General features: G+C 40.6%; 2 protein-coding genes and 3 pseudogenes across 2 annotated transcripts; 2 read left to right on the top strand and 3 right to left on the bottom strand.

Moving 5' to 3' along the window:
• Nucleotides 1-21,223: 21,223 nt before the first annotated feature.
• Nucleotides 21,224-167,439, bottom strand: GLG1 (golgi glycoprotein 1). Its single transcript, XM_041772553.1, has 26 exons — nucleotides 166,958-167,439; nucleotides 79,672-79,704; nucleotides 69,817-69,903; nucleotides 66,087-66,302; nucleotides 60,358-60,561; nucleotides 59,431-59,502; nucleotides 58,323-58,506; nucleotides 55,099-55,313; nucleotides 50,510-50,631; nucleotides 48,987-49,088; nucleotides 47,058-47,211; nucleotides 46,144-46,281; nucleotides 43,623-43,709; nucleotides 42,270-42,332; nucleotides 41,431-41,544; nucleotides 40,336-40,424; nucleotides 39,445-39,562; nucleotides 37,399-37,491; nucleotides 35,048-35,185; nucleotides 32,874-32,997; nucleotides 31,831-31,973; nucleotides 31,539-31,640; nucleotides 30,702-30,809; nucleotides 29,010-29,130; nucleotides 28,308-28,414; nucleotides 21,224-26,253 (listed from the first exon to the last, which is right to left on the bottom strand). Exons 1-26 carry the CDS (start codon nucleotides 167,420-167,422, stop codon nucleotides 26,086-26,088), a joined length of 3,567 nt encoding a protein of 1,188 aa, XP_041628487.1. The 5' UTR covers nucleotides 167,423-167,439; the 3' UTR covers nucleotides 21,224-26,085.
• On the top strand, nucleotides 76,306-76,455 carry LOC121501114 (annotated as a pseudogene).
• LOC121500661 lies at nucleotides 87,556-88,549 on the bottom strand (annotated as a pseudogene).
• Nucleotides 140,031-141,386, top strand: LOC121500659 (annotated as a pseudogene).
• Nucleotides 167,440-183,543: 16,104 nt separating the features above from the next.
• On the bottom strand, nucleotides 183,544-222,232 carry RFWD3 (ring finger and WD repeat domain 3). Its single transcript, XM_041772554.1, has 13 exons — nucleotides 222,127-222,232; nucleotides 218,181-218,754; nucleotides 211,847-212,049; nucleotides 207,865-207,935; nucleotides 205,798-205,989; nucleotides 205,607-205,698; nucleotides 196,696-196,810; nucleotides 195,957-196,185; nucleotides 192,995-193,145; nucleotides 190,996-191,172; nucleotides 188,958-189,172; nucleotides 187,710-187,921; nucleotides 183,544-185,951 (listed from the first exon to the last, which is right to left on the bottom strand). Exons 2-13 carry the CDS (start codon nucleotides 218,750-218,752, stop codon nucleotides 185,808-185,810), a joined length of 2,373 nt encoding a protein of 790 aa, XP_041628488.1. The 5' UTR covers nucleotides 218,753-218,754; nucleotides 222,127-222,232; the 3' UTR covers nucleotides 183,544-185,807.
• Between the last annotated feature and the right edge of the window lie 22,119 nt (nucleotides 222,233-244,351).

Here is a 244,351-nt window from a genome sequence, read left to right as displayed (position 1 = left end):
CAGGCTCTCCTGCTCCTGCAGCTTCTCAAATGGAAATTCGGCAGCATCATGGGAGGGACATCCCAGTGGCAACAAGCATGGAGCATGGGAAAGCACGACCCCGGGGCACCTGGGTGGCTCAGTGGTTGAGCATCTGTCTTAGTCCTGGGATGGAGCCCTCCATTGTCATCCCTGCTCAGCAGGGAATCTGCTTCACCCTCTCCCTGTGCCCCGCTCCCCTGCTCATGCTTGCTCTCCCTCCCTCCCTCCTCTCTCTCTCCAATAACCTAAAAAGAAAACCAAAAACAAACAAACAAAAGCAAGTGCCCATTCTCCTTTCCAAACCTCCTTAGTGCAGAGGTCTGGGCCTGACGACACACCTGCCTGTTCTAGGCTCCACCTTTTTCTCTCAAAATGCTTTGTAAACGTGAGGTCCCTATACTCTCCTCAGCAGGCGTGAGGCACAGACTCTCCTTATGACCTGGTGCCACACCTCGTCCCAAATGTAAAATTCCCTTTGCCTGGCTGGGACCTGCTTGCCTCCCCCAGGCGGGGTGCCAGGTGTCAGACTGCGGCTACTCAGCCAGCCAGGAACCAAGAGGAACAAGAGAGGGGGATGCAGCCTCAGGCTCCTGCCCACTGCAAGCCCCACCGCACCAGCCGAGGCAGAGGCAGGATCTGGGGGTCTCTGGAGGGTGAGGGACCCCTCTGGCACCCAGGAGCCCTCCCCAGAGAAGCAGCCCTGGCCTATGGGAGCCGGCCTTGGGCAACGCTGGTCTCCTGCCGCCCCAACCACGCAAAGGCCTTGGGTCTTACTCTTTTTCTAAGAGCTTAAGTATACGCTTTTGGTGACTGAATTTTTTAATTTTATGCTTATTTTTTATCAAAATAATGCGGATACTAGTTTTTAAGTCAAGCAAAACTACAAGGCTGATGATGGTAAACAGCAGTTCCCCGACCAAGCCCACCCTTGGGATTCTCGGCCAACTCTCGCAGCTCTTTCTTCTGGTGCTAAGTCCATCTCCTCACCCACCCTTATACTGCTGTTTCTCAGACTCTAAGTTCAGAAATCCTCCCCTGACTTAGACCATGATGTAGCTCTCACACCACACACATACTCCTTCCCTCCACTTGCCACCTATATTTTCATTTTATCTTTTTAAAGATTTTATTTATTTATTCATGATAGACATAGAGAGAGAGAGAGGCAGAGACAGGCAGAGGGAGAAGCAGGCTTCACGCAGGGAGCCCGTCGCGGGACTCGATCCTGGGTCTCCAGGATCACGCCCTGGGCGGAAGGCAGCGCTAAACCACTGAGCCACCCAGGCTGCCCCACCTATATTTTTAAAATGATGTTTAAATTTATTTTGAAAAAATAAAAAAATAAATTTATTTTGAGTGAGGTGGGGGGTGGGTGGGAGGAGTGGAGGGACAGGGGGAGAGAGAATCTCCAGCCAACTCCATGCTGAGCATGGAGCCCAACGCAGGACTTGATCTCATGACCCCAGACCATGACCTGAGCCAAAATCAAGCGGGTGCCCCACAGACTGAGCCACCCAGGCGCCCTGCCATCTGTTTAAACTTTTTCTTTTCCCTTTTGGACTAAGTCAATATTATTTACATTGTTTGACTTCATAAAAAATATTTGCAGCTGAGCCATGCCATGTGCCATGATTTCATTCCCCTTCTCCATTTTATTATTCAAGATTTCAAAGATTTTCAAAGTTGAAAGAAAATTACAGTGAACTCCCAATTCACTGATTCTCCTAAAGCTAGACTCTACCATTTTACTAAGCATCCTTCATCACATCTTTGCTCATCTGGTCATCCCTACGCCCGTTCATTTATCTATCTTGCTTTTGGTACATTTCAAAGTAAATGGTAGACATAGGTACTCTTCACCTAAATATTTTTCTTGTGATATCTCTGGTTTTGGTATTGGTATAATGCTGGACTCATAAAATAAGTTGGTGTTTCTCACTGTTTGTTTTTTAAACAGCTCAATGGGGCTATATTTTATATGCCAGGAATTCCATCCGTCATGTATGCACAGCGGAATGAATTTTAGTGAATTTATATATTCATCCAACTCTCACCACAATCCTATTTCATAACAGGTTTATCACCCTAAGAAGTTCTCTCATGAATTTTTAAATTTTTAAATTTATTTATTAGAGAGAGATAGGAAGAGCGAGCACAGCAGGGGTGGCAGGGCAGGTGGGACAGGCGGAGGGAGAGGGAGAAGCAGGGTCCCCACTGACAAGGATCCTGATGCAGGACTCAATCCCAGGACCCAGGGATCACGCCTGAGCTGAAGGCAGATGCTCAGCCACTGGAGCCACCCAAGCAGCCCTCTCATGAATTTTTTTTTTTCCTCTCATGAATTTTTATGGTTAGTCTGGCTCCACTCTCTCCCCAGACAACCCCTGATCTGCTTTCTGCCTCTAGAAATTTACCTTTGCAGACATTTCCTAAGAATGAAATCACACAATATACCACCTTTTGTGTGACTTCACTCGTTTTGCTGAAGGCATTTGCAGTTCATCTGTGTTGCAGCACGAATTAAAAACTTGTTCCATTACTGTCAATTATAGCTCAATAAAGCTTCGGCGGGGGGGAAGCTAGGTCCCTTTTAATGCTGACTGGTTCTATATTATGGCCACACACAGTTTATCAGTTCAACATTCAAGGGACCTGTGGGTTGTTTCCAGCTTTGGGCTGTTAGGAATGCTGCGGCGCTCACTTGGGGCCAAGTATGGACGTGTGTGTCTGTCTCTCCTGGGCAGTTAACTAGAAGCAAAATTTCTGGGATTCATGACAGTATATATACATTTTTAAAGATTTTATTTATTCATGAGAGACACACAGAGAGAGGCAGAGACACAGGCAGAGGGAGAAGCAGGCTCCACGCAGGGAACCCGATGCAGGACTTGACCCTGGGACCTCGGATCAGGCCCTGAGTTCAAGGCAGATGCTCAACTGCTGAACCACCGAGGCATCCCTATATTTAACTTAAGATACTGCTAAACATTTTTACAAAGTGTACTTTTTTGTTTTGTTTTGTTTTTTTACATTGCCACCAACAATATATGCAGGTTCTGATCTCATTGCATCTCACTAAAACTTGGGAGTGTCTGTGTCTTGGCTCCTGGGACTTCAGGAGCTGGCAAGTCTGAAATCACTTGCACTCCCTCTCTGCCTGTTTCTAGGGTCAGCCAGAGATTTGGGTGAGTTTTCACTGAAAGTAGGTACTTCCTTCTCTGATGAGTCCTTTCTCAGGCTCTTTCTTACTCTCTAGCAGCCCGGGTTATTCTGAAGTACCACACCTCGGTGGGTTTTACTAACTGGAGGTTAGCACAGGATGCTTCAGGCTGCTGCTCCAAGTTTTTGCTCCCCTCTAAAAACTGCATACTTTTGTTCAATCTCCAGAGCTCTCAGGTCATTGTGTTCTATATTTTGTCCAAAGTTGGGGTGCTTGGGTGGCTCAGTTGGTTAAGCACCTGCCTTTAGCTCAGGTCATGATTCCAGGGACCTGGGCTCGAGTCCACATCAGAATCCTTGCTCAGTGGGGAGTCTGCTTCTCCCGCTCCCCCTGCTTGTGCTCTCTCTCTTTCTCTGTGTCATATAAATGAATAAAATCTTTAAAAAACAAACATCAAAGTGTATAATTGTTATTCATTGGAAGATCTGTTTATGAGGAGCTTTCTCTTCCATTATAGAAGCCGATAGGCCACCCTCCAAAACACTTCAGCTTTCATATCATCAACTAGAGTTCAGTGTTTATTTAAAGTTTTTTTTTTTTTTGTGGGGGGATAGATAGAGGGTAAAATTTATGTGCAATGAGAAACCTATGTGTACCATTTCCTTTTATATACAATTTTTGGGGTCATAGTGCATGTGTGCTTTATTTGTTAACGCAATATTTAAAAATTTGTCTACTTAGAAAATGAAAAATCTTGCTTCTCTCCCTCGTCTTCCTTGCGGAGTCTGGGTTGAAGCTCTAAGGACCGCCTGCAATCAGGGTGTTTACGTGAAGCCACCAGTTTTATCTGCAGATGGATCAGTTAGAACAGATCTGCTGGGCTGAGGGCTTCCTGATTCACACTTAAGACCAGTCCTGTGTCAGAATCTTCTTTTCCCTTTAAAGGTAATTGTATCTGTTTCACTGCTGCTCCTGTGAGCCCTGTGAGGTATTCTGACAGTTATGTCCATGGTGTATAATGAGCAAAAGCTGTTTTGTCTTCCCTTTGAGGACACCTGCTCTCACCAGACAACCGGATGCCCCACATCAAGAAGCTCCTACGTCAGGGTTAGGGCAACTCTTTCTTTATTTTTTTATATGTATTTTTTTTATTGGAGTTCGATTTGTGAACATATAGCATAACACCCAGTGCTCATCCCATCCAGTGCCCCCCTCAGTGCCCGTCACCCAGTCACCCCCACCTCCCGCCCACCTCCCTTTCCATCACCCCTTGTTCGTTTCCCAGAGTTAGGAGTCTCTCATGTTCTGTCTCCCTCTCTGATATTTCCCACTCATTTTCTCTCCTTTCCCTTTCACTGTTTTTTATATTCCCCGTATGGATGAAACCCTATAATGTTTGTCCTTCTCTGATTGACTTACTTCACTCAGCACAACACCCTCCAGTTCCATCCACGTTGAAGCAAATGGTGGGTATTTGTCGTTTCTAATGGCTGAGGAATATTCCAGTGTATACATAGACCACAGCTTCTTTATCCATTCAACTTTCGATGGACACTGAGGCTCCTTCCACAGTGTGGCTTTTGTGGACATTGCTGCTAGAAACATTGGGCCGCAAGAAACAAACAATCCAATCATGAAATGGGCAAAAGACATGAACAGAAATTTCACCAGGGAGACATAGACATGGCCAACATGCACATGAGAAAATGCTCCGCATCACTTGCCATCAGGGAAATACAAATCAAAAGCACAATGAGATCCCACCTCACACCTGTGAGAATGGGAAAATTAACAGGACAGGAAACGACAAATGCTGGAGAGGATGCGGAGAAAAGGGAAGCCTCCTGCACTGCTGGTGGGAATGTGAACTGGTGCAGCCACTGGAAAACTGTGTGGAGGTTCCTCAAAGAGTTAAAAATAGACCTGCCCTATGACCCAGCAACTGCACTGCTGGGGATTTACCCCAAAGGCAACTCTTTGTTTCCTGAGTCTCTTACCAGGCACAGATAAGTGACTAGACCTAACCTTTCCAGAAAGACTAAAAAATATGCCCATAATATCCTCCCTGGCCTCATTCTACCCGCTGACATATGCACAGCAGAGTCTGGAGCTGGCTCTTTGACCTCCCCGGAGTCCCATGGGGCTCTGCTTGTTGGCTTCCTCTGTGAGCTTGAGGACTTTCTTGTGGAATAACCATTGGTTTTCCTCATTTTTGACATGAATCTAGTGCTCTCCCCCTCGCTCCATCTTTTCCCCTCAGGCAGGGACATTCATAAGCCCTGGAGACAATGTGTTATATTGTTGTTTGTTCTCTGGTGTCTGGCAAGGGTGGGGTCTTCAGGGAGAAGAGCATTAGTGGGTGACTAGGAGTCAGGAGAGCCTGTGCCACTGCTGACCTGAGGCGTGTCTTTGCCCGTCCCCATCCAGGTTCCCAGAGAGCAAAATGTTGGGGCCCAGCCCCGGGACAGAGGCTGACCCCTGCCCCACAGCTGTGTAATTTTTTTTTAGAGTGTAGTTGTTTCTGGAATACTTGGGCTGAATTCCTATAAGGCCAACAGGAGGAAGGCTGTGGCGTCGCCATGGTCAGGAAACTGAGCTCTGACCAGAGGCCACTGGTCACATGTGGGATGTCTGCCAGAAAAGAATGAAGAGTGTCAGGAAGTAGGGATTCGAGGACTTTCCCTGATGCTGCTTCATTATTTCAAGGGGAGGGAGTTGATGGAGATTATGGGGGTTCTAAAGCCCTCCCTAACTCCCTCAACTCCATGGGTGCCTCCACTTGGGTTCTGGGGATAGGACTGCCGCTTGTGGGAGACCATGAGTCATGGGACCTGGGAGAGGGGTGGCAAGCAGTTGTGGGCACCTCTGAAACATCCCTCCATCCTAGACATGGCCGCTGTCCAAGGGACGGGGACTCCAAGGAGCAACCGTGGGAAGGCAAGGAGGCCGGGATTCCCAGCTGGAAGATTTCTAGAGGAGATGCCTCATCTTCAGAGGTCTAAGGAGATCAGGCATGGGCCAGCTTCTCCCTAGGAAGCTACTCCCATCCATTACGCTGCCTGAGCACCAAAGTGCTACTTACCCAGAATCGAGACAGTAAGTGCGAGGAAAGGCCAAGGGTTCTAGAATCAGGCAGATGTGGGTTCTAATCCTGTTCTGGCTTTGGTATATGTGCTGCCGAAGCAAGCACATGGCTTTGGCTGGCTGCTTGAACCTGGGTAAGTTATTTGTTACTCAGTTTCTTCACCTATAAATTGGGATAAAAATATTTATGTGGTACACAGGATAGCACACTTACATTTTTATTAATAATGTGAACTTATTAGTTTTTTAAATTTATTAAAATTGATATTTAATTTTAAAACAATATAGATAATGCAGAAATTTAAAAAATGCCCCCCAAAATAGACATTTAAAAGTCATCCCTTAACTTGTTTTCCTTCCATAGTAATTAATTTGTTACCTGCTGTGTCACAGGATGTTACTAGTATTAATAGCTATAATGTATTAGGGACTCACTTCCGGTCAGGATGGTGCCTTATAATATCCCTACTTTCACCCTGTTTGAGAGACAGTGTTACCCCAGCTTGGAGGGTAGGAAGCAGGCTCGGAGGGGCAGAGCATTTTGCCTGGCAATACATGACCTATAAGGAAAGAATTCAGATTTTAAAAATCCAAATGATTTCATGTTTGTAAATCGCCTAGAACAATCGATATTAACTCCTCCTACCCACATACCTGATGCCTTTTCCCTGGGAGCTGGGCAGACAAGCTCCCTAGGAGGCAATGAGGAAGGGCAGGGTTTTTTTTGTTTGTTTGTTTTTTTTGTTTGTTTGTTTGTTTTTATTCATGAGAGACACAGAGAAAGGCAGAGACATAAGCAGGCTCCATGCAGGGAGCCCAATGTGGGACTCCATCCCAGAACCCCAGGATCACACCCTGAGCCGGAAGGTGGATGCTCAACTGCTGAGCCACCCAGGCGTCCCAAGGGAGGATGCTTCTATATCCAGAGAGTCATCAGAAAACAGCAGTAAGGGATCCTTGGGTGGCTCAGCGGTTTGGCGCCTGCCTTCAGCCCAGGACATGATCCTGGAGTCCCTGGATCAAGTCCCACGTTGGGCTCCCTGCATGGAGTTTGCTTCTTCCTCTGCCTGTGTCTCTGTCTCTGTCTCTCTCTGTGTCTCTCGTGAATAAATAAAATCTTAAAAAAAAGAAAAGAAAAGAAAACAGCAGTAAAACAACAGTAGCAGGCACCAGGCTGACTTGGCTAAGTTCTTTACATGGATCATTTTAGATTCAACTACCCTCTGAGGTAGGTGCTGCTGTTCCCATTTTGTAGAAGATAAATTCGGGCTCAGAGAGGTTAAAGAATTTGGTTAAGTTCTTACAGCTTAGAAAAGAAATAGGATCCAAATGCAGGCAGCCCAACAGAAGAGCCTAAGCTCTGCTACAGCTCTGCCCAGGTCCCCTGGGAGGTGGCTAAGAGAAGGTGAGGGGTGGAAGGAGAAGACCTCAAGGGATAAGAAATGAAAGTCAGGAGCAAGGTTCTGGGGCTGGGATCCCAGAAACGAAGGGTTGCTGTCTGTCTTGCAGGGGCTGCGGGTTTATCGAGAAGACGAATATAAACCACAGGTGGATGAGGAGGACTAGGTCACTAGTACTCACAGCATCACAGCCACCAGGCTCACTGTTCCGGTCACCTATCCCGGCCCCCCCCTCCCCAACAGTGATTTAAAACCCGGACCGTCTGTTTTGGGCAGATACAAATGAATGAAAAATGAATCTGTCATTTGGGCAGGGCTTGATGGGGTCAGGGCTCTACGTGGCACGGGTGGGGCTGGCCTGAAGACGGGGGGCTGGCATCCCCTGGGGCTCCTTTACCTGTCCAGCAGTGGAGGCTGGTCGTCTGCTGAACCCCTACCCGTGAGCTCTGCCCGCTGCTGCCTGGCTTCCTCCCAGCACGGCGGTGCAGCCCTTCATCGGCCATGAGACGTGCAAATTAAAACCACAGTGAGATAGCGCTACGCCCTCCTAGGATGTCTAAACAAAAAAGGCTGACCGTACCCAGTGTTGTCAAGGATGCTCTCCTCTAACTGTTTTGGAAACGGGCTGGGCAGTTTCTCCAGAAGTGAAACATCCGCTTGCCATATGACCCAGCCATGCAACTCCGAGGTAAGCATCCCAGAGAAAGGGATGTTCATAGCTCTATCTGCCCTAGCCAGAAATGTCCATCAACAGGTGAACAGATAAGTAATTTATGGTACACAGTGAAACACAATTCAGCAATAAAAATTAACTGTTGATACATGCAACAATGTGGGCAGCTCTCCAAGCTCTCAGGCTGAGTGAAAGAAGCCAGACAAAAAAGGTGACCTACAGGGCACCCGGGTGGCTCAGTCGGTTAAGCATCCGCCTTCGGCTCAGATTGTGATCCCAGAGTCCTGGGATTGAGCCCCATGTCAGGCTCTCTGCTCAGTGGGGAGTCTGCTTCTCCCTCTCCCTCTGCTCCTCCCCCTACTTGTGCTTTCTCTCTCTCTCTCTCTCAAATAAATAGGTAAAATCTTGTGTTTTTTTTTTCAAGTGCATGTACAGTATAAAAGCCTAGAAAATGTACACTTAACCTGTGATGACAGAAAGCACATCAAAGGTTGCCTGGAGATGCTAGGCATGGGGTGGAGGGAGGGATGACAGAGAAACACGAGCAAACTTGTAGCTTGATGGATACAATATCTTGATAGTGGTTCTGGTTTCACAGGCGTATACAAGTCAAAATTTGCCAAGTTGTACACTTTAGATGGGTGGTGTTTACTGGGTGTCAATCATATCTCAACTTACAAAATGAATACTAAGGTGGAAAAAGGAAGGGTGCTTGGGGTGAGAGGAATCATGGCGGTCATCTTGGGAAACACAACCCACCTCATTCACCAGGTGTTTCCAATGTGTCAGGCACTGTGTGTGCTAAGTGCTTAACAACACTGGTACTAAGTCCACCCAACAACCCAACCCAAAGGGAAGATGAGGAGGTGGCCAACTATTTATTGTTATTATTATCTTGATGTTACCAGAGAGCCATGGGGTCTTGGTCTCTGGGAGAGAAGGGTGTCTCAGGGCTCTGATGAACAGGACATCAGGGTTTTTCTCCCTGAGCTGCAGGAGAAGGTGCTTTCCACTTCTTGGGACAGGTCAGGAAGCAGAGGCGCCCTTTAGACAGCAGTGAGGTGGAAGCTTGGTGGGCAGGTGTCGGGACGTGGCTGCCCAACTGAGAAGCAGGAAGGGACCTGCGGAGGGGCCTCTCTCAGGCAAGAGTGGTCCTTTCCTTCTTGTGTTACTTGGGTCCCTTTGGACAGGGAGATGCCTGCCCAGGAGCCCCTGGTAATTGTATCCAGCTCTCCCCTGGGAACCACCATGTTATGACTTGAAGTCCTCAAAGATCAGCTGAAATTGCCACCATCCCCTTCGCCCCGCTTGCAGAGGGTCTGGCCAGCCCACTGATCACCAGGGATTAGCCTGGGCAAACTCAGGAGCCAGGCTAGGTCAACCAACAAGAGCCTTGGACCTGTGCTCTAAGCAGCAGGAAGGAGACTTTTCCTTTTGCTGGGGTGGCTATGCTGGCTGACGGGAGCCTTGGGGGACATCTCTCCACCACATGGGGAAAGCCTGCCTGAGAACCAACCCAAAAGATGGTTGCAGAACAGGGGGAAGGAAAGGGATGTGTTTCTGACATCCAGTTCAGGCCTGCAGAGCCAGCCGTACCTAAAGCTGGGCCCTCTCCAGGACTTGTTTTAGGGGCTGATAATCCACCTCCCTTCCTTAAACTAGTTGCACTTGGGTTTCTGTTTCTTTCTTTCTTTTTTTTTAATTTATGATAGTCACAGAGAGAGAGAGAGAGAGAGAGGCAGAGACACAGGCAGAGGGAGAAGCAGGCTCCATGCACCAGGAGCCCGACGTGGGATTCGATCCCGGGTCTCCAGGATCGCGCCCTGGGCCAAAGGCAGGCGCCAAACTGCTGCGCCACCCAGGGATCCCCCCGGGTTTCTGTTTCTTGCAAACCAAGTAGTCCTCTGTGCTTCGTCCCAGCACTCAGACGCCCCACCCTCTCCCCTCCAGGGGCTTTCCGAGAGACCCGAGACCCGGATATTGGGGTTGGCTGGCAATTGCCCTGCGCCTGTGTCTGCCCCCACCCTCCACACCTGGGGAGGAAGCAGACACCAAGCCCCCAGTTCTGGGGCCCCAAGGAGGGCTCGGCTTGAGAAGTGCTGCATGCTCTGTTCAGTCCCAGGGCTGTAACGGAGATGGCAACCCAACCCAACCCAACCCGGGGAGCCAGGGGATCCTGGCGTGGCTGGGCCCTGTGTGTCTGGCCACTGCTGTCTGTCTCAGGTGACAGGGTGAGGTCATCCCTTCTCCCTGTTCCAGATCCTTTTTTTTTATTTTTTTATTTTTTTTTATTTATTTATGATAGTCATACAGAGAGAAAGAGAGGCAGAGACACAGGCAGAGGGAGAAGCAGGCTCCATGCACCGAGAGCCTGATGTGGGATTCGATCCCGGGTCTCCAGGATCGCGCCCTGGGCCAAAGGCAGGCGCCAAACCACTGCGCCGCCCAGGGATCCCCCTGTTCCAGATCCTAATTAGGCCTCTCTCTCCTTTTTAATGGGGGCAGAGGGCTCCCCAACAGACAGATTCTGGTTTAGGAGCCTAGAAGGGGTAGGCTGTGGGCTGGAGAGCGGCTGGTGCACAGTCCCATGGACCCTTCACCCCCACACCCGTGGTGAATCTAGGCCTGGGTGACAACAGGGTGCCCAGAGCAGGGATGAAGGGTCTGGGCCTGGAGGACGGAGGGCCTTGGGAAGAGCAGATGGGGGATAGAACGGGTGTACCTGTGCCTGGGGAAGAGGGGGAGCAGATCACTTGTGCCATGCTGTCCCATGGAGCTGAGCAGCAGTAATAGCAGTTGTGACATTGATTGAGCAGTTGCTCTATGCTGAACTTTCTATCATTGAACCCTTATGACCATTTGTGAGGTGGGTTCTACAGCCCTCACTTTACAGTCACGCTGAGGCTTTCATAAGGTGTCCACAGTCACGCAGCTAGCAGAAGGGGAGCCGGCCAGGGGGCCTCCATGGGTCTGGAGGAAGCGGTGGAGGGGCGGGGGAGGACAGATGTGGGAGGCAGGCAGAAGGAGGCATCAGCCGAGCAGAGGGAGGCTGGGGGCCGTCCAGGAGGAAGAGGTGACTGGACTTGAGAGGCTTTGTTGGAAGGGAGGACGGCTGGGTGACAGGATCAGCAGGGCCTGGAGAGGGAGACTTGTGTACAGGCTGGTGAAGCTCCTGGGATGGGGAACGGAGAGGGCGGGGAATCTCCCTCACTCTGTGTGGAAATGAGAACAGGGAGAAACTGAGGAGTCCTCAGGGAAGAGCTTCTCCAGGAGGGCTTGCACAGGATACGGGGAGAGGGCGAGGGGGAGACAGCAGGGACTAAGGTGGAGGCACTGGAAGGGCTGATGGGGCAGGAGGCAGGGGAGGAGGCGGGGGAGCAGGGGTAGTGGGGGCAGACCAGGCTTTGACACAGGAGTGGCCAAGGCTGGGGCTGCAGAAAGGTCAGGAGAGATGAAGACCAGGAGATACTACTATGTGCTGGGTCGTGGTGTTTGACTGTGGTGGGAGAGAGAGGCTTGTTCTTTTCTGAATGTGAAGCCTTATTTCTGATTGTAATAGTGAAGCATGAAAAATACAATTAAACAGGGGTAGGAATAGTAAAAGGTGTAAGACTTCCCATGATCCCAAACCCACACACTACTACTATTACTAGTCTTAAAGTTTCCTTCAGATTTTTGGAATACGAACCAAAACACACATACCTATGTAAGAGGATTCCCATTGCTCCCCATCTTTGCCAAAACTAAATATTGTCTTTTGCATTTTAGCCATTCAGAGTGCACCTGCTCTCATTGTAGTCTTAATTTCTGTTTCCTTGATGAAAAATGGGATTGAGCGTGTTTTCACGTGTATTGACCTTTAAGATATCCTGTTCTGTGAAGGGCCAGTTCAGATTTTTGTTTGTTTTTCTATTGGTTTGTTTGACTTCTTGTTAATGATTTGTAGGTGGTCTTTATATGATCCGAATAGAACCCCTCTCTTGGTTATAAGTATTGTGAGTATCTTCCACTCCATGGATCTTTTCACTGTTGTTAATGGTATCTTCTGATAAACAGAGGCTGCCAATTTGAATGTTATTCAAATAAAGTTTTTCCATTATAACTGACTTTTTTTTTTTTTTGGTGTTGTATTTAAGAAATCTTTGCCCACTAAGATTTCTTTTTAAGATTTTTGCTGATAAAAAAAAAAGATATTTGCTGATAGTCTTCTATGTTTTCTTCTAAGATTAATTGTTTTACGTCCCAGATTCTACTAAGATTTTACTAAGTAAAATCTACTAAGAATAGAGGTTAGAGGGACGCCTGGGTGGCTCAGCAGTTAAGCGTCTGCCTTCTGCCCTGGCATGATCCTGTAGTCCCGGGATCCAGTCCCATGTCGGGCTTCCTGCATGGAGCCTGCTTCTCCCTCTGCCTATGTCTCTGCCTCTCTCTCTCTCTGTGTGTTTCTCGTGAATAAATACATAAAATCTTTAAAAAAAAGAATAGAGGTTAGAATTCACTTCTTGTGCCTCTCCAGTTGACCTAGCACCATTGATGGAAAGGACTGTCCTTTCTTTGTAGCCTTGTAGTATCCTTTTGTCATAAAACTGTATACATGTTTTGGATTCTGTCCCGTGTTCCACTGACCCCTTGTCTATTCTTGCACCAATACCACGTTGTTCACATTGCATCAGTCTTTTAATGTTTTGGTTCCTGGTAGTATAAGTCCTCCAGCTTTGCTGTTCTTTAAGACTGCCCCAGATATTCTAGGAACTTTATATTTCCATAAAAATTTTAGAATCAGCTTATCCATCTTCCACAAAAAGACATGCTGAGGCTTGATTGGAACTGTTGACACTCTGTACCAGCTTGGGAAGAACTAACACCTCTATAACATTGAATGATCCAATGCATGCACATATCCCCCCACTTAACATTTTCACAATTTCTTTCATTAACGTTGTATAGATTTCAGAGGACTTGCTTTTCATTAGATTTATTTCTAGGTATCTTATATTTTTGATGTTATCATAGATACTATTTTGTTAATTTCATTGTCTATTTGTAGCTAATGTAGAAATATGATTTTTCTATATTTACCTTATATCAGGTGACCTTGCTGACTCATTTATTAATTCTAGTAGTTTCTATACTTAAAAATTTATTATGTGTACCATTAGGTTTCTGCAAATATAAAAATAAAAATTTATTTCTTCCTTTCCAGTCCTTATGTGTTTTTTGGAAACAACTTCTGTGAAGTATACATGTCATACAGTTCATGCATTTTAAGCGTACCATCGAGTTTTAGAGCATTTTTATCACCTGAATAAGATCACCATGTCTGTTTCCAGTTATTGTATCAGCAGTACTCCACACATTTTTTATATGTTACATTGTTATTTTCATTCACTTCAAAATACTTGATTTACTTCCAGATTTATTCTTTGACTCATGGCTTATTTAGAAGTATGCTACTTTCCAAACATCTGGGAACTTTTCAAGTATCTTTCTGTTACTGATTTCTAATTTAATTCCATTGTGGTCAAATAATATTATTTGTGTGGCTTGAATCCTTTTAAATGTATTAAGACATCTTATGGCTCAGAATGTAATCTATGTTGATAAAAGTTCCATCGGCATTTGAAACATAAATGTATTTGGTAGTTGTTGGGTGGATTGTTCTATAAATAGCGTTTAGTAAATTGGTTGATGGTAAAAAAAAATTCATGGTATTTTTTTTTAATTTTTATTTATTTATGATAGTCACAGAGAGAGAGAGAGAGAGGCAGAGACATAGGCAGAGGGAGAAGCAGGCTCCATGCACCGGGAGCCCGATGTGGGATTCGATCCGGGGTCTCCAGGATCACGCCCTGGGCCAGAAGCAGGCGCTAAACCGCTGCGCCACCCAGGGATCCCAAAATTCATGGTATTATTCAAGTCATCTTTATCCTGTGATTTTCTGTGTACCTGTTCTATCAAATATTAAAAGATGGGTGATGAAATCTCTGGCTGTAATTGTGGATTTGTCTGTCTTTCTGTGCAGTTCTATTACTTTTGCTTCTTTCATTTTGAAACTCCATTATGTGCATAAATGTTTAAGACCATTAAATTCTCTTAATGAATTAAGCTCTTTAACATTATGAAAGAAAACTTTTTACCATCCGTAATATTCTTTGCCCCGAAATCAACTTTATGATTTTGATAATGCCCCTTCAGCTTTATTTTTATTCATTTATTTTAAAGGTTTCATTTATTTATTCATGAGAGACATAAAGAGGGAGAGAGGCAGAGACACAGGCAGAGGGAGAAGCAGGCTCCATGCAGGGAGCAGGATGTGGGACTCGATCCCGGGTCCCAATCCCCTGGACATGCCCTGGGCTAAACCGCTGAGCCACCTGGGCTGCCCCAGCTTTTGTTTTTAAATCATAGTAGCAGGGATCCCTGGGTGGCGTAGCGGTTTGGCGCCTTTGGCCCAGGGCGCGATCCTGGAGATCTGGGATCGAATCCCACGTCGGGCTCCCGATGCATGGAGCCTGCTTCTCCCTCTGCCTGTGTCTCTGCCTCTCTCTCTCTGTGTAACTATCATAAATTAAAAAAAATAAATAAATCATAGTAGCATAGTATCACATTTCCATCCTTTTTCTTTTAAACTATTTTTGTCTTTAAGTGGGTTTCTTGTGGATAGAATATAGTTGGGCTTATTTTCTTATTTAATCACTTATATTTGATTATTGATATGCCTGGGTTTATGTCTTTCTGGTAGAATGACCCTTTTACATCATTAAGTGTACATCTTTATCTCTTGTACTGTTTCTTGCTTTAAAGTCTACTTGCTCTGGGCAGCCCCGGTGGCGCAGTGGTTTAGCGCCACCTGCAGCCCGGGGTGTGATCCTGGAGACCCAGGATCGAGTCCCACACCGGGCTTCCTGCAGGGAGCTTGCTTCTCCCTCTGCCTGTGTCTCTGCCTCTCTCTTTGCTCTCTCTGAATGAATAAATAAATAAATCTTTAAAAAAAATAAAGTCTACTTGCTCTGATGTTAGTGTAGTTATAAATAAAAGTTGTATTAATATTTTTACTTTCAAAGTTTTGATGTCCTAATATTTAGTGCGTGTCTTTTGTTAGCAGGTTATAGTTGTTAGATTCTGATCCATTCTTAGTCTTTTAATCATAAAAATTAGTCCACTTATATTTAGTGTAATTGCTAATCTATTTGGGTTTATATCTATCCTACTACTTGTTTCTACTTCCTTTTTCTATTTGTTCTCTTCTTTTGGATTCTTTTAAAAAATATCATTCCCTCATCTAAAAACATTTAAATATTCTTTTAGTGGCTGCTCCTAAAGAATAAAATTTGCATTTCTGACTTGATCGTCTAATATATTACTTTGATCACTTCTCTAATAGGGCTAGGATGTTAGAGTACTTTAACTTCACTTGCCTCTTCCCAACTTTTGTGTTGTTCTTATAAGACATTTTAAGTCCATATATATTTTAATTGCTTTCAATTGCTTCATGCAGACAAAATTTATTTATATTTAGTTTCATATTTACCCTTTATAGTGCTCTTCATTACTTCATGCATTTCCCTATTTCCATCTAAGATCACTTTTCTTTTGCTGGAAGATTTCCCTTTAGAATACCTTTTGTGAAAGTTCCATGGTGACAAATTCTCTCAGCTTTTACCTGAGAACATCCTTTTTTTAAAGACTGTTTTTATTAGGTAAAAAAATAAAAACAAAAACGCCTATGTTGGCTTTTTTTTTTTTCAACTCACAACTTTATGCTTTTTCATTGTCTTCTGGCTTCCATCCTATCTGATGAGAAGTCAGCCATCAGTCTTAGTATAACAAAGTACCATGATCAAAATCAAGAAGCCAACATTAATATGATTTAACCTACAAATCTTACTCAAATTTCACCAGTTCTCTCCCTAATATCTTTAGAGAAAAAAAAAATATGGTCCAGGATCCAATCTAGGATCACACTGTATTTAGTCATCACATCTCTTTAGTCTCCTTTAATCTGGAACAGTTCCTTTCATGATAGATGAGCAGAGGCCAGTTATTCTGTAGAATGTACTTCAACTTGGGTTTGTCTGATGTTTCCTCATGATTAGACTCAGGCTATGCATTTTTGACAGGAATATCACAGAAAGGAGATTGTGTTCTCAATGCATTAAATCAGGAGGCACATAATGTCTACTTGCCCCTTTCCTGCTGATATTAATTCTGCTGGGTTTCTCCACTATAAATTATGATTTTTTTTTTCTCTCTGTAGTTAACAAGGAATTTGGGGGAGGAACTTTGAGAATCCTCTATGAGGAACTTTGAGCTACTACAAACAACAACAACAACAAAACAAAACACATAAAGTCCAAAACTTTTCATCTGTTGATGCTTCTTGCCTGAGCAATTATTACTATGGTGGTTGTCAAATTGTGGCTTTCTAATTCCAGAATTCCTTCTACAATTGGTTGGAAGTCTGTGGAATGCAGTTTTAACAGTTCTATCTACTTCTTACTTGCCTTGTTCCTAGGGCCTACCCCTTTAGGATTTTCAACTGAAATCCCGGGTCTTTCCTTTTGAGAGAAGTTGAACTCTGATCTTTTATCTTTGTACTGTGACTCTGCAAAATTCTGCTCTGGTTTACAGAGGTCTGGGCTTAGCTTTTAAGGTTCCCATCTTATAAAATTTCCAACTTCACTAAATGATATGAAACCTGAGCTTTGAGGCTTCTCAAGCCTTCAGTTTTGTTACTCCAGCTCATGAGACTACAAAAACCTCTGCTAATTTCTTGTCTCACCTGCAGCCTTCTGCCCAGGGAAAACCTGGGTCCTTAGCCTCTTGCCAGAGTCAGCAAATCCAAGTGGCTGAAAATTGTCACTTTGCACCTCCATGGTTCTCCCCTCTCCACAAATTAACTCTTCTGGCTGCTGTTGCTTCTGTAACTCTCTAAACTTGAAATATTGCCTGTTTCTCTGGCTTTTCTAGTTATTTTCATTGGGAGTATTATTTGGCTGCCAACTACTCCATCCTACCCAGAAGCGAGATTTCTATGTTTTCCTTTTGGGGGATTGCCTATAGTATTGCATCATATGGGTGTCTTATTTAAAAATTTAACCTTTCCTCTAATAATATTTTTCTCATTATTATAATAGGCACTGTAATAATCACCTTTGTAAATATGCCAATATACATGAGTTCAGTTATTTTCATAAATTTATGGATATAAAATCACCAGATCACAGAGTATGATGGTTTGCAGTTTTGACAGACATTGTCAGATAGCCCTCTAGTAAGACCATATGCTAAGCTGAGCTGACAGTGTCTAATAAGTGACTATCAAGTTGTTTTGAGAGGGTCACTATCTTCTCTGCCTGTTTAGATGCCTCAGAGGTCTCTCAACCCTCTCTGTTCCAGCCTCAGTCTTCTGTGGTGAGTGGACAAAGTAATCCACAGATCTGGTGTGTGGTGCAGGGCAGCCCTGTCAGGGCTCATGTCTTGTCTTGGTACCAGCAGGTGATGGGGAGTGGTCCCACCTCCCTTTTGAGTCAGCGAGAAGGGACTCTCCCAACCTATGGTTTGGGTGTGAATCCTCGCTTTCTGGCAGAGATGGACCCCGTCAAGAATGCTGCACTCCTTACTGTGGGCAACGCCAGCCCTGATGATGAGGGCACCTACTACTGTGCCATGTGGTTTTCAGGCCAGTATGTCTTTGCAGAAGGTACCCGTCTGCTCTATCAGGGTGAGTCCAAGAGAGTAGGGGTCTGATGCCCCTAGTGTGTAGGGCTGCAATGGAATAGGTGGCAGTGGGTAGAAAGGTGGAGATGGTGGGGCCCCCTTGGAGGAAGCCTTGGTCAGCAGGGATGAGGGGAAGAGGGGAAGCTAATCAAGAACATTAAATCCAGTCCCTTCATTTGCTCTGTAGTAAGGTTACTGGAGGCCCAGAGAGTGAAAAGTACATGTGGCAGAGACAAGCTCAGAGCTCATATTCTGGGCAGAAGGCCAGCTGTGGGGGAAAGTAGATTCTGAGACAGACCAGGGAAGGCCACAGAGGAAGGGAAGAAGGGTCTCCAGAGGCCCCAGAAGGAAGGAGATGCAATAGGACTAGGGGTTTGGAAGAGGCTGGTGGTATTGGGTAATATCCTTCTTCCCTTCATTCCCTGCAGCTAAGATGCAATCCCCTTTCTGGCCACCTGAGCTGAGCCTGTTCATCCCTGCCTCGGGTCCTCTCTTCCATGTACTTTGTGTGGTGCTAGGACACAACCCTGACCCTCTGAGGGTCTCCTGGGTCCTGCAAGGCCAATCCCAGAAGGGAGAGGACTCCACTGGAGGAGCTGGGGATTCCGTGGTCAGCTGGCTGCAGCTGCGCTGGGAGGCAGCTGGCATGTCTGTGACTTGCCAAGGCTTGCACCAGAGCGGAGTCTCAGAAGTTGTGCTACCCTTGCCCTGTGGCCAGTGTGAGTACACAGAACCCTGGAGGCTGTGCTCTTGTATTCCTGATGCAACAACCTGGAACCCTGTGGTCAGTCGTTCCCCCCACCCCCACCCCAGCAAACTGGAAGGTCAAGACAGGCACTGCTGGGTGTGATGAAGAACCCTTGGATCTGGCCCAGCTTCTGGGTGAAGCCTGGACTTGGCTTTGGAGCCTAGTGACATTGGGGGACCAAGTGTCCCTAAAGCCCTACAACCTGCTCTGTCACTCCTGACTTCCACGTCCTCTCATGGCGAGTGTCTATTTATTTCCTTTGGGGGATACAGAAGGGGAAGCCACTTGAAGGGAATCTGCTCTGTTCCAGGGTGCAAGAGAAGCCCAGAACTGGAGAACTGGAATGAAACTCCTGAGGAAGAGTGGATACATTCCTCTAGGTATGGATCCCTAGATGCTGACCTGGGACCTGGGACCCCGCCCCCCAGGGGGCAAAGCGATGACTTGTCACTGTCAACGACCTATTCACCTAATTCAGTACTATTTGCCAGGACAGAGAAATGACTGGAACAGTCTGAACATTAGTGAGTCTAGAAGGCTAGATCAGACACTGAACCTGGGTTTAAAATGCAAGGAAATCTGTCCTAACGGTCTGAGGACAGGAACACAGGGTATTCAGGTCAGAGAGCAGAGGGGCCCTCCCACAGGAGGTTCTGGGAAGCTCCCGTGGACACTGTAGAGTCAGAGCTGAGCCCTCAGATTCTGGCTGGAAAGGGTGTAGACCTAGTCAAGAGCACCTGAGTCTGGTCCCAGTTCTGCCCTCACCTCTCTGTGGCCCCTTGGCTGAGGCTTTTACCTTCTCTTGGGCTTAGATCCACCCACCTACCTACCACCCCCAGTCTAAACAGTCTCTAGCCTCTGCCCAGCAGATTCCAAGTCCTCCAAGGGGCTGCCTGTGCTCCGGACCCTCCCTCTTTGCTCCAGCCAGCTTCCTCCTAGTCTGCTACCTTTTGTGACCCCTTTTCCTCCCCCTTTCTCTCCAAGACTGTCCAAATTTCTCCATAAATACAGAGAATTTGTGAAGATGTTGTGCTGTTGGTTGTTATGGGCAAGGGAGGTGGGATCCTAGGACCAAGACTCCCAGTGGACGCCTCTACAGGGTCAGCAGATTCTGGGACAGGTCAGTCACGCCAGCCTGGAGCCTGATGGTCATAAGCCCAAAGCCAACCTGGCTAGTCAGAGGGACACACATATGCCAGAGACAATCATGTTTTGCTGCTTACTGAGAAAGCCGGGTCACATCTGCCCTCTCACTTCTTCATCTAGTTGAGAGGTGGGTGTCTAAGGTCCTCCCCTTTTTTGGTTAAAATCTTTTCATTCTTACCTCCTTTTGAGAACAGATGCCAAATGCTTCTGAGGATTAAAGTTGGCCAAGGACCTTTTACTAGAAAGATCGCACAGAATTTTACAGTAGGGTGATTCATTCGGAGACTGCTAAGGCAACACTGTCCCTATGACTGCTGTAGTGTTCCCTTGAGGGGCCACGTGCAGCAGAGCTAAGTAACCCACTTCTCCTTTGTGGAAATACCAATGACAAGGAGCCTGAACCCAGTGCCTCATTTCCCATGCTTACACCACAGTCGGGTAGCCTCTCCAGGACTCTAAAGAGCACCTAGCCCGACTCCTCCCATTCAGAGTGATGGCTGCCCACGGCTTCCTACATAGAGTATTTGCAATTGAGACCCCAAGACTCCCAAGCCCTCTTCCTCCTTTCTTCTTCTATACTTCACCTTCTCCTGGCCTCTACACTACACCATCTGTGTGGCAGTTGCTGAAAATGAATCTGAGGAGTTCTCAGGACACCCCAGTCTGCTCTCACTGGGCATACCAGCACTCTAATCCTAGTACGCACATGTCTACTTTGAGAAATCCTTGTTACGGTGCCAACTCCTTAGCTGAAGACTTTGTAATGTCCTGACACATTTGCTTTGCTGACAGAGGAGGAGTCAGAAGGCTCCAGAAGGGTGTCACAGAGGTCACTGGCCCTGGAATTGGGCTGTTGGGATGGGGAAGCGAGGGCTAGCCAACAGCGGGGCCGGCTGGGGCACGGAAAAAAAATGTGGCCTAGTTCTGGGCCCAGCGTGAAGGTGGCTACTAGAGACTGGTGCCATCCGTGTGTCCTATCTGTAAGGACAGGTCCCGTCTACGAGCTCTCCCCAGGAAGGAGCCTTAGTATACAGCTTAAACACCTTAGTAAAGTGAATTAATTCCCAACACCTCAGCCTGAGAGGAAACCTTGGATCTGGCCTCCTGCTCTCCTCTGAAGGTCCTACGTCTTACTCTGCTTGACCTACTGAGTTGAGGAGATAGAAAGGACGCCAGCAAGTGCAGGGAGCATCAGTATCAAGTTCCGAAGTGCACACAGCTGGACAGCTGGAGGGGTCCTCCCAGTCACCAGAGAAGATTTCACAAGTAAAAACCTGCAAACTCTTTATTAAATTCTCCCATTTCATCTGTACAGAAAAAAATGCACATTATGTTCAGGATCTCAGTAACATCTCAAAATTACACAGCATGAACATGTAAAAACAAGGAACTGCCGGGATTTTATACATAGAAAGAAAAATCATTTACAAAAGAGGCTTGTTAATTTTACTTTTTTTTCTTTCTTAAAAAAAAAAAAAAAGTTCAAGGCCTAAGATCTCACACAGCATCTGCTGTCCAGTCTGTTTTCCCGTTTGGACTGACCAGGGAACACGGAGCCAGGAGCAGCCGCTCATGAAGCCTCCTGCTGTCAGCACTCTTGCCGGCCACTCCTCCCCGGGCACCACAGCCTGCCTCGGGGGGCCTGGTCTCACCTCCCTGGCTCTGGCGTAGGCCTGCTGGGCTCTGGGGTCCAGGTGTCGACTCCATGATGGGGGAAGGCAAAAACAGAATATAGAGGCACTATCTGAATTTTCTCCTTGCCCAGGGAGGTTTCTCTACTGCCCGTATCCTAACATCCCTACCGGTGTGTTGTGACAGATCTTGGGAAAGGGGGAGGGATCCTGCCATCAGGATCCTGTCACCGCTAGCCCAAGCAGAGAGTCCCACTCCAGGCTCCAGATGACAAACAATCCCTGGGGCTCCACTGTGACCTCACTAAATGGCTTGGGGAAGCTTGTCACTCTGAAGAGTCTGTCTGGGTTTGCTATGAGTTGTCTGTTGTCTGAGGTCGGGGCAGGAAGGGGATTTGCGTTCAAACTCACTGCCCTAACATGTGACTCTGGTCCTAAGGAGAAGAGGACCAAAAGGAGTGTACTAGAGAGATGGCTGACCAGAGACAAATGAGACAGTAAGAAAGACAGAGGCAGGCCAGAACATCTGCTCTGACCCCACGGCCCTTGGTAATCAGGGGCCAGGGGAGAAGAGGTGAAGAAAAAGAACCGTCCCTAAAGGCCCAGGAGAAACTCAGGGTACTGGAGTGCTGCATTTGATAAAGCAACACAGGTGCCGTCCAAATGGTGAGGAAAAAAAGGGATCTTTCAGGTTTCCCAAATTCCTAAGACTCTGAAATACAAATAATATATACCAAAATGCACACAATTCAAAAAGCCTTCTTCTTTTTGTTCTGTGGCAAAATCTAGGTGAAACATAGGTTGGCTGGCGTCCGTGGCTCTCTGTATCCACTGACGTAACAAAGCTGTCTAGGGAATGCGGCTAGTTTTTGTTGGGGAAGGGGAAGAAACAGGAAGTGAAGCCTTTTCTCAGAACTTGAGACCAGCTGAGAAAGGAGGCCCCATGAAGCAATCTACTTCTCCCCAGATGACTCACCGTAGTGGGGTCTTTGGGCTGAAAGCTGTGCCACAGCCTGGAGGTGGGGAGGAGGGGAGGAGGGGAGGCATTTCCAGAGATCAAACTCACACTCGAGAGTGAATCTTTTCTTGGGAAAGTAGAGGGAAGTCAGCAGAAAAGCTCCTTTCTGCTTTGTCTGATGGTATGTTTAACATATACAGACCTCGGGTAATACAGACCTCTTTACAACTGGATTCTTTCATTACATGACTTCAGGAAATGGGAAGAAGTGAGATCTGATCATTCTGTCACCTCTCGGGGAAGCAGAATCTCCCTCTCCTCTTTCCCCAGTGGAGCTGTTCACTGTCCCCCAGAAAAGGAAGTGCAAGACAGGAGACAGAGGAAGGCCTGCTGAGTACCAGAATCTCCTGGCTTCTTAGGATGCGCAGGCTCAGAACAAGCTGACGGACCCACAGAGCTGGGAGCAGCACCACAGGGTCTCCAGGAAATGCAGAGGAGGAAGGCATTCCTACTCAGAGCAAACCCAAGCCTTTGCTCTGCTCCCACCTCGGCACATCTTGCTAGCAGACTCTTCCTGGGACAGTAGCAAGAGGAGAGGAAGGCCAGGGACGCACCAGGGTAAGGGTCTCACTTCCAGAACTACCGTCCATGAGAGGAACTCAGAGAGAACAGTCCTGTTCTTGCCAGTCTGCCTGCACTTCTGATCTCCCAGCCCAGGAGAGAAGGCTCCTGTGCCTCTTGAGTGTTGTGGAGCTAAGTGTGAGTGCACGGACAAGACTAGATGAGTAACCTGGCTACTGTAATTTTCAGCAAGTGCCTGAAGTCTTGACCTTGGAATCCCCCAATACCCAATCCCACCCCCACCCTCCCTACCACCCCACCCCCCACCCCCCAGGGCCCAACACTGGCTGTTTGTTATTGTTCATGGGCTAGATACCAGAAGAGATTGGCTCTTCCACTAGGGCCATGGTTTCCTTTTTGATTAACCCTTGACTAGCTGATTTACGCACGACAGACCCAAGAGGCCCAGAACCAGTGCTGTTACATGGAATGAGGGCCAGAATGGATACAGCTGGGCTGCAGGTTCAGAAGGTGCTGGGCCCCCTGGAGGTAGAACACTGCTCAGGACACCATCTGGGACTCTCAGGAACCAGCCACATGAAACTATTCCAAGCAGGATGGTGAAATGCTTTTCTAGCAACAAGCAACTGAAAATACTGGCAGAAGTATCCCTTTTATTTTGACCATTTCTAAAGATGACAAATATTTCAAGAATCAAACTCCTTTTCAAGCATCCAGATTTGCTGCAGACAACTAATGAGACTGTCTCTCACTTCTGACAAAACCAAAATGTCGAGGCACATTCAACTATGGAGATATTTTACATACACTGGGAGGGAGAATGTACAGATGGAGAATGGTACCGCACACTCATCAAATGGTGAATGTTTGTTCTATCCTGTAAACCACGCCAGACACATCAGTTGGGGGCTTGCATTTAGATGACATCTCCAGTTCTCCTTCCCAAGCTTCCACATCCCAGCTGGGATCTCCTGGAGGTGGACCATCTGGACCAGCCCAAATCAGTTCCACAACGGTGGTAGTAGGGGGCTGTGGCCTAGACTCCAAGAGTTTCAAGTTTTATGACTGAGTAATCCCAGGAAGAGCCTAAGAGCAGGACAGAGGGGACCAAGCAGCTTAGCAGCTCTCCTTGGTGACTGGACGTACCCCAGGCAGGGGGATATAGCTGGCTTCTGGACCCCCCTGACTCCAGGAAGGGTAGCAACAACAAAAAGAAGAAAACCACAGTATTCAAAAATATGTCAGTCAGATTAGACAAGGAATAATTTGAATCAACTGATCCACAAACTGACCCACTTTGTATCGAACACATTTCAGGGGAGACAAATGTTGTGTAGGTCCTGCAGCCCACGTGGACGGTGGCAAAGGAGGGCCAGGGCAAGGAAGGGTGCCATGGTCTATGTGGACAGTTTTAGGCACGTGATTTATAATACTCTGTGGAACGTCTAACAGGTTAATAAAATATATATTATATAAATATATCTCCTACTGTACATGCCGCCTTCTGGTGCAGCCACCATAACTCCACGCCCCAAACTCAAACTAAGGTGTGCCAGGTTGCACTGTGATGCCTGCACCCCTCCCCGTTATACTCCAAACCTGTCATCCCACACTGGAAAGACGAGGGAGGATGGCCAGGAAGACTGCTTCCATAAAGCTCAGATTCTGGAAAGACTGATGAATCATTAAAGTACAATGTTTAGCCAATGCCTACTACAGTGGGTGTACGCAGTAAATGGAAAGGAAAAAAAAAAAAAAGGAAAAAAAGCTCCATCTTTTAACATAGTAACTTTCCAAGTCCTCTCCACAAAGAGGCATAAGAGAGCTTGTCTGGGAAGGTGGCCTTGAGCCCGCAGAAGGGTCAGGTTGGACTGCCAGTCATATCCTAAGACCACGCTAAATCTGTATAAGCCACTGTCTCTGACCTGCACTGTTGCCTGAAACACAAAGCAAAGTGAATCAATCCCTGCCCCCTCCTTCCTGCCCTGAGCTCCCTCCCTTCCTGTAGTCATTGCCTCCTGGCAGGCCTTCTAGAATAACTGCTATCCCTCAGCAGGGTCAATCCAAGTGTGGCTGAGTCCTGTGCTAGCCTGGAGGAGGAAGATGCCTGGGATCCTGCTCCTGGGTATGCAGGGTCCAGCCTCCCTGTGCAGATCAAGTGACTGACCAGATTCACACACTTCTGATCTCCTCCCAACTCATGTGCCGTTGGCCTAGGGAAGCTCATGCTTGCTCTACTTCACTGAAGTGAGAAGATCATAGAAATACTCATGGTCTTGGGGTCGTGACCAGCAGTGGCTCTATTAATGTGGGAACTGGAAGGCATCACTATTTCAGCAGAAGAAAACAAGACCCAAAGCAGGCTGGTTAGTGGTTTCCCACTCCTCGGTGAAGTCCATGGCCCCCACATGGTCCAAAGGTGCTTTTGAGAAATGAGCAAGACATCCCAGTGATAGCATATTGGGTGTGTGTTTTCCCCTAAAGTCCTGCCTTCATTTTATAGTCACACAGAAGAAATAACCCCATTGCCCAAATCAAGCCTGGAGGAGATGTGTTACCTATATACATTTTTTTCTTTCTTTAAAAATTTCTTTTTTTTTTGGTGTTTGTTTTTTTTTTTTAAAAATCATTTGAGTTGCAGGTCAGGTAAGTTGGTTCTGGAAGTACTGGTAGTTCCATTGGTATGAGAGAGACTTGTCTACGGGCAGGTAAACCCAAATTTGCCAACCCAGGCAATAACCAAAGCGGCCAGCTGCTGATGCTGCACAAAATGGTCGAGGAGGAGGAGGACACCATGGACACGGGCGAAGTTGGAGACAGGACAGTGCAGAGGAAACCTGCTGCTGCTCTAACGCGGGTGTTGGTGCCACCTCTGAGAAGAACGAGGTGAGTGGGTACACTATACAGGAGGGCTGTATACACTGGGCACCAACAGGCCGTTCCTCTGCTGGTCAAGGTGGCTCTACCTGTCCTTGAGCTCTCGTGTTACTCGCTTGGTGATACGTCCACACATCAGACCAATCAGGAACAATATACAGATGCTCCCACTGATGACAGAGAGAATGTAGTTCTTTGATGGTGAGGTCATCACTTGCATGGCAAGGTCAGAGAAGCCATCTGCGGGGGCCACCTGGAAGGACAAACAGCAGCATTGGCCTCAGAAAGAACCGGGCTGGGGGCAGCACTAGCTCTAACTCGCCTCTCTCAATTCCTAGTTTAACTGATACCATTTCTTTGGGGAGAGAGGATAAGGGACAAGTAAATCAAACACAGTGCTGCAATTCCTTTTCCTGATCATAACATGGTATATATCTACTGTACAAAATTAAGAAAATACAAATACAAAGAGGTGGGGTCTCATATCATTCATAATGGCAATCACCACCACCAACCTGACAGTAGCCCTTACACTGAAGACCTCACCGTGTCTGGGGCGCTGAGAGAGAGCCCCACAGGGTTTTGTTTTCCAACTAGGCTCTATGCCCGGCATGGAGCCAATGGCAGGGCTTGAACTCATGACCCTGAAATCAAGATCCAAGCTGAGATCAAGAGTCAGACGTTCAACCGACTGAGCCACCCAGGTGCCACACTGACATGTTTTCAATCATTTAGTCCTCATACAAATCCTTGAAAGTGGATTCCTCCCATATTATAGATGAAGACCTAGAGGCCCAAGGGATGGGAGGTGGCTACTAGTACAATGTCACAGGTTCTTATGTATTCTGGCTTATTTTTAAAAACACAGAGAATGGTTGAGACCATGTTGGATGCTGGTTCTGTATCTTGACTGTTTGTCACTCACCATTAAATCATGAGGATTGCCCCCAGTAGAAACAATGTGTGAAAGTGACTCAGGCTGGCAGAACACACAGCATCATTTCCACAGTCACGGACTTGCAGTCTAGCCAGTTTTCATCCTGTTGTCCTCGCTGCTTTCTCAAGTAGACCTCTCTTTATGCAGCCCACGAGAGCAGATTCAGGACCGAAAGTCTCCCCAGGGTGCACAGGGACCTGCTCTTTTGGGTCTCACCTTAGCCTTGGTGCCAGAGAGGGTCTGCCCAGAGATGTATATGTGCTCATCCCATACACACAAAGCAGAGTAGGAAGGTTTCGGATGAATACAATCTGAGCACTGACATTTGCGGAGATAAGACAAGCAGTGGAGACATTCTGCAGCGATGCTTAGCAACTGACTGGGGCAAGTGGGAAGCAAGGAAGAGACTGGGCACCTCTCTGTTGCCTCACCTAACTGAGGGCTTCCAAGCCAACTATGTTCACTTGGAAAAAGGGGTGAGGGATGTGCTTGCTACTTTGACAGCTATGATCCCTTCCCTTCATTTCCCTTACATCTAGGTATGAAGACTTTTTGTGGTCCTTCCTGTTTGCCTGTAACCCCTGACCTTTCATGTGGGTGACAGGAGGAACTGGTCAAGGAAGAGGGGGCTATTCTCATGGTCACTATCTTAATCCAAGACATTCCCAAATGTCCATCCTGGTGTTAAAGTGATACCAAGAGTGTTGATCTAGAAACCTGACTTTCTCACTGAGGGACCTTAAGGCAAGTCACAGTTTCCACCACCATAAAGTGAGGAAATCATCACTCCCTTAACCTGCTGGGTTTCAAGGTTCAAGTGAGGTAATACGGCCATCAGTATGTTTTATACACCACAAAGCAATAAATACATGAGAAGAACTGTTCTTCTCACTGATTTTATAGGAAAAATCTCCCCCAGTCCAAGTTTGCCAGGTGTCCTGATGTCTCTTTCCCTGATTATTCCCGTTTCAGCCTCACCAAGACCCAGGGCTAGTCTCACATACATATGCTCCTCCCAAACACTGTGTGGAATCAGAAAAACAAGCTTTAAGACAGCAGTGGCCAGCCTGCTTGCTTTCCCGTGGGCATGATGTCTGGGTTCTCCTGGCACGGTTGGCTTCAGCCCCATCCTTTGGGTGACTTGCTTTCCCATGGTAGACTATGGGCAATGAGGAGAAAGCCCGCAGACACAGACCAGTGCAAAAGGAGATGGTGGCTGCGGGTGCAGGGAAGCTGAGCAGGCTTCAAGGACACCGAGACTTCTCAAATACTCTTACTGCTGGTCTTGCCACAAGGACAAGAAGACTGGTGGAGTATCTGGGGAACTGACTGAGAAGATGGCCATTTCAAGTAATTCACTTGGTCATTACCTTTGCTGCATAACTCCACATTTCAATCCGGTCATTGAGGCGTTTTTTGCACTCAGGTTGTAATCTCACCCGCTTATCCTCCAGGGCCTCCATGAGGCAGGACATTTCTATGGAAGAAAAGGCAGAAGAGTTGAAATCATCTAGAACAGAAGTTTCTGTAAGCTTGGGGGAGAAGGGGACCTCGCCACCAGACAATTCAGATTTACAGGCTATACAAACTTAAATCCATTCTAGGAAACTTGACCCAAGATTTAACTTGAAGAAGAATGATATTAAACTTCCAAGGCCAGCTGCCCAGAGACTCTTAAAACCTCTCTCATTTTTACTTGGCATGCCTGGCCTGGAAACAACTTTCTATCTGCCCAGGATCCATGCAGTACAGCTACTGGGAAAGTCAATGAGGCTGTTCTAGTTTGGATAAAGGGGAAGAGGGCAATGATGATGACTACGTTTTGCTTCCCTGATAAATAACTCAACCTTCCCTTTTCATCAAATCCTTACCTCTGGACATGGCTAGATCAGTTCAAACCTGCAGGATTAGTCCTAAATTCATTCTGCCACAAAAGCCTAGTCCTGGCATCAACCAAGCCCCCAGAGGATGTTGTCTGTGGCTGAGCTGTAGCTACAGAACAGAGCAGCTCTAAGTGTTCTTAGAGAGAGTCTGAGGGAGTTCAGAGAGGGTCAGAGTGAATAGTGACTTACGACGCCCTCGGCCAGGGGTAATGGCTGCACAGTGGTGTTTAATGTCCAGGGCACAGGCTGTATGAAGGACTGGGTCCACAAAGATGTCTGCTTTGCTTTCCTTCAGCATGTTTAACACTTCCTAGGAAGGGAAAATCATGGAAGAGAGCTTTTATAGAGGAAATGCATCAGATCCATTACTGGCAAATATATATATACAAAAAAGTTCAAGGAGAAAAGGTTGAGGGTTAACAAGAGAACTTACTCTGAGATAGGTGGCAATGTGGGGATGATGCAAAGAATATAGATTTTTTTAGCAACTGATTTAATTCCATAAATACACTTGGAGACCTAGTGTAAGCAAAGCTCTGTGCTAAGTAAAGTGGAAGATTATAAAATCAGATTTGGGTTTTGGCAGTCTGGCATGCCATATTATTAAATACTAAATATTAGTATTTATACTGCTATAATATAGCTATTTTCTTACTTTTATAAGAAGACTGCCATCTTAAAATTTTATGCTATCTTAAAATTCTCAAAGGTCAATGTTTACAAAATATTTCATATTACCTCCATTATCCTCAAAAGAAAAAAACAAACTGAGGGAGCATAACTTTTACTGGAGGTACAATTCTTACTGGGTTTAAATATGTTTTGAACATGAGGAATATAATCATGATGGAAATGAAATCAGCTCTGCAGTCTCTCCATTTATACACAATGAAAAAGTAGGTAAAGACAGGCCAGAAATGTTTTTTTTTAATTAATTAATTTGAGAAAAAGAGAGAGAACACACACCGTGTCACCCACGTGGCCCCAGAAATGCTTTCTTAAATAAAAATTAGTTTGCTCTCAAAAGAAAGACTATAGTCCCTGTAGAACAACAACAACAAAAACAAGAAAACAAAAACCAAAACTCAAATATTGTTCAAAAAGTCCTCTTCAAAGTTAAATGGGATCATCTGATGACAATGCAGTCCAAGGAAAATATGTGGATTTAGCTTTCCACCAAGTCCCCCCATTCCTCAGACCATGTACAATCGGAAGCCTTTCAGCAGATGAAAAGATGTGTCCAACAGTCACACTGGCTCAACAATGACATTATGAAACATTTTTTTTAAAAAAAAATAGCTTTTTAAAAAAGATCACATATATTACCTTGTTGCAATTTTGTAAGATAACGTATATTTAGCAGTCATATTTTGAAAACTTTGTTTTTATATGCTAATTCTCAAATGATTTTAATGGATGCAGTAAGTGTACTGATTGATATCCTGGACTTGACATTTTGCTCTCGGCACTGTATTCACAGTGCCCTTAAACAATGGTCTGGTCATGCAGATGAGACATATTCACAAATAGTACATGTGAAAGAATACTTAAGTTATAGAGGTGATTGTCAAGAACCCAATTAAGGTTTTGTAATTCTGAGACGGAAGATTTAGATGTTGTCACTGAGATGTCAGAAAAAGGGATGCCTGGGTGGCTCAGTGGTTGGGTGTCTGCCTTTGGCTCAGGTCGTGATCCTGGAGTCCCGGGATCAAGTCCCACATCGGGTTCCCTGCATGGAGCCTGCTTCTCCCTCTGCCTATGTCTCTGCCTCTCTCTGTGTCTCTCATGAATAAATAAAATCTTAAAAAAAAAAAAGAGAGAGAGAGATGTCAGAAAAAGGAGTGAAAGCAGGCAGGGGAAAAGCTAATCTATGGTGGTTACCTTTTTACAGGTGTCTGTTTTGATTTTGAGCAGGTTAACTTTGAGGCACTCCTCTACTTGACCCGTCTGTTCTTGGGCTGCTGCTTCTTCAGCACACAGATTGGAGATCTGTTCAGGAGACACACAAAACACAAGGCCACCTCTAATCTGACTAGAAACTTCGTCTCTGCAACCTGTAGATTTGGTGATCCTCCCACAAGGACAAACAGACCCTCTCAAACAATATTCCTGATGGACTTCACTCCCTTCCCTCCTGTACAAAATGCTTGGCCCCATTCTCCTTCATAGGAACTGGTACACAGAGTCAAAAACCAGTTAGTGTACCAATCTTTATGCTGCCAACCCTGAGATTTGAGTCAGACTGTCCCAGGACTGATCACAAAGAAGGCTACCACTTGACGACAGAGGACGAAAGTAATATAGCCAAGTGAAATACTAAAAGCAAATGCTTTATAAAGGTTCAAGGTCAACCCAGACTCACAATTTGGCCACACACACACACACACACACACACACACACACGGGTTTTAAAACACAGACCATACCAAAGATTAAAAACTTAGCCTTCTGTGGACAGCTTTATGAGTAAGCTTCATTTAAAAAAATCTTTAGCTATGATCCCCTAAAATTGACATATGTTGAACAAAGTTCTCCAAATGGCTTTTTCTAGCTAGAAAGTCAAATAATTTTCAAGGACAGGTGTTTCTTTAGTGCTATTATAGGAGCATTTTCTCTTTCTGTCTTCAAGGCTGAAGAGAAAGAGAATACAGAACTTTTCTCTAATAAACATTTCTCTGACCAGCTCTGTTCACAACCAGCTTCATACCCAAATCCTACCTCATCTGAGCAGTGTAGCTGGAGCTGAGGATCTAGTCTGTAATCCAGAGCAGACTCCTGGATAATAATCCGGATCTGGTCTTCACAGTCTGAAGAGAGCCGCTACATGTGACAAAGGGAGATTTCATCAGCATATCAGACAATTTCAGCTTTTAATTTGGCCCCTGATTTGAGAAGGTATGAAAAAGGTCTTGGGAAAGTAGGAGCAAGCTAGGGATTTTCAAAGAAAAACCTACCAGGAGTAGAGGGGCCTCTCCAAACACATCTCTGTGAAGAGTTCAATCCAGTTTACCTGATCAGCATATCTCAGCTTGAGGCAAGAGATGACTTGACCTTCTAGCTCTGAATCATCCTTGGCCTTTGTCAGGATACCATGGCAGAATTTAGGAATGTCAGCTTTACAGGCTTTCCTTAACACAGGGTTTAAGCGGTAATCTAGAGTGGAAAGTCAGAAGTGCATGATAAAATTTTCCACCTTGATTCACAAATATTAGAGATTTACCTTTCAAAAGGGGGCACTTTATGTTAACGACAACAAACCACTGATTTATTTGCTCAACACTGGCTGAGCTCTCACTACGTTTTTTTTTTTTTTAAGATTTTATTTATTTATGAGAGAGACAGAGAGAGAGAGAGAGAGAGAGAGAGAGAGAGGCAGAGACACAGGCAGAGGGAGAAACAGGTTCCATGTAGGGAGCCCGACGTGGGACTTGATCCCGGGTTTCCAGGATCACGCCCTGGGCTGAAGGCGGCACTAAACCACTGAGCCACCCTGGCTGCCCTAACTATGCTGTTTTTTTTTTTTTTTTTTTTTTTTAACTATGCTGTTTTTAACCAGCAATAGAACTTAATGAAAGAGCAGATGTGGAGATGAAGACCCCAGAAATTCTCCTTTCCAGCAGCTCTGCAGGGTCTGCTGGTACCAGTAGTAGTTCTCATAAAAATCAAGCAGCCATCCCCAACCTTCCCCATAACAGATGTTTTGGAAAACACCGAGTGAGAATACCCACTATGTTACAAAGTCTTGGAACTCAGAGCAGAAACTTCTCTGTTCTAAAAGACATGACCCATACATTCTCCCACCCCATGCACGAAGTTTTGTTAAATCTCTAGACTTTTCAAAGAATTCCAGCCATTACTCCTGTCTCCTCCTTCCTACGATTTTCATTCTCTTCTCCCAGATACTCTTTGAAGAAAAAAGTCAATTTGCTTATTCTACCCTTAAAAATCCACATACAACAAAACTCCTGTAGTTTAATAAGGGAGGTATATATCAACTCAGTTCCACTGGAGCCATACTCAGTTGGAACCAGGAAAGCCAGGCCACGACGTTACCTGTGTTCTGGGTGATCTGGCGCTTGGTTATCATCTGTTTGCATTTGGGATCCATCAATTCACTGTTTTTATTTTGCTTCAAGCACTGCAACATGGTTTTGGAATCTGCTTCTGGACAGAACCTCTGCAAGAAATAAAGTTTTACATAAGTATTTGTTTATTTATTTGAAGTAGTTATTTAAATACAGCAATTAACATCATCCATATCACTCTTTCATCTACTGGTGTTCTAATGACAGAACTGGCTTGAAGATATCACTTGGTACAAGAGAAACAGCTAAGTCTGTATACGCACCCAGCCTCAACTTCCCTTTTCTTCATCTATTCTCTACTATATCTTTCATGGTTCTGCTACCCTCACTGTTTCCTATTTTGCACAGGACTGAATCTGTACATACATGGCTGTTATATTACATGTCATCTCCTGAGCTTATATACTGTTTAATATGAACATAACACTGTACCAGGTGGGCCAGGTCGCCCACAAGTCCTATCTACCTAATCCCAATGGGAAACTTAAAAATCACCCACGAGTCAACGTCAACAGTAATGTGGGGAAAGGACTGGTCTAGTTCATCTTTTAACTATAGGGGCTATAATCCTACCAAACTGTGTGGCTAGCCCCCGAACACTTGTTAATATCCTTCAAGTAAGAGAGATCCATTCTGGACTAATAATAAATTCCATCTCTATGTGCTAATCAACAGTCTATCTGCTAATTAAAGTCTACTGATATCTTAATACAGGTTGCTGACGTGGCTTGCTGACTGATTTTTATAAAAGTCATCAAAATCTTACACAATGCCCTGAAATCAGAGTCTGATATTTCTGCTTTTATATGGGACTCAAATCTTTTTTTTTTTTTAAAGATTTTATTTATTTATTCATGATAGTCACACACACAGAGAGAGAGAGAGAGAGAGAGAGAGAGAGAGAGAGAGGCAGAGACATAGGCAGAGGGAGAAGCAGACTCCATATAGGGAGCCTGACGTGGGACTCGATCCTGGGTCTCCAGGATCGCGCCCTGGGCCAAAGGCAGGTGCTAAACCGCTGCGCCACCCAGGGATCCCTGGGACTCAAATCTACCAGGCCCAGCTAAAGATACTTCTAATTTTCATAATTCTCTTTGGTATCTGATAGAGTAAGAAGTACCACTTTTTACTTTATTTTTTTTTAAAGATTTTATTTATTTATTCATGATAGACATAGAGAGAGAGAGAGGCAGAGACACAGGCAGAGGGAGAAGCAGGCCCCATGCAGGGAGCCCGACACAGGCCTCAATCCCGGGACTTCAGGATTGTGCCCTGGGCCAAAGGCAGGCACTAAACCGCTGAGCCACCCAGGGATCCCCTGAAGTACCACTTTTTAAAAAGATTTTATTTATTTATTCATGAGAGATGGGGAGGGGGGCAGAGACACAGGCAGAGGGAGAAACAGGCTCCATGTAGGAAGCCCGACGTGGGACTCAATCCCGGGTCTCCAGGATCAGGCCCTGGACTGAAGGTGGCGCTAAATCGCTGAGCCACCCGGGGTGCCCAAGAAGTACCATTTTCTTTTAAAGTATTATTTTATTTTTAGGTTGATTTTAATAAAGCATTTTCTTTTAAAAAAGGCATCAGAATCTTAGATTAACTCTCTTTATTTATGTGGACAGATCCAGGAACTGGCATCTAGGTTCTCAAGTCAGCCCTGCTGCAGAGAATGTTTACTGGAAAGTGTATGAAACAAAAGAACTCGTAGAACAGAAAAGCCTTTTGATTGTGGTAGGCGATGATCAGGACATTTGGCGGTGGCTTTCTCAGTATACCTACCACTAACCACCCTAAAAGACTAATCATATATTCACTGATTATCTATTCACTTGGGACTTACGTAAAAGGGAGGTCAGTTAGCTTAGCTCAGTGGTTTTCAAATTTGAGCCTGCATCAAAATCACCTGAAAGGCTTGCTAAACCTCACAGAGTTTCTGAATCAGTAGATACAAGGTGGGCCCAAACATTTGAGTACCTAGGTGATGCTGATGTGGCTGGTCTAGGGACCACACTAGGAGAACCACTGTGTCATCTGTATAAAAAAGGTTGAATGGAAAGATTACACAAATTTGCTCTGAAGTTTAAAGAAGCTGATGTTATTTTTAATTACCCTGTGTTTACCCCCTGGTTTTGGATCCCTTACCTTTATCATCTGCTTGCAGACTCTCATGAGCGTATAGTCTAGTTCTGGGTCCATCATCTCTGTCTCCTGCAGCTTAAAAACTTTCTGGTGGCAACGGGTACTTAGCTGCTTCTTGTTTTCTTTCAGACATTCAATAATCTAGGGCACAAGAATCATGGTCATGTTAGGGGGTGTATCAGAGCTTGATAATCCATGTGCTCTGACTGTAGCCTTCAGTCCTGAATGCATTCCCCCTCTTTCATTCCATTCCTAATTCCTAAGCAACAGGAATCAGAATGTGCTCAGCAAGGAGAATTATATTTATAGATTCACAGCTTGATGGCTAAGAGTGAAACAGACTGTATAAAAATAATGGATGAGTTGAGCAGGCTGCAGTGGAGTCTAAAAGGAAGGAAACCTACTCAGGATTCCTGGTTTCTTCTGCCTTCTAGCTCTTCCTTGTCAAGAATTCCTTTTGGAGCACACATTTGCCTCTCTACCTTTCTCTGGAGCAACAGCCCTTGACTGGACAGTAGGCACAAGCCAAGAGGTTCAACTCACCATTTACCACATGAGAATAGAGCATTAGATGCTAGGTATGAATGAGACCCAGTCCTTATCCCTGAAGAATATATAATCCCACAGGGCAAGTTTTTATAAACAAATAACTATAATAAAAAAGACAAGTGGGTTAACATAAAAGCATAAAAATGCCACATGATGGATTTTAAGATAGTGAATAAAGTGTATCCTAAAATCTGCCCTTCCCTACACCAACTTTTTAGATATTATAAACAAATGATAAAGAAGAGAAGTGGATGGGGAGCTGCAATAACTAGGGTTGTAAACAAAGTCATAAGAATTCTAGGAAATCTTGAAGGCACAACTAGGAATCACCAAGTAACTGAAAGGAGTAAAAATAATAGAGCAATCAAAAAATATATTTATTTTTAAGATTTATTTATTTCTGAGAGAGAGAGAGAGAGAGAGAGAGAGAGAGAGGCAGAGACACAGGAGGAGGGAGAAGCAGGCTCCATGACGGGAACCCAACGTGGAAACTCAATCCCGGGACTCTAGGATTGCGCCCTGGGCCAAAGGCAGGCGCTAAACCGCTGAGCCACCCAGGGATCCCCCCAAAATATATTTAATATCCTCAGGACAATACAGAAAGAAATGGTAAATGAGAATCAAGAACAGATGGTTGTGTGAAGAACCAATCATGGATCTTGGAAACAGGTGGTCTCTGAATGGACAGAGCTGAAGAATGCACATATAAGATGGGAAGTGGAACTGATGAATTACACCTCAATGCAGTACATACAGCAAAGAAATGGAAAGTATGAAAGAAAAAGTTAAGAAACATGGAGGGCAGATTCAGATGTTCCAACTGTCTGAGTTCTAGAAGGAAGGAAAAGTCAGTGTTTGAAAAACCAGTAATTAAGAACTTCCTCAAACTGAAGAAAAACATGAATTTTAAGACTGAAAGAGCCAAGTAGGATAAAGAGACTTTATTTTTATTTTTTTTTAAAGATTTTATTTACTTATTCATGAGACAGAGAGAGAGAGAGAGAGACATAGGCAGAGACAGAAGCAGGCTCCACGTAGGGAGCCTGATGTGGGACTCAGTCCCAAGACCCCAGGATCATGCCCAGGGCTGAAGGCAGGTGCTAAACTGCTGAGCTACCCAGGTGTCCCAAGCTAAAGAGACTTAAAAAAAAAAAAAAAAAATTCCATGCATGATTACATCACAGCAGAATTATGGGTATTAAAGAGAAAACTCAGAGGAGATGCTCTGCACAGAAATGAGGATGAGATTGACATCAGGCTTTGCAACAGCAATAACAGATATAAGAAGACAACAAAGCTACTATCTCAAAGGCTAAAGCACCATGGAATGCCCTGAACTAGAAAAGGTAGTTGAGTCACTGGAAGAACATTAAAAGAAAAAAATCATTTGGTTGTACTTCATTCCTGACAATTTTGGGTAGGGCCCTGTTCTGTGCATTAAAGAAACAAAGTTTCCCAGGTGATTATTACATAAGAATAAGAACTAGTTAAGAACTTCTGTGCAATGGGCACAGAGTAAGGGAGGTGCATGGTGTTAGGAAAGCTATGGAGAGGAGGAGGCATTTGAAGGATCATGAAGAGCTTCTCAGGCGGACATGGTGGGGAAGGACAAGGTAACCTGATAAAGGGAAGACAATGAACAGGAGATCAAGAGGAATGCAGGTAAGGAACTTCCTTTGGGAGAAGTCTGGTATGGCTTAAGGAGGGGATGATTAGGCTGGATAGAATGTGAGGAAGTCCCACCAGCAAAGAATTATTAAAATGTCACCTTCCCATTTTCATAATTAGAAAATAAAAACAGTTACCTGAGCGTTGCCATACTGCACAGTGGAACAATAATTCTTGATGTCGGTCTTGCAAGCTTCATACAGATCTGGTTCCAGGCGGATATCCTCTGTCTGCATGAAAAGGGAGCCAGCAGAGAAAAGTGAGCTTATTCTAAACTGGAGATGTCAAATGTTCTATACACTCATGTATTGACTGGATCTTGTCTAGTGATCACAACTTTTACATAGCAAAGTAGCAGCAGTGTGGCTACCATAGTACAAGGACATCTGGGATTTAGTTTCAATTCTGCCATTAACTAGCTAGATGGACTTTCTTTGCAAAACAAAATGCTGTCACTTGTCCAGGCCCCTTCACGGGACTGCTGTGAAATGATGTTATTGTTTTTTTTTAAAAGATTTATTTATTTATTTATGATAGACAGAGAGAGAGAGAGAGAGAGAGAGAGAGAGAGAGAGAGGCAGAGAGAGAAGCAGGCTCCATGCCGGGAGCCTGACGTGGGACTCGATCCCGGGACTCCAGGATCGCGCCCTGGGCCAAAGGCAGGCGCTAAACCGCTGAGCCACCCAGGGATCCCCTGTGAAATGATGTTAAATCATATGATGTGGAAACCAGTTTAGAAAGTTAAAACCATTATGTAAAATATAGGGTTCTACTTTTATTATTACTATTTTACCAAAAGAGTAAAGTTCAAAGCTAGGGACCCAAAGTCTTAATTATAATAGGACATCAAGGCAGCTCCACTTAAATATAATTATTGAATCACTCCCGCCCCATAGGAAAATCTGGTAATGGAACTTTTGTGATATTATTGGTATTCAGTATTCATTACTAGTTTTTCCTTAAACCAAGGTGAACTGTGATTCACAATACAGAATATATTAAACATACTTTTAGCTGTTTTCTTAACATGGTTTAACCTCAAAAGTAAAGTAAGAAGTTTCCTCTTACAGTACACATTGCAGCTGACTTGCAACAACTGTGTCACTTCAGGATCTGTAAGCTCATCAGTGCACTCCCCTGGAGACTGCTATTGGTCAGGGAGTGGGCAAAGTTCTCAAACTGGTAGACGAAAATTGAGGGAGAGGCACCTGGGTGGCTCAGTTAAGCATCTGACTTTGGCTCAGGTCATGATACCAGGGTCCTAGGACCAAGCCCCACATCGGGCTCCCTGCTCAGTGGGGAGTCTGCTTCTCCCTCTGCACCCCCCCCCCCATCCCGCCCAGGCTTGTGCTCTCTCAAATAAATAAATAGAATTAAAAATATATATTATTGAGGGAAGGATCTTGCTATGGGCTGTTGGGAAGGGAGGTTTCCCTTTATACTTTTCTGCTGGAGACAAATGTTTCAGCAAGTAGCCCAGCTGTTTGCAGGTGGCCATTATGAGGGAAACCAGCCTTATAATTAAGCTGGTGCTGTGAACAGCAGAGACAATAGGGAGAGACCCTTGATCTTTGAGGGTTTTTTTTTAAGATTTTATTTATTTATTCATGAGACACATGGAGAGAGAGGCAGAGACATAGGCTGAGGGAGAATCAGGCTCCACGCAGGGAGCCCGTTGCGAGACTCCATCCCAGGATCACACCCTGAGGTGAAGGCAGACACTCAACTGCTGAGCCACCCAGGTGTCCCTCTTGAGGGCATTATTTTTTTTTTTTTTAAGATTTTATTCATTTATTCATAGAGAGAGAGAATGAGAAGCAGAGATATAGGCAGAGGGAGAAGCAGGCTCCATGCAGAGAGCCCGAATCACGCCCTGGGCTGCAGGCGGTGCCAAACCGCTGCGCCACCGGGGCTGCCCTCTTGAGGGCATTACTGATGCAATGATCGTATCACATGCTTAGAGCCTGCCTTATAGTTGAACTTCCAGTTACACGTGGTAAAAACGTATTGGTTAGGAAAAGTAAGGCAACGAGCTGTCACATGGTAAAATTTCAGTGGAAGGCTCCAAGTCTTAACAATCACAATAGTGGCTTAAATCTTCCAATTTGCCCTCACCCTTCACCCAACTTTCTAGATCCTGCCCCTGTGTTTCTGGGCCCAGAGGCCATGCTACGAGGCATTACCATCTCTAGCTCTTCCACCCGTAGCTGCTTGCGGCACTTCAGGGATACCCTGTGTTCCTTGGCTTCCTGGAGAGTGTCATTGCGCACGGTGGTGCTCAGGCAGATCACCACATCCACCCTGGCAAGGAAAGGAGAAGGCTGAGACTGGCTGGAGCCACGTGAGAGCAGAGAGCTAGGCTGGGGCAGGGACCAGATCACCACCCCAGAATGCAGGACCCCTTTACTTGCTTCTGAATACCTTCTCTGTAAGTCTCACTGTGTTCACGGAGTGCTAAAACATCTGAAGGCAGGCTACATTCCTGCCTGGCAGGGAGGCCAGAGAGGGGACATGTATCCAAGGACAGTTCAATGCTTGTTTTGTTAAAAACATGTGACCAGAGAGGAATGCTGCTCTTAACTCTGGGCTATGTCTTTGATGAAGATTAAGATGGAAGAACTGGGACAGCCATGCTATAAGAGCTCATCACTCTCTTATTGAGACCTAATTCTTAAATGAATACAGTTTTTGTTTCTTCACTAGACCTCTAAACTCAGTAAAAGCCCCTGATGCTCTCCCGAAGAGCTAACATAATGGAATGACGTCGAGGGGAAGTGGGTTAAGTTCTCATTCACACTGTACCTTACTTCTCTAAGTGCACATGCACAGTCTGGATCTGCTTCCTCAGTCAGACAGCCCAAAGCTGGGAACATTAAAACGGCTTCCTTAGCCTCTGGGTTCTCCATGTCAGAACCACCTGCGCCCCCTGTGGCTCCAGGCAGCTATCAAGATGACCTGGCCACAGAGTCACATTACTGCGGGAGAGTGCAGGCTTCTGAGGCTAATCCTACCAGAACACCGGATATCTGTCCAGACTCTAGGGAAGCAGAATGAATCAATTAAAAGCTACATACTTCTTTTTTATGTTGGGGCAAAGCTTCAACACATCCTCCTTGCAGGCCATTTTAAACTTGTAAGAGAAGCGAAAATCCTTCATCTGTACCTGAAAAAGATGATGAGAAAGAAACTCAGTAACACTGTGGCAAGCTCCAATCAGTAGTGCTAGGGAACACTGCAGAGTGCTGAAGCCCGCCTTCCAGGCACTCTGCAATTCTCCCATTCCCATCACGCTGCTCTCTCTGCCACAAGCGCTCCCCTTCCCCTGCCATCAATCAACCATGGTCTGCTCCGTCTGCTCCTCACCCCCTGGCACTTCCATTTAAACACCTCCTTCTGAAGTCTTCTTTCTCCTTCACCCTTCAGCCCTTACAGGGCTTTATTTTTCTTCATAGGCCCACCTGAGACTGTGTTTATTTGTAACTGTGTTTTTGTGTCTCTCTCACTAGAATAAGAGACATAGAATTGACTAGGGCAGGCTTTGTTTGTTACCCACTGTCTCCAGGGTCCACACTCCAGAGGTCCTTGATATCATTTAGTAAAGGCAGCCAGATAGGCTGTAGGCCCTGAGAAGAGGTCAATTTTACACAGATGACAGATTTCATCCTCCCGGGAAGGAAGTACTTGCTTTACCAGAAACACTTCCTTTAAATCTGTGCCAACTATGAAGAGTACAGTTTAACCTTATTTGGATGCCAGACCTGGGTAGTATGATTTAAGAAAAAAAAGGCTTAGGGCCTAGTGTACTGATAGATATTTGGGCTGCTGCACTGAACAGTAACACAAAACAGCAGGCACTGCTGATACTAGCTGTGTAAGCAAATGCTAACATATCTTACAAAAGCAAGCAATGTGACTCACTCATCTCTATCCCCACTGGACTGCCTGTTCTCTAAGGGTAGAGACTCCATATTATTTAGCACTGCATTCCCAGAGCCTACCATTGTGCCTGGCCATAGTGGATAAAGACCACATTTTTTGAGAACCAGAGAAGGACATATATTTGGAAAAAATGATTTTCACAGAAGAGGTGCTCTGATGCTCTGGAAGAGAAAGGAATTTAGAACTATCTAAGCAGCCAAGACAGGAAGGGTTTGCCTGGTGTTACTAACCAGCTGGAAGTGGGTGACTCCAATGGCGCACTTCTCATTCATATCCTTCTGGTGTTTGTTTTGAATCAGACACTCCATCAGGTCCCCAGAGTCAATCTGGTTATCTGCCACGTCCTGGGGAATGCAGTACACACTTATACTTAATTTCTAACAATTAATGAACAAATCGTGCACCTCAGTTCATAAAAAATGAAAACAACACTGATTCTAGAGTCTTCCTCAACATGGTAAATCATAAATTATTTCAAAATCAGCCTCAGAAATTATGAGGATAAACATTCAGTGGACTAGAGGTTGCACAGCAAGTTGCCCTGCACAAAGCTCCAACAAGAACATGTACTGTGCGGGGCCTTTCGCTCTTTTCTCCTCATGATGCCAGCAACCAGCCTTCAGGATCACGCCTAACACTGTCTCCTGGTGGTCAGATCCTTATGGTTCTATCCCCACAATTTAGCTAGTTCAGTAAGTGAATAAAGTAATAAGGTAACAGAATTCATTCAATTTACAAGGAGAAGCTATTATTGCTGCCTACAAACCCTGAGCTCATGTATTGGAAGCATCTCAGCCATGCTCAGGAGGGCCTCCCTCTGTCCCCTGTGAAGAGCGTCTCAACAAATGCTGCTAACCACATACCAGGGCACCTACCAAGCATAATCCGATAAGGCTTCCCAGGATGGTGGGACCCCCTCTTAATTTGTTTACATTTCCAACTCTAACTTGTCAATCTATCACTCGGGAGTCATACATGCTGCAGACAGAAGTAAGTGCAATATACTTGAGGGCCAAAGTCCCAGAGAATTTGGTTCTGCTGCTAATCTGTTTCTCTAGACATTACTTACATGGCAAAAGTTCTGAATTATGGGTTCACAAGCTCTCATCAGCAAGGCTTCTATTTGAATATCCTGTAGAAGATTAAGCATATTAATAATTCTGCTTTAGAAAAAGTTAGTGGTGGCAGTTTGTGTTTCCAAATCAGTAGCAACTGATGGGCAAGTAATCTAAGATGTACACTTAGGAGCTATTCTAGCTTTGGGTTAGACAGTCCCAACACAGACAGAATTGCTCCTCCATCATATTCTGAAAGGCAAGTTTCTCTAGAGGGAGATAGCCCTTGGGCCTGAGCAAAAAAGAGAAAGCAGAATTAAGAAAAGTGCAGAGAAAAAACATTAAACAGTAATACTAGAGTTTAGCGTTTGGCATTTTTCCAAATGGTGAAGCAGTCCAAATGAAAATATGGGTAACTGATATTTCTTTAGTTTATAAGCTCCTAACAGGTGACAAACCACTGCCTCTGCAGAACATACACAAATGTCTTTAAGCAGACAGTAACCTCTGTGCAGCACTAGCTGCTGAAATAACACCTTCCTTTAAGGAGTACCACACCCTAGAATATCCTCAAAAGCCCAGAGGACAATGAGAACAGGAGAAGGCAGATGACAAAAAATGAAAGAAAGCAACAGACTTTTGAAAAATAGAAAGCAAAAAAAAAGACTAGTTGGGAATATAATTTTACATATTGCCAATTTTGATAATTCAAATGGTTCAAAAAAACCAAATGGTTCTAAAGGCTTAAGATAAAAAAAGAGCAATCCCCCGTTTCCCTGATTTCTGCCCCCACAAGACAATTTTAACATTAGCTGCTCCCTTCCCAGCAATGCTCTCTGTATTTCTAAATAACATGTCTATGCTTATGAGACTTTCTAATTTCTTTTTTAATATTTCTATGGGCTTCAGGATGAAACGGGGATAAACACATGTATTTAAATGTGGTCTCCCACATTCAAATGGAAGTCCCAGCCTTTAATTTTATTATTGATGACACATATATGACCAGATGACCTAATTGAAAGAACTAAAATAAGAGAACAGGAATAGGGATACTTGGACTAGTCTTTAGTCTTGCATATGATTAAGAGATCCAAAGCACAGCTGCTATCTTTTCTTAAAGGAGAGGAAACAGATTGGTCTAATCACTGTGATAATTCTAATTGATGATGAAAACCAAAGGGCTGAGTGTGTAGGGTGTTTCTTGGGAGATATGAGGAAAGGGTTTCAGGAAGCAACACAATATACTTCTTTGCAAAGCCAACAGAAGGAATCGGTTCTTTTGGGGGCCAAGAAAGGGCAGGACTGAGAAAAGAGGACAGGCTGTAGACAGGACACCTGCTATCTTTTGGCCACAAGCTGCTTACCTCGGACTCTAACTCGGTGAGGTTGCCAACTATATCTCTGCACTCTACAGCCAGGTCGTCGAGGTGGTCCTGGAGGCACTCAAGCTCCTGCAAATAAGAAAGCAATCCTTTGGCATTTTTCAATTACATAATTGAACAAGGGAAGCTATTCAAGAGAACAGTGTCTACTTCCTTTTCAGTGTCCTCCTTATCTTTTCTTTTTAAAACTACTTCACTGAACGAAACACTAAAGCTTTATTTGAGTCCCCAAACTGAGATTGTTGAAAAGATATGTACTTGATGTAACAGGGTGGTTAAGAGGGTCAAGGGGGTACAATAGCCATGCAAATCCTCCAGAAGGCCAAATAGATAAGTCCAATAAGAATCAATGTTCAGACATCCCCAGAGTCTAAAAATGTTATCAGGCCTTTATTCCATTCCATCAACAACCTGCCATTCCATTTTTTATCTGCATTTTGGTATCTTTGCACCCATTTAAAATCTGCATGTAGATAATCATCCAACAACAGATTCACAATGAAAGACACGGAATATTTTAAGACTCTTCATGAGCAAAGTAGGTTGGGACCCAGGGTCCAAAACACATCATAGAGCTGATGGCTTCTGCAAGTCAAATCTGGGATTCTAACCCCACCCCACACAGAAGGATCCTAAGGAAAACTGCAAAGTAGGTGAGCACACTAGGGTTTGGGCATCTAAAAGCTATCTTTTCTGGGCTTTGGAACCTGACCTAGAGTGACTTTATAGCATCAATCCATTACTATTCCTTTTAGAAATTTAGAGGTTTTAAGTAGAAAAGCTCACTTTCCCAAATATATCCACAGCTATTTCTCAGCAAATGGCTCTATTAAAGGATCAAGTTTAACTTAGTATTCTGCAAGAATCTCTGTTTTAGAACCAAAATAGGAATGGACGAGCAGGGTTGTAGGAGTTATACAACAGCCACAAAGGGTGGGGATGAACACCTGAAGAGAAATGCATAAAACCTTTGGAGTAAGAAAAACAGCTAAGGGAAAAATCCCATTCACAGAATCCTTTTTCCTAAGAGGAGCTTCACAGTGATGGGCTGCAATACAGTGTAGTTTTCTCAATGTCACTTTTTTTTTTAAGATTTTATTTATTTATTCATGAGAGATGCAGAGAGAGGCAGAGGGAGAAGCAGGCTCCCTGAGGGGAGCCCGATGTGGGACTCGATCCCAGGACTTAGGGACTCAGGGATCATGCCCTGAGCCAAAGGCAGACACCCAACCACTGAGCCACCCAGGTGACCCCTCAATGTTACTTTGAAGGGGGTGTGAAAGAAAACTGTTTTCTGGGATTCCATATAACCATATCCTTTGTTTCGTTAGACAAAGGCAGCAGAAAGCTCCACTGCAGGCATTTTCCCACAATAAATTTGACAGAACTGCCGCAGGCCCAGGAAGCAGACTGCTTAAAATGATACTGCCAGGGCCAACAAATCTGAGTAGTGAGTCATGCTGCTTCTTAAAAATGCCCAAATCCCTGTCGTGGTGAGTTGTTGGTGGTTTAATCCCAGAGGGTGTTTTGTAGCAGTAAAAGTGGAACCTGGAAATCTGAATTCACACCTTGTTCTAGTATTTGGAGCTTTAAACAAGTAGTTATTCCTTGCTGCTTCATTTCCCTGCCTTAAGACAGAAGCCACCTCCTAACTTAATTTGTTAGAATGTATTAATATAGCTTTTCTGTTTTTTAAATCAGGCACAAAATCTTTAGGAACCATTCACAGCATCCTTGTAATTCTTGGAGGCTGCTTCTTCTCTATACTTTCCTATATGGAAAGGTTATAAGACAATGGATCAGGTGTCTGGCTGGGATTAGACCTGAGTATTAGGTAAAGAAGTCAGTACACCTCACTCCTATAAATACACTTCACCTAAATTTTGTCAATCACTAAATGGGAAAAACAAGTCCCATTCCTTCATATTTTGCAGGACTACTGTAAGGCATGCACACTATTCACACATGGCAGTATTTATATATATTTATGTTTATACCTTGCCTTCCCTCAAAAGGACTTTAATGTACCTTATAAAAGTGAGAAAAGAAAAAAAAAAGGTAATAAAAATAATTTAAAACAAGTTAAAAAATAGTTAAAGGAATCACAGTAAAGAAAGTGGGATGGAACTAGCAGTAACCTAGATGCCTACCATAAAATCTCATATACTTGCTAGAGGCAGGCCATACCTCTGGATCCAAGTTTTTTAAGAGGCAACACAAAGAGGGAAAATAATAATCATTTACAAAATATAGTAACCATAATATATAAACCAGTCAACTGCTCTGGAAAAGTATAATTATTCCTAATATAGAGACCAAAGAGAAAATTTTTCTTACAATTTCTTATGAAGAAGAAATAATGCTAACAAAATAGAGATGCATTATATAGTGCTGTACTCTATATAAAATATTAATCATGAATGTTGTTGTTATTATTATTATTATTATTATTACTACCACTATAAGATAAACAGTTTTATGTCAGATATACTATGTCAGCTACCTGTCCGGTCTCTGTTTTTTCACTACACCATTTTCCTAGATCAATTAGGCACTTATCCTGGAGGGCAGGATCCAGCTTAACATCCATGGCACGTTGGTGTAGGATCCTTTGGACTTCAGCTCGGCATTCCCGTGACAGCTATATGAAAAAGAATAAGCAAAATACTTTAAAAGTACTAGAACCAAAACAAAAAGACACTATATAAATGAAATCTGTTGCCAGGAAACTAATAATGTTATAGTTTTTTGTACAAACTCTACACCCCAAATCTCTTCCCAGAATGAGGACTAAATCTTCTTAGTAGGCTTCTAAAAATCCATACCTCTAGGAATGAGATTATACATTCAACATTTTCTAATATACCATATGAAACATCTTTTTCTCAGAGTACTTGGATAAAAAGTGAACTGGCTTTCTTCAGATTAGGTTAGAGTTTTTGGTTTAGCAAAACTAATCTGCTACTGCTCCATGAATGTACAGTAGAATGCCAGTCCAGTTCAGGAGAGAACACACACTTAGGTCATGAACACTGGATTCCAATTTACCTAAACTCGGAACAAGCCTAATAACCATTTTATCCTGGTTAAGAGTTTCAGTGAATCTTTAAAGCTAAATGAAGTCAGGGCAGCAATACTTGTCTATTTGTCATTTAGATTTTAGTAATTTAAAGAAAAAAATGGAAATGTCTGCTGACATTTTGTTGAAATACTTTGTTGAAAATGTAAAATCAGATGGAAAGAAGATGAAGCAACTCTATGTACACTCAGTGGATGAAGTTTCTAGTAGTGCAGTAACCCTTCCTTGCCAGATTTACTAATATAGTTTCCTATGATGACAGAAATCAGAATGATAGACAGCAAACTAATTAAAAAACAAATGGTTGATAAGAAATAAAGTCAACATAGAGTACATACCCTCCTGCCCTGTTCCTCAGTGCGGTAGGCGTGTCTATATAAGCAAGAGAACACAGCTCCGGGAGGCATAAGTTCACTGGTTTCATTCCAACCGTGGGTGTGGCAAAGACGAGATGCATCGCCCTGGCACTTGCGATATAAGACAGGGTCCAGCCTGTAATGTTAAGAGTGAAAAGATATTCTTGAATTTCGTTCTTCAGGAACATAGAGTGGTCAACTGGTAGAAGTCTGTTGACCTTGGTGCAGAGGCTTTAATCCCACCTCAAGGAGGCCATACTGGCTATGTAAGATGCACTTCATTACAGTGGACTCAGCACTAATTTGCCTGGCTGAAATGAGACCATAAGGGCTATAGCTGTCACCAAGCAATTCACAATTCTTCACTCAATACTGATTTGGTAAGCGTGAATGAAATTCAATCCTACCTGATATAAGAGATTCAGTAAGATCAGGAAATACCAAGATGAACAAAATCTCTCACTTGACTTCCCTTCTAGTTAAACTGTTCCTCTTCTTTTTCCCATGCCAGGTAAGGCAGTTATATTTTTACTTTGCCTGAATATGCTTATTAACTAAAATAAAAACAAAAACAAAAACAAAACACAAAAAACCCTGATACTTTGATATTTAACTTTGACTCTGGAGACAGTGGATTAAAGCAACGAGCCTGCTGCTTCTCCAGATTAGACCAATGGATGCTTAATTTTATCCATATCATAATGTCAACTTTGGGGTAGAGTTACTGAATGTGAGGAGAAAGGCTAATACCTAATGAGTAGCTTTTAAGTATGTGAAGTGTTTTTTGATAATGGGTGAAGGAATTTTTGATTAAGGCAATAAACTCAGTAAACTCTATTATTTTGGTTTAGATGGCTTGAGAAAGTACAGTGAAATTCCCACACAGTTTTCTGTAGTCCTTTCCGAGGCTAATTTGAGGGAAGAGAAATAAAAATACATTGAATCTGGGGCACTCTAGAGGCTTAGTTGGTTGAGTGTCTGACTCTTGGTTTTGGTTCAGGTCATGATCTCAGGGTTGGGAGATCGAGCCCCACGCTGGATTCTGTGCTCAGTGTGGAGTCTGCCTGAGATTCTCTCTCTCCCGCTGCCCCTCCTCCTGCTTGTGCACGCATGCTCTCGTTCTCTCTCAAAATAAAAATAAATAAAATCTTATAAAAAATACACGGAATCTTCTGAATCATCTCCTTCCAGTAAAGTATGTGGGTAACATATTCAATTGCCAGAAACCTATAGTGGTTAAAACAACTGAGTGAGGAAGCAGCTGAGCTCCCATGGGAGCAGGAGGAGCAGCCAGCTTCCCAGGTGGCTGAGTACTGGTTGCCTTGGGGGAGAAAGGCAAACTAAACATGGGAAGAAGGGAGCAGTAAGTTATAGTGATTCTGACTGTAACACAGATCCTTCTTTTATTTCATCCCCTTTCTCCCCCTTTTTTGGCTAACAGTATAAGAAGAGAATTAGAGAATCAAGTTGTCAGTTATTGATAAGAGCCTCTTAAGATAGAAAATTCAATAACTCTGAATAAAGAAATAAAAGCAAATTCCCACATCCAGTACAAATCAATAAAAATAAAAATGCACTATTATCTGCTTAGAGACATATCTGAAGATGTCTTTGCTGCCCACAGGTGCCCAAGTTCTTTGAGGATGGATGTCTGTGGTATCAGAAACATTTGACTCTGACTTCCAAAGTAGTAGTGAATGAGGACACCTGGGGATGGATCTGCAGGGGCTGCCTCAGCTTTTAGAAACTATTCTGAAAGCAAGAAAGGTTTTTCAGGGGATCAGAACATGTCAGTCATCCCAGAACTTAAGAAAAACATGTTCTTACTGATTATTTCAAGCCATACAGGATATACTGACTACACAGGAGAGGCTGAGGTTTAACACTTGACTCTGGCTTCAAAATACTCACTTCCAATCTCGGGAGATGAAATATTGTAGTTCTAATAGACGGTGCTCACAATCTTCCACCATTTTCTCTGTGTATAAGTGTTCCATCAGGCATGAGAGGATCCTGGGCATAAAACAGGAGTGAAATTGTAACAGGTTTGGAACTCTCACATCACTATTTCCTAGAAAAAGCCCTTGAGCTTTTTGAGGGCAGTCAGGGATTTACTTTTCTGAGAATAATTCAAACTAACTTAGTCTAATAGTGATTATGCTTTCTGTCAACTTCAGGGCTACTTAGCACTTAGAACTCAGTTTGCATAAGATTCTGTGTGCAGCTGCTTTATTTTTAACTGTTTATTATGAAAATTTTCCAGCACACACAAAGGTAAAGAATCATAACAGCCACCTTCCCCTCCCATAGCTTTATCAACCTATGGCCTAGTCTGTTTTAATTCTACATCCACTTGCTGATATTTTGAAGCAAATCTGTATCATTTTGTTCATAAATTCTTGGGCATGTTTCTCTAAAGAACATAATACCACAGTCCACCAAAATAAATTAATTTTAGAAATCCTTAATGTCATGTAATATCCTGTTACTTTCCAATTTTTTTCCCAATTATCTTACATATTTTTATATGTTCATTCAAACCAGAACTCGCAGAAAAGGTCCACATATTGCATTTAATTGACAATATCTTCAAATGATTTTTAGCTGTAGCAGTTCTCCCCTGACCCCTTATGCTTGATGCAGTTATTTTTTATGGTGGTAAATATTTTTCATTAGTCTTCACTGTGTTTGCCTATCTCTTTTAACTTCACAGAAAGCTTTAAAGAAGAATACCTTTTTAAAAATCCCCTGCCACAGCATGAACAGCGGGAGTATATGCATAGCAGCATGATGACAAACATGGACTGCATTCATTTTATCGTTGGGTACTGCTGGATGCAGGCTATAAAGATTTCTGCAGAATGGGAAACCTGTTCTTTACTTGTAATCTGGTTTTAAGAGTTGTTTGTGCATCATATGGAATAAAACTACTGCATGAGATTCAAGTATTTTATAGCTTTCCTAAATCTTGGATGCAACTTGAGAGTTCATTTTGTCCATGATTATATCTTCCAACCACAACATTTCTTACTTCAACTATAATTAATTTTTAATAATTATCACATAGCTAATGTATACATTTAAGGATGAAAATAAAGAGACAAAGTATGTGTCACTTTCTCCTGAATGCTTCTCTCTCCTTTTTATTTGACCATCAAACAGAATTATTCCGTGATCTAATGTACAGGCTCATACACGCTCAGTCAGTCAATAAACTGTCAGTCACAATGCTAGGTCTAGGTATCTACATCATCAATGAGGCAGAGCTGAGGTCTCAATCTCAATACTAGTTTTAATAGAAGTATCTATGTGTTTCTATTTAACAGAATTCCAGTTAAGATGTTAAAACCATCCAAAAGTCATTTAAAGGAATGTTCCTGATGCTACACTGCCAAAGAAAACACAATATGAATACCACATTTAAGATAACCTACATTGGGTCTCCCGATCTTATGTGTTTGCAGGCTGTCTGTATTACAGATTCACAAGCTTCATTCAGAGCTCTATCGATACGGTAATCTGCACCAGGGTCGGTCTCCTGAATCAGTGTCTGCAGCTGGATTAAAAAAAAAAAAAAGAAGAAGAAGAAGAAAGAAGAAAGTCACTTACACATCAGGGAGGAGCAATGTCATCTCTTCAAATAGTTACTCAGTCTGGTATATCACAGTGGTCTCTTAACAAGGTACTACAATTGTCAGTGGCCAAGCTTGATAACTCATGCCTGCCAAATACTTTCCAACTGGTTTCTCTGTCTTGAGTGCAAGTTTTTCTGGTTTAGCCACTGTGGGGATTGCTTGCCTACCTGTCTGAACCATCCACGGATATTTGTAAAGTAACAGGTCTTTACAACATAAAGGCTGCCTTTTCCTTCACACTTGCCTGCTTGTTAATCAGACTGCTAAATCTGACATTCACAACCAAGCCAGACTTGAGTGAAGAAGGATAAATAAAAGACATTTCCAGTCATAGACCTAATTTGGTCATAAGAATCTAGAATATAGGGATGCCTGGTTGGCTCAGTGGCTGAGCATCTGCCTTTAGCTCAGGGCATGGTCCCAGAGTCCCAGGATCGAGTCCCGCATTGGGCTCCCTGCACAGAGCTTCCTTCTCCCTCTGCTATGTCTCTGCCTCTCTCTCTCTCTCTCTCTGTGTGTGTGTGTGTGTGTGTGTGTGTCTCATGAATAAATAAAACCTTAAAAAAAAATCTAGGATACAAATTTTGCTGCCAATAAATTGGCATTAAAAAACATGTGCTCCACATTATTAAAAACAGGTGAGATTTCATTTAACTTGCAACATCAATTACAAAAACCAAGAATACAATACTTTTAATTTCCCTTTTTCCTTAACTATCTTATACAACCAAGAGGTAAACCAGAGCTTGTTCATTATAAGTATCCAGAAAAATACTTGTCATTATGCAGCTGAAAATGAGAGTATTAAAAAAAAAAAAAAAAAAGAAAAGAAAAGAAAAGAAAATGAGTTTTTTTTTTTTTTTTTTTAACATTTGCTTGGTCCATCCTTTGTCATGGAATAAAATGAGAGCATGAGAAGATGTTCCTCTATTTCTTTTTTTCTGTCTTTGAAGAGAAAGCAGTTAGGCACAGAGGAAAAAGCTCTAAATTAAGGATCAGAAGACCTGAGTTCTATTAATAGTTCTGGCTCTGCCAGATATTAGCTCTGAGAACATGGGCATGATTAACCTCCAGTTACAGTTTCATGAACTGAGGAGGATTACAAGAAAAGAGTAATTATAGGAGAAGGTTATATAAACAGCAAAGCACTCTATGTACATAAAAGATCATTATTAGAACAGATAGATAGCAGATGGTGTTTTGGGGTAGGAATTTTAAATAACAGAAAGCAAATTTGAATACTATAGTCCTTCTGGTTTGGGTCCCTTTTTTTTCCAAGTTAAAGAAAAAGAGCCCATTTTGTGTCACAGATTTAGACTTTGGAGTAGAGCCTTCTCTGATCCTCATACACATGACCTACTATCCTAGAAGGACTCATATGAAAGCAATGACCTCACAACACATTGATCAGAGAACATGCATCAAAAGGAAATAAAGAGAGAAAATCCCAATTCTGTGTATTCTAAAGTCAAAAATTAAGATGAACGAAAAAGATTTCCAATATTCTGCAATGGAAATTATTTATACCAATTCTTGGTGGCAATTTAGAGAAGCTACAAAATGCTGTGGTTGGTTGATAGAAAGATTACTACAAGTTTCAGTAATGACGTTTGCTGACAAAAACCAAAATATTTTTTTTTAATTTTTTTTTTTTTTTTTTAATGATAGTCATACAGAGAGAGAGGCAGAGACACAGGCAGAGGGAGAAGCAGGCTCCATGCACCAGGAGCCTGATGTGGGATTCGATCCCGGGTCTCCAGGATCACGCCCTGGGCCAAAGGCAGGCGCCAAACCGCTGCGCCACCCAGGGATCCCAAAAAACCAAAATATTTACATCTTTTTCAGAGGGAAGTTGTAAGTATCATGGGAATCTGGAACTCTCTGCCAAAACTGTTATCAGTTAAATACCCACAAGTGAGAGGCAAACCTTTAGAATTCACCATGAGCAACTCCTGAAAGGAGACAATGAATGCTCTACAGACTTTAGTGGGCTAACAGCTGTAGGGATCACTGCTGCTCTGGAATCCAGGGGCAGCTGTGTGGGAAATAAATACTAAGAACATGAACTGCTACATTATTATATATCTATTCCAGCCCCTGACTGTCTAGGAAAAGCCTGGAAAATGCTTCTGAGAAACCATCAGTCTAGAGAATACTCTGCATAGTCATCTCTGGCCAGGGAGAGACTGGACCCAGACTCGCTCAGCCCTAACTGAATTTAGTAAGTTCAAACTTATGGTGCATTTGAAGAAGTGTGTACTCATTAAGATAAAAAGTATCTACATGTTTCACAGTTTACTATTTTTGAGAGATCACTGAGTCAAAGCATCACCAAGCAGAGAACCGGGAAAATTAGTGGCCAATCACTGACAGGCATGGAAATGTACTCTATCAAGGAAGAGAACTTTGAAAAAGAAAGAAATGTACTTAAATTATCTCAAAATATTTTCCACTCGACTGACAATGGATAATATAGTAGGAGATGACTAAGGACCATATTCTCCCTTTGGATCATTTACTTCTTTAATATTTGTGAGCAAAGACTAAAAATCATGGTCCATGGTAACCACCTGGCTAAAATGAATGTGGGCAAAACCACGTATTTCATTATTTGAGACTAATCTCTAGGTTTAGAACTTACTTTTCTTCTAGGCACAAAGGATGAGACGAGTGGTCTTTATCTTTCAAGTGGACTCATTAGCTCTTTTTAATAAACTAAATTTTAAAAAGCCCTGGGTGGTAGATGCCATGAAATAAAGTTAAACCATTTTCTTTTTTTCTGTACGTCTTGGGACAAGAGTAGCCTCAGTGAAAAGATAGGTTTATTCCTGACCACTTCCTTCCCCATCACATGCCGCATTAAGGACAAGATGAAAATAGAGGTTGTCTTGATTCATTCTTGGGTCGGAGGCCCAGGCACACACATTGTCACAGAGGTTTCCTAGGACAATCACTAGCAAGGACTGCTCCTAAAGAACTACACTGTGCCAACTAAAGCCACAGTAGATTATAGAAGCCTTCTTTTTGGCCGGGTTTGGAATTTTGGAGAAGAAGCTATATTTGTCCGTTTTTTCCACTATAGGATGTACAATTTACTGTCTATTCTGGGTCAGGGTGAGTAACAGAAGTTAAGATGAAATTTTATTACACATCAAGATTCTATGGAAATTTAGTTTCAGACTGTAAAATTCTGATTTTCTGAAATACTCAATTTTTAATAAAAATGCCAATAAAATAAAAGACTGAATTGTGGTTTTATAAAGTTTCACTGAGAAAAGAGTCTCAATTCCCTAATTTAGGATACAAAGCTAAATGATATCTTTTGTGCATCCTAAAGGATGTATGGGATACATTGTACAAGGTACCACTGTTGCATTTGGTACTGAGAATTGTTTAAAGACTCTTAGTCAGTAAAAAAAATAATAAATATGGACAATGGTAATGAAACAGATGCACTGCATCTACGTATTTTGTTAACTTTATATTATGTCCCTGATCTGTAGTTACTCAACTGTTCATGAACTCTGGAGCAAAAAGAACTTTATCTTAGAGGCACCTGGGTGGCTCTGTTGGTTAAGGGTTTGCCTTCAGCTCAGGTCATGATCCCAGGGTCCTGGGATCAAGTTCTGCCATTGGGAACTTGGTACACAGGGTGTCTGCTTCTCCTCTCTCTGCCCTTCCCCCTTTCATGCTCGTGTGTTCTCTTTCCCTCAAATCAGTAAAATCTTAGAACAGAAAAAAAAGAGTAACTTTATCTTTCCAAGAAGTGCACTAATTTTTCCCCAATATCTTTATAGAATTTACAGTAGAGTTTGGGGACAGAAAAAGACCCTTCCATGCATAGTTGTCCTACTGTAATATGAAAGATGGTGTGATTTTGGAATTGAAATGCTCTCTTGATCCTTCAGGCCAGGTATTTATGGTATGCTGCACATCAGTAATAAAAAGAAACTCTTAGAAAATTTCAATTCATTACAGCTCTCTTTCAGCCTCAACTCAAACAAAACTATAAGAGATAGGAAAATCCTCTTTTGGTGGAAGATGTTTTCTGATTTACCAGAATCTGGTTTGCCTTGGTTCTGAATTTAGAAATTCCCTCTAGGCAAGTTACCTTTCCTTTAAAAACTCCAGTAAACAATACATTTTATCTATTTCTTTAACAACATATAGCTCCATTTACTGTTTATGAATTCAGACTTCTGCTCTGCAGTAAATTCCATGTTCTTATGAATATATGCCTGAAATATATTCTGCCTGGTTCTTAGTACTCAATGTTCACCATGATGTCACTGATGATTCAGATAAAGGAAGCTGGGACAGTATCAGGAAGAGGTTCCTCAGCTGATGAAATGTAACACCCAAAATGGTGGTAGAAAATTTTTCCTTACCGCCTGCTGGCAGTTCATTCCCAGGCTCCCTTTTTCCCCACGAACTACTTTCATTAGACAATGCAGAGTTCGCCCTTTCCGATGTAATCCAGAACAGTGGTGTTCGATCTCCCCCCGGCAGCTCAGGATGATCTCAGGGCTCAAAGAAAAGTCTTCCATCAGCATGCGCCGGTAATCTAACATCTCCCCCTGGCACTCGCTGCTCACCTGGCGCCCTAAGTTAGGATTCAAGTCACAACATTATGGATGGTAAGCATTACTATCAGATATCACCACATATAAAAGTACACATTTTCCTCCAGAATACAACATACACTATTATCTAGACTGAAAAGCTTAGAATACAGAAAGAGTATTTATCAGCATAAAATGAGTTTAAGACTTCAGAGAGTAGGGTTTTATCTTGACAGTGCTCTGCATTATATAGTTTTTTTACTACTAATCATGCAAATGCTGTACCAATGAAAGTCTTATCAATAAGATAATTATGGGGATAACAAAGAGAGCCAAGAACAATCCCTACTGGGCTACAGAGTTAAAGCTTGTGGAAAAGACTACATTTCAAATATTCACTATAGCCTCCCCAGGCTCCTTCTTTGAGCTAAAAATGTCACCTGGGAAAACTTAAGAAATTTCTTTTAAAAAACAGCTTTACTGGGATGTAATTAACATAAAACAGACTGTATTTTTAAAGCATACGATCGAGGAAGTTTGACATATGTAAATGTTATTGAAACCATCACCACAATCAAGATATTAAACATATTCATTAACTCCAAAAGTTTCTCGTGGTCCTTGAGAATCTCTCTCTCCCTCTCCACCATCAACCAATGATCTGCTTTCTATGTCTACAGATTACTTCACCAGTTTCCACTTTTTTGGAAGGTGATATAAATACAGTCATACAGCATGCACTTCTTTGTCTAATTTCTTTCTCCTAGCATAACTGTTTTTAGATTCATCTATGTATCAACAGTTCATTCTTTTTTATCATCAAGTAATATTTTTCTATTATGTGGATATACTACAATGTGCTTACCCCTTGAACTGTTGATGGACATTTGGGTCATTTCCAGTTTCAGGCTATTATAAATAAAGTTGCTATGAGGCTTCATGTATAAGAGTTTATATGGACATATGCTTTTGTATCTCTTGGGTAAATATCTCGGAGTTACATGGCTGGGTCATATGGCAAATGTATGTTTAACTTTCAAGAAACTGGCAAACTATTTTCCAAAATGGTTGTACTATTTTAACTTCCCACCAGCTGTGTTCATTACTCCAGTTCTTCCAAATCCTTACCAACACTTAATATGGTCAGTCTTTTTAATAATCACAATCTGTGTGACTTTTCTGAACTATCTGTATACAGCCTTTGGATGTATATTTACTTAGTCTTTCTTGTTAATTTGCAGTTTAAGAACATTAACTCTTTCGGACACCTGAGTGGCTCAGTGTTAAGTGTCTGCCTTCGGCTCAGGGCATGATCCTAGGGTCCTGGGATCGAGTCCTGCATTGGGCTCCCTGCAGAGAGTCCGCTTCTTCCTCTGCCTAGGTCTCTGGAACATTAACTCTTTGGGACACCTGAGTGGCTCAGTGTTAAGTGTCTGCCTTCGGCTCAGGGCATGATCCTAGGGTCCTGGGATCGAGTCCTGCATCGGGCTTCCTGCAGAGAGTCCGCTTCTTCCTCTGCCTAGGTCTCTGGCTCTCTCTGTGTGTCTCTCATGAATAAATAAATAAAATCTCAAAAAAAAAAATTAACTCTTTAAAAAAAAAACACCTGGGATCCCTGGGTGGTGCAGTGGGTTGGCGCCTGCCTTTGGCCCCGGGCGCGATCCTGGAGACTCAGGATCGAATCCCGTATCGGGCTCCCTGCTTCTCCCTCTGCCTGTGTCTCTGCATCTCTCTCTCTGTGACTATCATAAATAAATAAATTTAAAAAAAAAATAAAAAATAAATAAAAAAAAAACATCTCAAATTAGATAGTATTATGCATACTGTTTTACAGTATTTTACAAGTCAACGATCTCTACTTTTCCATTTTAGGACAATATCATCTAATAGCCAGACCATAATCAACATTCTCCAATTATCTCCAAAATACCTTTGTTTGGTATTCAGTCCAAGACCATGCACTGTCTGTGGTTGCTATTCTATTGCTTTCGAACTTAGGAGTTTTTACACTATCCAGATATTGGGGGAAAAAAAAATTCATGAAAAGTTCAGTGTTTATTTAGAGATTGTTTTTCACTTAACTTTTTACTCACTAACCAATTGTCCCAGTACTATTTATTTAATAAGAGCAAGGAATTTCTTTTTTACAGCTTGTAGCCAATTTTAAGAAAGACAACTTTGATCTTCTATAAGGCCTCTTGGTTCCTTTGTCAGGGGTTGACTTTTGGACTCAAAAGTATCTATTTAGTTTCTTAAAATCATCAGTGTTATAACAATAACAGTACCTATCACTGATTGAATGCTAAATGCTATTCCAAATAACCTCATTCAATCCTCGTAAGAACTCTTCACTATAAATACTATTTTTGTTTTATATTTAAGAAAAATGAATTTGGGGAGGGATTAAGAAATGTAAACAATGGCCATCCAACCAGTCAATTTGATGACAGAATCATTAATTTAAAGCTATATCTCTCTGACCCAAAGCTCATATGTTAAAAATCATTATGCTACCCTGACTCTCCTAAATATGTTGATTTTATTTTTTAATTTTTAATTTTTAATTTATTTTTATTTTTATTTATTTATGATAGTCATACACACACAGAGAGAGAGGCAGAGACACAGGCAGAGGGAGAAGCAGGCTCCATGCACCGGGAGCCCGACGTGGGATTCGATCCCGGGTCTCCAGGATCGCGCCCTGGGCCAAAGGCAGGCGCCGAACCGCTACGCCACCCAGGGATCCCTCCTAAATATGTTGAATATGTGTTTTAAAAAATTAAAATCATTGGATTTGAGAAATATACCTTACATTAAAAAAAAAAAAATTGGAGATTGCTAAGCTAAGAGAAAGAGCCTTCAACAAGGCTTCAGGACACCAAGCCTTCAGTTCCTGGAATTATGTTTTATAAAGAAAGGTTCCTGAGTCGTAAGGTACAGGTGCGCTCAAAAGAGCAAATGCAGGAGGAAAGTAAGGTTTACAGATGTAAGAGGCTTTAAAATGTGAATCCCAAAAGGACTGAAAAGTATAAAGAGAAATAAACTCTTACCTCTATGCACGGCTGACTCCAGACACATGAGAAGATAGGAGAGCCTGGCTTCCCGGGACCGTGGAAGGTTTTCCACATTACACCGATATTTCTTCAGATCACTCTTACAGGATTTGGCCAACGAATAACTGACTTTATAATCCTGGGCAATCAGCTTTTGGCGGGTCGTCAGTGCTTCTCGACACTGAATAAAGAGTGCAGCAACAGGGTTGTAAGAGCACTCAGGGAGTTCTGCTGTTCACAGGGACCTCTAAGACCAGCAGGGGGTCATGGCCAACTATATGTCAAAAACTGCAGCTGTCACCAAAATGCCTACTTTAAATTTGGTTAAACTCGAACACAAGTGTATGAAACTAGTGTTGTTAGAGGTAGGGATAAATGGATGGGGAAGCCCTGGAATTCTACCCTGGGTTGATGGTTGTTGCAATAGCAAAGAAGCTGTCCTATGCACATGAGTGCTTGGTGGGCTCTAATACAGTGACTTGACAAAGTAGTTTTTTTTATCCACAATGTCCCTCAAGTTGAGTTCTCAAGAATCAAAGTGGCAGCTGACATAACACTCTGCAAGTTATATCTATGCTTTTAAAATATAATTATTCAATAGTAAGCAACTGAATGAAACATTTTTTCAGCTGCATAGGAAAGTAAATGGCAGGATAGCAAAACCAAGAATAATAATTTTTTTAAAAGACATAAAAGATTCTTACATTTATCCAGGCACAGAGGACTAACAGTAATGAGAATGCTTATTGAGACAGCTGCTGAAAAATTAAGTAGGTAATTACCTGTAAAGCATATTGGTTTGGTTAGCCTAAGCTTCCTGAGTATGCAGGGCTGGCTTCAGTGTGACTGTGATACATAATTCTCCAATTCTACTCCCCAAATCGATTTCTAATTGGCTTCCCAATGTCTAGCTATCACAAAGCTTCATTTTCTTGGCTTAAGCAAAATATGCTTTGGTTCTCTACTAAAAGCCAAGTGTCTTGCCTCTGAAAAGGGTAAGCTTTATCAGTCATTTACATTCTGATAAAAGTTTAAAAGAATATTGAGAGAATTTAAGAAAACTTTTAAAAAATTAATAACATATCGGTTTCAAAGTAATACTTACCTTTTCACTCATGGATTCTTCAAACTTATGGTTAAAGAGGCACTTATACACTCTGCCTTCACCAGCTTGTGTCTGTAAGATAGAACATACACATGATGATGAGGACAATAACAATTAGCTAAGGAGTTATCCTGGGCACTATCCACAATCTTACGTAGAACTTTCTGTTAAATTATTATAAATGTGTTTACCTTTAAACAAATAGCTCAATCATTTATGACATTTAGTAGCCTTTGGAAGAAAACAGTGACCACAGGAAAGATGAAAAATTTTCCCATGATGCTTAGCTACCGTCATTTGTTCCCAGATACACTGTTACTTAAGGAACCAAAAGAAGTGTCTGTGAGACTATGATTTTATGTTAGAGTCAATAAAACTCATAATCAATGGCTCTAATGGTTAAAGCTACTAATTCAAAACAAGAGAGTGGGAGTATACACAAGCTACTCTCAGCAATTTGTTGAAAGGATAGATTATTCTATTTAAAAGTGTTAGCAAGTTTTCTGTACGGTCTGCAGATAGTAATCAAGGATTTAGTTTTAAAAGTTAGCCACCTGCTGTTTTGTTCATTGTAGCCAAAATCATATAACATGTAATATGGCAGTTTTAGCCATGGGATAGGTGTGAATAGGATTCCCTGGTAAAACAGGACTCCTGTATATAAATAACATAGACTTCTAAGAACTGAAATTGAGAAGTGAGATAAAGTAAAAAAAATAATGTGTGGAAACTGTCAGAAACCAACTGTTAACTAGATGTTAAATCATCAAGACTAAACATCCAACATCATTCTCTGTTATCCTAGGAACAACTCCACCTTCCATTTCATGCCTTATCTACATAAGAGAGTGTGCTGGTTTATTTTATTTTGGACTAGAGTATTAAAAAATATTTTGAAAGAGAAGAACAGTTTCTGAGCTGACTCACATTTTCACAAAAACGCTCCCGATCATCTCGGCAAGCGAAATATAAATGCCGGTCTAGATGAAAGTCATCTGAGGACAGCTCAGCCACCCGCAGAATGGCTTTCTTGCAGAGTTCAGAGACTTGAATCTTGGGATCTCTCTCTTCTGCTTCCTTCACCAGGCCCTTTTCCAAGCATGATACCACCTCACCTTGTGAATGTGCATCCTAAAAAAGCAAGGGTATTAACAAACATCATTTGCTTAAAAAAACAACAACCCTCAATTCAATATATAGTTGGCGTATGGATATTCTTTTTTTTTTTTTTTTTTTTTTTTTTTTTTTTTTTTTTTTTTTTTTTGGCGTATGGATATTCTGCTGAGAAATCAGGTGGGAACCAATCACCCTCTGGAAGTCACAGAAAATGTGAACAGTCTTCTGTTAGAAAAGAATATTTGCATACTACAAATGGAAAGAGAGATCCTGGGAGATTTAAGTATAATTAAGTTAGCACTAGAAATAGAAACCTAAATTCTTTGGGTTTAAAATGTCAGAAAAATCTTATGAATTTACATCAGCCCAATGCTCTGTTCATGGTTCATGTCAATAATGAAATAACACTAAAGAAATCTGTTCATCAACCTCTAAGGGTGAAAGGTATTTCTCCAATAAAATCGGTTTTATAGTCAAGTTAAAAAACAACAAACCACAAAATCCATTGAGAAAAGGCATTACAGAGACCCTCTTTCTCATTTTTCTACTCTGTACTGTCCACAAAGACCCCGATATGTACAATTTGTAGTATAATATTCACTTTGATGTTTGGGATTTATCTTAATATGATTTAATGAGATTACCACCCTTTATACAAACTACGTTTGAGCTTTCTTAAAACCATCCAATTATTTTTTTTTCCATCCAATTATCTTTAATTGTACATTGCATCATTCCCATAACAACCACAAGCACTCATTCACTCAAAATATGAGATATTTCTCCTAAATATTTTCTATTCAAGAGCCCCAATCTGTTAGAAGACATGCTTCAAAAAACTTGAGAGGTATAACCATAAATACAGCAAACAAACGCAGCAGGAAGTATATGCTCTTATTTACACATACACACATTATCTTGTTATTTTTTTTAATTTTTATTTATTTATGATAGTCACAGAGAGAGAGAGAGAGAGAGAGAGAGAGAGGCAGAGACAGGCAGAGGGAGAAGCAGACTCCATGCACCAGGAGCCCGACATGGGATTCGATCCTGGGTCTCCAGGATCGCGCCCTGGGCCAAAGGCCAGCGCTAAACCGCTGGGCCACCTGGGGATCCCACATTATCTTGTTATAGTAAAATACTATGTCTATGAAATCATCTGTACATAATAAAAAGATTCCTAAAACCAGGCAGGGAAACATCTACTCTAAGGAAAACTTCAATTCAACAAAAAAAATTGTATAGTTTTTCTTCTACTTTGTTGTACCTGAGGAGGGTTCAGAGCTTTCATTAAATTTTCAAAAGGTTTGCTGACCCAAAAAAGATTAGGAAGCACACTCTACTAGCAGATTCTCATGTCTCCTACACTTTATCTGTACCTGAACCTTGCTCACTAGCTCTATGATTCTATCTAATGCATAAAAGCCTGAGAGGACCAAAAAGGTTTTTTGGAGGGCAATTCTGAATAAGATAAACAAAACTCTGAGAGACAAGTGACAAAAAGATAAGGACAGAGAGAAGAAATGACACAAACCGCAGAAATCCAGAACGAGGCTTATTTTTCCTTCCCTTTTTTTTTAAAATTTATGATAGTCACACCGAGAGAGAGAGAGAGAGAGAGAGAGAGAGAGAGAGAGGCAGAGACACAGGCAGAGGGAGAAGCAGGCTCCATGCACCGGGAGCCCGACGTGAGATTCGATCCCAGGTCTCCAGGATTGCGCCCTGGGCCAAAGGCAGGCGCTAAACCGCTGCCACCCAGGGATTCCTTATTTTTCCTTCCTAATTTATGAGTGACACTCAAGTTTGTCTAACTATGGCCCACTTAGGAAAGGCCTGTTTCCATTTTCCAAAGGAAAAATAAACCTATGATAATAAACTTTTTTTTTTAAGATTTATTTATTTATTTATTCATGAGAGACACACACACACACAGAGGCAGACACACAGGCAGAGGGAGAAGCAGGCTCCATGCAAGGAGCCTGACGTGGGACTCGATCCTGAGACTCTGGGACTATGCCCTGGGCCAAAGGCAGGCGCCAAACCGCTGAGCCACCAAGGGATCCCCTGATAATAAACATTTCAACAGAAACATACCACTTCCTATTTACAGTATATAAGAAGTTATTATAAACATGAACTTAGTTCATAAAACAACAAAATAATATCCTACACCAAAGTTCAGTAGCCCGTGATAACACACTTAGATGACTTCTAGCAATAAGTCTTAATCATATAAAAGTGGTTGAAAATAATAATCTGATTGTCAACTCTTGATTTAGATTTAGCCTTTAGTCCTGGCATCACAGGGTAAAGAAATGATTTCCATGTAGTGAGTGTTTCCCTGTATCTTAGGGTTTGTAACTGTTTTAAATGTGCCACCAGTAAGATTATCTATTTAGGGTTATTATATTTCTTAATGGTTCCATTTGCCTCTAAATAAAAGCAGCATCATCGTGGTTTGAGATCCCCTAAGGAATCTAATATTTAATTATAATTACAGCAATTGTAGCACCTATCAGTGCTGGGCCATACCATCAACTCCATTAGATGTTTTCATTCATTGTAATTTTAGATGATTTTTTTCAAATAAACATATTTCAAGAACTTTTCTCAGTTCCGTCGAGTTTCTGAGCTTTTTCAGTTCAGCCCATTTTAGTTATATAATTGAAATGTATTCAAATATTTGACAAAGAAGACTGCATGGCTAATTACTGAATAAGACCAAAAGCAAAAGAAGTAAACTACACATTGGCACATTATCTACAGGAAAATAAAATTACTCAGGTTAAAAAAGTTTAAGTTATTAACATATAGACTTGACATAGGAATAAATAATCCTGTAAATGGACTTAAATGGACTTCTGTGGTGAGATAAAGGTCTGTCTTAAAACTACTAAGTGTCTTGATCAGGTTTTAGCAATTTGATAAAGGTAGTATCTTTTCTTCCCCATAACCTTATCTTTTTTTTCTTAAAGAACAGAGAAAAATAACACTAAGTCTCAAAAAGGTAGGGAAGAGCTCACAGTTTTTATCTCTGCTATAAACCACTCTACATTTCAATGTTTCTGGTGTCTTCTGTGGTCTTCCTCACTACATAAAGAGAAAAAAAGACTATCCAAATTATTCAAAGTAGCTGGTTAAAAGCAGCGAATGATAAAATTATGTAACTACTGAGGGAAAAGTCTAAAAGTAGTAATAATGTAGCACATGTCCACAATTAAGTGTCTGTATTGGATCTCACATTCTTTTTCTTCAGATGAAATAATTCATACTTTTAACTTTTGAAGATCTGTCCTTTCATTTTAACTATATTTATTTAGAAAAATTTTTATTAACATATAGTCTTTGTTCTCAAATTTACATTAACATATTCTTTAAAAATCAAAGTTTTGACATCATTTTCTATTTCATACAGAGGCAGAGTACAAACAGATTAGCCATTAGCCCTCTCTGACCTTTGGAGGAAGTCAGTTCAAAGCCAGTCACAGAAGAGTTTGTAAGCTTCAGTGGCAAATTTCAAATTGACAAGCCAGAAGCTGATTCATTAATTTTCAGGATAATTTGCATATCTAAATAATTGACCTCAGAGAAATAAACTATAGTTTAAAAAGCCAAGAGGGTCTGAGGACATGCCTTCCCCATTTTCAAACTTGGCTGTAGCACCAGAGTGAAGTATATAGGAAGGAACATGCTTTTTCAGGAGTGTAAGCATGAATCTATCTTAATATCCTCCTAGCCTTTCAAGCTAGGATAGGGGATTGGTATAAACAGAAATTCACCCTGATAGGTAGGTATAGCAAAAGATAAACATGACAAAAATGTACATTTTGATGATCCACAGGAACATTTTTGTTTTTGTTATTTTAACAAAGCTGGGCAAATAATTCTCACCATCCAGTTCTCCAGCTCTGCTGGTACTACTGTTTTCTGTGATTATTTCAAGCTCTGAGACTTAATAACTCATATGTGCAGTTGAAAGCAGGTTTTTATAGTGACAATTCAGATTGCTAGTGGGAACCTACCAGCGATTATCTTGGTGTCAACAGGGAAAAACTACTACAAACAGAGGTAAACTGTAATCACAAATACGGAAGAGTGTCATCACTGATTCCTAAAAAATGTGTCTGGAACACTTATGTGAAGCTTTTAAAAAGAGATATGGAATTGGATATGATCTCTAACACCCTAAATAAAGTCAGAAGAGCTTCCTGAATTATTAGAGTAGCTTAAGTGCTTTTGTGCCATTTCTAGAGTCTGCTGGCAAGGAAGAAATCTCCCTTCTTTATTAAAACTGGTCTTTCTTCAGCTGCCAAAAGCTCTATGCCAAGTTCACAGTGCTCTCAAGACCGACTCAGAGGTGCCCTATGAAAGGGCCAGAGCCCTATGCTGGTATGAAGGAAAGGATACTTGGTGAAAGCCAGACAATAACCAGCACTAAAACCGTCATCTGGACTGGTGTGTTCAGTTCTAGCATTCAACACCATGCCCCCTTTGTCAGCGATGGAAGCCAGCAAACCATGGGGCAATGAACAAATAATGGGCAAAAAGACAAAAAGGTTTTAATTTCCCTTATATTTCCTAAGGAGCCGATTAATGAGCAGCAGCAACTAATAGCTGACGCCAGAAATATGCCTCAGACCACCTCTACTCCAGCATCTGTTACTTCTCAGGAGTTTCCCTCATTTTGCTGAGCCAACAAATTCAGAATAAACCTGGCCAAACCTCCATTGTGACCTTATGGACAACAGACTCATAAGAACAAAAGTAAGACCACACATAATTAAGAAAGAAGTCAGCTACATAGTTATTTTCATTCTTGTCTTTACTAAAATTAATTCTTCTGAGATAAAGATAGCAGTAGATCATATTTATAGAGTACCTTTTTGCTCACAAGTCAGAAGTACCTTCATAATCTTAAACTTTTCTAATATTTAAATAACGTCTTTTATATCAGTATGCTTACTAAGTAATTTCTTTTTATAGCAGCAATGAGGTATATGCAGAGAAAGTTTAGAAAATTCAAGTCTCTTTTACTCCAACTACTTTGCTCACAAGACAACAAAATGCTTTGCCAGGGAACACTATAGGTAACCAGCAACTGGTTTAGTATTTTGAAGATGACACTACTTTTGGGTGACATTATTTCCTCTGCTTTCCTATGCAGTACTGAAATACCACAAAAAGATGAAATACATTCACGGGTCCACTAGCCTTAGATCTTGAGGCTGTCTGGACCTCCACTTTAAGGACATCTCCAGCCCTAAATTTTTCCCATGTCAGTTATACAAAACTTTTTTTAAAAGATTTTGAGAGAGAGACAGAGGCAAAGACAGAGCATGAGGATGAACGGTGGGGAGAAGGCAGAGGGAGAGGGAGAAGAGGCTCTGGGCTGAGCAGGGAGCCTGAATTGGGGCCCAATCCCAGAACCCGGAGATCATGACCTGAGCTGAAGGCAGACGCCTAACCATCTGAGCCACCCAGGTGCCCCTATACAAAACTTTTCATTCATTTGGTAAAGTTAGTATAAATATAGTAGATACCTTTTCTCCAAGCCGAATGCTGCCACATTTCAGAATGTTGATGTCATTTTTGCAGTCATCCATGAAGCCACAGATTAGACGGTAATCACTAAAAATGATGGCTGTCATCTTGGTGATGTACTGGTGACACTGGTACTCAGTGATGTTGCCTCGGTGATCCACCAAGCAGGAAACCAAGTAACCTTTCCCAACTGGTTCATCAGCACATTCTTTAATCTGCTCCAAAGAAAGTGGCTGTTTTATACAAGCATTTTATATATAATGTCTAACATTTTCTTATTGATTTCCCATCTATATTTGGGAAAAAAAGAGGAAAGCACTTAGAAACACATTTGTTTTAAAGTAAATACTGTCATGCCTACTCAGATTGCTGTGGAATCTAGGAAATACCTGATTAATGAGTTTGGCAACAATTTTTTAAAATTTCAGCTTTATTGAGATATAATTAAAAAGAGCTTTTAACATCTATAGCTTTAAAATGGTTCTATTGAGAAGTCCCTTTTTCCATGCAAACAATGCAATGGACAGCGAGGAGAATAATCTGGGACATAGTTCTGGAAAACAGGTGTAGAACTGAAGTCTAGTGGCATGTCTCAAGCCAACCTACATAGCAAACTATTATTGTTAGGTAAACCTAATGGCCAAAAGGAGGGAGATGGGAAGGCATAACACTACTTCTTGATATGACATTAATATGTTCTGAATTAACTGTGGATTTAGACATGTTTTTGAACCTGATAGAATCCCAGTTTCACCACTGTGGTCTGGAACAGAGACATGTTTAAAGTGATGCTCAGCGCAGTCTGGCAAGAAGCCTGAGAAGGGGAAGGCCACTGTAATCCAATTTGGGTGGTTTAGACACATGTTCCAGTGGATCAAGCACAGAGTAATTCCATATGGTTAGTGTTCCTGCAAAGTGCATCCCAAACCACAAGTGCTAATGAAGCAAACTAGCCAAAAAACGCTGAAATTCAGTCATAAAAAAAGTAAAATCTACTTGTCAGGCTGTAAGCTTGAATTATAAGATAGGGAAGGTTGTTTGGAAAAATTCTATTGCATTTGAAGAAATTAAAAACAGAAATGGTAGTTTTGACAAGAGTAAGGGGCCTATATGTGAATGTTTATTTTTGAAATAAACAAGAAGAAAATGTTTTATTGGCTTTTTAAAATCAATAGTGACCATTTTCCACTATTACATTACCTATCCTAAATAGGTAGAGAGAGCAAAACAAATATACTTTCCCTTTCCAAAAGGTGCTAGGTGAAGAATATACCACACACCCATTATCTTATAAGCTTCAAGCCTAACTCTTGTATCATATCCAGACCAAGTCAAACACTCAGTTCAAAACAGAAAACTATGCTTACTTTTCAAGAAGCAAAGTTGAGAATTTAAGCAGTCTCTCACTCTGGCTTTAAGAGGCAGCAGAGATCTTTAACAATCAAGATGAATGCAACTCTTTTGACTTAACCTTGAGCTTTTTTTTTTTTTTTGAAACACGCCCCCAAAAATGTATTTCCAGGAAAGGGGCTTTTGTTTTGTTTTTGAGCAAAGCAGAGGTGAGTTTCAAAAGTGAAAGGAGGAATAGCTGCATGAAAAATCTCCGCATTTGTAATTCAACCACTGAGAAAACCAAAACCCCATATAAGAACACAGAACTAGTGGCAGACGCTTGGGTTTTGAAACTTAGTGAAGTGCAACTATTCATGTAGCTCTTATACTGGGCAATCAAGAGTTCACAAATTTGAAGAAAAACTAGCGGCACATTTTGAACTGGAGCCCCAGTGGGAAAATTAACTGTATATTTAGCTTTAATCACTTGAGATTTTACTGAAACACAGAGATACAGTACCTATTTGTATTTTAAGTTTACCACCAATTACAACAGGGCATAGTGTTTGAAATAAAAGTTTATGCTTTCTTTCAACCATTCTATTTGTTAGAGGCTTAATAGAACAGAAGGAAGATTTCTATGATTAACAGCAAAAAACATCATTAAGTCATCAAGATGTCCATGAATGGCAGTAAACTCTGAAGTGGCTGGGGAGCGGATTCATAAGGTGTCATTAGAAAAATGCTGACATCATTCTATTTTTGACATGAAGCAGGAGGAAAGTCAGCAGTATTTAGCTCAGTGATGGAGAGTAAATACAATTCTGGTTTGTAGTTTGCAGGTATTCTTGTGATGCTGTTTTTCTCTTTGCAAGTAGGATTACAAGAAAGAGGATAGGAAGGAGATATCGATGAAAACATTTATTGGTAACTCTGTTCTTCCTGATATTTAATTTTCTTGACTCCAGTATAATCTGTCTCTAGAGAGGGATAAATTCCCATTTTTACTTGAAATCTTTTACAAAACCACAACACCCAAAAGGTTATAAGAGGATCACCATTACATAAATATTACAAGAAAACCAGTTATACATATATATAACTTTTATAAGCTAGTAAAGAATGAAATTATTCTGATGAATCTGCACAGACTCTGAGCTAAATTTCCACATGACAATCAAACTGTTGTATATACCTAACCATACAGGTAGTGAAGGGAATATGAGGTGGAGAATACTAAAGCTGAAGCCAGTATTTTCAAAGATATGCTATTCTATTCTGGAGCCCCAAAGTAAATATGAAGAAGCATCACTGCTTTAAAAGAATAAAATATATCAGATCAAGTATTAGGAGGTCTGAGGAAGAAAACACATTCTACAAGGTCCCATAATGATTTAAATGAGGAACAAACTGAGGGTTTATTTATTTATTCATGAGAGTCACAGAGAGAGAGAGGCAGAGATGCAGGCAGAGGGAGAAGCAGGCTCCATGCAGGGAGATCGACGTGGGACTCGATCCTGGGACGCCAGGACCATGCTCTGGGCCGAAGGCAGGCAATAAACTGCTGAGCCACCCAGGGATCCCGAGAAAGGTCTTTCATAAGACCTAAGAATGTGGTCTTGAATTCAAGTCATCAGTGGGGTAGATTGAAGACTTAGCTATGTGTTGCAAGATGTAGAATTAACCTTGTGGTAAAAAACAGCAACTGTTCTTTGTGATTCTATACTTTGGTATGCAGAGATCTCTGGCTTTTTGGAATTTATCACTGATTCCAAAAATAAAATTAAAAAAATATTTCAATTATCACAATTTTCACTAATATTATTTGTTGTTCACAATAAACCAAGATAATTGAAAAATTTTCCCCATTTAGCATCCATACAATGCTATACATTTTTATTAATTATTTTTGTTTTTATATTCAACATCTATCTACAACATGTATGATTCCTTCACAAACCTTTTTAATGTTAACTCCTATTATTTGAAGCATATGCCTCTATGGTTCAATCAAACCAACTGCATAACTCAGAAACATTTATAAGTCTCTTAGGGAGATCATTTTGATATACTTCAGACATTAGCAGATTGCAAAAAGTGTGAGCACAGCACTGATGACAGAAGCAGTTGTGTCCTCTGTTTGGGGACCAGTGGAGCCTGATTTCCAATGTGTCTGAATCAACCGCATCCTAGGATAAATGTAGGTGAATATCAACAAAAAGGAGGCTAGTTATACTCCCCGCCACCACGGCCTCTCTCTCAGCCAATACAGATGTGAATTCCAAAAAAAGTAAAGTAGCTAAGTCAGTCATTCACCCCTTAATGGCTGGTCTGGTCAACAGATGTAATTTTCTATTCTATGCCATTAAATACCCACAAAATTCTTTCACAACCTACCTCTGATATGGTAGATTTGCAAACCTCTCTGGCCACAGATTCAAACTTGGGGTCCGTCGTTAGATTCAGCTTGTAATTCCACAACAACTAGGTACAAGAGAAAAAAAAAACCAAAAACTTCAGTTAAATAGAACGGAATTTTTCATTGATGGTTATTTTAAGTGATAAAAGTCCATTATATAAAAGTCAGATAAAGCATATTCAGTTAATAAAAAGTGAGATAAAAATGTCATTGTGTTTACAGATAAAAGGGGAAAATGTTCAGAGCAAAATAAAACACTATCATTCAGGCATACTTTCTTCTTTTTTCATTTAAGGACAATTTTTTTTTTCCTTAAACCCATGAAAAAAAATTACCATTAAAGTCCCTGGTAAGGTTTTCAGAGAAAACATTCATAAGGTTGTACAAGCTAAATTCTATTAAATCAGAAAGTCTAACCCGCAAGCTCAGATTTAGTGGGGTTAGTTGAAGATTTCACAGTCCACAGTGCTTTCATAGATCAGTTTTATGAAGGAGAGATGCCCAGAGTCTAGTTTCCAGGCATATCTATCTTCATTCCTTTAAAACCCTCCTTTGGGGCAGCCTGGGTGGCTCAGCAGTTTAGCGCTGCCTTCAGCCCAGGGCATGATTCTGGAGACCGGGGATAGAGTCCCACGTTGGGCTTCCTGCCTGGAGCCTGCTTCTCCCTCTACCTGTGTCTCTGCCTCTCTCTCTCTCTCCGTTTCTCTCATGAATAAATAAAATCTTTAAAACAAAACAAAACAAAACCTCCTTTGTCTTGACACATACACCATAAGGTCTACTTTACATAAATGTTTTTAACATGTTTTAAACCCCAAACTATCTTAAGCCATTACTATCCACAGGAGAGTGCTGAATATTAGCTTTTGTAGCTTTACTTAAAAATTTTTAATGTATGATTCAATTTCTGAAAAGTAGCAGAAATGAGGGGGATGCCTGGGTGGCTCAGCGGTTTGGCACCTGCCTTCAGGCCAGGGCGTGATCCTGGAGTCCTGGGATTGAGTCCTGCATCGGGCTCCCTGCATGGAGCTTGCTTCTCCCTCTGCCTGTGTCTCTGCCTCTCTCTCTCTCTCTCTCTCTCTCTCTCTCTGCCTCTCATGAATAAATAAATAAAATATTTTTTTTAAAAAAGTAGCACAAATGAGCCCCTATACTTGGCTCAGATGGAGAGACAGAGCAGGGACTTTGTAGATGCTAAACATGAAGAGATTGGGGGAGGGAGACGCAGTTCACAAGTCTTTCTCTCTGCTGTACTCCAAGACTAAACAATACAATCACTCCTGGTTCGCTGAAATATCCGCTTGGCACTTATGATATACCACACACAGTCTCAACTCAAGTCTACATAGGCTAGTAGAGAAAATAGAAAAAAATGTTGAGTATGTACTGTACTAGGAACTGAGGGATAAAACAAAAGGAGAAAGACAAAGACTATACTATCCAGTGGTGGCTCTAGTGAATGGGAAGTAGTGTATTTGGTTAAATGGCAATACATGGTATCACAATCACAGCAGTACAGGGGAGGAGTACCCCAGACTGCGCTAGGGGGTTTGGTCAAGTGAAGTATACCAGAGAAAGTGCTATCTTAGATGAGACCTGAATGATTAGCAGCTAGCCACAGTAAAGGAGTAGGGAGAGGACCATTTTGGGTAAATGAAACAGCATGTATGGAAGCTCACAGCATGTATGGAAAGAGAAACAGGACATGTTACAGGAATTCAAAGTCCAACAGAAGACTGACTCTGAAAGCCCTTGTAAGTCATGCCTGAACTTCAACCTGAAAGTAATGGAAGGGAAAGTAAGGGAGTGACATGACCAGATCCGCTTTTTAGAGGTAGAATAGAGGCTTATATAACCTGTGTTAGGAACAACACAAAAATAGGCACTTAATTCTGTATAGTACTGAGGAAAACTTTGTGAATAAACAGAATGTGAAGGAAGAGTAGGATTTCTTCTCCCCTTCCCCCAAAAGTCAGCCTAAAGCTCTAAGCCCTCAACTATCCTCAATAAGTGAATTTTTAGGAAGGAGTAGAATCTGGCCACCATCTGTAACAAAAGCTCTAAGAGGATGGACTTCTGCCTTGTTCAGCCCAGTGCCTAGAAGAGTGAGTGATAGAATACACAGGCATCAACAAATATGTTAAACAGATGAATAAAAGAACAAACTTATACCATGATGAGTCACAAGTTCAACCCATAGGACATGAGAAGTCAAACTGAGAATGGATATAGGAAAAGCTAAAGGAATCTCGGGTCTCCATGCTCCTCACAAGCAAAGATGAATCCAGTGATTCAAAGACAAGGTTAGAATTTGAACAAACAGATTTTATAATTATCTACGAATTAAGTCGGTACTACCTGATGATTAAATTTTATATTATATATTTTTAAAAGGTTTTCTATATTTACTTGAGAGAGAGAGAGAGAGAGAGAGAAAACACGAGCAAGGGAGCAGCAGGCAGAAGGAGAGGGAGAAGCAGACTCCCTGCTGAGCAGAAAGCCCCATGTGTGGCTCAATCTCAGGGTCCTGGGATCATGACCTGAGCCACCCAGGCACCCTTGAATTTTGTATTTTAAAATTAAAGCAACATTCTTCTTTTAAAATTAAGAACATTCTAATTCTGTGTATACATTAAACCGAAGACAGATTAAAATATTTCCTCCTTGAAGGACAAACATTATATGGTCTCATTCATTTGGGGAATATAAAAAATAGTGAAAGGGAATAAAGGGGAAAGGAGAAAAAAAATGAGTGGGAAATATCAGAAAGGGAGACAGAACATGAGAGACTCCTAACTCTGGGAAAAGAACAAGGGGTGGTGGAAAGGGAGGTGGGCGGGAGGTGGGGGTGACTGGGTGACGGGCACTGAGGTGGGCACTTGACGGGATGAGCCCTGGGTGTTATGCTATATGTTGGCAAATTGAACTCTAATAAAAAATAAAATAAAATATTTCCTCCTTATTATGTGATGTGTAGCTGACTCAGTGACATTTCTTTCATAAAAAGGAAGGAAGGAAAGAAGGAAGGAAGGAAGGAAGGAAGGAAGGAAGGAAGGAAGGAAGGAAGGAAGGAAGGAAGGAGAGAGAGAGAGAGAAAGGAAAGGAAAGGAAAGGAAAGGAAAGGAAAGGAAAGGAAAGGAAAGGAAAGGAAAGGAAAGGAAAGGAAAGGAAAGGAAAAGAAAAGAAAAGAAAGGAAGAAAAAAGAGAAGCTCTCTGACAGCTCAAGGATTTAGAGTAAACAGCAACAAATGACAGAAAAATATAAAATACAAATCACAGAGTGCTTCCTCACTGTAACGCAAACTCAGACATCCTATGATGGACTAGAAATTTATTTTCTGTCAAAGTCATTTAGGTAATCACTTAGAGCTTCTGAAATGCCTTTAATTTTTAATTTGAACACCTCATTTTTACTTTTCACTTTTTTTGAGATATAATTCATATACTATAAAAGTCACCATTTTAAGTTTACAATTCGGTGGTTTTTAGTATATTCACAAGGTTGTGCAACCATTACCACTGTCTAATTGAGGACATGCTCAATCACCCCAGACAGAAACCCCATAGCTGTTGTGTCACTTCTTAAAATTCCTCCACCCGTCCTTGGGCAACCATTAATCTACTTCCTGGTCTTTTATTTTTAATATGACCCAGTAATGTATTATTATTCTTTCAGGAATAGAAGTAAAAAGGGAATTCAATATGTGTTGCCACCAGTACCTTTTCCTCTAGAAAACATAAACACACATTACACCTGATTTTTGAGAGTTGGTTACTTATACCATATTTGATACTTGTCCCCTCCTGAGTGGTTATAATTGACTAAGAAAAATAATTGCAATTTGACAAAAAGTGCTATTGGTTAGCAAAAGTATTTCAACTTCAAGATGTTCATCTATGAATCCAACCACCTACCCATTTCCCCCTTCTAGACACATTTTGAGAAACTACTATACCCTGGAATCCTGCTAGTAACAAAATAAAGGGTGAAGAAAAAAAGCCACTGTTTGAGCATTCAAGGAGCTCAACCACAGAAGCCAAAAGACGAAAGAGTTGGACTGGGGAGCAAATAAGCAATAAAAATATTAAAATATAGTGTGATAAATGTGATATCAAATGCATGCAGAAGATGTTAAAGGAATACAAAAGAATGTGGAGGAGGGATAGGTGGAGGCAGTAGTGGTCAAATTATACTAGGCTCAATCCCCAGGAATAAAAAAGAATTTTGTCAGGTGAACTGAAGGAGGTTGAGGTTCTAGGAGCACAAAGCTAGAAAGGACAGAAAGAGTAATAATAATTTCTAGGGACATCCATAGCTCAGAATGGCTGCGTTGAGGTATGAAAGATAAGGCTCGGGGTTGCAGGCAGGGATCAGATCACACTGAGTATCAGAGCTCACATTAAAGAATGTGTAAATGTGTATTTTATCTTACAGGAAATAGGAAGCTAATGAATTTTACTGTGGCTTTATAGTAAATTTTGAAATCAGGAATTATGAATGCTCCAACTTTGTTCTTTTTATTAAGATCCTTTTGACTATTCTGGACCTTTGCATTTCCATATGAATTTTAGGATCAGCATGTCAATTTCTACAAAGTTGTCAGCAGAAATTTTGATAGGGATGGCACTGAATCTAGATCCACTTGGGGAGTATTATCATCTTAACAATATTTGTTTTCCAATCCATGAAACAGAATGTTTTAATTTCATTTTCAGATCACTCATTGCTGGTTAGTAGGAACACAAATGATTTTTTTTTTAACCTATTAATCTTATAATATTCTGTAGTCTTCAGTCTAATTACTGTTAGAAAATTTCCTATGATAGAAACTGTAAAAACTAGTTGAATTTAGACAACTGCTTTTTAATGTACTTACTGAGATGGCGACATAACTTTTTCTCCTTTATTAACTTTTTAAACGTGAAATTAACTTCACAATTCCACAATAAATCCAATGTAGTCTTGATGTATTTCCCTTCTTACATTTTAGTGGATAGTTTGCTACTAATTTGGTTAGCATTTTTTCATCTATGGTTCACAAGTGACCCTGGGCCAGTTAAGAAAAACCTGTTATATCCTTGTTAGGTGATAGTAAGGTCATGTTAGCCTCATAATGGACAGAAAAATATTTACACGTTTTTTAACTCTTTAAAAGACTGATGTTAGGGCATCTGGGTGGCTCAGTGGGTGGGCATCTGACTTTGGCTCAGGTCATGATTTCAGCGTTCTGGAATCAAGGCCGGCACTGGGCTCTCCACTGAGCACAGATTCTTCTTATCCCTCTCCCTCTACTCCCCACTGAGTGTGCTCTCTCTCTCTCAAATGAATAAATAAAATCTTAACAAAAATAAATAAGCAAATAAAAACTGTTGTTATTTTTCCCTTCCACCAATAAATCCATCTAGTTCTGGAGTTTTCTTTATGGTAAGATTTTTATTTATGGATTCATTTTTTTAAAGAAAATTTTAAAGTTTCATTTATTTAAGTAATCTCTACCGCCCACACAGGGCTTGAGCTTACAACACTGAGATCAAGAATGGCATACACCACCAATTGAGCCAACCAGTCAATAAAGATTTATATTTGCAGATTCATTTTTTAAAATAAATATAAGTTCCTCATATTTTCTACTTCTTGTGTTAGTTTTGATAAGTTTGTTTTTCTAAGAATTTGTCCATTGTGTAAACATTTTCAAATTTATTGGCCCAAAGACTGTTCATAAGTAATTTTATCTCTTGCTTAATAACACGAATTTATTCCAGAACTACTTACTAAGTGGAAAGCTGTTTAATATTTTAAATGTGTTCCATTATTTTTTGGAAAAGATTGTATTTATTTATTCATGAGAGACTCAGAAAGAGAGGCAGAGATTTAGGCAGGGGGGGATGCAGGCTTCCTGCAGGGAGCCTTTTGTGGGACTTGATCCCAGAGCTCTGAAATCACGCCCTGAGCTGAAAGCAGATGTTCAATCACTGAGCCACCCAGGCATCCCTTGTTCCATTAATTTTAATGGGAAAATATAATGCATCCTATTCCAACCCAAAAGTGTATTAGTTTGCTAGGGCTGCCATAACAAAATACCAAAGATTGGGTGTCTTAAACAACAAGAGATTTATTTTCTCACAATTCTGGAGTCTAGAAATCTGAGAGTAAGGGGTTGGCAATGATTTCTTCTGAGACTTCTCTCCTTGGCTTGTAAAGAGAGCCATCAGCTCCTTGTATCTTCACATGGTCTTCCCTCTGTGTCTTAATATTCTCTGTTTTAAGGACATCAATTCTCCTGTTTTCTGTCTACTATTGGTCCCCATCTTGAGCAGTGTCAAATCCTTCTTATTCTCCAGCCTTTTAGGAGTTCTAGGGCACAGATTATCTGCTTTCTGGGATTTCCCTAGACCAGAGTTACTCTACTGGTGGATTCTGAGGTTTTTTTCCCTCTAATTTTTTGCTTTATAATAACACCACATCAAGCTTTGCACAGTGGCAGTATTGTACCCAATGAGGTTTATCCAAGGCACGATTATTGCTAATAATGGCACAACAAATAACCTCTTGTAGACATATTTGAATCCATTCTTTTAGGTATAACTACACATAAATTCTTAAAAGTAAAAATGCTAGGCCAAAGTATGTAAACATTTTAAGTTGACTGCTTTACAAATAAGTTTTTCATACTTATATTCTTATTCGTAGGCTAGAACAGAATTTAGCAACTTTTTCTACAAAAGGCCAAAAAGCAAAATCTTTTATACTTCTAGGGATCTACAGTTTTGTTGAAACTATTCAACCCAGGCAGCCCTGGTGGCTCAGCGGTTTAGCGCCGCCTACAGCCCAGGGCCTGATCCTGGAGACCCGGGATTGAATCCCATGTCGGGCTCCCTGCATGGAGCCCCTTCTCCCTCTGCCTGTGTCTCTGCCTCTCTCTCTCTCTCCTCTCTGTGTATTCTCATGAATAAATAAAATATTAAAAAAAAAAGAAAGAAACCATCCAACCTTTCTGTTATAGTATGGAAAGCAACCAAAGACAGTATGTAACTGACTGGGGGTGTGGGTATGTTCCAATAAAACTTTATGCATAAAAACAGGCAGTGGTCTGGATTTGGCCAATGGGTAGCAGTTTGCTGATTAGTGGGCTAGAGAATGTGTAAATCCCCACATTCCCATCAATATTGTGTATTTTTTTAATATTGTGTATTTATCAAATTTTTTATGTTTGCTAATCAGATAGATGAAAACAGTGCACCTGTTTGTCTTTTAATTTTCACATTTTTAATTATTAGAGAGAATCAAATTTTCATTGATTATTGGACATCTTTATCTTTACCTGTGAATAGTCTATACCTGTTGTCTATGTTTACTAACAGCACTTTCTATTAAAGAATATAGTCCTTTGGGGGCACCTGGGTAGCTTAGTTGGTTAAGCATATGACTCTTAGTTTCAGTTTAGGTCATGATCTCAAGGTCATGACACTGATCACTGCCTTGAGCTCCACGCTGTGTGGGGAACCTACTTAAGATTTTCTCAGGGCGGGGGGTGGGAGGGGATTTTCTCTCTGGCAGTCCAGGTGGCTCAGTGTTTTTTTTTTTTTTTTTAAGTTTTATTTATTTATTCATGAGAGACACAGACTGAGAGAGAGGCAGAGACACAGGCAGAGGGAGAAGCAGGTTCCACACAGGGAGCCCGATGTGGGACTTGATCCTGGATCCTGGCCCGAGCCGAAGGCAGGCACCCAACCACTGAACTACCCAGGCATCCCGGCTCAGTGGTTTAGCGCTGCCTTCAGCCCAGGGCCTGATCCTGGAGACCCGGGATCAAGTCCCACATCAGGCTTCCTGCATGGAGCCTGTTTCTCCCTCTGCCTGTGTCTCTGCCTCTCTCTCTCTCTCTCTCTCTCTCTCTGTGTGTGTGTGTGTCTCTCGTGAATAAATAAATAAAATCTATAAAAAAAAAGATTTTCTCTCTCTGTCTTACTCAGCCCCTCCCCCTGCTCACTAAAGCTCTCTCTCTCAAAAAATAAAAACACATAGTCCTTTTTTTAAATCGGTGTTGCAAATACTTTTTCATAATTTACACAACTTTTTGAAGGAAAAATCTCAAGTCTTTTGAATTTGTTTAATGCAATCAAATTTTTAAATCTTTTTTAAAAAATATATTGAAAAAAATAAAAATAAAAAAAATATTTTTTTCTTTTAAAGATTTAAGGGATTTAAAGTTTTAAGGGATCCCTTAAAAAATATTTCTTAAAGTTGTATCATGTTTAGAAAAATCTCAAAAAAAAAAAAAAAAAAAAAAGAAAAATCTATGTTCGTGTTTTCTTCTAGTACTCTTGTGGTTTTAGTTTTACTTTAAGTCTCCAACCTAAGGATGCCTGGGTGGCTCAGCGGTTGAGCATCTGCCTTTGGCTCAGGTCGTGATCCTGTGGTCATGGAATCGAGTCCCACATCAGGTTCCCCACATGAAGCCTGCTTCTCCCTCTGCCTGTGTCTCTGCCTCTCTGTGTGTTTCTCTCATGAATAAATAAATAAAATCTTAAAAAAAAAAAAAAGTCTCTGACCTATCTATACCTTCATTAGAATAAGTAGTCAATCTACACAGTTAACCTTCTTCTCTGCTCTGGCAGTCTCCCCTTTAAACTACCTTCTAAATTGTTGATAGTGACCTCTTTCAGTATTGTCAGATACAACAATTCCTCTTTTAAAACCCACCTCAAGTACTATCTCCGCTATTAAATCTTGCCTGACATCAATCCCACCTTGGCAAAAATTAACTTTTGTGTCCCCTCTGTACTCTATATAGATTTCTACCAAAGCACCCAGTACTTTTTGCACAGATTTGATTTCACATCAGCTTTTTTTTTTTAATTAAAAAAAAATTTTTTTTAAATTTATTCATGAGAGAGAGAGAGACAGAGACACAGGCAGAGGGAGAAGCAGGCCCTGCAGGGAGCCAGACATGGGACTTGATCCCGGGATCACGCCCTGGGCCGAAGGCAGGCACTAAACTGCTGAGCCACCCAGGGATCCCCATCATCAGCTTCCTTTTAACATTATACTTTACAGAATACAGATAAATATATATGATCTTTTAAAGGTTTTATTTATTTATTTGAGAGAGAAAGAGTGCCTCCAAGTGCACAAGCAGAGGAAGCTACAGAGAGAGAGGGAGAAGCAGACTCCCACTGAACAGGGAGCCAGACTCGGGGCTTGATCCCAGGACCTCAGGATCATAACCTGAGCTGAAAGCAAATGCTTAACCAACTGAGCCATCTAGGCCCCCTGATATTTATGATTTTTAATGAATTAATTCTAGTTATCTCTAGAGTATATGCGTAAATAAAACTTTTAACATAAGGCGCCGGGGTGGCTCAGACAGTTAAGCGTCTGCCTTCTGCTTGGGTCATGATCCCAGGGTTCTGGGATTGAGGTCTAAGTTGGGTTCACTGTTCAGCGAAAGTCTACTTCGCCCTCTCCCTCTGCCCACTTACATGCTCTCTCTCACACCTGCTTTCTCTCTCTCAAATAAATAAAATCTTTTAAAAAATAAAAATAAATAAAGTTGTAAGCTTAATAAGCAGAGAAACAATTATTTTCATATGGTAACTGTAACTGAAGTAAAATTTAAGCTTAAGTACATAAATATTTGACAAAATCTGCTTGTTTCTAGAATGGAGGGGTATTTGCAGATTTACCATGGTCCTTAAATAAGGTTTATCATCCTTGTTAAGATTAAGAGAATCTAAGAAGACATAATGTTTCCCAAAACAACAGGAAAAACATCCTGAATCTGCCATATATATAAAGCACAGATGGTGAGTTATGGAAAATCCATACTTACATGATTGCAGTCTGAAGAAATCTCATTTTCAGGCTAAAAGGAAAAAAAAAAGAGATGATGTTAAAAAAAAAAAAAAACTCTCAAGTTTTCAAATACCACCAGAATAAACTCAAAATAAGAAATGTGAATATTTAACTGAACATGTTTAAGAAATAAAATGAAGCTTATGTATCTTTTAGATTTCCAGAGGAAAATATGCCAAAAAAGCAGATGAGACATACTCCCTTACCAATCAATCTGAAAATGGGGAAAATGGAAAAGAAAGTACTAAAGGAACAAAGCAATAGTGACATGAGGATCCTTATAAGACACTTGGTAATGCTGAAACCTAAAGAGGATCAAGCACAATACGGTGCCCTTTCTTTAAAGAAAGTGAGATATTTAGAAAAACAAACAAAACCCCAGGTTTATTCAAGAGGGGAAAAAAGGTCTGTTAATGATTTAAAGACTAATCTCTGTGCCTGGGTAGCACAGTTGGTTAAGCAACTAATCTCAGTGTTGAGACTGAGCCCCACACTGGGCTCCTCGAGCAGAGTCGCTTGAGGTTTTCCCTCCTTCTCCCTCTGCTCCTCCTGCTCATCATGCGCTCTCTCTCAAACACATACATACTAATCTGATGTCACCACTGCTAGGTGATGAGTACAGAGGAACTCAATGTAACTTATTAGGAGTCTACAGTCTTGCAAGTATGTAATTTAAAATAGGAAGTTCTTTCAAAACAGCAATTGAATATCTATATCTATCTATCTATCTATCTATCTATCTATCTATCTATCTATCTATCTATCTATCTATTCCCATGACTGCATGTACTCTGCAAAGTCAGGTACATGTACCAGAGATAAAATGAACTTTTTATTCCATAATTTAAAAAGTAGACTAGTTTGTGTTTAATATTACATAACTTTGCAATACACATGTCCTTTAGTTTCCTTGTTCATACTTTAAAAAGATACAGTTGTAAGAAAAAAAAGATACAGTTGTAAGAAGACACACATTTTCTTTGAGTTTCCATAACATTCCAAAGCAAGTGAATTTTGCATACCATCTATGAAATATTACCAATGCAGTTAATAAAAGGTGCCGTTTTCAAAATAAAAATGTCTCTATTCAAGGAGAAAGATGAGGCAATAAAGAAAACAGTAAATATTAACAAGTTAAGCAGCCATAACTATTAGCATCACTTCAGAAAGAAAAGGTTTTCTAGGGAACTATTAATTCCATAGCAGAATTTAGTGGGCATTGACACTAATATACAAACTCATTTTTGTACTTACTTATAAAATATTAAAACTGACTTTCACTAGGTTGTTGGGTAATCATGAGATTACAACACATCACCTGTGGACTGTCCCCCTACTTGTCTAAATAAAAACATATTTTAATGAGTTTCTGGGGAGGCTTTCTGAGTCTCAGAAATAAGCCTCCAGACTATGAGTTAAGTTGGCTTCACTCTGTTCCCTCCACTTCAACTCCAAGCACTTATCTTACATCTCTTACCAGTTTATTCATAAGAATGCTTTATTTTGGGATGCCTGGGTGGCTCAGTGGTTGAGCGTCTGCCTTTGGACTAGGGCATGATCCCAGAGTACCAGGATCGAGTCCCACATCAGGCTCCCTGCATGGATCCTGCTTCTCCTCCCTCTGCCTATGTCTCTGCCTCTCTCTGTATCTTGCGAATAAATAAATAAAATCTTAAAAAAAAAAAGAATGCTTTATTTTGTTTAGACAGTTTTCTACCTTATTCCATTTTTATCTATCTCTCAAATTTGTTCCAATCAATTAGCAATTCTTGTTCTTTCTCAAAGGAAGCAAAAAAGCCAATTAATATCACTATCATCTCTACCAGTATTCATTTCTACTAAATAATAACTTTGGATTAAAGGGGCATTCTTGAGGGTCACCTGGCTGGATCAGTTGGTAGAGCATGCAACTTTTGATCTCAGAGTCATAAGTTCAAGCCCCACTTTAGGTGTGGAGCCTACTTAAAAAAATAATTTTTTAAAAAGGAGCATTCTGTAAAGAAATTCAGAGCATTGGAGCATTTTCAAAATAAGGTATTTACATAATATGTAAGTTACTTATGGAAAACAGTGTTGTCATGTCTATGGTTCACAGGATCTACATTAGTAAATTAATGACTGTTTTAGTGGCCTGCTTCCCTACAGTGGTAGACTGGATTATTTCTCCCTATTTTTTACTTTTTTTTTTTTTAAGATTTTATTTATTTATTCATGAGAGGCACAGAGAGGGAGAGACATAGGCAGAGGGAGAAGCAGGTTCCATGTAGGGAGCCCGACATAGGACCTGATCCCAGATCTCCAGGATCACGCCCTGGGTCAAAGGCAGGCACTAAACCGCTAAGCCACCCAGGCTGCCCTTTACTTCTCTCTAATAGCATCTGATACCCACAACCTTTGCTCTGTAACTCTGCACTACCTCAAGCTGTGCAACAAGTATACACTCTGCTCCAATGATATGGGGCTAGATTTCTGACTTGCTTTGGCTAACGGGATTTTACATAGACATAAAAGAAGAGGTTTTAAATGTGCTTGGGCCCATTTAGCTTTTTACTCCCACGCTCCTGCCATTCCCCAAGAGAAGAACACATCCAGGTAGCTGCTAGTACAAGAAGGAGAGACATGTGGAGCAGACCTAAACCTAACCTGGAGCCCAGAGCAGAGCCATCCCAACTGCCCTGCAGAGCCATGGGTAAGAAAAGTAAATATATGTCATTATAAACACTTGAATTTTGAGGGAGTTTGTTATGAAGAAAAAAAAATGAGTAATATACCTATCAAGTAAATAAAGTAATAAAAATTCTAAAACCTTTAAACTGCAATTGATAACAGCTACAATCTAATTTAGTGGATTATGTTAGTAAGTAGAGTATTGCAGCCTTTTATGAAGGAATGATGTGAGGCATGGAGACACAAATGAACTGCATATTTAGAGACCAGTGTTTAGTTTTTGTCTCTTTTGTCAACCTAATTTGTAACTGACAAACTGGTCTTATTTTTTTTCTTTTTAATGTCTCTTTCCAGAAAGAGATGCCAACGTAGGAATGCCATAAGAACAAAGTATAATGTTAAGCCATTGAGTCTCATAGAACTGAACAGCTATGAAGAATTTCTACATGTAATTGCAAATAATTTCAGAAATATAAAAGGGTCTTTAGAATCAAAGGGCATAGTGACGTTCAGAGGAACTGAACAGAGACCTATCTGTAAAATATAAAATGTAGCATACCCAAACAGTAGGAACATGAATAATGCCAGCACAAAGTAACTCTAGAGAAGTATAAAGAGAAAACGCTATGGTTTAGCACTCAGCCATTTGATAAGACACTAAAAGACAAAAATCTCAAGAACCAAAAACAGATGTGGGTGCTGACAGAGGTTTGATTCTCATCACTGTGCCATTCCTGTAATGTCTCAATCAAATCACTTCATCAGACATAGTATATATCTATTTCTGCAAAACTATAAACGCAGATAGGCTTGATTATCTTTAATCTTAGAAGATGAATAGTATGGGAAATAAAACCCAAAATTACTAAGATAGAATAAGGCTGAATTTTTTTTTTGGCTTTTTTTTTTAAAGATTTTATTTATTTATTTATGAGAGAGAGAGAGAGAGAGAGACACACAGGAAGAGGGAGAAGCAGCCTCCATGCAGGGAGCCTAATGTGGGCCTCACTCCCAGGATCAGGCCCTGGGCTGAAGGCAGCGCTAAACCACTGAGCCCTTTTTTTGGCTTTTGTTAACAATCAATGAAAAATACTCTGAAATGATCCCAAGAGATGAATCAACATGTAAATACCGGATAATCATGATGTACCCAAAACTGTGCAAAGCATTGTTGTGGGATACAGTAGAAAGATAAGATACTGTCTCTAACTCAGGTAGTTTACAATCCAGTTGTAGAGATAAAATGATGAAGTCAAGAAATTAAGAATAGGGACTTGAGACAGGTCTGAAAGATTAGACAAAAGAATGATTTCCAAAGAAGATGCAGGTTAGATGATCCCTAGGGCTCAAGAAGAAAATAAAAGAATCTCTTTTTTAAAAAAGCTTTTTTAATTTATATTTTCATGTTTTTATAATATATAGAATATTTTATAAATAACTATAATACTAGGGGTATATATAGTAATTTTTCAATTGATAAAAAAGAACATGATCAAGACAGAGGATTAAGAGCTGAAACCTTCCTTGCAACCAATTTAGGAGACCTCTCCTCACTCTCATCCCTTCAAGTTAGAGACAAAGAGCTGGCTCCTCGACTGTGGAACCTCAAATTAGAAGTTGAGCTTTGCTATATTATTAGCCACTCTCCATCACTTTGGAGATAGAATTCTGAATTTCAAAAAGAAGGTTCTCTTACATCAAGTGTTTCCTCATGGAAATAAGTAATTGTGGGATCCCTGGGTGGCTCAGCGGTTTAGCGCCTGCCTTTGGCCCAGGGTGCAATCCTGGAGACCCGGGATCCAATCCCACGTCGGGCTCCTGGTGCATGGAGCCTGCTTCTCCCTCTGCCTACGTCTCTGCCTCTCTCTCTGTGTGTGTGACTATCATAAATAAATTTTTAAAAATTTTGAAAAAAAAAAAAGGAAATAAGTAATTGTCCTCTTGGCAATGGAACTGGGAGGAGAAAAATTTTTGAAAAGCCTCATAAATAGCTTTCTGTTAATTAATTTATTTTTTTTTAAGATTTTATTTATTCATGAGAGACAGAGAGAGAGAGAGAGAGAGAGAGAGAGAGAGGCAGAGACACAGGCAGAGGGAGAAGCAAGCTCCATGCAGGGAGCCCGACGTGGGACTCGATCCCGAGTCTCTAGGATCAGGCCCTGGGGTGAAGGTGGTGCTAAACCCCTGAGCCACCCAGGCTGCCCAGCTTTCTGTTAATTTATTATTATTATTTTATTTTAGGCTTTCTGTTAACTTAATGACCAAACTTTGTAGAAAAGATTGCTGAAGTTGCATATATTAGTATCAATAAAGAAACTATTATGAATAGAGGAAAGAGAAAAAAAAAAAAGAATGTGACACGACCCAACCCAACACAGCAAGGACTAAACTTGAGAAGGAGCTCGACAGTGCTGAACAAGCAATGTGGCAGTAACACCGTAAAGAAGATAAGCACTGTGCACTTGGACACATCTGCCTGGCAACTCCAAAAAGGAATGTCATGGGCAGCAGGAAAAGGGAAAAGGTGGCACTTAACTAAGCTAAGTGCTACCTTCATTTCTTACAGGACAGATTGCAAGATAAATGGTATTATGTCCAATTTTATAGATGAAGATATTGAAATACAGAGAAACTCAGTAATGTGATCAAAGCGTACTTGTAGAACACAACAAAACTGGAGTTTAAATAATGATAATGAATGGCAACTAATGTTCACTGTGATGATTTCAGCTTCATACCTCCCCAAAAAAGATTCCACAGGTCAGACTAAGCAAAAACGATAGCAGGGGGTGGGGAGTGGGAGGTGGGGGTGTGTCTTCAGGAAGTGCAAGAAAAGGAAAGACAGGATGAATAAACAGAACAGGTGCTCTAGAATGATCTGACAGCTACATGATACATTTAGATGCAGGCAGCCCTGCTAAGAAACTGCTGGAGTAATTAGATCAACTACAAAATCCACATCGGCCCTACAATAACCACAGGAAGTTATAACAAAAGTTAGCGTAGTTCACTTGGCCTTTTTGAATCAATGATTTAAATGTTTTGGGTATTACTGTACTTTAATCTCCTCGTGGGGTAAGCAAAAGACGAATAGTTGATTTCAAAGCTTAAAACCACAAGTCTTTCCTCTAAGCTCTGTAATTCAAAATGCTTTAAAAAAAAAAAAAGATTTTGAGAGAGAGAGTGACAGAGACAGAGATGGAGATGGTGACTGAGAGAGCACAAGTGGGAGGAGAGGGAGAAATAGGCTCCCCACTGAGCAGGATGTGGTGCTCAATCATGACCTGAACCGAAAGCAGACAGCAGATGCTTAACCCACTGAGCCATCTAGGCATCCCCAAAACGGGTTTTTAACTAAAGGGATACAATGGTAGAAAAAGGACAACAGACTCACAGAAATATTCAGCTACAAAAGCTGTATGACTTTGGATGTATCACTTAACTCCTCAAGACCCCTGAGGAGGACAGAAAAGGGATTTCTTCACCTGGGATCATGAACTGACTTTAAGAATGAAACTGTCTTGAAACTGAATACAAACTTTTGTGTATATTTTTCTGGGAATTCACAGCTGCTATCATGATCTCAGAAAGACCCATAGGACACCTAAAAATTAAGAAACAGTGGTCTATGGTTGAGATTCTCTGCAGCTTTAGGAGTCTATAAGATTTGAGATGTGGAATACAGAAGTAGAGGTATTTACTGATTTCCATGTCATTTAATGTAGGTAATTTGCATATTATGATTATGGGTTTCCTAGTGCTTTATCTTAATCATTCTCTCCTGGTCAAAGCACAGCAGACAGGTTTCAGAATAAACTACTGAAAAACTTGAGTCTCAAGGTTTTCAATTAAGTCAACTATCACATTCATTTAAGAGGATGGTTTTTACAGAAAGTACAAGTCTGAACTATGATTTTCTCAAGGTGAACAGGCTGAGTTAATGAGTCTGGCAGGAGAAATGAAAGGATTCACAAAACTAACTTGGAAGTTACCTCAGTTTCTGGAACAGAAATGCCTGGGAGATGGATTGTGTCTAAAATTTGGAACATTCTACAGTCAGATCGAACTACCCACAAGATCACACCTGGCACTAAATTAAACGACAACAGATTCTGTTTATTAATCATCTGGGAGAAAACAAACAAAAAATGTCAACAATACCAGTGTTTTTATGGCCTTGCAACAATCTGAAGGCTGGGCAACAAGAGAATGTCTGCCTGTAATTAGAAACACTCTCCTGCAGTAGTAGTAGTAGTAGTAGGAGATTCTTCTTCTGGGAGTTTACTCATTAAGAACCTAGTAAAGTGCCGATCATATGAGCAATTCATTTGTTCACGTGACTCCTGGTGAACCAAAAAAAGCAAATGGAACATAATATAGTTGGTAACAAACACAGTCAGTCTTTTAGTCTCGGCAAACTTTCCCCAAGTAAGTGCACCAAATCTTAACTCTCTGTCAGATTCGTAACCTGTTAGTGCATTATTCTGGCTCAGTAAGAATTAATTTTTCTCATTTGTATCCAGGGATTGCTACTAAGTACTGTTCATCCAAAAGGACAGTGACCAACACAGGCTTTGTGCCCTCCAACAATGCTCTGTCTGATTTACTAAAGAGTTGTGCTTTTGTAGGATTCTTTAACATTCAACCATCTTTTCAAAAAGGATTTACAATAAAGGTCTAGTGGGAGATTTTTTAAAAAGGGTATGAGACACAGATTATAGATGTTGGCTCCCAAGTAAATTAGTGTGGTAGGCAAAACATGAGTCTATATGTAACCACCACAAAAAGAGTGGCGTTTGGGGTGACGGGGAGGGCCTGATATTTTAAAGAATGAAAAAAGTCCCTTCCCACCGCCAGTGAGTAGGATGATAGAAAGGAAGTCAGAGGGGGGTCTAATGGAGGAGGGCACATTTGAGTTGAGCTTTAAAAGGAGATTGTGATCTGGTGATGTGATGCTGTGTGTATGCTGAGCCAAATGATATGGGACTGTGCAAGCCAGAACACTAGGGTGTGGGAGGAACTGGAAAAACACATTCTGTGCAGAGGGCAGAGACCTGAGTGAGAAGGTGAAGAACCCTATGGTGGCCATTCTCAGGCTTATATATTTAATGCCTTCTAATATATGGTGAGAAAAATACAAATTTTAATAAAATCTCAATGCTGATCCAATACTGGTTTCCCATAATCCAAATTAATATGTTATGCTAAACACAGTGCAGAGAGTAGTAATTTAGTTTACTGTTATTTACCTACGTGCTTCCCCAGGAGGTGGGTGGAGTAATAGCTGGTAAATACTGTATTGTCACCACTATTTTTTTTTTTTTTTCAAATCTTCAAACATTTTTGTTTTGAAGAAGGAATAAGAACAGCTACCTTAGAACTGGAGATACTCAGGCACTGATCTATTCATAGGGTTTCTACACAGCTGAAGAAGTTTACACCAAATAGACAAAAAATAGTACAGAAGATCCATATACAGAAAGATTTAGAAAAATCCATCCCTAGAAAGCAGATCATCTGGATGCAAAGATCCTGCTGAATACAGGAGAATCAATGGGAAGCAATGTGAAGTCTTCTGCTGAGCCAGATCCTGTAGTCCTGAAAAAGTTCTTTCTCCTCCTGATTCACTGTTTGCCTCCAGTATGGGTTCGAAGAAAGGTGCTGATCATTTGGTTGTCAAAGTTCCCTTGATTTTTTGCTTTCTTGGCTTCCAGTAGAGCCAGCTCTTGCAGCTGTCTTTTACTCAGGACTTTGTGCTCCAGTTGTTTTTCAGTCGTTTTAGCATTGTGTGCAGGAGTCAGCAACCTCCCTAGCCTCAATCTCCTCTTCCTCCATATCCACAGTTGACACAGTATCAGAGCTGAACTTGCCCATGTCTTTAGTCTATTTGGTCATTATCACTTCTTAGGAGACTCTTGTTTCTGAGCATAAATATCCGTTTTCTAAAAACCTCAAACTTGACTACTGCTCCATTCACAGTAAAAGTCACAGGAGCATGCTTCCTGGGACTGGCAGAAGAGTGGCAGTCCACACTTTGCATATTTCTTCCTGTATTTTTTATTGCTCAATACCTTCAGGGCCTCTGAAGATACAGTTTCCTCATCTTCCCTGTTACAAAATTTGTGGGCATGTTTGTCAGTATCAATCACACAGAATCAATCTCAGGGCCTCATGGACAATTTCTCTGACAGGCCAGCACCAGGATCACCTGGCTGCACAGCCAGTGGTAGACAGAAAAACTCCTTGCCATTATCCTGGTCCCAAGCATCTATGAAGACTACTCCCTGGGACACTTCTTTAGGCACAGAGGAGCAAGCCCAAATAAAGAATAATGTATACTAGTTTCTTTTTTAAGAACATTTTCAGTTTTAAAAGGGGTAAAAGAGAAGACCCCCACAGACAGGGGCACCTGAGTGGCTCAGTTGGTTAAGTGTCAGATTCTTGATGGCTCAGGTCATGATCTCACAATCATGAGATGAAACCACCCCTACCCCTTTGTCAGGATCCATACTTGGTGGGTAGTGTGTTTGAGATTCTATCCCTCCCTCTGTCCCTCCACCCCACTAACACTCTCTCTCTTAAAAAACAATAAAATCTTAAAAAAAAGACACACACACACACACCCCCCACACACACAGACAAATTAGAGCCCTGGTTCTTGGATAGTCTCACTTAAGTGCAGGGCAGTAAGGGGGCTATGTTGAGGTCAAGACTGATCTGTACCTTTAAAATGAAAAATACCTTCAATAACCCTTAGTTCTAATAAAGTTAAAGGACATAACACATACACACTATAGTGGGAATTAGCAAATAGTTCTGCTTTTGGTTCAGATAGCATACTTGACTCATACACATAAATATTGGCAAGACTTTCAGCTCTGTCAAGTATTAATTCATTCATTTTCAGTGAAGTTATACCCTGATCCTCAAAGTACGAAAACACATAGCAATCCGGCTAATAACTGAACTTAATGGCTGACAAAAAACAAACAACAACAAATTGAGCAACTCTTGACTCAATAACCGAATAATCCATATCCATGAAGATGGATGGAATCCATGCCCCAAAATTTACTCTGAGATGTCAAATTACATATATTTTTTAAAGAAAACTTTAGAACTAGTTAAACTGATTAAATGGAAACATATAAAATTAATATAATCTATCATCTTCTCTGCCCAGAACAGGAAATGGAAAATACCAAATAAGGATACAGTGATCTACTTATTGAACAAAAATTTCATAATCACATTATGGCAAAATGATACACATAGCATTATTGTTTTACAAATCTTAAAGTTTATTTTAAAAATGTAAATTACAAAAACATGTAATTTCTCTACCATAAGAAATAATGTGAACTCTTTCCCTATTTTCCCCTTATTTCACTATATGAATTAGAAATAGAGATACCTATAAACTATAGGAGATAGGCTATCCTCAAAGGAATGTTTGAAGTTTATTTCTTTTCAGATAAGAGCCCAACCTTTTCATCAACCTCCTACTGAGGACTGCCCAATATTCAAGAAATGAAGGGATTGTTTTATAATGACAAGCATTTTAAAATCCAATTACGGCCTTACAAAGATTCTGTCTCATTTCCCCATTGTGAATGAATGAGATTCTCTGGGACTAAGTCTTCTCTCTGAGAGCGTAGAATCATCAGGGAGGGAAAAGTTACTACCATCATTTTTTTCTCCCTAGGAGATGAGTTAGAAATCTAGAATGCAGTTTGGTGATGGTGGGAACAATTTTGACCTCACTGATGGGTGAAGGAAACAGTCAAGCATTCTACCAAATACTTGGCCAGATTCCCTTTTCGCCTCAAAGGAAAGAATGTTCAACAGGTCAGTCCATCAGCTTGGCTCCCACCCATGGCAGGCACACAGTTGTAAAGGGATAAAAGGCCTTATTTTTCACTGCCCAGTTGCCTGGATAAAGTCAGTTTGGAGCCTATGTTATCAGAGTGACACCTAGAGCATTATCATTCAGTCTAAAGTCTAGCTTGCATTAATAAACTATTTTGTAGAGAATTCATCACAAAGCCATACTTGCTCTGAACCATGAAGCTGTAAATACTACTACTATACTGCTACTACAAAAACATGGTATCAAAATTCTTCTAAAATAGCTACTCATAGTGTTTTTTATACCTCATAAAAGCAGACACAGTATAATAGATCTTCTTATATCATCATGTTTCAGAGGCAAGAACTCTGGACTAGGAGCCAAAAGACATGAGTTGTGATTCTACTTCCATTGCATATTCATTGTGTAACACCCTTGATCAAGTCACATTATTCTTTAGGCTTTAAATTTCATGTCTATAACAGAGATAAATCCTGCTTTACCTACCTCAAGGAGGTACTATAAGTAGATGAAGCCTTTGCAAATATGAGAGTACTAGCCTTTCATTCTCTGTAAATAATCCAATCATTTAAGCCTCAAAAGAAACATTATTGCTTTCTAGTAGGCCATAATTCATGCAAAGAATATGAACTCAAAAATACATGACACACGTATTTAACTGTATGTACATATTATCTCTGAAAGAATACATTAAAAATGTATTTTCACTATACTTTTTGAATTTTGTGCAAAATGGAAAAAAAATCAAAGATAATCCCAGCTTAAACTTAAAAAGCGACACTTTTGAAAATACTTGGAATACATCTTCATGATTGAGGCACTAAAGGCGTCTGACGATACAGTCTGTATTTCTCTATTTTCTTTCTCTTCTGCAGTCTATTTCAAAGGGACAGCGGGGACAGAGGAGGGAGGTATGAGAAATCTATACTCTCTGAGACATGGCAATTAGCAATCTGGCCCTCTTAAGAGCTCCAGAGTGGTAGTTCTATTCTAAGAAAAGCACATTAACCATTTTATGGTTTAGTTTTCCCCAAATGGTCAACTCTTTGGGAGTATTAGAGTGAGAGGTGAAATCAAAACTCTTCGAAAGACACGGTATGAGTAAGGAACAGAATATCAACTTTTATATGGCATCCTTTATATTCTTTATTTGTCATCTCAGTTGATTTGGAACAGCTAAATGCAGGTCCAAATTTGTCAAAGCAATAGCTACTACAGCCAAATGCAAAGTGGGAAATTAAAATAGAAAATTTACAGGCATTTGACTTAATACTATTAATGTTTATACCCAGTAAATCTGGAATGATTCTGTCAATGTAGCTCAGTACCTCTATTCTGACTTAAGTTACTTCTATACTTTTGAAAAGATAAAACAAAAAAAATGCATTTAATTACAAGATGCATAAAAGGGCCCCAAAATGAGATATAATTTCTTATGCACCATACCCAAATATCTAAAAATATCCCATTTCTTCCATACCAACCAGTGGCTAGTGCACTGATTACTTTAATTGGCCTAAAGAGAAGCAAATAGCGCTGAGCAGCCAGCATGCGCAGAACTGTATAACCCAATGCAAGTGACTAGTGCTTCTCAAGAGACGAGCTGTGATTCGGGGACTGGCCTTCCATCTGAGTAAGAGAATAACTGGGTAATTCTGAAGGATGTGTAAGTTCTGAAGCAGGAGCCAGTAGAAGGACAAACATGAAGTTAGATGAGAGAGATAAAGACCATATGAATATGGAAATGATAAGTTACAACAGAAGTACAACAGTACCTCATACCTCAGCATCAATGGACTTGAAAAGTGCCAGAGAAGCAGCAAATAGTTTTACACAAATAGTCTCTTCTTGAAAGAGAGTCCTGTCAAAAAACTGAATGGGCAAAAGTAATCCCTACTGAACAACAGCAGAAATGGAGAAAGGTAAACATAAAATAGCAGGCTACTATAAAAAGAAAATCTGAATACAGTTAAAGATAATGACAAATACAGCTATCAGAACCTATAGAAACTCCTGTACATAGTCCTGACCAAAAGCTTTAAAGGATATTATGTCCTAAAGCTCACAGAATCATCAGAAGGTCAAAGAATTAAAAGCATAATTTAGCAAAACATCCGAGAGATTTTCAAATTTGGGGAACTTCCTCCATACTCCTCACGACAGTCTGAGGCACTTCAGACTGAACACCACTGAGGTAGTCCAAAACTACTTCCCCAACTACCCCTGTACCATTTGCCACCCCCCCTCACTTAAGTCCAAAATGGGGAAGTCATCTGCTCAATGTCACCGAATCATCTGCTAGCTGAATGAAAATCTTAAGGCTCCATATAAATGCTATCAAGTCCAGGAAAAAATGAAATCTGTGTGAAAACTGAACTGGGAAAACCTAGCATACCTGAGCATTGTTTTGAGATTTGAAAACACAGCTGTAAAACAAATATAATCCTCAAATATCAAAAACAAAACCAGCACCCCAACACAAGAACCCAAACTCTTTTAGCCTCTTATAACTCCGTTCTAAACCCCAAATCTAAAATCTTCCGTCATGTCACATCTAGGAAAGGTTTCTGCCTCCAGTGAAACAATACTTAATGACCATTTTCAGGAGATAGTCTGTAGTCAAACTGTCACATAAAAAAGATGGTATGTATTTAATACCTGTCTCATGGTCACAGGCCTTTTACTTAATGTTAAGTAAATCTTCTGGTTCCCTATCAGCTCTAACCATTTATCTACTTGATAATTTCTCCACTTTATATTCTCCTACCTGGCATCTAACTTGTTTTGAATGACAACAAAACTATGTATTAAAAGTTAGCAAGCCTACAGGAATATCCTGGTTAACTGGCCATTGGACGGGATGCCCGAGTGGCTTAGCAGTTGAGTGTCTGCCTTTGGCTCAGGGCGTGATCCCAGGTCCTGGGATAGAGTCTCGCATCAGGCTCTCTGCAGGGAGCCTGCTTCTCCCTCTGCCTATGTCTCTGCCTCTCTCTCTGTGTCTCTCATGAATAAATAAATAAAATCTTTAAAATAAATAGATAGATAGTTCAATTACGTTAGAATAAAGTATAGTAAAGGCATAAATTAATTTAGGAAATTATGGTCGAAAAATCTTATCCCAATGGAAAGAACAGTTTTAAAGGACTTCATCAAGTTTGCTTATTAGCCCAAATAAGTGAAGAATTTCTGCCTGCCTCTTACCCTCATCTCTCCATCTAGTATCCATAAACAAATCCGGATGTGATACCTATTTTGAATTTCATTTAGGCTGTTTCCAAGTAAATATCAGAGGATTAAACAGTTTTGATTTTGTTCACTCAAGTTTTAAGGCTCTTAAGAGCCTTTATATTTAAATCCAACTGTTAAGATCCAGTTATCTTTGAATATGCAAATAGACCAAGGCTAATAGCCATCTAAAAATCATTTTTTTCAATCACTTGGGAAATGTTTCTAGCCCACCATTGGCAGTCAATGCACTTCTCGTATCACATCAAACTCAAGTTGATTCATTCTGTGAAAATAAATCTTACTTGTGGCCAACTGGTCAACTTTTAAATAAGCAAGATCAATGACTTTGACAATTCAATTTAAACGTATTGCATTCATCTGGGTTTATTATTTCAAATCACTTGACAGCCACCTGTAAACAGGTAGCATAAATCAGTGCAAAAGAGGTCCAGAGGTACACTACCATAATTCTTCCAAATACACTCTTACAACAGTATCTTTAAAATTTTGATGATCACAATTATTCTTCAGAGAATATTGGGAAATTTAACATCTAAAATCCAGGGCTTTGATTAAAGGTCTATGAATCATTAAATGGTCTACACCAGAAATAGAGCAGATAAAGATCCACGACTGGAGGAAATTTTCTGTTTCAAAGATATTATTTTAAATTCTAACATGTGATACAAATGAAATGCCTCATGGACTACAGAAAGAGGACAGACCGAATAACCTAAGTAAGCCACAAAAAACAGGCAAACATTTCCCAAGAGAAATCTTACAACATCACTTTTCCAAGAGAAATCTTACTTATATCATAGAACTTGACTGGGGAAAGGCTCTCTGTATTAGGTGAATATATTCAATTTATATACCTATTCAGAAGCAAGAGATGATAACTAATAACGGAAAACATATTTTTGTTTTAATTTTAAAAGGAAAAAAGAAGGGATCCCTGGGTGGCGCAGCAGTTTGGCGCCTGCCTTTGGCCCAGGGCGCGATCCTGGAGACCCGGAATCGAATTCCACGTCGGGCTCCCGGTGCATGGAGCCTGCTTCTCCCTCTGCCTGTGTCTCTGCCTCTCTCTCTATCTCTCTGTGACTATCATAAATAAATAAAAATTTAAAAAAAGGAAAAAAGAAGATGGAAATAGGATGGTTAGTAGAAAGTCAATTTTGGGTTGCTTTTTCTCTAAAAATCTTGCTTCTGGTGCCAAGTAATTTTTTTTTTAACCCATCTACCTGGATTTTCTATGTTCCTTATTTTTACCTCAGTATGCAAGAAAAAAGCTTCAAGTATTTATTTATTTATTTTTAAAGATTTATTTATTTATTTATGATAGACACAGAGAGAGAGGCAGAGACACAGGAGGAGGGAGAAGCAGGCTCCATGCCGAGAGCCCTACGTGGGACTCGATCCCCGGTCTCCAGGATCGCGTCCTGGGCCAAAGGCAGGCGCCAAACCGCGGCGCCACCCAGGGATCCCCAGCTTCAAGTATTTAAATGAGACCTACCCTTTCTATAATACATACTAAATAAAATCCACAAAATAAAACATTGTGAATTAAAATATACACATTTTAGTTGTGAACAGTACTGTACACTCTGTATATGTCTACTCTGCGTCATTTGTCTGATTAAGAATCTTATAACACAAAAAATAAAAATAATAAAAAAGAATCTTGTAACACCATAAATGTTGATAGATAATTATGCCATTAACATAAGGAATTCAAAAAAAAAAAAACATAAGGAATTCAGACCCATATACACAAACCAATTTATATAATCCATGATGGATTTTAGAATAAAAATAAAATAAAAACGTAGGACATACTAAGATACCTTAGAATATTTTATTTAATTAAGTAACTTACTAAAAACCTTTAGCTGTTACTTTAATGTTTAAACTTTATCTGAAAATTAGCAAATACACAGGGGCACACGGCTGGCTCAGCCAAAGAAGCGTGCGACTCTTGGTCTTGGGGTTCTGAGTTTGAGCCCCAAGTTGGATTTTGACATTGCTTAAAAATAAAATCTTTTTTAAAAATGAGCAAATACACATTTTAAAATATAAATATGGGATAATTTTGGCCTAAGAGCAAGTTAATGAAGTTTCAGAAGAGTATGCATTAATACCTCCTTTCTTTCCAAAAGGTCTTCCACTGAATAAATTATCTCATTATCCATGACTTATCAAAATAATTTATTCAACTGGTTACTAAAATTATCCCTGCTTTCCAGACAAAGAAACAGTGTATAAGAATGGGAAGCTGGCTTCTCTGGTTTAAATCAGTCTCTTGGGGCACCTGGGTGGCTTAGTCAGTTTAGTTTCCAACTCTTGATTTCACCTCAGGCCATGACCTCAGGGTCATGAGATCAGTCCTTGTTGGGCTCTGTGCTCAGTGTGGAGTCTGCTGAAGATTCTCTCTCCCTCCCCATCCTGGTTCTTACACTCTCAAAAGATAAGATAGAGTCTCTTACTGGTTCATTTTGGGGCCATTAAAAATTTCTAAGTTTTTCTGATTTTACTTTGTTCCCCTGCCCTCTTAGGGGTAGTGCCTCAATTAAAAATAAACACAAGAGGGGGATCCCTGGGTGGCGCAGCAGTTTAGTGCCTGCCTTTGGCCCAGGGCGCAATCCTGGAGACCCGGGATCGAATCCACATCAGGCTCCCAGTGCATGGAGCCTGCTTCTCCCTCTGCCTATGTTGTCTCTGCCTCTCTCTCTCTCTCTCTCTCTCTCTCTCTCTCTCTGTGTGTGTGTGTGTGACTATTATAAATAAATTTTTAAAAAATTAAAAAAAATAAATAAACACAAGAGGGATGCCTGGGTGACTCAGTGGTTGACCATCTGCCTTTGGCTCAGGTTGTGATCCCAGGATCCTGGGATCAAGTCCTCCATCAGGCTCCCTGTGAGGAGCCTGCTTCTCCCTCTGCCTGTGTCTCTTGCATCTCTCTGTGTCTCTCATGAATAAATAAATAAAATCTTTAAAAAATAAAAAACAAGAAAATTCCTATAAATGTAAGTTATCTTTTCAAGTTATCTTTTCCTTGTTTCACTAATACCTTAATAGAATTATACATAAGTCTCAGAAACACAAAAACAGAAAAGATAAGCAGCAGATTCTTTTTCCAGAGATGACTAATCATCCTTGCCTTAGAATTTAAGATTAAGTAGATCTAGTTTACATCATTAACTGCCACCAAAATAGATCAGACAAAAGTATCATGCATCTGCGTGTTGGCTTAAGGCTACAGTTTCTACTTATGACAAAATTCAAATTTTTTTTCATATTCAGCTTTCTTTTTTCACATAGTAAGGAAAGTAACTGACTGGGTAAGACTATGAAATTGTTAATTCAATTCCTATTCTACCAGTTAATTTATGCTATGATTTGGGAGAAGCCAATCATTAATCTCATCTTTTGCCATTAGAATTCTCTGAATCTGAACTATGGTGAAAAGAGAAAAACACATTTTTTTCAAACATTTCCCCTATAAAAAATAATAGACTCATACCTTTCTGAAGTCCTCTGACAATTTTGATAGTATAACTACCAACTCACAACAGCTTACATCTGAAAAATATTCACTTCTAAATAGAGGGATCATTTAAATTGTCTCTGATACAAAAAGTTGCGTTCTTATGAGATGTATTGATTTAATCTACTGATGACAGCTTAAACTTACATTTTCAGAACACAAGAGTAACTAATAATTCAGGATGAAAGATTCCAATCCTTAAAGTCAATATTCAGGATCAGTCTCTGAATGAGAACTTGACTCACAGCAATCCTTGGAGCTGCTTCTCCATTCTAAAAATATCTGCCACAGGGCACCTTATTCATTCTGAACTGAATAAGAATTTCAAATCTATGTTCTAATTCTTACTTGGGGCAACCATGACATCACAAAATAGGCAATGGCACAAATAATTTTGCTACAGTAATTTGGCTACAAGTTTTGACTATCCTGAAATTCTGCCTTTAAACATTAAAATCCTAATGAAGTAAGTTCTTGGCTAATCACAAAACATTCACACCCTCTCTGGCAGTATTTTTCTTTATAAGATAATTGAGGGCAGTGAGGCACCTGGGTGGCTCAGTGAGTTGGTCCTTGGACTCTTGGTTTTGGCTCAGTTTGTGATCTCAGGGTTGTGGCATGGAGCTCCATGATGGGCTCTGTGCTCAGTGCAGAGTCTGCTTGAGATTCTTTCCCTCTCCCTCTGCCCCTCCTCTGCCTGCCTGTCTCCCTCCCTCTCTCTAATTAAATAAACGATCTTTTTTTTAAAAAAAAAAAAGATGACTGAAGGCAGTTTCAGGACGGCAGTGATCACAGTTTGAACCATCACAATACCAGGCACATACTAGCATTCTATATACATTTTTTATTTGGTTGACAGAAACTCTATCTGATCTCTAGGCTTCCAAAGGCAAGCCCTCAATCACTGGGGTCACAAGGAAATAAACAGCTACTCCCCAACTTCTTCCTTTTGAGTCTATTTTTCAGGCTTCTTAACTTTAACATCAATTCTCTAACACAGCACCAAATTAAAACCAAAACTATGCAATGGCTTCAAGCTGGACAGGACAAGATATTACTAAAGAGATCAAAGAGCACCACTCAGAGAAAATGAAGCTCACTATTTTGGTTTCTCAATGGAAAAGCACTAGGAGAGAGAAGAAAAAGGTTATCAAGAATTACACTTCTGGAGTTCCTCTGCACATGTCTGAAGGAATTCATCACCATCATTTATTTAAATCCAATTCTCGGGCAGCCCCGGTGGTGCAGCGGTTTAGTGCCGCCTGCAGCCTAAGGCGTGATCCTGGAGACCCTGGATCGAGTCCCACATCAGGCTCCCTGCATGGAGCCTGCTTCTCCCTCTGCCTGTGTCTCTGCCTCTCTCTCTCTCTCTCTCTCTGCATCTCTATGAATTAAAAAAAAAAAAAAAAATCCAATTCTCCTGGCAGAAACTGCTCAAGCTTCAAATGAAGCTTTTAGAACTGACCAAGAAAAAAAAAAAATCCCATATGAATAAACACCAATGGGTTAGATCTGAATGGAAAAAAAGACAACTTCTGATAAGCTGACTTACATCATGAGGATATTATCTTTTTAAACTTTCCTCCTCATATACATCCTTTTAAAAATTTCTAAGGCAGCCCTGGTGGCCCAGAGGTTTAGCGCCGCCTTCAGCCCAGGGTGTGATCCTGGAGATCCAGGATCAAGTCCCACGTCAGGCTCCCTGGATGGTACCTGCTTCTCCGTCTGCCTGTGTCTCTGCCTCTCACTCTCTGTGTCTGTCATGAATAAATGAATAAAATCTTTAAAAAAATAAAAATAAAGAGCAAAATGTGATTATGTCCCCAAGACAACAAATGGAAAAATAATTCAGAAGAGAAATCATAGGAAAGCCATCTCCTAAACAGAAAGAAAAACCCCTCTCCTTAGTTTCTCAACAGCTGCTTAAGGAAAGGAAAAGAAAGCCTGCTAGCTCCTACTGAGTCTAACAAATCTGTACCTCTGTTCTTCACCAATTCCAGTCAGTTTTCACAATCTGAGTGCCCCAGAAGTCTAAGTCAATAAAGATTCTGTGTAAAATTTAAAATGCTCTTTATCCAAGTAAAATTTGCTAAGTGAAAGAATAAAAAGGAACTTGACTCTTTGTAAAAGGAAATATAAACAGTGGTACTGCTTCCATCTAATTGTCTCAAACCACTACAGATATTCAATTTGTATGGTTATTTTTAAGATTTTACTTATTTATTCACGAGACACACACACACACACACAGAGAGAGAGAGAGAGAGAGAGAGAGAGAGAGAGAGAGAGGCAGAGACACAGGCAGAGGGAGAAGCAGGCTCCACGCAGGGAGCCCAACATGGGACTCGATCCCGGGTTTCCAGGATCATGCCCTGGGCCAAAGGCAGCGCTAAACCGCTGAGCCACTGGGCTGCCCCAGATATTCAATTTGTTATGTGAGTAGCAATTTTGTTTTGTGAGAAATGAAACTGTAAATTATACTTTTGTTCTACAGAAAGTAGAAAACTTTCCTTAAAATATAAGGGAGAAAGGAGATAAAAGCCAGAAGAATCTATGTTTAAGGCTTAATTTTTAAAAAAGCATAAGAGGAAAAAAAAATAAATAAAATAAAATAAATAAAATAAATAAAAAAGCATAAGAGGGGGGAATCCCTGGATGGCTCAGTGGTTTAGTGCCTGCCTTCAGCCCAGGGTGTGATCCTGGAGACTCGGGAATGAGTTCTGCGTTGGGCTCCCTGCATGGAGCCTGCTTCTCCCTCTGCCTGTGTCTCTGCCTCTCAATCTCAATCGTGCGCTCTCTCTCTCTCTCTCTCTCTCATGAATAAATAAAATCTTTAAAAAAAAAAAAAAGCTGCCTTGATGTTACTGGGCCAAACAGTTGTAAGCAGGCATTTAACTTTTTATATAAACACAAAAATTATAAAGAGAGGTTAAGTATGCTAACTATCATTCAATGACAGGATAGTACTGCACAATAAAGAATGGTCCCCACTGACTGCCCAAAGTATTCCTACTGAAAAACACTGACTTAAACCATGTTCCTATTAGCACGTCACAAGGTAAAATAACTATAGATTCTTATTCTAAAATATTTAAATATAAGGCATCTGCCTTACCAACAAAATATTCCACTATATGCAAATTAAAAATATAATTTCCCCAAATTTTGTTTGAAAAATCACACATGACATTATATATTCAAATTTTAGAAATAGCATCAAATATTTAAAGAGATATTTATTTTTTCAGTTATTTGTCATTTAGTTTGAACCAGGCTTATAATTCTGAGCTTTAAGCATTTTTTTGACAGACCAGGCAATAACATTTATAAGCACTTCTCTGTAATGCTGAAATGTAATATTTTCTTTTGTATCTTTTTTTTTTAAGATTTTTTTATTTATTCATGAGAGACACAGAGAGAGAGAGGCAGAAGACAGGGGCAGAAGGAGAAGCAGGCTGCCCAGAGGGAGCCCAAGGCAGGATTCGATCCCCAGACCCAGGATCATGCCCTGAGTCAAAGCAGATGTTCAATCGCTGAGACATCCTGGTGACCCTCTTTTGAATTTTTAGAAAGTATAATTTCATCAGCTGCCTCAAAATACAAGCATAGTATATATCTCTAATAAAGGATTAAACTGTATTACAGAGATGCCTGGGTAGCGCTGTCAGTTAAGCATCCAACTCTTTTTTTTTTCTTTTTTTTTTAAGCATCCAACTCTTGATTTCTGCTCAGGTTGTGGCCTCACCACCATGAGATCATGCCCTGAGTCAGCCTGCACACTCAACACGGAGTCTGTTTCAGGTCTCTCTCTCTCTCTCCCTCCACCTCTCCCCCAACCCTGCCTGCACACATGCTTGCTCTCTCTCTAAAATGAGTGAATAAATTTAAAAATCCTTTAACTGTATTATACTTTTCTGTGGAGGGTGAAATTTTATCTATTCCATTTTTTATTCATGTGCCTAGTATATCTAGTACACAGTAGGTGCTTATGTTTGTTTCAAGAATAACTAAACAAGGTTACTGAAAACTAAAAAACTACATGATAAAACCTGTGGATCCCTGAGTGGCTCAGTGGTTTAGCGCCTGCCTTCAGCCCAGGGCGTGGTCCTGGGGTCCTGGGATCCAGTCCCACATCAGGCTCCCTGCATGGAGCCTGTTTCTCCCTCTGCATCTCTCTCGCGCGCGCTCTCTCTCTCTCTCTCCCGAGTCTCTCATGAGTAAATAAATAAAATCTTCAAAAAAGAAAAAGAAAGCCTACCTGTGTGCCTTTATTTTCCAGAGAATTAGCTAATTTTATACTGAAAAGGCTTAATAGTAATTTTATACAATTGAGAAACATATGGATGAAGGTCACAATGAATTAAATCTTTTTTTTTTTTAATTTTTTTTTTTATTTATTTATGATAGTCAGAGAGAGAGAGAGAGAGAGGCAGAGACACAGGCAGAGGGAGAAGCAGGCTCCATGCACCGGGAGCCTGATGTGGGATTCGATCCCGGGTCTCCAGGATCGCGCCCTGGGCCAAAGGCAGGCGCCAAACCGCTGCGCCACCCAGGGATCCCGGTCACAATGAATTAAATGACTGTTCTAGCAGAGAACAAAGAGCAGGAAGAGGGCACTTATTTGGAAAACATACACCTAGTCAACAAAGGACAAAATACACAGAAGTGAGAGCAGGAAGGACAGCAATTGGTTCCTTCTATTTGTCGTGTTCTAAAATTTTTCCATCACACAGAACTACAAATTTTAGCCCACCTTCCAACACTTACACCCACGCCTAGGATCAATATTTGTGAATTATTTTCCTTCCAGATATTTGGTCAGGGAGGAAGGTGTGAGATTATTATTCAGAGAACATACAGCTGTGGAGGAGTACTAGCACTGCAAGGGGTACTAAACTGACTGTACTAATTGTGTCCTAAAAAGTAAATCCTTTCCTTTCTTATAATAGTCATTCAAAAGCTTTTTTCTGAAGATGGGTAAGAAATTCCATCAAGTTTTGAGTATGTGTTTTTATAATATGGCCAACGTTAAAGCTGGTGGGAAAAAGAGCTGCAAGACTCAACTGATAGGATACCATGATGTCCTGGAATCTTAATATATCTTGGCCAATATGCTGACTTAAAAAGATAAGCACATGGGGAGCAGCGGCTCTGCTTCATGCCAGGCAATGTCTCCACAGGGTGTGGGTTTCCTAGTGTAACAGCAGTTATACCATATGGTGCTGCTTTTATTGGCATGGGCAGGATAGAAGCTGCCAAAAATCCAATGTGCTATTTTGGGCCATGAAACGTGATAATTCCCAAATTTAAAACATTAAGAATTGTTTAACCAAAAAAGATCTTTTTTAAGATTTCAAATATTGGACTTTTGTAATTCAAGGCTCAACTGGGTAACAGCTCTCAGTCCTTGAAATCAGACAAAGACACAAACAAAAGTCAAGAGTTGGGGAATAAGCTTGGCAGCTATTCTCTGAAAATAACATTTTTAAAGGATTTAAACAGAAACTCTATAGTTATACTATAAATATAAGGGTACAATGTGTAGCTTTTGAAATACTACATTTTGAAAACAACAAATAAGGGCAGTGATGTGAGAAGGTTAAAGACAGTTCATCAATACAATGGATTCTATATTTCTCTCTAGCCACTTCTACAAGTTTTAGCACAGTAACACACCTCCAACTACTCAAATAAGATGATCTAATGTTTGAAGTCAGAACAAGCCTAGAGATACTCATGTTGAATCCAACAAACTATTTAACCCTTACAAGTGCAACTGTAGTTTGGAATAATTGGGTCCAGGATTTAAAAAAAAAAAAAAAAGAACTTCAAATGCTATATTGAGGCTGGTAATATTAATTTCAGAAAGGCAATTTTTGAGCTTCCACACTTGTGTCAATGCTAGCCTTTTCCCCAAGCCTGTTCCTTTCTCCTGAATTAGGTTAATTATAGGTAATAAAAATAGCTTTTCGTTTGCCCTGAAATAAAATGGGTTTTATGAACTGCTTTACATAAGGCAAAAAATTTTAAGATAAGGACTAAGCTGAATCTAAAATTACAAGTAGGGGTAGCCTAGGTGGCTCAGCGGTTTAGCGCTGCCTTCAGCCCAGGGCCTGATCCTGGAGACCCTGAATCAAGTCCCACATCAGGCTCCCTGCATGGAGCCTGATTCTCCCTCTGCCTGTGTCTCTGCCTCTCTCTCTGTGTCTCTTATGAATAAATAAATAAAATCTTTATTTAAAAAATTTAAAATAAAAATAAAATTACAAGTGAAAACTCCATTTTCCTGCCCACCCAACATATTCCATAACAATAAACACAAATTATTAAGATTTGTGATTAGGTGATTTGGATTAAGGTGAACTGTAAATGCAAGTAACATTCACCTAAAAAGAGCTCTGGTCTAGCCAACCCAAATATGTAGAAACATTCGTACAAGCAACTAAGGTTCTCAAAATGCATCAACACCAGCATCTGCAAATTCTTAGGCCCTCAACCTTAGATCTACTAAATCTGTCTTCTAATGAAGCTTCCAGGTGATTCAATGGATGCTCAAGTTTAAGAACCACTAAGGATTTTTGATATAAGAAAAGGTTTGAAAAAAAAAAGAAAAGGTTTGCAGGGGCATCTGGGTGGCCTAGTCGTTTAAGCATCTGACTCTTGGTTTCAGTTGAGGTAGTAATCTCAGGATTGTGAGATCGAGCAGTCAGGCTCCACACTCGGTGGGGAATCTGCTGAAGATTCTTTCCCTCTCCTGCTGCCCCTTTTCTCCATGCATTCTCTTTCTCTTCATCTTTCAAATAAATATATCTTAAAAAAAAAAAAAAAGAGACAAAGTATGCCAAACACAGATTATTATTGCTGAAAAGCAATTTAACAATTTTTGCTTGCTGTTATACTTGCTGTTATAATTTCCTGAGACTATTAATGCCTAGAACTTATATTAATCAGAAGCTGATGACAAGAAGAAATAAGAAATTCCTTTGAGTGCTCCATCTTTTTTTTAATTATTATTTTAAAAATTTCTACACCCAAGGTGAGGCTCGAACTCACAACCCTGATATCACATCCAGAGCCACATGCTCTACCTACTGAACCAGCCAAGTGCCCCCCCCCCTTTTTAATTAAAAAAGACCAACTTTAAAGTGGAGTTGGTCAATTTGTGTACAGGTGTGTGTGTTGATGGTCAGTGGATTGCCTTTAAATGTTATACTAAAGGCTATAATGATGTTATATGGTTGTTTTCAAATGTATGAGGTGAATCATGTACCAGAGACTTATTGGAGAAGAAGAGGAGGAAAGAGAAGATATCTCTTTAGAATATTTGTTTTCAGGGCACATGGTTGGCTCAGTCAGTAGAGCATATGACTCTTGATTTCAGGGTTGTGAGTTCAAGCCCCACACTGGGTGCGGAGCCTACTTAAAATAAAATAAAAGATTTAAAAATAAAATACTTTTTTTCACCTACAGGCTATTAAAGATTTTACGCACTAGTCCAAGTAGACACATAGAAGCTAGTCTAGAACAAGAAGGTAATTACAACTAGAAGAAAATATAAAATATCTTTCCAGTTTTTATCTACAGTCCTTCACCTTTCCTCCTGAAGAATTTTCAACCAAAGAAGTTTGAAGTATATACAGTTTAAGCCACTGCTACGACCTAGTTTGGGAACGTGGAAAATAGGCTATATAAAAATTTTCCTGAACAATCAAAAGCATATCCAACATTTGCCTGAGACTCAGTATTGTCTTCTATGGGATTAATTACTATGTTTTCCTTCAAGTGTCTTGACTTGGAAGATATGAACTCTGTTAAGTTTTAGGTCCTTCTGTTTAAACCAATGTAGAACCTATGCTTTGGTTCTAAGTTCCTTCACCAGTTTTGAAAACATCTGACCAACACTAGCCTGTACATGAAGGAAAATAATTCTTACGGGAATTAAATATGGTACTGGAAGAAGATTTTGAAGAATATTTGTCATTTGAGCTAGGCCTTGAAAGATGAGGGGGAACTTCCACAGAGGAGAAGGAAGAGAGATTTCAGGCTTCAGGAACAATGTTCACTCCTTCATTTCTTCTGGTGTAGGCACTGGAGATGTGTGCTGAATAACGCAATCATAGGCACTCCCTCAAGGAGCTGACATTTGAGAGCGTTAAGGTAACGAAAAAATAGGCAGACAGCTAAAATTACAGCTAATTTTGTTGTGAAAGAAACAAATTAGTGAATAGTGAGTTAACGGTGGAAAGTTTATTTTAGTTGGGGAGAGCAGGAAAATCTCTGTGCAGATGTCCTTTAAGCTGAGCTCTGAGGAGAGGATGCAGCTATGCAAAAGCAGGGGAAAGGTAAGGTGTAGCAAGAGCATTCTAAGCAAAGGGAACATCATATTGGAAAGAATCTGGCCAAGTTTGAGCAGCTAAAGACAACAGGTGTGGAAAGAGCCCAGAAGGAAGTAAAGTAGCAGAAAATGCATTCAAAAGGAAGTCAGGAAGGAGTTTGGATTTTATTGGAAGTGTAATGGGAGGGGTGCCTGGGTCAGCTGGGCCACTGCCTTCAACTAAGGTCATGATCCCAGGGTCCTGGGATTGAGCCCCAAATTCAGTGGGGAGTCTGCTTCTCCCTCTTCTTCTTCCCCTCCCCTCACCTGTGTAAGCTTGAATCTCGAAAGAAAGAAAGAAAGAAAGAAAGAAAGAAAGAAAGAAAGAAAGAAAGAAATGCAATGAGAAAGTGTTAAAAGATTTCAATTAGGGGATGGACATGAAGTTATTTTTATGGAAGAGATATTGTTTATCACATTTCAATTATTTTTTAAAATAAATTTTGAGATATACTTTATAATAATAAAATTCACACATTTTAACCACACAGGCTGATGACTTTTGACAAATGTATCTATCTGTTTAATCACAATAGTCAAGATACAGAACATTTTTATCCCCCTCAAAGTTCACTTGTGCCCCTCTACAATCTCTTCTGTCTCCACCCCTTCCTTAGGCAACTCATGGTCTGTCTTCTATCACAGTAGATAAACATCTGCCTATCTGCCTAAAATTTCATATTAATAGAATCACTTCTATGTCTATCCACTTTCAATTATAAAACGTCTGTGAAGGCCTTCCATGCCATTGTGTATATCCCTAATTTACATCCTTTTGCTGCTGAGTGCTACTCTGTTATATAAGCATACCATAATTTGTTTATCCATTCACCCACAAATAACTGGGGTATTTCCGGTTTGGGCTCTTATGAAAAAACCTGCTGTGAACATTCATGTACAGATCTTTATATGTGAATACGTTTTCATTTCTATCTAAGGCTAGAATTTCTGGGTCATACGTTAGGTATATGTTGAAATATAAGATAATCTCAACAGTTTTCAAAAGTGGTTATGTCAGTTTAGACCCTACCACCACCAGCAATGTATGAGAGCTCTCGCTGCTTCACTTCCTTATCACTTGCTTGTGTTTTTAATTTTAGCCATTCTAGTGGATAAGTGGTATTTCATCGTTTAAATATGAATTTCCTTGATGACTAATGATATACAGAATTTATGCATGTGATAAGTTACCATTTTAATATTATTTGTAAAGCACTATTCAAATCTTTTTCTAATTTTTAAAAATGGAGTTGGTTGGGTTTTTTTTGTTTCTTTGAGAAAGAGAGCATGTATGCATGCACAAGTGGGGGGGGGGGCAGAGAGAGAGAGACAGAGCGGGGATAGAGGCAGAGAGGGAGAGACAGAATCTTAATCTGGCTCCATGTGCAGAGCCTGAAGGGGAGCTCATCTCACAACCCTGAGACCACGACCTGAGCCAAAACCAAGAGTTGGATGCTTAACTGATTGAGCCACCCAGGCATCCCTGGAGGTGTTTTATTATTAAAGACTTTTTGATTTATTCTAGATACAAATATCTTCTAGTCTGTCACTTTCCATTTTATTTTCTTGATAGTGATATTCATGTATTTAGATTTTAAAGTCATCTCTACACTCAATGTGGTGCTCAAATTTATAATCCCAGATCAAGAGTCACATGTTCTACCAACTGAGCCACCTGGGCATACCTGATGGTGACTTTTAAAGAGCAGAACTTTCAATTTTTATGAAATGAAAATTATCCATTTTTTTCTTTTTATAGTTAATGCTTTTGGGTCTTAAAAAAAAAATCTGCTTATTGCAAGTCGATGAAGAATATTCTAGGGGATCCCTGGGTGGCGCAGTGGTTTGGCACCTGCCTTTGGCCCAGGGCGCGATCCTGGAGACCCGGGATCGAGTCCCACGTCGGGCTCCTGGTGCATGGAGCCTGCTTCTCCCTCTGCCTGTGTCTCTGCCTCTCTCTCTCTCTCTATCATAAAAAATAAAAAAATAAAAATAAATAAAAATTCTATATTTTCTTCTAGAATTCTTAAAGTTTTAGTTTAGGTCTATGATCCATTTAAAGACAATTTTTGTAAAGGTTTTAAGGTCGGGCTGAAATTAACTTTTTTCCCGTATAATAGACTCCTCATCAAATTGTGCTACCACAACTAACCTTTCCCTTTAGGCACCTCTGTCAAAATTATTTGGCCACACATGTGTAAAGGCCGCTTTTAGACAACAGGCTTGAATAGTAGAAACTTAAATCAAGGCAAAGGGGCCCACCATAACTCCCTGGCTGAATACAAACAGGCCCCTCAGGTGACCCATCTGAAAATATTCAGATGCCCTAATTAACCAAAGGGCTACTTACTACCAGGCACAGTTACCAAAAAAGGAATGTTCCGTATGTTCCCGTACCTTTTCACCTTCCCCTTAAATACAGGCCCCAACCACTGCCTCACTATAGACAATCTCTGCTTTGCCATCCTGCGTACTACTCCTTTGGGATACCTCAAGTGAATTCTTTCACCGTCTGCACCTCCAGCTTCCACTCGATCAGGTCACCCCACATTTGGGGGGCCCCAGTCAGATCAGGAGACACCATAATATGTAGTCCTAGTTATGGACTTCCTGTTCTGAATCACTGATCTTAAAGGGACAGACAGTATTTTAGGCTAAGGGGCCATATTTGGTTTGTTATATACTCAACTTGGTAATTGCAGGTCAAAACCAGCCTTAGAGAATATGTAAACTAACAGGTTTTGCCTTGTTCCAATATAAGTTTCTTTATAAAACACACAGCTGGAGAACCAGGGTGGCTCAGTGGTTGAATGCCTGCTTTTGGCTCAGGTCGTGATCCTGGGGTCCTGGGATTGAATCCCACATCAGACTCCCTGTGAGGAGCCTGCTTCTCCCTCTGCCTATGTCTCTGCCTCTCTCTTTCTGTGTCTCTCATGAATGAATGAATGAATAAATAAATAAAATCTTAAAAAATAAAATAGCCATTTTATGGACCTCTGATTTATAAATTTATCTTTCTGATAGCACCACACTGTCCTAATTGCTTTATATTCTTATAATGAAACACAAGTAATGCAAAACATCTAATTTTATTTTTCTTTTTCAGTTATTGAAACTATTCCTAGTTCACTTGCATTATAAATTTTAGACTCAGCCGGTCAGTTTTCTACTCCCCACCTTCTCCCGCCAAAAAAAAGCCTGCTAGGATTTTGAGTGGAATTGCATTGAATTGAATCTGAAGTCTTCCAAACCTAGGAAGATTGTCTCCCTTTAGTTAGATCTTTATTTTCTTTTACCAGATTTATCCATGTATTGTTTTTTAATGCAAATTTTAATATCTACTAAAGATCCATAAAAGCAAAGCAGAGCTCACTTTTCATGACCTCAATTCTCAAATTCTCCTATACTGACTCGATGTCAAAAACTTTAATTCTAGACTCCCTGGAATTAGCAGAGACTCTACAAGTTGAAGGATCAGTCCCACAAGACTGTCCTCACTTCAGATGCCAGTCAGGAGTCCCAAGTTCCAAGGACACTTGTACTTTGGTCCGATTTGGCTACAAATTTGAGAGCCCTAAGACTCCCCTCATCAAGCTGTGTAATTTGACAGACTGACTCATAGAACTCAGGGAAACACTTTATTTACATTTACCAGTTTATTATAAAGGATACAACTGAGTAATAACCAAATGGAAAATATGCTTAAGGGCAAAGAAGGAGGAGGAGGAGGAGCCACAGGGCTTCCAAGCATTTTCCCAAAACTTTGATAGTTCACCAACCCAGAAGCTCCCCAGGTCTCCTAGTTCAAGAGCTTTTATGAAGCTCAATCTCCAGCGACCTGTCCCCACGACCTTTTCGGAGGTGGGTAGGTGGACAGAAAGTTCCAATGCTCTTGGTCTTTCAGATGACCAGCCCCATCTAGGGGCCCCACCTTAAATCACCTCATTTACAGAAACTCAGGTGTAATGGAAGTAGGCTTGTTACAAGTAACAAAAGAATTCCTAGCATTCAGGAAATTCCAAAGGTTTTAGGAGCTCTGTGCCTTCATCTAGGGATGAAAACCAATTTTTTATCATACCACACTCTTAAAAAATAAGAAGAGAAGCTTGTTTCCTTTTAAATATGCCACAAATGGGGGAATCCCTGGGTGGCTCAGCGGTTTGGCGCCTGCCTTTGGCCCAGGGCATGGTCCTGGAGTCCCAGGATCAGGTCCCATCAGGCTCCCGGCATGGGGCCTGCTTCTCCCTCTGCCTATGTCTCTGCCTCTTTCTCCTCTCTCTCTGTGTCTATCATGAATAAATTTTTTAAAAAATTAAATATGCCACAAATTCACCAGTGTGAAAGTGGTGTGTATGAGGTGAATCAGTATGCTGCTCTACAACTGCCTTTTTATTTATTTTTAAAAAATTTTTAAAGATTTTATTTATTTATTCATTCATGAGAGACACAGAGAGAGAGAGGCAGAGACACAGGCAGAGGGAGAAGCAGGTTCCACACAGGGAGACCGACGTGGGACTCTCGATCCCAGGTCTCCCTGATCAGGCCCCAGGCCGAAGGCGGTGCTAAATTGAACCACTGAGCCACCAGGGCTACCCTACAACTGCCTTTTTAAAAATCAAAATTAGCTTGAGTCATTTCAAGCACAACAGGAGCCCAAAGGAATAGAAGTGGCTTCCGAGGAGTGGCCTTTACAGTGTCTATGCAGCCATACCTCAGCCATACCCTCAGTACAGTGTGGGCTATGATTTAGAAAGAATTCTCCATTCTCCTACATACCTCACTAAATTCAGCTTTTACTTCCTCTTCTAGGAGAGAGAAACTCTCCCTTGTAACTTGTATTTTAGCTCATGGTTGAGTCATGAATCCCTGTTTTATCTCTTTCTTCAAGATTTGACTATTCTGGGGGTGCTTTAGTGGCTCAGTCAATTAAGCAGCCAACTCTTGGTTTTGGCTCAGGTCATGATCTCATGGTTCTGGGATCAAACCCCATGTGGAGCTCTGTGCTCAGCAAAGAGTCTGCTTATATCTCTTTCTCCCCCTCTTCATCTGCCCCTCCCCCACTCACTTGCACATGTGCATGTGCTCTCTAAATTTTTTTTAAATTGGCTATCCTGAAATTTGACTATATCAGATTCTAGTTTAACAACATTTGTTAAATAAATCACAATTTTTTGGAACATTCTTTAAAATAGGGATAGACTTCACAACAGTTTCAACTCCAGTTCTCACACTTTGCCATGATTTTGGTCTTCTTGTAGCTACTGAGTTTTCACTGTATATCCAAAGTCCATAATGGCAAACAACTCTTTTATAGAAGGAGCCATGTGATAACAGCAGAACTCACATATACAAAGATACAAATTATCAATCTAGATTATGGGATTAATAAAAATCTTCAACCAAAGCATAGTCATTTAACATTCCTAACCATGGCAACATGGCTTACCACCATGGTAAACCTGAGGAGGAAGTCTTTAGAAACCAGGTGGTTCAACACAGAACAGTTACCCTCAGGAGATACTAGGGTCAAAATCACACAAAATCAGTCCTGAAAAAATTTTTTGTTAAATTCCTCAGCATTACGTATTTAAACCCTACTTTGTTCCAAAAGTATTTAAGACAGGATTTCTTCAATAAATGGGCTGGAAAAAATAAATAAATAAATAAATAAATAAATAAATAAATAAATGGGCTGGACTCCTACACTTTTCTCAATATAGTGCTGCTGAATATCAGTTGGTCACTTAAAGTCAAATGAGACTTCATTAAATCATGGTGAAAATGAACAGCCAGGAAAAGAATTATTGTAGACAGAAATTTTGTAAAATGTGTGAATAAAATCATCTTTTAATGGATGTATCTTATTAATTCATTTCCTCAACTTGCAAATTCAATGATACCATTATTTGTCACTTGAACTCACTTTCTGCTCAACAGTGGACCAACTGATAGATACTCAAAGATGAAATGCTAATACAAAAAAAAAAAGTAATTTCCTTCATTTTATAGGATTCTGTGGTAAAATGTAAAAAATCCATCAATTAAAAAAAAGTTTAGTTATAGCTGTGCTTAGGAGATTACTAACCAGATGGACTATTGTCACATACTGATCAAATGATCGCTGTAGTGGTTTTAAAGCCTGTTCACAAATTGCAACTTTTCCTTCTTTTAAAATGGACTGGGTACAAGTCACAACCACCCCGATCATAATCTTGTCTTTGTCTAGTGGCTTTGTTCCAGACTGACAAAACATTTTTAAAATAGGTCAATTATTCGTGTTGTGAAAGGATCCAAATTAAAACTTAGCACAAGTTTCCTTTAAATCATCAATTCCATCAGTACATTTAACATGTGATCCTGGGCAGCTCAGGTGGCTCAGTGGTTTAGCGCCGCCTTTGGCCCAGGGCCTGATCCTGGAGACCGGGGATCGAGTCCCACGTCAGGCTCTCTGCATGGAGCCTGCTTCTCCCTCTGCCTGTGTCTCTGCCTCTCTCTCTCTCTCTGTATGTCTCTCATGAATAAATAAAGTCTCTAGAAAAATAAATAAATAAATGTGATCCCATTCTCAAATGATCTGCAACTGTTTTTATGCTTTTTTTTTTTATATAATAAAGACTGAATACAGGTTGGCCAATGGCTCACAAATAATTAGCCCAGGATTTAAACGATTTCCAGGGAGAAAAATCAGTCACTAGTTTACTCAGGAACAATTATAAGCTAGTGATAATTCATCTACATTATAGTAAGAGTCAATTTCAAATTCCTAAACCGCTGAAAATCTCTTTTGCTTTTACTACAAGAAAGCAAAAACAGTCCTATAGGAGAAAAGCAAGATGTTAGAAACAAACAATAAAAGCCTATTGATTTCATCATTTTATAAAATTTGACTTTAAATACTAGGTCTTTTACGTTTAAAGTCTTTTACTAGGAGACACAGACTTCTATCCATAACATTTTTGTTTTAGTTTGAGAATAACTCAAGCACTTTAATATAACCAACTTTTGTATGGACCACGTAGATTATATACAAAATAACCTAAAGCCTGGAGCCAAAGAGTAAAGGCTAGCTGAAATTAACAGTCTAGAGATACCTGAGTGGCTGGGTGGTTGACTGTCTGCCTTCAGCTCAGGGTGTGATCCTGGGGTCCTAGAATGGAGTCCCGCATCAGGCTCCCTGTGGGGAGCCTGCTTCTCCCTCTGCTTGTCTCTGCCTTTCTCTGTGTCTCCCATGAATAAATAAATGAAATATTTTTAAAAAACAAACAAAAAAAATTAACAGTCTAACAATATGTAGGCTGCTTATATTAAATGAACAGATAAGAACAATTCTAGTAATATGACTTTAATTAACTGAATTGGATTCTCATAAAGAAAATGTATCCAGAGACACCTGGGTGGCTCAGTGGTTGAGTGTCTGCCTTTGGCTCAGGTGGTGGTCCCGGGGACTTGGGATGGAGTCCCCACATCAGGCTCTCCGCAAGGAGCCTGCTTCTCCCTCTGCCTATGTCTCTGCCTCTCTTTCGGTGTCTCTTATGAATAAATACATAAAATCTTAAAAAAAAAAAAAAAAAGGAAGAAAATGTATTCAGATTTCCACGGTTGAGAAACAGTGAAGAACTTCGTTAGATTGAGAAGAGGAAGATTGATGCTTCATACTTGAATCAGCAGGGCGAATCTACTTTTCCCACTGACCAATTCCACTCCCGCTCCAAACTGGCATAGTTAGCAAAACTAGAAGATTCTTCGATCCAGAATGATTAAAAAACTTTTCTGTAACTACATACTATGAGGTTGTGAGTTTCACTGTATTTTTATGCATCTTTATTTACTAGACAGTTATGCATTTTACTATATAATAAGTGAGCTGAAGTAAAGCAGTAAGACTCCCAATTAAGGCAAGTTTTAATCATAGAGGTTTTTATGTATGAAAATAGGCAAGATGTTCTGTTTGGGTCTAGAAAACAACCAGAGTATACACTCATCTAAGAGGGCATGACTGGATGGTGGATACAAATTGTAAATACAGAGAGGCTAAAACCCTGGGCATAGACACTATTCCAGGTTTGAACACTGTAGAAAAACAGGTCAAATGCTTGAGTGAGGAGTTTTAAAACTTAACAGATAACAAGAAGCAAGGAAGGCTGAAGATCCTGGTAAGTAGACTATATCCCAGAAGCATCCAAAAAGAAGTCTAGTGTAATTATCTACAAACAGTAGCCTTGGTTCCTTGGTAGAAGCTGTCCTGTCTTGAGCCTGAGCCTTTAATCAGTCTCCCCTATACTAAAGAAGTAAAATGACTCTGTTTTAGAAGATATACTAGTTATCTGGAAAGAACATGTGCTGAATGAAGAACAAATTAAAATGGTAAATATGTACTAACTTTAAAAAAGCTATAGGGGTGCGTGCCTGGGTGGCTCAGTTGGCTGGGCGTCTGGCAGGTCATGATCCCAGGGTCCTGGCAGAGCACACTGCAGCAGGCTCTCTGCTCAGTGTGGAGCCTGCTTCTCCCTTTCCCCCTTGCTCACAGTCTTTCTTGCTCTCTCTCTCTCTCTCAAATAAATAAAACCTTAGAACAACAAAAAAGCAATAAAACAATAAAACCCTGGGTAGTTAAGAATTTAAGACTTGCATTTTGATTTACAGATGGTCTTCAACTTTCAGTCTGATTTTCATACATATATACTTACACGCCAGAGACTTTTAAATAGGCTCCACACCCAGCATAGTCTTGAACTCACAACTCTTAGCTGAGTTCAAGAGTGGAATGTCTAATCAATTGAGCCACCCACGTGTCCCAACAAAGAGGGTTCTAAACGTTGACTTCCTGTTTTGTGTTTACCGCCTAACAAACTTTTTTTATTAATGCAAGGAATACAAATTATAATTTTTGAGTATAGCCAAAACAGTGTTACATTATTTTCAGGTGTACAACATAGTAATTCAACAAATTTATACATGCTATATTCACCCCAACTGTACCTACCACCTATCACCATACATGACTATTAAATATCACTACATTCCTTGTTCTGTTCCCTTTATCCCCATGACTCCATACTAGACGCCTGTTATCTCCCTCTCCCCTTCACCCATTTTGCCTATCTCCTCTCTCTCCTTCTTCCTGGAAACCATCAGTTTGTTCTCCATATTCATACATGTGACTCTTTTTTTGTTTGTTTATTCACTTAGGGTTTTTTTTAAGATTTTATGAGTGAACTCAAATGGTATTTGTTTTTTTCAGTCTTATTTCACTTAGCGTAATATATTCTAGAACTATCCATGTAGTCTCAAATGGTATGATCTCATTCTTTCTTATCATTGCATAATACTCTATTGTGTTATGTATAACACACCTTCCACATCCATTTGTCTATCAATGGGACTTAGGCTGCTTCTCTATCTTAGCTACTGCAAATAATAATAAACATAAGACTGCATATCTTTTCAAATGAGTGTTTCATTTTCTTTGGGTAAATACCCAAGAGTGGAATTATTAGGTTCTATATTATTTCTATTTTTAATTTTTGGAGGAACTCCATACTGTTTTCCATAGCAGCCGCACCAATTTACATTCCTATCAATAATGCATGAGGGTTCCCTTTTCCCCCCACATTCTTGCCAACACTTGTTATTTCTTTCTTTCTTTCTTTTTTTTTTTTTATTCTAGCCATTTTAATAGATGTAAAGGAATCTCTTGTTCTGGTTTTGATTTGCATTCTCCTGATGATTAGTGATGTTGAGTATCTTTCCATGTGAATATTGCTCATTTGTACTTCTTTACAAAAAAAATATCTATTCGAGTCCTCTGCTCTTTTTATTTTTACCTTTTTTTTTAATTTTTAAAGAGAGTGAGTGCATGCGAGCAGGGAGAAGGGGGAGAGGAAGAATGAGAGGGAATCCTAAACAGGCTCCACACTCAGCCCAGAGCTGACTGACCTGGGTTGATCTCATAACCTTGAGATCACAACCTGAGCTGAAATCAAGAGTTGAACGTTTAACCAACTGAGCCATCCAGGCATCTCTTCATTAAAAAGAAAAAAAGATTTATTTACTTATTTGAGAGAGAGTGTACACGAGCGAGGGCAAGAAGGGATAGAGAGAGGCGGGGGGGGGGGGGGTCTCAAGCAGACTACCTACTGAGCTGGGAACCCAGTACAGGGTTTGATCCCAGAACCCTGAGATCAAGACCTGAGCCAAAACCAAGAGTTGGCTGCTTAACTGAGGAAGGTGCCCCTCCTCTTTTTTTAATCAGGTTGTTTTTTGGTGTTGAGTTATATAAATTCTTTACGTTTTGAATGTTAATCCCTCATTGGATATAGAATTTGAGAATATTTTGTCCCATTCAGTAGACTGCCTTTTGATTTTGTTGACAGCTTCCTTCACTATATAAAAGGTTTTTATTTTGAATAGTTCTAACAGTTTATTTTTGTTTTTTTTCCCTTGCCATAGGAGACATATCTAGAAAAATGCTGCTATTGCCTATGTCAGACAAATTACTGCCTGTGTTCTCTTCTAGTATTTTTATGGTTTCAGGTCTCACATTAAGGTCTTTAATCCACTTTGGGTTTATTTTTCTGTATGGTGTCAAAAAGTGATCCAGTTTTATTCTTTTACACGTAGCTGTCTAGTTTTCCCAATACCATTCAGTGAAGATATTGTCTTTTCCTCATTGTGTATTCTTGCCTCCTTTGTGATAGATTGACCATAAATAGGTGTATTTCTGGGCTCTCAATTCTATTCCATTAATCTACATATCTATTTTTGTGCCATACTGTTTTGAATACTACAGCTTTGTAGTATATCTTAAAATTCTGAATTGTCAAACTTACAGTTTTGTTTTTCTTTCTTTGGCTATTTGGCTATTCGGGGTCTTTTGCGGTTCCATACAAATTTTAGTATTATTTGTTCTAGTTTTGTGAAAAATGCTGTTGGTATTTTGACAGGGATTGCACTATTTGTAGATTGCTTTGGGTAATATGGACATTTTAACAATATTAATTCTTACAATCCGTGAGTATGGAGTATCTTTCCATTCACATCATTTCCAATTTCCTTCATCAATGTTTTATACTTTTCAGAAGACAAGTCTTTCACCTCTTTGGTTAAGTTTATTCCTAGATATATATATATTTTTTTGTCTTAAGTATAAACGGTGCTGTTTTCTTAATTTCTTTGCTACTTTCATTACAAGTGTACACAACTGCTACTGATTTCTGGGTACTAATTTTATGTCCTACAACTCACTGAATTTATTACTTCTAGTAGTTGTTTTAGTGAAGTCTTTAGGATTTTCTATGTATAGTATCATGTCATCTGCAAATAGTGAGCTTAACCTCCTCTTTACCAATATGAATACCTCCTGTTTCTTTTTTTTTTTGTCTGACTGCTGTTGGCTAGTACTGCCAGTACTGTGTTGAATAAAAGTGGTGAGAGTAGACATCCTTCTCTTCTGCCTTGTCTTAGAGGAAAAATTATGTTTTTCCCCACTGGGGATGATGTTAGCTGTGAGTTTTTCATATATCGCCTTTATTATGTAGAGGTACATTCCCTCTAAACCTGCTCTGTTGAGAGGTTTTATCATAAGTGAATATTGAATTTTGTCAAATGCTTTATCTACATCTATTGAGATAATCATGATTGTTATCTTTCATTTTGTTAATGTGGTGTATCATGCTGATTGATTTATTCTGAATACTGAACCATCCTTGCATCCCTGGAATACATCTCATGTGATCATGGTAAACGATCTTTTTTATTTATGTGCAGTTGGCTAATATTTTGTTGAGGATTTTCGCATCTATGTTCATCAGAGATGTTGGCCTGTAGTTTTCCATTTTTGTGGCGTCTTTGTCTGGTTTTAGTATCAGGGTATTGCTGACCTTGTAGAGTGTATTTGGAAACTTTCCTTCCTCTATTTTTTTGGAATAGTTTGAAAAGAATAGGTACTAACTCTTTTTCAAATGTTTGGTAGAATTCACCTGTGAATCCATCTGGACCTGGATTTTTATTTTTTTTGATTACTGATTCAATTTTGTTCCTTGTAATTGGTCTGTCTAGATTTTCTATTTCTCTTTGGTTCGGTTTTAGAAGATCTTACGTGTCTATGAATTCACCTATTTCTTCTAGGTTATTCAATTTGTTGGCATATAATTTTTTATACTGTTTTCTTATGATCCTTTGTTTTTCTGTGGTGTCAGCTGTTACTTCCCCTCGCATTTTTGATTTTATATATTTGGGTCCTTTCTCTTTTTCTTGATGAGTCTTATCAATTTGGTTTATCTTTTCAAAGAACCAGCTCTTGATTTCATTGATTTCTTTTTTTTTTTTTTAAGTCTCTATGTCCTTTATTTCTGCTTTGATTTTTTTTTAATATTTTATTTATTAATTTGTGAGAGAGAGAGAGAGACAGAGACAGAGACAGAGACATAGGCAGAGGAACAAGCAAGCTCCATGCGGGGAGCCTGACGTGGGACTTGATTCCGGGGTCAAGGATCCAGGATCACACCCTGGGCTAAAGGGCAGCACTAAACCACTGAGCCACCCGGGCTGCCCTGCTTTGATTTTTTTTTTTTTTTTTTTTAGATTTTTTAAAATTTTATTTATTCACAAGAGACAGAGAGAGGCAGAGACATAGGCAGAGGGAAAAGCAGACTCCCTGTGCAGGAGCCTGATGTGGGACTCGATCTCAGGACCACAACCCAAGCCAAAGGCAAACACTCAACCACTGAGCCACCCAAGCATTCTTCCTTTGATCTTTATTATTTCCTTCCTTCTACTCACTTTGGGCTTTCTTTGTTCTTTAACTAGGTCCTTTATGTGTAAGTTTAGATAGTTTATTTGAGCTTTATCTTGTTTCTTGAAGTAGGCCTATATTGCTATATATTTCTCTCTTCAAATTACTTTGGCTGTGTCCCAAAGATTTGGACCATTTTCATTTGTTTCTATGTATTTTTTTTTATTTCTTCTTTGTTTCATTGACCCACTAGTTGTTTAGTATCATGTGTTTAGCTTCAATGTATTGTGTTTTTTCTAGTTTTTTTCTTGTGATTTATTTATAGTTTCATGCCATCGTGATCAGAAAAGATGCATGGTTTGATTCAATCTTAAATTTGTTGGGGTTTGTTTTGTGACCTAAGGTGATCTATTCTGGAAAATGCTCCATGTGCACTCGAGAAAAATGTGTATTCTGTTTATTTTTGGGTGGAATATTCTGGACCTCTTAGGTCCATCAGGTCCAACGTGTCCTTCAAAGACACTGTTTCCTTGTTGATTTTCTGCCTGATCTATCCATTGATGTAAGCGGGGTGTTGGAGTCTTCTACTATTATTGTATTACCATCCATTTCTCTCTTTATATGTTAATTTGTTCTATGTACTTAGTTACTCCAGTGTTGAGTATGTAGGTACTTAAAATTGTTATAGATATTATTGCATTGATCACTTTATCATTATGTAATGCCCTTCTTTGTCTCATCGCAGTCGTTTCATTTTTTTTAAAAGATTTTATTTATTTATTTATTTATTCATGAGACACACAGAGAGAGACGCAGAGACAGAGGCAGAGGGAGAAGCAGGCTCCATGCAGGGAGCCCGATGTGGGACTCGATCCCGGGTCTGGATCTCCAGGATCACGACCTGAACTGAAGGTAGACGCTTAACCGCTGAGCCACCCAGGGATCCCACAGTCTCTGTTTTAAAGTCTATTTTGTCTGACATAAGTATTGCTACCTTGGCTTTTCTTTTGCTTACACTTGCACAGTAAATGCTTTTCCAGCCCTTCACTTGCTTGATGTTGTCCAAGAAATCATTTAGCCTATCCTCATTTTTCAGATTCTTTTCTCTTTTTGCATGCTTTCCGTTGCCTTGTGTTCCAGATCATGGCTTCATTCTTATGCATCACCAATCTGTTTATTCCCTCTATTGTGCTTTTTATTATAGTTATTGTGTTCTTTAACTGATTGGTTCTTTTTTATATTTTCTATCTCTTTAGTGAAGGTCTCCTTGAGTTCTTCCACTCTTCTCTCTAACCCAGTGTCTTTATGGTCATTACTTTAAATTCTTTATCAGGCATATTGTTTATCTCTCTTTCATTTAGTTTTTCTCCTGCAGTCCTTTGTTATTCTTTCTTTTGGAACATATTCTTCTGTCCCTACATTTTACTTGGCTTTCTGTATTTGTTTCTACGGATTAGGCAGAAGAGCTACTTTTCCTAAAGTTGAAGGAATGATCTTGTGTGTGGTCTGTCCCCTGTTGCAGACTGTGTGTGCTCGGCAACTTTGCCAGCTGACAAACTTCTGAACTACTAAGTTCTACTTAAGGTTCTACTTGCCCACCAATATTTCACCTTTGGCACTATCAACACTTAAGGTGCATCTTTGTGAAATTAATAGAATCCTCAGGATTACGGAAGAAAGGAGAGGTGCAAGTACCAATATTAGCAAAAAGAAGCATCTCAAATTTAATTGTTTTCTGTTCTTAAGCCAGTGTTCCATGTACTCAATTATGAAGTATAGATAATAAAATGAAAGAATGTGGGGCAGCCTGGGTGGCGCAGAGGTTTAGCACCGTCTTTAGCCCAGGGCGTGATCCTGGAGACCCAGGATCAAGTCCCACGTCAGGTTCCCTGCATGGAGCCTGCTTCTCCCTCTGCCTGTGTCTCTCCCCCGCCCCCCAGTCTCTCTCTGTGTGTGTCTCTCATGAATAAAAAAAAAGATTAAAATAAAATAAAATAATGTATACAAATATTTGAACTACCTTATTGAGACTATAACCTAAAAGGATAAGAGCAATTTAGAATTTTATAATATTGGTTAACTCACTGAACACCTGCTTTATAATACAGAAGTCTGATTTAACCTATGTGGCTTTCATCCATGTTTCTATGGATACACTTTCATAAATCTGAATACGTGAGAATCTCAAGACATTTTTAGAGGATGTGAAGAATCTGCTTTTTTTGAGAGGAGGGGCTGTTAAGCTTCTTTTACACCCCCCCCCCAAAATTGAGGAAAGTTTTATATATTAGTTATTTATTTTGGCCCTACAGGTATTAGAAGATTGAAGTAGTCAGAAGAAAAGGATGTCTTATGGGCAGATAAAAATGTTTATAACCACCTTCAAAAAATGAATCTCATCTTAAAATACAATAAAATTTTTTAAGAGATCTTATTTATTTATTCATGATAGATATATATATATAGAGAGAGGCAGAGACATAGGCAGAGGGACAAGCAGGCTCCATACTGGGAGCCCGACGTGGGACTTGATCCCGGGACTCCAGGATCACGCCCTGGGTCGAAGGCAGGCGCTAAACCGCTGAGCCACCCAGGGATCCCCTACAATGAAATTTTAAGTTAATTCTATTATCCATTCTGGGATCCCTGGGTGGCGCAGCGGTTTGGCGCCTGCCTTTGGCCCAGGGCGCGATCCTGGAGACCCGGGATCGAATCCCACGTCGGGCTCCCGGTGCATGGAGCCTGCTTCTCCCTCTGCCTGTGTCTCTGCCTCTCTCTCTCTCTCTGTGTGACTATCATAAATAAATAAAAATTAAAAAAAAAAAAAAATTCTATTATCCATTCTGTCACTGTGCATCTTCCTTTCACTTTTTAAATAGTCTGCCTACAGTTCCTTATTTCCTACTTCATGTGGCTTTTATCATTAAAAATAATCTCTTTATCATCTTGAAGCTTTCTGCAGTTTTAGCTGTGTAAGACACAACTCTCTCCTCCTTAATACTTTATCCTCTTTAACCTCTATCCTCTCTTAGTTTTAGACAGTGACACAAGATTATGTATCAACTTGACTAGGCCAAAGGGTACCCAGATATTTGGTCAAACATTATTCCTATCCAGGATTTAGTCATTCTACCTCCTTAGCCTCTATGTTCTCTAATGACTTTGAGAGCTTTTAGGTAGCCTGGTCAGGTATTTTGCAAACTATCCTTCAATTTAAGTTTATGTGATATTTTTCTCAGAGCTTATAAGTTTTGGAGAGGAAGTGCCATTCTCAACACATCATATTAAAGGGATAAAGGATATAAATATGACATCATCGATGATGCAACTTTGATCACCTGGTTAAGGGAGTGTCTGCCAGGCTTCTGCACTGTAAAATGACTCCCATCCACCTTCCCACAGCCTACTCTTTGGAAGCAATTAACTAATAACTAAGTTCAGCCCATACTGAAGGGGAAATGGTGAGTTAAGCTCTATCTCTACAGGGAGAAGTATCTATATAAATTATCTGCTATTCCATACAGATTTGTCTCTTCTCTCCATTTATTTGTTTAATACAATTAATTTCTGTCCCCAAGTCAGTTCTCCTTTCTACCACGAATGGCATCTGCATTGAGCAACCTCCTTATACCCAATGGGACTCTGGGTTTACCTTTGATTCCTTTTACTTTTGCATGTCCCATATCTTACTAACAAGCTCTCCCAAGTCATCATTTTTCACTGTTATTCAGACTTAGTCGATCTCTTTTTCTTCTGTTATTCCTTTAATCCAGGCCATCCTCACTTTCTAGATAATTTAAATAAGCCTGAGCAGGTCTTTTTTTTTTTTTTCTTCCATGTGTTCTTGTGCTCCAATCTGCCTTTCATGTCACAGTCATACTGTATGAGACAGAAATGTCTGCAGAGGCAGAAACAGTATTTCTGACTCTGGTTTTGTACATAGAATATAGAAAGTGAATAAATATTTGCTAGGAAGTAGAAAATACAACAAAATTTTTTCTCCACCACAGTTTAGTCTTCATGCTAGGAAATAAAAAACAGCCTAGAGCAGCCCGGGTGGCTCAGTGGTTTAGTGCCACCTTCAACCCAGAGCATGATCCTGGAGACCTGGGATCAAGTCCCATGTCAGGCTCCCTGCATGGAGCCTGCTTCTCCCTCTACCTGTGTCTCTGCCTCCCTCTCCCTCTCCCTCCCTCTCCCTCTCTCTCTCTCTCTCTCTCTCTCTCTGTCTCTCATGAATAAATGGATAAAATCTTTTAAAAAAAAAAGAAATATTTATTTTTTAAAAAAGATTTTATTTATTTATTTGACAGAGCGAGAGATGGAGCATAAGCAGGGGGAACAGCAGGAAGAGAGAGGGAGAAACAGGCCCCCCACTGAGCAGGGAGCGTGATGCAGGGCTCGATCCCAGGACCCCAGGATCACGACCTGAGCCGAAGGCAGATGCTTAACCGACTGAGCCACCCAGGTGCCCCCAAAAGAAATATTTATATGTCATTTTAAAGCTAACACATATTCCTAAGATGTGAATGAAAAATACATAAAATCACAGGAAGAATGTAAATGTCAGATAAGAAAATATTTAAAGTATTCCAAAACAATAACTAAGAAGCTAAGGAAAGAAAACATCTTTGCCTCAAAAAAGAAGTAGGGAGTCTAAGAATCCAGACTCCTCAATAGTCTTCCAAAACCTAGTATTCTGAACTTCCCATAGGAGAAAATCTTGACTAAAATGACATACTATACCACAGGGACCCAATCCTGTCTCTTGACCTGCAAGCAGGAGATAATGTAGTAATGCTTTGCCAACTATTTAACACAAGAAATAAAGGATGGTAGGACAAAAGGGGGGGGGCAGGGAAGGGGACAGTGTTTATTTTTGCTGAGGAAATAAAGTGTGAGCTCTCCAAATGTCATTTACTTTTCCTTGCTTTTATAAAATGCTAATAACATTTCTGACTGGAAAGGGTTTTAAATTCTTATTTTTAATATAGAGATATGATTGCATAGAGGTTAAAAACTGTTTAAATCAGCAAAACACTAAAACTTCGTTATTATCAAGTTCTCAAATTTATTGTTGAGGACTGATTAACAGCTGAGAGCTATAATTCATGGTATGAAACAAGAGCACTGGCCTCCTGGACTTGCCTTTCAGATGGAGAGAATTTTTTGTCTCCTTTGTTTTTCAGTGGAAAGAACACAGTAAGTCACCTGTATTTTGAACACCTCCCTCATCTCTAGCCTAGCTCAGAGTGGTTCAGGGGTGTTTGTGATGCCAGCTCTTGAGAATGAGAAATTAAGAGAAGTGGCAGGTATCTCTGTAGTATTCTAATGAAGGAAGTGAAGTAAAAACATTACAGTCTCCTAGGACATAGGACTGATCTTGGATTTGGGTCACCTCAGAAATTAAAACTCCCAAAGACAAAAATCACTGCTTCTAATATTCAAATCCTATTACACACAGTGAGCTCCTGCTTGTCCCTCCCACTTTTAATCCTACTCTGTTCCAGCACTTCAGGTGGGAACTTCATTCTTGGGAAGGTAAATCAAATTATTTCAATTTCAAACTATACATGTAACATTCCTAAGTGTTTTAGGGACTTAGTGACAAACAATAAAACATTTGCAAATAATGCTGGCACAGATGGAGTAGGGATAAGAGCTACTTTGGCTACCTCACCACGAGTTAGAGGCTATGAAGGAAGCCAATCCAGAAGCAGAGGGAAGAGAAAAATGAAAACAGCTAAGAGCTGAGCTCTAATATCTAGCTAAGCCCGAAGCCAGTGTTCTTCCTTATTATAGTTATATGAAGCAAATTCTCTTTTTAGCTTAACCTAGTTTGGATAGGGCTTCCTGTTACCACAAAAGAATCATAACCCCTAACTGATTTAGTGAGGAACATGTACTTCTTACTTAAATCTCACTTGGATAAAACAAAGATGAAGGAAACATTAGAATAATGTTATTATCTTTGGTCTAGCCCATGTTTATTTAAAGTAATAATGACAACACAGAAACAACTGCATTTCTTTAAAAATAAAGAGACAGTAAATGCTAAGTGCAATGAAGTCACTCAGTCAAGTTTAAGATGATACAGGAAAAAGAAACAGAGTACTTTTAAGACATTAAAGCATATTACTCTACAGTCTGTTTATTCTGAAGAACAACTTCTAATTTTCCAAAGGAACATGACATACTTCGGTATCACTTATTTTCTAATCACCATGGGATCTCTCTGCCTTCTAAATTACATTCTTCAGTAAGGCCTAAAAGAGTTACTAAATTTTCACCTGCTTATTTGAAGTCTCATCTACTTTTTTTTTTTTTTAATTTATTTATTTATGATAGTCACAGAGAGAGAGAGAGAGGCAGAGACACAGGCAGAGGGAGAAGCAGGCTCCATACACCGGGAGCCCGACGTGGGATTCGATCCCGGGTCTCCAGGATCGCGCCCTGGGCCAAAGGCAGGCGCCAAACTGCTGCGCCACCCAGGGATCCCCTCATCTACTTTTTAATGGGCAGATGGCAAACTACTAAGTTTATATCTTAATATTACACAAATTCTAGTAACAGATCTCTGGCTACAACTATATAATGCTGAAATCCCACATGATATCTGCAATGATAGTCTCATAGCAGAACAAATCACATGAGCTTTGTAGAACTATTAAAAATAAAACGTCTCTCTGGAAGACCCAGAAGCTGATGACATCTAAGTACCCCTGGAAAGAAGTCATCATGTTTGTTTCCTTGGAGATAAGTCTGTGAAATGAAACTAACCAAAAAATAGTTTTGTGCCTGCTGATTGTAGTAGTTGATGCAGCAACTACTATAAAGATGCAAGAGTCAAGAGAAAAACAAAAAAAAGTATTAAAAAGACAAGTACAAGGAACAGAAGTGGGGCTGGATCACTGATGTAAAAATGTGGTAAAATGTTCATAGCTGGGACGCCTGGGTGGCTCAGAGGTTGAGCATCTGCCTTCAGCTCAGGGCGTGATCCCAGGATCCAGGATCCAGTCCCACACTGGGCTCCCTGCAGGGAGCCTGCTTCTCCCTCTGCCTGTGTCTCTGCCTCTGTCTCTGCCTCTGTGTGTGTGTCTCTCATGAATATATAAAAAGTATTTATAGCCTAGGGACATCTGGGTGGCTCAGCGGTTGAGCATCTGCCTTTGGTTCAGGGCATGATCCCGGAGTCCCGGGATCGAGTTCTGCATCGGGCTTCTGATGGTCTCTGCCTCTCTCTGTGTGTCTCTCATGAATAAATAAAAAAATATTTTTTTAAATGTTTATAATCTAATAAATATTAACACACTCAATTTTTCAACTCATAGCATTGTGAATTATTCAATGTTTGGAATAACTCCAATTTGACTTATAGTGACTATCTAGGCTGACAATGATCCTCAACATAATTAATTCACTGGGAAAATGTAAACATCAGTATTGACTTTAATGCATAATAAACTAAAACATGTTACAAGGCACACAGAGTTGTCAAATCACATAAAGGGCAAAAATTTCACTCCTTATGGCACAACTACATTAATTAATTTCTTCTTTTGCCTTTGTCAATTGCAAGATTCAATATAACTGTGAACATAAATTCCTGCTCTTAAGCTTCTATTCACACCAATTTGATTTACTTTCTGCCATGTCTTTGACACACTGCTCTAAACCATTTATTTTGCTGCTCAAGAAAAGACATCTAATTTGAGACTACCAAAGCCAAGAATCATAGCAACAGCCTACTATAAATTACTAAAATACCTGACCTTCCTATAATACTTAAATACCTTAATTCCTAGCTTGTATAGTCAAGAGCAACATAATAAACCACATTCTATTTTTTAAAAGATTTTATTTATTTATTCACGAGAGACACACATAGAGAGAGGCAGAGACACAGGCAGAGGGAGGAGCAGACTCCCTATAGGGAGGCTGATGTGGGACTCAATCCCAGGACCCCAGGATCACGACCTGAGCCAAAGGCAGATGCTCAACCACTGAGCCACCCAAGCACCCAAAAACCACATTCTTAAAGAGGAGTAGCAAGCAAAGCTCCTTGTTAAGTGTTTAGAAAAAACTTGTCATTTCCCTGGCTATACCAGTGTGTAAATGTAACAGAAAATAACTGGGTATGAAAGACCTGTTTGTTTTTAGTGGAAGGGAAAAAGTCTTTAGGAAACAAAATAATTAGATGACATCCTTTTACATCTCACCTGTCAATTTAGACTGGAGAATGTCAAATTACAATTGCTTTGCTACATATAAGGTAATTTAGAAAAATAGCTCATTGTAAAAAACAAACAAAAAACAACCTTGAACTCTAAAATAAATATAGATAAATAAAAGAAAAAATTACTAGAGTAAGCTTCCTTCAAAATAAGGTTAATATGAGTCGAACCTTAGGGGTGCCTTGGTGTCACAGTCAGTTAAGCGTCTGACTCTCAGTTTTGGTTCAGGTCGTGATCTCAGGGTCATTAGATTAAACCTCATGCGGACTCTGTCCTCTGCATGGAGTCTGCCTAAGATTCTTTCTCCCTTTGCCTCTGCCCCTCCCCCCCTACTGTGTGTACATGCACACGTGCACTCTCTCTCTTAAATAAATAGATCTTTTTTAAAAAAAAAGTAGAACCTTACATTTCCACTAGGCATGTCACAACTCATGAGTATGGGGTGGGTCATATTCTGTCATCCAGGCACTATAGCAGCCATTAATAAGGGTTTTGGTACTCTTTTTTTTTTTTTTTTCATACCAAGCCTCAATTTTCCATACTGGTAAGCACAACCACAAATATATCTGTCCAACTCAAAAGCCCCAAAGATAACAAAAATATTTGGCTTCATCCTTTTATTAACTGAAGAAAATCAAGTTTTTGTCTGATGTGTGTGTTTAAACTGAAATGAGGGATCCCTGCGTGGCTGAGCGGTTTGGCGCCTGCCTTTGGCCTGGGGCGTGATCCTGGAGACCTGGGATCGATTCCTGCATGGGGCTCCCTGCCTTGAGCCTGTTCCTCCCTCTGCCTGTGTCTCTGCCTCTCCTTCTCTGTGTCTCTCATGAATAAATAAATAAAATCTTTAAAAAAATAAATAAAATAAACTGAAATGAACATTATACCAAATGATTTTTTAAACTTTTAAAATTCAAATTCAATTTGCCATCATATAGTATTACACTCAATGCTCATCACATCACACGCCCTCTTTAACACCCATCACTCAGGTATCCCATCCTGCCACTCACCTCCCCCCTTCAGCAACCCTCAGTTTGTTTCCCAAAATTAAGAGTCTCTCATGATTTGTCTTCCTCTCTGATTTTTCCCCATTGTTTCCCCTCCTTCCTTATGGTCCCCTTCACTATTTCTTATATTCCACATATGAATGAAATCATATAATTGCCTTTCTCTGATTAACATTTCACTCAGCATAATAAACCCCCAGTTCCATCTACGATGAGGTAAATGGTAGGTATTCACTCAATGATTTTAAGGACTCTTGGACTCTTGCTCCTAAAATGTGACTCCCCACATATTTAATTCTTATAGTTCTACACATATCTTCTATTTGCTTAATCAAGAGTATCCTAAATCTAGTATACATGTAAACTAATAGGGAAGCTTTAAAAAAAAAAAAAAAAAAAGACATGGTAATCCATTTCTTGTAATGGTGGGTTGTATTTGGCATGACCCTCAAATTATAATCAACTAAAAATGGTGAAAGATTAAAAAATCTTAAAAGCAACTAACAGGGGGATCCCTGGGTGGCTTAGTGGTTTCATGCCTGCCTTTGGTCCAGGGCGTGATCCTGGAGTCCCGGGATCGAGTCCCATGTCAGGCTCCCGGCATGGAGCCAGCTTCTCCCTCTGCCTGTGTCTCTGCCTTTCTCTCTCTATCATGAATGAATAAATAAAATCTTTAAAAAAAGGGATCCCTGGGTGGCGCAGCGGTTTGTCGCCTGCCTTTGGCCCAGGGCGCGATCCTGGAGACCCGGGATCGAATCCCACATCAGGCTCCCGGTGCATGGAGCCTGCTTCTCCCTCCGCCTGTGTCTCTGCCTCTCTCTCTCTCTGTGACTATCATAAATAAATAAATAAAAAAAAAAAAAATCTTTAAAAAAAAAAAAAAAGCAACTAACAGCTAATAACAATATTATAGATATTGTCAAGCCAATGCTGAAAGGGGGATACCCAAAAACAGGAGAACTCAAAATCTATTTTTGCCTTGAAGAGTCTTGCTAAACTCATCAAAATGGGGCCTCCTTTTTTGAAGGGCTATGTGGGCAGAAACAAAGATCTTCCCAAGGTGGAAAGTCTAATAAGAGATGTTCTTCCTTTAAGTTGGAATCTCAAAAGGCTACACTTTTAGGAAAAACTACAAGTAAACCATCCCTTCCACAGATTTGTATTGTCTGGCCATTTCAGAAAACCTCAAGACTATGAAAATGACTTAAGGTGGTCCTGGACTGGCAGGGGTCAGAACTGCCTGACAGAAGCAAATAAAAATCCTTTTCTGAAAAACAGCACTTTTATCTTAGGCACCAAATCATTCCTACAAATAATTTCCCAAAAGACAATGAGTGACATACAGTAAAAATAAACATACTACAAAATAAGACATGTTGAATGAGAACAGAAAGACAAACATATCTTAAAAAATTTCAGTTAACAGAACTATTTGACAGAGATAACAGAACAATCCTAATTGCTATACTTAACCTTCAGAATACTAGGAAAAATATTAAGTAAATGATTATTTACTATTTTTATATTAAATACTTTATGAAGAATTTAGGGCAGAATACGGTAAAAGCAGAAAACTTTACTAGAAATCTTAATATTCTTTTAACACAGTACACCCAATTTTCCTAGGTTTTCTATATTATTATTATATATTTTCCTAGGTTTGAAAGTATACATAGCTAGCTATTTATCAGCTGAAGTATAAATAGCTAGCTATTTATCAACTGTCAATAACAAACCCAGAACACATCCATCTTGTAAATACTGACCTCAGATTTTTTTCTTAAAGATTTTATTTACTTATTCATGAGAGAGACACGCACAGAGAGAGGAAGCAGAGACAGGCAGAAGGAGAAGCAGGATTGCATTGGGCTCCTCCTTGCTGGGGGAGCCCAATGCAGGATTCAATCCCAGGATCCTAGGATCACGACCTGAGCCAAAGGCAGACACACTCAACCACTGAGCTACCCAAGTGTCCCTGATATCAGATTTCAAATACATCTCTAACAGATTCCAGTTTATCATTACTTGTGCTGCTTTTTTTTTTTTAAGATTTTATTTTATTTATTCATGAGAGAGAGAGAGGCAGAGACACAGGCAGAGGGAGAAGCAGGCTCCATGCAAGGAGTCCGACACAGGACTTAATCCCCAGTCTCCAGGATCGCACCCTGGGCCAAAGGCAGGTGGCAAACCACAAGCCACCCAGGGATCCCCAGCATCTGACTCTTGATTTCAGCTCTGGTCATGATCTCAGTGTTTTGAGATGGAGCCCTGCATTGGGCTCTGAACTCCACATGAAGTCCGCTTGAGATTCTCTCTTCCTCTGCCCCTCCCCCATTCACATATGTGTGCTCTCAATAAATAAAATCTTTAAAAAAAAAGTGTGATGTTGGCAAACGCATAGATATGTAGACAATGAATCTATGCATGCATTAAAACACAAGACTGCATGCACACGCACACACGAAAGTGAATTTTACTGCATGTAAATTATATTTTTTTTTTTTTAATTTTTTTTAAAATTTTTATTTATTTATGATAGTCACACAGAGAGAGAGAGAGAGGCAGAGACACAGGCAGAGGGAGAAGCAGGCTCCATGCACCGGGAGCCCGACGTGGGATTCCATCCCGGGTCTCCAGGATCGCGCCCTGGGCCAAAGGCAGGCACTAAACCGCTGCGCCACCCAGGGATCCCTATATTTTAATAAAAAAGGGAAAAAATGATGAACTACAGTAATTTAGTTGTTTTTTTTTTTTAAGATTTTGTTTATTCATGAAAGACACAGAGGAAGGGATAGAGACATAGGCAGAAAGAGAAGCAGGTTTCATGTAGGAAGCCCAATGTGGGACATGATCCCAGGATCATGCCCTGAGCCAAAGGCAGACAGATGCTCAACTGCTGAGCAACCCAGGCGTCCCAGTAATTTAGTTTTAAAAAGAGTAGCAGGGATCCCTGGGTGGCGCAACGGTTTGGCGCCTGCCTTTGGCCCAGGGCGTGATCCTGGAGACCCGGGATCGAATCCCACATCAGGCTCCCGGTGCATGGAGCCTGCTTCTTCCTCAGCCTGTGTCTCTGCCTCTCTCTCTCTCTCTCTCTCTCTCTCTGTGACTATCATAAATAAATTTAAAAAAAAAAAAAAAAAAGAATGTTTAAAAAAAAAAAAAAAGAGTAGCAAAGAGGGATGCCTAGGTGGCTCAGTCAGCTAAGCAACTGCCTTTAGCTCAGGCCATGGTCTCGAGGTCCTGGGATCAAGCCCTCCTCAGTAGGGAGTCTGCTTGTCCCTCTCTCTCTACCCCCTCCCCTAACTTGTGCTCTCTCTCAAATTCTTAAAAAAAAAAAAAAAAAGTAGAGTTAAGCAGCTGGATATAATAGAAGAACAAATTCATAAACTAGAAGGTAAGTCAAAAGAAATTATTCAGAATGTAGCAAGAAGTGGAAATTAATTAATGTAATGTATTACATTACAATTAATGTAAGCCTTCCTGACAAACAGTGTATGTTCTCATTCATTTGGGGAATATAAATAATAGTGAAAGGGAATATAAAGGAAGGGAAAAGAAATGTTGGGAAATATCAGGAAGGGAGACAGAACATAAAGACTCCTAACTCAGGGAAACGAACTAGGGGTGGTGAAAGGGGAGGAGGGAGGGTGTTGGAGGGGAATGGGTGACAGGCACTGAGGTGGACACTTGACGGGATGAGCACTGGGTGTTTTTCTGTATGTTGGTAAATTGAACACCAATAAAAATTAATTAAAAAAAAATGTAAGCCTTCCTTACACCGCAGCAGCGGTTGAAGAACAGCCACCATAGTTCTGTGATGATCCATGGCCACAGGCCTCAAGAAGGGCCACACAACCCAAAACATGAGCCAGCTGAGGCACAGCCACAACCATGAACACCTCACCTGCATACCAAATTCCTAAGGGACATGATCGGAGAGTTATGTGGCTTTGCCTCATACAAGGAGACTACCTTAGAGCTGTTCAAATCTCCAAGGACAAGTATGCCCTCAACATCATCAAGAAAAGTGGGGACATACATCCATGCCAAGAGAAAGCAAACAGGAACTGAGTGAAGTCCTGGCTGCCAAGAGGAAACCAGCTGCCAAAGACTGAGCCCTCTCCCCACTCTGTATATAATAAAACCCTCACAGAAAAACAAACATAGGAAAACAGCAAGAAAAAGAAGTTTTCTGTTAAGTGAAGTTCTAAAAGAAGAACAGAAAGAGTGGGACAGAGGCAGATAATGGCTAAGAATTTTCCAGAATGGATGAAAGACACTAAATCAAAAGAAATTCAATAAAGCCAAATAAAAGGAAATTCACACCTAGACAAATTATAATGAATGAGAAAACACAAAGAATATCTGAAAAGAAGCTACAGGAACTGACTGCTCAATAGCACAACAGTGAAAGTCAAAAGACAGTGGAAAGAAGAAAGTGTGCTAACAAGAAAAAATATTCCAACCTAAAATTCTATATACTGTAATAGATTTTTTTAAAGCCATAAATCTCTCCCATTTCTTTACACACACTCCACACTCCTTTAAATATGACATCGCCACCCTTCCCATTGAGAAATGGAGTCTTAATTCCTCCACTCTTTGGAATCTTGGCCACTGGTCTTGCTCTCCTTTGCTCTGACATCAGCAAATATGAGCTTGAAAAATGCTTGTGCATTGGAACTTGCCATTTCTATAGCAGAACAGCAGACATATGACTGCCCAGCCCCCAGCTGACCTGACAAGTGACTACAGATGAATAAGCTGAGCTGATACGATGTAGACCAGAGACAAGACATCTCATTGAGCCCTGCCCAAACTGCTAACCTACAGATACATGGGGAACCAGTTGTTGTTTTTGAGTCACTGACTTTGGGATGGTCTGTTACCCAGAAAAAGATAATTGATACCTAGACATAACAAAAATATCTTTTAAGAACAGGGTAGAATAAAGACCTTTCCAGACAAACAAAACCTGACAGCTGGCCACCAGGAGACCCTCACTAAAGGAAAGTCTGAAGAATGTACTGTAGGCAGAGCGAAAGTGGTCCCAGATGGAAGATCAAAGATGCAAGAAGGCATGAGGAGCAAAGAAGGGGCTAAGTACATGGGTAAATCTATAAAAATAATGCTTTTGTAATACAGTAATAATAGAATGAAAAAAATTCACTACCAGCTGCTTTTGTAATACAATAACTAAAAAATTTCAATGTCAGCAACCACTCAGAGACATTCTGATTTAATTTACCTGAGATATCCAGGTACTGATAGTTTAAAATCACCCCAGGTTGCAACTACAGCTTGAATCACTAACTTAAATTAAAAAATGTAATGCCTGTATATTTAAAGTTGGCATTAATTCCGACTTCCTTTCCACTGCTATTTGGCTTGCCTTTTTTTGAATTATTGACTTCTGATTTTTCTTTTGAAATAAGATTTTAAAAACATACTCTCTCTGTTAATACAAAGGGGCTCACATTAGGAGATACTTAAGGTCTTAAAACAATTACTGTGTTAATTTTTTTTTTATTTTAGTTATTTATTCATGAGAGACACACACAGAGAGGTAGAGACAGAGGCAGAGGGAGAAGCAGGCTCCTTGCAGGGAGCCCGATGTGGGACTCGATCCCAGGACTCCAAGACCACACCTGGGCCGAAGGCAGGTGCTAAACCGCTGAGCCACCTGGGGATCCCCTAATTATTTTCCATCAACAGGTATTACTATAAGATGTTCCCAGTTGCAAGCATTCAAGAAAGTCTTAGCTAAGGCTAAAGCTAAAAAGGTTTTCTAGTTAATGTTCTTCTACAGTCTCTTTAGCAAAATAGTAGCTAATATTAAGACCAGCCCCAGGGATCCCTGGGTGGCGCAGCGGTTTGGCGCCTGCCTTTGGCCCAGGGCGCGATCCTGGAGACCTGGGATCGAATCCCACGTCGGGCTCCCAGTGCATGGAGCCTGCTTCTCCCTCTGTCTGTGTCTCTGCCTCTCTCTCTCTCTCTCTGTGACTATCATAAAAAAAAAATTTAAAAAAAAAAAAAAAAAAAAAAGACCAGCCCCAGGCCATCTGCTACCAGTAACAGATCAGAATAGTATGCTATTCAAAACACTCTATGTTAACTGTTCATTTTCCTAAATTGTTCTGTTGACTAGATATGGTTGATGGTGCTTTGATCTAAATCAATACACCAATCTCAGAACTAAAATAACTCTCAAAGCAAACCCTTAAATGATGAAAGATTTCCAAAATAATGAATTATGGCCTAATAGCAAATTAAGAAGGGGTGGAATTAACATAAGGAATAAGAAAACGAAGCAACTAAGAGATATTATCAATGAGTAGAATATATAAGCCATACCTTATTGATTTTAAGATGCACCATTATTTCATCTATCACTGGAGGAAAAAACTCTGCCAATCATAACTATGTCATGGAATTTAAGATGGATCCTGATTTCAAGATGTTAAGGTGAAAAATAAAAAGTACACTTTACAGTCAATAAAATATGATAAATAACAAAGCATTATAACCAGGTAACCATGGGATTTTTGCCAGAAGCTATCTACTGTATTAAAACTCTCGGCCAGCCAGCCCCAGTGGCGCAGCGGTTTAGCGCCGCCTGCAGCCAAGGGCATGATCCTGGAGACCCCGGATCGAGTCCCACGTCAGGCTCTCTGCATGGAGCCTGCTTCTCCCTCTGCCTGTGTCTCTGCCTCTCTCTCTCTCTCTCTCTCTCTGCATCTCTATGAATAAATAAATAAAATCTTAAAAAAAAAAACTCTCAGCCAAACCAACCATACACAACCCAATTTAATATCAAAATACAGGCAGCCCCGGTGGCGCAGCGGTTTGGCGCCGCCTGCAGCCCGGGGCGTGATCCTGGAGACCCTGGATCAAATCCCACGTCAGGCTCTCTGCATGGAGCCTGCTTCTCCCTCTGCCTGTGTCTCTGCCTCTCATTCTCTCTCTGTGTCTTTATATATAAATAAATAAAATCTTTTAAAAAAATATCAAAATACAGCTTCAAGGAAATAACTCTCTATGCAGTAGACAAAGGTATCAAAGAGAAAATGTTACCTCAATGGAGAAATAGCAATATTCAAATTCATCACCATCCCTAAAGTAGTATCACAAAAATGCACATATTCTCCCAAAAGATTAAACAAGTATGCTAAGTTTACTTGTGCACCATGCACATTTTCTGTCTCTCAAAAACCCAACTAATTTAATGAAAGTCTGCAGTGTCGTGCATACACATTTGGCCCTGATTAATAAAAGTCCATACCAAAATACAAATTGACAAATTCAGTGAATTCCTATAATAAATGCAGGATTATGTAAAGAGATTATAGCAAAACATTTTTCTAATTTGCATGGATTGTAAACCATTAAAAAGAACTGTATGTACATTATACATTACATATTAAATTTGTTCTATAAAGGAACATATAATTACTGTTAGTTTTTGTGGGCCACCCACAATCTCTACAATCTCTGCAATCTCTGTGTCTTCTCCTAACAATCTTTTAAAATGTAAAAACCAGGGATCCCTGGGTGTCTCAGCGGTTTGGCACCTGCCTTTGGCCCAGGGCGTGATCCTGGAGTCCCGGGATCGGGTCCCACATCAGGGTCCCTTCATGGAGCCTGCTTCTCCTCTGCCTGTGTCTCTGCCTCTCTCTCTTTCTCTCTCTCTCTCTGTGTGTGTGTCTCTCATGAATAAATAAATAAAATCTTAATTAATTTAATTAATTAATATAAAATGTAAAAACCATTCTTCCCTCCAAAAACATTAAAAAAAAAAAAAACCAGGCTGTGAGCTGATGAGCTGGGTTTGGCCCATGGGCTATAGATTGCCAATTTCTAGTCTAAGATATAAATGGGCATAAATGGGTGCTTCATAAAAGAGGGATGCTGAGGAAATGAGAACAGATCTATTCCAGATTTTAATTTAACAGGTTTCCAAAATGTTTTAACAAGAACTGCTAAGCCAAAAATATCAATTAAGCTTAGGGAAGAAAAATTTTACTTTTTATTCTCTTCATTTAAAAATATAATTTTGGGGATGCCTGGATGGCTCAGTGGTTGAGCATCTGCCTTTGGCTCATGGCATAATCCTGGGGTCCTTGGGATCGAATCCCTCATCAGGCTCCCTGCAAGGAGCCTGCTTCTCCCTCTGCCTATGCCTCTGCCTCTCTCTGCCCCTCCCCCTCTCTGTGTCTCTCGTGAATAAATAAAATCTTTTTTAAAAAATCTAATCTTTCACAAGTTTCTGTTTATTTATGCATAGGAACCTAAATGAGTGGCTGAAGAACTATTTCGTATTTTTACTTCTTGGAGAAACCAATTCTAATTCAGAAAAATAGACACTGAGATCTTATTGAGGTCAAATCATTTTTTCTAATGACTTCTATCATACTCTATACATAGGACCCAACCCTGCACAACCCTGGGCTTCAATAAAAATGCACAAAAAATAACTTTCAGAGGATTATCCTATTCACTTTGCAAATAGCAAAGCCTATACATACAGGCTCTGATAAACATCAAAAAAGAGAAATGAGTCTCTAAAATCAGGAAAATGCCAAGGCTAACACAACAACTTTTGTATTAGGGCTGCCCAGTATGTATTTGCTTATAAAAGGAAGAATATATTCATTGGTGAGTTTTATATAAATGATGTTTTCAAGAGTTATTAAAAGAAATTTTATTTTATTTTATTTTTTATTAAAAGAAATTTTAAAATTGAATACCAATTCAGAAAAATATGTCAAACTATACCCATAGCTGTTTCTATGTAGATGAAAATATTTCCCAATTTAAAAACTACCATTCACAGAAATTTAAAGTAAATCTATTCTGATAAATTGAATCACAAAGGAAATCCCCAAAGGTAGACTCTAGAAACGTTTTTTTTTTTTCTTTAAAATTTTATTTATTTATTCATGAGAGACACAGAGAGAGAGGCAGAGACATAGGCAGACAAGAAGCAGGCCCTATGCAGGGAGCCGGATGCGGGACTGGATCCCGGGACTCCAGGATCACGCCCTGGGTGGAAGGCAGACGCTCAGCCACCCAGGTGTCCCTCTAGAAATGTTTTCTAACAAAGACCTTTGTTTGCAAAGTTAAGTTTACTTGTCCAGCAGTGCAAAATAAACACAGCTCATACACTGTAATCTGTAATAAGAATCTCAAATACAATGATGAAAATTGTAAAATACCAAACTAAGGGAATCACATGTCATACTCTAAGTATTCTGACTTCACACCAAAACATTCTTATAGCAAGAACTTAGATTTGTTCTCTGTTCTCTGTTAAAACAGAAAGAATGAATAAAACACAACTTTCAGGTTGGTTTTTTTGTTTGCTTTTGTTTTTTTAACCAATCAGATCTAAGTAGCAACGAGTTTGATCTCTCTTTAAAAAAACTGTTTACTTATATGAGTATGTTGATGATTCATGATTGATGAATCAGAGACAAAAAGGAAATGGACCAAAATTGATCTCATTAAAGTAGGTAAAAGCTTTCTGCAGAAGTCAGCCAATTAATGCCATATGCTACAGCTACAGACTTGTCTGAATACTGTCTGTGGTGCAGCAGAGTCTACATCATTTATATAAAATTCACCAATGAATTTATTTTTTCTTTTATAATCAAGTACAAACTGGGCAGCACTAATACAAAAGATGTTGCTTTAGCTTTGTAGGATTTCTTGCTCTATGAAGTTCAATTTCAGAGTAAATACTGTGAAGTGTGTTTTATAAGGACTAAATGTAAATCATTTGTAAGAAATCAATAATGTGTAATATTTTTACAAAACCAAAAGACAGCATAAGTATTCTACTTAAAAATTAAATAAATGCAAGAATAAAGAGCTAAAAGAGCTAAAAATGGGAAGTGCTAAAATAAATTACCATTTTCTATTATAAACCTGGTAGCACTCTGACTTCTACAACCATGTATTAAAACTATGTATGTATTACTCCAATAATCATATGCCTGCCAGGACGTATGGTGTCTATGCGAATATGTGAGCATTTTCTGAACTTGTATTCCTATTCTGCTGTGTTATGGTTCAGTACAAAAAAATGACCTAGTCTAGAGATAACAGTTTGGTTTTGTTTTCTTAAATTCTTCCCAAATACCATTTACATAGATTATCTTGAGTCCTCCAGTTAGAATAAGATTTAAGAAAAGACCTTTGAAACAATTTTTCATCTTACAAGGCATTTAAGTAATATTTAACTAGTTAAAAATAGGTAAATGTATTCTGGTCCTGAAAGTTCTATGTTAAGAGTTAGCTCTTAATAATCCCCATAAATGCTTTGGGATCCTGAATCAGAGGGTTCAAGGCTGCCCCAGTATTAGTTGAGTACTAATAACATACCATGATTTGAGAAATTAAATGCATGAACTATTTTAAAAACTCAAGAGATCTTTATGTAAAGGTATTAGCATAACACTTCCAAAATAGCTGAAGCTAATGCTGCACTATTTTTTAAAAACACAGACCTAAATGAAAGGCTACTAAAGATGCTAAATCAAAGAACTAAATTGAAAACATTGCTCTTAGTACAGATAAAAAAAAATCCCAGTGAGGCTTTTCTAGGCCTATCTGAATAACAGGAGATCTAAGAGTTGGGTAAAAGAAAAGCAACAGTTCAACACAGAAAAGTCCTTGAAAAACAAAGCCATATTAACAATAAATGCTGTGATGGTTTTGTTTTTTAAATCAAGCACCGATTTTTGAAACTTTAAGTCTTGTGAATATATGTCTAGATTTTTTTCTAACAAGTATGTACTTGTAATATGTACTTCATATTACTTGCAGAGATATATACATGACAATCTTTCCCCAAAAATCACAACTAAGAACTAATTAAGAAAAATAACTATGAAATAGTATATAATGTTTTGTGACTTAAAGTGAGTTTATGAACTTGAACATAACTTCCTGAGATAGGAGAGTCTTCCTGGTTCAAATTTTCTGCATGTTTAGCTTCTAAAGAAATTCAGATAGTGAAATTTTTCAGCCAGTTTACATCACCCAGTAGCAGTATTTGGGAGTCATCTATTAATAGGATTTTGAAAAATTAACTGCTTGTGAGCAATAAATTGTACAAAACTTCAAAAAATTTTAATTTGCCTTGGAACTTATATTCTGATGCTGCAGTAACAAAAGCCAACAAAATGGCACTTCTAGAAACAGTACCTCCAACAATATAAAAATACGTTAAATACAGGGCATTTCAGGGTAGAATTGTTCTTAACTGTGAAATATGGGAAATAACTTTTATACTCATGTATAGGAAAGTGGCTGAATAAACAATAGAAGATCTCTATGAATTGATTTAAAGTGATTTCCAAGATATAATGTTAAATGAAAAAATGCAAAGTGCAAAAAAAAATGCAAAGTGCAAAAGAGATCAACTATGCTAACTTTTGGGTAAGAATGAAGGACAAACAAGAAAATACACATGTATCTGCTCACTTGTACATAAACAAAGTATAAATTATAAACAGACTGGCTACCCTGAGAATGTGCAGCAATGAATGGAGGGATGGGAATGGAATAAAAGGCATAGCAGGAAGGCAATTCAGAATGTTTTTTTTTTTAAATTTATTTGATAAAAAGGGAGAGAGAGAGAGAAGGGGGAAGGGCAGAGGGAGAGGGAGAAGTAGACTCCCCACTGAGCAGGGAGCCTGAGATGTGGGGCTCAATCCCAGAACCCTGAGATCATGACCTGATCTGCCAAAAGGCAGATGCTTAACCAACTGAGCCATCCAAGTGCCCCTAAAACCATGTTATTTTTACTGACTCAAAGTTTTTAAAGTAAGACTGAGGGGTGGCAAAAATGCAACTAAAAGAAAAAAAAAAAAAAAGAGTGCCTGGGTGGTTCAGTCTGTTAAGTGCCCCACCCTTGATTTTGGCTCAGGTTGTGATCTCAGGGTGATGAGATGGATGGACCTCTGCATCAGGCTCTGTGCTGAGTGTGAAGCCTGTTTAAAATTCTCTCTCCCTCTCCTTCTGCCCCTGCTCCCTCTCTCCCAAAAGGGAAGGGAAGACGAAAGAGAGGAGAGAAAGGGAAGGGGAAGGAAAGAAAATTAACCTAACTATATTTCAAATGAGCATAATCATGAAGAATAGAGAAGTAAAGAGGAGGGAGATAACTTTAAAGGTCCAAAAAAAAAAAAAAAGGGGGGGGGATCCCTGGGTGGCGCAGCGGTTTGGCGCCTGCCTTTGGCCCAGGGCGCGATCCTGGAGGCCCGGAATCGAATCCCACATCGGGCTCCCGGTGCATGGAGCCTGCTTCTCCCTCTGCCTGTGTCTCTGCCTCTCTCTCTGTGTGTGACTATCATAAATAAATAAATTTAAAAAAATAAAATAAAATAAAGGTTCATGAAGGGGATCCCTGGGTGGTTCAGCGGTTTAGCGCCGGCCTTTGGCCCAGGGCACGATCCTGGAGTCCCGAGATCGAGTCCCACATCGGGCTCCCGGCATGGAGCCTGCTTCCCCCTCCTCCTGTGTCTCTGCCTCTCTCTCTCTCTCTCTCTCTCTCTATGTCTATCATAAATAAATAAATCTTAAAAAAAAAAAAAAAGGTTCATGAAAACAGTATTCTGACTATATATACTCAGTCCAATGACAAAAAGAGCTGTAAACAAATACTGAATCCCAGGAGATTTGTTTTCTCACAATGGCATAGCTTAGCATTCTAAAATTATTTTAAGTCTATTACAGATTCAGCAAATAAATAAATAACTTGATAATAGGAACCACGTTTTCCTAATATCCTATTATGTGACAGAAGGAAATTATAAACGTGGAAAAGGAGAAAGCTAGAATGAATCCTGTGGTATCAGAGGCATTGATATGAAAAAAAAAATCACTTTTTAACATGTGTGTCTATATATATACAGATATGATTAGATGTCTATGTGTATATACACACATATGGATATGGATATGTACATACGAATGTATTTGTGTAAATACAAACACACACACATACACTTTTCTTGCTTTGCCTGCTGAAGCAATAACTTCAGAAGCAATGAGCATACCTAGCACCTGAATCTTGGCTTCTAAATATCATTCTCCACTAAAAGGAAAGAAAATTCCTTGGAGAAGTGAGTGATTGCAGGGCTAGAACTAGAAAAGTGTAAGAGAGCCTAGAAAACTTCTGGCTTCTGGGCCAATATATAAAGTGCTTTGAAACCATCACTCCCGACTCCAGGTAAAGATGGCGGAGCACGGTTACAGCTTTTCGCTGACTACATTCAGCCCATCTGGTAAACTTGTCCAGATTGAATACTTTGGCTGCTGTAGCTGGAGGAGCCCCTTCAGTGGGAATTAAAGCTGCAAATGGTGTGGTATTAGCAACTGAGAAGAAACAGAAACCTATTCTGTATGATGAGTGAAGTGTCCACAAAGTAGAACCAATTATCAAGCACACAGGCCTGGTGTATAGTGGCATGGGCCCAGATTACAGAGTGCTTGTGCACAGAGCTCAAAAACTTGCTCAGCAATACTATCTTGTTTACCAAGAACCCATTCCCACAGCTCAGCTGGTACAGAGAGTAGCTTCAGTGATGCAAGAATACATTCAATCAGGTGGTGTTCATCCATTTGGAGTTTCCCTACTAATTTGTGGTTGGAATGAGGGGCGACCTCACTTATTTCAGTCAGATCCATCTGGAGCTTACTTTGCCTGGAAAGCCACAGCAATGGGAAAGAACTACGTGAATGGGAAGACTTTCCTTGAGAAAAGATATAATGAAGACCTGGAACTTGAAGATGCCATTCATACAGCCATATTAACCCTAAAGGAAAGCTTTGAAGGGCAAATGACAGAAGACAACATAGAGGTTGGAATCTGCAATGAAGCTGGATTCAGAAGGCTCACTCCGACTTAAGTTAAGGATTACTTGGCTGCCATAGCATAATAACCAAGTGACTGAAAAATCTGGAATTTCAGATAATCCCTCTACTTAAACATGTTTAAAGTATGTTTTGTTTTGCAGACTTTTTGCATACTTATTTCCACATGATTTTTTTTTACTTATTTTATTTTATTTATGATAGTCACAGAGAGAGAGAGAGAGAGAGGCAGAGACATAGGCAGAGGGAGAAGCAGGCTCCATGCACCGGGAGCCCGACGTGGGATTCGATCTCGGGTCTCCAGGATCGCGCCCTGGGCCAAAGGCAGGCGCTAAACTGCTGCACCACCCAAGGATCCCTCTACATGATTTAATGGACTGATGTTTTTAAAATGATACTTATAAATCATAATAAACTGTTAAACCCCCCCAAAAAAAACCAAAACAATAACAACAAAAAGAAACCATCACTCCCATCACTCCCATCCTCACAACAAGAAAAGATGAACTAACTATAAATTAACTCTTCTTAGATCCAGAAGAGAACTCAAGTCATAGGGCAAACTCTTGGCCAAAAATTGGAGAGACAGGCAAATACGGAGAATCACAGCTTACTGGATGCTAAAACCCAGGAGAAGAAAACCATCGCTGGAGCCAGCATCCAGAGGAACATAGGAATTGTAACTGACAATTGCTCCAGGCTAGGTGTGGTCAAGCTTGAGGTCAAAAACTCAGGGGAATGAATGATTTTAAAAGGAAACTAAGTAAATAATTTCATTTACAATAACATTAAAAAAACACATAAGGAAAAGAAGAAAAAAAAACACATAGGAATAAATTTAACCAAAGAGGAGAAAGACTTGTACATTGAAAACCACGAAACATTCTGGAAAGAAAGTAAAGACACAGATAAGTGGGAAGACATCCCATGTACATGGGTTGGAAGACAATATTGCCAATACCACCAAAAAGATTTACAATTAAATGCAATCCCTATTAAAATCTAAGTAATGCTTTTTGAAAAATCCATCCAAAAATTCATATAGAATCTCAAGGGACCCTGAATAGTCAAAACAATCTTTTTTTTAAAATTTTTATTTATTTATTCATAGAGACAGAGAGAAACAGAGAGAGAGAGAGAGGCAGAGACACAGGCAGAGGGAGAAGCCCGACGCGGGACTTGATCCCAGGTCTCCAGGATCACGCCTTGGACCAGAGGTGGCGCTAAACCGCTGAGCCACCGGGGCCGCCCCAAAACAATCTTGAACAAAGTTTGAGCTCTCTTACATTTATTGATTTCAAAACTAATTACAAAGCTACAATAGTTAAAACTGTGGTGCTAGCATAAAGACACACAGACCAATGGAACAGAGTAAAGAGCCCAGAAATAAACTTTAGCATATATGATCAAATGACTTTAAACAAAGATGGCAAGACCATTCAATGGGGAAAGGACAGAATTTCCAACAAATGGTATTAGAAAAACTGGATATCCTCATGCAAAAGAATAAAGCTGTACACTTACCCTATAGCAAGTACAAAATTTAACTCAAAATGGATCCAAGACCTAAATGTAAAGAGCTAAAACTGGAAACTCTTAGAATAGAGGACAGGCAAAGTTTATAACACTGAATTTGTCAATGATTTCTTGGCTATGACACCAAAAGCACACACAGTAACAAAAACAGATAAACCGGATTACATCAGAATAAAGAACTTCTATGCATCAAAGTATACAATCAACAGAGTGAAAAGGCAACCTGTGGGATGAGAGAAAATACTTGCAAATCATTTATGTGATAAGAGGTTAATATCCAGAACACATAACAAACTCCTACAACTCAATAACGAAAAACCCAACTAATAATGAGGAAAGTACCTGAATAAACAATTCTCCAAAAAAGGTATACAGATGGCCAATAAACACATGAAAATGCCTGACAAAACTAATCATTAGGGAAATGCAAATCTAAACCACAGTAAGATATCGCTTCACATCCATTAGAATGGTTATTTTTAAAAATGAAAAAAAAAAAAAACGGAAAATAACAAGTGTTGGAGAGGGTGTGGAGAAATTGGAACTCTGTGCACTGCTGGTGGTAATGTAAAATGGTGCCATTACTATGGAAAACAGTATGCCCATTCATCAAAAAAATAAAAATAAAATTACCTTATGATCTAGCAATTCCAATTCTGACTATATATCCAAAGGAACTGAAAGCAAGGTCTCAGATACTATTACACACATGTTCCTAGCAATATAATTCACAATAGCCAAAAGGCAGAAGCAACACAAAGTGTTTAATAGATGAATGGATAAACAATAGGTGTTGTAAAAATGTAATGATTACTCAGCCTTAAAAAATAAGGAAATTCTGATACATGCCAAACATGGATGAACCTTAAAGACATTAACACTAAGAGAAATAGGCCAGACACAAAAGGACAAATATTCTATGATTCTACTTATAAGAGGCACTACAGGAGTAAAATTCAGAGACATAAAGAACGGTGGTTGCCAGAGGCTGGAGGGAGGCAGAATGGGGAGTTAGGGAGTTTCAGTTAGGGATGATTAAAAGTTCTGAAGACGGACGGCAGTGATTGATAGCTTAATAACAATGTGAATGCATTTAGTCTATTCTGAATTGAACACTTAAAAATAGTTAAAACGCTAAATTCTATTTGTATGTATTTTACCACTATAAAAAAAATGGGGAAAAATGGATGGCATAGTTTTAGGTTGTTCTTGAACTTGTACGCTGCTGGTACGACAATAAAACAAATAGGGAGAAAATAAATAAAATAAAATAAAAAACAAACAAACAAACAAATAAATAGGGGGCACTTGGGTACTCAGTCGTTATCAGACTCTTGATTTCAGCTCAGGTCATGATCTTAGGTTTTGAGATTGAGCCCTGTGGCAGGCTCTGCGATTAGCATGGAGCCTGTTTAGTAATCTCTCTTTCTACCTCCTTCTGCCCCCACCCTCACTCACACTCACATACACACTCTCTCTCTAAACAAACAAAAAACAGGATAGATGTCAAGTTTGAAAATAAACTTTACAAAACAAGATACTCCTTGTTTGCATTAGTGGCAGAGAAAATAATTTTCCAATTACTCACAGCCAGTAAAAAAAATTACTTTGTTTTTCCACTAAGGATTTATTGAGCATGTAAGAGGCACTGGTCTAGGAACTGGGAATGCAACATTGTGTTGCTGCAAGCAAGCACATATACTCAAGAGCCCAATAGCCCAATGACTGAGGAGTGGTGTACCGACACCTTTAAACGACTCCAAAATGGCCATGGTGTAGAAGTCAGGTGTTCTACAAAGAAACAAAATCAGATGGGGATCCCTGGGTGACTCAGTGGTTTAGCGCCTGTCTTAGTGCCTGCCTTCAGCCCAGGGTGTGATCCTGGAGTCCTGGGATGGAGTCCCACATTGGGCTCCCTGCATGGAGCCTGCTTCTCCCTCTGCCTCTGCCTCTCTCGCTGTGTCTCTCGTGAATAAATAAATAAAATATATATATAAAAAACCAAAAAACAAAATCAGGTGACATACTGATAAACTTCAGGTATTACACAATGTAGTGACAAACTTCTGTCATTTCTTGGCTTTTTGGCTAAGATCAGGTGTGAAAAACTTCTAGTTAAATCCAGAATGTTCACTTTTTTTTTTTTTTAAGATTTTCTTTATTTATTCACGAGAGACAGAGAGACAGGTAGAGACATAAGCAGAGGGAGGAGAAGCAGGCTCCATGCAGGGAGCCCGATGTGGGATTCGATCTTGGGATTCCAGGATCATGCCCTGAGCTGGAGGTAGACACTCAACCACTGAGCCAACCAAGAGTCCCCAGAATGTTCACTCTTAGTGATCCTGACATTTTGCATACCTGAAGCTACAATTCTTCTTTAGAGTAACTACTTATTGTCCTTTTCCCAAATATTCTGGACCTCCAGAATGGCATTTAAGTCATTTCTGATCTACCTTCCTAGAGGTCATCCAGGCTTACTAAACATTATTTGTGGGGCACAAAGCCCTAAGTGTTTGATTTCACCCCAATATTAATAAAACAACCCTGTAATATTAATTGACAGGGTTGACAGTATAGAAAGCAATTACACAATAATTTTGGACAACAGAGGTAAACATCTCTATTTACTTTTGCTGAAATTTGACTTCAGAATTAAGCAGTTCTGAGGAAGGAGAAAAGGACAAAAGCAGAATAATCTTTACTCTGGATCACAGCAACCTGAGATGGCAACTCTCTTGGGAAATGGTAAGATTTGTGAAATTCAAATTTAAATGCAATTTAAGTTCTCCAAGAAAAAATAATACTAATAATAAATCAACTTTTCTGTCACCAAACTATTTTGAATCTCCTCCCTTCCTTTCTTCCTTTGTATTTATATTCATCTTCTTCCTCCTCAGCATCTCCAATCTATCACTTTCTATTGGCTTCTTTTAAACTAAAATAGATTTCCTTAATCTTGAAAAATCTTTAACTGGAACATCCTCCCTTCCAGATAGTCTCACCTCTTACCACTATCAAACTCCTGAAATAGACTAAAATAGTTTCAAGTAGTTCAAATTTAGGTTCTATAGAAACTATTCTATCTCAATTTTACCAAAACCGTGCTCTTTTCTCAGTCATTACCCTTAACTATTATTCTATGTACCCTAGTGATTACTACTAACTCCTTTCAAATTTCCCTTTCCTTGGCTCCCACAACTAAAATTTCCCTCCTTGGCTTCCACAATTAAACTCTTCTAAATCTTCTTTTAACTGTCAACCACTCTTTCTGTTCCCTATAATTCCCTCCACAAGCCTCTTTCCAACCCTCAATTGTGAGCATTCTCCAGGCTCAGTCCTTGCAATCATACTCTTCTACTTACACATTCTTTAAGTGGCCTCAACCACTTTCATACCTCCAACCATAGTCTTTTAAGTTGAATAACTAAAATTTAGGTTCAGTTCAAGATTTAGTTCCAAATTTACAACCTCTTACTGGAAATTGCTTGAAATACCTGGCTGTCATTTCAAATTAAACACAAGCTAAGAATTATATATTCTTAGAGGTAGCCTAGCAGTTAAACTTTGACTTCTTGTCACCTGGTTAAACTCCACTCTTCCTTCAGCTCCATCATCATTTTCTCAGGAAAACATTTCCTGACTCTCTGAATAGCCAAATATTCATATATTTTCTTTCACAGCACTTATCATAGCTATAATTTTCCATTTATTTTGTGACTTGTGTGTATGTGATTCTTTAATGGCTACCTCTTTTCCACTAGATGGTAAGTTCCATAAGAGTAGGGATCATGTCTTTTCAGAGTGGGAGGTGAGGGGTATGATAATCACCATATTCCTATCATCTGTCATTAAGCTTGGGACATGGAGTAAATATATATCCAAGTTTGTCAAATGAACAAAAGCAATCTAAATTTTTCCTGAGTAATGAGTCTCCCATCAACCCCATTCCCATCTCCTACTATTCCACTATAGTCAAGGTCTTTACTTCATCGTTTAATTACAAAAGCAGCTCACTCAATGTGCTCCTTCAGATTTTCTTTACTTCAATCCACAATGCACACAAGAATAATTTCCTTAACTATTTTACCATGTGATGCCAATAATCTTCACTGACTTCCTATCTCTCTCAAAAACAATTCTAAACTAAGCAGACATTTCACTGAAGAGCTCAATTTGCCATAAACACTAATGTCAGCTACTCAAGGCAGCCCTTCCCACTGGTCATAGCTTTGAAAAACACTGATTCTTCTCTTGACTCTCCTTATTCTAAGTTCCTTGTAAACCACCACCAGTAATACTACCTTCAAATGTTACGATGAATTGCATCACAAATACCTAACATTAATGAACCAAGTTTTGTTGGCAATAGATTTACAAACCATTTCCTAGGATGTGTTTCTTAGAAGATATGATTAACATCATTATTTATAACATTCTTATTGGTCATAGTTTCAGAAAAGTTTCATTTTTCAAATTTGTCCTTAAATTCTAATGATGATAGACTCAAAAATTCTAAGAAAAGTCATGGCAAATTAAATTATACCATCTAAAACAACAGATGAAAACTAGTTCAGTATCAAAAAATCTAATAATATACCATTAAGAAACTGCATGTTTCCTTTTCAAAAAGTTATTTCTGGGATCCCTGGGTGGCGCAGCGGTTTGGCGCCTGCCTTTGGCCCAGGGCGCGATCCTGGAGACCCGGGATCGAATCCCACATCAGGCTCCCGGTGCATGGAGCCTGCTTCTCCCTCCGCCTGTGTCTCTGCCTCTCTCTCTCTCTCTCTGTGACTATCATAAATAAATAAAAAATAAAAAAAAAATAAAAAATAAAAAAAGAAATCATTTAAAAAAAAAAGTTATTTCTATACAAAATAAAATATACAAAACATGTATCTAAAGATAAAAAGAAAGTAGACCATAATGTGTCACTATGCTATGATACTAAAATCTTTATGAAATATAGTGTGTAACACAATACAGTGGCTTAGTTTCTCATTTTTTAATCCAATAATTTAAACTGTGTATTCTAATGGTAAGCATAATGTTTTCCCCAGGTGGATCTTTCATAATATATACAGTTAAGATTTATAGAGAAAAAAAAAATTTTAAAGATTCTTTATTTTTAAAACGTACACTACCTTCTAAGTGGTTTAATTCCATGCCAGCATAATTTTATTCATGTTTCAATGCAAAGAACCTCCTGAACTAAAAAGCTGCTTCCTATTACAGTTCTCTAGATTAAGATAAAAACAAACAAGAGGACATTAGACAGGCGGGTGCCACACCACTAGAAAACCACAAATATGACACAAAAATTTTGCAGGGAGAGGAATACTATCAAATAGTTTTGCTAAATTTACTGCTTTTAGAGAATGAAATGGACCTCAGTTCATGATTAAACACTACTAAAAACAAAACAAAAAACACTGTAACAGTCACACTCCTCTATAAAATAAACCTATCCTCACATCATATCTAAATTCAAAAAAGACAATGGGAATTTTACCACAATTTTTTTTAAGATTTTATGTATTTATTCATGAGAGACACACAGAGAAAGGCAGAGACATAGGCAAAGGGAGCAACAGGCTCCCTATGGGGAGCCTGATGTGGGACTTGATCCCAGGACCCTGGGATTACCACCTGAGCCAAAGGCAGACACTCAACCACTGACCCACCCAGGTACCACTACCACAAATTTTTAAAAAGAATTCCAATTTGGCTTTTCAAAAAGAAGTAAACAAGGAATCCAACTGTTCTGTGTTTTAACACCAGTGTTACATTAAACCCAGAGATAATAGGTAATTTGCCCAAAATTGAAACGAAGGAAAAAGGATTTAAGAATGACACCGCAGCATAAACGTTTTTAAAATGGTACTTAATGTAATTACCTTGGATAAAAGCTTAAAGCAAATACAGGCAAGAAGTCTAGGCCCTCAAGTTAAACCAAATAGTAAAGGCACCTCATAGCAAAAGGTCTCTATCACTAAGTTCTTACCATTAACCTTAGGTAAGGTTTTTAAAGCACAGGGGTTCCTGGGGGGCTCAGTCCATTAAGCAGCTCCCTTCAGCTCAGGTCATGATCCTGGAGTCCCAGGAAGGAACCTTGCCTCAGGCTTCCTGCTCAGCCGGGAGTCTACTTCTCCCTCTTTCTCTGCCTCCCCCCACCCCACTTGTGTTTTTTCTCTTACTCGATCACTCTCTCTCTCTCTCTCAAATAAATAAATAAAATCTTTAAAAAATAAATACATGAATTTGTTTGCCTCAACAAGTAGTATCGTTTCACAAGTATTCTAGTTTATAACCTAACCACATAATAAAGGAAAAATAAACAAGGACCCTATATTTTAAATGTCCTTCTGGGGGCAGCCCCGGTGGCGCAGCGGTTTAGCGCCGCCTGCAGCCCAGGGTGTGATCCTGGAGACCCTGGATCGAGTCCCACGTCGGGCTCTCTGCATGGAGCCTGCTTCTCCCTCTGCCTGTGTCTCTGCCTCTCATTCTCTCTCTGTGTCTCTATGAATAAATAAATAAAATCTTTTTTAAAAATAAATAAATAAATGTCCTTCTGGCAAAAAGGATTCATTACCAACAACATTTTAACATATATCCAATTCTATTAAATTGACTCTTAGAAATCTCCAGGTTGGGTGGGGCACCTGGTGATTCAGCTGGTTGGGTATCTGAGTTTGACTTGGTTGTAATCCTGAGATCCTGGGATTGAGCCCTGAATTGGGCTCCATGCTCAGCAGAGAACCTGCTACTCCCTCTCCCTCTGCAGCTCTCCCTGCTTGTGTTCATGCTCTCTCTCTCTCTCTCTCTCTCTCTCTCAGATAAATAAAGTCTTTAGGGGGAAAAAAAAACCCTCCAGCTAACAGCCAACTTCTGAACCCAAAAAATACAGGCGCTGTACAGCAAGAGTAAACCTATGTCTAGACTTTAGCATGTCAATGGAATTAATTTATCATCACAAAAGACTGGTCTCACTCATCCAATGGAGAAACAAAATAATGGAATTTTTTTTTTAAGATTTATTTATTCATGAGAGACAGACACACAGAGAGAGAGAGGCAGAGACATAGGCAGAGGCTCCTTGCAGAGAGTCTGATGCAGGACACGATCCTGGATCCCGGGATCACGGCCTGAGATGAAGGCAGATGTTCAACCGCTGAGCCACCCAGGTGTCCCTGGAATTTTTTTAAGTAAACTAAACACAGACATTTCAAAAAGTTAACAACATACTATACAAATTATTATTATGACTAAATTATTAAACAATTATTTTGGGTGATGGAGGATATGGGCTCAGGGTAACAATTATTCTCCATTTTTGCTATTCTACTTGCTATGTTCTAATTAACTTAAAGAATAAAACTATCACCATCTCAATGCAATCTATAAATCACCATCATATCGCACTGCTAAACTCTCAGTATAATAGCAAAAGTTCTAACATACATCAATTTGGCTTGCCATGCCTAGCTGCAGGGTCTGCCATTCAGGAGAAAGCTTAATTTCTCAGGTTTGGTATATCCTTTTTTTTTTTTTTTTTTTTTTTTTTGAAGGTTTGGTATATCTTAAAGCATCTGGAATTCCTTTTAGATTACATGAACTGATACTTAACAATAATGGAAAGGACACATCCAGAAACAGACAACCATAAAAAAAAAATCTTTAGAAACTGAGGAAAAAAGGGAGTGTCTGGGTGGCTTGGTTGGTTGACAGACCTGCTCTTGGTTTTGGCTCAGGTCATGATCTCATGGGTCCTGGGATCAAGCCCAAAGTTGGGCTCTGCACTCAGCGGGGAGTCAGCTTGGATTCTCTCCCTTTGTCCTTTCCCTCCCCTCCCGCCTCCTCCCCTCCCCTTGTATCCTCTCTCTCTCTCTCTCTCTCTCTCTCTCTCAAATCAACCAATCAATCAATCAATCAATCTTTAAAAAAAAAAGTCTGGGGCGGCCCCGCGGTGTCACTCAGCACAATATCCTCCAGTTCCATCCACATCAACGTAAATGGTAGGTATTCATCCTTTCTGATAGCTGAGAAATATTCCAGTGCGTTTGTGTGTATACATACATATACACCCCATCTTCTTTATCCATTCATCTGTTGAAAGTTATTTCTTATTGTGACAAATCAAAGGCTGGCACATGAACTTGACCTGACTTGCCCAAACTGCAAGAGAGCTTGCTAGCTGTCTGCTAGAATTGTGTGCTCCTCTTTTCATAGTGCCAAACTATCACTGGGAATGCTCAGCTAGCCAGGTGCTGCATGTGAAAAATTCTCACCAATGAATGTGAATAAGAAAAAGTACATACATCACCTCAGGGCCAGGGCTTTCAAGAAAAGGTGGTTGAAAGGGTATATTTTATGGTACATGAGTTATACGGAAGGAAGAAGAGGAGGGAGGGAAATAAAGATTTAAAAAAAAAAAAAAAAAGGCAGCAGACAGGCAGGGATTCTGACTTTCCAGCATGAAAACAGAAGACTCCAATACCACCAGGAAGCAAAAGCATAAGATGGAAGGAAGCAAGGTCTCTGGATCACCAGATGGCTGATCATTTCCCCACAACTTCTCTTGTGTTAAGCTATTGATATTTTGGGATTTACTATGGGGAGTTAGTTTTGCCCTAAATAATACATTAACTGAAAGAAAATCTTTTTAAAGATTTTATTTATTTATTCATGAGAGACACACAGAGAGGCAGAGACATAGGCAGAGGGAGAAGCAAGCGCCATGCAGAGAGCCCGATTGTGGGACTCAATCCCAGGACTCCAGGATCATGCCCTGAGCCGAAGGCAGACACTCAACCGCTGAGCCACCCAGGCATCCCTGAAAGAAAATCTTTTACCTTCTAAGTTAGTAAAAGGCTTGGCTTAAGCCAGAGAAGCTGACTCTCTGACATATAATGAAATTATACCTGTGGCACTCTTGTGCTAAAGTAGTTTTGTCAACGTAGGGGAAAAAAAGGTCTCTTTATCTTAATTTTTTTTAAGTGTCAAATAGGTAACATCTAATTGGCTCAAAATTTTTAATAGAAAATATAAAGAATATAGTGTTAAGTTTTCTACCCATTTTTATCCTCCATTAGCCTAGTTTCTTCTATATCCTTCCAGAGCATTCTAATGCAAGCAAATAATTTATTTTTTTAAGATTTTATTTATTTATTCATGAGAGACACAGAAAGAGAGGCAGAGACACAGGCAGAGGGAGAAGCAGACTCCATGGAGGGAGCCCCACGTGGGACTCAGATCCCCAGTCTCCAGGATCACACCCCGGGCTGCAGGCGGCGCCAAAATGCTGCACCACCGGGGCTGCCCGCAAGCAAATAATTTAATAATAGATCTTGGAGATCTTTTCATACCTGATGTAAAAACCTTCTTGTCCATAGCAATACAATAGCTCATTGTATAGATGCATATATTTAATCACTCCTTTACTGAAGGATGTTGGGTTATTCCCAATTATTTGCTATTACCGGAAAAAAAAAAAAAAAGCGCCTCAATACTTCCTACACATTGATCATATTGTTACATATAGTTTCAGACGTAGGGCTGTTGGGTCAAAAGATATATACATATATTTACAATATTTATTTATTTATCTATCTATCTATTTATTTATTTATTTATTTATGATAGACATAGAGAGAGAGGCAGAGACACAGGAGGAGGGAGAAGTAGGCTCCATGCCGGGAGCCCGACGTGGGACTCAATCCCGGGACTCCAGGATAACGCCCTGGGCCAAAGGCAGGTGCCAAACCACTGAGCCACCCAGGAATCCCCTATTTACAATTTTAATAAATAATTCAGGATCTCTTTTTCTAACAAATTTTCCCCATTTAATCCCACTTGATAGGTCAGAAATTAAAATTCAAGCGATGGTGAACTCTACTACGATTAATACAGGAATTGCCCCCGTAGTAATTAACTGGACAAAATACATGAAATAATTTTCAGTAACTGGACAACAGGCAGTAGAGGCTTATGATATCTAAGAGAAGGGAAACAAACAAGGTGAACCTATGATTACCCCAACTTATCGCCTAGAGATGGTTTCTAGGCTGCAGCACAGGAGGAGGGAGCCCAAACAATCTAGTGTTCTCACTGAGTTCAATGGACTCAAGATGGCTAAAACTTGCAAGATAGAGTACTAGAAAAAAGAGCGACACAAAGAGCCTGAGATATCTGCAGAGGGATCCCCTTGAAATAAAACACAAAAGCAAATAGACCAAATAATTTCTGATGCTTACACAAGGAAGGGAGTAGTCATTCCCACCAGCCTGAAAGGAGAGACCTCATATAACTCAGGACATTGCATAGAATCCCAGAAGAGTCACATTTTAGTAGCAGAATTAAATCAGGCACAGGGGATCCCTGGGTGGCTCAGCAGTTTAGTGCCTGCCCTTGGCCCAGGGTGTGATCCTGGAGTCCTGGGATCGAGTCCCACATCGGGCTCCCTGTGTGGAGCCTGCTTCTCCCTCTGCCTGTGTCTCTGCTTCTCTCTCTCTCTCTCTCATGAATAAATAAATAAAATCTTAAAAAAAAAATTAGGCACATACCACAGGCTGCTCTGGACTTACCCTAATAAAACTTAACAGCAAGCCTCAAAAGGCTCAAAATGATCTGCATATAACCTCTATGCTGGACAAAATCCAACGTTATTTAAAGGAATCCAACAAAATTAAGCACTCAAAGATGTAAAATGCATAGTAGCAAATATCCAATAAAAAATTGCTATACATGTAGGGGTGCTTAGGTGGCTCAGTTGAGCCTGGGCTCTTGGTTTTTGGCTGGGGTTATGATCTCGGGTTGTGAGCTCAAGGCTCATTGGTGGCTCTGCACTCAGCAAGGAGTCTGTTTCTCTCCCTGTCCCTGGTCCTGCAAGTAGGCACTTTATCTCTAAGATAAATAAATCTTTAAAAAATATATTACCACATACGCAAAGAAATAGTAATATGACCACAAAAAGAAAAATTAATCAGAAGAAAAAGACCAAGAAATGACAACTAATGGATTGAGCAGATGAGGACCTTAAAACAGCCACTATAAATACACGCAAGACTATAAAGGAAGAAGGGGGGGGGGAGTATAAAGGAAGCAGCACCTAGCTAGCTCAGTTGGTACAGTGTATAACTCCTGATCTCAGGGTTTTGAGTTCAAGACCCATGTTAGGTGGAGAAATTACTTAAAACTAACTCTCTAAAATATCAAAAATAAAAAATATACTAGATGCCTTTAAGAGCAAACTGAAAACCACTGAAGTCAATGAACCTAAAGACACAGCAATAATAATTATCCAAAATGAAACAGAGTGGGGAAAGAAAACAATGGTTGGTAGGGAAGAGAGGGTAAAGAACGTCTCAATTCTACCTCTCCCTCTGCCCTTCCCCACTGCTTGTGCCTTCTCACTCGCTCTCTCTCAAATTAAAAAAAAAAAAAAAAATCTAAAAAAAATAAATAAATAAAAAAAATAAAATAAATAAAAAAAAATCTAAAAAAACTTTAACAAAAACCAAAATGAAAGTATATATGTAAATGTAAAAGTTATCGGAAAAGCAAAAAAAAAAAGTTATCAGAAAAGCAATGTGATAACACACAAAGACACAAGCTTTACATTTAAAAAGATTTGGGTTGGAGTCTAAGCTTTTCTTCTCAATACTTATGAGACTTGGGCAAATCACAATCTATCTGATTCATTTTTTTTTTATCTGTAAAATAAGGCTGATATCTATTCTATCTACCATGTACTTTATCAAGAGTGAAATGACATTTAAAAAGGATTCTATAAATCACATATGGATAGCAACTTATTTGATTCAGATTAATTAAATATTTAGGGAGAAGACTGTTAGGCCAATACTTAGTTTTTAAAAAGCAAGTATATTTGGGTAAGGTCCTTTCTGATATTTGTGGTTCTGATAAATGTGGTTCCACATTTCCTCTACTGCAAGAGTTAAGAAAAGTTTCTGGGGACACGTTATTTTATATGAAACAAATCTCTCAGGTCACCTTTTTATGCCAAATAACCTTGCTTATTAATTAACCCATACAGTAAGTGTTCAGTAAATATTTTACAAATGATAAGTAAAAGTGTAAGAAAACTAGACTAGTTCTCTCTTTTTTTTTTTTTTTTTTTTGGTCCTGGGGGCAGATAAACCAAGTAAAAAGCTCAGGGAAAAAAAATTTCAGGAAGACTCCCAAGGTGAAGCTCTCCACTAAAATGACTAACTCATCCTATCTCCCCACTCTTAGCTATAGATTTCAAGATGATACAAAAAAGTAAACAATGGAATGGCTGCAAACACATATATTATTTACTTAAATTTGAATCATTGGGGTGACCCAGTGGCTCAGTTGGTTAAGTGTCTGCCTTCGGCTCAAGTCACTATCTGGGGGTCCTAGGATCAAGTCCTGTGTCTGGCTCCCTACTCAGCGGAGAGTCAGCTTCTCCCTCTCTCTCTGCCTCCTCCCCTTGTGCATGCTCTGTCTCAAAGTCTCTTTCTCTCAAATAAACAAATAAAACCTTAAAAAAAAATCTGAACTATTAGGTTAAACCACATGCAACTGCTGCTTTTAAAAGTCAAAGATGATCAAATATTGGTAATTCTTATGTTTCAATCTAATAAAAACAACGTAGCCAGTAAACAATGCTGAAAGAAGAACTGGAAGGAGAGAAGGGCACTGGGCTATGCAAAGGGAAAGATACTGAACAATATGCTGGTGCAGAAAATTCACAAATCACTGAATATAAAATCTTTACCAACAAATATTATTTACATAAAAACTCTCAACTCACAAGCTGTAAGGAGGTGTTCTCTGGAAGCCTACACCATGCCAGGGAAGGCAGGGGCCACAGGACAGCAGGATGCTGTATGAGTTAGCAGGAGGTAGAGGTGGAGGAAGCAGAGATCATCCCACTAAAGAATGTAAATTTGTCTATAAGTGGAAGGGAACCACATCAATGTCGTCTGATTGTTTGCACTGCTCTCATTTCTCCTATTTTAGATATACTTTCAAGTTGGAAATCAATATACAATAGTATAAATTCTTGAAACTTCTTATAATGATAAAACAACCAGACACACCAAAAACCTCTATCTATGCACATGGCAAACAGTGAGGTCCTAATAAATCAAATCAGTTTTAATAATGAGACCGTGGAATTTTAACTATTCCACAACTAACTCTGCTACCTATTTACCTCAGAAAGAAGGCTTGCATACTGAAAATATTTTATACTATCCTTAATGTATGACTAATTTATGTATTTATACTTTAATATAGATTGTTTACAGGACAGAATGTTTCAACCTTAGCAATATCAAAGTCCTAACATTACTTTTCCTCTGAAAAGTTACCAATCTTCAGGAAAATTTCAGTGATTTTTTTAATATTTATCTGGTTTTATAAAGGGCAAATAGAATCAATGCCTTCTTTTTCTCAGCTAATAAAAAACTATGTTCTTAGTCATTCCGCTCTACAGAGGGAGGGTCTGCATTAAGCAATGCTGTCTTCAGAATACAAGAACTAATTCTTTTCCTCTTCTATTTAAGAACGGGACTTTCCTTTGTCTGACAGGCAGTATATTCCAAATTTAGGCATCATTTAGGCCAAGAGAACTAAGGAACATTTGGCAGAACTGAATTCCTGTGCCCAGAGAACTCACTCCTCTGCACTCCATAATCTCAAAGTACACACTTTTTAAATAGTCAGTAAAGACTATAAATGTTCTTGGGGCACACACTGGCTGGCTCAGTCAGAAAAGTGTTCGACTATTGATCTCAGGGTCGTGAGTTCAAGCCCCACACTGGTAAAGATTACTTAAAAAAATAATAAAATCCCGAAAGAAAACTTAAAAAAAAAAAAAAGACTGTAAATGTTCTTGATCTTACTCTTCAAGTAAATTCAACTAAAGTTTTCATTAAGGAGTCTAAGAAGTACTATATTACATAAAAGGTATGTGGCACATTACATTCACTTCACATTTCTCTTAACACAGTGAACACAAAACCTTATCTTGAATGATTTAATCTGCAACAACAAAGAGAGAGGGGAAAGACCATTTATGGGCAAATGAAATGTGATGCATGGTCTACATATTTAAACAATTTTTATCCTCATCATAACCTTGTGAGAGGTTTCATATCTCAGTTTTACAGATAAGAAAAGTTGAAGAAATAAATTTGTCCAAGGTCATAGTAAGTGACAGTAAGTGAGCTGGTATTTGAATCCAGGACTGTAATTCTGATTTTTATTTCTTAATAAGTGTGCTCAGTAGATGGTACTAATTAACAGAAGGCAGATTTGTTCATGATTAAAACCTTCCATTACATCCTCTTCTCCCTCCTTGAAGTTTCTGTTCAATTGTTTATCACATTACATAGCTGATTTGGACAGTGCAGGATGACTTTTGGGAAATCTGTTAAGTGACTTACAGGCTCCTTCTAGTTTCAACTTAAGTTACAAATGAAATCATTCCTAAATATCTTCTGTATCTTTCTTTAAACGTTATTTTTTTCTTTCCTTCTTTGTTGTTATTACTTTGCATGTGAATTGACTTATATATGCACATTCTCCTGGTTAATTTTTCTTCCAAATCATTTCAATTCACTGTATCTCACGATTCTAAAAATATATCACATTTGTTATTTTTAAGGAACACAAAAACAATTTAAGAGTCTGTTCTATTTCACAAGTGTACAGATCTAAGAATTTAAGTTTGCACCCATTTTCACTATGATTCCTCCCCCTACAAAGAGTTATACATGTTATTTAACTCTTCATTAGAAGAAGCTACTATAAATACTATGCATTCAATCTAACATAATTTTCTAATTTCAGTAAGATTATTAAAACTGAATGAAAACAGATGTCTGGTTCTCTTAATTCATTGTTTTTAGATTCCAGTCCACACTTCTTGTTCCTCCACACTCTATTTTAATGCAGATACAAGAGTTAGCACTGGCACAGTTCTGAGGGCCACCACTTGAGAGATTCCTTCGTAAGTTTCAAATTTATATAACTCAACCAAATAAAGATGAACCACTTACTGACTTCCATTTTTATGAGTATTGCTCTTCTCAAGTTGAAGGAGAACCCCTTACAACTCATAAATTAAGCATGAGGAAGATGCCAGATTAGGAGGCATTTTAAGGCAGCTAAATTAAGAATTTCATGATATGGGGGGGTGCCTGGCTGACTCAGTCAGTAGAGCATGCAATCTTGACCTCAGAGGGTAGGTTTGAGACCCACATTGGGTGCAGAGATTACTTAAAAATAAAATCTTTAAAAAAAAAAAAAAAAAAAGAATTTCATGACATGAACAAGGATGAATAGTTCTGAAGAGGTTTTTTTCTGATCCTAACCATTTCCTCTAGCATATGCCCACAGCATTTAATTTATCCTTTTATGGTACTTACTATTTTATAACTTATATTAATAATTTTAATTTATTTCTTCCAGATCAGTGCTGTCCACTAGAAAACAAATGGAAACCACATCCATTATTTATATTTTCTAGTAGTCATATAAAAAAATAAAAAGGGCAGCCCGGGTGGTTCAGTGGTTTAGCGCCTGCCTTCAGCCCAGGGTGTGATCCTGGAGACCTGGGATCAAGTCCCACTTTGGGCTCCCTGCATGGAGCCTGCTTCTCCCTCTGCCTGTGTCTCTGCCTCTCTCTGTGTGTTTCTCATGAATGAATGAATACATGAATGAATGAATGAATGAATGAATAAATAAATAAATAAATAAATAAATAGTAAAATTGACTTTAATAATGTATTTAAGGGGTGCCTGGGTGGTTCAGTTGGTTAAGCATGTCTTCAGCTCGGGTCATGATCCCAGGGTCCTGGGATCAAGCCCTGCATCATGCATCAGATTCCTTGCTCAGCAGGGAATCTGTTTCTCCCTCTCCCTCTGCCTGCCACTCTGTCAAATAAATAAATAAATAAAGCTTGTGCTCTCTGTCAAATAAATAAATAAAATATTTTTAATTAATAATGTATTTAACCCAATATATCCAAAATGCTGCCATTTAAACATTTAATCAATATAAAAAAATAGTAAGATTTCTTACATTTGTTTTTTTGTACTAAGCCTTTATTTTATTTTTTTTTAAGATTTTATTTACTTATTCATGAAAGACACAGAGAGAGAGGCAGAGACAGAGGCAGAGGGAGAAGCAGGTTCCCTGCAAGGAGCCCGATATGGAACTCCATCACGGATTCCAGATCCCGGGATCACACCCTGATCTGAAAGCAGACGCTCAACTGCTGAGCCACCTAGGCATCCCTGTACAGAGTCTTGAAAATCAAGTGAGCCTTTTATACTTTCAGCACATCCCAATTCAGACTACTCATGCTTCAAATGCTCAACAGCTACGACACTGGACTAAAACAGAAATAGAAGGAAAAGGAATGAGCTATTTTGTAGTTGGACAGACTTGCTTTCAAATCTTAATTCTACCACTTACTGGCTCGGAAGCAGTCTCCTCATTAAATAATAATAATTATCATTATACATCTCTTATAGGATTAAATGAGATAGAATGCCTAGATAGCATCTGGTTCCTTAGCACAGGGCACAGAGAAAGTCTTCAATAAATGCTAACTATTATTATGTATTTATATCCTCTAACACTAAGCACAGTCTTGCACAGAGTAGGTATTCAATAAATGCTAGCTGAAGGAAGAAAAATTAATTTGCATAATATCCTATAAGCCATTTTAATTGCTTATTTTTCAAATATATAACTATCTCATATAAATGCATAAAGATTTTTTCTTTTGGATTGTTGCTGACTAAATTGGTTTTGAACACATTAGGAGAAATGTACAGAAGAGGAATGTACCATTTCATCTTTTGGACTGTTCAAGTATTTTATTTTCTTCCAAAGAACAATGAATAATTAAGCAACTATACACTACTAAGCACTCTATTAAGAGACTTCTCAGAAAAGTATTTCTCATCAATGACAGAGGTACTTTATAGGTAACTCTCAATTATCTACAGGAATATTTTTATCTCAGGTTGGGATAAAAACACATCCCGCTTCTGGGCTTTACTTGGAGAATGAGCTTGTGGTACTTGTAAGACCCTTTACAATCTGGACTCTGAAAAACTTCTCAAACTTTATTTTAGTCAGTACAACCCCCTACATCTCCTAAAGTATCTCCCCTTTTCACCTGTGCTTTTAATTTGTAATTCTCTTGCACATAATTGTATTCTTAAAGATCAAAGAATCACAAAGTATCAGAGCTAGAAGGATCTTAAGAGATAATCCATACCTGGGTGGCTCAATGGCTGAGCATCTGCTTTTGGCTCAGGTCACGATCCCAGAGTCCTGGAATTGATTCCCACATCAGGCTTCCCCTCAGGGAGGCCTGCTTCTCCCTCAGCCTGGGTCTATGCCTCTCTCTGTGTGTCTCTCATGAATACATAAATAAAATCTTTTAAAAAGGGATCCCTGAGTGGCGCAGCAGTTTGGCGCCTACCTTTGGCCCAGGGCGCGATCCTGGAGACCCGGGATTGAATCCCATGTCGGGTTCCCGGTGCATGGAGCCTGCTTCTCCCTCTATGCCTATGTCTCTGCCTCCCTCTCTCTCTGTGTGTGTGACTATCATAAATAAATAAATAATTTTTTAAAAATCTTTTAAAAAGAGAGAGAAAGAGCGATAATCCAGCTTTGGTATTTTCTAAAGCATGTACCATAGAAGGTAAGAAAGATAATTTCAGATAGTGTTAGTATTGTATACCTTAATGACCATATTATTTTAATGGATATTAGAAAAATATAACTAGCATATCAAACTCAAGAATTCATGTATATCTTCACTTATGACATGGTTAAAGTAAACAGTCACAACTCAAGGGAGAAAAATTTTTAAGCTAAGAGTAGCAGAGCTGGATTCCCCTCAAGTCTAAATCCTCATTTTGCGCTCTTTTCATTGCCCTTAACAATCTACTGTCTGTATGACATCAAGGGATTAACAATCTTATATAATTGTTTCTTGATCACAATCTCATTTATCAAACCAACTGTAAACAGTGCTGGTCTTTTAAAGCACTAGTGTTCTTTCATAATAAGAGATCAATAATGCCTTGATTTTTGTGGTTAGATTGCTTCCAACCACTGAAGGAAATTCCACATCGGCTCAAACAAAACAATCATAACATATCCTAAAGCCAAACAATGTTTGGATTAATTGCCATTTGCATTATTCATATCACTATTTCTTCCCACAAATAAGGTATCAGGAGATGGTACTCCTGTAAATCCTAAAAACTATGTACAGAGAATATAGGAAACTTGTACAGGTTAAACAACAAGGACCTTACTGGGCGCATGGGTGGTACAGTCAGTTAAGCGTCCAACTCTTGGTTTCAGCTCAGGTTGTGATCTCAGGGTTGTAAGATCGAGCCCCATGTTCAGCTCTGTGCTCCGCACAAAGTCGGTTTAAGACTCTCTCTTCCTTTGCTCCTCCTTCCCGCTCATTCTCACTCATTCTGATAAATCTTTAAAAAAAGAAATAACAGGGATCTTCGAAATTATACTATTACACAAACCTCTCATTTATTACAGAGGAAACCACAACTCAGAGTGGTAAAAAGACTTGCCCAGAGTCATATGGTTAGCTAATGGCAGTACCAACTCTAGTCCTAGTTCACTCTGTGTTATTGCATGGACTCAATACAAACAGTAGGGAAATGTATTTGAATTCTTCCATTATACTAGTACAAATCTTGCTTCAGGTAAGATGGGATTTGAAAAATATTTTCATTAAACAGAAATTTTGCTCATGATGGGTTCAAACTAGAAGTTCAATTAGCTTTGTCTAATAATGCTGGTCTATCTTCCTGAGAAATCTACAGTATTCCAGTGTATAGGAGCTGCTGCTGCCCAATTGTTCTGGGTAGTGAACAAAAGAGGATTCTAATTCCAGGTAACTCTTCTCATTTTGTGTCCATTTCTGAACCCCTAGCTAGAAGGGCTAGCCAGGGGTTCTCAACAGTCTCATTCCAGTTTCCCTAGCTGCAACCATTCATGGTGGGCTGCAAAGTGTATGGTCTTTGAAGTCAAAGAACTTGCTGAATACCAGGTCTACCACTTAGGACATAAAATCAGACAAATTACTTCATCTCTCTGAGTCTGTTTCTCAACAAAGATAAGATATTCACCTCATAGGACTATCAAGAATATTAAATGAGATAATATAGATAGTGCAGGCAGAACATCATCTTAGGATACAGTCAAATGAAAGGTTAAGAATAGAGTAGAAGCACATGTCCGGCTCAGTTGCATTAAGACTCATGATCTTGGGGTTGTAAGTTCAAGCCCCATGTTGGGTGTAGAGATTACTTAAAAATAAAAATCTTGGGGATCCCTGGGTGGCTCAGTGGTTTAGCACCTGCCTTTGGCCCGGGGCGCGATCCTGGAGTCCGGGGATCGAGTCCCGCTTCAGGCTCCTGGTATGGAACCTGCTTCTCCCTCCTCCTGTGTCTCTGCCTCTCTCTCTCTCTATGTCTATCATAAATAAATAAATCTTTTTTAAAAAATTAAAAAATAAAAATAAAAATCTTGGGGCAGCCCAGGTGGCTCAGTGGTTTAGCGCCACCTTCAGCCCAGGGCCTGATCCTGGAGACCCAGGATCAAGTCCCATGTCGGGCTCCCTGCATGGAGCCTGCTTCTCCCTCTGCCTGTGTCTCTGCCTCTCTCTCTCTCTCTCTCTGTGACTATCATAAATAAATTTAAAACAATTTTTAATAAATAAATAAAATCTTTTTTTTTTAATTTTTATTTATTTATGATAGTCACAGAGAGAGAGAGAGAGAGAGGCAGAGACACAGGCAGAGGGAGAAGCAGGCTCCATGCACCGGGAGCCCGACGTGGGATTCGATCCCGGGTCTCCAGGATCGCGCCCTGGGCCAAAGGCAGGCGCCAAACCGCTGCGCCACCCAGGGATCCCCTAAATAAAATCTTTTAAAAAATAAATAAAAATCTTAAAAAATAAAAAAAAAACTTTAAAGAATAGAATAATAAAAATGTTTATAAAAAATGTTCATGTATGAGTTTGAAAGTTGGTTTACAGTTTGTAAGGTTTAAATGTTAATTCCTGTTCAGTACATAAAATAGTACAGCTTAAACATCTACATTCAGTTTTATTTTTTTAAGTCCTTATCAAAGATACACATTGAAGTAGACAGTGAAATAGGGAAAAAAAAAAGGGGGGGGGGGCAGCCCGGGTGGCTTAGTGGTTTAGCGCCACCTTCAGCCCAGGGCCTGATCCTGGAGATCCAGGATCGAGTCCCATGTCGGGCTCCCTGCATGAAGCCTGCTTCTCCCTCTGCCTGTGTCTCTGCCTCTCTCTCTCTCTCTCTCTCTCTCTCACGAATAAATGAATAAAATCGTTAAGAATAAATAAATAAAAATATGCCAGTCTCCCAACTCTTGTGCCAAATGAACAAAAAATGCAGAGAAAGCTGAAGCTGGCTGATGTATATATGGAGAATCACCACAGTTTCTACTTCTATGCAGCTTGAAATTTTCAATTTTAGAAAGTTTTTTTGTTATAAAACCTAACAAAAACAGACCAAAACAAAAAAACTAAGAAAAACTATGTGTATCATGAATAAACTTCTCCCAAGAAACCAGTGTCTCCATCTGAAACTTCTAAACACAAGATAATACCAGTCATTTCAGCCAAAAATACATAAAGTATTTTAAAATTACTTTCAACACAAAGCGTGTCTTATCTCTTTATTAAATAGTAACTACACAGTAGTATCTTATCTTTCTTTGGTGTTATTATTCCTCCACCTAGTAAAAGAGCCCAGGGTATTTTTTCCTTTTTCACCTTTATACATTCTTGTCATATTTTTTATGACTGGCACTACAACTAGTTCTATATGTATATACATGTATGTATACCTAACACACATAACATATAAATGCACGTATAATCAGGACTATTCCCATGATTACTGCTATTTCATCTACTATTTAACAGTGGACCCACTGGGTATACTTGACCTTTTAAAAAGCATGACAATAAATAAATAAATACATACGTACATACATACATACATAGCATGACTCATCTGAAAAGGTTTAAAAAAAAAAATCTCTCAATAACACATAACCTTCAAAATAGCAGCCAAAGTGAGGAGAAAAGCTGTGAACTATAGTCCATATATACTGTAGTTTACACATAGATTTTTAATTTGTTAGCATATGATGCATTAGAGAACGTGAAAATATCAGCTGAAATTATTCAAGAGAACCATAAACATCTTCAAATAAAGTTTGTAAGTAAATTACTACATAACTTTGGAAACTACAGTAGAGAGAACCTTAAAACATTTGAGCTTAAGACTTAACCTAACATAATATATCCTCATGTTGTTTCAAAATAAAAAATGTTTACTACCATTTAAATACTCACATACTTTGCCTTTTCATTATTTTTTTTTGCCTTTTCATTACTTTAATAGCAAGTATACAGAGAACAGTCTTCTCCAAATGTGTATCCAAAAGGATGAAAAAGGGAACAAACAAAAAAAGAAAACTCAAAAGGGTAAAGAACCACGTTATATCAACTTCCCTATCAAATAGTACTACTAACCAAAAAGCAAATACAAAATATGTTCCATAACTTCACTTCAAATGGCACATTTGAAGGCAGTTTCTTTAATTAAGGTATGTTCTTTCAAACACACAGATCAGATTTAACTAATTCTCAAACTAAGTGGATTAAAATGTCCTTTTGCCATTTTTTTTTTTTAAGATTTTATTAATCTAACAGATAAAGCACAAGAAGCAGCACAGGGAGAGGGAGAAGCCGGTTCCCAGCTCAGCAATGAGCAGGGAGCCTGACATGGGGTTCTATCCCAGCACCCTGGGATCATGACCTGAGCAGAAGGCAGATGCTTAACCAACTGAGCCACCCAGGCACCCCTTGCCTTCTTTAAAGAAAAAAAAAAAAAGTAGTTTAAAAATAGCTCCACCTTCAGAAGCCTGGCAGGCTCAATCCCTAAAGGATGCAACTCTTGATCTCAGAGCTGTGAGCTAGAGCCCCACGTTGGGTATGGAGCCTACTTAAAAAAAAATTTTTTTAAATAAAAAAATAGTTCCACCTGCTGAAGGATATACACAGTTGTTTGTGGTACTTTTTCAATTTTCATGTATATAGAATTAGAGGAAAATTAATTAAATTGTAAATTTGGAAACCCTGCTCCCCAAAATACCCCCACTTCCAATTTACTTGACACTTTTTCTTCCTCTGGAGCATAAAACTGACTTCATTAGTTTATTCATCTTCAATCTGTTGTCAATATTTACTGAGTCTCAGCAATTAATTAGGTACTCTGGGAAGTTACAAAGGAAATATAGGGCCTAGTAACTATCCAGAAAGAGTTTATCCGTCATCTCCATAAAGGAGGAAAAATGTAGTTACTGAAACAATATCCTTGCTAAGAATGTTACAGTCCATTGTGGAGCAGGGACTCCATTTTCAAGCCAGGTTCTTTGCACTAAGTAATGCAAGATAGTACCCACAAAATTAAACAGACTCCAAAAGTGGTCAAATCTGTTATTTATGGATTACATACGCTGCTACACATTTCTACTGCATGACAAAGGAAGCCTGCTCCTGTAAGTGGAGGTTTCCAAATGTCCCAAATGCATACAAAGAAAGAGTCATGTACTCTATGAACTGGCCACTTTTGCCACTTTCCCTAATAATAACATCCTATTTCTGCCACTAACAAAGTTTTTGGTCACCAATATTAGGGTCTTACTTTGAGGGAACAACATCTATAACATATCCTAAAAAGACCAAACAGTGAATTTCAAAAAGCCCAACAGTTAAGAATCTTAGCTGCATCTACTAGAGAAATAGCTAAATAAAGACTAATAATGGATTATCTTTCTACTCTTCAAGTTGTAGATGAGAAGTCATCTGTGGCCTCACATTTCTGTTGGCTCAGGAAATTTCCTTTCTCTTTGTATTTTGATTATGTTTTATTTTTCCTCTTGTGAATTGCTCCGTATGGAATACTAGAGCAGGTATCACAGTGGTGGGGGGGAGGGGGGAGTACTGCCAAGACTAGCAATTTTCTACGAATCAGTGGCCTTCCCATGATCATGAACACCTTAGACAACTGATGATACAATTTCCCAAACAAAACTGTATCAAGCAGCAGTTTCATTCTACTTGTCAACCTTTAGGTCTAATTCTATACACCTAAAATCCTAAAAAGAAAGAAAAGAAAGAAAGAAAGAAAACAAAACCCCTACAACCCTACCAGATTTGCTCCCAAACTTTCAGAATTGTCAAATATATCTGCAACATTAAACCTAAAGAAGACACGTCACTTAGCTGAATCACACAAAGAACATCAAATCTAGATTTCAGTAAAAGGTATACTAAAATCATATTCAGACATCAGAAAGGCAAGATCCCACAATCCAATCACAAATACTGCATAGGTATTACCGCTTCGACTAGTGTCCCAACTTTTCAAGCTGTGGGACTCTAAATTATGCGGAGTAATAGCTTAAACTTGAGATTCGTTACAAACTGACCAAACGAAATTAAGGGGAAGAAAAAAAAAAAAAGACACACCTTAGTTTCAACACCCTATGGATAATAAGAATTTGCGAATTACAAAGAAATGGGGTAAAGACAGTAAATTCGGTATTGACTACAATACACGTCAGAACAGAACCCGAGTTACCTAAACAAACGTTACCTACTGCCAACAAACAGATCATTTCTTAACAGCTTAAGTACGCCAACCATTTTTTTTTCATATTTAAAAGCGCTGCTGCCAACTGTCCAAGTCGAACAAATAGCCAAATTCTAAGCAGGTCTTCGGCGAGGAGCCACTGTGCTTAGAGCATCACACAAAAGACCGGAGCAAACATAAACACGCTCTGGGCCTTCGCAGGCGGCGGCCAGGAGCCAGGGTCTAAGTCTCAGACCCCGCACCAGCGAGCGAACGAGGGGTGGCAGTGGCGGTGGGGTCCTCGTCTCGGAAGGCGCGGGGGAGCTGGTTAGGGACGGCAGGGCAGGGGCGGGCGCCGCACAGAGGGAGACGGAGAAGCAGCGGGCCCGCGTCAGCGGCTCCCGAGGCCGGCAACACCCTCGGGCCCGCACCAGGCCTGGCCCTCCCGGCCCCGGCCCGTCTCCTCACCTCCCTCACGTCCTGCAGGCACTCGAGCACCGCCAGGTTGTTGCTCCAGGTGTGCTTGGGACACACACGGGTCACGTCCTCCCTGCAGGACTCTTCCTCCGCCAGCTTCCAGCCCCCGCCGGCCCCGCCGGGCCCCGCTCCGCCCCGCCGGGCCGGAGGCCCACCCGCCGGGAAAGGCGGCTGCGGCGGCTGAGGCGGTTGCTGCTGCTGCTGCTGCTGCTGTTGCTGCTGCTGCTGCTGCTGGTGCTGGAGCTGAGATGACTGAGGAAGCTGGAGCAGGGGCTGACCGGCCGGCCCGCCGCCTCCAGGCTGCCCTACAAAGGACGGAAAGTTGGCCCCGGGGCCCTGGCCCTGGCCGTGGCCGCCCTGGCCCGTGAGTTTCTGGGCCCCGGCCGCCGCGAGCAGCAGCAGCTGCAGCGCCGCCGACAAGCGGAACATCCTCCGTACACGTCCACACGCCGCCATCTTGGGTCCGCGGCGAGCTCGACGCACCCGCCGGCGCCGCGTATTTAAATGAGGGGGCGGGGCCGCGGGCGGGGCCCGGCGGGGCCAGCTTGAGCCCCTCCCCGACCCGCGCCGACCCGGGAGCCGGGAGCAAAGCCTACGAGCAGGCTGTGCTGGGAAACGGCCCACGCCCTGGGCCGCGGAGGCTCTTTGCCCGGGGGGGATTGCTGGAGCTCCTTAGAAAGCCTGGGCTGGGCTGCTTTGCCTCATCCCTCGGTTGTCGTCACAGAAAAAAAAAGAGGAATTGGGATTGCCACAACCAAGATGGCTGGTAGAAGATGTCGTCTGTTCAGTGATGGGGTGGGGAGGGGAGAAGGGGGAGGGCAAAACCAAAAAACTTTGTGTGTAGAGATGAACTCTACACGATCAGGTGTATTCCGAAATCTAAGATCCTCTTCTTGCATCTCTCCCTGCTGCTTTGCACCTGCCTCAGAATCTTTCTTACCCAGGGAGGAAGGCAGCACTGCATGATGGTTAGGAGCACAGGTTCCGGAATAAGAAAAGACCCAGTTATAATTCTTGCTTCCCCGCAGACTAGGCAAGTCCTTTAACTTTCTGGGCCTCTCCCTTCTCGTCCCGTGAAAAAGTGGAGGAACTCTAAAGTATAATTGTGAAGATTAGAAAAAATAATGAGCAAAGTGCCTAGCCCACAATAGAGAACTCCAAAACTTATAGCCTATATTATTTATAAACTGGGAAGCCTTTTGTGCGGGAGTCCTGATTGTAGACCAGAACTTAACCTCGTGTTTAAAAGAGGAGAAGAAAATAAGAGAACTGGTCTATGCGGTCTCAGGTTAAGTCTGTGCCTTGGGGAGCTGCATGCAGCGTCTTCAGCATGTTAGGCAGGGATTGGTTGTTTCACTTCACATCTGTGTCCCCTCCCTCTCCCTAGGAGAAGTGATACCTTCTCAAAGGTCTTCATATCCATTGCGTCATTTGAACCTTGTATCAGGCCTCGGTTGGATTCTAATTCCACTGAGGAATGGCACAGTGATGGTAACAAATTCTGCACAGCAGGGTTAAATGACCTACCCAGAATGAACTCTGCCAGCCTGGGACTAGGATCTGTGTGGCTTCCCACTGCCCTTGTGCACTTTTATCCCATTCTCCCAATACCGCATGTTGAAGAATAAGGACAGCGAGGAGTATATAATCTCCAACTGGTGATCTGTATTCAGAAATGCAACTTCTTCTGTCCTGGCCTGCAAATGGGTAGTAAAGATAAGATCAGACATAACTAGAGTCTAAGAAGTCAGATCAAGGGGGTGGGGCACCTGGGTGGCTCAGTCAGTTAAGCATGGGACTTTTGATTTCATCTCAGGTCATGATCTTGTGGGTTATGAGATCAAGCCCCAAGTTGCACTCAAGCTCAGTCAGGAGTCTGCTTGAAGATTCTCTCCCTCTGCCCCTCCCACCACTTGCATACTGTCTCATGCTCACTCTCTAAAATAAAGAAATCAGGGATGCCTGGGTGGCTCAGCGGTTAAGCGTCTGCCTTCAGCCCAGGGCATGATCCTGGAGACCTGGGATCAAGTACCGCGTCAGGCTCCCTGCAAGGAGCCTGCTTCTCCTCTGCCTGTGTCCCTGCCTCTCTGTGTCTCTCATGAATAAATAAACAAAATCTTTAAATAAAATAAAGAAATCTAAAAAAAAAAAGTCAGGTGGGGACTCGGACACCCCATAAAGGATGACTGAGAATATTCTGGGGGTACAAACTGCCCACTATAAGTGACAGCAGGCCTCTATCTCTGGGAATGAGGGTACATTGGCATCTCTGCCAACACTCCTTCCTGCTACTGCCATAAAATGGTCCTGAGGCTGCTGCCAAACTTTACCATTGACTAAGGCAGCACAGAGTATACCAGATAAACATACATGTTCGTTAACAGATAAATGGGTTAGGTAAACTGTCAGTCAGCAGGCTAGAGACATTACCAGAAGTTGTTGAAAAGTCACTAGGGGCCATTAATTTTCAATAGTGGGTCTGCATGTGATTAGACAACAAATGGGAGATTATTTTAAACTAGTTTAAGGGAGCTCCTGGGTGGCTCAGTCAGTTGAGCCACCGACTTGGTTTCGGCTCAGGTCATGATCTCAGGGTCCTGGGATCAGGCTCTGCACTCAGTGCAAGCCTGCTGGAGATTATCTCCCTCCCTCTCTGCTCCTCTTCTGCTCTCTTGCACTCTAAGATAAATAAATAAAATCTTTACAAAAAACAAAGTAGTTTAAGGCTAGAAGAGCCTGGCAGTTTCTGTTGAAAGAGGTTGCAACTCTTGATCTCAGGGTCATGAGTTCAAGGCCCACATTGCATGTAGAGATTAAATAAATAAAATGTTTTTAAAAAAATTTAAATAAACTAGTTTAAGGCTAGAATTTGGCAATCTGTTAAGAGAAGCCAGCAGTTGCCTATCTCTCAGCCTGCTCTGAGGAAACCCTAAACCCAGCCACAGATTGCCTCTGGAGATAAGGAGGAGTATATGTGGCTATCTTAAAATCACAATGACCAAGAAGCAAGAAAACCCAGAGAAATCTGGGAACCTTGCCAGTTCAGTCTGTGTCAGGCAAGTCTAGACTTTATTTAAGATACAAACCCCTAAGCCAGTGGGAAGAGGGCTGACCTAACTTGGTCTCCCAGCCACAATGACTTTTCAATATAAGATAGACTATCTCTAGGCTGCCTGAATGGCCCAGTTGATTAAGTGACCAACTCTTGGTTTCAGCTCAGGTCATGATCTCTGGGTCCTAGGATTAAGTCCCAGGTCAGGGTTTGCTTGTCCTTCTCCCTCACCCTCTGCTTCTCCCCCTGCTCACACTCTCAAATAAAATCTTAAAAAAAAAAAAAGACTATCCCAAACTATGAACTCATTTCACCCTTTATTGTACCTATTTTTTTTTTTAAGATTTTATTTATTCATGAGAGACACAGAGAGAGAGAGAGAGAGAGGCAGAGACAGGCAGAGGGAGAAGCAGGCTCCCTGCAGGGAGCCTGATGTGGGACTGGATCCTGGGAATGCAGGATCGTGACCTAATCAAAAGGCAGACACTTAACCCGCTGAACCACCCAGGCATCCCTGTACCTTTTGTTTCTTGATCCTGACTTCCTTGATTCACTCAATAGATGTCTATTTATCTTTCTTTTTTTATGATAGGCTATGATAACCTATGATAGGTTGCTCAAAAATCAACTTATATGAGGGACACCTGGGTCACTCTGTGGTTGAGCATCTGCCTTTGGCCCAGGGCAAGATCCCAGGGTCCTGGGATCAAGTCCCACATAGGGCTCCCAGTAGGGAGCCTGCTTCTCTCTCTGCCTCTCTGTGTCTCTCATAAATAAATAAATAAGATATTTTTAAAAAATTAACTTATATGAGAGATAAACAATAAGGCAGTAAACAAAGAGCAAGATCATTTCAGACCGTTTAAGTGCTATGAAGAAAACATAAGATATATGGGGTGATGGAGGTAGGGAGAGGCTTTTATATAAAGGCAGCTGGGGAAAAAAATAAATAAATAAATAAATAAAGGCAGCTGGGGAAAAACTTTCTGAATGATAATTGAACTAAGAGCTAATCACCATAAAGATGCCAGCCATGTAAAAAATCTGGATCTGAAGTTGTCTTAGCCTGTTCAGGTTGCTATAACAAAATACCACAGTCTGTGTGGCTTATAAACAACAGACATTTGTTTCTCACAGTTCTGGTGGTTGGAAATCTAAGATCAGAGTGCTAGCATGGCCAGGTTCTGGTGAAGCCTCTTCTTGATTGTAGATTGCTGACTTCTCGCTGTGTTCTCACATAGTGGAAGGGGCTAGGGAGCTCTGGGATAAAAACCCTAATCCCATTTATGAGGGCTCTCCTCTCATGATCTAAGCACCTCCAAAATGTTCTGTCTCCCAATACAGTCATATTGGCTCTTAGGATTTCAACATGTACATTTAGGGGCAGACACAAACATTTAGACCAGAGCCAAAAGGTTGCAAAAGCAGAGATTAACAAATTCAAGACCCTAATGTGGGAATAAGCGTTCAAAATAAAGGTCTAGGGACACCTGGGTGGCTCAGTGGTTGAGCACCTGCCTTCAGCCCAGGGCATGATCCGGGAGTTCCGGGATTGAGTCCCACATTGGGCTCCCTGCATGGAGCCTGCTTCTGTCACTGCCTCTCTGTGTCTCTTGTGAATAAAATAAAATCTCAAAATAAAGGTCTATAAGGCCCCTGAGTGGCTCAGTGGGTTAAGCCTGAGCCTTCAACTCAGGTCAAGATCCCTGGACCCTGAGATTGATTGAGTCTGCATCAGGCTCCCTGCTCAGCAGGAGTCTGCTTCTCCCTCTTCCTCCACCCCTCTTATCTGCGCTCTCTCTCAATAAATGAATGCAATTTTATTTTTTAAAGGTTTTATTTATTTATTCGTGAGAGACACGGAGAGAGAGGCAGAGATATAGGCAGAGGGAGAAGCAGGCGCCACGCAAGGAGCCCGATGTGGGACTGGATCCCAGGATCCCGGGATCACACCCTGAGCCAAAGGCAGATGCTCAACCGCTGAGCCACTCAGGCATACCAATAAATGCAATTTTAAACAACAACAACAACAAAATAAAGCCCCAAATGATTGAATTAAAATGAAAAAAGGGAAGGAGAAAGAATCAGTAACTGGCCAGGGGGCAGATCATAGAGAGAGGGCCCTTTAGGCCATATATATCCATGTAACTGAAGGAGAATTCTGACACTAAACAGAGAGTTTGTATTTCCATTGAAAGAAAAACATAAAAGCTATACAAAATATATAAAATATCTTTGAAAGGAGTTAGAAAGTAACCAATGCAATCAGGAAATGAAGGGTTGCACTCTTTGAGAAAAGGGAATTACATAGCCCAGATGTTTTCTGAGTTGTACTATCTAAATTGTAGAGCAAAAGAATTAAGCCCGTGCAGAAAGTACCAATCTCATCGGGCAGAAAACACACAGGTAGGAGTGGAGAGCCCCCCCAAATGGCTGGGACTGGAGAGAAGAAAACCACAGAGAAAGAGCCAAAAATCTGTGAATACATTTCTCTCAAGTCTCTGGCTGACTCTTAAGCTGTGCAAGCATAGGGATAGACTCTGCAAACCCAGAAGAAAATAATAGCTGAGAGAGCAATAAATCGAGAGTTTTCCGCAGCCTCTTGTGTGCTCCGGGAAATAGAAGTTAGAATTTAAACCCTGCTGAGGCATATAGGCCTTGGTAAACACCCCAGGCTCTAAGCTGAGGCCTCAGAAGGGCTACTGCCTGGGAACAAAAGTCACACCCCAAGAGAAAGGACAACACCTGAGGAGATACTACCCTAGAATGAAAGGCAAAACTACAATAGTCTAACCCTAATAAAGCCTAAAACTTTAGGCTTTTCAATGGGTCAGTGACCCACCAGGACTTTGTCTACAAGAAGAAAACATTATCTTTCTGGAAACAGATAATGTCATCGAGAGTCTCCATAATTTTTAATCTGCATGATCCAGCATTTAATCAAAAATTATGAGGCATGCTAAAAACAAACAAAACTGAGCTGAATAATTAAAGCCAAAAAGAACAAAAACGTCAGTGGGCACCTGGCTGGCTCAGTTGGTAGAGCATGTGACTCTTGATCTCAGGGTCATGAGATCCTGAAAACTACTTAAAAAAAAAAAAAAAAAAAAAAAGCTTACAAAAAAAAGTCAACAATGGGACGGCTGGGTGGCTCCAAGGTTGAGTGTCTGCCTTCAGCCCAGGGCTTGATCCTGGGGTCCCTGGATCAAGTCCTGTATCGGGCTCCCTGCATGGAGCCTGCTTCTCTTCCCTCTGCCTGTGTCTCTGCCTCTCTTTCTGTGTCTCTGCCTCTCTTTCTGTGTCTCTCATGAATAAATTAAAAGAAAATAAATAAATTTTTTAAAAAGTCCACAAAAACAAACTCCCTGTGATTCAAAGATATTGAACTCAATCAGATAAGGACCTTAAAATAGCTACGACTAGTATATATAGAAGATAAAATATCAAATAAAGGCACCTGGTGGGCTCACTCGGTGGAGTATGTGACTCTTGATCTCAGGGTTGTAAATTTGAGCCCCATGCTGAATGTAGAGATTACTTTTAAAAAAAGAGAAGAGGGCAGCCCAGGTGGCCCAGCGGTTTAGCGCCACCTTCGGCCTAGCATGTGATCCTGGAGACCTGGGATTGAGTCCCACGTTGGCCTCCCTGCATGGAGCCGGCTTCTCCCTCTGCCTCTTCCTGTATCTCTCATGAATAGATAAAATCTTTAAGAATTTTTTTTAAAAAAAGAGAAGAAAAGAAAAAATAAATGAAAAACTGTATTTCAACAGAAAAATTGGATTCTATACAAATAATCAAATGGACATTTTAGGACAGAATTAAAATTCATTAGATGATTTTAACAGGATGTCTTAGTCTGTTTGGTTGCTATTACAGAATACCATAGATTGGTGCCTTAAAACAATAGAAATTTATTGTTCACAGTCCTGGAGGCTGGGAAATTCATGATCCAGATGTTGGCAGATTCTGGGTCTGGTGAGGGCCAACTTCTTGGCTCATAGGCAGCCCTGTCTTTTTGCTATAACCTCACATGGCATAAAGTCACTAGGGAGCTCTCTGGGGTCTCTACTAGAAGGACGCTATTCCCAATCATGAGAGATCCACCTCATTAAAAGAGAAAGAAAAAATTCTTAAAAGCTGACAGACATATTAGAGTTAGGACTTCAACATGAATTTGGGGGGACACAAATATTTAGTCTATGGTACTGAATATAGCAGAAAACAGAATTATCACCAGGAAACAGGTCAATAGAAAACCAAAAGGGGGACACCTGGGTGCCTCAGTCAGTTGGGTGTCTTGGATTTTATTTTATTTTAAGAAAAAAAGATTTTTAAAAAGAACAGAGTGGAAGAGATATGTGGGGCATAGTCAAAAGTTCTAATGTACATATATAACTAGAATCCCAAAAGGAGAGGAGAAAGACAATGGTATAGCTCAATATTTGAAGAGACATGCTTCGAATTTCCTCAAACTAGATTCAAGAAGTTCCAGGAACCCTAAGAGATAAATACAAAGAATACATCTTGGTGCATCATCATGAAACTGCTGAAAATCAAAAAGATAAAAAATCTGAAAGGCAGACAAAGACATATTATCTCCAAAGGAACAATAACACTAATATTTGACTTTTCTGTAGAAACTATGGAAGCCAGGGGTGTCTGGGTGGCTCAGTTGGTTAAGCATCTGCCTTCAGCTCTGCCATGATCTCAGGGTCCTGGGATGTGGCACCATGTTAGGCCCCTGTTCAGTGGGGAGTTTGCTTTTCCCTCTCCCTCTGCTCCTCCTCCTGCTTGTGCTTGCTCTTTCTCTCTCTCAAATAAATAAATAAATTCTTTGGGAAAAAGAGAGAGAGAGAGAGAGAGAGAGAGAGAGAAAACTATGAATGAAAAAAAAACTATGAATGTCAGAAAGCAGTAGGATGACATAATTTAAATACTGAAAGAAACAATCCCCAAAATTATACATGTTCATACAGAAGCATAAATGTTCATAGAAGCATTATGTATAATAGCCAAAAGGTGGAAACAACCCAAATGTCTGTGAATTGATGGATGGATAAATAAAAGTGGTATATCCATACAATGAAATATTACTCTGCCATGAAAATGAATTCGGTCCTGATACGTGCTACAATGTGAATGAACCAAGGTGAAAGAGGCCAGACACAAAAGATCACCTCTTGTATAATTGCATTTATTTTTTTAGTTTTCTTTTTAAAGATTTTATTTATTTGAGAGAGAGTGTGAATGGAGCAGCAGGAGAGGGAGAAGCAGACTCCTCATTGAGCAGGGAGCCCAAAGCAGGGCTCCCCTCCCAGAACCCTGAGATCATTACCTGAGCCGAAGGCAGACACTTAAGGGACTGAGCCACCTAGGTGCCCCTATATGATTGCATGTATATGAAATATCCAGAACAGGCAAATCCATAGAGACAAAATGTAGATTAATGGTTTCCAAGAGATGGGGGAAGGGGATACTTGAAAAGTACAGAGTTTCTTTTGGGGGTGATGGAAATATTCTGGAATCAGATAGTGGTGATGGTTACAGGAGACTGTGGATACAGTAAAAAAAAAAACTCAATCGTACCCTTAAAAATGGTTAAAGTAGTGAATTTTAAGTTATGTGAATTTCACCTGAATAAAAAAATTGTTTATAGTTAATATAGTAATATAGTTTAAATTTTTATTTTAAAGATTTTATTTATTTGATAGAGAGTACAAGCATGGGGAGGGGCGGAGGGAGAGGGAGGAGCAGACTCCCGACTGAGCAGGGAGCCCAGCGTGGGACTTGATTCCAAGGCCCCGGGATCAAGACCTGAGTTGGAGGCAGACACTTACTGACTGAGCCACTTGGGTGCCCCCAATCGCACCCATTTTAAAAAAGGTTAAAGACATTTTCAGACAAGCTGAAGCTGATGGATAACTCATTGCTAGCAGACCTACCCTACTCTAGGCTGAGGGAAAACAATTTGTCAGAAGCATAGGACTGCAGGAAGGAATAAAGAGCAGTGATGGAATAAATATGTGGACAATTAATTTTGCTTTAAACAATGAGGGATTTATAACAGATGTAACAGTGAACTATATGACTCACATAGTATATAATCTAGGACGTGGATTGTGCTCTCTAGGCCTTAGAGTCCAGGGTAAACACTAAAAGAACACAACAAGAGGGGATCCCTGGGTGGCGCAGCGGTTTGGCGCCTGCCTTTGGCCCAGGGCGCGATCCTGGAGACCGGGGATCGAGTCCCACATCGGGCTCCCGGTGCATGGAGCCTGCTTCTCCCTCTGCCTGTGTCTCTGCCTCTCTCTCTCTCTCTGTATGACTATCATAAATAAATAAAATTTAAAAAAAAAAAAAAGAACACAACAAGAATGTGTATGTCTAAAGCTAATAGAAGAAAAAAGCAAACCCACTGGAATAAAAAGCACATGATTAATCCAAAAGAAGACAAAAAGTGGGGGCACCTGGGTGGCTCAGTGGTTGAATGTCTGCCTTTGGGTCAGGTCGTGATCCCTGGGTCGTGGGATTGAGTACCATATTAGGCTCCCTGGAGGAAGCCTGCTTCGCCCTCTGCTTATGTCTCTGCCTCTCTCTGTGTGTCTCTCATGAATAAATAAATAAAATCCCTAAGGAAAAAAAAAAGAAGACAAAAGGGGTAGGAATAAAATAACACGTGGGATAAATAGAAAAACAATTGCGTGAAGTTTAAGTCCACTTTAAGTGCAGTGGGAAGCTCTTGGAGAGTTTTCAGCAGGGGTATGATTTAATTGCCAATTAAGAGTTAGTAAAGGTGGAGTCTTAACCCCCTCACAACCACCTGCACAGTGCTCAGCATGGTGCTGTGTATGCGGAGGGCAATCAGTGAGGATTTACTGAAATGGCCGAGCTGTTTCTCCTACTGCTGAACATCTGAAAAGTTCCTACTTCCAGGAAGCCCTCCAGTTGCTCTCGCACCTGCTGTTTGGGCCAGCAAGGTGAAAGGAGGTGATTGGTCAGAGCACTCCCCCGCCCCTTCTTACTCTGATTTAAGGACTTTGGCAGCTTCCAGAGTTCAGCAATTCTTTTCCAAACTTGACTGTGCAGCTGAATCACCTGGAGCAATTTTCAAACATTTCTAATTACAGTAGCCAGGAGTATGCTTTTCCCAACAACCAAACCAACACTGATCCCTGCGGGTCTCTGGAAACCGTTGCTCTTGTGTAGGACTGCATGGGTAGGACTTTTCCCCGGGCAGCCTTCTGACCTTTGGTGTACCCAAGATTTCAAAATCAAATAGAAGGAACATTGACCCATGAAGTTCTAACACTTTCATCCTAAAACTTCTTTTCTTATCCCTCAATGCTCATCTCAAAAGTCTCAATGTATTAACAACCTCCCTGGGAAAATTAACCGCTTATCACCATGTCATTTTTGTATTCGTTTGTTTAGACAGCAATTATTTCTGAGCACTTCCTATTTCGTATGATCTTCTAAAGGCACAGCTGAAGCACTAGCTGAGAAGCAACAAAGAATGGGGTACCATTCTTCAGGATACAGTATTAAATAAAAGACCTTTATTTTTTTATTATTTATTATTTATTTATTTAGTTTTATAAAAGACCTTTATATGATGCTGTTACCCCAGAACAGGGAATCCATGGGTCCAGGAACCAATATGGGGAAACAAAAGTGACCCCACTTACCATCACTCTCGATGATCTGGGTAATTTTGTGCTTCCCACCCAGCAACTCCTGTCTCCACATGGTTGAAGTTCCTGTGTCCCTATTATAGGGAGTACATCTTGCCAGGGGACACACCAAGGGTCCTACTGAACTACAAGTTATGACTGCAACTTTAGGACCTTGTGCCCAAGGATCAGTAGGTGAGAAGAGGAAGATCATTACCAGGGGTGCCTGGGTGGGTGGCTCAGTTGGTTAAGCGTCTGCCTTCAGCTCAGGTCGTGATCCCAGAGTCCTGGTATAGAACCCTGCATCGGGCTCCCTGCTCAGTGGGAGCCAGCTTCTCCCTCTCCCTCTGCCACTCCCCCTGCTGGTGTGCTTTCTCTCTCTCTCCCAAATACATAAAATCTTAAAAAAAAAAAAAAAAAAAAAAAAAAAAAAAAAAAAAGGTCATTACCAGTATTCCATTAGCTGGCTGCTTCTGGATGGTGTGGTAAATGATATGACCAGCAGATCCCATGGTCAAGGGTTTACTTCTGCAATCCCTTCACCGTAAAGTGGGTCCCCTGGGTGAGATGTTATACTGTGTGACAATATGTGCCTCAGTCAGGCATTCTGCTCGCTGAAGTTCTGAGAGCAAGAAAGGCAAATCCATACCCAGAATAGGGATCTGGCCTTTTTTTTAAAAATTTTATTTATTTATGATAGTCACACACAGAGAGAGAGAGAGAGGCAGAGACACAGGCAGAGGAAGAAGCAGGCTCCATGCAGGGAGCCTGATGTGGGATTCGATCCCGGGTCTCCAGGATCGCGCCCTGGGCCAAAGGCAGGCGCCAAACCGCTGCGCCACCCAGGGATCCCGGGATCTGGCCTTTTAAGGATGAATTGCTGGCCTTTTTGGAGGGAAGGAGCACATTGTAGCTGACTTAACAGCACATAGCTGCTTGATCTTCTCTAGGAGTAGAGCATATCAGAGACCCAGTGTTGTCTCTACTGCTGACAAGGTGGACATTCAGAGGCAGCCTTGGTAAGTGGGAGTCCATTCTTCCATATGGACTTTGAGTCCATTCCTTGCCTCCATCTCTGTCACCATGGCCAATCTGTTCATGCACCCAGCATGTCAAGTACTGCAGGGGCTGAAGACTGGCTGTGAATTGACCTAGTCATCTTGCCTGTTTGATTGTTCAGGGCCTCTTCTGTGGTGTAGGTTTTCTGGTGAGCATTGTCATATGATAAAAATTACATGTTATGCCCTCTTCCATATAATTCATCCACATCCACCAAGCCATTGAACCCCACCCAGGAACCTTTATATAATCTCACTTTAGACAACTTGTCCTTTTTTTTTTTCTAAGATTTTATTTATTTATTCATGACACACACACACACACACACAGAGAGAGAGAGAGAGAGAGAGAGAGAGAGAGAGAGAGAGGGGCAGAGACACAGGCAGAGGGAGAAGCAGGTTCCATGCAGGGAGCCCCATGTGGGACTCGAACCTGGGAATCCGGGATCATACCCTGGGCCCAACCAGCAGGTGCTCAACTGCTGAGCCACTCAGGTGTCCCTACTTGTCCTTTTTTTTTAAAAAAAAAATATATTTTATTTATTTATTCATGAGAGACACAGAGAGGGAGAGGCAGAGACACAGGCAGAGGGAGAAGCAGGCTCCATGCAGGGAGCCCGACGTGGGACTCGATCCCGGGACTGCAGGATCATGTCCTAAGCCAAAGGCAGATGCTCAACCACTGAACCACCCAGGTGTCCCCCACTTGTCCTTCTATACAAAGTGGAAAGTCAAAGGCACAGCTTACAATTCCACTCCTTAGCAATATTTTTCACCCTGACTCTTTCAGGGTCACACTTGCATCCTTCATGTCTTTAATGGTGGCTCTAATCTCCACCATCCTCCATCCCCCCAATAAGACATTGCTTTTAATTTATTATTTTGGCCAGTGATGAGAGCAGTTTCCAAGGTTTACACTTAGCCTTTCCTGTTATAATTCTTACCGCCCAGGCCAGAAACACAATGTGGTTTTTATTCTAGGTTACCAGTTATATATTTGGGGACTGGGGAAATGATCACCGGATACATCCACATATCCAGTGGAGGGACTATGAGCCATACCTTAGCCAGGACTCCATTCATCACTGGCCCCCAGAGGCCAGGGGGCTGATGATGCTTTTGGTCTCTGTCAGTGTCAACTCTGACCAAGTGTCCAACACGCCTCAAAATATTTGGTTGTTTCCCTTTTGCCAGTGTATGGTCACCCAAGTAAATGGCCATAAATCTCTTTGGGGAAAGGACAGAGGGAATCACTGTCGTGGTATATATCTGCCATGGTGTTGCAGGATGTTTGTTCCTAGGCTCCCAGCTACTTGTTCATCAATGGGTTCTGGATCTGAAAATTGGCTCATGTCTAGAAACAGCATGGGAGCATGACTTCCCGGGGATGGCCACCCTTGGCCTCCTGTTCCTCCACTCTTGTGGGCTTTTTTTGGTTATGGATGTTAAAAATCACCCTTGTTGACGGAGACTATTTTTCCCCTAGGGATGCTATCTTTTAGTAACCCACTCCACAACTACCTGCTGATTGGCCCTTTGGTTACCTCTTCAGTCTTGCTAGTAATCATGAGAATTGTGGCCTCCTGGCTTCTTGCAGTTTTATTCTGGGGTTCCATCATCCCCATTTTCTGGAATACTAATAGCACTACATCTATTAGTCTAGGTTTGCCAGGAAGCAGACAATAAAAGTGAATTAACCATCAACAAAAACCCAAACAATCCAATTAAAAGATGGGCAACGTACTTGAATATTCTCCAAAGGAGATACACAAATAGTCAATAAGCACACGAAAAGATGCTCAACATTAATAACATCAGAAAAATGCAAATCAAAATTACAGTGAGTTACCACCTCACAGTCAGTAGGATGGCTACCATACAAAAAACCCCAGAAAATAGGATAGGGGAGCCTGGCTGGCTCAGTGGGAAAAGCATGCATCTCTTGATCTTGGGATTGTGGGTTGAGCCCCATTCTGGGTGTAGGCATTACTTAAATAAAAAATAAACTCAACAGCACATAACTGTTAAGCCACTAAGCCACCCAGATGCCCCGCCTGCACTTCCACTCTTAATGTTTGGCTAAGGCAGCACCTGGGTGGCTCAGTCAGTTAAGCATTGGACTCTTGATTTCCACTCGGGTCATGATCTCAGGGTCCTGGGATCAAGCCCCGTGCTTGGCTCTGCACTCAGCGGGGAGTCTGCTCCTCTCATCTCCTTCTCTCTCCTCCAGTCTCTCCCACCATGCACACTCTTTCTCTGAAATAAATTAACTCTTTAAAAAAATATATAGGTTTGGCTAAGGCCATGGGAGACTCAAGCTAAAGTAGCCTGTCAGGAGTTCAGCCCCTCCTAGAAATGGGCCTGCCTCAGTATCCCTGCCATCCTCATTCACTGGGAAGGGCGGTCTTGCTGTGGAGGCACTAACGGGTTTTCAGAGCTTAGCAGCTCGAACAGGAAGCAGTTAGGCTTGCCATCGTTGGGAGTTGTGAGCGGCTCATTTTCATGGCCACCGCACCGGGGCAAGTCCTGTAACTTCTCTGAGCGTTCCTTTCATACAAAATGTGTACCACACCATTAGGACTTGAGGGATGAAAAATGTCCTAACATGCTTCCAGGCACCCCCAAACTAGGTAGCTAAGGGACCTGAACATGTCTGTTGCAGAAACGTCAGTGATTATGAGAATCTAAGACCCAGAGACGAACCAACATTTGGATGTCCTCCCTCCCTTACAACTTGCCATGTTGCACAAACTGTAGTCCTACCTGCAAATGAATTTCATGTCCTTTTTTGGGAAGAGGGGTCTTAGACATAAATGTTAGCATCTGGTAATGTAGGCTTCCTTTCCTTTACTCCAGTGGAAAGTGACTCATGTGAACTGAGAAAGGGGCATATGTTTGCCTAGTGAAGTAGTCACTCTCAGCAGTTAGGATACCGTCCTCATCAGGGGACCTGGTGTCCAGGCCAGTTCTAGGGGTTCCATTGGGGTACAAGCTAGGTTTTAGCATTTGAAAGGACATAAGCTTCCAGAACAATTTCTCCTCCTGTCCTCAATACCCTTTACGTCAGAACCTCATTTCTTCCTGCCTGTTGCTGGCTAATCTAATAATCTTTTGGTTTTCTTTTGAGGGGAGCATACAGATATGAACCAAGGACCTCTTGATTAACAATCAATTTTTTTCAAGGTTTTATTTATTTATTCATGAGAGACACAAAGAGAGAGAGAGAGAGAGGCAGAGAAACAGGCAGAGGGAGAAGCAGGCCCCCTGGGGGGAGGACTCAATCCCAGGACCTCAGGATTACGCCCTGAGGCGAAGGCAGACGCTCAACCACTGTGCCACACAAGTGCCCCGAACAATCAATTTTCTACACCATGTTTAAGAGAAACAGTGGAACCACACCAACATCTAACATCCCTACTAGAGCTCAAGTCTTGGGATTTACCAGGACCTTTCTGGAAGTGGTGCTTTAACCTCATGGTGGCATTTTATTTTTTCGTAGTGCTGGCATTTTAATCAGATGGCAGGGTCTTTATCCAGCGGCAGATATTCCCTCCTTCATTCCAGGAACAAGTGGTCTGCCAAGCCCCCACTTCCATTAACCCACAGTCCATCGAACCACTGGCAGCTCACAGAGCTTAGCTTACATAACAGAAAACCTCCAGGTCTTTTTACCCAATCTTCTGTTAAGTGAAGTTCTGAACTTCCTTTGTTTTCCTCTCAATGGGGAACATTTCCTTTTAACCAAATCCAGGTATTATTAGTTTCGGCCCATGTCCAGCTTCTAGGTGAGCCCTTCTGCTTAGTATAGCCATGTTTGGATAAAGCTACTGTTACTTTTTCAGGGCGATGGTGAGGGTCCATGGCATCCATCCTCACTTCCCATTTCCACAGCAGGCTCCTCCCTCAGCCAACTCCGCACCCTGCTTTCTAATCAATAGATCAGGATGGGACTTAGGGGATAAATAGAAGCAGTTGTTACCAACACACCGAAGTTGACTCATTAAAAGACAAGGACACACAAATGTCTGTTTCCAGAATTTCACTTGGCAGCCAATCAGACATGGGAAATGAGTACTGTGGGAAAGAAAAATACGGCGTTGGGTTTTTAACACGGGGCTTCCTTCTGCCCTGGGACCCGTGTCAGTCATTTGCTGTCAAAGGACCAGGCCCCAGGACAACAGCACAGTCCTCCTGGAGTCTAGTATACTCCATTTGCTGTTCAGCTGGAAAGCATTTTCAGCCTTTCCCATCTAATCCCAGAACCATGATTTATGGCCACAGAAATTCCTGAACTAAACAGAACAAAGACACCAAGGCAAGAGGCCAGAACTGTGCTGAGCAGGAACCCAGAGTCCATGCTTGCCCAGCGCTGCAGTCACTGTCCTGTGCTGCCAAAGACTAAAAGAAATAAAAGGGTAAGTTCTCCCCTCCACTCCCTCCTCCCACATTACAGTTTTCTGGATTCAAAGAAAGTACCAAGGAAGCCAGTGGGCAAAGGGAGTCTGGGAAATGTAGTTTCCAAGATTAATCCCCTTGGATCTAAGAGCAAACAGACAAATAACCAACGTAGGCAAGTTCTTAAGCAAACACACAGTTTCCCATTAGCAACAGAAGAGAACTGCCAGTTAAATCACCTCATCAATTTAAATAAGATGTTTACTTCAGGTCCAGAGACCATCCTGTGTAATTCAGACCCAGTACTGCATGAAATGAAGGAGTCTCCCAGGCTGAGATTGTACCACTTTCCCAAGAGGCAGACATGTTCCCGCCTCTGGCAGTCAGCAAGACACCAGGAGCTCGTACACACGGCAAATGCTTTATTTTCATATTAACATGTACACAAACATTAAAACACAGAACACGAACAGAGATCCCACGGCCTTGTTTGTCAAAGCAAGTACAAGGTATTTTAAGTCTCCTTAACTCCAAACTCTCAAATGGGAAAACCACCTTAGAGACAGGGGTGAGGCAACATGTTGGGGCAGAGCCTGGCGCTGCATGAGAGCCCAGGACTAGGGTCTCCAGATGTCCTCTCTTGCAGGCTGAAGGGAGCAGGGCTAGGGTGGCTGGGGGCAAAGTCTTTTCCTTTGAAGAAATCAGTTAAAGCTACATCAATTTGTTTCTTAAGCACTCACATTTACTGGAGGAATGCAAGAATTGGCAAGACCTGAGATTCACCCAACTTCTGTGGTAACAAGTCCCTTGGTTCCTATGCTCGGGGGAGCCGATCAGCATCAGCTGAGTGTACTTTCAGCCCGAGTCTCATCCTAAACCCGCTCCAGGGTTTGTCCCAGCCAACTGCATCGTCTCTAACAATCTTCTGAAACCAGAGGAGTTCTGCTCTTTAATCCAAATCCCTCTCTGCCACTGATGCTCTAGGCCCGGGTAGTCATTCTGAATCATCAACATATTGAAAGGACTTATCTCTTCTGAGGAAAGGAAGTTCTTTCCCAGGCTCTGGAAACTGGCTTTTGGAAAGATGTATTAAAATAGGAGGACATTCTTTAAAAGGCACAACTACAACTTGGAACTCTGGGGAAATCTACTGCAATAACCCCTTGGCTGGTGAGAAATGCTGGCAATAGCTCAGGAGGTGCCAGGCCAGAACTGTTTAAAAAAAAAAAAAAAATAACATTTCCAGAACAATCATTTAAGAAAGTCACACTGTGGGCCATACTGTTTCTAAGAACAGGGCACTGACCCCCATACCTGAGGCCTGTTCTGTTGTGGACTGTGGCTTAGTAGAGTAGAGGTAGGCAAAGCGAAAGACAAGCGAAAGTGAACCCTCTACTGGAGAGAAGTGCAGCTCACAATGGTGGACAGTCCACGGTTGGAATAAGAGCTGGCGGGCTTCTCCTTGCAATCCACACCAGCCTCCAACCTCTATTATCTTCCTGAGCATAACTATTTTTCTAACACTTCTTAAAAAAGGTTAGGAAGGGAGGCATATCAGAGAAAGCTAAAGCCAAACATCCGTTTCACATGAGGAAGGCTCTACCTGGGAACTCTAAAGATGCTCAAGAATAGACCTCTTACTCTTAGTGGTTGGCTCTACTCAAGAACTCTTTCAAAAGGGAAGAGACATGCCCTTCTCCTGTTTTCAGGGGTGGTCTAAGCAGCTTCTCTTTTTGTAAGCTTCTCTTGGTTAGCCCTTTGCTCTTGATCTCTTTTACTAGGAGACTTGAGTAAGCTTTGACATATCACTCATCTTTTCCTAGTGTGAGGGAAAAGGAGTGGTTTTTCAGGGCATTTGCTTATGTAAAACCAATCACGAAGTGCCACGCCACGTAGAAAAAAATGAGGCTTCTCCACTGCTCAAACAACTGGTCCCTTTCCTTGGCTCCTACAATGTGATGAACTTAATGCACTCAGCATTAGGAAAGGGTCTGTAAGATTATCAGCTGCCTCCATCTCTGGCCTGGCCAATATCCTGGCACTGCACATCTGGAGTAGATCTGTTGCTGCCACAAAGCAGACCAGATGTGTTCTACCACACACTTCTGCAGAGATGAGACCAAGTTACTAAAAGGTTGTCAACACACAAGGTCAGAAATAGAGCAAATTCTTCACCAGGTTGTAGAGTGCCCTCTTGTGTTCAACTGAAGACTCTTCTGCATTCATGGTGCATCCAAGCAACATGAAGATGGTTAGTCCCTTCTGGGATATAAGCATTCATTCCCAAGTCATAGAGCTCAAGTGACAAGACCACTTAGGCGGGTGTCACATCCTTCAGAAAATGCTTGGTGTACACTCATATCCTAAATGAGGTCCAGCAGAACATCTGATCAGAAATAGAGCTTCCCAACAGATTCACGAAGGATTTTAACCCAAGACATGAATAATGTAGATGGGAGTACCCGTCACTTTTTCGATGGACACTGCAATTATACAATCTGTAGTGTTTCAGTGACCTGGAGTCTTAGAGTTACATCAAGCCAAAGGAATCACGATCCCAGAAGTTCTAGACCACAGGTAATAAGCAGAAATCTTGGTCAGGGCTTCTAGCTGCTACCAAACATCTGATTTAAACTGGCAGCATGCCTGCTAAGTTCCAGACACGGTCACTCCCACCTATAGATGTGGACCACCTTCTCTGTTAAGGTAGCCAAGTAGCTACTATGGTTCACCTCAAATGGGCAGATGTCCAAGACAGGCTGGCCAGCCTGCAGTTCCTGCAGCAACGAGCCACTGCCAGCATCCCACAGCTAAAAAAGACAGAGATAAGGGTCAGGAGTCATTCAATTCAGCCTGGGGGACTCGCTTGCTTTATCATCAAACAACTTTGTGGGTTTTTTAAAGGTTTTTATTTAAATTCTAGTTAGTTAACATACAGTGTAATATTAGTGTCTGGTGTACGATACAATGATTCAACAGTTCCATACATCACTGGTGCTCATCCCAAGTGCCCCCCTTAATCCCATCAGACAACTTTCAAAGAGCTGCAGAGAGCACTGCCTGGGGAGTAAACCAGACGGTCCCTAACCTTCACAAAGCCAGGATATGCAGCATAGTTTAGGTGTGGCCTTTGCCACTGTAATTAGCAAAGGGTCTACCCATGAGAGGATCTAGGAACCAAGCCTAGCATTCAGCCCTTCCATCAAGATGCCTGCAACTCTTCTAGGGACAGAAGAGTCAGTAAGACAAAAAGTCCCTGCCTCTGCCCTCACAAAATCTTCTATCTAGTGCTTATCCTTTTCAAAAACTTCTTACGAAAAAAATTTTAATAATAAAAAGTAGGGTAGTTCAATGAACTACCAATCACCCAGATTATTAAGCCTTTTACCACATCAGCTTTACTAAGTCTCTCTCTCTCTCTCTCTCTCTATATATATATATATATTTTTTTTTTTTGCTTACTTCATGTCATTTTACCCTTATTCTATAGTAGTGTTATCCAATATGGTGACCACGAGCCACATAAAGCCATTTAAATTAAAATTTAAAAATTAAGTTCTTCATTCACACTAATCACATTTCAAGTGTTTATGTGGCTAGTGTAACTTTATCAGTCAGCAGTGCTCCAAAGCTTCATTAGATTTAGGTTCAAGGGCATCTTATAGAAGGCGCCATGAGCTTCTTACTGTCTTATATTAAGAGGCAAATTATTTGTTAACCCACTTACAGTGAGGTTAATGTTGATCAATGTGTTCAGGTCACGACAGACTGACTCTTCCACTGTATAATTCCCCATCAATCATTCATCTGTTGGTTTCACCCTGAACTGATGAAACTGGTACCTGAATCAACTAATTAATTAATTAATTAAAAAGATTTGATTTATTTGAGAAAGTGAGAGCACAAGCAGGGGGAGCCAAAGAGGGAGAGAGAAGAAGGCTTCCTGATGAGCAGGAAGTTGGACTCAGGGCTTGATCCCAGAACCCCGGGATTATGACCCAGGCCGAAGGCAGATGCTTAACCAATTGAGCCATCCAGGCCTCCCTGAATCAATTATTTTATAGGTGTTTCAGTAGTTCCTTATTATTATTTTTCTTTAAAGATTCATAAGATGGGGGATGCCTGGGTGGCTCAGTGGTTTAGCGTCTACCTTCGGCTTAGGTCATGATCCCGGGGTCTCAGGATCGAGTCCTTCATCAGATTCCCCGCAGGGAGACTTCTTCTCCCTCTGCCTATGTCTCTGCCTCTCTCTCAATCTGTGCCTCTCATGAATAAGTAAATAAAATCTTAAAAAAAAAAAAAAAGATTCATAAGGCAGCCCATAGAACACTATAGCTCACGTAAAAAAGAATGAGGTGGATCGATAGATACTAAAATGAAAAGATATCTATGCTAAAACGTTAAATGGGAGAAGAGCAAATTACAGAGCAGTATGTAAAGTGTGACTTGGATAAAAATAAGCAATCCTACAGACACACATACATACACACACACACAGAAATGTGCAATTATGGAGAACTTTGGCTTTCTGCTCTGTACATTTCTACATAAAAAGATAATAGGCTCACCAAGGCAGAATTTGATGCTTCGTCCCCAGTACACACCAGGATGCTGCCATCATTCTCTGGGTTTTGGAAAATGGCACTTTTGGTCAGTAGTTTGCAAGTGGGTCCCCCAAGGAACGTTTGTACAGGATGGCAGATACAGACTGGCTCTCCAGCATCATCCAGCTTGTAGGACATCTCCATCAGCACACTTCGTAAAGTGTTGTGATTTTTATCTACGAGACAGAGAAATCAATGTTGCTCCATGGGGATGATCCAAAGAAATTCATGAAGTACCTGAACCTCAGATGCTTACAGACTATCTGAGTGGAAAAGCCACTATTTATTAAACCAACAAGAAGAGCTACAAAGCAACCATAATAACAAGAACAAAATAATACAGCACAAATGAAATTCAGAACCCCTGGCTAAGATAAAGCAAGTTATTTCCAATAGATTTTTGCCTATGGGGGAAATAGTTCTGAGCCTAAGCTATCCTTTTTTTTTTTTTTTTAAAGATTTTATTTATTTATTCATGATAGAGAGAGAGAGAGAGAGAGAGAAAGAGAGACAGGCAGAGGGAGAAGCAGGCTCCATGCAGGGAGCCCGACTTGGGACTCGATCCCGGGACTCCAGGATCACGCCCTGGGCTGAAGGCGGCACTAGCAGCGCTAAATCGCTGAGCCACCTGGGCTGTCCCTAAGCTATCCTTTTTAGTGAAATCACTATATCCTGCCAAACCCCTGGCTCAGGTTTTTATCTTCCTTAAGGGCAACAGAAGACAATATTGCATTGAGGGTGACTCACTGGCTTGAATTCCATGACTGTTCTAAATCACAGGGGCTTCTAAAGTGGCCAGCTCACTCCACAGAGTACCTGGTGGATTCCTCACGCAAGTGAGGAGCAGAGGAAGGAAGGCTCTGGGGAGGAAGGTGGGGCCACCATCTTTTTTTTTTTTTAAATTTTATTTATTTATTTATGAGAGACACAGAGGCAGAGGGAGAAGCAGGCCCCATGCAGGGAGCCCGACGTGGGACTCGATCCCAGACCCCAGGGATCATGACCTGAGCCGAAGGCAGACGCTCAACCGTTGAGCTACCCAGTTATCCTGTAGGTGGGACCACCATCCTGAATGCAGTAGCAAGAGCTGTTAGTCTGTGAGGGGTTTCTTGGTGCTACCTGAAGGGCAGGGCAAACTCTCCCTCTCTCCCTTGAACCAATGTGCTCCCAGACAAACCACAGAAAGTCCGACCAGGACATCCTAACACTCACCGGGCCTGTAGGTCACAAGACAGTGCCGTGTGCTGCTCTCTGTCTGAAAGTCTACATAGCCCCCTGGCTCCATGGGCAGCGTATGAGGCCAATGAGAAAAGCCCATTTTTAGCTCCCAGAAGGAAGCGTTCTCCAAAGTTCCAGCCAACACCCCACCATATGGAAATGCAGATGAGGCAGCTCTGGGTATGTAGGACAGGGACACCAGCGGGCATCTGGAGGGAAAGAAAGAAAACTGTTTCACATTCCAGTACTTGTACAATTCCAGACTCCAGACCCCAGTGTCAGGAGCCCCCGAGCAGTCCTACCTCTACAGAAGAGGTTAAATAAAGACCTTCTGTGGGTCACTATCCTTTGACATTGGATCAAAACTACCAACCTACTCTAACAGTACAAGATCACAAATCCAAGAAGCTTGACTGGTGTGAAGCTTCTAGTAAAGGGGTTGGCCACAGACACAAGTAAAGTCAGAAAGGAAACGCAGGAAAAAAAAAAAAAAAGGAAACGCAGCTCACACATCTAATAAAGAGCTGTAGCTGACAGATCCTTCAATTAAAATATAGCCTGAGGCAATTGCATTTTTCTTTTTAAGTAATCTGCACACCCAACATGGAGCTCCAACTCAAGACCTCGGAGATCAAGTCATGTGCTCTTCCAACTGAGCCAGCCAGGTGTCCCTGAAGCAACCACATTTTAATTCAGAAACAAGATTGTTTCTTTAGACATATTCTAAATCTCTTTCTGCAAGCATATGACCAGAACTGTATGCCAAGAATTCTCTCAGAAGTTATTAGCCTGCCACTATATTCCTATGAACTTTGCTTCTGCTGAATGCCAAAGGGGTCACTTGGTCTGCTTTCTTTCATTGCCCTGTCACAATGAAGCAAACTAAAGCAGAAATGAACATTACATACAAATACCCTTTCCTTGCTATTTGCTCCATGTTCTTGCCTACTCCGTCTGGATCCCTCTACATCAATGGCAGTTAGCATGTTTGTTAGGAGTTGACATCTGTAAAAGTTTACATCAGTTCTCTTCAGGCCCGCATAACTGAAGCATGAGTCTACCCCACCCAAATGAAAAGACTCCAAAGTGCTGAGCCTAGGTTTAGTAACCAATTACTATATCGTTACTATAGTGGTATCTTTCTTTCTTTCTTTTTTTTTATTTTTTATTTATGATAGTCACACAGAGAGAGAGAGAGGCAGAGACACAGGCAGAGGGAGAAGCAGGCTCCATGCACCAGGAGCCTGATGTGGGATTCGATCCCGGGTCTCCAAGATCGCGCCCTGGGCCAAAGGCAGGCGCCAAACCGCTGCGCCACCCAGGGATCCCAGTGGTATCTTTCTGTTTAGATCCCCTCCCCCCTTTTAAAATATATTCACATTGGAAATAGAAATTCTCTTTTAAGATACTTCTCATTTTGGCCTAAGTCAGACTCCACCACTTCTCCTTTTGAGAAATTTATGCCTTTAGGAGAGTATTACACCCAAATGGTACTCAACACATTCTGAAGAGTCATAGTGGTGCAGGTGGCCACCCATCCTCAGAATTTGGGCTGACTCTCAAAATCTCCCAATTCTGTAACTGGATTATAAATGATAAATCATAGTAACATGGTATCTTTAGACCAAGTTTGTTTAGCTGGAGGTTAGGGAAGTTTTAAATAATTTTTTTATAGGCCTTTTACTGATGTCTTCCTCTGCAATAGCTGTAACAAGCCAAGATACGTGACAAAGGTCACACAGCTCCTATGCAGTAGAACCGGGTTTTGAACACAGATCTGACTTCATTTTGCCATGTTGGGTGATGAGTGACTGTATGAACCTGGCTATACTTGGTACTAGGACTTTCTACCATGTAGAAATATCATGAACACATACAAAGGATCTTAGGGAGTCCAAAATGAGAAGACATCACTGTACTCAGAGAACTGCCCTCTGTGAGAAATTCTGACCAAATGTAAACATTCTCAAAAGAGAGGATTCATATCCAACAGAAAGCTGCTATCTACCGGGAAAAGTAAGTAGCTCCCTACCTGGCTTTCTGGGGTGCTAACTCCTGGATATGAGAGCTCGTGTTTCGAAGGTCATAGAGCAGAATCGAACCATTGACCAGTCCGGCATAGATGTGATTACTTTCATCAAGACACCAGCAGCAGCTCCAGACAGGACGTCCTGCATTATATGTCTGGACCACTGTATTTGTCTCCAGGCTGTGGAGATATAAGACTTTTACAATTACGCATTAAGAAAATCAAATATATAACAAAGATATAAAGATTATCATTTCACTGATAATCTTTTTAAAAAAACAGATGATATTTATTTGAGAGTGAGAGAGCAAGCACAAAGGGGGTGGGAAGTGGAGGTCAGAGGGAGAGGGAGAGGCAGACTTCCTGCTGAGCAGCAAGCTGAATGTGAGGCTCAATCCCAGAACCCTCGGATCATGACCTGAGCAAAAGGTAGACACTCAACTGACTGAGCCACCCTGATGCCCCCAATGATAATCTTAAGAATAAAAAAAAAAAAAAAAAAAAAAAAAAAAAGATAATCTTAAGAACATACCTACACAGCCAAACTATTTTGGGATTTCCAATTTTCTCTAGGGATTGCCTAGTAACCCCTTTTAACTACAAATTATTTGTTTTGGGGGATGTAAGTTTTCCTCTTGAAATGTAAGGAAAATAATATAAGTTAAAAAGGTATTTAAAAAAAAAAAAAAAGGTATTTAAACAGCACATTCCCCACTCTACCTCAATTCTCCATAATTATCTATAATACAGGTATTCAATGCTAAAAAATTAGAATATACCTACAAGAAAAACAAAACTAACTACCCATAACTACCCAGAGGTAGTCATTAATATCACTTTAGTCTTTAACCTGCACTTTTTTCACCTATTTTTTAACACCACTAGGAAAAAACACAACACATACATAAATATAAAACAATGTTATATTGAGTTTTGGGGCTAACTAAGCTGAAGCATTTTTTTAAAAAAGATTTTATTTATTTATTCATGAGACACCCACACACAGAGAGGCAGAGACATAGGCAGAGAGAGAGAAGCAGGCTCCATGCAGGGAGCCCGATGTGGAACTCGATCCCGATCCCGGAACTCCAGGATCACGCCCTGGGCTGAAGGCAGGAGCTCAACCGCTGAGACACCAAGGCGTCCCAAGCTGAAGCATTCTTAAAAAAAGTCAGAAGGCTTATCAGGCCTGATAGTGATATCATGATGTGCCTCAGATTTAACTGCAGAACAGGAAGCCAACCATCAGATGTCTGATCAGAACTACTTTCTAAAAGATGAAGGCACTCAGCACATTCAGATCTGGCTCACAGCAGTCGCAGGGCACATGAAGGATAAAATACAGTAACTGAGGGTTACTGATGAGAGAGAAATCACAACACCTCAAGACAGTAAGCTCCTGGAGAGTATTTTTGTTTAGCAGGAGGATCCCAGTAACAGACCAGGAATAAGCAGTTCCAAGCTGGTAGGTAACCTCGTGGTGCCCAGTACCAAGGCTCCCTCCATATTGTCATTCAACCATCTCTAGGGTGTTTCTCTCATCTGCCTGGCTTAAGATGTATGTTGTGATACAGATCATTTTTAAAGAAACAGGGCATTGCATATACTGTTTTGCAGCCTATTGTATCTACTTTGAAAAGCAATACATTTTAAATTCAATGACCCTGGGCAACCTGGGTGGCCTAGCGGTTTAGTGCCGCCTTCAGCCCAGGGTCTGATCCTGGAGACCCGGGATCAAGTCCCACATCGGGCTCCCTGCATGGGGCCTGCTTCTCCCTCTGCCTGTGTCTCTCATGAATAAAAAAATAAAATCTTAAAAAAAAAAAAAAAAAAAAAAAAATCAATGACCCTGGATCTCAGAAGACAATGCCTCAGACCAAAAAAAAAAAAAGAAAGAAAGAAAGAAAGAAAAATGAGTTAAGGCCATCCTAACACAGATACGAATTTCTATGCAGTTCAACACTAAAAGCCCAGGTCCCATCTTCCTCCCTGAGGCACTCACCTGGTTAGCTTCACAGTGCTGTCTAGGGAAGCCGAGAGTAGTAAGCCTTTGGACCGACTACTGAAAGCCAGTCCTCGGATCTGTTTGCCATGCATGGGAATGTACTGACTGCTTTTCATGTTGGCAGTACTCAACATCTTAACGCCAAAGCCTGCCAACGACGATAGAGCATGAAATCACTGAAAGTCAATTTAAGGCAAAGCAAACTACCTTTTCAAGTAGCTCTCTGTTCAGCTTTCCTGGCATCTAAATTCCTGGAAAACAGCTGGTTAAACGAAGAAAATAAAAATTCCCCAAGGTCATAATTATTTTAAGAAGTATATTCCACTCCAGATATCTGACAACAGGTGAATGGGTAAACCACTATACGTACATGTATATAACATACAATGGAATAACTACCCAGCAATACAAGGAAATGAACTATTGATATACATAATAATATGGACAAATCTCCAAAACTTTATACTGAAAGAAGCCAGACAAAAAATGATTATGATTATGTATGATTATGTTTATGTAAAATTCTAAAAAATGCAAATTAATGTATAGTGACAGAAAATAGATCAGTGGCTGCCTAGGGATGAGAAGAGGGGGTAAGGGCAGATGGGGGAGATGGATTATAAAGGGCATGAGGTATGTTATCTTGATTGTGGAGATGGTTTCAGAGGTATATACATATATCAAAATTCATTCAACTATATACTTTCAATATGTGCAAATTATTGCATGTCAGTCATATTTCAATAAAGCTATTAATATAGAGATCCACAGACAGTGAAGATACAGAGAGAGTGAAAATAAGGAATAGAGATATGTGATTTCTATGTCAGGTGGTCAAGAAATGGCATTTATCTGAATGGAATAAAAACAGATGACACTTCAAGTATTCTAATCAATTTGCAGCATTCCAAAGGGGAAAAAAATTCCCCCCCAAACTTGTCCTTTTTAATTTATTTGTTACTCTCTTCTCTTCCTAGGCTCTGATAATGTATTTATTTTTACTAAGTATCTATTATTATCCAAGTTATCCACAAACAGAATTTGTCAAATCCTAGATTCAGGAGAGCCTCGAGTCACATTTCAGCCTCTCTGGGGAACAAAGTGAGAAAAATTTATTGTGTTTTCTCTTGAAACAGAATTAATTAGGAGAGCTAGAGAGACAAACAGGGAAACTATAGGCCTTCAATCAACAAGGAACACGAATACTGACCTAGTTAATTATCAAAGGAAACAAAGATAAATTAGTACCAAAAGGCTTTCAAGAGCTAGCTATGCTGTGTGGAATAGATGTATTATGGAAAAAGGAACAGATCATACTCAATTGGGAGAACAATTAAAAAAGTAAGTATTTTCCCAGTTTATACGGAAGGCTTTATTTGATAAATCTTTTATTAAAGATGTGGATGGGAAGAGAAACATTATAAACAATTCTTTTATGTTCCCCTTAACCAGAGCTTCTCTCAACTCCCAGCCATCAGTAAACAGAAAAATACACAATAGTCTAGGAATCTTCTTTTAATCCTGTATATACCTAAGTTTAGGGGGACACAGATTGATTGATTGATTATTTATTTATCTATCTATCTATCTATCTATTTATTTATTTATTTATTATAGACATAGAGAGAGAGGCAGAGACACACAGGAGGAGTGAGAAGCAGGCTCCATGTCAGGAGCCCGACGCAGGACCCGATCCTGGGACTCCAGGATCGCACCCTGGGCCAAAGGCAGGCACTAAACCACTGAGCCACCCAGGGATCCCCCGGGACACAGTTTTGAAGCATTTGAATGGAACTTGTAAGTGGGTAAAAAGGAAATCAGGCTGAAGCCAAAGGACCTGGCAGCTGGGAGAAATCATACGCTAAAGATCATGGAAAGAAACATCTACAACAATTAGAATGATTTAACTGGGTATATGAGATTTGGTTTTCAACATTAAGACAATCTAAAGTTAAGCTTTTTAAAAAGCACAAACATGAAAAAATTTAGTATTTACTGTATTATTATCAATTCTTAATCAATGTATTGCCAAATTCTTTTATTTAGAATTTGTCAATTTGAATACTACTGAAAATAAGTATTAAATCTTGTTTCAACTTGAATTAGCCCTTGGGATAGTAATTTTTACTTTTCTGAAGATTTATTTATTTTAGAGAGACAGAAGTGATCAAGAGGGAGAGAGTCCCAAGCAGACTCCCCACTGAACGTAGAGCCCAATGTGGGGCTCAATCCCAGGACCCTGAGACTGCAACCTGAGCCAAAATCAAGAATTGGATGCTGTGCCAACTAAGCCACCCACGCACCTCTGGATAGTGGTTTTTTTTTTTTTTTTGGATAGTGTTTTTAAAAATATTTCCAGTCTAGGAAATATCCATGCTCAATCAGTAGAGCATGTGACTCTTGATCTCGGGGTTCTAAGTATGAGCTTCATGTTGGGTGCAGACATTACTTTAAAAAAAATCTTAAAAATTTCTAGTCTAAAATCAATCTTTGACTTTATTTATTTTTTATTAAAAAAAAAATTTTTTTTTTCTAAGTAAACCCTGTAACTCAACATGGGACTCAAATTCAAGTCTCATACTCTACCAACTAAGCCAGTCAAGTGCCCCCATGAATCTGTGACTTTAACAGGACATATAGGGATGTTCTTCTCCTCGGATGATATCAGTAACCCATGCTTCCAAGTACCTCATCTTCTCTTACTTTATCACAGTTATTAATTAGCATTTCTGAGCTCTTAGTGAATATATTTACAGAATGAAGCCAAGGGACACTAAAGATATCTTTGTAACACCTTAAGAGTGCTACATCTGCATTAACAGACTAGGAAAGCTGATTTGGTGGGCCATGGCCAGTGTTCACCCACTAGTGAGTCCTGGATTCTACAAAAAAAGGAGATCAGTGAAGTCTCAATTAAGGAGATCAATGAACATGAAAGCTGAGGTTCTGGATTGTTCACCTGGCAGGAAGGAGGCCTCAGGGGAAGGCTGTGACATCACCAGGCAGCTGAGAGTGTCACAGTATGTCATGATTCGGCAGTTTCCTGTCTGAGACACTGTGAAGGTCTTCTGGAAATGGTACTTGTGCTGGCTCTGGCTGGAGGGCAGGCAGTTTGGGAAACATGCTTGGGAGCTCCTGGGGTGCTGTGAAATCTGCTCTCGATGCTGCACGATAAGTTTCTGCAAGTCCTAAAACGAAAAAGATTTTGTAAATGTGAAGGCTTTCCATTTCCTATTCCCCTCATGCACAATTCCTTCATTTAACATGGAGACATTTCTTATCTATTACATGGAAATGCTGACACGAATCCCAGAGCACTGCTGCAGTTTTCACAGTATTTCAACAAGCAGCTGAACTAAAGAGAGCACAGATCATAAAATATTAGGGCTGAAAGTCTTTACTAGGCACATTGTCTAAAGCCCTCGTTCTATTGGTACATTCAGGGAGGTAAAATGACTTAAAATTCAAATTATCAGTGGGCTGTTTAATTTTTAAAAGTTCAAATTGCAGGATTCATCCTAAAATGTATACGCTTCAGACAAATGCTCTTAATCAAAAACAGAATCAAGAGTTAGTCTTGCTTACTTCCTGAAAAACTTGGTAAATCCTTACTTGTATGTGAGATGAACCAAAGTTGTATTTAGATCCCTTTGCCATTCCTATCTCCAAGTTCTCTGGATTAGAAAGGGCAGACTCACCTGCACACGACTATGAAGCTTGCTGCATTCGTCAGTGAGTACTTGAAGCTGGAGCCGGCACTGTGCTGATTCTAACTCCGCCTGCTTCCTTAGCATCTGCTCCTTTAGTAAGGAACTAGAAGAGGGAGCCAACAACAGGAGAAGATTAGGACTACAGAACACTTCTCATCAAGACATCAGATTAAGTTCATGCTATGATACACACGTCATGCTGTAAATAGTCACAATGGTGAATAAAATGTAACAAAAGAAAAATCTCTCACATCCAGAAACACTACAAAAAAGTAGCACGCAGGGCTGACCTCACAAGTCACTGGGATTCAGCATGAACATCGGCAGTTATAGCCAGGAGTTTGGCTTTTACTAGGAAATGAGACTAAAAATGCAAAAATGCTGATTGAGAGAACAGAGCCAAGCCCACTGCTTGAGTTAATACCAAATTATAAGAGTAAAATGACATATTAAAAGACCAAGGTTATCCACTGGATTAAAAGAAAATAATAAGCTACCAGCTCTGTTCATCAGATACTGAAATAAAACTACAAAAATGAAGCTGAAGTTGAAAGGAACAATGCACAATGAAAAAATACATTCATCAAGAACAAAAATTATAAATTTGCATATACCTAAAGACACTTTCAAAATATGAAAGGGGAAAAAAAAATTTCCACTCAGAAAAAGATGAAAACTGGAAAGGGGGAACAATGGAAAGTTCAAGAGAAGCCATAAACTAGCAAGGTACTGGAATTAAGATCAAGAAAATTAGATAGGGGCCATGGCTGGCTCAGTTGAAGGAACACAGGACCCTCAATCTCAAGGTTGTTGGGTTTGAACCCCATGATGGGCATAAAGATTACTGAAAAAAACAGCATTTTCCATATGCCAGATGACTGATTAGTAAATGTAATAAGAAAAAGTTCATTCACAAGAGCAATTCTAACAATAGCAACCTAGGAATAAAGTTAAAGAGCATGCAAGACCTTTATGAAACAAGGTATACTTGTAAAAAGCACAAGGAGACAGAGAATTAGTGGAAGGATATTACATAATACTCATGGCTAGAATGATTTGAAATCACAAAGATAGAACTTCTCAAGTTACTCTAAAAATTTCAATCAATTTCAATCAACTTTTGAAGTTCCCTTTGAAATCTTGACTGAAATTGCATTAAACGGAACTTAGGAAACTATTTTTAAAATTAATATGGAAGAGCAAAATGCCAAGAATATTAAAGTCAATTTGCAGAACAAGGTGGGAGGAGGTATTTTAAATTATAATTATAATATAAATTATAATTATAAATTATAACTTCAGAATACTGGGGCGAGAGCTAACAAAGAGACCACGGAACCTAAAAGTAGTCCATTCATAGACAAAAACTTAATCTAGGATAGAGGTAGCAATGAAAACTTACACAGGAAGAACGTATCACTTAATAATTATGCTACAATACCTGGTTATCCACAAAATTAGGTTTAAAAAATAGTTAAAATCTACATAAAAAACAAAAATTCTAAAGACCTTTAGAAGATGTTATGTCTTTATGACCTTGCAGAAATGGAGACAAAACCCAAAACAAGAGATACAGTACTATATTAAAATTAAAAATTCATGTTCAACAAAAGATAACATAAACAGAGATAAGCCACAGACCAATTTGGCTATTGTAAAATAATGCTGCTATGTATATTGCTATTTGCAATATACACAACCAGAAAACAATCAGTACAGGTGACCCCTGAACAACATGGATTTGAACTGTGCTGGTCCACTTTCTGTGGATTTTTTTCAATAAATACACTGGAAATTTTCGGGGGGGTGGGGGGTTGTAATAATTTGGAAAAGAAAAAAAGTAAATCTTGCCCATCTCTCTGCACCATGGCTTATATGAACGAAAACTGGAAACCAACTTAACTGTCCACCAATACAAAACACATACAAGGAAATTCTAAATTAGAGAACTAGAACACTCTACAGAAGTTAGAATGAATAAGCTAGAGCAAGCCTAGCTAGAAGATGTACCCCAAATATAAATTTTTAAAAAATATGTTATTTATTTATTCATGAGAGACACAGAGAGAGGCAGAGACACAGGCAGAGGGAGAAGCAGGTTCCATGCAGGGAGCCTGATGTGGGACTTGATCCCGGAACTCCAAGATCACGCCCTGGGCCAAAGGCAGGCGCTAAACCGCTGAGCCACCCAGGGATCCCTATTTTTAATTTTTTGAAGAGCCTTCATACTGTCTTCCACAGTGGCTGCTCCAGTGTGCATCCCCACCAGCATTGTAAGAGGGTACCTTTTGCTCCACATCTTCACCAACACTGTTGTTTCTAGTGTTTTTGATTTTTAGCCATTCTGTTGTGAGGGATATCTCATTATAGTTTTGATTTCCATTTCCCCAATGATGAGTGATACTGAACATCTTCTCTTCCGTCTGCTGGCCATCTGGATGTCTTCTTTAGAAAAATGTCTGTTCATGTCCATTTTTAAAATTTGATTATTTGTTTTTAGCGTGTTATGTAAGTTCTTTATATATTTTGGATACTTTCCTTTTATTGGATATGTCATTTATGAATATGTTGTCTCATTCAGTAGGTTGCTTTTTAGTTTTGTTGTTTCCTTTGCTGTGCAGAAGCTTTATTTTGATGTAGTCCCAATAGTTTATTTTTGCTTTTGTTTCCCTTGCCTCAGGAAACCTATCTAGACAGATGTTGCTACAGCTGATCAGAATAATTACTGCCTGTGCTCTCTCCTAGGATTTCTATGGTTTCAGGTCTCACATTTAGGTCCTCAATCCATTTTGAGTTTATTCTTGTGTATGATGTAAGAAAGCGGTCCATCCAGTTTTCATTCTTTTTCATGTTGCTGTCCAGTTTTCCCCAATATCATTTGTTGAAGAGACTGTCTTTTTTCCCACTGCATATTCTTTCCTGTTATGTCAAAAATTAATCATGTAATTGTGGATTCATTTCTGGGTTTTCTATTCTGTTTCATTAATCTATGTGTCTATTTTTGTACCAGTACCATACTGTTTTGACTACTACAGCTTTGTAATATAACTCAGTCTAGAATTGTGATACCTCCAGTTTTTTTTTCTTTTTTTTAAGATTTTATTTATTCACAAGACACACACACACACACACACACACACACACAGAGAGAGAGAGAGAGAGAGAGAGAGAGGCAGAGACACAGGCAGAGGGAGAAGCAGGCTCCATGCAGGGAGCCCAACGTGGGACTCGATCCTGGGTCTCCAAGATCATGTCCTGGGCCAAAGGAGGTGCTAAACCACTGAGCCACCCAGGCTGCCCCAGTTTTTTCTTTTTCAAGATTGCTGGGATCCCTGGGTGGCGCAGCGGTTTGGCGCCTGCCTTTGGCCCAGGGCGCGATCCTGGAGACCCGGGATCGAATCCCACGTCGAGCTCCCGGTGCATGGAGCCTGCTTCTCCCTCTGCCTGTGTCTCTGCCTCTCTCTCTCTCTCTCTCTCTCTGTGACTATCAAAAATAAAAATAAAAAATAAAATGTCTTTAAAAAAAAAAAACAAAACAAGATTGCTTTGGCTATTCAGGGTCTTTTATGGTTCCATACAAATTTTAGGATTGTTCTAGTTCTGTGAAAACTGCTGTTGGTATTTTGATAGGGATTGCATTAACTGTGTAGATTACTTTAGGTAGTATAGACATTTTTTTTAAAATTTTTATTTATTTATGATAGGCACACAGTGAGAGAGAGAGGCAGAGACATAGGCAGAGGGAGAAGCAGGCTCCATGCACTGGGAGCCCGACGTGGGATTCGATCCCGGGTCTCCAGGATCGCGCCCTGGGCCAAAGGCAGGCGCCAAACCGCTGCGCCACCCAGGGATCCCCGTAGTATAGACATTTTAACAATATTTGTTCTTCCAATCCATGAGCATGGAGTATCTTTCCATTTGTGTCATCTTCAATTTCTTTCATCAATGTCTTATAGTTTTCAGAGTACAGGTTTTTCTCTTGAAGTTTATTTCTAGGTATCTTATTATTTTTGGTGCAATTGTAAATGGGATCGTTTTCTTAAGTTCTCTTTCTGCTGATTCATTATTGTTCCATAGAAATGGAACAGATTTTCTGTACACTCATTTTTCATTCTGCAAATTTCTGAGTTCATTTATCAGTTTTAATAGTTTTTTGGTGGAGTCTTTGGGTTCTCTACATACAGTATCATGTCATCAGCTAATAGTTTTACTTCTTCCTTACCAATCTGGACACCTTTTTATTATTTATTTCTCTTGTCTGATTGCTGTGGTGAGAGTGGACATCCTTGTCTTGACTTAGGCGAACAGCTCCCACTTTTTCCTCCATTAAGGATGATATTAGCTGTGGGGTTTTTCATAGAAGACCTTTACTATGCTGAGGTATCGTTCCTCTAAATCTACCTTGTTGAGAATTTTTATCATAAATGGATGTTGTATTTTGTCAAATGCTTTTTCTGCATCTATTGAAATGATTATATGGTTTTTATTCTTTCTCTTACTGAAATGATGTATTGCATTACTTTGTAAATAACAAACCACCCTTGCATCCTGGGAATAAATCCCACCTGATCTTTGTGAATGATTTTTTTTTTTTTAATGTATTGTTCGATTTGGTTTGCTAATACCTTGTTGAGAATTTCTACATCTATCTTCATCAGAGGCATTGATCTGTAGTTCTCTTTTTTGGTGGTATCTTTATGTGGTACTGGTATCAGAGTGACACTTGACTCATAGAATGAATTTGAAATTTTTCTTCCTTTTCTATTTTTTGAAAAAGTTTGAGAAGAATTAGGTATTGGGTCACCTGGGTGGCTCAGTTGGTTAAGCAGCTAACTCTTGATTTTGGCTCAGGTCATGATCTTGGGGTCCTAGGATCAAGCCCTGCATCTGGCTCCACACTCAGTGGGGAGTCTGCTTCAGGATTCTCTCTCTCTCCCTCTGCTCATCCCTCCTAAAACAAATAAATAAATCTTAAAAAAAAAAAAAAAAAAAAAAAAGCTATTAACTCTTCTTTAAGTGTTTGGTAGAATTCACCTGTAAGGCCAATTGGTCCTGGACTCTGTTGAGAGTTGAGTAATCAGCAAAGTTTTAAATATAATCATATATTAACAACCATGCATTTTCAACAAAATTAACCTCTCCACACAGCTGCCATGTAAAAATACTAAATATTTATTGGACCAAATTAGTATTTCTTAGGCCAAATGAGAAAAAATAAGAAAATTAAAACCATCTGTAATTTCACTATTCAGTGACTACCTGTATTTTTTTCTACTTTGCAAAGACAATCACCACAATGTGCTTTCACATGACAAAATATTATGTGGACTTTAATATCAGTTTATGTCAGAGTTTACTCAACCGATGAATTCTCTTGGTTTGGATTAACAATGCTTAAATGAAAAGTCTCATGAAATAAATATTGTGCTTTTATTTATTTTTAATTAATTTATTTTTTTAAGATTTTATTTACTCATGACAAACAGAGAGGCAGAGACTCAGGCAAAGGGAGAAGCAAGTTCCCTGCAGGGAGCCTGATGCAGGACTCAATCCTGGGACCCCAGGAACACACCCTGAGCCAAAGGGAGACACTCAACCACTGAGCCACCCAGGTGTTCCTATTTAAATTTTTTAAGTAAGGTTTTATTATTTATTAGTTTGAGAGATTGAGAGAGAGAAGAGAACATAAGCAAGGGGAGGGGCAGAAGGAAGAGCAGACTCCCCACCAAACAGGGAGCTTCCTGTAGGGCTCAACCCAGGACCGACCTGAGCCAAAGGGAGATGCTTAACTGACTAAGCCACCTAGGTTCCCCTATTTATTTTTTTAAAGATTTATTTTAGGGCAGCCCGGGTGGCTCAGGGGTTTAGCACCGACTTCAGCCCAGGGCCTGATCCTGGAGACCCAGGATAGAGTCCCACGTCGGGCTCCCTGCATGGAGCCTGCTTCTCCCTCTGCCTGTGTCTCTGCCCCATTCTCTCTCTCTCTCTCTCTCTCTCTCTCTCTTTCATGAATAAATAAATAAAATCTTAAAAAAAAATAAAAGATCTATTTTATTTTATTTTATTTTAGCCTGATGTGGGACTTGATCCAGGACTCTGGGATCACACCCTGAGCCAAAGGCAGATGCTCAACTGCTGAGCCACCCAGGTGTCCCTATTTATTTATTTTAGAGAGTGTGTGCACACAAAGAGAGGGAAGGGGCAGAGGGAGAGAATCTCAAGTAGATTTCCTGCTGAGCGCAGAGCCTGACATGGGGCTCAATCTCTCCACCCATGAGATCATGACCTGAGCCGAAACCAAGAGCCTAATGTCTAACCAACTGAGCCACCCATGTACCCTTAACAATTTTATTTTTAAGTAGTCTCTTTCCCCAATATGGGGCTTGAACTTACAAATCCTGAGACTACGAGTCACATGCTCCACCAACTGAGCCAGACAGGTGCCCCTCATGAAGTCTTTGCACTCATTTATTCACAAATCATCTCTTTAGAATAAATGCCTGAAGTAGAATTACTTTTTTCTTTTAAAGCTTTTATTTATTTATTTATTCATGAGAGACACACACACACACACAGAGAAAGAGAGAGAGGCAGAGAGACACAAGCAGAGGGAGAAGTAGGCTCCATGCAGGTAGCCTGATGTGGGACTCAATCCCAGGACTCCAGGATCACGCCCTGTGCTGAAGGTGGCGCTAAACCGCTAAGCTACCTGGGCTGCCCTAGAATTACTTTTAAATGCTTTTGAAACACAGTGCCAAGGGTCTCTCTAAATAGTTGTGTCGGTGTATATTCTTACCAGCAGCACTGTGAAAAAAATCTACGTCCCTGTACTCTCTTGGTGGGTATTCAATGTTCTTAAAAGTTTGTTTTAAACAGTGTTATTTGTGATAGTTCTCTGGCTTCCAAAATCCTGAGAATTTCTTACATTGTACTACATGTGCAAAGTTTCGCTCATGAACCTTCCGCATAGGGTGCTATTGTAGGAGGGCTTAGGGACACGAGCACCAACATATGGCAACACTTAAGTAATGTGCCAGATCCTCTTTTTTTGTTGTTTTGTTTAAGGTCTGATTAAGCCTATTGTAGGGAAGAGGAGACTAAGACTTGGAAAATGTTCCAAGTCGTCATAATTTGTCAAAGAGTAAGACAAGAAATCCCTATTAAACGTTCATGGTATTTAGAAGCAGAGGCAGGCAGTAAATATAATCCCTAGAGAAGACATCTGAAAAAGCTACAAAAGTTCCAGGGAATTGTTCTGCTTGGGTCTACTGCCCACACCAGGTGTGAGGTATTACTGGAGAGCTGTAGGTTTCTCTAGGATTTTCCATTTGGGGAGGGCTAAAGACACCCTGGTCTTGGCTTCCCAGGTTATGTTACTGCCAGCTTTTTTTTTTTTTTTAAAATTTTTATTTATTTATGATAGTCACACACACACAGAGAGAGAGAGGCAGAGACACAGGCAGAGGGAGAAGCAGGCTCCATGCACCGGGAGCCCAACGTGGGATTCGATCCCGGGTCTCCAGGATCGCGCCCTGGGCCAAAGGTAGGCGCCAAACCGCTGCGCCACCCAGGGATCCCTGTTACTGCCAGCTTAAGTATCAGAGCTGATTCTAAATTGGTAGGGATAGCTAAGTGCTCCTGCAGAAGGAACAGCTGCTCTATTCCTTCTGAATCTATCTGTCCCAGTCAGCACACAGCATTCAGGCTCTGAAAGCTGAGGCTTGTCAGAAGTACAGAACACAAAAAGGAATAGGTGGCATGGTCTGCTATCTATCATCCTTCTTTTATCTTCCCCTCCTTTCAAGGAATGAGTTTTCCATGACCCAGGTGTCAGTCTCCCCAGAATGAAAATGTTATGTGATGAAATATCAGTCAATGCTCCCTAGATTATACGATAAAAATTTTATTTAAGCTGGCAAATTAAAATAAAAAATCAATGTACTGACTTATACAACTGAGAAATCCACTGGAGTCTAACTTCAGACATGGCTGAATTGAGGGCCAGGAATCTATCTTTCCATTTCTCAACTCTGCTTTCTTGTGCATCAACTTCACTGTTAGGTTGGTTCCCCCATTCTATGGCTGAGATCTCAGGTATATATTCAATAAGCCTGGGGCCCATGTTCATTGAGCTAGCTAAAGTTACAATTAGTTATTACCCTAAAACCTCATTTTTTATTTATTTGAGTACACTCTAGAGTGAGGGCATGCATAAGTGGGAAGGGGATGGTGGGGAGGAGCAGAGGAGAGGGAGAAGTAGGCCCCTCACTGATCAGGGAGCTACTCAGGTGCCCCTAAAACCTCATTTTTAATGCACGGAGAGCAAACCATTTGACCTCCTTCAGAAGATATTAGATATGTATTATAAATCACAATGTGAGGGGCACTTGAGTGGCTCAGTTGGTTAAGCATCTTCCTTGGGCTCAGGTGATGATCCAGGAGTCCTGCCTGGGATTGAGCTTCGCATCAGGCTCCCCACTCAGTGTCTGCTTCTTCCTCTCCCTCTGCCCCTCCCTGCCGCTCGTGTGCTCTCTCTCTCTCTAATAAGTAACTTTATTTTTAAAGATTTTATTTATTCATTCATGAGAGACACAGAGAGAGAGAGAGAGAGGCAGAGACACAGGCAGAGGGAGAAGCGGGCTCCATGCAGGGAGCCCGACGTGGGGCTTGATCTCGAGACTCCGGGATCATGCCCTGGGCCAAAGGTGGCGCCAAGCAATGAGCCACCCGGGCTGCCCAAATAACATCTTTAAAAAAAAACAACCCACAAGGTAAGAGAGATTGCCAGTGATCCCCAGAGATCCCCCATCACAGTTCAAATAAAGCCTCAGAACCACATTAAGAATGATTCATACCTCCTTTTCAGAATTTGCTCGGTAGGTAAATTCTTGCCACCTACCTTTTCATGTGCTCGTGTTCACTAGTGTCCAGAGCTCTTAGGGTTCGGGCATAAAGAACGACGATGTCACTGTGCTTGGCTTTCTTGTTGCACTAAAGAGCACAACATGATAAAATTAGCGTGAGTCTAGGAATCTTCCTGATTTAACATGTCAACTGTACATATGCTCAGTCTTTATCTATGGTTCTCACCTGGGGGCATTTTCGTGCCTGTCCCTTTAGCCACTTAGAAATGCACTTATACCCAAAGAGGTGCCCACAGCGTAATGCTGAGAGGCGGTGATCCCCAGCATTGGTCCAGTGCTCCAAACATATTGTGCAAGTGTCCCCTTCTTCATCATCCATAGGAACAGAAGGTAGAAGGGGGTCCGTCTTCTGGGGAGACTGGGTGGAAACCAGAATATATTCACATTAGAGAAAATACAAAATCAGTTTTTACGAGGATGTACAGCTCTACCAAATCAATAAAACCATGCAAAAAACAACACAATCTCAATGGAAAACACTGTGGAAAAACCCCAACACCTCCAAATCACTTGTTATTCTTTGTAAAATGCACCTGGTTAAATGTTTCATACAAGCCATAGAAATATATACTTCCCTTTGATCTTATGAAATTCTTGGAATTTTTTTTCATTCAAACGAAGAAAAGGAGCTATCTTTACAAAGACATAAAAAAATAAAACAAATCTAGCAGTTACCTGGATAATGAACAACAAGGAAGAGTGGGTTTGTTATATATTCAAAATTAGGTTCATAATCAATTCGTTATAAAATACTTGAAAAGAAAATACGTAAAAGAAACCCAGAAAAGCAAAGAAAGGGTATTAACAGTGAACTCACAAAAAATTATAAATGGTTCATAAGTGCTCACTTATAACTAAAAAATGCAAATTAAAGTAAGAGACCATTTATTAGACAGTATAGACTGATGTCTGATGACACCAAGCAATGCTGAAGGTTAAGGAACAGATAGGAATGCTTCTATATTGTTGCTACAGGTAAGAAAGTGACACAAATTTTCCAAAGGGCAATCTGACATTCCCTATCAAAACTAAATACATCTGTCCTCTCACAGAGCAATCTCTCTGCTAGAAATATATCCCATGAATAGTCACAAATACTTGCAAGACAACTGCACAAAGATGCTTAGTGCAGCTTGATTTGTACCAGGAAAACAAATTAGAAAGGAAGGAAAGCAGAAAAGAAGGAAGAAAAAAAAAAAAACACAAAAAACAAAAAAAAAAAAAACAAAAGAAGGAAGAACAAGTATAGTGTACACAACAAAGTAAGAGTTAACTAAAAACTTATTTATATGATTGAACCTATGTAGTGATTAATAAGAAAGATTCAACTTGGGTAGCCCGGGTGGCTCAGCGGTTTGGCGCCACCTTCAGTCCAGGGCGTGATCCTGGTAGACCCAGGATGGAGTCCCACATCAGGCTCCCTGCATGGAAGCCTGCTTCTCCCTCTGCCTGTGTCTCTGCCTCTCTCTGTGTCTCTCATGAGTAAATAAATAAAATCTTAAAAAAAAAAAAAAAAAAAAAAGACAGATTCAACTTTATGTACTGATAACAAAGGTATAATATGATTCCTTTTGTGTAAATTTGTACAACATTTATGTGCACAAATTTACATGCACACAAAATTTTTCAGGAAGAAAAAAACAAAAGAGAGGCCTTATAGAAATACATCAAAAGTAGGTCAATGTTTTGAGAGTGGCCGAGTCACAGGTGATGTAAATAAACTCTCATATTAAGGATTATCATGTGTTATCTTCGTAAATAAAAGCTGTGTAACACATAGCAATTGTATTTTGCCAGGTATTTCAGAAACTGCATTCATATCCACTATCTTAATCAAAACCTAACTGCTAGGTAGGCAGGACCAGTTATCCTCAATCTATCCCTGCCTTTCTAAACCTATGAGGAGTGGCCACATGAATGAGTAAACTGGATTGGACTTCCCCTGACCTCCTGCCTACATAAGTCTGTAAGCTTCCATTTCAGTCTGCAGCCTCTTCTTTATTTTTTTAAAAAGATTTTATTTATTTATTCATGAGAGACACACAGAGAGGCAGAAACACAGGCAGAGGGAGAAGAAGGCTCCACGCAGGGAGCCCAATGTGGGACTCGATCCTGGGACCAGGATCATGCCCCCAGCCAAAGGCGTGCTAAACCGCTAAGCCACTGGGGCTGCCAGCAGCCTCTTCTTTAAATGCAAATCCAAACATTTCATTTAAAAGGATGCTCATATTACCTGTTTGGGGAAGGTCTCTCCTCCACTGATACAGGTAACTTCTTGCTGTGCTGAGGAACCTCCTACTTGCTCTGCCAAGTCATTTCCAGAAACGATAAGACAGGCAATGCACAAAAAAAGACAGAAGTCAGGTATGAGAGGCTAGCAGGAGGGCCTACGTAACCCCAGTTTTCCATTTCTAATTGGTAATATTGCTGTAAATTTCCCCTAGTAACAGTGGATTTATTTTTAACATATTTTGGATTTTTTCATCAAATATACATAAAAGTAGACAGAACAGTACAAGTACACAAGTACTCATCACGTAATTTCAACAAAATCAATATTCCACCAATCTTCTCCTAAGCCCCCGCCCCCGTTATTTTCTTTTGTAATGCTTAATAACAAACTCTAAAATGTAGTTTCACTTATAAAAATTTTTGTAATACTAACTGATAAAGATTTCTTTTTTACATGAACACTACTGTTATCATACCAAACGAGTGACAATAACAATAATCCCTTAATACTGTCTGATGTCCACCCAGTTCATATTCAAAATTTCCCAGTTGTCTTCAAGTTGCTCTGTACAGGGCATTTCTAGCCGTCAGAATCTAAGCAAGACGAACTTGATGAACTTCATTGTTGCACCCGTTTTCATTTTCACCCCTTCCTTGTCATTGATTTGTTGGAGGGTGTCTGGTCACTTGTCTTATGAAATGCCCTGTATCTCAGACTGGACTGACTGCTCCTTGAAGTATTGCTCACTCATTTGTTCTATCACCTCTATTTCCTATAGACGGGCAGTTAAATCTGGGGGCTTCGGTGGATTCAATTGTTTTTTGGCAAGAAGGACAGCAAGAATACTTCTTTGGCTGTATGCTCCTGCATGCTGCATGTCAGGAGGCTCATACTGGGTTCTGGTGGTGTCAGTTTCACCCCTGAACTATCAGGTTCCTTATCAACCTTTTAAAACCTCCACTAAAGGTCAAGGAGGTGATTTTTAATTTTTAGTCATTTTGCTTTTGAAGGTTCAAAGGATCCCATCACAGGCCAGTGGGAGCCCCTTTAAACTGTTAAAACAAACAAACAAAAAAACCAACAAAACCTACAAAAATGTGTATCCTCAGTATTCAGTTCAGTGAATTCTCACAAACTGAACTATAAACCAGAACATCACCAAAACCCCGAAGAGTGCCTTTTATACCTTATGTCCTCCTTACTTTTGGGGAGTACAGCGGAGATGATTTGCACCCACCAAAGGTGACTACCTTACTAAATTATAGCACCATCTATTGACTTTTGCCTGTTTTTGCAAATAAACAGCATTTCAGAGCTATCCACTTTTTTGTATCTGCTAATTTTACTCTACATTTGGGTAATATTCTTTCCTACTAACATGGGGTTGTGGTTCACTTATTTTCACTGCTGTATAGTGTTTTATTGTGTCCCTATATAACATTTATCCATTCTATTGCTGATGGGTACTTGGGTCGTTTTGAGGTCTTTTGCCATTACAAATAATGATGTTACATTCTTGTACATTTCTATTGAATACGTATATTCCTTTCTTTGGTTACATGCCTAGTAGTAGAATTGCTGAGCTGTAGGCTTTATATGTACAGAGGAGTCTGTAAGGATACCATCTGGATGTCTGTACCAATTTACAGTGTATGAGAGGTCTGACTGCTTTATATTCGTTCTAATACTTGATATTTTCAGTCTTGAATTCTAGCTCTACTAGTGGATGCATATTATTACCAAACTGTGGTTTTAATTTGTATTTCTTTGATGACAGATGAAGTCTTCTTGTTATGTATTTAGTGGCCATTTGACTACTCTCCTTTGGAAGTACCTTTTCAAATCTTGTGCCAATTTTTCTGTTAAGGCTGTAGAAGTTATTTACATATTGTAGATTATAAGTCCTTTTTCAGATATATGTATTATATGTTTCCTTCAGTCAATGGATTCCCATTTCACTCTTCTAATGATGTCTGTTGATGAATGGGCAGCAACAGTACTTCTAAGTGCTATGGATATTTCTTTCTTTTTCTTTTCTTTTTAAATTTGATTTTTAAGTAATCTCTACACCCAACATGGGGGTCAAACTTACAACCCTGAGATCAGGAGTTGCATGCTCCACTGACTGAGCCAGTTAGGCACCCTTTGGATATTTCTGATTGCATATAAGGTCTGGTGATATCAGCCCGGCCCCTCAATTAAAGGGAATCCCATCAACCTTTCTTTTTGTTCTTTTTCTTTTCTTTTTTTAAATTTTTATTTATTTATGATAGCCACACAGAGAAAGAGAGAGAGAGGCAGAGACACAGGCAGAGGGAGAAGCAGGCTCCATGCACCGGGAGCCCGACGTGGGATTCGATCCTGGGTCTCCAGGATCGCACCCTGGGCCAAAGGCAGGCGCTAAACCGCTGCGCCACCCAGGGATCCCCGATCAACCTTTCAACCTAATGGTTTTAGGATCTACTTTGCCTACAAACATAATTTCATTACATGCATGAAATTATATGACTTTTTTCTATCAATCTTGCTCCAATATTAATCAGCTGGGAGTTTTCATTTAAAAAAACTTCCGTTGGGGTAGGTGAGAGGAATGAATAGGCAGAGCAAAGAGAATTTTTAGGGCAGTGAAAATACCCTATATAATGATGGATAGTTCATTATACATTTATTCAAATCCATAATATATATAACCCAAAGGTGAACACTAAGGTAAACTACGGACTTTGAGTGAATATTCTGTGTAATAAATGCACCATTCTGGTGAGTGATGCTGATAATGAAGAGGCAATGCATGTGTGGAGACAGGGGTATATAGGAAATCTCTGGACCTTCCTCTCAGTCTTGTTGTGAACCTCAAACTACTCTCAAAAAATAAAGTCTTAACAAAAAAAAAAAAAACCCCTCCTTCATCAACTATTTGGTTTTCCTGAATACAGTTCACACAGGAAAAACAGAATAAATGTTTAATTTACCAGTTTTCAGAGTAATGATTAAGGCTCTAATAGGGTGTTGATAAATGAGATTTTAAAAAAGTACATGATTATGAATTTATAGATTTTCCACAGATTTGATGTATTATTTCAATGTAGATTTCAATCCATAATTGAAGAGTACATTCATTATTTGTTTTGAAGTTTAAATTGTCCCATTTTAGGCCACTAGGAGCCCTTTCAAGGTTGCTCCTATACCTATAGACATGATGACGCTCTGAGAGATGGCTTCCTTGCTTTCTAACACAATCAAGTGCTGTAGGCTCGCCTTGTTTGTCTCCTATCCTAAGCTTGGAAAGCCATTTCTCCAAGAAGTCCTGGTTCCTTTCAATGGGAAAAGATCACAATCTAGGGTATCAGAGGGTAAGCAGGGCATATGCTCTAGGGGTCTCTGCCCACTACTGCTAAATAAAGTTCTACTTGCAAAATATATATTATACTAGAACTTCACAAGTAGCAGACTAGACAGGGTACTGAATTTACAAAACTTTTCTTTTAAATAAAGAATCTACTTCCTTCTTGGATGTCAAAGAAAATGCAAGAGGATAGAAAATGCCATTACAAAGTGACCAGTGCACTGGGTCACAAATCACACTAAATTTCAAGTTAGGGCAAATCCTGTACATACATATTATGGCCAAGGAGGCTACATAAAGCAGAATCTAGGACATGTGGGCGGAAAAGGTAAAGTATCAAAACACAAGCCTAGTGTTTCCAGCTTTCTGGAGGCTAAGCTTCCTGGATGTTAGCCTTGTGAATAAAACACCCACCTTCCTTTTTTTTTTTTTTTTTTAAGATTTTATTTATTTATTCATGAGACACAGAGAGAGAGAGAGAGAGAGAGAGAGAGAGAGGCAGAGACACAGGCAGAAGGAGAAGCAGGTCCCATGCAGGGAATCAGACATGGGACTCGATCCTGGATCCCCAGGATCAGGCCTTGGGCTGATGGCGGTGCTAAACCGCTGAGCCACCCAGGCTGCTCAAACACTCACCTTCTAAAACAGCAGCTCTAGTCTCCTCTGCCTGGGCAACAACTTCTTCAAACTCTGTGGAGCTATCGCTGTCAGAATTGGAATTACTTGAGACCTGCAAGTCTTCAGAAACAGGATTTCTGGTCTCTGAATCATGGGTGGTGGTTGGCAAATGAGGCTGGGTCCGGCTCACTTGAAAGTAGGCATCCAATGGTGCTCTGGACCTATATATAAGCAGAGTAAAAACAGAATTACAGCACAATGGACCATCATCACAAGACAAATCCACAGCAATCTGAAGGTAAATCCTAGTTATTTCAACCCAACTCAAGACTGTTGAATGTTGCCTTTGAAAACTGATGCAGAAATAGCACTTTTAGGCAGATGTTGGCTGGCCTGGACATTCTCTTTTCCACTCAATTATGACATTAGCCACACTGGAGGTTGACTCTTGCTAAAAGCAAATTCTACTTTACTGGCTTCTGGCTATGTGTCGATATCTTTTAAAAGACGTAATGCAGCAATCTGTCTACTGGTATTATTATGTGGTTGAAAGAGAGTGGACGAGAAGAAAAAGAGCTCTGTTGATCAAATATAAAATACAGCCTCACAGGATTCTGCTGCTGTAACAATGCAAGACCAAGGTCTTCTAGGGCAAAAATGAAGTCTGCCTTCAGTCATCATTGCTTTACCTCTTATTTTATTTATTTTTTATTTTTAAAGATTATTTATTTATTTATTCATAAAGACACACACACAGAGAGAGGCAGAGACACAGGCAGAGGGAGAAGCAGGCACTATGCAGAGAGCCTGACGTGGGACTCGATCCAGGGTCTCCAGGATCATGCCCTAGGCTGCAGGCGGCGCTAAACCGCTGCGCCACCGGGGCTGCCCTTTACCTCTTATTTTAAAACACTATTTTTCTTTTTATGTTTAAGTAACATCACATTAAGGTTAAAAACAGCATGATATCAAAAACTACCTCAAGATGAGAAGAGCTGGGAGCAGTTTTAACACTTCAGTCTCTTCTGGCTGGCTGAGTTTTAACCACACCCACTACCTTTCCACAGTTTCTCTCACATCCAAGCTAATCAACCACACCCTACTTCTGGTACAGAATGACAATATTAACAACCAAAAAGGTGGGACAGCTTGGGTGGCTCAGCGGTTTATTTATTCTCTCGAATAAATAAATAAAATCTTAAAAAAACAAAACAAAACAAAACAAAACAAAACAGGTGTTGTATACTTTAGAACATACTTCCTAATTAAGAATTACAAAATAGGGCAGCCCGGGTGGCTCAGCAGTTTAGCACCGCCTTCAGCCCAGGACGTGATCCTGGAGACCCTGGATCGAGGCCCATGTCAGATTCCTGCATGGATCCTGCTTCTCCCTCTGTGTGTATCTCATGAAAAAAATAAATAAAATATTAAAAAAAAAAAAAAAAGAATTACAAAATATTGGGATCCCTGGGTGGCTCAGTGATTTAGTGCCTGCCTTATTTTTCCATTATTGCCTTCTTTTGTATTACTTTCAAGTGCACCATTTTAATTTTCACTTCTTACTACATATCTTTATAGTTCTATTCCCTCCTCACTTTTGCTGATTTTATGTCCATCAACACAGGTTCATAGTTTTTTTTTTTTTTAAAGATTTTATTTATTTATTTTGAGAGAAAGCAAGCATGAGCAGGGGGGAGGGGCAGAGGGAGAAGCAGACTCCCTGTTGAACAGGGAGCCCCATGAGGGACTGGATCCAGGACCCTGGGATCATGACCTGAGCTGAAGGCAGACACTTAACCAACTGAGCCATTCAGGCACCCCTAAAAACTTTTTATTTTAAAATAAAACAAAGATAGGGGCACCTAGCAGGCAGAACCATCCAGGTACCCTACAGTTATTTCTTTATGCTGCTTTTTCTAAATTAGAAAGAAAAAAAATTATAAATTAAAAACCCATGTGTATTTTCTATTATATTTATTTATGTAGTTATCTTTGTTAGTGCTCTTTATTTCTTCATGTGGATTCAATTTATGTCTGGTGTTTTTTTTTTTTGGGGGGGGGGTTGTTCTTTAAGGACTCTAGTAATTCTTGTAGGGTAGGTTTCCTCTAAAGAAATTCTGGGTTGTGCTTTTTTTTTTTTAAATCCTAGAATGCCTCATTGTTCCTTCATATTTGAGGGATAGTTCTGCATGACACAGAATTCTTACCTTTTTTTTTATTATTACTCTGAACAGGTTGGGGGCACCTGGGTGATTGAGTGTCTGACTCTTGATTTTGGTTCAGGTCATGCTCTCAGGGTCATGAGTTAGAGCCCTGCATCTGGCTCCATGCTGGGTGTGGAGCCTGCTTAAGATTACCTCTCTCCCTCTGCCCTTCCCCATCCCCAAACACAAGTGCTCTCTTTCAGCAAACAAACCAAACAAACCTCTGAACAGGCCATTCAAATGCATTCTGACCTGTGTGTGTATGTTGGGGCAAACCTTCAGGAACCAGCCAGACAAGCGACAATACTTCTTGATTGTGCAGAGCCCCAAGATCAGCCAGGATTGAGAAGTTAGTGCCTTCTTAGCTCTTTCCTGGGCATGAGCACAGCTGTACACGGCCCTAGACATGTATGCAGCCTTCTAGATTTCCAAGAATATGTCAGAGCTTTTCAATACTCCATGAAGATCTCATTTCTCAGCTTTTCCTTTTAAGTGTTTTAGTTTAGTTTTCCCCCGTGGTTATGCACCACCTCAGGCAGCCTGAGGAAAAGGCTTTCAGCTTTTTAGACTGGGCAGAGTGCTAAGTCAGAAAGAACTCTGTAAGTGGGATCTTCCAGGAAACAAAGAAAGAGAATTCTCTGGGAATGAAGCTTTGAAGGAGCTCGAATCCCAATCTACTCCCTCTAAGTGGCTGTCAGGCACTTGGTTTTCACAGTTACCATCGAGGTGGAGAACGCTATGGGAACAGGGAATGCCTGAAGCTTACTGTTCTGATGTTCAGCTGTTTTTTTTTTTTTTTTTTAACATTTATTCCCTGAATTACTTTAAGCATTTACTTAATTTCCAGACTCTGATAAATTTTGCTCTTTTTTTTGGAGGTCTTTATTTTTTTGATGTCAGGTTTTCTTTTTTTAAAAAATGCTAATAAGTAAGTTTACCAGCTAATTTCGGCAACTGTGTGCTAATAACAGCTATAACTACCATGACAACAAGCACATAAGAACAGTATCTCCTAAGGTCATTTTAATCAAATGAAATCCAGACTAAAGTTAAGCCATTCATTAGGCTACTGAGATGCATAATGAGCATGCTGCATAGAAACTGGTTAATAATTAAGTGGTTAAAAGAACCCCACTAATTAACATTACTTTAATATAGCAAAAGGCATTTCCAAGGTCAGGTGGGGACAAAGGAAAGAGGAACTATCATCATTAGGAGACAGTGCTAGGTTTTCTCTCTGGGAGTGCAACCCTGACAACAAGAGATCCTCCTCTTTGCCTGCACTCATCATCTCTGAATTAAATAATAGTATAATGAGTTCTTGCCTCTTGCTTACCCTCAGTAGTCCTACATTCCATAAGCTCCATGAGAACAGGTACCCTTATCTGTCCTGTTCACAATATATCTCCAGGCAAAGTCTAGTCTCTCACATAGTGGAATATTAGAAATTTTTGATGAATGAGTGACGCTGACAGCCAGAATCAAGCAGCCTCAAACAAAGAAACAGGAAAGGTGTTTGTGATCTTGGCTGAGAAGCTGTTTGGAAAAATATCTCATTACTCAGCTTCCCCCAACTTTGGCTTCTCAGTGGAGTCTGAGGCAAAAGCTGCTCCCCCTGGCCCAGGCTCTCAACACCTGACCCAGAAAGGGTCTGTCAGGTGAGTAAGTGCCAAACACCACAATGAAGAATTCACGTTAAGAAATTCAGTAGGCCGGGATCCCTGGGTGGCGCAGTGGTTTGGCGCCTGCCTTTGGCCCAGGGCGCGATCCTGGAGACCCGGGATCGAATCCCACATCGGGCTCCCGGTGCATGGAGCCTGCTTCTCCCTCTGCCTGTGTCTCTGCCTCTCTCTGTGTGTGACTATCATAAATAAATAAAGAAAAAATTAAAAAAAAAAAAAAAGAAAAAGAAATTCAGTAGGTGTAACGCCTGGGTGGCTCGGTGGTTTAGCGCCGCCTTTGGCCCGGGCATGATCCTGGAGTCCTGGGATCGAGTCCCGTGTCGGGCTCCCTGCATGGAGCCTGCTTCTCCCTCTGCCTGTGTCTCTGCCTCTCTCTCTCTCTCTGTCTCTCATGAATAAATGAATAAAATCTTTAAAAAAAAAAAAAAAAAGCAATCGGTACTAGGAAAAGCTCCTGTTTTTATGTGAATTTAGTGTGGAATTTGCTTACAACACAGTATTTACGAGGAAAAAAGTTTTAAGGCCACATTTATCTGGCTCCAGAATCCATGTTTTCTTCATTGAACCACACAATCTCTAGCCCTTTAGGCTTATTCCTTTGGTAGAGACAAATACAACTGACAAATAGCTCAACTGATATCCTTTCACATCTAAATTCTGTAATTTAGATTAAGAATCTAGACCAGTCCCTGAGCACAGATTCTATATGCATCAAGCAATTTTCTGATTAGAGTCTAGCTTCTAGACTAGACTCTAATCAGAAATTTTAGGAGAATCATGCTGCCCATACCAGAAAGAGACTTTGATCCCTGTGGCACTTCTAGTTCTCTCTGTAAACTGGCAACTGGTTTTTAAGTGTTACACCCCTATGAGTGGGTTCCCAAGTCTCCCACAGAAGTAATCAACTCCACCCCGACTCCCCTTTCCCCATGGGTGAGTATATGAACAACCAAGGCTGAGGAATACGGTGAGGTCTCTTGGCAGTCAGCCAGTTCCTGGGGCCATCACTCTCAACCCTCAGCCCACACACTTTGAAAGGGTTCCCAAACTGCTACAGGGTGCCTTGACCTAGGACACAAACATGAAATCTTATTCTGCCTTCATAATCAGAGGGAATGATGCCTTAAAATAACAGTAACATGCCCTTGAAACTCTTATCAACACTTATCTAAGCACATCATCCCTGAGAGGTCACATCCAGAACTGACCAGGCTAGAGACTAGATCCAGAGGAAAAGCAGCACCATCTCCCTCCTCCATTCAGCAATCAGCAGAATCCATGGAAAAGGATGCTGAATCGAGGATCAGAAGGCACAATCCCAATTCCAGAGCTACCCTAGTCAGAACACAAATTATTCTATTGGCTTTCTTATTTCCAAGACATAGTCAATAGATGGCCTAATTACTGCTTTTTAGTATTGTCTCATTATTTTCATAATGTTAAGAAAACAAATGGATGTGACTGAAGTGTCCTCTATCTGCCTGCACAGAAAATGAGTCAGATTCAGGTTCCCTTATCAACTTGACCTTGACCTTGACCAAAATGCTTTCTCAGGGTCCAATTTCCTTTGCATATAAAATGAACATGGTGTTAAATCTCTTCAAACATTATGAAAACATTTAGGAGGCCAAATGTGAAATAAAGTATTTTAAATAAAGCAGGATGAAGTTAAAAAACAGGCAAGGCATAGCTGGTGGTTATAAAAATAACCATGTCAAGACCTGATATAGCTAAGCTCTTTGAGAGGAAAGTTCAAATGAAAAACTATGAAAGAAAGTTATTTTCAACTCTGCAACACCTTCTGAGATGAGGAGGGCTGGAATGTTTCCCCACTTAGTCAGATAAGCCCTAAATTAATACACATTTTACTTTTCCCAAGGCTTCTCTAAGTCCAGCCTGCCGGTCTTCCAAAGTCTACTGCACCAAAGTCTACTGCATCGTTACAAGGAATGCCAATGAACTATGGAACCTGAGTAACTGGAATGTGGACTTTTAAGTCAAAATATACTTTTTTCATATGCAAATGATCCGAAGAAGTGCCAGCCCCTATAGAAACCATTGCTAATAAACTACCACCTAGTTTTCAAAGCACATCAGGGTAAATTATCCCTCAATGCCTTTGTGAGTAAATAAGGCAAGCACTTTTATTTTCACCTGACTTGTGAGGAATTGGGAGTTCAGAAAGGCCACCTAACTTACCAAAAGTCATAGTGCCACACCTTGGCAGCACTGGGCTCATAGTCCCAATCTGGCACGAATCCCAAGATTTTTTTTTAAAGATTTATTTATTTACTTATGATAGACACACGGGGGGCGGGGGGCGGGCAGAGGAAGGAGAAGCAGGCTCCATGCTGGGAGCCCGACACGGGACTCGATCCCAGGATCCCACTCTGGGCCAAAGGCAGGCGCCAAACCGCTGAGCCACCGAGGAATCCCGAATCCCAAGATTTTTAACGTTATTTTTACCTGGTACTGTCTGTCCTCTGTGACCCTGTAGTTCTTGACCTGCGTGAAGATCCTCTCATCCTTCTGGATCTCACTGGTCCCACGTTATGGTCTGATGGAGGTCTCAGGAATTCCAGCATGCCATGAAGTCTCTGCAGCCCACTGATGAAGCTGTTCATCGAATCCAATGAAGACACTTGGACAGGGTGGGTAACACGAGATCGCTGACTATGCTCCTCTGAAGCTCCTGGATTAATGCTCTCCACACGATCTTCTCCCAACAGCTCCCCTTCCTCTGTCAGGCCAACAGACCCGTGTGGAGCAGGCTGGAGCAGGTCCAGCCCCACCTGGCTGCTGGCCTCTCCATCAGGAGCAGGCTGGGGCAGGGGTGGTCCCCCTTGGCTGCTGACCACTTCTGCAGGTAGAGGCTGAAGCACGGGTGGTCCCTCTTGGCTGATGACCACTTCTGCAGGTAGAGGCTGGAGCACGGGTGGTCCCTCTAGGCTGATGACCACTTCAGCAGGGACAGGCTGTTCTGCAACATGATGGTCTAACTGCCCATGAAGGTTATATTCCATTGCTTCGTGAGCCATCACTGGGGAAGTAACATTCATAAAAAGTATCAGTAAAATAGATAAAACATGCTATGTCCATGATATAATTATATCTAAGTCTTCTAGAACTTCTGCTTAAGGGATCCCTGGGTGGTGCAGCGGTTTGGCACCTGCTTTTGGCCCAGGGCGCGATCCTGGAGACCCGGGATCGAATCCCACGTCGGGCTCCCGGTGCATGGAGCCTGCTTCTCCCTCTGCCTGTCTCTCTCTCTCTCTCTCTGTGTGACTATCATAAATAAATAAAAATTAAAGAAAAAAAAGATTTAGAACTTCTGCTTAAGATCATTCTTGGGACATCTGGATGGCTCAGTGGTTGAGCATCTGCCTTTGACTCAGGGCGTGATCCAAGATCCTGGGATCAAGTTCCGCATCAGGCTCCCTGCGAGGAGCCTGCTTCTCCCTCTGCCTGTGTCTCTGCCTCTCTCTCTCTCTCTCTCTCTCACGAATAAATAAATAAAATCTTTAAAAAAAAATCATTCTTGACAAAACTGAGAATCTTAAAATAAATAATTAAAGCCTCCTCTTTAAGTCAGAAGTGTTTGGTAATCAGTAACTTTTTTCTCCATAACAAGTACTTATAACTAGTTTTCCAGTTTGCCCTTTGAAAACATAAAGGCATGTGATCATAGCACTATCTTCTAAAACAGAAAGATCTATGAAATAATAAGACTGAACTTCTGTGTTTGAAAGGAATTTCCCAGACCTCTAGCAGCTTTTTATTGTGACCCAATCACAGATATTCACTAAAAACAAATGCATATAATACTGTATTTTATTTTTAAAGATTTATTTATTTATTTATGATAAAGAGAGAGAGAAAGAGGGGCAGAGACACAGGAGCACAGGAGGAGGGAAAAGCAGGCTCCATGCCAGGAGCCCGACATGGGACTCGATCCTGGGACTCCAGGATCGCGCCCTGGGCCAAAGGCAGGTGCCAAACTGCTAAGCCACCCAGGGATCCCCCTGTATTTGATTTTAGTAGGCAATATTTAATTTCACAGCACCAAGTTACAAAGGATAGAGAAAGGACACTTTTACAGTTGCAAAATTAACTCAATACTAACTCAAAATTGAAATTTACCCAATTTGTCCAAAAAGGCTGACCAAACTTTATTTGCTCTGTCCTTTTATTTTTGTCTCCCATCTCTAATGCTATTTGTTAGCCCATTTAATAAATACTTATCAAGGGCCTGGCATATCCCTTTCATTATTTGTTTCTTGTCTCTAATTCCATTATGTTAATCCATTCAAGAAATATTTATTAAATACCTGTTAAGTAGTCAGATACTCTACAGAGGTGATGACAGGATAAAGCTGTGTAACAGATTTTACATTCTAGCATATGGGAGAATAAATAAATAAATGTGGGGACGCCTGGGTGGCTCAGCGGTTTAGCGTCTGCCTTTGGCCTAGGGCATGATCCTGGGGTCCTGGGATGGAGTCCCTCATCAGGCTCCCTGCATGGAGCCTGCTTCTCCCTCTGCCTAAATCTCTGCCTCTCTCTCTGTACTTTCATAAACAAACAAACCTTTTAAATAAATAGAAAGAAAGAAAGAAAGAAAAAGAAAGAAAGAAAGAGGTTATATACCCTGCTATTTGTCTTGGGGAGTAGGCGTCAAGGAGTACCATTTTAATAGTAAAAGCCCAGTGGTTGTTATATATGGTTTAGCCACTCAAACAGAGCTCCCAATCAGCTTTTTAGGGGAGGGAGGGGCTCCCTCCTTTAAAACAAATAGCCAAGGATCAACTGACCATTTGAGCAAAGCCTCCAATATGAGAGAAAGAGACAAAGGAGACAAACAGAAGAAACTTGGAAGGGAAAACAATGCAAGAAAAACTGTAAAAAACCAAAAACACAAACCCAAACACAGAACAAAAACTCCCCCAAACTTACGAAGAAAAGAATGCCAGGGAGAAAAAGGACAAATTAGAAAACAAGAAAGAGCTCTTGGAAATGAAACATGACAGTCAAAATAAAATATTTACTAGAAAGATTTGAAGATAAAGGAACTCTTCCAGAAAGCAGAGTAAGAGACAGTTGAAAAAGGCAGTAATAAAACTAAAATGTGGGACGTTTGACGACCTGAACTCCCAGAAAGTGAACTCAGAAAGTCGAGAAGAAAGTAAAACAAAGCCTTTGGTCAAGATGGAACCATAAGCTCTCTTCCCATTAAGAATTCCAACACAGAAGAAAAAAAAAAGAAAAAAGAAAAAAAAGAATTCCAACACAGTAAATTTTCTCCAAATTTACATCAAACAGAAAAAAGCAGGTTATATAAAGGAATCTGCTATAATCCCATTCTTAGGACACTTAGAAACAAGCAAAACCATGCTATTAACTGGACTTATAAATACACAAGAGTAGTACAAAACAAGCATGAAAAATAAATTCTGGAGGAGAGTTCAGATACACATGGGGCTTCAACTACATATACATTTTTTTTTTTTTTAAAGGATGCAATTACATAATTACAGCAAAAGATCAAGGCCAAGATTTGTTAGATCTACATGTTGAGTGCACAGGTCTTTTTTTTTTTTTTTTTTAATTATTCTCTACACTTTTCACATGGTTAAATATTAGAAAGGAAATTTCTTCCCATCATCTGTCAGTTCTGATTAGAACAGTAAGGCAGAGAGCCGATCTCGAGCAGCCTCGGCCTTGACCTCCTCGCGCCAAACAAGCGCGGTCTTCTCCGCGGGCAGCGAGAGCGGCCGCTCCAACAGTAACCTCCCACGGCGTCACCTTTCCAGGCTTTGTTACTCAGATCGACGTGCGCAACAGGCGGGACGACGGCCGCCAATCAACCGGCTAAGGCCCGCCCCCGCCCCCCAACACCCCGTCGAGCCCACTCGGTTCAAATCCTCCCCACCCACCCCCCGGCGCGTACCACCCGCGGCACCTTGGGCGGGTTGCCTGGCCGCTCTGTGCATCTTGTTGGCTTCTAAAACCGGGATAATAAGAGTATTGACGCCACAGTGTCGCTGGGAGGTGAAGCTGGGTGACAGAGCGGGTTCCTCGGTGAACCGGAAAGCAGCGCAAGGAATGGGCGCTCAAGCTCCGAGCGCTGGGACTTGAAGAGTGGGAGGCCGGGCTCCCCCGAGCGCGGCCGGCGGCGGCCTTACCCCCCACCTCGGGCGCCTCCCCGAGCAAGCCCGAGAGAGCTCGGGTTCGGGCGCCTCGGGCCCGACGGTTGGGCAACCCGGAGCCGAACCTCCCCAGGCCGCCGGGGTCCGTGCCCGCGCGCGGCTCCGCCCGTGGGGCGTCCTCAGACCCCGCAACCACGAGTCCCGCCCGGGAAGCTACTCTGGAGCCAGAGGCCCAAGGCCCCGACGGAGGCAAGCGCCCATCTTACCTGGGGCTGGGAGGACGCTGCGGGGCTTGCCAAATCGCCGCAGTGGCGGCCGCGTTGAAACAGCTCGCCCGGACCCGGGCCAACAGCCACTTCCTGAGCCTCTCAAGCGGCCCGCCTGAGTCGCGGGCGGGGCCTGCTCCTATTGGGCAGCAGTCCTGGACGGCGGCCAATAGCCTCTCTTCTTCTTCTCTTGGTCGCCGCTCCCTGAGAAAGAGGCTCTCTCATTGGCTGGCCCTTCGTAAATTGACGTGTGACGGGGTCTCGGACGATTGGTAGAACCCTGCGTCAGTCACCTGGTGCCCCGCCCACAAGGAGGAAAGCGGAACCAGGGTTTCACCACTCTTTATTTGAACTTTCTGGCGGGAGAAAGTTGTAAGGATAAGATCTTTCGGGAGCCTGCGGCGTGGGACCATCGCGTTCTTGTATATCCTCTCCACACGTTGAAGAGCTCATGCAAAACAACTGAACTACGGCATGTCTTTAATCCCCAAAACCATTGCAATAAATTGCCTGCTACTATAAACTATCGTCACGTGACTTAACAGCAAACATTTTTGAGGAATCTCACTGAAAGTCGAAATCCCACTTCCAGGAAGACCTAGAAAATCTAAATCTCAGGCAGAGACTGCACATTGCCAACATTTTATTTACTCAGCTGTCAATTTGCGGTGGAATTGATGGCAGAGGAGGGCATAAATAATTGAAAGTCATGGATAATTCAATTATTTTCTCTTCTGAAACTGCCACTAGAGTCGGTATTAGCATTTTTATTTTTTTTCTTCCTTTCTTGCCATCTAAGGAACCTGCTACTAAGCCCTGGCGTGTATAATATGAGGAGAAACGAAACTTTCTTCTGTACACAAACATGTATGTTATAGAATGAAAAACGTCTGCACTCATATATAAATCCTGCATGTTCAGTGGAGAAAAATTAAAGGGTACAGAGACGCAAAATAGAAAAATCGTCTCTATCCAGAGAAGTCATCAACTTAAAGTTTTGTTTAAAATCTTCATCTATCTAAATCTATTTCAATATAGGTTGGGATAGTGTTTTAATCTTAAAATATATATATTGAATTGCTTCCCATGTTAATAAATGCATTAACACATCATCACATACTGAGTGATTCTTTGAAAAAACAATGAATAAAAATAGGTAAATTATCACATGGTAAATAAATTGGACAAACAGGAAGGGCTACTTTGTGAGAAGTATACAGGATGTTTCTAAATGATTCTGATATTCATTCACCCAATGGCCATGTTTACTAGCTAGGAGAGAAACAGAAGAAAGATACATGCCAGAAATTTATAGTCTTGTCTCCAACTTCCAAGAGTTATATATAGCTAGAGGGAGAAGGTGTTGGCTATGTCCCATTTTAGGGGGTGATATTCCCACTTTTATGGGTGACTATTTAAATACCAACATGTCTAATGGCTCATTTGTAAAAAGACCAAAAAAATGCACTAAGAATTATTTCATAGAAGAGGTGTTTTGATGGATGTCTTTTTCTTTTTCTCCACCAAAAGACATGACTAATGAGTTCCATACTGGATGATAATAATTAAGGCCTGAATGTAATTTCAAATGTAAAATTTGAAAGAATTATCAAAGTTAAACAAAAGATGCCAAAAGAGAGTTTTAGTGGAAAACTTTATCCTCAGGCTCTGAGGACAGTCATTAATTTTCCTCTACCATTATGAGTACCATCATTCATTCACTCATTCAGTCAGCAAATATTTGTTCAACAATTACTGTAATCCTGGCTCTGGTTTGTATAATATGGATATGGTATATAAGACAGAGAAAACTCTTGACCTACTAGAACTTCTAGGGCACTTGAGTGGCTCAGTTGGTCTGACTCCTGATTTCCGCTCAGGTCATGATCACAGAGTTGTGAGATCAAGCGCTGCTCTCCGTGCTGGGCATGGATCTGCTTAAGGTTCTCTCTCACCGTCTCCCTCTGCTCTCCACTCGTGTTCATGTGCTCGCTCGCTCTCTCTCAATAAAAGAAAAGAATTAGCATCATAAATGATGCTTGGAGATAGGAGGGTTTTTTTTTTTTTAAGAAAAAGGTGGGAATTTCACCCCTAAAAACAGAATAAAGATACAAGCCAGAAAAAAAAAAATTCTTCTATTTTCCTAAGGAGAGGCAAATCATCAACCAATAATCAAGAATAAATTAGATAATCTCAAGTAGTAAGTATCATAAAAACAGCAAAACAGAGGGACATGAGTGGGAAGTGCTTAGGAAAGTTACTTTCAATTGAAGGGTCAGACAGGACTGTCTGAGGTGCTGATAGTACAGCTGACATCTATCCACTTTAGAGGAACAGTTTGAGAAATGGTGCACAGTCCATAAATGACCATAATAAAAAATACAGTAAGGGGAGTGCTGTGATACATATGATAGTGCCCCAGATAATACAACTGGATAGGACTTCAGGACACCCGGGTTCTCTTTCTCCTCAACCAACAGCTTAATATCTATAAGGTGCTGCCCATTTTTGGATCTCATTGTTTTTATTTTTAAAAAGATTTTATTTGTTTATTTTAGAGAGGGACGAGGTGGGCAGAGGGAAAGGAAGAAAATCTCAAGAGACTCCAAGCAGAGCCTGGAGCCAGTCAGGGGCTCTATACTGCGATCATGAGATCATGACTTGAGCCGAAACCAAGAGTCTGATACCTAACCAACTGAACTACCCAGGCACCCCTGGATCTCATTTTTTTGCATAGAAAAATTAGGTAGCTGGACTCAAATGAAAACCTCTTTGTTTAAGTGCAGGAAATCTATGAAACTGCAAAATAATGCAGAGCTTCAAAACAGTTTGGGGGAAAAGAATGACACCAAATATTGACAACCAGAACAGTGTCGTCCTGAAGTCCTTTTGCTGATTCCCATAGCAAAAAGATCATAGGCTTTAATGTAAATTCTAAAACTATGTCACTTCTGGAAGAGGGGCACCTAGGTGGCTCAGGGTTTGAGCATCTGCCTTTGGTTCAGGTCGTGATCACTGGGTCTGGGGATTGAGTCCTGCATCAGGCTCCCTGCAGGGAGCCTGCTCTCCCTCTGTCTATGTCTCTGCCTTTCTCTGTGTGTCTCTCATGAATAAATAAATAAAATTTAAAAAGAAAAAGACTTCTGGAAGAGAGCAGGAGAAAATCTTCATGACCTTAGGTTAGGCAAGGATTTTTTTAGAATTGATCCCCAGGCGCATGATTCATAAAAGCAAAAATTGATAAATTGCATTACATCAAAATTTAAAACTCTACTCTTCAAAAGGCATTGTTAAGAAAATGAAAAGACGAACTGCGTACAGGTGGAAAATATTTGAAATTATTTATCTGAAAGAGGGCTTGTATGCACAATACACAGAGAACTCTCAAAACTCAATAGCGAAACAAAACAACCAGATTTAAATATGGGCAAAAGGTTTGAACAGACACTTCACCAAAGAAGAGGTATAGATAACAAATGAAATGAAAGGCTACTTGACATTATTATTAAATCATTAAGGAGATGCAGACTAAAGGCTCAGTGAGATACCACTCATCATGTGCTTATTAGAATTGCCAAAATTATAAAGCCTGGCCATACCAAATGTTGGCAAGGATATAGAGGACTAGAACTCTTCTATACTCCCAGTGGAATGGAAAATCGCACAACCATTTTGCAAAAACAGTTTGGCAGTTTCTTTAAATGTACACCTACCATATAATGCAGCTATTTTTTCCTAGTTATTTACCCAAGAGAAATTATTATTATTATTATTTTTTTTTTGCTAAAGATTTTATTATTTATTCATGAGAGACACACACAGAGAAAGAAGGCAGAAACACAGGCATAGGGAAAAGCAGGCTCCATGCAGGGAGCCTGACATGGGACTCGATCCCCAGTCTCCAGGATCACACCCTGGGCTGGAGGCAGCACTACACCGCTGAGCCACCGCGGCTGCCCTACCCAAGAGAAATTAAAGCATATGTTCAAATAAAGACACCTGAAAGTTCATAGCAGCCTTATTTGTAAATGCCAAAAATGATACACAACTCAACTTTTCATCAACAGGTGAAAAATAAATTATGTTAAATCCATACATTGCAATCATTTTCAACAGTCAAAAGGAATGAATTACCAAGACATGCAACTGCAGGGATGAATCTCAAAATAATTATATTGAGTAAAAGAAAGCAAACTTTTGTACACCATATGATTTCATTTATATAGAACTTTAAAATATATACTAATCTATAGTGAAAGAAAGCAGATCAGTGGTTGCCTGGTGGGGGGAGTGGAAGGCAGTGATTTTAAAGGAGCATGAGGACACTGGGATTTGATGGGTATATTTGTTATGTTGGTTGTGCTGGTATAAAGATACATCAAAACTTACCAAATTGTACACATTAAGTATTATTGTTTGTGTGACAATAATACCTCAAAAATGCTGTTAAAAATCAGAATTGTGGGGCAGGAGTGGGTTGTATGGGCATAATGGAATTTTCTGGCATGATAACGTTTATTATCTTGATGGAGTTTGGGTTACTCGTTTGTGTATACATTTGGCAAAACTCATCAAGTGATATTAAGATTTGTGCATTTCACAACATGGAAAATTTAGCTGCCCACCCTCCCCCACAAAACCCCATAAACAATCATTGAACCCCAGTTCATGACAGAAATGCTGAAGTGTTTAGAAACAAAGTGTACTGATATTTGATATTTTCTTTTAAATGCATGAAAATTAGAATGGATTAGGGACTCCTGGGTGGCTCAGTTGGTTAAGTGTCCAACTCTTGGTTTCAGCTCAGGTCATGATCTCAGGGTTGTGAGATCTAGCCCCGTGACTGGCTCCATGCCAGGTGTGGAGCCTGGTTAAGATTCTCTTCCTCTCCCCCTCCTGTCCCTCTGGCTCCCCTACTCTTGCTTAGTATGTGCGCATGCACTCTCTCTCTCTCTCTCTCTCTCAAAAAAAAAAAAGTATACAAAGAGACTTGGGTATTTGGGTAAGTATGTGCTAAATATAGTACATTGCCAGGTATAGAGTTTAGGTGAGGGGCTTACAGGTGTTCAGAATATAATTCTACTGACTCTTCAGTGCATTTGAAATTTTTCAAAAATAATGTTAGAGAAAAATTAGGTACAGGGCCTTAGAAGATACCCTGTGCAAGAGCAGGACGCTGAAGATTAAGTTCCATTAGTTGTGCAGTGACTCCCCCTCGGCCTGTGGGTCTGCCAGAGTATAAATAATAAATCTACAACAAAGACTTTTGTTGCACTCCTACAGCAAAGACAACAAAGGATTTTAAAGATAAAAATAGTAGTACCTGATTAGCTCTCGAAAAGAATACTTTTTTTTAAAAAAGTAGGCTCCTGGGCAGCCGCGGTGGTGCAGCGGTTTAGCGCCGCCTTCAGCCCAGGGCGTGATCCTGGAGCCCCAGGATGGAGTCCCACGTCGGGCTCCCTGCATGGAGCCTGCTTCTTCCTCTGCCTGTGTCTCTGCCTCTCTCTCTCTCTCTCTCTCTCTCTCTCTCTCTGTGTGTGTGTCTCATGAATAAATAAATAAAATCTAAGAGAAAGAAAGAAAGAAAGAAAGAAAGAAAGAAAGAAAGAAAGAAAGGCTCCAGGGCCGCCTGGGTGACTTAGCGGTTGAGCGTCTGCCTTTGGCTCAGGACATGATCCTGGGATCTAGGATCGAGTCCTATATTGGACTCCTTGCATGGAGCTTGCTTCTCCCTTTGCCAAGGTGTCTGCCATTCTCTCTCTCTCTTTTTCTGTGTCTCTCATGGATAAATAAATAAAGTCTTTTTTAAAAATTAAAAAAAAAAAAGTAGGCTCCATGCCCAGCCTGGAGCCCAACAGAGGACTTGAACTCATGTCCCTGAGATCAAGAACTGAGCTAAGATCCAGTTTTAGATGCTTAACTGATTGAGCCACGCAGACATCCCCAAAATGATAATTTTAGGTGTTTGACTTGTCATATTTTTTCTCCATGTTTTTATTTATAGAAAAAATATGTTCTGGATTTTTAAAAAATCAAGAATAAGTAAAAAGTTAAAAAATAGAAATCAGCCATAATTTTATTCCCCATAGATGATTACTAGAATATAAGCTCCAAATGTGTTTTGTCTGTTGTTTCTTCAGTGATTGGAACAATGCCCAGCACATTTGCTGTTGAAAGAGTTGGGATGAGTCCTGGAAAAAAAAAAAAAAAGCAACATGTAGAGGTGTTAGTGTACCCTACGTAAAGCATATCCCATGAGCAAAGGTGTAAAAATTCAGAACAAATGGGCCACGTGCAGGAGGCACAGGAGATACATCTGAGTCTGGTAGAGCTTAAAATCTGAAATCTCATAGGCTGACATATTGTGTTTGTTCTCTTCAACATTAAAATAATTCTTAGATGCCAATCTTTTAAAAATATGAACAATTTACAAAAAAATATGAATTTTCAGCTTTTTTGGGGGCAAAATAGAAAGCTTTGAAAACACTGGAATCCCATTCCTATGTAATAAAAATAGGCTGGAGTAGATTGGAGGCTGTCCTTCATAAAGTTCATCTGTTCACTGAAGCCCCTTCAGGCTCAACTCACTCATTTATTTATTTATTTTATTTATTCTAATTTTTTAATTTATTTATGATAGTCACACACAGAGAGAGAGAGAGAGGCAGAGACACAGGCAGAGGGAGAAGCAGGCTCTATGCACCAGGAGCCCGATGTGGGATTTGATCCCGGGTCTCCAGGATCGCGCCCTGGGCCAAAGGCAGGCGCTAAACCACTGCCCACCCAGGGATCCCTCAGCTCACTCATTTAGATTCCTCCCTAGACCCTTTAGGTAACCAGTTTGCAGTCTCTGGTAGGAGAGCTCTTTGACATGGTAGTGGAAATTAGGTTCGGGTCAGAGATACAAGGCCAAATGTATGCAGATGTGTTTGGCACCCATTTCTATGGGCAAGAGGAAAGATTGAACAATGTTTGCTCAGTTACTACCCTGTGTAATGCACCTAAATGCACCTAAAAACAGTGGTTTAAGACAACAATTCACTTAGCTCATGATTTTGAATGTGGGCAATTTGGGCTGATTCGGCTGTGTGGTTCTTCTGGTCTCAACTGGACTTGCTCATGTGAAAGCTGCTGGTCTGGCCAGTCTCATGACCTCAGCTGCATCAGGCTGTCTCTCTCTATGTGGTCTCTCATCTTCCAGCACACTAGCCCAGTTTGTTCACGGCTGCTCAGGATTCCAAGAGGACTGGAAGCTTGTGAGGCCTTCTGAAGGGCTAGGCTTAGAACTGGCATATTGTCATTTCTTCTACATTCTATTGGCCAAAGCAAGTCACATTGCCAGCCCCGATTCCAATGATGAGGATGTTGACCCCACTTCCTGATAGGAAAGTCACATTGCCAAGTGGTGTGGATATGTTTTGTAAAATATCTATCACGGTTACTAACAGAGATGTATTTTTGACCCTATCCTTTGGAGTGGGATGGACTCTGCATGACTGGAATTGTTTTCTGTTTGTAAAAAGGAAATGCTGCCTCCCTGAACCCACAAATAACTCCATGCCAAAGGATATGAGACAGAAGGACGCCCAGCTCGTGCCTCCAGGGGCACTCCTTAGTTTCCCTTTCAATATATAGCTTTGTAAAAGATCATTTCTTTAAGATTTCTGTGAATGAATAAACAGAAAGTTAGACAGTAGCAGGGAGCTGAGAGCCCAGCTAAAAACACAGACATTTCTACACTGCACGATAATGTAGAAACTGCATTCCCCTTGGTCTGACTGGAGCCTAAACCACCATCTGCACTCATCAGGTTCCTTCTTACTTGGTCAACTTTTAAAAATACAACTAACTTGTGGGAGGGGTAAACTCACATGTTGGTGTGAATTAGTCTCCAATATTAGATTCTCTGATACCCTGGATTGTAAAGGAGCCTGGAAGAGTAAGGAAGAAGACAAAGGAGAGTCAGCTACGTAGTAGAAAACGTTATCAGCTTCTTGTCCATCCTAAAGGCTAATTCTTTTTTTTTTTTTTTTTAAGATTTTATTTATTTATTCAAGAAACAGATAGAGAGAGGCAGAGACACAGGCAGAGGGAGAAGCAGGCTCCATGCAGGAAGCCTGATGTGGGACCCGATCCTGGAGACCCGGGATCACGCCCTGGGCTGAAGACGGCGCTAAACCGCTGAGCCATCCGGGCTTCCCCTAAAGGCTAATTCTTTGGGAAGCACCAATGAGTCTGCTCTTCTGCTCTGTGGCAAAGAGGAGGTTCCTGATAGAAGCCAGGCCATGATTTTGATTTTTCATTCCAAAAAGTAGGGATGGGAGAAGGCTGAGGAATGAGCTACCCTCTGTTAGAATGATTCCCAGTGGACCACCTACCTATCAGAAGGCCTTGAAAGACAGTTGTCATGTCAGAGACTTCTGTAGATAGTGATGACGTCCTTGTAGAGCTGCCTCAAAAGGCTAGATACTGTCTCTTTATCTCCTTCCTCAAGTCATTCCATCTGCAATAATTAGTATTCTCCACCTCTAGGTCTGTAACTTGAGATACTATCACATGTGTGCCCCAGAATGTATACACAATAATGTTTTTAAAAAATATTTTATTTATTCATGAGAGACCAGAGAGAGAAAGAGGCAGAGAGAGAAGCAGGCTATGCAGGGAGCCTGACGTGGGACTCGATCTGGGGTCTCCAGGATCACGCCCTGGGCTAAAGGCAGCGCTAAACTGCTGAGCCACCCAGGCTGCCCCACAATAATGTTTAAAGGGGTGTGGTTCCTAAGAACAAAGTACTGAGACAACTAATATGTTCATCAGTAGTGGGATAGGTAAGTCATAAGTTTGGTCATTTAATGGTTTACTACAGAGCAATGAAAATGAATGAATTAAAACTAGCACATTAGCAAGGATGAATGTTGAATCATAATGGTTAGCAAATGAAGCAAGTTCTAGATGATTATAATATGATATCATTTATCAAAAGTCCTCATATGTGAGAAACCAAATAATGTAATATATCTAGGTTGTAAAACTATAAATTTTTTACAACCAAAGTTAGGACAGCAATTACCTTTGGAGGAAAGGAGAGCATTGTGAAAGGCAAGGAACACATAGGTGGTTTCTGAGTTAATGGCAATTTTCTTTCTATTCCTTAACCAATGAATGGATAAGTGATATTCCTTTACCTGGATTTTTTATTTTATATATATATTTTTAAGATTTTATCCATTTATTTGACAAAGAGAGAGAGCAAGTGAGCACAAGCAGGGGGAGCAGCAGAGGGAGAGGGAGACGCAGACTCTCAGCTGAGCAGGGAGCCCGATGGGGAGCCCCTATCCCAGGACCATGGGATCATGACCTAAGGCAAAGGCAGACGCTGACCAACTGAGCCACCCAAGCACCCCTTACTTGGATTTTTTAAAAAAGAAACTTCACATACACATTTTATACACTGCTGCAGTATGATATATATCACGATAAAGATAAGGAAAACATATTCTGTGCCTTTGAATTCTGTAGTAACTTTATTTATTTATTTTAAGGATTTTATTTATTCATTCATGATAGTCACACAGAGAGAGACAGAGAGGCAGAGACACAGGCAGAGGGAGAAACAGGCTCCATGCAGGGAGCCCGACGTGGGACTCAATCCCGGGTCTCCAGGATCACACCCTGGGCCAAAGGCAGGCGCCAAACCGCTGCGCCACCCAGGGATCCCTGAATTCTGTAGTAACTTTAATGGAAACACTTCCTCAATCCAGGAATGCTCTTTTGTGTCTGGAGCTTTGTGGAAAGCCTGAGAGATGTGGATCTAGTGGGAGAAGGAGACTGTCCTAGGGAGATGGATGGTGTAAGGGAACTAAGGATAAGCAGCTAATAACATGGTGAGATGAAAGTCTGAGTAAGGAAAATTATCCAAGGTTCTGGAAGGAAGGAAGGAAGGAAGGAAGGAAGGAAGGAAGGAAGGAAGAGGAGGGGAGGGGAGGAAGAAAGAAAGACAAAGGGAGAGGGAGGGAAGGAATATATATATATATGTACTGCAGTAAAGTAACCTGCCTTTCCAACCTACTTTGGACTAAGCAATGACCTTAGGGTAGGGTTTCTGAACTCCTATACTAATGATATTTGGGCTGGATAATTTGTTGTAGGGGGGCTCTCCTATGCCTTGTAGGATGTTGAGTAGCATCCTAGATGGCAGTAGCATGCTCAACCCTACCCTATCTCCTCTAAATTGTGAAAATAAAAAATGTCTTTAGACATTACCAAATGTCCCAAGAAGCAAAACCACCCCTGGTTGCAAACTTCAAAGGAAATCTTTCACAAATGTGAAATAACACCTGTGCCTCCTGCTCTTTAGACCAGAAAATTGCCCCCCACCACATTTAACAGAGGGCTGCCTGGAGGGCTCATATGCCCAGTAATCATCGGTAATCCCCTGCAACTGAGAAGGGCAGTTATCAACCAGTGGCTTCTGGTGCCAGTCCACTGACACCAGGTGGCAAATCTTAGAATCACAGCCTGGCATGAAAACAATAGCATGGGAGGCTTACAAAGTTGTTCTGGCACTGACAGATCTCTCTGGATGGTGATGGCTGGCATCAGAACTAGAGACTTTAAGTATTGAAGAAACAAGAGCTTCCAGTGACCCCCCTCGACCAGCCCAGGCAGTTGCCCACATTGAATAACAAAGCTCCCAGGACAGCACTGATGGGAATTTCTAGTCTACTGGAAGGGGAACCCAAAGCCAGCACCATCTGAACCAGCCTTCATACTGGTTACCTTCAAACAGGATCTTCTCAGTGATGATTTCCCAGGGAACGATTTCAAAGTTGAAAGAAAACTAAGAAACTGAACAACCATGACCAATTTCCCTTTTTCCATGCTCTTCTATTTCCAGAAAACTCCGTGAATTTTCTGATCACCACCCAATTCCATTCAACAGAGTTGAGTTATGGTGGTCCTCAGAGGTGGGGCTTGACTTAGCTTTTCCTGCCCTGTTCACCTGAATTAGAATCTTCACAAGTGCACGGACATACCTGTAGATTTCAGCTTTTATGACATTTTTATTATACACATTTTCCAGTATCTGAGGTGAGAAGTATGCTGCAGAATTGACTCTATTTGCTTTTTTTTTTCCTCTTAATTTCTCAACTGATGGAAGACTGTGATTTGCTCAACTGAAATCCTACAAGCTAGATAGAGCAGGGACTTGCAGAAACAGCACCATCTTGGATGGGGGATAGAAAGCAGGAGTTTGGTGCTACATATGGTTATCAAGGAACACTCTTTTATCTATGGGGTGTATGGCCAGTGGTGTTTACTGTCTGTGTGGCCACTCTAGTGGCTGGAATTATGAATTCTACTTATATAGTATAGCAGCCACGAGGAACACAAAGAGGTTTCTTTAGCGAAATGGGGCCATGTGGATTGGTTAAGATAGTGGCTATAAAGCACCCATAAGACTTGATGAGTTGTCGTTGTTCTAGTATGACTATATTAGATCCAGGGCTTCCTCAGATGAGGACTCAACTCCATTAAGTGAGGGTGACCAGGGGTACAGAGAGCCACTATGTGGGTTGCCTTCTCTCAGAAGCAAATGAAACAATGACAGAGGGCATCTCCTCATCCCCTCTGTTCTATCTGACCCTACAGGACAGCCAGCCTGTTCCTTTGGATGTTATCTGACAACTATGAGTTGACCCTTCTTGGCCAACACCATGATTTTCAAAAAGCCACAGCACAACTAATGTTCTCTTTGGTTATTAGCAGCACCAGTCAGAGGGCTGCCAGCCCCAAACTCAGCCAGGAAGGAAGGAAGGAAGGAAGGAAGGAAGGAAGGAAGGAAGGAAGGAAGGAATGGTCCCAGGAAAAGGAGTAGACCCAAAGGTGGCTCATCCACCTTTCATTCACACATTTACTGAGCACTGACATCCTCTGACATCTAGCATTGTGCTAGATATCAGAGATGAAGGGCTGAGTAGCACATGTTCCAGGGTGGTGAGGACAAAGTTGGTGGTGTAGACACGGTGGTGTAGACACGGTGGTGTAGTGGTGTAGACACGGTGTTTTGAAATCACTTCTATCACACTGGCAAGGGACAAAGGCATCTAAAAGTCGGAAAGAGGGCAGCCCAGGTGGCTCAGCAGTTTAGCGCCGCCTTCAGCCTGGGGTGATCCTGGAGACCCGGGATTGAGCCCCACGTCAGGCTCCCTGCAAGGAGCCTGCTTCTCCCTCTGCCTGTCTCTCTCTCTCTCTCTCTCTCTCTCTCTCTCTCTCTCTCTGTCTCTCATGAATAAATAAATAAAATCTTTGAAAAAAAGTCAGGAAAGACCTGCCTTGTGTTATTTAAGGGCTGTCCCTGACACTTCATAAGGCTAGAAGAAAACAAGCCATCTGTGGATGACAACGAAAATATTCTCTTAGCATTTGGGAATTGTAGACATCGGGTTAACAAAACCTATTCTTCTTCTGTATGAGGATCTGACCTTCAAGTAATTTTTAAGCTCCATCCTCCTGGGAACCTGATAAAGATGATGGTTATCTATGCTCCCAAGTAATATTACTGATGAAAAAAGATCACTGATTGGTAAATTGCTTATGAATGGGGGAGTGGGGGTGGAGGGTATGGGAACTATAAAGAAATGATAGGGATGCTGGGTACTTTGGCAACTCTTATTATGACACACACCTTGTGGGGACACCTGAAGCTATGCCCACAGAGTTGTTCTAAGAGAATATTGACTCCTGTGGGTCACATGTCTTCTAGGCCTGTATAGCCCCACACCCACCTGAGGGGAGCCTCTTTCTGCAGTACCTGGGGCAAGAGCAAAGAGAATATCTCCTGGATGACAGTGGGAACAGCTGTAGGGACCCCCACAGGAGAGAGGGATGTGCTGGCAAGCTGTGTATCCTGCATGATGCCCTTCTATGTGACCCTGCATGCCAAATGGTGGTTTATGGTAGTCCCGTGAGTCTGTATGCCTAAGAAGATCCCCTGGAGGGTGTTGCAGGGACACAGAAGTGTCCAGACATTTCAGTGGAAATGACTCTTAGCTTATCCCTACTAGGTAGGTAGTGTGGGAAGAACTGGCATCAGAACAGCAGGCAGGATTGAGTCTGTCCTGTGATGAGCACATGGAAAGCTGTCCAGGCAGGTGTAGAGGTGAGCCCAAAGTCGAAGAGTCCCCTGGAAGGCCACACTCACCTTCATTTTGTAGCCACCAGTTACCAGCAAGCTCAAGCTCCTGATGTTTCTATGCTGTTCTGCAGGTGTTTTCAAATGGTGCAATCTGACACAATGAAAGACAGGGAGCATCAGTGACCTCTGCACAAACTTTCTTGGGGGGCTTGACAGTCATTACAGGATAATAAGGTTGGGTAGCATCATGCCTTCCTCTTGGTAACTATCCAAGGATTGATAGGGAAAGCAAGTTGCAGCAGCAAGATTGGACAGTTGTGTGCATGATATTCAGCAGACCTAAGATGCGACTTAAGTGTCCATTGGACAAGTGGTGACCCTTGTGAAGTGTGTGCGACCTGATACTAGAGGTCACTTTAGGCAGGGCAGGGTGAAGGTGCCTGTCTGGGGCTCTGCCTGGGAAGCACTGGACAGATCGAAGTGTTCTAAGGCATGGCTGGACAGTTGGAACATGCCTACAAGCCTTCTAGTTGAAACAGAATGTGAATCTGAGGTTTCCATCAACTTGGTAGGTGGTAAGTGCTTTGGATTAATGGTGATCCTGCATCCCAATTTGTGGGACTTAGGCTGGGTTCTCCCAGAAGCAGATCATGAGCCAAGGTTTTGGGTACAAGTGATTTATCAAGAAGGTATTCCATTCCCAGGGGAAACTGGCAAAGGAGTCAGGGGAGCAGCACAGAGGAGGAGAAAAAATCAAGCAGTGTAATTTCAGGTGAAGTTCCAGCCTCAGCCTAATCCACTAGGGACTTCTGGGGGATAATTACCCCTCAGGGCTTGTTTCTGCATGAAGCAGAGGAGCTGGACTTATGTACTTACACCAGATGTTCAATGGCCATGGGCTGAAGGTGAGGGGGCCTGGGACAGTGACAGACGAATATGAAATTATGAACATAAAATCCATTAAGGCAAAGGGACTTCAGTGCTCTTGGATATTCCTCTGTAGATGGGAGTCTTCAGCTAGCAGCAAAGCATGCAGTTTGGGGGTTGAGCATGCAGAGCTAGCAGACAGGCTCCCTGGATGGGGTACTAACAGTGTCTCTTGCAGTCCAAAATTACTTCTATTTTATAAAAATATTTGTTTATTGGGCAGCCTGGGTGGCTCAGCGGCTTAGCACCTGTCTTCAGTCCAGGGCGTGATCCTGGAGACCCGGGATCAAGTCCCAAGTCGGGCTCCCTGCATGGAGCCTGCTTCTCCCTCTGCCTGTGTCTCTGACTCTCTCTCTCTCTCTCTCTCAAGAATAAATAAATAAAATCTTTAAAATATATTTGTTATTTATTTCAGAGAGACATATGAGTGGGGAGAGGGGCAGAGGGAGAGTATCTCAAGCAGCCTCCATACCCAGTGTGGAGCCTGATGCAGTGCTTGATCCCATGACTGAGATCACGACCTGAGCTGAAACCAAGAGTCAACCCACTGAGCAACCCAGGTGCCCTGAAAATTACTTCCCATAAAACCGATCAGTGCAAAACAAACAAACAAACAAACCCATACTAGTGTAGAGAGTCAAGAAGAATAAACTTTATTTCAGTAAATAGCCAAGACAGTATTGTCAAACATATGGGATAAGTGGCAAGTAAGATGAGATACTGAGAGAAAATTGTTCTCCCTTCAATTTATTCTAGTCTCTCTTTCAAGGAGAAAGTCTCAGTTTGGTGTCAGGTGTCTTTATTTTATTTATTTATTTTTTTTGTCAGGTGTCTTTATACCTCTTTAAATCTGCTAATATTTCCTTTGCACAAAGAGAATGTGGGTCTGAACTATTGGGCAGGCAGCATCATCCAGCCAGAATTTAATAACATGGTTTTGGTTTCATTTGTGGCCACTTATTCTGTTTTCCAAATTATAGTAGTAATAGAAAATACCATTTTCTTTTACTTTATTTAGGTTTTTAAAAGTGAGATAATTTATTTATTTATTTTTAAGTCTGGCAACCTTGCCTGTGGGGCCCACTGTGGGCATTAAATAGTTAACTGCCTCAGTTACCCATGGGGCTGTTTTGTTATGCTTATTACTTTCATAGTCTTCTTCTAAAAAAAGATTTTATTTATTTATTCATGAGACACACACACACACACACACACACAGAGAGAGAGAGAGAGAGGAAGAGACACAGACAGGCAGAGGGAGAAGCAGGCTTCCTGCAAGGAGCCCGATGTGGGACTTGATCCTGGATCCCAGGATCATGCCCTGAGCCCAAGGCAGACACTCAATCGCTGAGCCATCCAGGCATCCCCAAAGTGAGCTCATTTAAAGAAAAATATTCATCATCATGCTGGCAGTATGGTGGATATGTTAAAATCCATGTAAGTGGTCTATGTGTGACCGGCCTTTTGGGATCCTTGGGCTAGAGGCACCATAGAATATGCATGTGAGAGTAGATCAAGTTGCCAGATAAAATACAGGTCATCCAGTTGATTTGGAAGTTTGGATAATCATTAATTTTTTTTTTACTAAAAAAATTATGTATTATCTGAAACTGTGTATATCTGAAATTTTAGCAAAAGTATGTCTCATGTAATATTTGGGACATAGTTATACTAAAAAATTATTCATTGCTTCTTTGGAATTCAAATTTAACTGGTATCTTGTGTTTTTATTTGTTAAATCTGGCAACCTTTAAAAATTTTTTTTAAATTTTTTATTTATGATAGGCACACAGTGAGAGAGAGAGGCAGAGACATAGGCAGAAGGAGAAGCAGGCTCCATGCACCAGGAACCCGACATAGGATTCAGTCCCAGGTCCCCAGGATCACGCCCGGGGCCAAAGGCAGGCGTCAAACCGCTGCACCACCCAGGGATCCCAAATCTGGCAACCTTAAGAATAAGCCCTAACTCCACAAGAACAGCCACAGACATTAAATTCCACCCTCAATTCTGTGAGCTGGTGCTCCCTGGATTAAGCCTCCTTTTCCCTCCTGCCTAAGGGGTTATAATCAGAATAAGTAATAAAAACCATTTATGGAAAGGGAGGCAGCCTGGGGCTTCTAGCCTTTTCTCTCATCATCTCTAGGATTATCGGTAGGGGAGACAGACTTATTCTGTTCTTGGCATCCTTTCACTCCACTTGTTACCTTACAAGCCTATGGCTGCCCTCAGGAAATATGAGGTCCCTTTCCTAAACCAGCAGTTCCTCAGGGTCCCAAGTTCAGAGGATTCCATGATGTTGGAGAATTGGGGCAGGTTCACTCATGGAAAGGGACCAAACATTTGAAGGCCTAGCCTCACTCAAAGGCCCTATTCTCTGCAGCCCTCCTCCCTCTCTCTACAGGACAGATTTGGCTCTGCTGTGCTTCTCCATCTCTGTCTCACATGGTTTGCCCCCCAACCTCCCTGAATGGGTCAAGTACCCACAGAGTTCCCATACCTCTTCATTGTAGTATTTGTTTATTTGCCATGTCATAATTCTACTCCTCTCTTAGTTATTTTCATATTGTTTCCCCCACTCAACTGTATCCCCAAGAAGGTAGAGTCTGTTGTATTCACACAGTGCTCACAAGGAACTCTGTAAAGACGTGTGGGAGGAATGAATGATGCTCAGGCTGTGGGGACTGGTGAGGGGCTCGGGCCAGAAGTCGAGGTCTCAGGTCATGGGCCTGAGATAAAAAAAACTGATACACATAGGACGCATCGGTGGCTCAGTGGATTAGGTGTCCAACTCTTGATTTCATGTCTTAATCTGAGTCATGAGTTCAAGCCCCACATTGGACATCACACTGGGTGTAGAGCCTACTTAAAAAAAAAAAAAAAGAAATAACTGACACATACAAAGTGAGTCAGTCCCCTCAACCATGGTTCGGAGAATAAACAACACTGGAAGCTTTCCTGTAGGCTGGAATTCTGTGCTCCAAAATCAGGTCACTGGAGGCTGTGGAGAAACTTCCAGAGGGAATAAGATAAGAGTTGCTCTGTTCGCTCTGTAGACAAGAGCAGTAATAATAATAATAATAATAATCAGCAGAAGAGGCCATACGAAGAGAGAAAATCAGCCACATTAAAATATAAAATTTAAAAAGAAACTGACACATGAGGTTCTTGGTAAAGGGACAGATTAATTTAGTTTTTAGGTTTGATCTGCACTAATAACGATCAAGGGGAGATTCCTTGTTCAGGCCAATCAGCTTTTTAAAAAAAATTTTTCTTTCTTTCTTTCTTTCTTTCTTTCTTTCTTTCTTTCTTTCTTTCTTTCTTGTAATCTATATACCAAACATGGGCCTTGAACTGACAACCTTGAGATCAAGATTCATAGGCTCTCTCAACTGAGTCAGCCAGGCACTCCTGGCCAGTCAGCTTTATAATTTTTTTTTAAAGCTTTATAATGTTTTATAGCAGCAAAACATTATATGTTTTAATTAATTAATTAATTAATTAATGTATTTATTCATGAGAGACATAGAGGCAGAGACACAGGCAGAGGGAGAAGCAAGCTCCCTACAAGGAGCCTGATGGGGGACTCGATCCCGATCCCGGGATCACACCCTGAGCCGAAGGCAGACGCTCAATCACTGAGCCACCCAGGTGTCCCTATTTATTTATTTTTTTAAAATATTTTATTGATTCATGAGAAAGAGAGAGAGAGAAAGGTGCAGAGACACAGGCAGAGGGAGAAGCAGGCTCCATGCAGGGAGCCTGACGCAGGACTCCATCCCAGGTCTCCAAGATCACGCCCGGGGTGGAAGGCAGACGCTCAGCCGCTGAGCCACCCAGGGATCCCCTATATGTTTCAATATATATAACAAAACATCCTCCAGGCCAGCACTGAACAAGAACCCCCTTGGCTCCCAGTGGACTGGCAGGAAGAGACTTGGCCACGTTAGTGCAAACTAGCCCTTAGGCTAAAGCCAAATTCAAGTCCTCCTCTCCTGAAAGTAGATGGGAACCTGTATCCTAGAATGCAAAAAAATTTAAAGAGAGTGATAATGATAACACTGTAAAGATCCTATCCTTTTCCAGTTATTCTTGAAAAATGCAATGCATTATAACACATAAGACATATGACAGACCACCAGAAAGAAGCCTGACCAACCCCAGAAGCACCCTTTACCCATTTTATCAATGCAAATCCCAAATAGTCACAGGATTTTGGGATAATCAAATTTCTTCATGATTCTGGTCTCATTATTGAAAGTATGCCTCACTATTCTATGAGGGTTAAAAGGGGAAACTAGGATTTTGGGACTAGAAGGTGCCTGAGAGAACCCTTAGTGTAATGCCTGCCTATGTTTGGGTGGTGTGTGAGGGACTATCAGCATCCCTGAGGTGAGAACTGGTGCCATGTTGAGCTCAGTCACTGATGACAGAGTGTGGAATCCTTTGGATATATTTGGCAACAGATTTAGCATGTGTAATGCGTGCTACAACATAAATTTATCTTGAAAATATCATGCTAAGTGAAAGAAACCAGACACAAAAGGCCACTCATTGTATTGCTCCATTTATATGAAATGCCTGAACAGGCCACTCTATTGAGAAGCAAATTGGTGGTTGCTTAGGGCTAGAGATGGAGGGGATGGGAACAAGTGGGGAATGACTGCTAATGGGCATAGGGTTTCTTCTGGGGATGATAAAAATGTTTTAAAATTACATTATGGTGATGGTAGCACAACTCTGTTAATGTATTAAAAGCCATTAAATTGTACACTTAAATGGGTGAATCTTACGGTACGTAAATGATAATCTCAGAAAGCTGTTAAAAATAATGCAATCACAATCAAAATCTCAGTGTGTGTTTTGAAGAGTGTGATAAAATTTCCTCTGATACTTACTCAACTAAGTCAACCTGAGAAAGAAGAGTCAGGAGGTAGATGTCTTATCAGCTATTGAGAATGATTACAAAGTTATAATAAAAACAAAACAAAAACAAAACACACTGTGTTTTGGGTGCAAAGACAGGCAAATTGACCAGTTGAGCAGATTAGAGAGATCAGAGTCAGATCCATGTCTAAATAGAAACTTCATATACAGTAAATGTGGCACACAAATCAATGGGGAAGGACATTTAATGGATAGTGTCAAGAAAATGGACTCACTGTTATGGATAAAAATAAAATGAGGCCTTGCACATTATCACATACAAAGATGGATTCCAGGAGGATTAAAGTCTAAACGTGAAAAATAAAACCATAAAATCAAGAGAAGGAAATTTAGACTCCATTTGCAAACTAGGGGTGGGAAAGGGCATCTTAAGAGCACAAATATTGGGCAGCCCTGGTGGCGCAGCGGTTTAGCGCCACTTGCAGCCCGGGGCGTGATCCTGGAGACCCGGGATCAGGTCCCACATTGGTCTCCCTGCCTGGAGCCTACTTCTCCTTCTGCCTGTGTCTTTGCCTCTCTCTCTCTCCCTCTTTCTCTCTCTCTCTCTCTCTCGTAAATAAAATCTTAAAAAAAATAAAAATTAAAAAAAGAGCACAAATATTAAGGTAAAATTCTGGTAGGTTAAAACACACCAAAATTTAAGCTGTTTGATAATGGACACCTTGGAAAAGTTAAAATACAGTTAATATAATGAGAAAAGACCTTTGAAATATCTAAAGCTGATAAGGGATTGATTTCCACAATATATGAGGATCTTCTACATGTTGACAAGACAAAGACAGCAGCTGGAATGAAAAAAGGACAGAGGATATGATACATATAATCTTCCTTATTGTTTACACCAATTTGAATCATGTTTGCTGTACTTGCAACTAAAGGCAACTGGGTTCAGTAATGAATGGTTATAATGATGATCATAAATCTCTCTATTCACCCACCACATGCTAAAAGCTTTGGAACCATGAACTTACCACAGTTACCTTCATTTTATAGATGAAGATACTGAAGTTCAGAGATATTATTTAAATAAGCACAAGGCCATGGAAAAGTTTGCAAAGGACTTTGAAACCAGTTAATTTCAGCAAGAGGCAAGATGGTGGAAGAGTAGGGGTCCTCGTTTCATCTGGTCCCCCAAATTACCTAGGCAACTTTCAAACCATCCTGAACACCTATGAATTCAACCTGAGATGTAAAGAAAGAACAGCTGGAACTCTACAAATAGAAAAGTGACTACTCCTTGCAAGCCATTCTGCACTAGACAAAATGATCAGAAGGAAGAATTCACCACAAAAGAAAGAACCAGAGGCAATACTCTCTGCCACAGATCTAATAATGGATTTAAGTAATATGTCAGAGATAAAATTCAGGATAACAATTATAAAAATAATTAATTGGACTTTAAAAAGTATAAAAGACTCTAGAGAATCTCTTATTGCAGAAATGAGATCTAATCAGGGTGAAATTAAAAATACCCTAGCTGAGATGCAGTCTAAACTGGATGCTCTAACAGCTAGGGTAAATGAGGTAGAAGAGAGAGCAAGTAACATAGAAGACAAGTTGATGAAAAGGAAGGAAGGTGAGGAAAAGAGAGAAAAACAACTAAGAGCCCATGAGGAGAGGCTCCAAGAATTAAGTAATAATATGAAAAAGAATAACATGTGTATTATCGGGATTCCAGAGGACATAAGAGAGAAAGAGAAGACCAGAAGGTATGTTTGAACAAATCATAGCTGAGAACTTCCCTGATCTGGGGAAGGATACAGACATTCATATCCAAGAGATAGAGAGGACTACTTCCAAAATCACCAAAAACTGACCAACACCCTGACATATAATGGTGAAGCTTGCAAATCTCAGAGATAAAGAGAAAATCCTAAAAGCAGCTTGAGACAAAAGATTCCTAATATATAGGGATAGAAATATCAGATTAACAGCAGACCTATCCACAGAGACCTGGCAGGCCAGAAAGGGCTGGCATGATATATTCAGGGTATTATTTGACAAAAACATGCAGTCAAGAATACTTTATCCAGCAAGGCTCTCATTCAGAATAGAAGGCAAGATAAAGAGCTTCCAAGATAGGCAGAAACTGAAAGAATATGTGACCACCAAACCAGCTCTGCAAGAAATATTAAGGAAGACCCTGTAAGTGAAGAGGGAGCCCAAAGAAACAGAGAAAATCTGCAGAAACAGGAATTGTACAGGTAATACAATGACACTAAATCCATATATTCCAATAGTTATTCTGAACATGAATGGGCTAAATGCTCCAGTCATGAGACATAGGGTATTAGACTGGATGAAAAAGCAAGACCCATCTATATACTGTCTACAAGAGACTCACTTTAGACCTAAAGACACCTTCAGACTGAAAATGAGGGGGTGGAGAACCATTTACCCTGCAAATAGACCTCAAAAGAAAGCTGAGGAAGCAATCCTCATATCAGATAAGTTAGATTTTAAACTAAAGACTGTAGTAAGAGATAAAGAGGAACACAATATCATACTTAAAGGGTCTATTCAACAAGAAGACCTAACAATTATGAATATTTATGCCTCCAATGTGGGAGCAGCCAATTACATCAACCAATTAATACCCAAAGTAAAGAAACACATAGATAATAATACATTAATAGTAGGAGACTTCCACACTCCACTCTCAGCAAAGTATAGATCTTCTAAGCAGAAGATCACCAAAGAAACACGGTCTTTGAATGATATACTGGACCAGATGGATTTCATGGCTATATATAGCACATTCCATCCTAATCCAACAGAGGACACATTCTTCTCAACTGCACATGGAACTTCTCCAGAATAGATCACATCCTGGGTCACAAATCAGGTCTCAACTGATACCAAATATTGATATTATTCCCTGCATATTTTCAGACCACAATGCTTTGAAATAAGAACTCAATAACAAGAAGAAATTTGGAGGTTAAAGAGCATCCTACTAAAAAATGAATGGGTCAAGTAGGAAATTAGAGAATTAAAAAGATTCATACAAATTAACGAAAATGAAAACACAACTGTTGAAAATCTTTGGGATACAGCAAAGGCAGTCCTAAGAGGGAAGTACATTTCAATGCAAGCCTCTCTCAAAAAAATTGGAAAAATCTCAAATACACAAGCTAAACTTACATCTAAAGGAATGGAGAAAGAACAGCAAATATGCCTCAACCAAGCAAGAGAAGAGAAATAATAAAGATTAG

The sequence above is a fragment of the Vulpes lagopus genome, chromosome 10 (assembly GCF_018345385.1).
Source record: "Vulpes lagopus strain Blue_001 chromosome 10, ASM1834538v1, whole genome shotgun sequence".
NCBI lineage: Eukaryota > Metazoa > Chordata > Mammalia > Carnivora > Canidae > Vulpes > Vulpes lagopus.
Note: the sequence above shows the minus strand (reverse complement) of the source record. Positions and strands in the feature narration are given on the sequence as shown.

Coding starts and splice junctions, on each gene's coding strand:
- GLG1 (XM_041772553.1), bottom strand. CDS start 167,422: ATGGCGGCGTGTGGACGTGTACGGAGGATGTTCCGCTTGTCGGCGGCG. Junction 60,562..66,086: donor GCATTCGGCTTGGAGAAAAG/GTATCTACTATA, acceptor TTGCTTTTTTAG/GATGCACATTCACAAGGTGA. Junction 32,998..35,047: donor TCTGCAAGCAGATGATAAAG/GTAAGGGATCCA, acceptor TATTTCTTGCAG/AGGTTCTGTCCAGAAGCAGA.
- RFWD3 (XM_041772554.1), bottom strand. CDS start 218,752: ATGGCTCACGAAGCAATGGAATATAACCTTCATGGGCAGTTAGACCAT. Junction 205,699..205,797: donor AGGCACGAAAATGCCCCCAG/GTGAGAACCATA, acceptor TGTGCTCTTTAG/TGCAACAAGAAAGCCAAGCA. Junction 185,952..187,709: donor AAGCATCAAATTCTGCCTTG/GTGAGCCTATTA, acceptor TGTCTTTTTTAG/CTGTGGGATGCTGGCAGTGG.